We start from the raw sequence: 285,914 nt of genomic DNA, 5'->3' as shown, positions 1-285,914 counted from the left end.
CTGGGACACCAGCAGCTATACATGAGCTCCCAGAACAATGTTAAATAAGAGGTTCACTTAGGGTGGTGAGAGGAGAGGCTGGAAGTGTCACCCTGGAAATCTCTTTCCTGAAAGGCTTGGGACACAGGTGTTTCAAATATTAGAATATCTGCATAGACATGATGTGGTATCCTGGAGACGGGACCCAAGTCTAAATGTGAAGTTCATGGATATTTCATGTCCACTCTACACAGCAGCCCGGAGGTAATGTTGTATAGCATTTCCAACACTCTTGCCCGTGAGTCAGAGGTTCTTGGTATAGAATTTTCCATTGGCGGCATCATCTCAGCCCTCAAAAGTTTTGGATACTGGAGCTTTTCAGACTGGGGCGGCTCAGCCTGTATCCATTTGGCCCACGCTCATCTGTGCAGGAGCCACAGCCCGATGGCAGGAGAATGTGCTCGAGAAGTCATCTTGCGTTTTCATGGAGTCCCGAGCCGGAGCTGTGTCATGTTTCGAAATACAGCCCTCTTGGGTTTTATGGCTCCGTGACACCGTTGGGGTTTGTTTTCCTTGTTCTTTGGAGCTAGTCATTTTGGCTTCTTCCACTCCATCCACAGAGACAGATTTATGAATGCATTGCATCTCGACGTGTAAGGCTGCAGGAAGAAGGCGGCAGGCACAGAGCTGGGTGTTTGCCCCACAGGGCCAGCCAGCGTCACTGCTATAAATGCAAGAGGCGGACCGTATTCCCCAACTGCTGATCAGTGTCAAGCCTCGGACAGATGCAAAGCGTTGGACTCAGCGACGTGCTTGCAGGATAGAGGAGGAGTACTTTAGCCCTGAATTTTTAGAGAAAAGGAGACTGAGTCCCTGGACAGCTGGGGATCTTCCCCAGCTCATTAACAGCAAGGAGGCGCGGATTTCAGGGTCCCAGTTCTGCAGCTTTGGAGACTGATGCAGCACAGGGTGGGCATCAGAACTGCACCGGAGCCTGCACGGCCGCTCAGTGTGTGGTCAGCAGCAGGGAGCTGCAAGGCTGGCCCTCCTGAGCCTCTGGGCCCTGCTGCCCGGCTCCCTTTCCCGTCGTCACTGGCTCTTCCGCGCCCTCACTTAGGCTTGCATCGCTGCATCCCAAACACTCTCTCCATCACTTTTTTTTTTGGCTCCCACCGTCCCGCCCCAGGCTGGAAAGCCTCTGGGCAGCAGGGTTTTCAGGGGCCGGGCAGGAGTCCTGGGAGTGACCCAGCACATGACTCAGGTGGTCTGCAGCCTACAAAGCCTGGTCGCGTGATCCCATCTGACCCTCAAGCACCCTGTGGGAGAGAGAGGCAGGCAGTGCACCTGACACACCACGGCTGCTGTGGGTGTGTTTATGCTTGGGTCCTCTGCTAAGCTGTACGAGGACTTGGTACAATTAGGAAAAGCTGCCTTGCGGAGGATGCCTCTTCCTCTAGCAGACCCAGCCTCCAAGCCAAGCCAGGCTTCGGGCTGGATGTCAATCTCCTCTTCCCCTCTGCACCTCACACAGAGGCTGCATAGACACCTACCCATTTGCATCTCCCAGCTGACCTGTATGGTGGGTATGTCCCCTTTCTGTAGATGAGAAAACTGAGGCTCAGGGAAGCTAACTCTGAGCCTTGGAAATGGGATTAAACCCAAGCTCTCCTGGCTTCTGAGCCAGGGGGATCTCACCCCTGGCGCCCCTTCCCAGCCCTGGGAAGGCAGCACTGGCCATGTCTCCTCCTCCAGTGAGGCCCCAGGGCCTTAGTCATTCTGCCTGTGCTGGGAGCAGCCCCTGAGAAAGGAGGCCTCCCAGCGGAGTGCTTCTCACACCTGATGGTGCACAGAGAATCCTAGATCTTCTCGGGCAGTCTGGGCTGGGAACCTGCTTTTCTGCCCAGGTCCCAGGCAGAGCAGCACCTGCTGGCCCACATGCCGCACTTGGCTTAGCAGGACCTCACTGTAGGGGAAAGTGGTCATCAAGGTTCACCTTCCCCAACTGCCCTGAGGCAGGAAGAGAAGGAAAACAGACCTTCACTGAGTGCCTACTAGGCCCCAGGCTCCGCTCCTGCTGGAGGTGAAATGGATGAGGAACTAGCCGCACCCACCTGGGTGTACTCAACACCTCCCATCTACCACTGCAAGCGAAACTCAGCAGGAAGTCGTGGGCAATGAAATGGATTGACCCCATCTGATAGGAAATGCTGTGACAAAGCAAATCACAGACTTGTGTCTCTGCCACCCACATGGGAGACTGGGATGGATTCCAGGCTCCTGGCTTCTGCCTGGCTCAACCCCAGCCATTGCAGCCATTTGGGAACGAACCAGCGGATGGAAGATCTCTCTATTTCTCCCTCTCTCTCTCTCTCTAACCCTGCCTTTCAAATAAGTAAATCCTTAAAACAAACAGAAGAAAGAATAGTGATTACCAGAGACTGGAAGGGTGCGGGGGAGGGGGGGGTACCAAGCACAGGGGGTGTGCTCTGTAGCACAGTGTGGAAACTGTCGAACAACTGTGTATTTCAAACTCCAAGAGTGCCTCAGAAGTTCATGGGAAATGCAATTAAATGATGCATTTATTGTGGGGCAAAATAATTTTGAGAGCCATAGGAGGAACCATCCAGGGACTCACCCAAATAGAGCTGGTGAGAACCAGCACAGGATGGAGCAGAATTCAGTGGGGTTGTGATCATCAGGGCTCATGGGGCTTCCAGGAGGGAGCTGCTCTATCTAGGCATCGAAGGGCAAGTGCAGCTGGATCATGAGATGGCTGCAGCAAAGGCCCTGGAGAGGGGTGGGCGCTGCTAGTGGGACACTGGTGGGAATTCTGGCCTGAGAGAGAGAGAGCAGAGAAGGCCAGAGAGATGTAGGGTAAGAGACGCATGGTGGGGTGGACCTGAGAATTGCACTGGGACCTGCATGGTGCATGGGGGATGGAGCCATGTGGGATCCCAAGCCTGGCCAGAGACTTCTTTGGGGGGATGCCTGGTACAGAGTGGGGATGGGGTGGAAGTCTCATACCCCCCTCAATCCCAGACCAGTGTGGTGGTCCAGGGGGCAGAGAACTCAGAGTTTGAGAGTGAAAGTGAGGTAAACAGAAGTCCAGAGTGACAGCTGGCATACGGCTGCCTCCAGATCAATTTTGTCGAATAACTTGACATTAAGCTGTCCCAAGAATGCGAAAACAGGCATTGCCTCATTACCGCTCAGAGCTGCCGAGTCACCTCTCAGTTATCCGTGATGTTGGGAAAAGACAGACACTGCATATCAAATTCCCAGAAGGCAGACAGTTCCCCTGAGCTTAGCCTTTTATTTTATTTCTTTTCTCTTTTACCAAACCCAGTGGACAGTGGGAAAAAAAAAAAAAAAAAGAGGAATGATTCTGTTTCTCTCTCTCTGCCTGTGTTTAATTTGTTTCTTCTGATGGAAGTCCTAGGGCCCACCGGGACAATTTTCCCAAGGGTGAAACCAAGTCAGGTTTTACAATAGAAGGAGTAAAACAGAAACTGTGAGCAAATGTGTACAGGAAGCTGTCACTTAACAAGACAGGAAGAACTCAATGTCGTCCCTCCCCCTTCTGGGTGGAGAAGTCCACTCCAGCCTCCTGGCTCCTCTACTTTCTCCTGAAAGCAAATAACACTTCCCTGACGTAGACGTAGAACCAGAACCTGCAATTGAGGGCTCAGAGAGGGTCCCTGGGATTGAAAATCCTCAACTCTTCCAAGCAGGTCTCCTGCACGTGCTAGGCTCACGCTAAGGCTTCTGAGAATGGCAACTGTTTGCTGCCATGGTTAAGATGCTACCTGGGATCCCTGCATCTCATATCAGAGTGCCCAGGTTCAAGACCTGGCTCTGCTCCCTATTCCGTCATCCTACTAATGTGCACCCTGGGGAGGCAGCAGGCAATGGCTCAAGTAATTAGGTCCCTGCTACCTATGTGGGAGCCCTGGATGGAGTTCCTAGCTCCTGGCTTCTGGCCAAGCCCCAGCAGTTGTGGACATCTGGGAAGTGCATCAGCAGATGGGAACTCTCTCTCTCTCTGTCTGCCTTTCAAATAGAGTGTGACCAAAAGGCTTCCAAAAGCTATGAGAGTGGACTCTCAAGGAACAGGCACTGGACAGAGGTGTTGAGTTTCTGGCTCTCGCACTGTGGAATGAGTTAGTCGTGGCCCTGAAAGTTGTCCCCTGATGTCATATCCATATAACGTCATGTCCATGTGATGTCATATCCATAGTGTGGAGGACCGCTATGAATAGGATGTACCTTCGGGGAAGAGCAGGCAGGAGCTGTGAGGTCATCACTTCTTTGTGTTTTGGTGTGAGGGGAGCAGTGGTATCAGACCCCCTGGAATGATCAGCTTGTCCTCTCTCTGAGCTGTAGGACCAGCAGGTTCCTGTCCTTGCAGCCACAGCTGCCTGATCCTGAAATCCTAACCCACCTTCTACACACGTCTGCCTCCTGCAGCACCTGTTTGCGGGGAAGGTGTGAAGTCATCCAGATGTTTGTAGTTGCCTCATTCTGTCAAGCTGCTTTGTGCCTCCTTGTGTCTGCTGTATGAGCGGGACAGCGAACTTGCTGGTGCAGACATGATGACAAATGACCCCTGGGCACTTCTCCCGGATCGGAGACCCATGTGTGCAAGCAGGAGGTGCTGTCCGTCTCATGTCTTCAGAAGCTCTGTGTTGTCACCCGTAAACATGAGAAATAATGGCATCTGCCTCTTAGTCTTGTCAGGATTTGATTGGTGGGAATAGGAAAAGCACTTTAAACAATCTCTGGCACCCAGTAAACACGAGACAGGCCAGGCAGTCCTCACCCAGAAACAGGAACGCTCCGAGAGCTGCTACTCTCCGAGCACTGACGTGCCACGAGTGATTCCGTCTGCTGGCTTAACGTACATAAGCTTGGTGTCATGCTCAAAATTATTAAAGCCATTGCATAACATTACCTCCAGGTTGCGGGTACTTTGAAAAGTTTGTGCAAAAAGGGAATTAAAACTATGAGTTTGGGGTGGGTATTGTGACACAGTGGGTCAAGCTGCCGCTTAGGACGCCACATCCCAGATTGGAGCACCTGGCTCAGTTCCTGGCTGTCTCCCTCGTCTGGTCCAGCTTCCTCCCAAAGCCTCTGGGAGGCAACAGACAGTGGTTCAAGGACTTGAGACCCTGCCACCCACCTGGGAGACCCAGATGGAGTCCCCGGCTCCTGTCTTCAGCTGGCTGAGCTCTGGCTGTTGTAGGCCCTGGGGAAGTGAGCCAATGGATGGAAGACATCTTTTTTCCCTTCCCTCTCCCTCTGTCACTCTGCCTTTAGATAAATAAATAAATTTTTAAGTTAAAAAAAGTTTTTAAGTATGAGTTTATTTTGGTGTAAAATAGATTTAGGTGCAAAGATTTTTTTTTCAGAATATAGAGAGAATGTGTAATTATGAACATTGTGCTTGGATTTCAAGATATTTCTGCTTCAAAATGCATAAATTCATAATTTTAATTCTGTTTTCCACAATTTTTTTAATGTATCTGTTTATTTGAAAGGCAGAGTGACAGAAAAACAGGCAGAGACAGAGAGATCTTCCACCTGCTGGTTCACTCATCAAATGGCCACAACAGCTGGGGCTGGGCCAGCCCAAAGCCAGGAGCCTGGAGCTCCATCTGGGTCTCCCACAGGGGCGGCAGGGGCCCAAGCACTTGGACAGTCTTCTGCTGCTTCCCCAGGGAACCTGCTCAAAAGCGAGCAGCCAGGATTCAAACCAGCGCTCACGTGGTCTGCTGTCATCACAGGAGGCAGCTTAGTCTGCTGAGCCACGGCACAGGCCCCTTCCACAGACTTCCTGGGGGCCCCTCGTATAAAGTGCGTGTGAGACACAAATGAGTGTTGCATTTAGACCTGGGTCCCATCCCCAAAATATCTCTCTGTAAGTATGCAGGTTTTCTAAAATCTGAATGGGAACCTCAGATTTGAAACATTCTCTCTCCCCTACACGGGGAGCATCTCCGGGAAGCTTCAGTGGCACCACTGTGGGGCCAACAGGTTCCATCAGCCCCACAGCACCCTGAGGGGGCCTCCTTCCTGTTCGAAGGGCCCCAGCCCCAGCCCCAGCCCCTGCACCGGAGCCAGGCTCTTGGGCAGCTGATGGTCCTAAAGCCCCTGCCCTCCAGGGACAGATGAGAGCATTGCGGTTGACAGCATTCCCACTTGCAGAGGGATAATGCTGTTAGTGGACTTGAGCCCGGGGCTGGCGTCTTCTCTAACCTCGTGCCTTTTGGAAAACATCAGCTGAACGTTCTCTGGGCAGTAGCCAACTTCCAGACATCATGGTGGATTCTGGAAAAGGTGTCTTCGATAGCCCTTGGGTTTGCAGAAGCAGAAGAGATCATCCCCGGCCCCTTCCCGCCACCTCCCTCTCGGTCTGCACAGTTCCCACTCACACCTGCGGCCCCGGGCATTCTGAGGTTCCTTCTGGCCCGGAGTGCCTCCAGCAGGAGACAGCGGTTGGTGGCCGCCGGCTGAGCAGCTCTGGCCGCCAGTCTCACTGCTGTATCTAAGGGGCCTGGCTCAGCGGGCCTGGGCCCGCGTGGTGCTCCCGCGTTTCTTCTGATGCCCGCAGACTCACCTCTGCCTCTCGCCCTCCTCCTCCTCCCGCAGATCCTGGCGCCCCTGTGAAATTGCCTTGTCTGCCAGTGAAACTGTCGCCTCCGCTACCTCCAAAGAAAGTCATGATCTGTATGCCCGTGGCGGGGCCGGAGCTCTCCCTGGCGTCCTACACAGCCCAGAAGAGCGGCCAGCAGGGCGTGGCCCAGCACCACCACACGGTCCTGCCCTCGCAGATCCAGCACCAGCTGCAGTACGGCAGCCACGGCCAGCACCTGCCCTCCTCCACTGGCTCCCTCCCCATGCACTCCTCTGGCTTCAGGATGATAGAGGAACTGAACAAAACGCTGGCCATGACCATGCAGAGGCTGGAAAGGTACGGGGGGGGGGGGGGGGGGGGGGGCGTGGACAGGGGGTGAGGCGGGGCGGGGCAGGGACAGGGAGGGTAGGGGGGGGCAGGGAGGGCGGAGGGTGGGCGGAGGGGAGCAGGAGGCTGGCTGGGGTGGGGTTTGGAGGCTTGGATTGTGATTGAGAAGCATATAAAAGGGTTCATCTGCACAGGAGGGGGAAAAAATGGTCAAATCAGACCAAAATCTGAAACTCAGGGACAGTGTGGAAGAAACAAATAATGTTGCCAAAATATAGAATAATCACATTTATCAAAAAGGAAGAATAACACGTATAACCACGCCTGGGTAGATACGCACATACAAGCATGCGTTCCTATAAACATTAACATTTTTGGAAGAGATGTACTCAGGATCTTTGATAGGGGTTACCCCTGGTGTGGGTGGGGAAATAAGAGGAAAACACTTATATATTTCATAGCGTTCAACACTGCTTATTCCGTAATGTGTGTGTGTGTGTTCCCATGATGATCTTCACAAGACAACATGAATATAAAGTAGGGGAAGCGGAAGGCTGCATCCCAGAGGAAGGATGCCCCCATTCCTGCAGATGGAGGAGGTGGGAGCCTCGAATGATTGGCACCCACTAGTGCAGCCCACCGTTCATGAGAATCTTCACCTCCTAGCATTTCCGGGTGATGTGGGAAGGGGACACCTCTGGGGTCTTATCTCGTACTGGCTCTGAATCATCTGTGTGCACGCATGTGTGTATGTCCAGATACCCAACAACAGGCTGGGCATTTGGCCTAGCAGTTAAGATATCAGCATCCTGTCTCAGATGGCCTGGGCTCAACATCCGCTGTAGCTCCTGGCTTCAGCTTCCTGCTAACATGCACCCCCTGGGAGGCAGCAGGTGATGGCCTAAGTGATTGGCTCTCTGCCACACACATGGGAGACCTGGACCAAGTTCCTGACTTCCAGCTTTGACCCCAGACCGGTACCATCTTGTGGTCATTTAGAGAGTAAACCAGCAGATGGGAGCTGTCTCCATCTCTCTCTCTCTCTCTCTCTCTCTCTCTCTCTCCCTCTCTCCCTCCCTCCCTTTCTCTCCCGTTCTCTCTCTACCTCTCAAGTAAAAATAAATTCTTAAAAAATAGTTTAAAAGTTTTTAAAAATGAAATTCCATCACACTGCCTTGTGCCCAGAATTCAGCTGGGATTTCCCAATATGGCACCAGGGCAGGTGCCACAACTGTGCTCCTTGACGTAACAAGGAGAGAAGGTTTCAGTCTGACCATGCGGCTGGGTCTGACCTGGGGCCCTAGATGCATGTCCCATGGGGAGACTGCTGTCCACTGAGTCCTACCAGTGAGAAAGTTGGGGTCCTCAGGGCCCAAGGGATCCATGATGGCAGAAAGCCAGAGCGAGGTGCCCCAGGCTTCCCGTCTCCCAGGGGCCTGCCCTGCTTCTGCCTCCCAGCCATGTGTCATGTTTGGCAGATGAAGTTTGTTGGCTCTAGTCATCCTGAGTCGCTTTCTGCACACAGCTACCCACACTGCAGAAAAAGAAAAAAATCTAATTTAATCCCTTGCCAGCATTTTCGACGCCCATTAGTGTTCATGAGAATGGCAGCAATCTGAAATTTGGACAGCATCTTGTTGTCTGTTTCACATACGCCATCGTCATCGTCATCTTCGTCTCACTTATCCTCAAACCTCCCAGGGAGACTGAGTCAAGAGGGATGAAGGAAAGGTGGGGAAAGTTCCCCGCTGCTCCTGTTCCGAGGACGGCCTACACGCTGCCTGTTCCCGCCTCAGTGCTAGAAACTGGGAACAGACTTTTGGATACTTCTATAGCGATTTGATAGAATAACTTTATGGCTGCTGAATCTTAGGGCTTGGGAGCCAGCAAGAAGTTCCTAGCTCTTGGCTTTGGCCTGGTTCAGGCCTGGCCATTGTGGCCAGCTGTGGAGTGCACCAGTGGCTCTCTCTTTGTCTCTCCCTCTTTTTCTGACTTTCAAAAAATAAAAATAAATAAATAAAAACTTTCGATGCCAGCATCCCAGATCAGAGCACTGATGTGAACCCCATCCAGCTCCCTGTTAATGCGCAGTAGAGAATGGCCCAACTTCTTGGGCCCCAGCCATCCACATGGGAGAACCGGATGGAGCTCTAGGCTCCTGGCTGCAGCCTGGCCCAGCCTCGGGTGTTGTGGCCATTTTGGGGGTGAACCAGAGGATGAAATACGGATCTCTCTCTCCTCTTTCCCTCTCCCTCAGTCACTTTGCTTTTCAAATAAATAAGTAAATACATCTTTTTTTAAAAGGGCTTCCTTTTCAGGACTTTTAAAAATATAGTCTCTAAAAGCATCCATTTGTGATGGATTGAAAATTAAAGGAAACATCCAGTAAGAACTATTCCTTTGCCTTAGACATCTGTGTAGCACTGCCCTAGGTGGTGGGGGCCAGGACTTCAGGCCTGGGTCTTCCTGGTGCTGGTGCAGAACTCTCTCTGCTGTAGCCCAACTGCTTTCCTAAGGCAGCTATCAGTCCTTGTAATTTCCTACCCCCGTGTCTGCTGTACACCTACTAAGGTTTTATATCTCTTATGAGATTTAATCATCTGAAAAAGATATTCAGTACAGCACATTAATAAAATATTGCTAAATATATTCAGTCTCAAACATGCCATTGTTAAAGGTTCAATGAAAAGTGCTAACCAACAAGTTGCATTGTATCTGTGCGTGTTTCTAGAATATTTCAGTTGAGTTTACACCGGTGGGTGGGTCTATTGGCCCTCCACTGAGTCAGGTTCTTTTTTTTTTCTTTTATTTAAACACTTATTTTATTTATTTGAAAGGCAGAGTAAAAGAAAGAGCCCCTCTATCCACTGGTTCATTCCCCAAATGGCTAAAATGGCCAGGACTGGGACAGGCTGAAGCCGGGAGCCAGAAACTTCATCCAGCTCTCCCGTATGGGTGACAGGGGCCCAAGTACTTGGGTCACCATCTGCTGCCTTGCCAGGCACATTAGCAGGGAGCTGGATCAGAAGCAGAGCAGCTGGGGCCCTGACATGGGATAGCAGTGTTAGAGGCAGCGGCTTAACCTGCTCTGCCACAACCCTGACCCTAGGAGAACAAACCAGAAGGGGGCGGTGGTGTTGGGATTTGGAGAGTGGTCCACTATGGTCTTGGCAGCTGAGACCAGGATGTCTGATGCATGTTTGTGCCTCCCCCAACCCTCATTACCTGCCTCTGTCTCCCTCACCTCCTACCCTGTGTCAGGGCATGGGTTATTTTCATAAACCAAGCAAGACAATGGGGAATTTATGCACACATCACTTTGACAAGATGGCCAATCTCCCAGAGAAGGAGAGGACTTCTCCCCAAACAAATAAATACTGGACAGGCCTTCCTTGTCATGCACAGCATCTCCTAGCAGTCTTGGAAGTGTCTGAGAACAGGACAAGGTCGCAGGCCACTGTTCAGTATAGTTAGTGAACTACTGGCTGACACAGGTGACGCTGGCCCTTCTTTGTACTACCTAAGCATGCTCCCTGTTGCCTGTCAACGTGATTTTATTCTTGCACTAACCAAGTTTCATGCAGTAAGAATTATTCTTGTCCTCCTGACAATGTGCAGTGACTCCCAGAAACTCTGCAAGAAGAAAGAAACATTACCAAACACTTGGACTTTTTTGCCTCCAAAGATGCTTGGACCTACCCACCTGGGTGCTGTCCCTGCTCCTGAGGTCTCATAGAACATTGGGGCAGCAGGCTAACCCCGATGCAGATGCTGTAGATAATGTGAGACTGATTGGTCAGTGAACCTGCATGGTCGTCTCATAATGGCAGGGGACCTGAAGACTGTCTAGACAACCAGACCCTTGCCCATGAGACTGACCTTGGCCATTTGTCCTCTAGTCCTGCTTGAACAAGAACCTCCCTAGTCCCAAGGTGGCTGCCTGTCCCATCACCAATAAGGTCAAACTGTTGCAAAGTTCCTCTCCTTCTAATAAGAAAGTCTTGGGGCCAGTGTTGTGGCGTAGTGGGTAAAGCCACCGCCTACAATGCTGACAGCCTGTATGGGTGCTGGTTTGCATCCCAGTTGTTCCACTTCCAGTCCAGCTCTCTGCTAATGCTCCTGGGAAAACAGCACAAGATGGCCTAAGAACTTGGGCCTCTGCATCCATGTGAGAGACCTGGATGAATCTCTTGGCTCCTGGCTTTTACCTGACCCTGTCCTGCCTTTTGGCCATTTAGGAAGCAGATGGAAGATTCTTTCTGTGTGTCTCCCTCTCTCTCTGTAACTCTGCCTTTCAAATAAATAAAATCTTTTTTAAAAAGTTTCGTTTATCCTAAGTTGTACACCCACCCCTGCCTTATTTCAATCTTATCCTTTCCTGTGAAAAGCAAATCTTTGAAGATAGCTACCATTTCCTTTATCTAAGTGCTTCTCTAGGACTTTTAGCATCTTATTCCCCCAGGATTAAATGAAGTCTGTTGTCATTTGTAGGAAGAGGTTCTTTTCTTATAAATGTCAGGATTTTTTAATATTATTTATTTAATTATTTATTTGACAGGGCGGGAGAGAGAGAGAGAAAGAGAGAGAGAGAGAGATCTTCCTTCCATCTACTGGTTTGCTTCCCAAATGGTCACAATAGGCAGGGCTGGCCCAGGCCAAAGCCAGGAGCCAGGAACTCCATTCAAGTCTCCCAAGTGGGTGGTAGGGTCCAAGGCACTTGGAGCATCTGCCAGTGCCTTCCCAGGCGCATTACCAGGGAGCTGACTCGGAAGTGGCACAGCCAGGACTCAAGCTAGTGCTCCAATATGGGATGCTGGCATCCCAGGCGGTAGCTTAATGCCTCAGCAGCAACCCCGGGAAGAAGTTCTTAATCGTTACCCTAAGATTGCTTGGTGGTGGTAAAGAAATGGCATGTGGGTATATACAGCATTGGCTCACCGATTTGGGTGCAGAACGGAGGGACTAGAGAACAGTGGAAGCAAACTTAAAAGGTGTGCATTTGCTCAAGGTCACAGGGCAACCCCCACAGCGTGTGGCTTCCAGAATCTGCCTGCCAGTCTGGATCTCAGACACAGCCGCTTGTTAGCTGTGTGACCCTACGTGTGTTGCCCTCACCTCTGTTTGCTTTTCATTCCTCACCTGTACAACAGGGGTCATAATACCACCACCTGCCTCATTAGGGTTGTTCCTGAGGAGGTCACGATTCCATCAGCCCCAGGCAGGTCGTCGCACAGCACATAATAAGCGTCCAATAAATGTCGTGAGCATGGAGCAAAATGATGTAGCATGGGGGATTTACGTCCAGTGCCTCCACAAACCATGCTACAAATGGGTTTTCCCGGTCGTCTTTTTGGAGATTGTGTTTTTGTGTCAGTTCGTGTACGGTAGATGGCCTTCATTTCTCTCCGTTGGTAATCCAGATCTTGTTTGGAGCTGATGTTTTGCCATTTCAAGTATCGTTCCATTTGTTTCTATTTTTGGCATGTGCTGTAAGCTCTGGGAGCCAGCTGGCGTCAGTTATGGAGTTCAGACTTGAGAGGCTGATCAGCCACTAATTTTCTGTCTGACCGTAGTTCAGTTGGCCAGTTCTGTGTGCTCTAGACTTCTGTTAGTAGAATGGAGGTGGGATGTGGATTCTCGTTGACCCTGAAGGGGTGTTAGGAAGATTCTTGAGGGACTAAGCTTAAAAGAAGCACATCCCTTCTCAATGAGTGGCAGCTTTGTGGAAATACTTCCATTTGCTCACACCGGATACTCGGGGTCACCTTGACACTTTTCTTGGTCTTGTGTCCATGTCTCGTCATCAGCAAACCTTGTCTGGCCAACATCGAGACGATGTCCAGGGTTGGCCATCCTCTCCCCCACCACCCTGCCCCGCTTCCCGCGTGCTCTGGGTCTCAGCCTCTGTTGTGTTCACCTGGTTTGCTGCAGTTCCTCCTCCCTGGTCTCCTGCTTCCACTCCTGTCCCTTAGCCCACCCCAACTCAACAGTCAGAGAGACAGTGCTGTGCACTGGTCAGGTCCTGACTCTATCTGCTGCCAGGCTGCATTGACAAGGGACCACGCACTGGGGCGCTTAGAGAGCAGAAACCTGCTCTCTCCCAGCCTGGGGCTGGCGGCTAAGATGAGGAGGTGTCAGCAGATGCTGTCTTCTCCCTGTGTCCTTGCGAGGTCTTCCTTCTCTTCTAGGGCATCACTCAAGTTGGGCGAGAGCCCACCCTAACAGACTTGTTTCAACTTAATTAGCATTTGAAAAAATTTTACTTCTAAATACAGGCACATTCTAAGGTCCTGGGGGTAGGACTTCAACATGTGAACTTGGTAGGAGGAGATAATTAAGCTGTTAATGACTATGCCCAAAATATTCCCACAGTCGTCCAACTCACCGAGGAGCGGAAGCCTACCTCCACCACCTGGCCCAGCCCTTGTCCCTCGTGGTATCTACAGCCTGAGCATCCCCAATCCAAAGAACCAGAAATGCCCCCAAAATACGGAATTCCTTGAGTACTGACATGATACCACAAGTGGAAGATTTCCCACACCTGACTTCATGTGATGGGTCACGCTCAAGCAGGTGCACTAATGATGCTGTGTAAAACTGTGGGTTGTGTCGCTCCCCCACTCGCGGAGGAACGACACCAGACCCTGAGCTGTTCTCTTTCCCCGGCCCTTCCTGGGTTTGCTGCCGGTCCCCCCGCCTCCGCAGAGGGGCGGGACCCCCGCCACTTCCCCTGCTTCCGTGGAGGAGCGGCACACCGTCGGCCGGTGCTCTCAGATGTTCCTCCTGCATGTTGTCTCTCTCCTCCTTTATAGTCCTCTTCCGCCAATCCCAACTCTGCTACCCACACGCCAAGCACGCTGCTCTCCTCCAATCAGGGGCAGGATCAGCTCCTGCAGCTTGTTAGTCGAATTGGTGAGGCAGCTGTGTGGAAGTTGTTTACTCCCTCGCAGCGCCATATGGTGGGAGATCAGATGCATAGAATTAGCCTTAGCAGTTCCAGTAACTTAGTCTAGTCTTGGTTGCTCCCCACAGGGTTGTATGTATAAGGTGCATGAGGCATCTTCAGAAAGCTCTTGGAAAATGCACTTTAGCCTTTCACGCCATTTTTTCTCTGAGCTTTTGAAATCCTCTCATACATGAAACATAAATGAATCTCAGGGTTTGACTTGGGTCTCATCCCCAGGAATCTCATTATGTATATGCAAGTATTCCAGAATGTGAGCGCCAAAGCACGTCTGTCCCAAGCCTCTGAGCGAGGGTTGCTCAAGCTGTGCTGCTCTCTGCCTTGCCCACTCGTCTCCCACCGTGAGACCCCTCCTGGCAGAGGGCCGTGCGCTGGCTAGTCCCCCTCTCTGAACCCTCTTCCCACAAACAACCTCTGAACGCGCTTCCCACAAACAACCTCGAGGCTCCTCTCCTCATCTCCCTCAGGCCTGTACTCAAATATTTCCTGACCTCCCTGTTTAAAATTGCAGCCCTCAGCACCAGCGTTGTGGCGTAGCAGGTTAAGCCACCACCTGCAGCACTGGCATCCCATATGGGCACCTGTTCAATTCCCGCCTGCTCCACTTCTGATCCAGCTCCCTGCTAATGCACCTGGGAAAGCAGCCGAGGATGGCCCAAGTGCTTGGGCCCCTGCACCCACGTAGGAGACCTGCAAGAAGCTCCTGGCTCCTGACTTCAGCTTGGCCCAACCCCAGCTGTTGCAGCCATGTGGAGAGTGAACCAGCAGATAGAAGACTCTCTGTCTCTCTCTCTCTCTCTGTAACTCTGCCTTTCAAATAAACAAAATAACCCTTTTTTAAAAAAATTGCAACTCTCATCTTTTTTTTTTTTTTTTGACAGGCAGAGTTAGTGAGAGAGAGAGACAGAGAGAAAGGTCTTCCTTCCTTTGGTTCACCCCCCAAATGGCCACCATGGCCGGTGCGCTGCGCTGATCCGAAGCCAGGAGCCAGGTGCTTCCCCCTGGTCTCCCATGCAGGTGCAGGGCCCAAGCACTTGGGCCATCGTCCACTGCCTTCCCGGGCCACAGCAGAGAGCCAGACTGGAAGAGGAGCAACCGGGACAGAACCAGCGCCCCGACCGGGACTAGAACCCGGGGTGCCGGTGCTGCAGGCAGAGGATTAGCCTAGTGAGCCGCGGCGCTGGCCAACGACCCTCATCTTAACACACCTGTTTCTCAGCACCACCCCATTTACATTTTTCGTAGTATTTTTTTTTTTTTTTTTGACAGGCAGAGTTAGACAGTGAGAGAGAAACAGAGAGAAAAATCTTCCTTCTGTTGGTTCACCCCCTAAATGGCCGCTACGGCCAGCGCACTGCACCAATCTGAAGCCAGGAGCCAGGTGCTTCTCCTGGTCTCCCATGCAGGTGCAGGGCGTAAGGACTTGGGCCGTCCTCCACTGCCTTCCCGGGCCACAGGAGAGAGCTGGACTGGACGAGGAATAACCGGGACAGAATCCAGTGCCCCAACCGGGACTAGAACCTGGGGTACTGGCACCACAGGCGGAGGATTAGCCTAGTGAGCTGTAGCACCGGCCATTTTTCATAGTATTTTAAACATGAAAATTTTTTTAAAATGCACTCAAGAAGTAGAGAGACAGATGGAGAGCTGCCATCTGCTGGTTAGCTCTCCAGTTGCCCAAAAAGGCTGAGGCTGGGCAGAACCGAAGACTGACTCTCTCTCTCTCTCTCTCTGTGTATGTGTGTGTGTGTGTGTAACTCCATCTTTCCAATACATAAAAATAAATCTGTAAAAAATAAAAATGAGTGCACTAGGAGCATAGACCATACAAGCCCGTATGTGTAGGGTGCAGGTGGGAGGTGAGCATACAACAGGAGCACGCGGTCTGGGATTCTGGGTAGTCTTCTCTGGATAGCTGCATTCCAGCTGAGGGCTGAAAAGGAGGAATAACAGCCAAAGACGGAAGGGGAATGAGAGAACATTCTAGCAGATTAGAGAAGGGCTTGTGATAGTGTCTCCAAATGCATGCGTGAGACTTCTAACAAGAGGAGGAAGTTATTCTGCAGGTTTTCTTCGAAAATCAATCCTAGAGAAGGAGAGTAATGACAGAAGGCTGTAGTTGGGCATAAGGACAAGCCTAAGAACCATTGGCCTGGAAACCACATGGCCAGCATTGTGGTAGACGATCGCAGTCTTTCCTTGCAAACAGTAATATTGATGCATATAGGTACAGAGTTTGTTCTTTGCCTACAATGCCTACAATATTTATATACTAACTAAAGATGAAATTATTACTCATCAAGAGTGTTGAAAAAGGAATGATTTTTACATTGGACAGAAGAAATGTATATTGGTAGCCCCAAGACATCCCTTTAGTCTCTAAAATCCTATTATCCCGTGATTATTTTTAGTCTTTGCAAAGAGTACAATGCAATTTATAATCCTAGGATAATACGTTTCATGGTGACAATGACTTTTCTTCATGTTGCCTCAAGGATCAGAGGAAATTCTAGAGAATGCTTTATGTTCCTGAAGTAGGTTATCCTAGGCTGTCTTTTAACCTTAATGGTCTAACGTGATTATCACATTGGCTGGCATTTCTGATGTCTCACCGCAGACCAGGTGTTCTGTGATAATAACCACGTATGAATCAGTTCCCAGCAGGAGTGAAAATCTGAAGACTTGGGTGTTACCTGTTTGTGGATGGGTATTGATGTGAATTTGAGTGTTTTGTTCTTTGAATAGGAAATAGCATATTTCCTATGTTTCCAGAGACAGTTCTCTTCTTATATTGAATTTCTCTTGATTTCTCTTCAATATCTGATACAATTCTAGTTAGACATTTGTCCCTGCCCCTTGGAAGCCAGAGTCACCAACCTCTTATTTTAGGTCAGTTCTTGTATTATTATTATTGTTGTTGTTGTTGTTGTTGTTGGCAGAGAGAGCTTGCATCTGCTTATTCACTCCGCAAATGCCTATAGTGGCCAGGGCTGGACCTGGTCAAAATGGAGAACCAGAAATTCAATCCAGGTCTCGCAGGTGGATGGCAGGAACCCAACTCCCTGAGGTGTCGCTGTTGCCCCCCGGCCTTCACTCCAGCTGGGAGCTGGAATCAGGAACCAGAGCCGGAAAATGAATTTGAGCACTGTGATATGTGATGTGGCCAGAGTACCCACTTGGCCAAATGCCCCCCTGATTTTTTTAAAGCGTATATGAGGGTACTTCAAAAAGTTCATGGAAAAAATAGAATTAAACAATAAGTTTATTTTGGCACAAAATTATTTGGGGTGAGGGGCAGGGATTGGTGTTGTGTCATAGCAAGTTAAGCCATTGCCTGCGATTTTGGCATCCCATATGAGTGCCAGTTGGAGTCCAGCTGTTCTACTTCCAACCCAGTTCCCTCTAATGTGCCTGGGAAAACAATAAAAAATGGCCCAAGTACTTGGGCCCCTGCCAGCCTTTGGGAGTCTCAGATGGAGCTCTGGTCTCCTGACTTCAGCTTGGTCCAGCACTGGCTGTTGTAGCCATTTGGAGTGAACCAGAGGATGGAAGATTGATCTATATCTGTCTGTCTGTCTATCTGTCTATCTACTTTTCTACCTCTCTGTAACTGCCTTTCAAGTAAATAAATAAATCTTCAAAATTAGTTTTTGAAATCCATGTGTAGTTTTTTAATTTATTTATTTATTTATTTTTGGACAGGCAGAGTGGATAGTGAGAAAGAGAGACAGAGAGAAAGGTCTTCCTTTGCCGTTGCTTCACCCTCCAATGGCCGCCGTGGCCAGCGCACCGCACTGATCCGAAGGCAGGAGCCAGGTGCTTCTCCTGGTCTCCCATGGGGTGCAGGGCCCAAGCACTTGGGCCATCCTCCACTGCACTCCCAGGCCACAGCAGAGAGCTGGCCTGGAAGAGGGGCAACCGGGACAGAATCCGATGCCCCGACCAGGACTAGAACCCGGTGTGCCGGTGCCACAAGGCGGAGGATAAGCCTAGTGAGCCGCGGCGCTGGCCATGTGTAGTTTTTTCATAATGTGCCTTCTCCAGAAACTTTTTGCAGATACCACATATGCATTGATTTCAAATTTTTCTTACACCTAAACTTATCTCTTTTTTCTTAAAGACTTATTTATTTATTTTAAAGTCAGAGTTACACTAAGAGAGAAGGAGAGGCAGAGAGAGAGAGAGAGAGAGAGAGAGAGGTCTTCCATCTGCTGGTTCATTCCCCAATTGGCTGCAATGGCTGGAGCTGTGCCGATCCAAAGCCAGGAGCTTCCTCCCAGTTTCCTAAGTGGGTGCAGGGGCCCACAGACTTGGACATCTTCTACTGTTTTCCCAGGTCATAACAGGGAGCTGGATCAGAAGCGGAGCAGCTGGGACTCAATCGGCGTCCATATGGGATGCCAACACTGCAGGCGGCAGCTTTACCTGCCACGCCACAGCACTGGCCCCCTAAACTTATTTTTTAAGTCCATTTTCCACAAACCTTTTGAAGTACACTTGTATTTATCACCTTTAAGGGGCTGCACACTTGTGCTGTTTTTCAGTTTCAACTGCTGTTTCATGGGGCATGATACCCAAGGTCAGTTCATTATCAGGAAGACCCATCCCTTGCACAGTTAACAAGCAAATTGGCTAGAGGGAAGTTAGAATGAGAGTTTATAAGCCATTAAATCTTTTGAAGTCCTAGAGGATGGCAAAGGATGTGCATTTGCAAAAGAGAACTGGTTCTTTAATTCCTGTGTTTACTTCAATAGAAGCCCTGCCCTTCCCAATGTGTAGGTACAGATTCTTTGATCTTGGAAACCATTGTCCAGAAAGGTTCTGTAGGTCAGAATTCTAAAAAAATGCTAAAGGAAATGTTTTTAGGAAATGAATAGATGATATTCATAATGACTTGTTTCTAGCAAATTGTGGGTGCTGAGGCGCATCCCTAGTTAGGACAGCAGTATTTGGGGCAACACATTTGGAGATCCATGCATACAAGGAATCTTTGAGAAGTTTGTGGAACTGTGTATTCTGCAAAAACTGTGTGGATTTCCAGATGTTTGCACCAAAATTAATTTCTCTTTTCATTCCCTTTTACAAGTGCTTCGTGAAATATCATATTTCAGAAATGTGGGCCATTGCTCCCTGCAAGGACAGAGAAAGGGTTGTGAACAAATTCATGTGAATCCAATAAAGAAGTACTGCCAATAAAGAAAAACTCAAAAGTCATTTCCTACTCAAGAAGCCTGGGTACCCCAGACTGTGTATAGGACCGCACAGCTCCTGCTGACTGAAGTCCAACAAGATAATGAAAACTCCCATGTTGCCTTTCTCCTCTTAGAAGGCTCAGCCAAGGCCATGATAAGCTAGACAAATGTGTCTGTGCTTTCGTGAAAAGAAGCTGATGAACCATTTTCGTGGGCATCAGTGGTTATTTCTGTCATTTTACAGCCTCGGGCACTGCAGTTGGTGGCATAATTTCTCACACATTTTTGGTCTCCAAGAGGAAAACAGGCGCGCGTTCTCTCTCCTCTCCAAAAAAACTCTCTTCGTAACTCATGCAGACTCAATTCCTGAAGCTGTTCCCGTTGAAGTTCAAGTTGATTTTCAGTGTTGTGTTTGTAAATAGGACATTTTCTCTGCCCTTCAACAAGATGAATGGCCTTTCTTTCCACTTTACCAGTAATGCATTTATCATCAGAAAGCAATATCCCTTTATGGCATGTGTTTGTCTTTAGGAATGATGGGGAATGGTCCTAAAAGAAGAGTTGTGAGGAAGATTAGAGATTTAAGAGAAGGTAATTTTCTGTCTCATACCTTTCCCTGATTTCCTGCAAGAGTTCCAAAGGGACCTGGTAACCCGCAACCCCCCCACCACCCACACATGGGCCACAGAGCTCTTCAGTCATCAGCCTGTTACCAAGTGGTGGAGAGAAAGTGCTTCTACTACTGACTTACTGTAGAGGGCTTGGCGTTCATTTCTCTGTGGACCATTGAAAGTAAAGTCTGTCGGCCAGCGCCGCGGCTCACTAGGCTAATCCTCTGCCTGCGGCACTGGTACCCCGGGTTCTAGTCCCAGTTGGGGCACCGGATTCTGTCTGGGTTGCTCCTCTTCCAGTCAAGCTCTCTGCTGTGGCCCGAGAGGGCAGTGGAGGATGGCCCAGGTGCTTGGGCCCTGCACCCGCATGGGAGATCAAGAGGAAGCACCTGGCTCCTGGCTTCAGATCGGCGCAGCGCTGGCTGTAGCGGTCATTTGGGGGGTGAACCAACAGAAAGAAGACCTTTCTCTATGTCTCTCTCTCTTTCTCTTTCTCTCTCTCTCTCTCTCACTGTCTAACTCTGCCCGTCCAAAAAAAAAGAAAAGAAAAAAAAAAGAAAAGAAAGTCTGCCCCTCCCCCCCGCCCCCCCAGTAATGAACATGCGAGGTCAGGGAGTCTCTCATTTTTCAAGTCTAGGGATCCCTTGGAAACATGCAAAACTATTTAAAAGTAGGAAAATGAATAGTAGACATCACCGTGTTCTCAACCTGTGGGCCTTCTCTTTGGTTTACAGATTCCGATAAGAGAGTTGGGTTGCCCAAAAAATGACACACTCAATGTCCTTGGTGGAGACAGGCCTAGGGCAGAAGATAAAGCATGTCACCTCCCTAATGTGTCAAGGACGTGATGGAGAAGGAGGGTTTTCAGTGTGCTACCCACTCCGGCTGCCACTCTCCCCTCCTGCCTTCCCGCTTCGTCTGTGTTGAGCATTTCTGCTGTAGGTAGCAGGCCTCCTGGTTGAGGTACACTGCTGCTCACTCTTTCCCGTTCATTCATTTTCATGAAGTAGGATTTCAAGCTGTTCTACCCTCTGGGGATACAGCAAGGACGAACAAGCCCTTGTCCTCGTGAGCTTACTCGTTAGTGTAACCAGTAAGTATGTGCTATGACATAGGCTGGGACAGGACACCGAGGAAACCAAACAGGGTGCTGGGCGGAGATGGTGGTGACGTCTGTCCATCCTCAAGGACATACATCATTGGCGTGACCACATTGGACGCTATCCCTCGCTTGTATGCTCCCCTTTTATTTAAGGCAATAACCCATCATCCAAGGCTGGGCTACCCAGCATAGTTGTCATTCTCTTTTCCCCCTTGTAGCCTATTCTCTTTGTACACCTGTTCTCCTCCACCATGTGCTGCTCTGATTAAAACCATGGCGCCACCCAAGTCTAGAATCCAAACCCACCCAGGTGTTCCATAATAACCTCTCATTGTAGGGCTCTTCAACAACACAGCTCACAGTGAAGGAGTGGTTGGGTTGTGTGAATATCTCTTACCTTTGCTTTCCATTATAAAGATAATTACCATATTCCATCATTTCAAACGTGTGCTGTAAAGTGTATTTCCTAGTCAGTGTGGACATATGTGGAATATAATGGGCACTGCTGGTTTCTGCAAGAATACAGCATAGTTCATGCCAAGAGCATAGGCCTGGCATGAGAGGACCAAGTCCACATCCCTGCTGTCAGCATGCCAGTGTTTTTGAGATTTAATGCCCTCAGCCCTAAAGAAAAAAAAATGACAATATGTTTCTTCGCTCTGCAAGTTTTTGTGAATATTTAATGACACGATACACGCAGGGCAGTTTTTAAAAAGTTTTATTTATTTTATTGCTTTGGAAGGCAGAGAGACAAACACAGAGACAGACATTGTCTGTTGGTTCATACCCCACATGCCCTCAGAGCAAGGCCAGGGCTGGGCCAGACTGAAGCCAGGAGCCAGGAACTCAATCCAAGTCTCCCACGTGGGTAGCAGGGACTCGAGTTCTTGAGCCATCAGCTGCTGCCTCCCACGGTGTGCTTCAGCGGGAAAGTGGAATCAGTACTCAGATTTGGGTGCTTGGATATGGGACACAGGCATCCTAAGTGGTATCCTAACTGCTGTGCCGATTGCCCCACCCCCAGAGCGCTTCCACAGGGCATGTAACGGACCATTGGTGCCGGCTGCCGAAGCTGTTTTGAAAGATGCTCTCGCTCCTTCAGCTCCCCCAGAACACATAAGTCATGGAATGGAAATGTTCCAAATTGTGTAATGGTGCAACGTCCCATGAACAACCTATGCCACTGTTCAGTCTCTGAGTGTTCATCCCTATTACATTTTCGTCAGGCAAATTATGTTGTTGGGGACTATCTCCAGTCTGGGCATAAGGCCTGGAGAATAAGGTGTTTGTTGAAGTTCATTGCAGAAACCATGTAGATTTCAACATCTAGTCCAATGACCTCACCTTACAGAGCAGCCTGGCCCTGGCCTGTCACCCTGAGAGTGTAGAACTGCAAACTGTAATAACTGGAAGCTCTCCCTGGGACATGTGCTGTGCACGTGGAATCGTGGGCTAGAGGCACTTGCAGACCTGTGTGTTCCCTGCAGAGGTAGCTTTCTGTGCCAGAGATCTATGATTGTCCTCGTAGGAAAGAGAACTCTAGATGGCTATTTCCAAAAGCCTTCATTCTCCTTTCACGGGGACACGTCCCCTGCAACAGTAGCACTCTTTTGAAGGGTCTAGGATACCCACCTTTGTGAACTAAGCGATGGGAAATGTAATCTGGCTTATTCTGATTCCCAGAGACCTCAGTGATTGGATTGGTTTTCCCGCCAGTTCCAGAAGCATGCGCAGTGAGGAGGCGGGGTGTGAAGATGGCTGATGAGCAGCCTGTCCCTGAGAGGCTCAGTCAAGGGGGTAGGGGGTGGTGGTGCTGAGCCACGGCGCTGTGACATCACACGACAGACGCCCTACAGAGGGAAGAGCACAGAGAGGGAGCTGGTTTCCACCAGAAAAGGCTGCTCCAAAGACAAGGCATCCGAACTGTGCCGAGGACGCGAGGGCACAGACAAGGCATCCGAACTGTGCCGAGGACGCGAGGGCACGGCAGACCGGGTCCTGAGGCGGAGTGACTAGAAGAGCGGAGGGAGGCATCAGGGAAGCCTGCCGTGTACTTGAGCAGTACCAAGTGTCCTGATGTGGCTGGAACACTTGAAATGGGATAAATAATAGAAGGAAATTAGATTGAAAGAAACTGGGGCCAGTGTTGAGGCTCAGAAGGTTAAAGGCCCACCCTGCAGCACTGGCATCCCATATTGGTGCTGGTTCAAGTCCTGGCTGTGCCACTCCTGATGCAGCTCCCTGCTAATGTACCTGGGAAAGTAGCAGAAGATGGCCTAAATCCTTGGGCCCCTGCACCCACGTGGGACACCTGGGTGAAGCTCCTGACTTCAGACCGGCCCAGCTCCAGCCATTGCAGCCATCTGGGGAGTGAGCCAGTGGATGAAAGCTCTCTCTCTTCCTCTCTCTCTCTCCCTCCCCTTCTCTCTCTCTCCCTCCCCCAGAACTCTACCTTTCAAATAAAAAAATAAATCTCTTTTTTAAAAATAGAAAGAAAAGTTGGGGGAGGGAGGTTTGTCATATTGTGAGATATCTCCTAGTCTAATACCCAAGAGGTTGGAGCTTATTCAGTTTGTAATGAGGACTTTCAAAGCTCTTTCAGTTGGGAGAATTGATCAGAAGGGTTTGATAACAGCATAGAGGGTGGGTGATATTGATGCAAAGGAGGTTCTGGGAGAAGAGTAAGGCTGGATGCCCTGGCAGGACCACAGCCTCTGCACAGGCAGCAGCAGTGGCGTCAGTGGGAGATTGGGCCCTGTAGTCTCACTGCCTGACTTTAGTAACACCTGCGACTCTCAGATTACATGAAATTGGCCGTATATGCCTTGGATTTTGCTCCTCACGTGGGGAAATCACAGTAAGACCTGTCTCCTAGGGATCTTGTGGGGCTCGAGTGAGTTGACACATGGCACATGTAAGGGTTTAAAAATATCCGCTGTTCCCTTCCTATCTTCAGTACTATCAGAGGCGCTGTCTAGGAGGTTAGGTGAAATGCTTTGTGTTCCCTGTGATTTTATTTATTTTTTATTTTTTTAAATATGTATTTTTATTTATTTGAAAGTCAGAGTTACACAGAGAGAGAAGGAGAGACAGAGAGAGAGAGAGAGAGGTCTTCTATCAGCTGGTTCACTCCCTAGTTGGCTGCAACGGCTGGAGCTGCGCCGATCTGAAGCCAGGAGCTTCTTCCAGGTCTCCCATGTGGGTTCAGTGGCCCAAAGACTTGAGCCATCTTCCACTGCTTTCCCAGGCCATAACAGAGAGCTGGATCGGAAGTGGAGCAGCCGGGTCTTGAACTGGCACCTGTATGGGATGCCGGCCCTGTAGGCAGCGGCCTTACTGGCTACGCCACAGTGCCACCCCCTTCCCTGTGGTTTTAGCAGCTGGTCAGCCAATGGGAAGGGAAATGGTGAACACAACCCATGTGCAGTGAAGTCTGTTTTTAAATTCCAAGTCGATGAAATGCTTCACGCCAAAGAGTTTTGATGTGAATGGTCTAGGAAAGAGCTTAGTGCACGCATTAGCTTTTCCCCAGGGAGTAACAGGTCTTTTGAAGGATGTGGTGACTCTTTCCGCCACCGGAGTGCCATTGAGTGAATCACTGACCTGGAGACATAAAGAGAAAAAGCCTGCTTCACTCAAGATTGAGTTGGGAGCCCTTGCATTAATGGGTTAACTGCCCAGGAACCAAAGCAGGGCTGCAAATAAGTCACTAAGTAGAACCTCAATATGGCAGCTTCCGGAATGTCAACCTGAAACTCAGCAAATCAGCAATTACACAAAGGGCCAGGGCTTTGGCATAGCAGGTTAAGTTGCCATCTGTACTACTGCTGGCATCCCGTATGGGTGCTGGTTCGAGTCCCAGCTGCTCCACTTCCAGTCCAGCAAGGAGCCATGTGGGAAACCTGGATGAAGCTCCAGGCTCCTGGCTTTGGCCTGGCCCAGCCCTGACTGTTGCAGGCATTTGGAGAAAGAACCAGCAGATGGAGGATCTCTCTCTGTCCCTCTCTCTCTCTCTCTGTAATTCTGACTTTCAAACAAATAAATAAAATTTAAAAAAGAAGAATTTACACAATGAGATCTGGGTGCCTCTTCCTTCATCCTTCATGCAGACTACCTGTGTCACCTGTCTTGCTTTGCACGGTATTTCTCCCTTCTCTACTCTCTTAGGTCAGCTTGGCGCCTTCTACCTTAAAGAACACATGCGTTCTGGTCCCCAACTTTTTTCCCTCCAAAGAGTCTGCCCACCAAGCAAGAATATTCATCATCTGCTTTTCCTGCTGGGCTCCCAGCCGTCACATCCTCAATTCTGAGCCTGTAAAGGAGCCATTGCTGATGGAACTGCTAAGTGGGGGCAGGAGAAGGCAAGGGTAGGGTGAAACACGAGGCTTGGGATTGCATTGTTGCCACTTTCACGCCCAGCTCCCTCAACGCCCAAAGTGAACTCCACGTGCAGTTGGGATACAGTGACTGCCTGTGCTTGATAGAAGAGCCAGTTTGCAGGGTAGGGCAGCCAGGGTCACACAGATACTTCCAAACGTTTGTGGGAAACAGGATTAAAAGATCAGTGAATGTTGTGCAGAATATGTGATATCCATGCATTGTTTTCCAGGACTTCTTGAAGACCCATAATATGTCACCCTGTATCTCACCTTCTGCCCTCATTGCCACTTGCAGGAAATTGGCTGCTAATGTCTAATCAGATACTGCATTTTTGTAAAGACATGATTTAATCCTGTTCAGTAGTAAAGGGTTGAGTTTTCTTTCGTTTGATTTAGTTCATTGCCCTGAATATCAAAGCTCATAATGTGTTAACTGGGTTTTCCTTTTGTGTCACTCAACAAGCTACATGAAAAATACAAAGAGAAAAACAGTTATTTGGAAACAATGCATTGAAGAATGTTAATTGAATTTAAATTGGACATAGCCACGATGTAAAGCATAACTGAAAACTTCAAAGGAGACTCGTGCATCATATGTCATAAGTGTGATTTCTTTTGGGTAAAATATTCACTGTAAACCTACAGATGGAACTCATGCTCCAGTTCATTATTTTTCGATGATAAAATGTCTTGAATTTCTTGTGTTTATAAATTTCTTAAATGAAGGCCGAAATTTCCACTTTCAGTTAATCTGAGAATAGCAAACATAACCCTGCGTTCCTGGCACGGTCTCATTATTCTTGCCGGGCCCATCCAGAGACTGTCACAGACGGGATTCTAAATTACTGTGGGACCCTCAGATAAATTCTACTGAGAAAATAACTATTTTCCTTATTTTTGATGATATATATTTCCTAGCTTCCCAGGGATGAACTTGCATAGCTGTTTTCTTTTTAGTTAAATGCATTTGGGAGGCTAATGGTAAAGCCACCACTTGTGACAGCAGCATCCCATTTGAGCACCGGTTGAAGTCCTGACTGCTCCATTTCTAACCTGGCTCCCTGCTAATGCACCTGGGAAAGCAGCAAATGATAGCTCCAGTAGTTGGACCCCTACCACCTACATGGAGACCCAGATAGAATTCTAGGCTCCATGGCCAGCACCGCGGCTCACTAGGCTAATCCTCCACCTGCGGCGCCGGCGCCCTGGGTTCTAGTCCCGGTTGGGGCGCTGGATTCTGTCCCGGCTGCCCCTCTTCTAGTCCAGCTCTCTGCTGTGGCCCGGGAGTGCAGTGGAGGATGGCCCAAGTGCTTGGGCCCTGCACCCGCATGGGAGACCAGGAGGAAGCACCTGGCTCCTGGCTTCAGATCGGCGCAGTACGCCGGCCTTGGTGGCCATTTGGGGGTGAACCAATGGAAGGAAGACCTTTCTCTCTGTCTCTCTCTCTCTCACTGTCCACTCTGCCTGTCAAAAAAAAAAAAAAAAATAGAATTCTAGGCTCCTGACTTTGGCCTGGCCCAGCCCTGGCTGTTGTTACCATTTGGGGAGTGAACCAGTGGATGGAAGATCTCTTTCTCTCTCTGTCTCTCACTCTCTGTCACTCTGCCTTTCAAGTAAATAAAATAAATCCTTAAGTGCGTGCATGTGTGTGTTATCTGTCTTGCCTCTAAGAACATCATCATCCTTGCCTCTTAGAAAACTGACCTGTGGGAGCTGGAGTTGTGGCACAGCAGTTTAAGCCACAGCCTGAGAGGCCAGCATCCTGTGCAGATACTGGTTCTGGCCCCAGCTGCTCTGCTCTGACCCAGCTGTCTGCTAATGTGTCTGAAAAAGCAGCAAAAGCTAACTCAAGCACTTGGGCCCCTGCCACCCAAGTGGGAGACCTGAATGAAGCTCCTGGCTCCTGGTTTCAACTTGGCCAAAGCAACCATTTGGGGAATAAACCAGTAGATGGAAGACCTCTCTCTCTCTCTCTCTCTCTCTCTCTCTCTCTCTCTCTTTCTCTTCTCTCTCTCCTCTCTTTCTCTAACTCTGCCTTTTAATAAGTCTTTTAAAAGAGCAAACAAAAGAAAAAAAATGACTACAGAAATGTGAACCTGACATTGTCTGGGGCTCCCTGCTGAGATCTAAGCTGTCCCTGGGAGAGAACTTTCTCTAGGCTGTCCTGGACATGTCCATGCTAGGGTCGAAGCACAGGTTTGCAGCCCTCAGTTTACCCCACCTCTTCTCTTCCTCAACATCTCCAGCCATGACCATTCATCCTCTCCCACAATCAGCTTCCGCCATCACCCTGGGTAGCTTGTGGAAACCTGAACCTCACTTACTGCCTTCCTGTAGTGAGTCTTTAGTGTCCCCGTGTGATGTGTATGCTGCAACTGAACCTTCCTTGGCCCTTGGAGATATTGATCTTAGCCAGAAATTTCTGTGGAATTAAGTCTCTGTTTTTTCCCTCATTTTTATTCTTTTAAACTGTGGCAAATGCATATGACATAAAATGTACCATCTTAACCATGTTGAAGTAGACAGTAGAGTGGCATTAGGTACACGGCATCGTTGTGCAACCGTCACCACGCTCCTTCCACCAGGAGCTAGAATATTCTTAAGTCCTATTTCATGTTCCTACCACCACCAGGAAGCTGCCGCCCTAAAGCGATGAACTGTAAAATGAGCAGTGGGACTTACGCTGCCTCGAGGAAGCTTTGTCTCTTAGGGCTGGACAACTGAATTTTAACATAGTTCTGATGCATTGAAGTGACGCTATCAATTTCCTTTTTTCTCCCTCTCTCTGCACAGCTCTGAGCAGCGCGTCCCCTGTTCCACTACTTACCACAGCTCTGGTTTGCACTCTGGTGACGGTGTCACAAAAGCAGGACCCTTGGGCCTTCCAGAAATAAGACAAGTGCCAACTGTTGTGATTGAATGTGATGACAATAAAGAAAATGTGCCTCACGAGTCAGACTATGAAGACTCTTCTTGCCTATACACGAGAGAAGAGGAGGAAGAGGAGGAGGAGGAGGAGGATGACAGCTCATTGTATACCAGTACGTACATCCCAGTTCTCCCCGGGGAAGGCCAAGTTGGCATTGAGAAGAGAGAGCTAACCCAACCGCCCAACCATCTGGGTTCCAGTCCCGGCTCTGGTGTGGCCTGGCCTTGGGTCCCAGGGCAGCTGTTAACCTCTTGGAGCCTCAGTTCCTTCACCAGTAAAACAAGAAAGTGAATGTCCTCTAAGCACCCTCATGGCTGCAAAACTGGCAGCGCCTGTCCACCACCTCCTACCTCCTGACATGGTCTTTCCTTTGTTGGTTCCCTTGGGAAGGGAATGAGTGCTCAACAGTCCTTATCTAGAAAAAATTCGAGCCGGCGCCACGGCTCACTAGGCTAATCCTCCGCCTAGCGGCGCCGGCACACCGGGTTCTAGTCCCGGTCGGGGCGCTGGATTCTGTCCCGGTTGCCCCTCTTCCAGGCCAGCTCTCTGCTGTGGCCAGGGAGTGCAGTGGAGGATGGCCCAGGTGCTTGGGCCCTGCACCCCATGGGAGACCAGGAAAAGCACCTGACTCCTGCCATCGGATCAGCGCGGTGCACCAGCCGCAGTGCGCCGGCCGCGGCGGCCATTGGAGGGTGAACCAACGGCAAAGGAAGACCTTTCTCTCTGTCTCTCTCTCTCACTGTCCACTCTGCCTGTCAAAAAAAAAAAAAATTCAGAAATACTAACTACTGGGGCAGGCGTGTGGCCTAGTAGCTCACACGTGGGTTAAGACCCTCACATCCCATATTGGAGTGCCTGGGTTCAAGTCCTGGCACTGCTCCTGATTCCGGCTTCCTGCTGGTGGGCATCCTTGGACACAACAGGTGATGGCTCAGGTCCTTGGGCCCTGCCCTCCGTGTGTGAGAGCCGGATTGAGTTCCTGGCTCCTGGCTTCAGCCTGGTCCAGACACAAGCATTGAGGGCAATCTGGGAGTCAATTAGCAAATAGGAACTCTGTATCTGTCACTCAAGTAAATAATTATTTTTTGAGTGAAGTAAACACTAACCACTGTTTATGGAACAAATCCATTTTTAAGCATAGCTCAGCAACCAGAGGTGGTGAGGATTTAAATTTCTTATTTAAGACCTTTAAAGAAACAAGAGAAGAAATAAAGAAAGCAAAGTTCAAAATCTATGCGTGCCATGAATAACAGGTAGATTTTAGTGATATGAGTATAGCCTAATGTTTGGTCAGCTTTTTGGTCAGTAAGTTGATTGCATACAGTGTGCCTGCCAGCATGCTCAGACCATATTCTCATCTGCATCTTACTACAAGCCCCTGGCACAGACCCTTTTGCCCCATGTCACAGGTGGGGAGGGAAGCAGCCAGTGCGGAGCTGGATTGCTAAGGGGCAGTGCTGGCACTTGATACCAACTGTAGGGGATTCCAAGGCCCCTGTTCTAGAACCAGGAGAGGAGGAGAGAAAAGTCCTGCTAGATAAAAGTCAAAGGAACCCCCGCATTTGCTGCTGGCCGGTGCCTGCCTCGTGCTGTCAACTTAGCGGGCATTGGGTAGCCAGCTAAATGGGAGAGCTAGTAAGACAGCTGGTGATCTGTGCAGTGGTCAGAGGGAGGCTGAGGAGAGAACCAGAGAGGGGCAGCCGGAGACCTGAAGATCTGCGAGTAGAAGCAGCGGCTGTTACTCCTGTTAGCCATTGGACGTCCAGGGATCTGAGTGTTTCCTACCAGGCTTCTCAGCCGCAGCGCTCTGACCGTTCTGGACCACACTGTCCTCTGTGGGGCTGTCCTGTGCACTGCAGAATGTCCAGCCGGAAGCCTGGCCCCCATGCGCTAGATGCCCACAGCCACCTCCCCACGGCAACTCCACTTACAGACAGAGCCCCCAGCTGCCAGCTCGCAAGCCAAGTCCCCCGCATGGGTGGCAGGAACCCAGTTCCTGAGCCATCCCCGCTGCTTCCCAGGGTGCTTATGAAAAGAGAAGCTGGAGTCAGGAATCAGAGCTTGAGCCCAGGCACCCCAACATGGAACACAATGTCTTGTCTTGGGTTTCAACCACGAGGCTCAGCATCTGCTGTACCATCCTAGTTTTCACAACCACAAATGCCTCTGGGCTTCGCCAAGTATCCCAGAACTCATATGTTAAAAAGAAAAAAAAAATCCAGACTACTGCCTATTTCAAAGATCTTCCGTTCACACCCACCCCCAAATGGGCCCCCTCTGTCCACCGCACTTCACCTGCCTCCCTGTCCCCCAGCGCTGGCTTAGCTGATCTCTCCATCTCTGGAGATGCCCCCGTGCCCCCTGCTGCCTGCGGGAGTCTCACCTGCCCTGCAGGGGCCAGCCCTCTTCCTCTGCAGAGCTTCTGCGGGAGAGGGGAAGGCCGTGTCCTCACTCCTCTTTGCAGTCTCTTGCAGTCTGCAGCCAGTGCCGCCATCCTTTCTGCACACCGGGAGGCTCAGAGGGCAAGGATCCGATCACTGGCTCCCCGTGGCTGCCCACATGCCCCGCACAGTGCTGGGTGTGCAGAGGGTGCGGAGGGCAGGAGCTCTACAAACGGAGGCTTTACTCACTCTCAGGAGTTAAGCCCTTTATGTCTTTCTTGCTGCCTTCTACGCGACGGCCCGAGGTTGGTCTTAGAGGAGCATGGGCAGATACGAGTCAGCGTTAACTGCTGTGCTTCTCCTTCCTGCAGGCTCCCTGGCCATGAAGGTGTGCAGGAAGGACTCCTTAGCCATCAAACTCAGCAACAGGCCCTCCAAGCGAGAGCTGGAAGAAAAGAACATCCTCCCCCGGCAGACGGATGAGGAGAGGCTGGAGCTGAGGCAGCAGATCGGCACCAAGCTCACCAGGTAAGATGCAGCACCGTCTCACCTGGCTGCTGAGCCTGGCTCTGCAGACGTGGGCAGGACTCCATCTCCATCCCCGCTCCGCCACCAAGCCAACGGAAGACATCCCTTTCTGTCCCCACGCGTGGTCTATCGTTCTTCTTCACCCATGCAATTGTTGGATGTTTCATGGGATCTGAGGTTCAGGGATAAACTGAGGGGCAGGTTTCCAGGGAGAAGAACCACCTGCAGAAAAGCCACCATCGTTCCATAAGATTGGGGTCCTACCTGCATGTGAGTTACGGCTAGACAAAGGACGATGCAAAGGGATACACTCTCTGCTGCACAGTTAAGTTGTTGGTAATGACGTCTCATTAGTACCCGGAGGGTCTTCCTGAGTGTCTGCCCTTTGTGTATGCATGCTACAGACATGGGCATAACTTTCAGTTAATACACTAAATCTCACCATACGTATTTGTCATCTGGGGCATGTTTTTATGGTATTTGGTAACATTTGTTGCGCACCTACTATCTGCCTGGCATTCCTCTCAGTATTTTCTATGCATGAAATGATTTTATCTTTGAGCCTCCCTATGAGATAAACATTTCATGCCCATTTTACAGATGGGAATACTATGGCATGGAGAAATCAGTTACCTTGTACGGTGTCACACAGAACAGCTCTGAAGCTTCTGCCTTTGCCACTGTACAAACATTGCACTGACTCTTTATGATAGCAGTAGAATGATGAGTCCTTGCTTTGTACAGACGCTGCTGAGTGTTGGGGTATAGTATGTAGACGTCTGCCAGGATTCAATCCCGACTCTCCGTCCTTCTGTAGCCTTAAGTGAGTCACCTGTTTCTTTACCTGTGCATTTGTAAGATGGCGAGTTATGAAAATGCAAGTTGGTGTAGCTATTTAGCACAGCACCCAGGGGCTGGCATCATGGCGTAGCGGGCTAAGGCACAGTGCTAGCTTCCCGGTAGCTGCTGGTTTGAGTCCCGGCTGCTCACTTGCAGACTCTCGCTCTCTCACGCTCATGCTTTGACTTTCCCTCTTTCTCTGTAGCTGCCATTCAAATAAAAAAATAATAAATCTTAAAAAAATTCTTGGGCTGTCATGGCATAATGGGTAAAGCTGCCACCTGCAACACTGGCATCCCATGTGGACACTGATTTGCTCCACGTCCGATCCAGCTCTCTGCTATGCCCTGGGAAAGCAGCAGAAGATGACCCAAGTGCTTGGGCCTCTGCACCGACACGGGAGACCTGGAAGAAGCTCCTGAATCCTGGCTTCCAGTTGGCCCAGCCCTGGCCATCGCAGCCATTTGGGGCATGAACCAGCAGATGGAAGATTTCTCTCTCTGTCTCTCCCTTTCTCTCTGTAACTCTGGCTTTCAAATAAATAAAATAAATCTTTTTTTTTAATTGTCAAAAAAAAGTACCTGATCTATATCTACAAGCACTCTATTATCTAGGGTTTTTTTTTTTAAGATTTATATATTTATTTGAAAGACTTACAGAGAGAGAGAGAGAGAGAGAGGAAGAGAGGGAGAGAGAGAGAGAGAGAGATTTTTCCATCTGCTGGTAAACTCTCCAGATGGCTGCAATGGCCAGGGCTGAGCCATGCAGGAGCCAGGACCTTCATGTGGGTCTCCCATGTGGGTGGCAGGGCCCAAGCTTTTGGGCCATCTTCTGCTGCTTTTCCAAGGCCAAGAAAGCTAAATCAGCAGTGGTCCAGCAGGAAGCTGGGTCAGAAGGGAGCAGCCTGCACTGAAACCGGCACTGATATGGGATGCCAGCATCGCAGGCAGCGACCTCAGTTATCATTGTGATTACCCTGTTTACTCTTCCGCTGTCCAGATCTCTCTGATTACCTCAGTGCTAGGTACTCTCTAGAGGGTCTGCCCCATCATTGAACTGAAATCCCTGTCCCTGCAACTCCCACCCATTGGTCTTGTTCTGTTCCTCATCCCTCTTCGCGTAGCAGGTTCTTGAGCACTAGACAATGATCTTGGCTGGCCACCCAGCTCTGCTACCCCAGGCCCCGGATACCCAAACCTTGTCCCTGCACTTGGGAGTTGTAGTCCTAGACTGCTTCCTGGCCCAGTTTATTCAAGTTTGCACACATTACAAGTAGGGTTACCCCTTGGGGCTGGTAAGAAGGAGAGAAGGAGCAGAGCCTTCTTGACCCTAGACAATCAGCCCCGCCTCCCAAACAGGGGCACCTTTTACCATCACTCTTTCCTCTCACCTCCCATTTCTCCACCTTTGCTTTGCACCTTTCTCCAAGCAGAGCCGCAGGTATGTGAGTGCCGATGGAAGACATCTCTGCAGATGTGAGAGATGCCAGCAAATCCGGCTTCTCCCAGCAGCATCTTAGGTGGAGAGTAGAAAGATGGGAGACTCGGAAAGCAGATGTATAAGGCTGGCCACCTGCTTGTTCATGCTAAAGCCCTTCCCCTGTCAGTGACCGGAAAAATGGAAAAGGACATCATTGTCCCAGAGAGAGTCAGCCCCCAGCCTCTCATGTCTCAGTCCATGTCCGCATACCAACACCATGGCCAGCTGGCCGTGGCAGTAACAAAACCCAGAAGAAGAAGAGTGTTATTTTTTTAAAAGATTTATTTATTTATTTATTTATTTATTTGAAAGTCAGAGTTACACAGAGAGAGGAAAGGCAGAGAGAAAGAGAGAGAGTTGTCTTCCATCTGATGGTTCACTCCCCAGTTGGCCGCAACGGCCAGACTGTGCCAATCCGAAGCCAAGAGCCAGGAGCTTCTTCCGGATCTCCCACATGGGTAGACTTCCCTGGGCCTGAATTTCATCACATGAAGGGATTAGACCAGGTATCTGACCACTATGTGCAAAATCCATGCTCCCTTATCAGCACAAGTGGCTAAAAGAATGGGGACATTTGCTGAGGAGTTTACATTTCTGAAGCCACAAGGCTATGACACTCTGTGGCTGTTTGAGACGGTAGTAATATACTGGAAATCTTAAGCTCTTTGAAAAGCATGCAGCCAAGGCTGCTGTACTCATGGAGTAAGCAAGATGGAAAACATAATTTTAGCTTGACATTTTTAATAGCATCAAAAAAAATATATGTGCAGCACTCCAAGAATACTCCCAAACTGGGGGCAGGAGTATGGGACAGAAACACCAAGCAGAATGATGTCAGTTTCTGCAGAACCACTCAGCATCGAGGCAGTTTCTACATGAAAATGCAAGTTATTGTTCTTCCAAAAACATTTGCTCATTGAGGCTGCTGGGAAGAGTCTCTTAAACCTCAGCCAACAAGTCATGTGGATTTCCTTACAGTAAATGAAAATTCCAACCAACCACCACTGGGGAAGTATGGACCGCCCCCAGACACTTGAGAATGGTCAGTGTGATGTGCACGTCTTCTGTTCCCTATGTGTACAGACTCGGAGATGGTGCAGGAAACTAAGGAGAAAGCAAGACCATCCACTGGTGTCTGGGATGAAAATAGTAGAGCTTCTATTAAAATGTGTTCTATATTATTCTTTTTAATTTGGTTATTAATGTGCATGGAATATCAGTGCATTAGTGAGGGCACATGCCCAGATTTTTCTTGATGGAGTTCTTAAAATGCCTACAGTCTGCTGGTCTGAGAGGCACTTCTCTGTGAGCTCTGCCCTTTCTCTAGTGACCTCTCATCAGTGAAAATGCAGAGAACCCGAGACCATCTGAGCTCCCCGTGCTAGACTATGCTGCTTTCTCTTTGAGTCTTCTTAGGGGCCCTAAAACTGAACCCTGAGAAGCCATCAGCCTAACTAGAAGAGCTTAGCTATATATCCACTTCTAGTTCCTTCATTTCCCAAATATTTCATTCCCCCAAGTGATATCTAATCCATGTGGCTCTATTTTATTTATTTGCATCTAAGATGTCCTCTCCCCTAAACCAGCATTATAGAAATTAGACATGGAGCCGTGCTTCTCAAAGTGTGTAGTTCAGCTGCCATGTTAGGGCACCCTCTTATCAGCCAGGGACAGTGCCTTCTGATCCATCACTTCCCACTTGGGGCACTGGTTGATTAATGAAATGAAGCTCCCCTGCCCACTTCCCCAGAGGTTGACCTTAGGACTCTGGGAGTCGGGTTAAGAAATAATGCGTTAGAAAGGGAGGCATTTTGTAAGTCCCTAGGACTTTATTTAAAGGGAAAGTACTAAGACCCTGGACTTGATCATTCAGCAGTCAGTGCACTGTGGGCCTTTCCTGGGGAGCAGCCAGCTTTTTCATACCCAGCTAAGAGATCCACAGGTCCAAGTGTCTCCGTCTGAGTTCCCCTGCCTGGGTCGTCTCCATATCCCCTGTGATGTTGGCATCAGACAGTGAGGGGAAGGCCAGGGAAGAGAAATAAAATGGAAGGTTTCTCCCCGTGTCTGCAGGAGTATACGTGTAATCTAAATTAAGTGCAGGAGTGTCGCTCCCCGTCTTCGTGGGGGAACGACACAAGACCCTGTGCTGTTCTTTCGTCTGCTTGGCCCTCCCCGGGTTTGCTGCTGGTTCTTCCCGGGTTGGCTACTGACCCTTCCACCTCCGTGGAAGGGCGGTTCCCCCTGCCACATTCCCCACTTCCGCGGAGGAGCGGCACACCACCGGCCGGCTCTCTCAGGGGCTGCACAGGTGTTCCTTCAGATAGATGTTCCCCTTAGATGTTCCTGGTGCATGTTGTCTCTCTCCTCCTTTATAGTCCTCTTCCACCAATCCCAACTCTGCTACCCACACGCCAAGTACGCTGCTCTCCTCCAATCAGGAGCAGGTCCTACAGTTTATTGGTTGAACTGGAGGCAGCTGAGCAGAAACTGTTTCTCCCTTCTCAGCGCCATATTGTGGGAGAGCAGATGCATAGAATAAGTCTTAATTCCAGTAACTTAGTCTAGTCCGAGTTGCTCCCCACACAGGAGTAAATGGGAACTCGAGCAATCTGCCTCCCTGACATATTCCTTCTCTTGAAAAACTCTTCACCCATAAAATACCACCCTACCAATCAGACTGCGTCAATCTGAAGCCAGGAGCCAGGTGCCTCCTCCTGGTCTCCCATGCGGGTGCAGGGCCCAAGGACTTGGGCCATCCTCCACTGCCTTCCTGGACCACATCAGAGAGCTGGACTGGAAGAGGGGCAACGGGGACAGAATCCGGCGCCCCAACCGGGACTAGAACCTGGGGTGCCGGTGCCGCAGGCGGAGGATTAGCCTAGTGAGCCGCGGCGCTGGCCAGATATTCACTTAATGTAAGTTACTGCATATGCCTACTATGTAGGGCTGTCTTCACAAAGTAACATACTGAGAGGCTTACAAAACAGAATTTTTTTTTCTAATATTTAAAACATTTATTTGTATTTATTTGAAAGGCAGAGTGTTGGGAAGAGGGGGAGAGAGAGAGAGAGATCAATCTTACATCTACTGGTTCACTCCCCAAATGGCCTCAATGGCTGGAGGTTAGTCCAGGACAAAGCCAGGAACCAGGAGCTTCTTCCAGATCTCCTACATGGGTGCAGGAGCTGAAGCTCTTGGACCATCCTCCAGTGCTTTTCCCAGGTGCATTAGAAGGGAGCAGAGCAGCCAGATCTCGAACCAATGCCCATATGGGAGGCCAGTGTCACAGGCAACGGCTTTACCTGCTATGCCACACTGCCAGCCCCACTTTTCTAATGACTGTTTATTTGAAGGGCAGAGAAAGAGATAGAAGGAAATATCCTGTATACTTGCTCATTCCTCAAATGCCCACAACATCCAGGGCTAGGCCAGGACAAAGCCAAAAGCCTGGAACTCATGTGGGTGGCAGGGGCCCAAGAACTTGAGCCACCACCTGCTGTCTCCCAGGATACGCATTAGCAGGAAGCTGGAAGTGGCAGCAGAGCTGGGACTCAAATCCAGGTACTCCAGTGTGGGATGCAAGTGTCCCAAGAGCAGGCATCTTAACCACTCTGCCAAATGCCTGCCCCTGAAATAGAAATTCCTTGTCTCACAGCCTGAAGGCTACAAATCTGAGGTGAGGGTGTCAGCAGGTTGGTTTCTTCTGAGGGCTGTGTAGGTGATTCTGTGCCATGCTGCTCTCTGTTCCATGCCCGTCTCCCGTCTTCTGCTGGTTACTAGAGCATGTGATTCTCTGCCTATCTTTGCATCACTCCCATCTCTACCTCTTCTCCATGTGGCGTCCTCCCCTTGTGTGTGGCTCCCTGTCCAAGTTCCCCATTTTATTAGGTCACCAGTTGTGTTGGGTGAGAGCCCACCCTTAGTGATCTTATTTTAACTTGATCACCCCCTGTGAAGGTCCTGTCACCAAGTCTGGTCACACCCTCAGGCCCTAGGGATTAGGATTTTATCATAGACGTTTGGGGGGGAGGCAGAATTCAACCTGTCAATGTGGGGAGCCGAAGTAGATCTACCTAGAAAAGGACCATGACCTCAGATGCATGGGGGGATGCGCAGATACCTGTACAGCTAGGAGACTGGTAACAGGGGTGCCCTGAGGCAGGAGGAAATCCCCTCCTCATGTAAAGGGGCCCACAGTTATCCTTTCAGCTTCAGTACCTGATTTGTGTACATGCAGAAAGTCTCAGAATGCCTGACCCGTGCTGATGACATGGGGATTTTCTGTGTGTGTTGCAGAGAATGATTTCTCTGTGCACCTGTGCCTCTGCAGCCATGTAGACCTGGTATCCACAGGATCCTAGTTAGTTTTTATATACCTGCTTGTGTGGACTGATGCTGAAAACCATATTCCTACGAAGAACGTGTGTCCCAACTCTCTTTGTTGCAGGAATTCAGTCAGGTGGTTCTCTGGATGTCTATAAGTGACTCCTAAAGGATGCATTAGGTTGGAGGAAGAAGCTGGTTGAAGGAACCACAGTTCTTTCTCTTCTTTAGCACTGAGGAGCTGGGCAGTCAGAGGAGTCAGGTTAACACCTGATGATGGTGATCAGTGGAATCTGTATAGACAGTTGGAAGCCAAGCACTAAGTGCCATGTGGTGGGGGCAGATGTAGGTCCCTCCTTTGCAAACTACCAAGAGTCTTCCTCCTTTTGCTCTTCCTTATGACTTAACCATCCTCATCCCCTAAAAAAATGGATGTCCCATGTGGGCATGGGGAGTAGGGGGTGGCAAATGAGATATGGAAGGTGGAGAAACCATAGCCTGATCGTCAGAGGCTATGTGCCTCATTTAGAATTTCATCATACACTAGAGAGAAAAGGGGTCCTACGCCTGTGTTTTGCAGTCCTATGTAATCCGCACTCTCAGCAACAGAAGCAGCCTATAAAGCAGTATGTACAGAGGAGTCTATGCTGCTTTCCATCATAACATAGTGTTCCAGGGAGGGCATCAAACTCATTGCAAGGGCAATAAAATACAGTGATCCTGCCTTCTGAATGTACTTTGCACAGTGTTTATAGTTTGGAAAGAGGGGTGCTGACTGTGCCACCCCAGCACCTAGCTCTGAAAGGCGAGTGACATCACCCTCGGGAGACTACGGACGAATGCTAAATGGCTGCTGCATCTCCCTGAGATCAATAGTTCTCTCCTGCTGGGCAAACAGCTTCTAAAAATAAGAAGACCAGTCAAAGGCTTGGTGAAGTCGATTCAGCTCAGGCTTCCTGTCCCTGGATACTTGTCACCAGGAATGACCACTGTAAGGAAGTGACATTCTGCAGTAGCTTCTACATGTACCCTTGAGGTGTTGCCACATCAGTAGCATCATCATCTCCATCCCTGTCATCATCTTGGCTGTGGAGTTCCTGTAGACTAGGGTACCGGGTATCAGTCCGCATTCATTACTATGATGAAACCCCTGAGATGGGCTACTTTATAAAGAAACCAGGTTTATTTGGGCTCACAGTTCCGAGGTACAATGTCCAAAGAGCATAGTGCAAGCCTCTGCAAGGTCTCCCTTGACTGCGTCCCATAATGGCAGCTGCACACATGTGGATCTCTGTGTCCATGTGGTCTCTCCCTCTCCTTAATGGAGCCACAGGCCTCAATCCCAGGGGCTCTGCCTTGGTGACCTAACCCAATCTGGTCACTTCCTGAAGGCCCCACCTGTGCACACCATAGCCAGAGTAAGTTTCTACCCTTTTAATTCGTGACTTCATGAATTCAGGCGGACAAATGAAAAATGGAAAGAGGGCCCTTGTATCCACTCATGTCCAGGTCCAGAAATCCTAGGTGGAAATGGCTTGGGGAGCGGGGTGGCATACTTTGTTCCATGGATTTTGACACCACCTTTAAAACTAAAGGTAGACTCTGATCATTGAACTGAAACTGAGATCCAGCTGAACCCAGTCCAGTGGGGATGGGGTGGGGTGGGGATAGGACTGGAATGCAGTATGGAGTCCTGTGGTATTTCCGTGACAAACACGTGAACTCAGTAGCTGAGCGGCCTTCAGATCCATTGACACCTTTCATGACAATATACAACGTCCTTTCTAAAAGCCCTCCAAGGGACAGCATTAGGGGCACCATCTTGAATCCCAGCTGCTCTGCTTCTGATTCAGCTCCCTGCTAATGCACCTGGGAAAGCGGTAGAAGATGGCCCAAGTGCGTGGGCCCCTGCCACCTACCTAGGGGACCCGGAGAGAGCTCCTGGCTCCTGGCTGAGTTCCAGCCGCTGCAGCCATTTGGGGAGTGAACCAGCAGATGGAAGATCTCTCTCTGTCTCTCCCTCTCTGTCTCTCCCTCTCTCTCTAATTCTGCTTTTCAACAAAATAAATGAATCATTTAAAAAAGAAGAACAGCCCTCCAGAAAGGCTGAGATCCTCTGACAGGTGCTCAGATGAGCCAAGGCTACAGCACTCTCCACCTGATTGAAAGCTAAATCACGTTTGGGTGGTTCGATGGTTGGTTTGATTATTTAATGGAAAGTAGAAAGATTGGACCAAGGCCTGTTGGGAGGAACTAGGCTAAAGCTTCCAAACCACACGTGTGGAGGTTCTGACACTGGGACCTGGTCACCCCCAAGGCAGGACCATACAGTGAATGTCCTTGAGCTCTTGTGGGGACACTGGCAGCCTCTCCTCTCTCACGCCAGTCTCCAACTGTTAAGAAACAATGGGCCGGCGCCGCAGCTCACTAAGCTAATCCTCCGCCTTGCAGCACCGGCACACCGGGTTCTAGTCCCGGTCGGGGCGCCGGATTCTGTCCCTGTTGCCCCTCTTCCAGGCCAGCTCTCTGCTGTGGCCAGGGAGTGCAGTAGAGGATGGCCCAGGTGCTTGGGCCCTGCACCCCATGGGAGACCAGGATAAGTACCTGGCTCCTGCCATTGGATCAGTGTGGTGCGCCGGCTGCAGCGCACTGGCCGCAGCGGCCATTGGAGGGTGAACCAACGGCAAAGGAAGACCTTTCTCTCTCTCTCTCTCTCTCACTGTCCACTCTGCCTGTCAAAAAAAAAAAAAAAAAGAAAAGAAAAGAAAGAAACAATGTCAGGACTGAACTCTTGATGTCCTGTTGCCAGGATGGAGTGCCTGAACCTTGACTGCGTGTGAGTGTGTGCCCAGCTGGGGGTGGGGAGGGAGTCACAGTCTGCCAACCCTGCGCCGGAAGTCACCGAACAAAGCCGCATCTTGTGGAGCCTTTCTGGTGACTCGCAGCCTCTCCGGTTGCCTGTGCATTTTTCAGCGATACAGTAAGAGCCGGGGACAAAGGGGCCTCCTTTGACCCAGCGGGAACAGAATCGATCTCTGTTGAAAACTTGCAGGCGTTTAAAACAAAGTGGCCATCCTCGGGGGGATGAGGGTCTTATTTTGTTTTATATTTCATAGCTTTAAAAATGACTGATTACCGGAGCAGCATTTCAAGTTCTGGATGCAGGGAGCAAGGGGGACCCTGGTGTATTCAGCGACTGACTACACAGAGAAGGCAGGAATCCTCTGGGCTGCTGTTGTGGTCAGCTTTTAAGGGACTCCTCTGAAGGCAGATGAAGGGCGGGCTTCACAGACTGAGCTGTCACTCAGCCCCCTTTCAGGTCTCAGTGCTTCCCTGCTAACTGCCACTGGGATGCTGTGCAGTGATTATATTCTTAGCGGAGGGCAGGCAGGAAGGCACTGACTGTGAGACTAAGTCAAAGAAGCATCAACGCACCCACAGTCACCTGCCCAGGTTGCTGGTCCCCGACACACATTATGCATGCCTTGCAAGCCCTTTGCTGTTGACAAACCGCTTTCCTCATCTAATCCTCTTCACCGCCACATCCCGGGAGCTGCTCTTGGGAACCCCACTCTGCAAGGAGGAAACTGAGTTCATGATCTCGGGGATGGTCAGTGGCAAAGAGAAACACACCTTCCAAACCCAGGGCTTCCTGACTTCAGGCAAACCTGCTTAGGAAAACAACGTCTCATCCGGTTATGGTTTTTGGATTGAGTGCATTTCCTTCCCAGGTGCCTGTGGTTTGTTAGGTGTGGTGTGGAATAGTGGCATTCTCAATCAAGGACTCAAACCTGTGTGTGCCCTAGGGGCGCTACTAGGCCTGGAGCAGGAGAGGAATAGAAGGCTTTCCTCCGTCGTGGACTTCACTGGGCTTTATAGTGCATTTCGGTACCACTGTCCACAATAAGTAGGAAGATCTGACACCTGTGGCACTGGAGTTAGGGCTCCATGCACTCATGCCAGTTGCAGCATTGGGAACACAGGTGTCTGGTGCAGTGGTCCTCACAGCGTGGTCCTTGGGCCAGCAGCACCAGCATCTGCTTGGAACTAGGCAGCCATGCAGAGTCTCAGAATCAGAAATTCTGAAAGAGGGGCCCAGAAATTTTCATTTTTAAGATTTTTTTATTTATTTATTTGAAAGAGCTGGCTGGCACTGCAGCTCACTAGGCTAACCCTCCGCCTGCTGCGCCAGCACACTGGGTTCTCGTCCCGGTCGGGGCACCGGATTCTGTCCCAGTTGCCCCTCTTCCAGTCCAGCTCTCTGCTACGGCCCAGGAGTGCAGTGGAGGATGGCCCAAGTCCTAGGGCCCTGCACCCGCATGGGAGACCAGGAGAAGCACCTGGCCCCTGGCTTTGGATCAGCGCGGTGCACCGGCCACAGTGTGCCGGCCGCAGCGGCCATTGAGGGGTGAACCAACGGAAAAAAAAAGAAGACCTTTCTCCCTTTCTCTCTCTCTCACTGTCCATCTCACTGTCCACTCTGCCTGTCAAAAAAAAAAAAAAAAAAAGAGTTACAGGGAAAGGTAGAGACCGAGAGATCTTCCATCCACTGGTTCACTCCCCAAATGGCCACAATAGCTGGAGCTGAGAGCTTGATGCGGAACCAGGAGCTTCTTCCGGGTCTCCCATGTGGGTGCAGGGGCCCAAGGACCTGGGCTATTCTCTGCTGCTTTCCCAGGCCATAGCAGAGAGCTGGATCAGAAGTGAAGCAACCGGAACTTGAACTGGTGCCCGTATGGGATGCCGGCACTGCAGGCATGGACTTTAATCCTCTGCGCCACAGTGCTGGCCCCAGAAATCTGCATTTTAACAAGCCTGATTCTGACTTAGGCTCATGTTTCAGGAGCATTGGTCTAATAGGAGCAGCAATTAATTAGTTTCCACATTTGGGAAAAGGCCCTCCCACCCAGGGTCATCAGAGTCCTCAATAAGTAATTCTCTCCCTGTGAACCTGTATGCTATGATGTGCTGGACTCTTCTTAGTCTGAGTAGTAATGCTAGCTGCCCTAGCACACAAATCCTAAATCCTAGAGGCTGAAGGCAGTAGAAGTTTATTTCCCACTGGGGTTAAACCAAATGTGGATCCGGTGGCCTTTCTCCATCATGAGCCATTGCACACTCGCAGAGTGCATGACCCCAACATCTTGATAGTGACAAGGGGTAGAAGAAGCACACACAGCCCTTCCCACAGCCACTTCCCCCACTGGCTCATGTCCCCAGTCTACCTGTAAGGGGCGCTGGAAGCATAGAGGAGCAGGTGGAGTAGCTGATAAGCACAGTTTTCCACGATTCCACAGAACCTGGCGTGGTCCTGGGTCTTAATGGTTCTTTGGGGTCATCAAAAAGGTGGTGGACCTGGCTGATTCACGTCCGGGTCATCTCACAGCTGAAAGAAATCGTGCTAAAAGGCTTCTTGCAGCTGGCAATTGCAACACAGGAATACCTGGGCAATCTAAGTAGAGTGTATTTTGTAGATTTCAAAGGAGCCTGTTCTGGGGCCAGTACCTGGTTATCGCTAAGCACCTAGGATTTGAATCAGCAATTTTGCTCCTGAGATCCTGTTTAGCAAAGAAATTCATGGAAATCCATGTTATCTTAATTTGAGAAAAATGAGACCACAAATCATTACTTCTATTTAAAGGGGAAAAAAACTAGGAAATTCCACAGAGGAACAGTGGGCCTTGCACTAAATGAATTTGTTTTGTACCAGTGTAGGGTTAACATTCCATGGGACCAAGTTAGTGATGGAGGCCAGAGAAGCTCAGCTTTAACAGTAGATCCTAGTGAAGAGCACTGATTTAGCACCTACTGTATGTACAACAGTCTACTGGGAGTTATATAAAAGGTAGCTGGATAATTATCTCTCCAGAGGTGCAGACTAACCAGTTCTTCTCTGGTTTAGTCTGGGAAGGGGATGTTAATAGAGAGCTCCAAGGGAAAAGGTATGGATCCTACTGGGCTGTGTTCTTTTCTGGGTAAATTATTACAGACTACTTCTCGTCCCACTTTTTTCCTTTAAATGTTGCCTTCCCACTCCCAAGAAAAATGGTAGTGAGGCAGGGTTCTGATTGATTTAAGTACTGAATAATATGAACACTTGACTCAGAGGTTATTTTCTCTTAAATCTGTTCATTTGAACAACATCTAATTGGGGTGTGGAGTCACTTTTCTTGCAAAATATTCATTTTTTTTTTTTTTTTTTGACAGGCAGAGTGGATAGTGAGAGAGAGAGACAGAGAGAAAGGTCTTCCTTTGCCGTTGGTTCACCCTCCAGTGGCCGCCACGGCTGGCGCACTGCGGCCGGCGCACCGCGCTGATCCGAAGGCAGGAGCCAGGTACTTATCCTGGTCTCCCATGGGGTACAGGGCCCAAGCACTTGGGCCATCTTCCACTGCCTTCCCTGGCCACAGCAGAGAGCTGGCCTGGAAGAGGGGCAACCGGGACAGAATCTGGCGCCCCGACTGGGACTAGAACCCGGTGTGCTGGCGCCGCTAGGTGGAGGATTAGCCGATTGAGCCGCGGCGCCGGCCGCATTTCTTTTTCTTTACTCCAATCTTTGGACAATTGTATACACTAAAACAGTCCCAGGATGAGTCATTTCTATCATGTTTCCATCCATAGAAGGATCTTTCAGTCACCCGGGAACCTACCAGGAGACAATAGACAATACTGCAAGTCAAATCGTTTTCTGAAACAGCTGAAGAATGGCCCACATTTGCTTACAAGGCCCTTCAGTGGCAAGGGATATCACTTCAAGTGTCTGATCTAGGGCTTTTAGGTCTAGGCACTCAGAGATTTTCCTCACTATGATCTTTGTGCCTATGATATGTGGAAGACTTGGTGAATTTCTTCACCCATGGCACAAATGCATGCTGATTCTGAGTAAATGGTAGAAGTGGGGGCACTTGGGGACTTAAATAGACATGGTCACTCTATCTAGCACTCAGTATTATAGAGGAAGAAAGTGAGGCAGATAGAGGCTATACTACCAGCCAAGTTCATGCTGTAATTTCTCCCAGTGTTTGGACTCCTCTGACTCCAGCCAGTGCTAAAAGTTAATATCCCTCAAGAAAGGGAGAAATGCATTTACTTTTCACTGGAAGAAACAGCATAGTGCATTGTGAGAAAGCATAAAAAATCATTTCACTTAGTTGATTTTCTTGATTGGGAAAGAATCTAGAAAAATCACTTCTAGAAAGAGAAACAGATAACTTAGAGTTTTTGAGTTAAACCTTTAAGAAATCTTTCAGTAATCCAAAAGCCCACAAAAAAGGAACTCTGGCATCCTCCCACAGTTATATTCCTTCCTGGGCACTGTTAGCCTCCTTGATGCTACTTAGCTAAAACAACGCTTGAATAGGCAAGTGAGAGATGTTTCCTCATGGACGTCTGTGATGGTTCATCACGGCTGAGCACAGTCTCATTAACAATTTTAAGAGCGCAGGCATTTCGATGCCCCTACCCCATATCAAAGCACCTGGGTTGGACTCCCAGCTCTGGCTCCTGAGTCCAGCTTCCTGCTAATGTGGACCCTGGAAGGCAGCAGAGATGGGTCGAGTAATTGGAGTCCTGCCACCCATGCAGGAGACCAAGATTGCACTCCTGACTCCAGCCTGCCCGTCGCAGGCATTTGGAGAGTGAACCAGCAGGTGGAAGCTTGCTCTCTCTTCCTCTTAGTTAACTAACAATTAAAACTAATAGTTTTCAAGGCTGAACAGGTACTTTGGAAGATTCTTTAGTTGATGCCTTGGTTTGGAGTTGACCTGTCCTAGTGATGCTGTGTTTCAAATGACAAGCGAAGCTCTGATCGTGGATACTTAAGAAGAATTGTTTGTTCCAGGGGTGAAGTTGGCATTCCCATCTCCTGTGCAGTGTCCTTGCAGTAAAGTGTGCTCTCTCCCTCGCCCACCACATTTGGCTTCAGGTTTGATTGCGTGTGATTTTTCTGCAGCTCCCGTCCAGAGCTTACACGTGGCCCTGAATATTTAAATAGCAGAGCTGGATCTCAACTGAGAAATTTGCACTGCGGTTTTTCATGTATCCCTGTCTGTCTTTGTTTGCTGGCAAAAACACCTCGAATCTTGTGAAAAATGCTCATAAGAGTAATTCATTTTATTTATATTCATTATGTGCATTTCACTCCTCTTAGAATGCCAAGATTTTTATAATATCCAAACTAAATAATGGTTTTCAGGCAGAATATAAACAGAAAAACATCATCCAAAGATACAAACCCTGGAAAATCGCTTTCCCTCTCATTCTAAAAGCAATTCCTTTGAAATATAAGTGAATACAGTTCTATTTTAGGAAGTGTGATCATGAAAATTTGATGTTCTATACCCATTGAATCATTAAAACAATAGTTTTTCTAAATGGGCAGCCTTGTTAGTTCCTTTGAAAAGGAATAGGCAGACAAATAGTGGGTGCTGACGGGCAATCAGTATGGCAAAGAGATTTGCCAACCGTAAATCCAGCCCTACTTTTGACTGTTAGGATTTTCCTTGTTTTGTTCTTCATGTTGAAACTTACCAAGTTCTCTTTTAAAAATGCCAAGACATATGGTTACAACTTCCCATGTATTAATATGACTTCTTTTTAAAGACCCATTTATTTGAAAGGAAGTTACAAAGAGAACAGGGGGAAGAGAGAGAGAGGGAGAGGGAAAGGGAGAGGGAGGGAGGGAGAGGGAGAGAGACAGTGAGTGTCAATCAGAAGTGGAGTAGCTGGGACTCCGACTGGCAGTCATATGAGATGCTGGCACCACAAACAGCAGCTCTACCCACTGCACCACAACATCAGCCCCAAAAATGATTTTATAAGGAACCACCCTCCACAGATTTAATTGACCAGTCAATGCCACCTGTACATTATACCCCAAGAAGCCTGGCCGGTGCCTCACTCCAAGTGAAGTCCTTGGCACTCCTGATGTTAGTTGGAACTGCTTTGTGTTCATGGCAATGGAGTGGGCAGCTTCTCTGTGAAGCCCACTGTATCACCACAGTAGTCCTTCCACCCCCTTAGCCACAATTTCTTTCCCTAGTTTCATACACCCACAGTCAAACAAGGTGGGTCAGAACTAGAAAATTCCAAACTAAACAGTTCATCAGTTTTAAATCGCATGCCATATCCATGCTGTGTGTGTTACCCACCCATTGGCCACTTAGTAGCTGTCCCAGTTATCAAGTTGGCCATCGCTGTATCACAGCGCCTGCATTCAAGGAGCCCTTATTTTAGTGATAGCTCCAACACCCAGGAGGGGTGATGCTGACAGTTCAGCTGTGCCAAAGAGAACGTGCAGAATGCTGCCTTTAACTGAGTACAGTGGCAATATTTTAAGACAGAGACAGACCACATTCACATAATGTTTTTATAATATATTGGAATTATTCTGTTATTGCTGTTTTACTGTACCTAACTTATAAATTATATCTTATCATGGGTATGGTCATAGAAGAAAAGAACATGGCAGGTGCGGGGTTTCATCCTCTCCATGGCTCCAGGCGCTCACTGGGAGTCTTGAATGTGTCCCCTGTAGACAAAGGGGAACAACCCTATGAGACCTCCTTAAAGTTCCTGCTGACCAGCCCGGCCCCTTGCCCCACCTTGGATCTCTGCCATTTCTCTTCATACTTCTTCATCAGTAGAACCATCTGGGGGACCACCCATGGAATCTCATTCTCATCACAGATCAGCCAACAGTGCCTCTGGGATAGGCTCAGGCAGGTCCTACAAAAGAGCTTTAGGTGGGGGCCAGCATCATGGTTCAGTGGGTTAAGCCCCTGCATGAGACACTGGCATCCCATATGAGCACCAGTTTGAGTCCTGGCTGCTCCACTTCTGATCCAGCTCCCTGCTAATGTGCATGGGAAAGGAGCAGAAGATGGCCCAAGTGCTTGGGCCCCTGCTACCCACATGGGTGAACTAGATGGAGCTCCAGGTTCCTAGCTTTGGCCTGGCCCACCCTCCACTGTTCAGGCCATTTGGGGAGTGAACCAGTGGATGAAAGCTCTCTCTCTCTCTGTGTGTTCCCCTCTCTGTCATTCTCCTTTTCAAATGAATGAATGAATGAATTAGTAGATGTGTATAATTTTGTCCAGGCAAAAAGAAAAATGAGCTCCACTCATTCAAAACAAACTAAAAAAAATTTAACAGTTCAAATGTATCATTAATTTATATCATGTATTAGATATCTGCGTGCTTATTTGTTAATATATACCTGAGGTATTTGTGAAACTATAAGGGACATTTTTTGAATATTAGAACTCTTTATTTGTATGCATTTTTCATAGTGCCCACTTGACAAGCTAACTCATCACGGCCCATGGGCTAAATCCAGTCCGCTGCTTGTCTGGATCAATAAAGCTTTATTGGAACATAGTCCATTTCTTTTGCATGTAGCCTATGGTTGCCTTCACGCTGTGGTGGCAGAGTGGGAGAGCTGCAGCAGAGACTGTGCAACCACAAAGCCCAAAGTATGTGCTCTCCAGCCCGCTGAGTAAGAAGGAGACAACACATTTAAGGACCTGGACAGAGGACATTTGGGGAACGTGGTCTTGCTCTCACAAGGTGGATACTTCACCTGCTCCGGAAGTGCGTGCACTCCAAATGTCTCCATCAGAGAGGAAATTATGTTTATCTTCACATGCACATGGGGTTTTTTTTGTGTTCATTTCTCTAATCATTAAAATTATTCCATTTACTTGAACTTACTAGTCCAGATCTGTGAAGCGTTATTTAGCATACAAATTATGCTACTGATACAGTCTGGTTTTTAAAATGTGATTATTGCCTGAGCAATTAGAAAAGAGACTTCAAGGACAACCAGGTTCCGCTGGGAAAAGTTCAGCTCAGCTACTGGCAGCTAAGAAAGAGCTGTGTAGACAGACTGGGTGGGGAGGGGGAGTCTGTTTTGCAGATGTGTGTTAGCATTCAGAAAGCAATGATAGGTAGGCGCCTCGGCTCACTTGGCTAATCCTCCGCCTGCAGTGCCAGCACCCCAGGTTCTAGTCCTGGTTGGGGCACCAGATTCTGTCCCAGTTGCTCCTCTTCCTGTCCAGCTCTCTGCTGTGGCCCGGGAGTGCAGTGGAGGATGGCCCAAGTGCTTGGGCCCTGCACCCCATGGGAGACCAGGAGAAGCACCTGGCTCCTGCCTTCGGATCAGCGCGGTGCGCCGGCCGCGGCGGCCATTGGAGGGTGAACCAACGGCAAAAAGGAAGACCTTTCTCTCTGTCTCTCTCTCACTGTCCACTCTGCCTGTCAAAAAAAAAAAAAATCTATGCATATGAAAGGCCTTCCAAAAAAACTCATGAAAAAAATGCATATTACAAAAACCCATGGGGCTGGTTCTGTGAGTCAGCAGGCAAACCTGCTGCTTGCGATGCCAGCATCGCATATCAGAGCACCAGTTGCAGTCACAGCTGCTCCACTTCCAGTCCAGCCCCCTGCTAATGCACCTGGAAAGGCAGTGGAGGGTGGCCCAAGTCCCTGAGCCCCTTCAGAGCAGGGCACTGAAGGGGACATCCTACAGCCTATTTCTAGCTCCTCCATCCTTCCTTTCTTTAAAAGTGATTGGCAGTGGTATGTATTTGCTTATGGAGGCACCACAAAGCAAAGGCACTGGGGAAGTCTAGAGCCTCGTTACTTGCAAAGGAACGCATTGCATAGATATTTTGTATTGTCCTGGCTGTGTACGTGAACCCAACCTGACACTGCCCCTAGCGGTCATTCTCCGTAGGGAGTCCCAGAGCTTCCATTCTTCACTGGCACACGCCTTGTCCTAGCCTCAATGTCTCAGGTTCATTGACAGCAATATTCCCTATGAGAGTTGGGGCCTACATACAGGGATAGCTAGAGAAGGCTCAAGTCAAGAGTGCCTGGGTGCCATCCGAAGCAGTTCCTACCTGAACCTAAACTGGGTCTTCACCTGAGATCCGGGCAGTCGTGAGCATGTGTGGTGGGCGTGTCCTGAGCCCACCAGAGGCCTCCATTCCTGGGGAAGGTCTGCCCCCCCGACAGTGACATCTGTGCCCTCAAGTTGGGCAGTAGCAGGGTTAAGCATTGCCAGACAGAAAAGGAAGAGAGTGGTCTGTGCCAACTGCTACTGGCAGGACTTGCTTTGGGAAACACATTCAAAACCAGTGGCGAGGGGGTGGGGAGGGCAGCGTGCCGCGCAGGGCTTAACCCCTGCTTAGGACACCTGCATCCCATACCAGAGTGCCTGGTTGGAGTCTTGGCTCTGGCCCCTCTGACCCAGCCCCTCCCTCATGCATACCCTGAGAGGCAGCAGAGATGCTGGCTCAAGCACTTAGGCCCCTGCCACCCATGTGGGAGGCCTGGGTGGAGTTCTGAGCTCCTGGCTTCAGCCTGGCCCAGCCTTTGCTGTTGTGGGCATTTGGGTAATGGATCAATGGATGGGAGATCTTTTTCCATCTGTCTCTCTGCTCTCTGTCTCTTTACCTTTCTTGGAAATAACGTGGATAGGGGCTGGCATCGTGGCACAGTGGTTAAGCTACCACTTGCAAAGCCAGCATCCCACTTGAGTACCATTTCAAGTCTTGGCTGCTCCATTTTCAATCCACTCCCTGCCAGTGTGCCTGGGAAAACAGCAGAAGATGGCTCAAGTGCTTGGGCACCTGCCAATCATATGTGAGACCTGGATGGAGTCCTGGGCTCTTGGCTTTGGCCTAGACCAACCCTGGCCATTGCAGCCATTTGGTGAACAAAAAGGCAGATTAGAGATCTATCTATCTCTCCCTCTGTCTCTGTAACTCTTCCTTTCAAATAAATAAATATTTTTTAAATAATTGAGATAATTTGCAAAGATTGGAAGTTATACAGAAAGGGCTTTATAGAAGTTGATGGAAAATGCGTATCATGAAAAAAACTTGGGACCAGCATTGTGGCATAGTTGGTAAAGCCACCTGCTGTGATGCCAGTATCCCATATGGGCACCAGTTTGTGTCCTGGCTACTCTACTTCCAATCCAGCTCTCTGCTAATGGCCTGGGGAAAGCAGCAGAAGATGGCCCAAGAACTTGGACCACCCACATGGAGACCCAGATGGGAGACCCGGATGAAGATCCTAGCTCCTGGCTTCAGTCTCACCATTGTGGCCATCTGGGGAGTGAACCAGCAGATGGAAGCTATCTTTCTATCTGATTCTCCCTCTCTTTCTGTAACTCTGACTTTCAAAATAAATAAGAAAAAAACTATTCATGGATTTCAAAATTTTTTGGCGCCAAAAACCTTTTAATTCCACCTTTCCACTAACTCTGGAATGCCCTTGTATTTGTGTAACATACAGAATACTATATGGAGATCATCTGAATACTTATTTACTTAGTCCTCTGCGTTGGGGTATTGTGCCCAGCTTAAGTCCCTAGCCCTAGAGAGAAGTCATATGAAGCTCGTCCAATCTGACGGCCTTTATTCGTGGCTCTGTTGGTCCCCAGGGTTGATGGGGCTGTCTCTGACAGCAGGAGCCCCCTTCCTTCTCTGATATCCCTTAGGATCTCATATTTGAATGCCTTCATCAAAACAGCCCTTTCTCTACCCTGATTTTCCCATTAGGCAGGGCTGCTGCAGGAAACATATGGTTCCACTCATGATAACTTGGGAAAGGTTTATTTGTAACAGGCCTGGTTACAAAGGTGTGGGTAAGCTTCAGAATTCTTCTCAACACAGAGGTCCAGGCAGCCTCTATCAAACAGAGTTAACAAATACGATAAACTTGTTTTTCAGTGTGGTGCATAGAGGTTGTCATTGGTTGCATCTTCCGCAAGAACCAAGAAAGTAACAGACTGTTGATTTTTTTTATTTGACAGGTAGAGTTAGACAGTGAGAGAGAGAGACAGAGAGAAAAGTCTTCCTTTTTCCGTTGGTTCACTCCCCAAATGGCCACTATGACCAGCACTGCGCCGATCTGAAGCCAGGAGCCAGGTGCTTCTTCCTGGTCTCCCATGCGGGTGCAGGGGCCCAAGCACTAGGGCCATCCTCCACTGCCTTCCCGGGCCACAGCAGAGAGCTGGACTGGAAGAGGAGCAACCAGGACTAGAACCCGGCACCCATATGGGATGCCGGCGCCGCAGGCGGAGGATTAGCCAAGTGAACCATGGGGCCAGCCCCATGTTTTTATAGAAAGAAGTTATAGATGTGTGGGAGATTCTCGTTTGCAATAGGTTAAGAGAAGAGTGGGTTCTGAACTGAGAATGAACCAACTTTTAATACTCCCAGGGCAGGAGGCTAAGCCAACTCTAACTCCGTGGGGTTTTATTGCACATAATTTTCATCTTTTTAATTCCCACCCACCCAGTACTTTTTCTAGAAAATAGTCAGCATCTTTATCTTGAATCACATTGAATTGATTAAGAACAAAGTGAAATAAAATGAATTCTAAATGAATGTTAAAACATTGAGTCTAAATTAGGGCTCCTGAAGCCTTCAGGATCTTGTTTCCATGGGAGAGGAAGTAAATCTCGCTTCTCCCTGTAGAGGGAGGCCAACACTCTGCCCACTCCAGTTCCATCCCGCTTGCTCAGTAGAGGTAATGACCGAGCCCTTGGCAGGACCTGCAAGACGTCTCCAGACCCTCACATGCTCTCCACACTCCCCTGCTTGCCTCTTCCACCCAGCAAGTTGCAATGGCATCTAGAGCCATTGTTCTCTAACTTGAACTTGTATGTGTGTGGATCTCCAGGACAGCTGGCTGAAACAGAGTATTGGGCCCCGCCCCCTGAGTTTCTGGAGCGATAGGTGGTTCACAAGTCCCCGGGGGGATGTTGATGATGCTTCCCATTCCTCAGTGCACCTTTGAATTACCGGGGACACATTCATAAATATTTCAGTGCCTGAGCTCTGCCCTCATCGGTCTGATTTCATGGGTCAGGAATGTGGCTCACCCATTGTTTTTTTTAATTTTTAATTTGAGAGGCAGAGAGAAAGAGAGTTCCCGTCCCCTGGTTCACTCCCCAGATGCCCACAATGGCTAGGGGTAAAGGGGGAGCAAAATTGGGAACCAAGAACTCAACCCAGGTCTACCATGAGGGTGAGACATCCAGTTATTTCAAGCGATGACGAGTGCCTCCCGGGTCTGCATCAGCTGAAAGCTGGAGTCAGGGTCTCTGGTATGGGAAACAGGCATCCACCACCAGCAGCTTTTACAGTAGCATGGTTTATTCTGACATGCTATAGGATCTACAGTGGGTCAGTATCCGTGAGAAATGGCAGGGGTTGGGAAAACAGGCCGAGTGTTGTAGGAAGAATGACAGGACGAGCTGGTACTTAAAACGTGAAGCTTTTGTTTTGCCCCCACGGGTCTGATGAAGCGAGTGACACCCATGAGTGGGCTTTGTCTCTTCTGAATCTTTTGCCTTGACTTCTCGCCGTGTGCTGTTGAACTTGATGACTCTGAGAGAAGGTTATTCAAAATGCTTTGTGCTTCTAGGGAGCATGTGAACATTTTTTAAAGATTTATTTATTTATTTGAAAGTCAGAGTTACACAGAGAGAGAAGGAGAGGCAGAGAGAGAGAGAGAGAGAGAGAGAGAGAGAGAGAGAGAGGTCTTCTATCTGCTGGTTTACTCCCCAATTGGCTGCAATGGCCAGAGCTGTGCCGATCCAAAGCCAGGAGCCAGGAGCTTCTTCTAGATCTCCCATGAGGGTGCAGGGGCCCATCTTCTACTGCTTTCCCAGGCCATAGCAGAGAGCTGGATCAAAAGAGGAGCAGCCAGGACTAGAACCGGCGCCCATATGGGATGCTGTCAGTGCAGGTGGCGGCTTTACCTGCTACGCCACAGCGCTGGCCCCAGCCTGTGAACATCTATAGAGGATACCCAGTAGGGGCAGCTATTGGAAAGGAGGAGGATGGAAAGTTTCAATTTTAGTTTTTAAAATTTGGGGAGGGAGTCATGGCAAAAGATAGAACCCGCAATGTTTGACGGCAGAACTTGACTAAATCGTGCACGCAGTCAGGCTTGGTGATCTTGTTCTTACATACTGCTCTCCCTCGAGGCCAAGGCCAATGTCTGTTCCCTGGTGTACAGCTGATGGGTGGGTGGGTTCCACTTACCACAGCCAAATCCCCTCAGTCATTTCCCAGTGGTAGACTACCGGACAGTCCTTTATTCCTGATTTCCTTAGCTTCGGCAGCACAGTATTGTGGCATCACATAGTTTTAACATTTATTTTGATTGACTCTTCATATAAAAATAGCCTGTTGGAATGAGTGTGCTCTTTGGTTAGCTTCATTAACTGTGTTAATGACAGCTCAGTGACTCTTCCAGCGTGAGATGTTCCTGACTGCTGATGAAGAGTTTACATCCAGTAATTCCAAGAGCACGCCAAGCGCTCAGATTTGTTATTGCTTTGTTGCTTCGTGTGCTTGATGCCTGGTAACACACAAGGTCCCATCTTTATTCCAAAGCTGATTTCAGCTCAGGGCGTCGTTTCAATCTTTCTCCCTGGTTGTTACCTCTCAGGACCTTGTCTTGGTCACAGGGGCTCACTCAGGGGCCTCCGTCTTCAGTGAATAAAGCCAAAAATATTCTCTAAGGTGCAACCTGTTCATCTAGTTAAGGAAGGGACCTTTTTCAAATGACAAAAATAACTCATGCTTTGTACTTACTCTTAAAAGGGATTCTCACGCCTCGCTCTCATTTGGTCCTGCCAACACTGCTGTGTGCATTTGTGACCATCTGTGAGGCGCGGACACTCGGGTGTGGGGAGTGAGGCTGTGGGACGTACTCCAGTGGCCTTCTGGTTGATGGTGCGGGCCGGCCAGGGTTCGGGGCTCAGGGGCTCAGGGCAGTCTCCCTTCTTGCTGCTCTCTTCTATAGCCAGGAAGTTATTCATAGCTCGAGGGCAATGGCAGTGTGGGAGGAAATTGAAAAGTATTGTCTGGAACTCCTGGAAAGAGGTGAGTGCCCAGATTAACAGTCGTAAGAGTTGCTCTGCCTGGAAGGCAGAGAAAAAGTGAAAGGGCTTAGCCCTGTGGTCTGAGTAAAACTGCCTCTGAGCTTTCCCAGGAGAAGGTTTTCTGTGGCAGGAACGCTCTCACATAAGCTCAGAGTTCTTGTTCATCCCCATGGGCACCACTCCCAGGATTAAGGTGGTTATTGATTCACTCGTCAACAATCTGTTGATCCCCTATTATATGCCAGGTACTAAGTGCAAGGAATACAGGTACATAAGATGTAATTCATGGCTTTTGGGGTATTCATAATGGCTACGGTTTGAACATGATCTGGCTCCTGAATTCATGTACAACTTAAAAAAAGAGAGAGAGAGAGATCTATTTATTTTATTTGAAAGGCAGAGTTAAGAAAGAAAAAGGGAGTCACGGGGAGAAAGAGATCTTCCTTCTGGTTCACTTCCCAAAGGGCTTCAACAGTGGGGGCTGGGCCAACTTGAATCCAGGTGCCAGGAACTCCATCAGGGTCTCCCATGAGGATGGTAGGGGCCCAAACACTTGGGCCATCTGCTGCTGCTTTCCCATGTGCACTAGCAGGGAGCTCAATTAGAAGTGGAGCAGCCAGGACTCAAACTTGTGCTCACATGGGATGCCGGGGTCACAGGCAGTGGCTTACCCCACTGTGCTACAACACTGGCCTCTCAAGCAGGACATTAAATCCCAACATCATAAGACAATAAGGGTCAGAGAATGGAAACTTAATCCAGTTATGGAATTCAGGAAGTGGACCTGGTGCAAGATCCTCAGGTCATCGAGCATGCTGTGAGAAGACAGTTCTGGTGAGAAAGGTGGTTATGAAAGCTGAATTGGGCCCACTTGCTGTTTCTTCTCTCTGGCTTGCCACATAGTCCTTCATCCACACACACTCCAGCACTGCCATCCGTCCTCACCAGATGGCCAGGCCAGACTGTGAACCTCCCAAACAGTGAGCTAAATAAACCTTTGCTCTTTATAGAGCTAGTTTGCTGGTATTCTGGTGTAGTGACAAAATGCTGAGTCAGCAGTACAGTAGCAGAGCCCCTCATGTAAATGGCCCCATCAATGTAAGGGATGAGGCCACTGTCAAGATGGGAAACTGAGCGGAAAGAACCACTAGTTCTTTTTGGCAGAATCGCAAGAGGCATTGCAGCTTCCTAAACCACAAATGGGTGAGATCAGGTTGCCTTACAGTGGAGAAGGGAGTGAAGGCAAACATGATGTTGTGGCCACATCACCCTGATTAGCAGGGCTTGGTGTGCAGTGAATTTGAACACTATTCTCAGTGAAGTGTCAGCTCTTGGAAGGCTGTAAGCAAAGGAGTGAACTATGGCATTCCCCTCCTCTCTTCTTTCTCTGTCCATTCTCAGAGCCAAAATTCTAGGAAGTCTGGCTGAGACTGGCAATCAGAGGGTTTTCTTTGCTGCATCACAGAGATGAAAAGGCTGAGGCTTCAACTGGAACACCAGCTCTTGCGTAGCCCCACACCTGTTTAGCAGTGACCACAGTGGTCACAGGCAGGCATAGTACTGACCCTGCAGCCACCCACAAGGAGGAGGCACCTCTGGGATTTCATCACATCTGAGCTCTGCTGAGGATCAGCAACAAGGAGTTATGGGGTGTGTGTTGAGGGGGGAGACTTCAGAAAGTTTGTGGGGAAATGAAATTAAAATGTGTTTAGCTTGGTGCAAAAAAAAGTTTGAATTTCATGGATAGTTTCTTCATAACATGCATTTTCTATGAAAGTTTTTGACAGTTTATTTATTCATATTTGAAAGGCAGAGATAAAGAGAGAAGGAGAGAGACACACACACACACACACACAGACACACACACAGATCAACTGATCTTCCATACTCTGGGTCACTCCCCAGATGGCTGCAGTGGCTGGAGCTGTGCCGATCCAAAGCCAGGAGCCAGGAGCTTCTTCCTGGTCTCCCACGTGGATGCAGGGGCACGAGATCTTGGACCATTTTCCATACTGCTTTCACAGGTGCATTAGCAGGGAGCTGGATTGCCAGCCAGAACTAGAACCAGAGCCCGTATGGGATGCTGGCACTGCAAGCAGAGGCTTAGCCTTCTATACAACATTGGCCCCAGAAATTTTTGAAGTGCTTCTTTATGCACAGGTTTCAAAAATTATTTACAGGGCTGGTGTGGCATAGCAGGTTAAGCCACTGCCTGTAATGCCAGCATCCCATATGGGTGCTGATTTGTGTCCAGCTGCTCCACTTGCAATCCATCTCCCTGCTGATGGCCTGGGAATGCAACAGAAAATGACTCAAGTGCTTGGGCCTCTTAACCCACATGAGAGACCCAGATGAAGCTCCTGGCTTCAGCCTGACCCAGTACTGACGGTTTCAGCTATCTGTGGGGTGAACAAGCAGATGAAAGATTCTCTCTCTCTCTCTCTCTTTCTCTCTCTCTCTCTCTATCTCTCTGTGTGTGTGTGTGTGTCTGTCTGTCTGTCTGTCTCTCTCTCTCTCTGAAACCCTGACTTTCAAACAAATAAATAAATCTTTAAAAAATTGGTTTGCGCCAAAATAAACTCATCCTTTAGTTCTATTTTCAAGGCTCCTTGTATAAGATGTGGTGCCAGCACTGTAGCATAGCTGGTGAAGCCACTGCCTGTAACACCAGTATCCCATTTGGGTATGGGTTCAAGTCCCAGCTGTTCCACTTCCAATCCAGCTCCCTGCTAATGCACCTGGGAAAACAGCAGAAGATGGCCCAAGTGCTTGGGCTCCTGCACCCATGTGGGAGACCTGGAAGAGGCTCCAGGTTCCTAGCTTCAGCCTGGCCCAGCCTGGGTCATTGCACTATCTTTCTCTCTCTCCCTCTCCCTCTCTCTCTCCCTCCCTACCCCTCCCCCTCCCTCTCCCCCCCCTCTTTTCTCTGTAACTACCCTTCAAATAATAAAATAAATCCTTTATTTAAAAAAGAGAGAGAGAGAGATGTGAGCCCTCTGAAAGCCTGGGGAAGAGGGCAGCACAAGACAAAGGTGTCATAGGATAGACAGAAACTGAATAAAATGAGGACTCTACCAACACTACTGCATTAGGCAACTCAGTCATCAACGACCTTAACAAGAACTGATTCCATAAAGCAAGGTTTCTCAACCTTGGAACTATTGTTGCCTTGGACTGGATGTCTCTTGATTATGGAGGGCTGTCTTATGCCTTGTAGAATATTTAGCAGATTCTTTGGCCTCTGCCCACTAGGTGCCAGTAGCCCCTGCCCAATTGTGACAACCATAGATGACTCCAGACGTTTCCAAGGGCACCCAGGGGACCGAGAACCAGTGTGGAGAAGCCAGATGGTAATGGGTTGCTAAGACCTTAAGCCTGGACCACACTTTTTCAGGAGGTCTGGCAGCCAAGAACAGGCAAGTGGTAGGAGCTAGAGGAGGAGAGAGGGCTAAGAGGATGGTTTTGTTTGCTGTTGTGTTGTGTTGTGTTTAATTCTAAGAGAGGGCACTCAGGAGGACAGCCTAAGATAAGAGACGGTCTTGGGACAGCAGTAGCCATTGACTGTGCTCATACACAGTTAACAGACTCGACAGGCTCTGTGGATGCCATCGTGAACAATTGAGAAGGCCTTGTTCAGATATTCAAAATGACAGCAGAGCATTAATCCCCAAGCACAGTGGGGCCAGTGCTGTAGCACAATGTGTTAAAGCCCCAGCCTTCAGTGACAGCATCTTATGTGGGCACCAATTCAAGTCGCGGCTGCTCTACTTCCAATCCAGCTCCCTGCTAATGTGTCTGGGAAAGCAGTGGACAATGGTCCAAGTGCCTAGGCCCCTGCACCCCCATGGGAGACCCAGAGGAGGTTTCTGGCTCCTGGCTTTGGCCTGGCCCAGCCCTGGCCATTGTGGTCATCTGGGGAATGAACCAGCAGGTGGAAGACCTCTCTCTTTCTCTTCTCTACCTCTCTCTGTAACTCTGTCTTGCAAATAAATAAAATAAATATAAAAAAATAAACATGGGACCTTTCTAAGCAAGGGGTACTCTCTGCACACCTGCTCAGATCTTGTATGCCCAGCAAGCCAGCCCTAGTGGTGAGCCTCACAACAGTACAAGTATGTGAGGACAAGACAGGCAGTAAGACGGAATATAACCAGCCCTGGCATGCAGGAGACCCGAGACCATTTCCACTCACTGCAGAGACATCTGAAGCAAGAGGCTGGTGAACAGAGGCAGTGATACTTAAGGTTTAAGCTGCGCTCTTAGGGATTATTATCAGCCAGACAAACGGGAAAGGAAAGAATGTTATAGCCTTAAGGAAATGCTGTTGGACAGAACAATCCAAGGGCTCTTGTCTACAGTGTGTGTACCAGTGGAAACATGCCCACACAATTTGAGTTGTAAGCAGAAAGGAATCAGTTTGGGTTCGCCAAGCCAAAGGAGCCAATGTGATCTCATGACAAAAACCAGGCTCCCCAAACAGCCAGGAGTTACAAGTTTTATCAGGCTGTTTTTAGGGAAGTTATGTGTAATCACTAAGTTTTGGGGAATATTCCAAGAAGGTTAATTCATATTCAAAAAGGGGTAACTGCATAAGCCCACTGGGTTAGCACATATGTTACGTAAGTTAGCATATATGTTATGTCATTCCATGGGCAGGTGCAGGTGGAGGCTTCGCAGTGTAATGAGGGAGTAGGGGCTTTCCGCTTCAGAAAGGTGGCATTGAGGATGCAGCTGATGTTTGTGCACTGAATCCTGGACCCGGCTCAGCCGGTTTGGAGCTCATGGTTTCTAGTCCAGGGGGGGTCATAGGAATGTGTCTTCCCCTACTCAGGTGTGACTCACACCTTCCTGAAAGGACATCGGGTTGATTTTAACTAGGATTAAAGCAGGTTTGGAGATGGGGGGAGAAGGACACAGGCATTTGTCCTAACAGTCAGGGCACCAGCTAAGATGTTTACATCCCATTATCAGAGTGCTGGGTTCAGTTCTCTGGCTTGGGCTCCTGGTTCCAGCTTCCTGCCCGTGCAGATCTGGGGGGGGGGGGGCAGCAGCTGAGGCTCAAGTGGTTGGGTTCCTGCCACCCACATGGCAGACCTGGACTGAGTCCTTAGCTTTGCCCCAGCCCAGTCCTGACCATTGTGGGCGTTTGAAGAGTGAGCCAGTGGATGGGTTCTCTCCCCTCTCCCCTCTCCCCTCTCCCCTCTCCCCTCTCCCCTCTCCCCTCTCCCCTCTCCCCTCTCCCCTCCCCCCTCTCCCCTCTCTCCTCTCCCCTCTCCCCTCCCCCCTCTTCCCTCTCCCGTCTCCTCTCTCCCCTCTCCCCTCTCCCCTCTCCCCTCTGCCCTCTCCCCTCTCCATTCTCCTCTCTCCTCTCTTTCTCTCTCTCCCCTCTCCCACCTGAATTGAAGAAAAAAAAAAAAGACAGGATTGGGGTTCCTTCCTTCAGGTGGGGGAGGGTGCAAGAAGGAACTATAGGAGATGATTGTTTCTGAAGGACAGGTGGGGACATTCCTGATGAGTGGAACCTTCCAGAATATTGGTGTTTTGACCCTTTTCTGTGGGCACTGGGAAGGCATACTGGGTTTTCTGGCAGGGAGTGGTGTGATCAGATTTGTCCCCTAGAAAGGGTGTTCTGCTAGGTTGGAAGAAGACTGGAGTGGAACAGACTGGCAGCACAGGAGAGATGCTGGTGGCTTGCTGTCCCTAGGTGGCAGTGGTGGGATGGGATGAGCGATGGTTTGGATGTGGGACTTGGTGGTTGGCTGGCCGTTGAAGGTCAAGATCGGAGAGGACGATTCTGTTTCCTGGCTTGGGTGTCTCGTGAGGGGAATGGGATGAAAAACTACTCAAAGGGGAGTGAGTACTGAGGAGAGGCTGAATTAATTCCTTTGGGACCCTTTAAGTTTGACAGCCTGCAGGTGTACAGAAGGCAGTGGGAAAGGTGGCCAGGAGCTCAGAACCATGGCAGGAGGCTTGGACTTGGGGTCATCGTGCACTGAGACTAACGGAAGCCTTGAGTGTGGTGAGATCAGCCAAGGGGTGTGTATAGTATTGGAACTGGTACAATCTGGATTGTTTGTTAAATGAGCACCTATTATGTTCTCCATGGTCTTCTGAGAACTGGGATGGAGTAAATGATGAAGGCTGGACAGAAATGCCCCGGCCCTCCTGGGAGCCCTCAGGCTCTTGGGGGAGAAACCTCAGTGTTCCTCCCTTTCCCCTGCTCCCACCGTGCCCATCTCCACTCTCAGTCGCCACCCTGGGCACCTGTTAGAAAACCCCATCTCCCCGTGTCTTAGGAGGGGACACCTGTTTTCTGGCCTTCTCCAGGAGTATTTTACACTGCTCCATCCATCCATCTGGAAATGCAGTTACCTCCCTCTGCTGCTGAGATGCAGAGAACCACATTAACTCTGCTTTTCCATGTCCTGAACTGCAGATGCAGCTTTAGAGCTGCAGACTCCCAACCATAAGCAGCTGCCGTGCTAACGAGGGCTGCGACCTTGGCCTGCTGGGGCCGGCAGCAGGCTCATTAGCGCTGTGCAGCAGAACTACTCCTTGTCTGCATGCGTGAGTCAGACCAGCAAAACCCACGGGGCTCTGTCCTCTCTCCAGGGAGGGGTTGGATGCGTTGAGGCGGTGATCTCTGCTCTGCATTTCTGTAAAGCCTCTCGCCGCGGCTGTCTCCAGCAGTCGCTTCTTTCCAAGGCCAGAAGTGAGGTACCATTGGAGTTTTATTGTTGTTTCTGTGTTTAACAGCTTTGTCATCCAATACCAGAAACTCCTGTTCATGTGTTTCCTATGGAATTTGATACAGATAGCATCCTTCAGACTAAAAAGAAGAGCAAAGGCTAGTCTGAAATTTTGAAAGAAAATAGAAGGCTCACTTAGGGCAATTGGTAGCATATGGCTTTTAAAAATATATATGTATTTGGCTGGCGCTGCGGCTCACTAGGCTAATCCTCCGCCTGCGGCGCCGGCACACCAGGTTCTAGTCCCGGTCGGGGCACCGGATTCTGTCCCGGTTGCCCCTCTTCCAGCACAGCTCTCTGCTGTGGCCAGGGAGTGCAGTGGAGGATGGTCCAAGTACTTGGGCCCTGCACCCCATGGGAGACCAGGATAAGTACCTGGCTCCTGCCATCGGATCAGCTCGGTGCGCCGGCCGCAGCGCGCCAGCCGCACCGGCCATTGGAGAGTGAACCAAAGGCAAAAGAAAGACCTTTCTCTCTGTCTCTCTCTCACACTGTCCACTCTGCCTGTCAAAAAAAAAAAATATATATATATATATGTATTTATTGGGGCCAGCACTGTGACTTAGCAGGTAAAGCCACCGCCTGCAGTGCTGGCATCTCATATGGGTGCCATTTCGAGTCTCGGCTGCTCCTCTTCCGATCCAACCCTCTGCTATGGACTGTAAAATCAGTAGAAGATGGCCCAAGTCCTTGGGCCCCTGCATCCACATGGGACACCCAGAAGAAGCTCCTGGCTCCTGGCTTTGGATCGGCACAGCTCTGGCTGTTGCGGCCAACTGGGGAGTGAACCAGCAGATGGAAGACCTCTCTCTGTGTCTCTCTCCCTCTCCCTGTCTGCCTCTCCTCTCTATATAACTCTGACTTTCAAGTAAATAAATAAATCTTTAAAAAATTATTTATTTATTTGAAAGGCAGAGTTGCGGAGTCAGAGAGAGAGATCTTCCATCCACTGGTTCACTTCCCAGATGGCAACAGTGGCTAGGGTTGTGCCAGGCGAAGCCAGGAACCTGACACTCTATCCGGGTCTCCCCCAATGGTTGGCAGGGGCCCAGGTACTTGGGCCATCATCTGCTGCTTTCCCAAGTGTGTTAACAGGGAGCTGGATGGGAAGTGGAACAGCCAGGACTAACTAGTGCTCACATGGGATGCCTGGGATGTCGGTATTGAGGTTGTGGCTTAACTTAACGACTGCACCATAACACCATCCTGGCATGTGAAATTTTAAAAATTTTATATTTATTTTTTTTGAGAGACAGAGAGCTTCCAATCACTGGTTCACACCCCAAATACCCATGCCAGCCAGGGCTGGGCCAGGCCAGAAGCCAGGAGCCAGGGACATGATCCAGCTCTCCCATGCGGGTGGCAGAAGCACAATTACTTGAGCCACCTCTGCTGCCTCCCAGGTCTGCATTATGCATGTGGCATTTAAACGGGAACCCAGCATCTATTCAGGTCACGGTAAATGGCAAATCATTTAGCCATGGTCTATGGTAAAGAAGAAATCATTTGAGGCATGGAAACAGCGTTGCTGTGCAAAGATATTTTATATACCAGGGCCAAACATATTATAGCAGAGCAAGCCATTTGAGATCACTTGAAAACTACATTAAATGTTTAATTTGGGCTAATTTGCTTTATATAAAAGTTTTACAGTGAAAAAAGATTCCCCTTGCCACCTAGCTTATAATGGTCTTGTCTATATTTATAGTCAGGAAGGGATTTTTAAATTCAATGTTAGTCTCCGTCAGACGCAATTAGTTAAATTGACTAGCAAGGGGGGGGGGGGTGAGGGAGCTACAGCATGGTCAGAAGGCAACTCTGCTGTGAGTCTGCGAGTCATTAGCCTCTTGGGATTCCAGTAGTTGTCCCTTGTCCATAGTTTCAGCCACGCTCAATCAACAGTGCTCCAAAAATACAGGACGGTACAATAATATATTTTTAGGGAGAGGGAGAGACCATATCCACATCACTTCTGTTATAGTATATCATTATAGTCATTCTATTTTATTTTATTGTTAATTTCTTCCTGTACCTAATTCATAAATGAAACGGTATCATGGGGATGTGTGTAGAATCATGGTTTGGTGCTATCCATGGTTGGAGGCATCCACGGAGGGTCTTGGAATGTGTGTGCTGAGGATAAGGAGAGACTACTGTGTATGACACCTGTTTGTTGACAGGAATAAGATAGACCGATAATTCCAGGGGCTGGAGCTGGACCAGCCTGGGAGGCTGGGTCAAAACAGAACCAGACAAAGTTTTCTCCCTCGCATACTTTTCCCCAGCCCCTCTTCCACCTGTCTCCTGAACAGTGTGTGCCTGGCCCAGCTCTGGATGGCCAACCCAAGAGGCTGCAGGAATCTGCAGTGCCTCCTAAATTTGCAGTGAAAGTCAAAATCATCTCCAGCTTGCTTCACGTTTTGAGACTATTTGATTACATTTCAGCTCCCTGGAGATTGTTGATCCGATCTGAACACGCACGTTTTCCTCACTGAGGAGCACCTTTAGGCTCTGTGCCCCATAAGACCATGGCTGATGGGGCTGGCGTTGTGGTGCAGCAGATGAAGCTGCCGTTTGCGGGCTGGTACCCCATGTCAGAGCACCAATTCAGGTCCCCACTGCTGTACTTCCAGTCCAGCTCCCTGCTAATGCACCTGGGAAAGTAGTGGATGATGGCCCAAGTGCTAGGATCCCTGCCACCCAGGTAGGAGACCTGGATGAATTTCCTGGCTCCTGGCTTTAGCCTGGTCCAACCCCAGCCATTGCAGCTATTGAGATCTCTCTCTCTCTCTCTCTCTCTCTCTCTCTCTCGGGTAGATTGATAGACGAAAGACAAAGACATAGGAAAACAAAAGTTAGGATTCTTAAGACTTACTGATCCAGGCGCCTTGACATCAGAAGGTCTTGGGGGCCAGGAGTGATGTGAGAGGAAGAAAGCGGAGGAGATGTGAGTGAGCGCACGTGTGTATCCGAGTTAACTGCAGCATGCACACTCAAGACATTCGGGCTCAGAGCTCAGAAAGGTGTAGTCTCTGCACGTGCCAGAGAGAACCAGTAGAGTCCATCCAATCCAGTGCACTGGACACCACTGGGCGACTCGTGACTGGGAAAGCCGTGTGGCTGTAGGAGACAGAATACTGCCGTCCCCTGTCCCCCAGGGATGTGGGTAAAGATGCCCATGTCCTAATCCCCAAATCTATTAATAGATAACCTCATATGGCAAGGAGGACCTTGCAGCTCTGATTAAGTTAAGAATCTTGAGATGGAGGTTAACTGAATTAACCTACAGTGCCTAGAACCATTAGCTGATTTGATTATTATTTACCATTTGCCTAGAAAAGCACATAGGTCAGGCAGGGCCCAGTACCTTGTCCAAAGCAAGCAGTTTCAGAGCAGACGTGGGACCAGAACCCAGAACTCTGACTCCCGCTCTGTTTAGTGCTTTAACATTGCGATGTCATATTCTCATTTTCCTTTCGAATCTCTTTTTCCAAGTCAAAGCCATGAATTGCACACATTCCCTTCTGGAGAGTAAAGCTACGTTCTGTAGCTGTTACCACCCTTGCATTCTCAGACCCCTTGAAGGGAATAAAGCAAGTAGAGGACCTCACTGGACATCTCGCGTGTTGGGCTGCAAGGCAGCCTGGTTAGCAACGGGATTTTCTCTGGCTATAGATCTGTCATTCCTAGTTTTGTCCCCTCTCCAAACCGGACACAACAGAAAAACAGAAAGACCAGTGCAGAACCAGGCCCCATATCTGATCATGAGTGGCTGGGCTCTGGGCACGGACCAGTGAGTGACCATTCTACAGACATCCCCAGCCCGGGACTCCAACAAAGCCCTGGCCTGGCCTCCGAGGTGGATGCTCCCTCTGAATGTGCAGGACTTGTTCCAAACATGCCACTTCTGAAACTCGAGCGTGGTTTAAAGCTTGGGCATTGCTAGACCGGCTCAGAGAGGGATGCGTGCCTCACTTATAAAAGCAGCGAGTCTTCTTGGAGAAAATAAACAGAAAGGTGAGAAAGAGCCTGTCAGAAAAGCATCCAAGGTGGGGCCAGGAGCTGCATTCCACACCTGTGACACCAGCTCCTCCTGCCACGTGGGAATGCACAGCCAGCCCTTGTCAGTGGGGACCCAGGGTGCCTGGATGGCCGGGCAAAGGAAAAAGCAGTTTCTTTCTCTCTACCCCCGCACTCAACGCAGCACAGCTCCCCGTGGCCGGGGTGAGGGCTTTTCTCCGCACCCCGGGGGGCTCTCAGTGGACATGGACTGAGTATCTGGGCTCTCACCACCTGGAGAGCATCAGATCCCACAAGCTGGAGCTCAGGCCGGCAAAGGCTGCACCCCCTGCAGATGCCAGTCACAGCAGTGGGTTGTCACCCACCGGCTACCCAACAGCCCTCTTCTGGGGTTACAGGGAGTTCATTTGCTAGGAGGGCTCAGAGAAGGCAGGGAAATATATTTTTAAATTTTTTTGACTTATTTTTATTTATTTGAAAGGCAGAGACAGACAGAACTCTCCCAGCTGCTGGTTCACTCTCCAAATGCCCACAATGGCAGCGGCTGGGCCATGCCAAAGAGAGGAGCCTGAAAATCGATCTGGGTCTCCCACGTGGGTAGCAGGGGCTGGAGTCCTTGAGCCATCACCGCTGTCTTCCAGGGCATGCATTAGCCAGAAGCTAGACCTGGAAACCACGCCAGGACTCGAACCCAGGCACTCCGATGTGGGATGCAGACATCCCAGGCAGCGTCTTAACCGCTGCACCTAATGCACGCCCCTCAGTGGGATATTTCACTGAGCTTTACCAGTGAATTATAAAGGACGCAGGAGAAAAGCCTGGAAGCCGGGTGGAGCGAGGGAAAGAAGAAGGTGTGGGGTGGGAAACACAGCTGGTCCAAGCCCTCTGGCCACAGCACCCTCCCAGCACCTGCAGGCATTCTGCAACCTGCACTTCCCTCAAGTCTGTCCAAGAGTTTCCAGGGAGCCTAACCTTCAGCCTCCTCCTCCCCTTCCCAGAAGTGGGTGGGGCTGAGAGGCTCAACCCTCCAATCACGTGGTCTTCCTGGCCACCAGCCCCGCCCCTCCCTAGTCACCACATTAGCATATCTCCTGCTGCCATGCAGGAATTCCAAGGCAGGGCCAAAGACCAAATGCATTTCACATTTATAGCACAGGGATGTTTTGAGGAGAGAATGACTAATAAGTGTGGAGGATGTTCTTAAAAGCTTAAGAACACCATGGAATACAATTTCCTATAGTCTCAGGGAGCTGCTGGTTTATTTATAAGACAGGTGTCTGCCACAGGTCCTCTCTCTGGCCTTAAAGCCCCTCCGGAACAGGTGCAGTAGTGATTCGGGAGTGTCACACACAGAAGCCGCTGCTGTCCACCCTGGGGCAGTAAAGAGGAATCCACGTGGCAGCGAGCAGTGAGTCCCACATCTCACACTGGGAGACTGCGTGGGCTTTACACAGCCGGGCCCAATCACCGTGTTTGGGTCAGCGACAGATGGCGTGCACAGAGGTGCTCCCCTCAGGCTGGAAATGGAGCGGAACGATCGGGCGAGGACACTCACTGTGACTGTGTGTTTGCATACACAAATACTGAGCTTTCTGTTACATTTGCTTGCCGTCTCCAGTTCAGGTCCCTGGCCTGGTGCACCTTAGCCCGGGTGCATAGCAGTAGGCTGAATCCCGTGCAGGTCAGCGTAAGGGAACTCTGTGATGTCTGTGCAACGAAACTGCCCAACACAGCATTTCCCAGAATGCGTCCTTGTGGCTAAGCATTGCGTGACTCTGTTTCTATGCAAGGATCCCTCTGCAGATCCCATGATGCACACGCCTTGCTAATTCTAGCTATATGTGTGATATTTGTAGGGGGAGCGGGCTGACTGTAGCTTCCACACCAGCACCCCTCTTCACCCCCTAGGCTCCAGTGCAGGACTCTGGGGAAGCCCTATATCCATTCCCCAGTGTTCTCATCTCACACACCTTTCATCCCAACGGCAGAAGCAGACTGCTAGGAGTGGCAGGCTTGTCCCAGAATGCCCACGAGCTTCAAAGTACCAAAGTCCCTGTCCCTGCTCAGGCCCACTGTGCTGGTGTGGCTCATCCCTGGGGCCTTCCCGCACCCATGTCCTCTTGATGCCACTCCCATTCTCCCACCTATTGTCTGCCCCACCCCCCATCGCATCATAGAATGCCCTTGCTGTGAGGTTTCACTTGCATGGGCTAAATGGCATGCCCAGCCAACAAGAGTGTCATTTGTAGGCCTGTCCATTTGTCATCGCACGTCCTAATAAGGCTGTGCTGGTGGTGGGTGTGGACAAGAAGAAGAGCAGCCGTTGTTCTTTGCATGCGTCTCCCTGGGTCCCCCAGCCTCTCCGCGGCCTGACTGGATCGGTGCAAACCGAGCAAGGAGCAAGCTCCAGCCTCCGGGGTTGGGGCGGAGAAGGGCAAGAGGCCACGGTCTTGAAGTCGGGAGGCCACCAGGAAAGAAAAGGGCTTCTGTGAAGTGAGGAGTCCCAGGGAAGTTTCAATCCCTTGCCTGGGGCACCAGAGGCGCAGGGCTGGGGAGGAGGGGCCGGTGGAGGGAGGCGGGGAGGGGTCAGCCCTGCGTGACATGAGTGACATGACGCAGGGCGCCCTTCCTGGGCTTGAATTTGAGGAACTAAGGAGGCGTTCGTGGCGAGGGCCAGTCCTTCAGAGACAGCATGGAAGAAGAACGGCAGCCGCTGCCCGTGTCTCCTGAGTCTGCCGGGGAAGGGGAGGTTAATGACCCACGGAGGATATGATATGGTCCAAAAACTTTTCCTGGATTTTTTCCGTAGGCGGCTGAGCCAGAGGCCGACTGCGGAGGAGTTGGAACAGAGGAACATTCTGAAACGTGAGTGACTGGGCCCATGGTGAGGACCCAATGGGGCAGGGGGCTGTGGCGGGGGGGGTCTCACTGTGGGCGCCCCGGGTGTCTGCCTTGTACCTGTGAGGACACGATGGGGGAGCCCCTGCACTGGATGAGCCGTTGTCCTTGTGTGCTTGAACCCCAAAGACAGCTCCCCATAGGGAAGGCATGTTTGGGTCTACTCTGTGCCACCGGCCCGCTTTGTTCTTTAGAAGCCTACAGATGGAGGACGGTGAGCAGCTGTTTCCCTTCCGTGACCTAACACGAGAGCACTTCCATCAGACAGTGGGTGGGAAAATGGAATGAAAAGATAACGTGAATTTTCCACGGGCGACTTTGCAGCCACCTCCTATAAAGTCCGAGAGAAGCTGGAGGATGAGAGTCAGGAAGCTTCTTGTTCAATGGCTTTGAGGAAAGTCAGGTTCACCCTTAAGCCAAATTGTCTGTAAAACCCCGGATGTGAGATACAAGGCTTAAAAAAGGGAAATAGCCCTTTGAAAACCGGCCCTGGAAGAAAAAAAAAAAAAAAAACCTGACTTTCCCTGGCAGCCGGCTGCTGTGGATAAAATTTCTTAAAGTCCACGAAAGTGTTTCCAAGGGGGAAGTGCTGTGTGTGCATCTCAGGGTTCCCCCAGCTGGCCAGGGGTTTGCCTGGTTGGCGCTGTCATTCAAGGAAAACTCCATACCGCCGAGGCTGCGGACAGCCAAGCCTCTTGTTCGTAATATTCTTTGTGTCCTGCACCAGAGAGTCCACCTGGTGCCAAAAATAATTTTTTTAAAAAAGAATACAAAACACTAAATCCAGCATTTCTTTCATGCACCTGAATGTGCCTCAGTTTAGAGGTAGATATTCAGTAATCCGTCAAAGCAGTGAGTTCACATGGGCTCGCTCTCACCACTGCTCTCCTCGGGAGAGTCCACAAGCTGTGTTCCCCGCGTGTTTCTCGCTGCCCTCTCCCTGACCTGACCTGCAGCCTTCTAACTTCTCGTTCGAGATGAGCAGAGCGTGCCCTGCGGGGTGCTGTAGAAGTGCAGTGTTCTATACGCACGCGTGTGCACACATACACACACACACCCCACAGTCCATCATGGGAAAGCTCAGACTGGGTGGCTGGGTGGCCTCGCTTCAGGGAAGCTGGGATGCTCTTGGTTGCTCTTTCTCCCCAGCTTCCCCGAGTTCTGGTCCCTGGGTCAGCCCTCCTGGCTTTGCTGAGGCTGGCTGTTGGGGTGGGAGGTCGGCACTCCCACCGCTCCAGTGCACACACCTGCTTGGCGGTTGCCTGGAGCGCTTCCTGGCCCACTGCTCCACGCCCACACCACTTCCCCCACACCCTGGAGAAGTTCTTTTCAGGACTGGCCTTCCTCCTTTAATGAGCCTATTTTTTTAAAAGATTTATTTATTTTATTTGAAAGTCAGAATTACACAGAGAGAGAAAGAGAGGCAGAGAGAGAGAGAGGTCTTCCATCCACTGGTTCACTCCCCAGTTGGCCGCAACGGCCGGAGCTGCACCAATTGGAAGCCAGGAGACAGGAGCGTCTTCCGGGTCTCCCACAGGGGTTCAGGGGCCCAAGGACTTGGGCCATCTTTTACTGCTTTCCCAGGCCCTAGCAGAGAGCTGGATCAGAAGAGGAGCCGGGACTAGAACCGGCGCCCATAGGGAATGCCGGCACTTCAGGCCAGGGCTTAACCCGCTGCGCCACAGCGCCGGCCCCAGGGTCTATTTTTTTTGTTTTGTTTTCTAATCAACAATCACCCTTCAAGGGCACCTTAAGATTCTAAGCTCAATAGGCTAAAAACAGAACCAGAACTTTCTCCATGTCTGATCCATGATCAGCTTTCCATTGCTGGGGAGAAAGAAAAGCCGAAAGGTGAACCACTAGTCCTGAAATGAGAAACCAGCTAAAGCGCCTTCCTCCTCTCTCGGGCCGTGCACCCGCGGGCGTCTCCAATGTGCCTCTGTTGACGTGTGTGTGGGTCCCTGGGTGGGTTACTCATGGGAGCAGCCCTCCCTCACAGGATCTACGGCTTCTGACCTGACGCCTAATGCAAAGAGGCTGCAAACCTCCCGGGAGCTACTCGGGTTTGAAAACCCAGCGCTTAGCTGCGCAAGGGTGCCATTCCTACCAAGAGCCTTCCCTGAGGTGAAAACTCCCGAGAGCTGACAGGCGACAGGCAGGTCCCTTGTGGTTGGGGTTTTGTGTTTTTTTTTTTTTTTTTTTTTTTTCTGTCATTTGCTTGTACTGAGTTCAACCAGGGGGCGGTGGCCACCAAGGGGGTGTTTCCAAAGCTTGTTCCCACGGCTCTGTTCCTTCTTGGCCTGGCCAAAGAGCTGCCAACTGGGGAGCTGCCTGCCCAGATCCAAACAGGTTGCACACACACCTCCCACAGCGCTTTTCAAAAGTCTCCTTGTCTTCGCCGTGGGTTCTTATTTTTGCCTGCCTTCTATTTTTTTATTATTATTATTATTATGGCATCTGTAGAAGACATGTCTGCTAGGGTGAGGAGCCATGCTCCCAGGAGTCGTCCTCTCAATGGTTTTCTGGGCCTTAAATAAGCACAGGAGGAACAGGATGCAGGGGCCCCACTGAGTCTGGGCTGGGTTTCCGGCCCACCCCCCCACCCCACCCCACCCCCCCCACCCCCCCCCCACCCCCCGCCTGAGCCCACCGGCAGCCTTGCTCTGTGCAGCAGCCAATGAGAGCCTATGCACACGTGACCACATAATGAGCACACTCTGAGCGGGGGTGGGGGGCGCCCCGGCAATGCCATCACCGGCCTCAGCTGGCCGCCCTCCCCACTTGCCTGATGCAGTTGTCTTAGCGCACTCTGCCTGAGAGTCCATGACACTGGGTTTGTAAATGGCTCGGAAGTAAAGTGTAGGCTCCACTGGTGGTAGCCGCGGCCCCGCCCCTCTGAGGGACCCAGGAGACACGCGTAGATGAAGGCGCCACGCCCAGTCGCCTCTGAGGGCTGCCGACCTTCATGGCTCAGAAGGGGGCCTGTCAGGTCAGGAGTCTGAGGTCTATCTGTCACCAGTAACGAGAAGGTGGGCCAGCCCCAAGCCAACCATGAGGGCAGAAGCCAGAGAGCAGCACTGCACGTCCAACTCGATGGCTGTGTTGGGTGGGACCAGTCGCTGCACCCCCCACTGCTTCCCTGTGGTCATTAACAAGCCAGGAGTGGGAGGCGGGGTGGACCCCACTATGCTGGGCTTCTGTACCTACTACCCACGTGCCCTCGAACTGCCTCCGGGGCGGGCGACCAGCTGTGTCCCTCCCATTCCTCTGCCACCTGCAAATGTGGCCGACTGGGCTCTTCCTGTTCTTGCTGTCTCCCACTTCATTCCCTAATAGGCTCATTCATGCTAAGTTGTTAATGGCTGACTAGTTCCATAGGTTTTTATCCCCGAGAGATGTGCCTTTTTTACAAATGTCACTGAGGTCTCCTGTCTTTGGGTCTTGCTGTCCACTGCCCAATTTATCTCTGAAAGATTAATTCATACTAAAATATTGCTGATGGACTAGTTGAATGGCTTTTTGTCTAAGAGAAATTTGGGTTTGTCAAGACTGCCCTGATAAGGGAGAAAGGATGGTTAAACTCCAAGGAGCTCTCACGGTGGAATAGTCAGGCCCTGGGGCCACCTCTGGGAACCCTGTCCCAAGCAGGATGTGGACATTTCCAAGGCTGCTCTGTACAAGGTCCCGACTGGAGGACACAGTCTGGGCAGTGAAATTGTGACCCTGGGGGGGTCACATAGGTCCTGAATTCCACTCCCCAGCTCCCATGTTTGTCGCAGTGGGAGATGTTGTCACCTTCTTCGTGGGTTGGCTGTGATGGTGGTGGCTGCCCTCCTGACTGGCCAGGAAGGGAGATTGAGGCAGTGGAGCCCACAGTCGCCACCCCATTTCTCGGCACAGGGGTTCCCCACCTGTAAAGACCTGTCCCATCCTAAGACAATCAGAAGCCACAGCTGAGTTGCCAGTGGGCACCCATGCAGCCAGGGTACTGATTTCTCAAAGAACAGCTGAGCGAGTGTGGTTTTAAGGATCATGGCGATCCCTGTTCCCCATGCCAAAATCAAGCAATGGTTTCCTTTATCCATTGCTCTTGGAGACGGAGGGCGGGGTGAGAGTGCCAGGCTCCTTGGGCACTGGTCTGTCCGAGACTTTTGTTCAACACTAGCCCGGTATCCCTGTCTCCTTATAGGGACTGGTATTTCCCAGAAGGGCAGTGTTCTACCCAAGGTCACACAGCTGCCCTGGAGAAATGAACCACCTTCTCTGTCCTCCATATCTCTGCCCCCTTCCCTAGGCCCTCTTCCCTACGGCTCTTACCCAATCTGATGAGTAAGTCACCCACATGTTAATCTGAGAACGTTTAGGCTGTGCAGTCTGCTCTCCTAAGACACTCCTTACAAGTCTAAATGCAGGCCATTGTATCCCACACCCTGGCCTCACACACCTTCTGTGGACTTCTTGGAAGATTCAAAGAATTAATGGAATCAGGGCTTGTGAAAGGTGAGCGTTTTGAAATTCCTCTCGGAGCAGCCAGCCTTGCGCTTGGCCCTGGCCCTGCCCTGTTCTCCTTGGACGGCAAGTCCAGACCAGTCTTCATTCAGTTCTTCCCCCATGAGTGTGCCAGACACGCAGCCCCCATCACCAGGAGCCCCCTTCTGTCTCTGTGGAGCCCAAGAGGGAGTGAGGGAGGCCCATGTCCTGTTGTCAAATGCTCCTCCCAACAGCACTGCCGGGCTGCTTGCCTTGTAGCCACATTTCTCAAGCCAGGTCCCTGCCTGGGGACTCGAAGCCCCACGTGACGAAGGACAACAAAAGGAAAAAGCCAACCTGCTCACCAGCAACTTGAAACAATGCAGTTAGTTTGGAAAGCGTCCCCACAGACACAAGGGTGGCCCAGCACGGGGACGCATGGGAGTTTCTCTCTCTCTCTCTCTCTTCCCCTTTTTCAAGCAGGTGCTTGGCCTAGAGCCTGCCCCAGGGGTCAGAGGATGCACCTGTAGGTGACACTGTGTACCAAAGTAAAAAGCATCTTAAATATTTCTTACAGCTCGGAATGAACAAGAGGAACAAGAAGAGAAAAGAGAGATCAAGAGAAGGCTGACTCGGAAGGTGAGACGTGGTTCTCCGTGCCAAGAGCTTGGACGGGAGAGGCTGGGACACTGCCCCCTCCCCCTTAGCCTTCTTGTACCAGCCTTGGTGGCCCTGTGCCTGCCTGGCTTATCGCTTCCCCTCCTCGGATGCCCTGGCACCATAAGACTCCTCCAGGGGTGCCCTGGCCAACTCAGCTCGCCGACCCTTTGTCCTTTTGGCTGGGGACATTCAGTGTCACTTGGTTTTGTGGCTCCCACCTGCACCCGAGCAACCTGACGTCCATTGCATTGTATTTTCAGTTACACTAAATACAATTCAACAGTAAGTACAATTTCAAGCCTCCAGAAGTTCATTATGAAAATCAGTAGTTCGAGGAGAATCTGACTGTTTGCTACAGCCCTGGGAAACAGTGGGTCTTTGCTGTTTTCCTGAATACTGTCTTTTCACTATGAGCTAAGAACTATTTGACTGTATTGGGCTAAGTCCAAACTGAGTGACTGGATTAGGAAGATGCCAAAAAGACTGATACATGCCATGTAGATGTTTGAAAATGCGCATAGATAGAGCTCATAAAACTGATCATTTTAGGTATTTTTAACCCCCAAAATGCATGGTTTGACAAGGTCATGGACATCTGTATGACTCTTGCCCTGTAGCAAGAACCTCTTTTAGAACAGATGCCCTGTTGAGACTTTTCCTGGGTGATGTTGAACGTTTAATTGATTGATGACACACAAGATGCCACAGTATCTTCTATCTTACTGCAGTGTTTTTAAGACACTCAAATCATAGAGAGGGTTAAGAGGCCCATTACGATGAGCTTTTAAAAGGCTTATTAGTGAATTTTTTGCCCTAAAATTATCAGGCAAAGGAAGAAATTCAGAGACCTTGGACTAGCCCCATGATCAAGGTGACCATTTGTATTTCTCATTACTTTTTGTTTTTCCTCAGAACGTCCCAAGCATCTGGTGATAAACCAAAGATCAGCCCAATTAAAAAGGAGTAGGCATGTAATCACTCACATGGCCAGCAGGGTATCACCCCGCTGTGGCCTGGCACAGAGCTACGTGAGCTCACTGCAGGCCAGAGCTGACCCCTGCACATCCCTGAGACCACCTAGACTTTAGACATGGTGCATGCAGTCCCTGTAGCTGATAGCAAAAAGGATGGGAGAACTGTGTGAGCTAGTCCCAAGTGTGTCCTTGACCATGAGGCTATGAGGGAGGGACCAGTCGTAACCCCTCATTTCTCATACCAAGAGGCCTAGACATTCAGAAAAACATTTAAATCAGGTTTTCATCAAGGTTATTGGAGTTGATTACTGGAACCCCAAAATGTTCCCACACGTTAAAATTGCTTGCTAAAAGATAATCATAGAAAAACACTTCATTTATAGAATTTTTAGCCTTAAAAAAGATTGTGTGATTTTGCAGAGAAAAACTTGACTAATCGCAGAACGTGCTGATTGGTGATGAGGGAGGGTGTTTCTCCCCACACCCGTCTCCCCTAGGTGGGGGTACTCCAGGGTTTCTAGTGACCCGTGACATGCAGCCTTGGGAAACCCATGGTTTCCTGGACAGGGCAGCCAGAATGTCCAGGGCTACCTCAGGACAGCCCAGAACCAGCTCAAAGAGGAGCTCTGTGCAGTGCAGGCCAGTGGGCCAGCTCCGCTTGCCACCAGACATCGATCCCCAGAGCATCCCACCATTGGCCAAGAAGGAGCTGCCAGAGGCGCCTCGGTCCTGGCCAGGGCTCGGGGGACCCACCACCAGCGTGGTTAGTAGCACTGTGTTAGGCTGTCGTCTCATCGGGCTCTGCTGCAGCGGTAGCAAGTTGGGGCATTTCAGCACCAACCAGGGCATCTGGCAGCTGCGCGACACAGAGCGAAAACAGCCAGGGTGGTTCAGATTCCCTGTGTGCATGTGCGTGTTCCAGGCCTGAGCGGTGAGACTCGTATCTGACTACGTCTTCCATGAATGACGTTCATCAGCAGTGCAGGGCTTGGAGGGAAGATGGCTTTTAAGTAACATGGGTGGAGGCCGGCGCTGCAGCTCACTAGGCTAATCTTCCGCCTTGTGGCGTCGGCACACTGGGTTCTAGTCCCGGTTGGGGCGCTGGATTCTGTCCCAGTTGCCCCTCTTCCAGGCCAGCTCTCTGCTGTGGCCAGGGAAGGCAGTGGAGGATGGCCCAGGTGCTTGGGCCCTGCACCCCATGGGAGACCAGGAGAAGTACCTGGCTCCTGCCATCGGATCAGCGTGGTGCGCTGGCCGCAGCACGCCGGCCGCGGCAGCCATTGGAGGGTGAACCAACGGCAAAAGGAAGACCTTTCTCTCTGTCTCTCTCTCTCTCTCACTGTCCACTCTGCCTGTCAAAAAAAAAAAAAAAAGTAACATGGGTGGAGCATGAGTTGACAGCCTCCTAGGGTAGCTCCAGAAGCCAACCTGGTGGCCCGAAGAGATGATGGAAACGTCAGCCTCGTGTTGCTCAGGCACACAGGACGGAGGCTCACGGGCAGAGCAGGAGATGGCTAAAAAAACAAGGGCTCTCCTTTTGCTTGTCTCCTTCCTCGCTCCTGCGACTCTTCACCAGAGACCCATTCAAAGGCACAATCCCGGGTATCCCAGCATCTCCTTGTTCTGTATCCATGGACCCACCTTCCACTTGAACTTCACGAGGAGGCTGTTAGAAACTTTTGCTCTGAAATCTCAGAAGCCACCAGTTTTGCCATTCCTGCCATACCCAGAGCTTGCATACTGTGTGCAACAGGTGAGGGTCCTTGAAAAAGTTTGTGGAATCGGGAATTTGGGGAATTAAAAGGTAGGCTTGCCCTGGTGCAGAAATTTCTTGAAATCTATGCCTACAAGAGGTCTTCAAAGAAGTTCACAAAAATCTGTTTTATGACCAATCTATGCCTTCATTTCAAAATTTCTCTGCATCAGAATAAATTGATCTTTTAATTCCATTTTCCACAGACTTCCTGAAGGACTCTCACACACTTTTGTATATTTAAAACACAGGGGGCAAGCATGCGTACGTGTGTGTGATGCATTAGAAACCCATCTTACAGAGAGCACTGAATTGAGCACACAGATATAGACCCACAGATCCAGGCAGGTCAGCATCATTGGACGAGGTTCCTGTCACCTAGCAGGACAGGACTGACCCAGGGACCCCGGCAGGCACCCAGAGCCCCACAGGACAGGCAAATAGTAAAGACATACTGCAGTGAGATGGACAAAGGCAGACCAGCTGGCCCTCTGGCTAGGCCTGGGCCAGGCCTCTGAGAGCCCCGTTGGTTCTCAAGGTCACGGTCCTTGGTCTCTCCCCTGCCGCACACGCGCTGTGTGATCCGCTCACTGCCTCTCTGGGCCTTGCTTTCGGCTGGCACTAAAGGACCTGGTCCCTCTCGCTCCCTCCCTGCAGCTCAGTCAGAGGCCCACGGTGGAAGAACTGCGGGAACGGAAGATCCTCATCCGTTTCAGTGACTACGTGGAGGTGGCTGATGCTCAGGACTATGACCGCCGGGCAGACAAGCCGTGGACCCGCCTCACCGCTGCCGACAAAGTAAGCCCAGGGGGCGGGGAGACGGGAGGGGCCCAGATGAAGCCCGCTGGTCCTTCCTGACTCTAACCCAGGCACTGTGAGGTCCCAGAGGGCCAAGGGACCTTTAAATGTATAGTCCAGGTGGGCGGGCACTTGGCCCAGCTGTTAGGACTCCAGTCAGGACCTCAGCATCCCACATCACAGCATCCCACCTCCCGAAGCCAGTTTCCTGCCAGTGTAGACCCGGGGAGGCAGCAGTGATGGCTCAGGTAACTGGGTTCCTGCCACACAGGAAGACCTGGATTCCGATGCCGGCTCCTGGCTTCAGTCTCTGCTCAGCCCTGGTCATTACTGGCATTTGAGGGGTGAACAGCAGTTGGAGTCTGTCTCCCTCTCTCCTCTGTCTCTCTGTCTCTCTCCCCCCACCCTACCTCTCAATTCATTTTTATAAAAATGCAGCCCGCAATAACAACCGTACCCAGCTTGTGACTGGCAGTGGAGCCTCGGGAGGAGATGACAGAGTCAGCCTCCCCACCATGGTCCTCCCTGCGGAGACTGGGGGGACAGGGACCTCCTCGTGCCTTCCTGCACTCCAGGGGGAGTTGGTTCCCCTACACACAGCCCAGCAGGAGGCCCCCCAGCCCCTGTTGCCTGGATCAAGGCATAGCTGGAAGCTCAGGCACAGGCCGGCTGCCGTACTTGGCGGGGCTGCAGGAGCTGGAGGCGGAAAGACTGCTCCCAGAACTCTGTGCTGGGTCAGGCCACGGGTCCCAATCCCGCCTCTGTAAACACAGCGCCCGTCTCCTCCCTGTACAGAAACTCGGGGTGAGCCACCACCACCATGCGGCAGACAGGCAGATAGACCAGGGCCCCAGCAAGTGTGTCATCGAAATGTGAACAGACCAAAGAGCGGAGACTCTTATTCTCTCTTTAAAAAAATTATTTGTTTGAAAGGCAGAGTGGCAGAGAGGAAGGGAAAGCAAGAGAGAGAGAGAGATCCTCAGTCACTCCCCAGGTTCACTCCCCCAGATGGCTGCAACAGCCAGGGCTGGGCCAGGCCAAAGCCAACAGCCAGGGTCTCCCACGTGGATGCAGGGGCCCAAGCACTTGGGCCATTCTCCATTGCTCTCCCAGGTGCTTCAACTGGGAGCTGGATTGGATGTGGAGCAGCTGGGACTTGAACCTGCACCCTTATGGGATGCTGGCATTGAGAGCGGTGACTTAACCCGCAGCTCTACCATGCCAGCCCCCATGTATGAGGTTCTCTGCAGGAAATCTCTTACAGTGAAATGCATCCCCTCAGGGTCAGTAAGGTTATAAAAGAGCTAAGGCCTTGCGAATGCAAGGGAAGGTGGCAGCTGGCCGTCTCCTCTTCTTCTTTCTGAAAATGTCCATCTTGAGGCATTGCTTGCCTGTGGTTTGTTTACCTAAAGAGGAAGAGAAATTAACATTTTTAAATGGTTTTTGCCCAGTCTCGTAGCCATTGCTCAAAGCAATTTGTTATTTTATTTATTATTTGAGAAGCAGAGAGAGAAAGGGGGACATATAGACAAAAGTTCATATCTGCTGGTTCATCCCCCCGATGCTCAAAATAGCCTCGGGCCAAGGGCCAAGGGTGAGGCCATGGAGCTAGGACCTCAATCCAGGTCCCGCCACGTAGGTGAAAGACACTGAATCACTTGAGCCAACCTGCTGCCTCCCAGAGTACACGTTAGCAGGAAGCTGGAGTCAGGAGCTGGATATGGAACCCAGATAATCCAACGTGGGACACCTGCAGCTTACCCTCTAGGTCGGACATCCTCTCCTGAACTCAGCATTTAGATGGGTATTCAGGACCCTATAGAGGAAGAAAAAGATGCCTGGGCAATATCCAATCTGGCATTGCAGCATCAGGGAATCTTAGCACTTTCTAAAGAACAGCGCTGCCCGGAGATTTGGGCACAGTGGTTGAGATGGTGCCTGGAACAGCGCGTCCCATATGGGAGAGCCTGGTTCAAGTCTCAGATTCCCTTCTGATTCCAGCTTCCTACCTGGTGCATGCCTCGGGAGGCTGCAGGTGATGGCTTACATAGTTGGGTCCCTGCCACACACATGGGAGACCCTGACTGAGTTCTAGGGTCTTGGCCTTGGCCTGGCTCAGCCCTGGTTGTTGCAAGCTTTTGGGGAGTGAACCAGCTGATGTTGGAGGATCTCTGTCTGTCTTGTCTCCATCTCTTTCTCTTTGCCTTTCAAATTAAAAAAAAAAAAATTTAAAGGACATTTTAGGTGATTTTTTTTCCTTTCCAGGAGTGTGACTTTGTGGAAGGAAAAAATAGTTCCAAATGAAATAAAGGCACCCATTTCCAGCTGCCTCTTCTGTACTCTTACGGACTTGTCTTCCTTTCAGGCTGCCATCCGGAAGGAGCTCAATGAATTCAAAAGCACCGAGATGGAGGTTCATGAGCTGAGCAGACACTTAACAAGGTCAGCATGGAGCCCTGCGCTTTCTCTTCCTTCTCTTTTCCCCCTCACACTGAAACATCTGCCTCCAAGCACAGTGCCGTGGTGCCACGCCTGGGTGGGTCACAGGCGGCCTGAGTGTGTGCCGGGCGAGAAGGGAGAAGCAAGGTCAAGATGAAGTTCCTCTCTGGCTGGCAGAGACCAGGCTCAGACTCTGCAGCTTCCTGAAAGCCTGGGTTCTAATCCAGGCCGGCAGAAGGTCTGCTGGTCACCAGGCCGCCAGGAGCCCCAAAGGAGCTTTTTATGAAAACTGAAGCCGAGGGGGAAAAAGAGCGTTGCCAATTAACCATCAGTCAGCAGAAGCCAACCGGGGCAAAATCCAAATCCACACGGGGCTTCCAAAGTGCATTTGCTTCTCTTGTTCATTGTCCCAGACAGTCCTGGGTGGTGAGATTAGGGCAAATAGAGGCACGGAGCAAGTCAAGGGTGGCTTTTTTTTTTTTTTTTAAGATTTTATTTATTTGAGAAGCAGAGTTAAAGACAGTGAGAGGGAGAGACAGAGAGAAAGGTCTTCCTTCTATTGGTTCACTCCCCAAATGGCCACCACAGCCAGCGCTGCACCGATTCGAAGCCAGAAACCAGGTGCTTCTTCCTGGTCTCCCATGCAGGTGCAGGGCCCAAGCACTTGGGCCATCCTCCCCTGCCCTCCCGGGCCACTGAGTCCAGAACAGGCGCCCATATGGGATGCCGGTGCCGCAGGCAGGGGATTAACCCATTGCACCACGGTGCCGCCCCATCAAGGGCTTCTATAAGGTCACATGGCCGCTGAGTGACAAAGCCGCTGACTCAATTCTCATGGCTGTCTCCTTTGGTGAACATTGACAGAGATGGGACTTACGGAGTAGTTAGTGCCTGCGCTTAGAGGCTGAGCCCAGGTTGACAGCGCGGGCTGCAGCTACCAGGGGTCTCCTGTGGGGATGTGCTTAGGGGGACAGGTTGGTGACTCCCTGGTACCCCCAGGGACAGGGCCTCCTGAGGACAGACAGGTTGCATTGTCAACGCCACTGCCTTTGGCAACCCCTCAGTCTTGACTTAATGCTCTGTTTCCCTAGGTTCCACCGACCTTAACAGTCGAATTCCTCTTGAGTGCTATGCTGTCTTCAAAACATAAATTTATAAGAACCATAAGTGCTGGTATTTATTCACTCCCCATTATGATGTAAATCTTCTGAACTGCCTTTTTTTAAAAAAAAAAAGAAGAAGAAGAAAAATAAAAGGAAACACAATCAGGATTCTATGTGTGGAAAAAGCAATGGGGACCACTCCACGGTCAGAGCTGCTGGCGCCACGTCTGATTCTGAAACGTGTCACACCCCCGGCGGGGCCCCCAACCGAAGACTTCTCAGCAGGTGGCACAGTCCTCGTCCCCTCCGTCTGTCCCAGCAGGCTCCAACTTCACTTCCTCTCCTGTGAACCTCAAGATTGTCTCCTGAGGCCAAAGAATGCAGAGACCCGAGGAGGACGTGGGGCAGAAAGGTCATGACCCGGCTGACCTTCCCGACTCCGCCCAATGCATCATCTTGTAGGGGGTTCTTTGGGGGAGTGACGGGAGGGAGGGAGTGCCTCTCGGTGGTCCCTGTCCCTTTTTCTTCTTGCAACCATTGCCCGCACAGGGGACGAAAGGGCAGCGCCCTCGGGGAGGGGTCTGTGGTTTCCTAGGAGGGTGCGTGCTCTCAGCGTGCAAGGCTGGCACTATGAGCCCAGCCTGCCCCTCCAGTCTGAGCCGAGCCATACTGCTGGAGACTGGGTCAGGAGAGCGAAGGGTCCAGGTCCCCTGCTCTGTTGCTTCAAATTGGCTTCTCTGAGTTCGGGAAGCCCAGCGTCAGGGGTGGACGGGCACACACAGCCGTCACCAAGCTCAATCTCTGTGATTGTCCCCATGAGCACGCAGGACCGTGCGTGGCTGATGAGCCTCGTCCCCGTGCTCTGCAGGGCCAGCCCTGGTATGGCTCGGAAGCTGGCGCCTTCTAAGTGTAGGACCAGTGCATCCAGGCCAGAAACCATTGTTCTAAGTCCGGCTCTGCAGCCGTGAGGGGCTGGAACCCTACAGCCAGCCGCTGGCCTTCCATTCTCCTTTCTTGGCACTCAGGAGCATCTAGGGAGAAGCCCTAGAGTTCAGCATGTGCCAAAGTCAGGCACACACCAGCCATGCCTGCCTGAGGCAGACCTGCCTGCCTCCGCTGATCCAGAGAGAATCCATCTCCCGCCTCTCTCTCTCTCTCTCTCTCTCTCTCTCTCTTTTTCTGTCTCTCATCTGCCTCAGTGCACATGAGAGTGATTAGAGATGTAGCTCTACCCGCCCCTCACCCTAGGGGCCCCAGGAAGGCCGCGCTGGGTTGGCAGGGACATGGGAGGCACAGTGGCTGGGGGCAGGATGCTCCCAGTCCCTGCGAGATACCCTGCAGCCCCTGGGCCGGCTTCTTTGTCTCCTAGCAGAGCTCTGCCCAGCCTCCGGAGGGGTTCCAGAGTTGCCATGACCTTTCTAGGTGCTGGCTTGCTGTTCTGCCCCTCCCATATACCCTCACACACCCAGGATTTTAAAAGACGCCATCTTGGCCTTCCCACAGCAGGCGGCACGTGGGGGCAGGGTTCTCTTAGGGTGCACACTCTTCAGTGAGGCCGTGGAGTTTTTCTGCAGGCTTGGATGGCTCCCGTGGCCAGCACTGAGCCTGGAACCCGACAGACCTTGTGGGGAGCTCAGGGCAGCCCTCAGGCAGCGCCCCCACCTCCGCGCTCTCCGTGCCGCCTGGAGCGAGCTAAGATGGGTTCTTGCCTTTGAATGTTGACTCCGGATAGTTCCTGCCTATGGGGAGAAAAGGGGATGTTGTTCAGGGAAAACGTGGTCAGGATTTTAGCGGGGCTGTGAACGCAGTCTTCCCGAAAGGCTTACTGACGTTTGAATGTGCAAATAGTATGACGGAAGAGGTGGGGCTCTTCCATTGAACTTGTCCGGGGCAGGCAGGCGAGCGCGTGGCCAGGCGGAGGTGTCCGCCTGGCTCGGGCTCAGGGTCTGGTTTTCTCCAGCTGGCAGAGCTGTGCCTCCAGCAGAACACGGTGCCCTGCTGTGACAGTCCGGCCTTGCGCTGGCCGGGTACAGGTCCTAAGGGAACGCATTCCATGGGCCTTGACTCCTCCCTCAGAGGCCCGGCGCCTCTCTGCTGGCCTCAGTTCTTGGGCCTTTAGGTTCTCCAGAAATCTAAGGCCCAGGTCCACCTCCCTGCAGCCAGCCAGCCCGCCCGGGTTTGTCGGCCCCAAGGGCCCCAGTGCCATGGAAGCAGTGGAGCACTGTTCCCACAGAGCTCGCTTGCTCAGAGCCAGGGGTGCACCTGCCAGGTTGCTGCAAGGTCGCCCCTCCCCCCACATCAGGGTGGGCCCTTTCCATCCCTCATTCAGTGGCTCTCACACAGGCTCAGCAACCCCATGTTCTGCAGCATGGCGGGAGGGGGGTGGGGGGCTCTGCTCCTCTTTCTTCAGACCCCCAGGTCTTCCTACATGCTTCTTTTGGGCCACGGTGTCAGGAGAACGAAGCAATTTGTGTCACTTTCCAAGATGACAGCTTGACTTTAATCAGGATAAACAAAATGCAAGAGGTGGCTTGGGTAGCCCGGAAGGCATCCTTTCTCTGGAAAAGCTTCTGTTTTCTGTTAATTTGGGGTAAGCTCCCAGCTGAGCATCTTGTCATTTGGATTCACATGAAAGGAAACACGTGGAATGTCTTAAATCAGATGTCTCCTGCTCACAGCCAGGCACGGTCCCAAACCCCTTCCCCCAGAGAATCAACCAAATGTCTTCTTGCCAGATGCTGATATTTTTTTCGTCTCCAAAGGCCCTCCAATGGCCTGTGAAAAGTGTCAGACTTCAGCCGTTCTGGTCAGATCAGAGTACGAGCAGCTCCGAGTCTCTCTCTCTCCCGCTTAGGAACGTGTGTTTATATTTGCCAAATGAAACTCGTGGTGTGTTGCGGTGGTGCGTGGAGTTCCAGGCCCTCCCTGTGCACAGCTAGTGGGCAAAGACCACTTTCAACGACCCTTCCTTCCTATCTATCTCTTCTTCCCCGAACGGGTTGCTTCCCCGGGCGTCTGTACATAGTTTGTCTTTGTATAGGAGTGAGTGTGGTGACCGTCAGTCCCAGGCTCGAACTTGGCAAGGATGGCTGTATGAAGAAGACCCTGTATATAGAAAACAAATGAAACTGGATCTCTGTGGCCTAGGTTTTGTACATACAGAAACTGCATGGTATTTAAATTATTGTTTGTCTCTGATGATGTATGCAGTTTCTTTAAAAACAAACCAAACACAAAAAAAAAAGTCTAAAAAAAAAAAAACCCTTTGACTTGTGTGTTTTATCAACCGCCAACAGGAACCACCAGAAATACTCAGTTTGGCTGGGGGTGTGGGGGAGGGGAACCGGCACATCAGCAAAGTAGAATTGGAAATAACAGGGCAGCCTTGTGTGTCTGGTGTGCTGGGCGAGGGAAGTACAACATACGCATGATAATACACATATGCATCTAACATACATGCAGATATGTGAATGATATAATACATGCAATGCACATACAGTGTCCAGAAGACTTGGGGATACTAGGGCTGTTGGAACCGTCTTACAAATGTGTGACCCAGCTGTGTGTCCTTCAACCATCTGGGAGTTGCACATAGGCAGCGTTGTTTGTGTTCCATCCCCGGCATCGTCTTGGTAGCCCCGGCAGCAACGCCTGGGCAGCCTTTGGGACATCACTGCCCTGAAGCAGGAGACCTGGACTGCTTTGTAGCGTGCAGTCCTGTGCGTTCACAGATTCCATCAGCCTCAACCGAGAACAGGTGAAAGGTTTGTGTCTGGCATTATGCCCTAAGCGATACCGTCTAGCAGGTGTTTACATTGTATTAGGTATTGGTAGTATTTTCGTGACTATAATGAAATGCCTGTGGCAGGCTCACTTTATAAAGAAAAGAGGTATATTTTGGCGCATGGTTTGAGAGGTGTGAAATCTAGGGGACGGCCTTTGTGCTGGTGGGGTTCCAGGGTGGCTCAGAGTGTCGGTTGGCAACAGACAGGTGCATGCATGTGGCGATCTCTATACCCCTTCCTATTAAACCAGGATTCAACCATAGGGGGCGCCACCTCCATGACCCAAAGGCCCCACCACTGAATGCCACTTTCCTCCTGTTAATGCCATTGATGTGAGGCTTGGGGGTAAGCCCGAGTTCAGGATGAAGGCATACAACCCACTGCGGTGCTGTGAGGGAAGATTTAGAGGGTGCGGGGAGGTGTGTGGGGGCTATCTGCACATACAGCCTTGTACATGTGGGACTGTGGTGCTGTCACCCCCTGCTGGCCCCTTGGGATGAGTCTACTCGCTGCTTCCTGACGTGTCTTTGGGGGATGGGGGTTCCAGAGGCCGTGCAGGGGCGGCCTTGCTTGCTGGCTGCGTCGTCGTCGTCAAAGTCGGGTGAGGTTGCAGGATGCCGTGTCCTTGATGCTGACCATAGGAAGGAGGAACCCACGGTGGTGCTGCGTAAATGGCGCCTCGCCCGGAAATCACCCGGGGATCTGGTACAGGGCGATGCTGACTCAGAGGTTCTGGGCGGGGCCTGACTCTGCAAAGTTTCCAGCAAAGTCGAGGAGCCCGGGGTGCAGCCTCAGGGTCAAGAGGCCCTCGCCGCACACTGCAATACCCGGCTTTGAGTCCTGGCTCTGCCGGGGCAGACCCTGGGAGGCGGCAGCGATGGCTCCAGTGGTTGGATCCCTGCCACTCAGCGTGGGTCTCAAACCCATGTTGCGTTCCTAGTACCTGGCTTCAGTCTGGCCCAGTCCCGGCTGCCGCGGGCATCTAGGAAGTGAACCTTAGATAAAAGCTTGCTCTCTGTCTGCCTCTCAAATCATGGTTTGGGTTTGCTCCTTTCCCCAAAACGGGGATGGGGGCGGGGGGCTCTTTACTGAATTAGTGTGTAGAAGAGACAGGCACAAAAGCAGAATTTCTTGGACAGCCAGCCGGGAGGCAGGCTGCCTGAGCTGGAGTTCCAGGCCTGGCTCCTCTTCCTGGTCCATGATGCACTCTGACTTGGCGTCGACAGGGTCTCCCAGGGGTCGTGTTTTTTGTCCGGCAACACCGTTGCGAGTGGAGGGCGGACAGTGCCGTGTGCTCCTTCTCGGAGAAGGACGTTGGCATGGACGCGTGGTCCAGGGGGAGTCTCAGGTGCGCCCGAGGCTGCGCTGTGTGCACCGAGTGAATGCAGAGCACCTGCCGGGCAGGGACAAGCCAGCCCCTCCAGCCACACGGGTGGAAAGTCCCCCGGCCTGTGGGAGGACTCAGGGTCACAGCCCACGGCCCGTCTCTGGCATCCCAGGGCCTGCCAGCCACGCCCACAGGGGCAACGCGAGGGCACATCCGGGGCTTTCTGCCGCAACACGTGAGCCCAGAAGCCTCAGCCACCACCGAAATCCCCTGTGTGGTGGCTCTGTGGAGCCCCAGGGTTAATGTAGTAAAAAATGCCATCTGGCAGGAGGCTGACCTGGTTCCCACGCTGTGCAGGTTGTCAGGACGGTGGGGACACTTTTGCAATCAGCATTGAAATGGGACCTGTCACCTCTGCCAGCCCTGGTCCATGCCCTCACTCTGCCCAGCATCCACTCCGTGGGAGCCTCTTGTTGCAATCCCACTGTCTTGCATTCTCCTTAATTCTTGTGATAGTGACGACAGCCCCAAGCGTGCAAAAACAAACAAACAAACAAAAAACTAAAAACCTTCCTTCTGGCTCTGTGTTAGGCTGACAGAAGTCTGCCCTGAGGAAGGGAACTTGGGTCTGAGGCAGGAGGATCGCTGTCAGGCAGATCCAGTCGTCTTGTACCCTTACCCCCACCCCCACCCCACACACAGCCTCCTTTGCTACTAAAAAAGTGAATTACAAAAGTTAGAAGACTAGGAAGGACACTCAGTGCTGGCTGCCCTTTATAGGAGGTCAACAAGGAAACTTACCTGTGTGTACGTAATATGGGTACAGGCCTTCTGCAAATCGTATCACATTCTTTATAAAGATTTATTCATTTATTAGAGAGGCAGAGAGAGAGAGAAAGAGAGGTGTTCCATCCACTGGTTCCCTCCCCAGATGGCCACAATGGCTGGAACTGCACCTATCAGAAGCCAGGAGCCAGGAGCTTCTTCCGGGTCTCCCACACGGGTACAGGGGCCCAAGGACTTGGCCCATCTTCTACTGCTTTCCCAGGCAATAGCAAAAAGCCGGATCGGAAGTGGAGCAGCCGGGACTCGAACCAGAACCCATATGGGATGCCGGGACTGCGGGCAGAAGCTTTACCTGCTTATGCCACAGCGCCGGCCCCTCATACCATATTTTTTAAAATGATTATTTATTTGAAAGGCAGAGCTAGAGGAAAGGAGAGACAGAGAGAGAGGTCTTCGATCTGCTGGTTCACTCCTCAGATGGCCGCAATGGCCGGAGCTGTGCTGATCCGAAGCCAGAAGCCAGGAGCCTAATCTGGGTCTCCCATGTGGGTGGCAGGGGTCCAAGCACTTGGGCCATCTGCTGCTGCTTTCCCAGGCACGTTAGCAGGGAGCTGGATCAGAAGTGGAGCAGCTGGGACTTGAGCCGGCGCCCATATGGGATGCTGGCATCACGGGCAGTGGCTTCACCCCCTACACCACAGTGCCATCCTGGGCGTATCACATGTTTAAGTCCAGGAAGAGGTCATTGTATGGAAATGCGGGCATGTTTCACACCACCCAGCTGCCGATCAGAAAAACAAGGTCACCCCAGGCTATGCACAGGGACGGGCTCCCATCAAGCCGGCCCTTCCCCGTCTCTGGCCGTCACCCTGTGTGCAGGACACAGGTGCATGGGGTTTGATGCAAAGCCCTGGCTCTTGCCTTTCAGACACCAGCTAGCTATGCCTGGTAAAAAGGTAAAAAGCGGGCTGTGCACTGGAGAGGTAGAGAAAGGAAGAGGCATGGACTGCTGTGCTGTGGTGTGAAACATCTCGCCCTAGGGCTCCGGTCAGGACCAGAGAACTGATACTTGTGCTGATGGCTGGGAGCTTTCGGCCAGCAGCTGGGGTCCACTCCTGGATGTCAGCAACAAGGCGGTTGTGGGGAGGGAGCTGGACTCCCTGGACCCTCTCCCAAGCCTCAGCATTCAATTCAAGAGCTGGGGAGGTGGGTTTCTCCCCCAGCGAAAGCTTGTGCTCCCTGCAAAGGAAGCCACACCCACAGACCGTGAAAGTTACAAGGGCCCTCTAGCCCAAGCCCTCTGGTTACCTGGAGGCAGTGGAGCGCAGCCTGGTGGCCGGCCCTAACCTAGGCAGATGTGTGGCACAGTGGAAGGTGCCCACGCCTCACGCCCAGTGTCCCCCCACTGCTCTGTCACCACTGCTCACTGCCTGAGACACCCCCACCCCAACACCAGGGGAATGGATTCTGCACCCGCCCTGCACCGCACCTGCTTTGACAGGCGAGGAAACTGAGGTTTCCAAAGAATTCACACAGCCAGGAAAGAGCAGGACCGAGCTGAGAACAGTGGGCTTCTGACGTCCAGCCTGGGTCCTGTGCCCCTGCACCACTGGAGAGTCCCAGAAGGTTGGAGGATGATCATTTTAGGTACGGATTTAAGCCTGGATCTGCCCTCCTCCACTCTGCCTGCGCTGGTGGTATCAAGATTGGGTTAAGCAGCCTCCATGTCAACTGGAAATTCACTGTCTGGAGCTAAGCAGGGAAGAGCTTGTGTCGTGGCTGTGTGACACCAGCAGTGTGTCACAGGCGGATCTTGCACCATCGTCTTTATGTGTCTTCCATGCTTCAGGTTACCTCATGTTCCAAGATGACTGCTGAAGTCCCAACCATTATGTATGTGTTCCAGGCAGGAAGAAAGAGGAAAGAGTACCTGGCAGATCAACCCTAGAAGTCCTACCTAATGACTTGGCTTTCCAGGTTATTGGCCATCTATTTCAACAAGGTGCAGCCTGGGAAATAAAGTTACCTTAACAAACTCCTGCCTCAAGTGAAGTTGAGGTTGGTGATTAAGGAACAAAGGGAGGATGGAAAATGACTGGGGGGGGGGGGGTGGACAGCTGTCACATTGACCATGAGCTGAGTGGTAATGAGCTGGTAACAAAAACCGCTTCCAAGCAAGGAGAAGAGAACACCCACATCTCAGTAATCATATTCACGTTTTCAATAAACTTCTTGAAAATTTTATTTATTTGAATGTCAGACAAATAGGGATTAAAAGACATGTCACCCATCTGCTGGGTCACTCCCCCAAGGGCCTGCAACCTCCAGGGCTGGGCCAGGCCAAAGTTAGGAACCGGAAACTCAATCCAGGTCTCCCACGCGGGCGGCAGGCACCAAGTACTTGAGCCATCCGCTGCTGTCTCCCAGGGCGTGCATTAGCAGGAAGCTACAATTGGGAGCAGAGCTGCGACTGAAACCTAGACTCTGAAAGGGGATGCAGGCCTCCTAAGCGGCATCTTAACCCACAGGGCCAACACCGGCCCCTGGGTTTGCGCTTGCGTGAAGAAGAGCTTTATAAAACTTTTAACAGAATCTTAGAAGTGAGGTCAGACTGATCATTTAAGAATGAGAACACGGTCGAGCAGGTGGCCCATTTCTTCAGCAGTCAGGTGGGGTCTGCATTCTTGAGGTCTTTGGTTCCCCAGCTGCAGCCCCGAGGACCCACAGCTCTGGCACCACCAGGGAGCAGGTGGGAAATGAGCACCCCGCCCCCCACTGCTGTGTCAGCACCTGCGGCTTTCCTGCATCCCCGGGGCCTTCCCACCCACAGTCACTTGGAGACACCTGTCCCCGTGCACACCTTCAAAGAACCCAGAAGAAACCTCCACTCCCTAAGACCCTCAGCGCGGCAAACAGCGTCCCTAGGATTTGATCTTCCGTGAGACTCACAAGGCCACTCTCAGGGTGGGTGTTGTGGTGTAGCAGGTCAAGCTGCTGCTTGTCCCACCAGTATCCCTCCTGGAGTGCCGGTTCGAGTCCCGGCTGCTCCGTTTCCAATCCAGCTTCCTGCTGTCGTGCCTGGGAAGGGAGCAGAGGACGGCCCAAGTGCTTGGAGCCCTGCTTCTCACATGGGAGGCCTGGATGATTCCTGGCTAGACCTAGCTCGGCCCTGGCTGTTGTGGGCATTTGGGGAGTGACTCAGAGGATGGAAGGTTCCCTTTCTCTCTTTCTCTCCCTCCCTCTCACTCTGCCTTTCAAAGAAGTAAATAAATCTTTTAAAAAAATGCATAAGGATCGTGCCCGTAAAACCCTTGTAAAACAACAAACACCTCATATTTAGGGAGATCCACTTCTATGCCAGGCAGTGATGTGTAGACTTTCCATGTCCTCCTAACCACGCTGGGGGTCGGGGGGTGGGGTGGGCGGATACTATCACTACCTTCCCCTCCCTGGCTCACGGACAGGGACACTGTGCCCACTGACCCAGCCAGAAGCAGTGGGGGCCCTCAGCAGTGCTCCGCCCTCCCCCAACCCTCCTCACCTCCCCCTCTGCTCCCAGCCCCCTACTGCCGCCATGCAGGGATCTTGCAGCTCAGAGAAAGGGAGGGACATGGTGGGACACGCTCACACCGGCAGGCAGGACGCCTGGGTCCCAGAGCCTGCTCTGCTGCTACTGACCCCGGACACCCCCGCCACCTCCCAGAACCTCGCCTCCCTTATCTCTGCACCAGGTCATCTGCAGCCTCCCTCTGGCTCTGACATTCCTCAGCTCCAGGCGTGCCTGCCCTGTGGTCTCGGAATCACTCAGCCTTAGCCGCTGCCTACCCTGATGACCTTTGTTCAAGTGCCACCCGGCCTGGCCGGAGCCCAGCCCATCCTAAAGACCCAGATGTTGCCCTACCCAGGGGGTGACGGGGACCACACCCTGCTCCCACGTGGTCAGAGCAAACAAACACAGCTGCTGCCAGCCCTGTGTCACCGGTCCCCACGCTTGACCCAGGTGGAGAAGGAGCCGGGCAAAGCCGAGTGTCTGTAGCTATCTGGAATGAAGTAGACTGGCGTGAGGGGGTGATGTCCACAGAGGGAGCCCCTAGCTGTGTGCGAGATGCTTTGCCAAAGCTGCCCGGGGCATATGCCCCCCACTTTGCCCAGCCCCACCCCAAAGGGCCGGCTGTGCACCTGCAGCCCAGCCTGAAGAAACCAGGAGACAGCCACTGAGGCCCCGTCAAGGGCAAGGCTCCTGTGTGACCCCGGCACTTTCTCGGGCACCTGTCCAGGGAACCGGGGATCTTCTGATGGTACCTTCACAGTTCCCAGCAGCCCTTGCTCCAGAGACACGGGGGTCCTGGTTCCAGAAGCTTGCATTTTGGGCAAACCGTAAAGAAAGCGTGATAGCCATTCAACACACCCAGACGAGAGACTTCCGGACAATTACTGCTCAAGGGAGGGGGAGGGGGGACCTGAACGGATGGCCAAAGCACTTCCAGCTCCAAGCAGCCTTTTCAGGGAGTTGGAGCCCATTGGGCCTGGAGGCACAGGGCAGATGCAGAGGCAGGCCCAGCCCTGCTCGGTCGGCAAAGGCTGCTGTTGAAGGTGCCCACCATTCCACGGAGCCCCGGGTGACTCGAGCGCTCTCACAGTAAACACACCTGTAATAGAACCGCTGGTGCAGGATGGGGAAACTGAGGCACGGGCTGAGGGATCGGCTTGGGTCCCAGAGCTCCTTCCTCTCTCCAAGGCTCTTCCCGTGACCTCTTCTGTTGCTAAGAAAGGGGATCTGGAGCCACTCGGTTCTCCTCCCTGGCAGGGGGGCCCTGACCGCCACGGGAGCAAGACACAACCCCTTGGGGCCGGCGCTGGGTGCAGTGGGTTAATGCCCTGGCCTGAAGCACCAGCATCCCATATGGGCACCGGTTCTAGTCCTGGCTGCTCCTCTTCCTATCCAGCTCTCTGCTATGGCCTGGGAGAGCAGTAGAAGATGGCTCAAGTCCTTGGGCCCCTGCACCCATGTGGGAGACCCATGCACACATACATGGAAGAAGCACCTGGTCTGGCTTCGGATCGGCACAGCTCCAGCTGTTGCAGCCATCTGGGGAGTGAACCAGCGGATGGAAGACTTCTCTCTCTGTCTCTACCTCTCTCTGAAACTCTGTCTTTCAAATAAATAAAATAAATCTTAAAAAAAAAAAAAAGACACCCCCCCCCCCCCAGCATCTGTGGCTGTCCTCCTGCAGAGAGCCAGGCCTCATGAGGACCACGGACGCCCCTTCTACTGCTCTCTCTTTAAGGGCCAGTCAGACACGCCCACGTTTCCAGGATGCACCTGCGGCACCCCGGACCAGGGCGCATGCTCAGACCCTACCCACCACCCCCTTCCCTATAAAAGGAGACAGAAGCTGCGAGAGCCGCGTCCATGCGGACGGCTTCGGAGCTTTCCCACCATGTGTGCAGGTACCGTGCTGGTTATTTTTTTTTCTTCGTTCGTTCGTTCGTTCACGGACAACTTTTTGGTCCGGTCCTCTGATGTTGAGGCTTTCTTGGTGTGGGGCGGCCCACGCTCCCGCGTGAATGTGTGGCTGCTCTCGGTAAATAAGCGCTCTTCCTGTCTGTAGGCTAGCCTCGGCCAAGCGTTTCCGTCCCTGCGGGAGACAAGAGGCTGGGTGGCCCAGGAATGGGTCCCTCGCCCGCATCACGGCCGCATGAGCCTCGCCTGCTGCCCCCCGGCGTGTGCGGCAGCAGGAGGCAGAGCTGGAAACTCGAGGCCCCAAGCGCGCGGGTGCAGGACGTGGGCCTCGCGTGTAGCGTCTTGGCCGCTGCTACAGCCGCCTGGCCCTGGGCGGGCGATTCTCCCGCGTGTCCCCTGTCCGATTGGTCACGCTGAAGTAAAACCAGCCGCCAGGAGGCAGGAGGAAAACTAACTCAGGTTGCCACTGCCCGCTCTTACATCTCCATAGGGCGAGGCTGCGGGGAGAACTGTGGCGAGCCAGCCCCCACCGGCGCCTGCAGGACACTGGCCCGGTTCCTCCGGGCTCCCGCCCCCAGGCCGCTGGTCCCTGCCGCCGACTTCCCACACCGCTTAAGTCCCTGGCCCTGCTGCCCCGGAAGCAGCAGGTGGCGGCTCGGGTAGCTGCGATGCGGGCAAGGGACCTGTTAATGGCCTCTGGGTCTTCCCGAAGCCGGCACGCAGCCGCTGAAGTCAGAGTTGCTTCCCTTGTGATGGAAGGTGGACTGCCCGCCCCTGTCCACGACTCACGGCCACCAGCACCCCCGCGCCTGCCTTGGCCCGAGAGCTTGGGACCCTACTCTGCTGGTGGATTTGGGTGAAGCTGCTCCCCCTGGGGGCTGCTCTCTGGATTCCTCGCTTTCTGGGTAAAGACAGAAACAGCTGAGTCACAGTGAGGAAGTGACCACCACGGGACAGGGGGCATGGGCAGTTCACTGGCCATGTGATGCGAGGGTGGCCCGGGAGCTTCAGACAGACTTCCCGTCAGCGACCGGCTCACGAACCCAACCCCAGCTCCTGAGGCAGCTTCACCTGCACACGCCTGTGTGCACACTGTCCCTTCACTGGCATCAGCCACGCACACGCACCCCACACGCGCCTGGGATTCCAACAGGACTGCTTCCTGGACTCGGGCAGTGGGACACCTCAGACAGGAAACGCCCTCCAGTGACGGGGTCACAGGTGGGGCCCTGGGCGGGCAGAGCCCACAGAGAGGCAGCCAGCCACGCTCTGGCTTCTGGCTTGCCAGGGTTCTCCTGCCTATGGGCTCCCGGACTGCTGTCCCCTGGCTCCCACTCTTGGACCATTAACTTCCAAAGCTGCAAGCCAGAATAAGTCTTTCCTTTCTAGCTACCTTGTTTCTGGTATTTGCTAGAGTGACAAAATGTTGATACACCCCCCACACAATAGAGTACTTCAAAACGTGTGTGGAACAATGGAATTAAAGGAGGTGCATTTTTCGTGAACTTTTTGATTACCCTGCTTACACTGATAGCCCCCCCACATTCCAAACATACACCCACATTCACACACCCACACACATACACCTTGCACACATACACTCCACACACATGCGTACCACACACTAGCACCCTGCACACACCCATACGCATACATAACCCCCACCACACATACATACGTGCCACACATATGAAATACGCATTCACCTTCCCATAACAGACAGAAGCCCCACCATCAGACACACACACACACATACACACTCATACCATATCTTTGACCCTTAGTATCTCCCACACAGACTGATAACATCTCTCCCCGGTATTGAAGATGGCCTTGTAGAAGGAAGGAAGCAGAAACTAAGTGTAATCTTTTTTTTAAGATTTATTTATTTGAAAGAGTTACACAGAGAGAGAAGGAGAGGCAGAGAAAGAAGTCTTCCATCCCTATCTGCTGGTTCACTCCCCTTCTGGCCACAACAGCCAGAGCTACACCGATACAAAGCCAGGAGGTTCTTCCAGGTCTCCCATGCAGGTACAAGGACCCAAGGACTTGGGTCATCCTCCACTGCTTTCCCAGGCCATAGTAGAGAGCTGGGTTGGAAATGGAGCAGCCAGGACATAAACCAGCGCCCATATGGGATGCCGGCACTGCAGGAGATGGCCCTACCTGCTATGCCACAGCGCTGGCCCCTAAGTGTAACCTTGTTAGGTGGCAGTCGTCCCAAGGAGCGGGAGAGTCCCCATTTCGGCCATGACAGTTTGTGCCAGAAGTTGGGGGCTTCAGCATGGAACAGTCCTGCTGCCCCCGCTGTGCAGAAAGGGAATGTGGGATGTTGGCAGCCAAACAGGCAAAAACATTTTCAAAACACTTTAGGCAAAGTAAAATTCTGATGTCAAAAGAAGTCGGGTCTTCATCCACTGTATCACTGTCCTCGCCATGGGTCTTAAAAAATTCCTCTGCCATTTACCATTTGAAGAAGGAGAATTCTTGATGGTATCAGAGAACCTGAAAACAAATCCCATGCCACACCAATAGCCAGAAAGGTTTGATTCTGGTGATTCCAACAGGCACCCTGCGGCACAGTCCCCCTGGGTGGTGCCAGGTCTGTGGACGCCACCAGGTCACAAATGCAGTGGGGCCCATCATGGCTGTGTCTGTACTGAGCAATAGAGACTCCTCTTGTCGTCCTCTAGACAATACAGTTCAGACCTGTTTACTCAGTTTATGATGTCTTCGATATTATAAGTAGCATAGAGACGATTTAATGCATACAGCATTGTGGCCGAGCAGGTTAAGCCGCTGCCTGCAACACTGGCATCCCATATGGGCACCGATTCACGTCCCAGCTGTTCCACTTCTAATTCAGCTCCCTGCTAATAGCATGGGAAAAGAAGCAAAAGATGGCCCACGTGGTTGGAACCCTGCCACCCTCATGGGAGACATGCAAGAAGCTCCTGGCTTCAACCTGGCCCAATCCCAGCTGTTGCGGCCATCTGGGGAGTAAACCAGCAGATTAAAAATCTCTCTCTGTAACTCTTTCAAATAATAAATAAATCTTTAAAGAAAAAGTATACAGGAGGGTGTGCACCAGTTATACATAAACACTGCACCGTTTTATATAAGGGACTTGAGCCCCCGAAGGATGCTGGCATGGTGGGAGAGGTCCTGGATACTAAAGGATAGCTGAATTAATTCTGGATCCCCTGCTGTACAGTGACAGTCTTCTAGTTCAGGTCATCTGAACCCCACAACAGTGAAGTAAGAGTAGCTCCAGCCCTCCAGCGCCTCCTCTCACACTTGTTCAGAGGCACCGAGGCTGAGCTGGGGGAGCGCACACATCTAAATGATCCTCTGACTTTCAGTTGCTGCTGTCCGATAAAATCCCTTAACTTGGCCATTTCTGTTTTTCTTAATAGTTGTGCAAATGACGTGCAGCTGATAGATTAAACAGCAGCAGCACTGCTTTTGTTCAAGGACCTCCCTAGGAATGCCACACATCTCCAAGGTCACTAGAAAGGTGATCACTGGGGCAGGGATTCCATGTTGTGTTTTTTTTTCTTGTGTCCCCACCTGGATTGCAAGTTCTTCAAGGGCAGAGGTGAGCATTGAATAAAATAAATGGTTGGCAGCAAGCAATTTTTTCTTTATCTGTTTCTTTGAAAAGCAGAGAGATCTTCCATCTGCTTGTGCACTCCCTAGATGGCCACAACAACTGGGGCTGGGCCAGGCCAAAGCCAGGAGCCACAGTCTTTATCCAGGTCTCCCACATGGGTGGCAGTGCCCAGTCACTTGGGCCATCACCTGCTGCTTTCCCAGGTGAATTAGTGGAGAGCTGGATCAGAAGTGGCACAGCCAGTACTCGGATCAGTGCTCTACTCTGGGATGTCAGTGTTACAGGCAGCAGCTTAGCCGTAATGCACCACAACACTGACCCCAGCAAGTCCCTTTTTTAGAAGTATTTACTGTAGATAGACGTCTTGCCTCTGAGTGGAGTTTTTGTTTTTTATAAAATTAAATATTCATATGTTACCCTACAGAAGTACCTGGTGGTTTCTGTAACTTCTCCATGACCTTGTTATAGAAAATCCCCAAAAGTGTTCAGAGGAATCACTACAGGACCCCCAAAACTTGGTCCTCTCACCCAACACGGAGCAGGTCAATTACTGACACTGGAATGGTGGAAGAAGGCTCACAGAGCAAGGAGTCAGAGTGCTGTCGCCCAAGTCCTGAACTCCCTGACGGATCAGGGCAGTGCGTCTTAGAACGCAGAAGGCTGAGCCTGTGGATCAGCTCCTGTGGGGACGGCCTCCCTTGGCTTGATCAGTGCTGACAGGCCCCCAGCCTGTTTCTTTTGTAATGGCAGACAGGCTCCATCTGTCTGGGGTCTATGGCGAGATGGGGTATCATTTAATCTGGGCCTTCTGGTTGCTGTGAAGCTCACACAACAAAAGCTAGCATGGCGATATTAACTGTAGGGGTGACTTCAGCCTGTGATGTAGGGGCTCAGCTCGGCTTGGGTTGAGCTTGTGCCACTCCCAGGATTTCGTGATGGAATCTTGGCAGAGGCACTGTGAGCTCTGAGAGACACTGGGCCTGACAAAATGCACATCAGAGGCACTCGGGCACGGACTTGGCTTCACATGCGTTCCCAACACGTATTTCCTAAATTAGGGATTGAACTCCCAGAATCACAACTCCCTCCTGTTTTGCTGTCTCTCTCCTCTTACTGGGATGGAGAATCCAACTCGAGGCTCGGCCTCTTGGATTGGAACAGCTGAGGATGTCCAACACAGTGCCCCATTTCATTCACCAGTCTCCAAGCCCGCACCTGTCGGTGAACAGCAGTCACTAGGCAGCACAGCATGACCCGGAACCATTAGCTGTTAGCCGTAGCCTGCCATCTCTCCCACTGCTGTGTGACAGAGTATAACCTGAAGGCCATCGGCTTTCAGTGCCCCAGCAGGAAGCAGCATGCAGGCGTGCAAACAGCAAACCAGGACTCTGTCCTAGTGGCTAATTTCAGACACACTTTATTCAGTCATGGTTTCTTTTCACTAGGCACAGGGGAAAACAAAATTGTGAGGGCTGTTTTTAGCCTGTTTAGCAGGTGATACCTGAGAAGGCAGTCAGCTTAAATCAGTTCTGCACAAGTTCTGCAAAGATGTGGTGTCAAGAAAGGAAGTTGCCGTTTGTTCCATAAATAGCACTTAGAAAGTAACTAGCTGGGTGCTGATTAGAGGCAGGGCCGGCGTGGTGATGCACTGTGCAAGGCACCCACCCACCCTGACCAAGCTGCTTTCTAACAAAATGCTGGTCAGAGGTGAACTTTGTACTTCTGTGTACCTGAAAAATGCCACTCCACAACACAGCAAGACCAGGCATCTTAATTAAATAATTTTACTGGAAAGAAATCACACTTTAAGCACCAGAGCAAGACGAGTATTTTCCATCAGTCTCGCAGATCACGTGACGCGAACACACTATGCATGGTGGGCTGGCCGGCCGTGACTCTGGAAGTGACCAGATCAGGCTGAATGGACTGGGGTCCCACAGTGTTTGTGCCACAGGTCGATGGCCTTGCTCACGATGGCATCCGAGCTGTCCTGGGGAATCTGCAGGAGTAAGCCCAGGTTCGTGAGAGTTCAGTGGTTACAAGGGCAGTGCAGTGTCTTCCTTCACAGACCTCATCTGCATAGTTTTCACTGTTCTGAACGCGCACAAACGGCTTGTTTCTCCTGCCACCTCAGCACACTCGTGCGGAGTTCCGGGTCACACTGCCCATGTTCAGTCCTGCACTGCCTGCTAACTCTGCACCCCTGGGCAGGTGACCTTATGTGACCTGGAGGTCAGCGGCCCAGGATAAAGCAGGAGAAATGACTGACTTCACAGTACTGTTTCTGAGATGACATGAGACAGCCAAGGAAAAGCACTGAGCACAGGCCCTGGCCCTGGGAGCCACCAATGCTGACAGTAATGCTAATGCATGCATTCAGTGCACATTCACGTGGTATTTATTATTTACCAGGCCAGTGTTCAAATAATCACAAAACAAAAGAGCAGGTCCCATGGAACCGTTCAGGCACAGGCCTCCTTACTCTGCCTCTTCCTTGGTGAAGCGTGGTGTAAGAGACAGAGCCGAGCCTGATGCACTCAGGCCTTGTTCAGCAAACATCAAGTGAACACTTCAAGCCATTAACAGACCCGATGGGGTGACACCGGAGACAGCAACAGAAATGAAAGGGTGTACAGGGAACATTCATTCTATCTTACGCAATGAATGTTGCCCAATTCTAGAATAAACAAACAATAAAACCAATTAAGATCTTAAAAAAGGGGGAGTGTAGGTGATAAAATCTCAGAATGTCAGGATTCCTTCTCTGCTAACAAACACTACAGCAGTCTCCCCTCTTCCTCTTCCTGATGGGCTTGCAGGCAGTCCCGAGGGAGAGAGGGGCTGTTCCCACCCGGGCACATTCCCGCAGCTGAATCACCCAAAGAGGGGGCTAACTCGCATCCACAGGGCAACTTTAAGCCAAAAGTCTTCAAGGGAAACATGCTAAGTATCATATAAAACTAGAATGTACTGTTTCTCTGAAATAATTTATTGCAACAGGAAGATCTGGCTGGCTACTCTGACTTCATTTCCAGATCTGAAACCAAATCGAATCAAGCACACTTACGTTTTCCAGAAACTGTGTTATCTTCTCTGCACTGTTCAGTGCCATTACTTTTATTTTAAACGTTAATAAAATTTCCACAGCCACAAAAACCAGGATCTTACAGGATCCACTAACAACTTTATCCCAAACCCTACAAAAATAAGAAGATAGAATCAAATTACGTTTGAAATTTGTGTTTACCTACATAGACATCTCAAATTACAAAATAAGATTACTCCTATTTTTAGTCATCCCTCAGTATCAAGGTGCACATCAATTAGCAAGACCCACAGATGCCCCAACCCCTTACAAAAATGTTGTAATGTAGTAATTGCTAACCCAAACACATCCTCCTAAATACCTTAAACGTCACTAGGTTACTCATATCCAATACAGTGTAAATGCTACATAGTTACCAGTGTTTCTTATTTGTATTATTTTTTTATTATTGCATAATTTATTTTTTTATTCAAATCTGATTTGTAGCTGGCTGAATCCACAGACAAGCAGAGCTGACTGTATAAGCTTCAGAGAAAAACTACTGTAAAATAAGAACCAGAACCAACCAAGGGAGAGCATGTGGCCTAGTGATTAAGATCTAGCTGAAACTCCTGTTTCCCACATCAGAGTTCCTGGGTTTGAGTCCCAGCCCTGGGTTGAACTCCTGTTAATGCAGACCCTGGGAGGCAGCAGTGATGGCTACAGTAGTTGGGTTCCTGCCACCCGTGGGGGAGACCTGCACTAAGTTCCTAGCTCCTGGCTTTGGTCCTGGCCCAGTCCTGGCCATTATGGGCATTTGGGAGCTCGCTCTCTCTGCTCTGAAATAAAATAAGTATTTTTTTTAAAAATACATGAACCATTTGAAATTTATTCTGGGTATGTTCAGCGTAAGTAGGAAAAAAGAAATTCACTAAAAATTACTTCTGTGCTATAAATGACCAAATGCCTATTCCCTCATGGTGCAAACCTGGCATTTTGAGAGAAGGAAAAGCAAAGTCCTAAGCCAAAGTTGTATCTCACTGATATCCAATAATGCTAACAATTGCAGACTAAGGAGCTTATGAAAGGAGATAAATACAGTGATTCTGGGACAAAGCCCTTAGACTTCTGTAAGGGCTGAAGGAGCTAGTAATTCATCTGCAACCACTCTAAAATAATGACTCTGAGTAATGCCTGTAACTCTTAAAGTTGGTAATTATGTACGCTTAGTGACGTATTGTCTTGGAATGTTCTACATATGTTGTTCAGTTTTCAGCTGCATTATCAAGTCTTGGAGACACGGGGCCAAGATTCAGTAATACCATAAAACACACGTCTGAAACTGGAGGAGCTAAGTTGGAGTCTCTTTAACTGCTTTTGGCTCCTTTAAAGATACCATGATGAAACAAAGACATACCCAGGTTTTTGCTGGACTGGGATCTATGACATTTCTGGTAAAGAGGAGCTCAGGATTATTTAAACTATTTTCGGGTGTGGCCATGTACGGCAACTAACACACAAGGCTCTCCACTCTTCCAATTGTGTATTCAATCACAAGCAAAACCATGGGCTGTAACGGTGGCTGCCAGAGAAGTGAGCTCCAAATCGCTGTGGTGTTCTCCAGCAAATTCATCTGGTGAGGGGCAGCCGTGGGAAAGGCCAGGTGCTTCTCTGACTCCAGCCCTTCAAGGACTGTGGAAGCAATACTTGCCTCTGCAAACTGGACTCGGGCAAACATCCTGCAAAGCACCTGTTGAACCAGAGATCATAAGGAAGTCTGGACACTGCAGAACACGTCTTCAGGTGACCCAGCAGTCTGCTGTCTTCCAGATTCAAGTACTGTTCAAAAGCCTTTGGCTATGGATTAGACAGGAAGAGAGATCACTCATTTCCTAGGACATAACATCACCTGCTATTACAACCTATCATGGGAAAAGTTTATATACTGAATCTGAGGTGGTATTAGAAAACAAAACTTCAGAATCTTCCAAGTCATTTGTGACACAACAGTTTCCTAGGTCAGCACTGACCAGAGTGACCAACCCTCTGGGCCTGAGGGATTCGCAAGACACAGGACTCTTCAGAGCTACAGCTGGACAGCCCCAGGCAATGAGAAGCTCGGTCACTCTGACACTAACCATGCTAGCCAGATTCTACTCTTCAACAAAAGTCCAAAACAAAATTCAGTTGTCCTGTGGAGACAAGAAGGGTCTAGGGTGGTAGATTCTTTAGATAGTATAAAAGGGGAAAGAGGAGGACAAAACCAAAGAAATGGAGTGGGGCTTGGGGGGGGGGGGGGTCAAGATAAGACAGTGGTGACTGTCCAGTCTCTGGCCACACGTATGCTTGCCCTGTACTGAGCACCACTGCATCCAGTGCCGACCTCAGACGTCTCAAGAATGAACTCCTTACCTAACATAAATGTGCATGAGAATCTGCTGGAAAACTGAACGTGCCCTGAATACTTAATTTAATGTTTTGTTTTTGGTACTCAACAAATTATATATACTTTCTCAGATTATTAAACAACTTTAAAGGGTTAATATCCCTAAATAGAGCTGCTAGAAAATACAGAAGAAAAAAATCCAAGAACTCTGTAGCAAAAAAAAAAACAAACACATAGCTGTTATCCATATGAAATAAAGCTCAATCTTGCTTACAATAAAATAAATGCAACCTAAAACTACACTGAAATATCATTTACCTATGAAAGTGGCAGGAATCTAAAAACCTAAAAACTTATGCTAGCAAGAATGCAGGCAAACAAGTTGTAGAGAAATGCTCTGTTGGTTCTGAGAACACAGGAGGATGCTCTACAAAGGAGACTCTGGGAATACCTAGCAAATAACACATGCATGTTCCACCTGATCCAGCCAATCTAATCCAGGGAATCTATTCCAGAAGTACACTGGCAAACATGAAAAAATACATGCAAAAAGCTGTTCATCTGCAACACTTTGTAATAGTGAAAAAACTGGAAATACCTCACCTGGCCAACAGAGGACAGGCTGAACAAAACTGGGTGTATATACACAAGAGAACTTCAGACAGTTCATGGGAAATGCCCATTTTGAAGAACTATGCATGGATTTCAAAACTGTTTGCACCAAAATAACTAAACCATTCATTCCATTTTTCCACTAACTTTTAAAATTCCCCTTTTACACACACACACACATACACACACTATGTGGAGTAGTATGCAGCTATGAAAAGCAATAAAAAGTATCTACACACTACAGTGTTTTGATCTCCAGCATATATCAAATAAAAACAGAGTGGATAGAAATGAGTATTGTACATTAGTGCCTGATCTAAGAATGTGATGCAGCTAGGTTTTTAAATGGGAAAAGATCATATTTATATTGTCTGGTGTTATACTAAGCAAATGACAGATGTTATTTATTTTAGGCACCATTACACATTTTACTGCTAAACATCTGGGTTATTTACAATATGTTAATGACCCCAGTTCTTACTTTATAAAGAAAATACACATCATTAACAGCAGGCCAAATCTGACGAAAATGGGACTTTGCTACCCTAAGAGGAATTTATATTAAATATAGGAAAAGTCTGGTTGCTAATAGTGCCTGTTTAAAAAACTCTCTCTCTCTCTCTCTCTCTCTCTCTCTCTCTCACACACACACACACACACACACCCTCTCTTTAGGATAGATTTTAAAAATTTTTTCCAATAACAGAAAGCTCTCTAATGACTAAACACACTTAAGTTTTGGATAGTTTAAGGAAAAACTGGGTCCACAACTGAAGCTGCCAACAGAAGCATTCTTGGCAACAGAACCTTGTCAGGGACAGTTGTAAAACCCTTGCAAGGAGAGACGTTCCAACACAATGGTAGGAAGCAGAATGTCCCAGCACAAGGAGGGCACCATCACTCAAAGGCACTCTTTCCTTCTGATTAGGGGCCGGTGTTGTGGTGCAGCAGGTTAAATCGTGCTTGTGATTCCAGCATCCCAGCACCAGTTAAGTCCTGGCTGCTTCACTTCTGACCCAGCTTCCTGCTAATGTGCCCGAGAAGGTAGCAGAAGACGGCCAAGTGCTTAGACCCCTGCCATCCACATGGGAGACCTGGATGGAGTTCCAGGCTCTTGGTTTTGGCCTGGCCCAGCCCTGGTCTTTGTGGCTGCTTGGGGAATAACCAACAGATGGAAGCTCTCTTTTTGCTCCCTCTCTCTGTCTTTTGATAGGTAAATAAATAAATATTTATTTTAAAAAATCTATCTCTGGGGCTTGCGTTATGGTACGGCAGGTTAAGCAACCACTTGCCATGCCAACATCCCGTATCAGCACTGGTTCAAGTCTCAGCTGCTCTACTTCAAGGCCAGCTCCTTGCTAATGCACCTGGGAAGGCAGCAGAAGATGGCCCAAGTACTTGGGTTTCTGCCACCCACATGAGAGATCTGGATGGATTTCCTGGCTCCTGGCTTTGGAATGGCCCAGCACCAGCTGTTATAGGCATTTGGGGGGTGAACCAGCAGATAAAAGATTCATTTTCTCACTCCCTCTCTCTTTCTTTCAAATAACAAATCCAAAAAAGAAAAGTCTATCACTATCTATCACACACATATTCCCCTAGAACTATAAAGCAACCTATACTTTGTGATAAAAACCTTATCTGGTCAAACTATAGAAATATGGCAAGCTAACAAGCGAGATTACAGACGCTCCACTTGAACAACAAGCTAAAAAGAAGAGATTATACAACAGTAAAAAAAATTTTAAATAGACTAACATGGCTTATAGAGAAAAATTTAAGCAAATTACCAGATGCCTAAATCCAAGAGCAGCACAAATGGAATTCAGCTTTTCCCATCCATTCTGCACTGTTTTGAAAATGTTATGCAATTTGAAACTATGATCTAGGTACTATAAAGTACATATTAAAATATACTATTTTTAAAGATGAAGAAATGAATGTTTAAGGGACATAAAGCATCTTGCTGACTGTCAAAATCATTTCTAAAAAGAAAAGTTCCAGAATAGCCAAGATATTTTTTGAATGTTTAATCTACCTGAAAAGCAGAGAAAGAGATCTTCTAACTGCTGGTTCACTCCTCAATTGCTGATAACAGCCATGGACAGGTTGAAACTAGGAGCCAGGAACTCCATCTGGGTCTCCCACCTGAGTGGCAGGGGGCTCAAGTAATTGAGCCATCATCTACTGCCTTCCCAGGCATATTAAAAGGGAGCTGGATGGGAAGTAAAGCAGTGGGGACTCAACCCACGCTGTGATACTGGATGCCAGCATCCTAAGTAGCTGTTTGATGCACAGTGCCACAACGGTGGCCCCTAGCCAAGATACTTTTAAAGAACTCTAAGGGATATCCTGCCTCCCAGCTATCAAAATATACTAGAAACTGTTATTAAATTGTGTGGTATCGGCTCAGGGATAGACACATAGCTTAGTGAAAAGAGTGCCATAAGGGATACAGACATGGTCACATGTCACATAGTGTTTCAGTTAACAGTGCACTGCATGTGTGACCCCTACAACTACATTGCCTAGGAATGTCCTGGCTGTCCTAGTTTGTATATATGTACTCTAGCATGTTCACATGACAGAAATTTCTCAGAACGTATCCCTGTTGTTAAGTGATTCATGGCTGTATGGATAGAAAACCAGTGCATGATAAAGGTAGCATTTCATATGTGCAGGATGAAAAGAATCAACAAATGAGTGGTGTTGAGTTGCTCACTGTGTGGCCTGGGGCAGGTTACTCCCCGTAAAAACAGGGAATACGCCTAAATGAAGCAGCTCGTTACCAAGGCCAGACTAGCTTTGCCTGCCAAGAAGCAGGTTCTCAGTAACAGGCTCACCAGAGGGGGAGAAAGAAGGGGGGCTGGCAGGAGCTGTGGGGTGGCAGGACATGAGGAGGAGTAAAATCCACCTATATCTGACAGTGATGGCAAAGACAAGGCCCTGATATGCTACAGAGCTACATTTAAAATGTGTAAACAGTTTGAAAAGTAGGGTGAAACATTCTTTTGTCTTCAGGTTGGAAAGGGCTCATTAACTAAAATACAAAAAAAGAAGCTAAAGGGAAATGTTGACAAATCCCGTGATAACAAACCTTAAAATCTTTGTGCAAGAGAGGGAGACAGTATGGTCGACACATACAGCAGAGAAGGGATAAGTAAGTGCCCAAGGTATACAGAAAACTTTCACAAACAAAAAACAAAATAACAGAATTATGGAAAATGATTGATTTAACTAGAAACTGCAGCTATGGAAATTAAAAGAAGATACCATGTTCATTATGGACAAAAATTCAAGAGATTGATACCATCAAGTACTGGCAATGGGGTGGAAAACAAACAAAAAATCATAATCTCTTGGGAGCAGCATGAACTGATATGGCCTGTGTACAGACAACCTGGCAGTTAAGAATTCAAGTATGTCAAAAATAAACAGATTTCAAACGTGTCTCCCCTACATTCAAGCATTGCCTTACAGGCACCTTACAGGAAATGTGTTCCAGGGAGTGGCAACTCTCCCAGAGGTCTGCTCATTTTAATTAAGGCAAACTCAGAACAGGAAATACTAGGAATACTTTTTTTTTAAGAAGTGGTTCTAAATGAGTGGCTGTCAACCCAAGCTATGCTTCAGAATTGCCTGGAGCTTTTAAAAACTTCCAATTCTGGCCCCCCGACCCCCCCCCCCCCAATCTGGTCTGGGTGGAGGAAGAAACATGATGGTCATCTCTGAAACCTCCCAAGTGGCTAATGGAAGTCAGGACTACAATCTGCTGACTTATCTGTCCCGCTCTAGGAAGTTTTCCAAGTCATTAGGTTTAAAACAACAAAACGTAAGGTCATATGTCAAGTATGATACCATTTGTGGTTTTTTTTTTTTTAATTATACATACATGATGTGAAAGTGTCTAGAAACACACAAAGCTGGTGACAATATTTACTTCTCAGAGGGGCCAAGTCCGATCCAAGGAGACCCCCTACATTCATCTGACTGATTCACTTCTTTGGAGAATACATTTGTCCACTACTTAAATTACCCAAAATAAAGAATGCATTTTTTAAGCATGGCATAAACTGTGAAAATAGGACTTACTCCAGCATTAATGAAGACGTACTAATTAAATCACAGCATAATTGAGATCTCCTGATTTAGTTAGGCAAGTAACATCACATTTACTTATGCTCCACTTCCATGCTGAAGTTATTTTTATTGAAATCAACTAAGTGGATCAAATTTCGAAATCTTAAAAGCCAAGTTTTACTTTTTGTGAACTACATAAAAACTGCTCTCGTGGGTGCTCTGCTAAGCCCGAGGGGCCTGCCCACTGCTCTAGGAGTAGCTGACACAGTCAGGACAGTGACCCCCAGTGCTCACCTGCCCTGTGGCTGCCCTCATCCCACCTCCACGCAAGTACCACTCGCAGCAGTGTTCCCATGAAACAACTCCATGACTTAAGAAAAAGGACAGGCTCGTTTGTATTAATGATATTACTAAGAGGCAAGAATGCTGAGGAAAGAGAATGGCAAGAAGACTGCCTTCTGCCTTGAAGCAAGCACCATTCAATGACCTGGGTTCTCACGGCAGGGCGTGGAGAACCAGCAGCTGCCAGACTCGCATCCACGCCCCTCCTTCCCAAATGGAATTCCTGCCTTGATGGGCGATCACAATGTGCCAGGTGTCACAGTCCTGACCACTAAGACATGTGCAGAAGGACAGCTTGCTGCTGGTGACAGACTTGATGGGCCTGGCCCTCTTACTCCTTCCACACTCAGGTTTGCACTTCTCTTCCATTCTGCCCAGGACACAGATGGCATGGCTGTTGCTCCAGCAGCCACCTGATGAGCATGAGAGGAAGGATCATACCTCAGAATGCTGGGAAACAAATGGGAGTCGGGCCTGGGCCATACCATGGTGCTGTCTCCCCAGTTCTAGACTTTCTTACCGTGGGACTTCTGGTTATGTGACAGCAAACAAAGAAGCTTCTGTGCTAATATCAAGGGATCATTCTAGATAAGTCAGTGGATTCTAGACAAGGATGAGAAATATTGTAGGGCTGGGTTTGGAAAACTTCAGCCTGCACCAGGGCCAATCCAGCCATGAAACCATGACCATTCCTTTATGCATTGTCTTTGGTTTCTTTTGTGTCCATCAGTCAAGTCAAGTGGTTGCCAAGGAGACCATCTGGCCTACCAAGCTGGAAGTAATTACTGTGTGGCCTCTTAGAGAAAACATGTGCCCTACTATAGAGGTTCCATTCACGGTTGTGGTCCTGGAAACCTGCAGGGCCATAACCCACCCTGAAACAGCCACAAGCAAACCACCTCTCACCAACTGGGGCAAAGCATCCCGGTGCTTGTTCTTCAGTTGGTTCACAAAGCATCGGATGATCCAGTAACAGTCAACAGTGTCTTCCACCATCTCTTCCATGGCTTTAGCAATAGCAAGAAACACTTCGTCTTCCGGCTCCTGAAAGATCCATAAAAAATCTTAAGAGACATGCAGCAGAAGACCCAAATACACATTTCTCTAATAAAAAATTAAACCTACCCTCTAAATTTTAAAGAAGTGGAACTAAAAAAATGGGATCAAAACACAAAGCCCATCACCAAAGAGCAAGGGAGAGAAATCGATCCGAATCAGTGCGCGTTGTGAACCGTGAGGTCTTGGGCTGTGTATGCAGAGCTTCTCCAACTGCTGACACTGGCCAATCACACGGTCGGTCTGCATAAACCCTCAAAAAGGTAGTGACTCTCCACCCCAAGACAGTCTCCGTGGCCTTGCAGAGCACAAGCAGTAACTACAGACACCTGCCGGTACAGTGATTTACAAATATTGAAGGACTCCAAAAGGAATAATAAAACATTTCAAAGCACTCACACGTACTTTTAGGATTTTGTTCTGTCTTGAAGCAGTTAAGAGATTTTTTGAATGGTATTCTACCTTTAAGCAAACAGATTTTGTTCTATCTTTAAAAAATTAAAATGGACCTAGAATCAGGATTTTAGAAATCAGAAGTATGACATTTCTCAAGCCTCAAATCAATACAGTGTAAACCTCAAGTAAATTTCAACAGAGAAATCGTAAAAGACTGGACTTTATTTGAAAAAATATTTTCAAATACAGAAAATCTCTTTTCAAACATCATATTATATACAAAAAGCTTTCTGTTTTCACCCAGGTTTTAACAGCTGAAGGATTTTAAGGATGAAAAGAAACTAAGAAGAATCTTTCGATTCCCCTAAAAAGTCCCAAGTTAAATCAAAATTCCTATTTTAATAAAGCATTTACTTCCTAGGCCATCTTTCAACTTGATAATATTCTGTGAAAGGTCAAGAATAACAGAGTTAGAATTAGAGGAAGTAAATCTCCCTGAGCATCTTAGTGATGAGGAAGGAAAGCAGAGCATCCCTTCCAGGACTGTGCAGGGCCTCTCTGACAGGTCAGGGGAAAGCACCAGGCCCTTCGGAGGACTCTGCCCGGCCCCGCACTGAGCACTGTCGCACCCTTAGGAAAGGCAAAGAAAATGAGGCTGATGGGGCTGGCGATGGAGGAGACGTGGGGTGGCAGAGCCAAGGACACACATCCAGGCTTCATCTGCCCTTGACTACAGAGCAGAATCTGGCTCAGGGCAGGGGTGAGGCAGAAGCCATAATCTCTCACATTAACAGAGTATCTAACATTATCTAATATGTAATGTCAGGACCTAGGAAACCCTAGGTAAGTGAAATAAGTGAAATTTAAAGGAGACTGAAGAATTCCACTTATTTTTAGGGATTTTCCCTGGGAAGACTTAAGTGGATGATTTTTACTAGCTATTCAGGGGTGCCATGTCATTAACCTGAAAAACTCAAAGCCCAATCTGCAGTAAAAATAAATTTGCGGGGAAGGCACATGGCACGGTGGTCGAGTCACTGCATGGAACACGCACATCCTGTCTGAGAGTGCCTGCCTGCTTTGGGTCCAGGCTCCTCTGCTTCCAGGCTGGCATCCTGCTGTGCACCCCAGGAAGCAGCAGAGGATGGCTCAAGTACTCAGGGCCCCAGTCACCACGCAGGAGACTTGGACTGAGTTCTGGGTCCCTGGCTTTGGCCTGGCCCAGTCCGAGATGTTGTAAATCTTTTGAGAGTAAACCAGTAGACAGGAAATCTCTTTTCCCTCTGTCTCTCTGCCTTTCATATTTTAAAAAGAGAAAAGCAGCATAAGGCCTGCTGGGATGAAGCTGGGGAGGGACATAAGACCCAAAAGGAGGCAGAAGCTGAGGCAAGGTCAAGGCTAGGAAGGTACTGAAACGGGCAGCAGCCAGGGACTAGTCCTAAAGGGTCAGGGACAAAGGGCCCCGAAGGCCTACAGGCTAGGACCACAGGTGGCTGGGAGTGCTGGGTACTCTGAGAGGAATAAGCAGAGAAGTAACTATGATGAGGAGAGTGGGAGCCTCTTCACATTGCAGCTGTCAGAGAGGGAGCTGCAAATCTGGAAAACTGAAGGCTGGAATCATGGGAATGGGATGCATCCGTGTGAGCCCAGGACTCTCAGTGTATAGAGACAAATACATAAATGTATACAAATGTATATGAATATGGTGTGAGTATGGATCTATATACATAGGGCGGGACTTCAAAACGTTCATGGACGGCCAGCATCGCAGCTCACTAGGCTAATCCTCCACCTTGCGGTGCCGGCACACCGGGTTCTAGTCCCGGTCGGGGTGCTGGATTCTGTCCCGGTTGCTCCTCTTCCAGTCCAGCTCTCTGCTGTGGCCCTGGAAGGCAGTGGAGGATGGCCCAAGTGCTTGGGCCCTGCACCCCATGGGAGACCAGGAGGAAGCACCTGGCTCCTGGCTTGTAGCGGCCATTTGGGGAGTGAACCAGCGGAAGGAAGACCTTTCTCTTTCTCTCTCTCTCTCTCTCTCACTCTCACTCCCTCACTGTCTAACTCTGCCTATCAAAAAAAAAAAAAAAAAAAGTTCACGGAAAAATGGAATGAAAAGGTAAGTTTATTCTAGTACCAAAAAATTATAAAACCCATGCATAGTTTCTTCATAGTATGCATTTTCCATGAGCTTTTTTTTAAATGTTTGTTTATTTATTTGAAAGGCAGAGTGACAGTAAAGAGAGAGAGGAATAGATCTTCCATCTGCTTGTTCACTCCCCAGATGGCTGCAGCAGTCAGGGCTGGGCTAGCTCAAGAACTACATCCTGGTCTCCCACATAGGTGGCAGCATCTTTTGCTGCTTTCTCAGCCACATTAACAGGGAGCTGGATCAGAAGTGGAGCAGGGGCCAGCACTATGGCATAGCAGGTAAAGCTGCTGCCTGCAGTGCAGGCCTCCCATATGGGCACCAGTTCAAGTCCTGGCTGCTCCACTTCCAATCTAGCTCTCTGTTATGGCCTTGGGCCCCTGCACCCACGTGGGAGACACCGAAGAAGCTCCTGGCTCCTGACTTTGGATAGGCATAGTTCTGGCTGTTGTGGCCATCTGGGGAGTGAACCAGCAGATGGAAGACCTCTCCCCCCACTCTGCCTCAGCCTCTCTATAACTCTGCTTTTCAAATAAAATAAATAAATATTAAAAAAAAAGAAGTGGAACAGCTGGGTCTCAAACCAGTACTCCAATATGGAATGCCAAAGTGACAGTAATGGCTCAACTCACTGTGCCATAGTATAAGTTCCTTCAGTGAGCTATTTGAAGGCCCTGTGTATGCATGGATTTCAAAACTTTTTGTACCAAAGAAACTTTTTTAAAAAAATCTTATTTATTTGAAAGGCAAAGAGACAGAGACAGATGTTCCATCTGCTGGTTCACTCCCCAGGTGATCACAACAGCCAGGGCTGAGCCAGGCCAAACCCAGGAGCCAAGTGCTTCATCTAGGTCTCCCTAATGGGTGACAGGAGCACAAACACTTGGGCCATCCTCCACTGCTTTTCCCAGGTCATTAGTGGGGACCCGGATTGCAAGTGGAGCAGCCGGACACAAACTGATGCCCATACAGGATGCCAGCATTGCAGGTGGCGGCTTTACCCACTACATCACAAATGCTAGTCCTAAGAAACTTATCTTTTATAACATTTCCACAAACGTTTTGAAGCATACTCCTATACTGCCCAGCTCCACTGCAAGGGCCCGGAAGCAACGACTGCCCAGCAGCAGCGAGCACATCTCGTGCCCTGTTCTTGGCTCTTGAGTACCACACTCCATTCCGACAAGAAATGGCTGACCCCAGGGCTGCACGAGAGAAAGCACAAGATAAGTCTGTAGTACCTTGTACCAGAGCATCAAGAACACTCAAAATGATGTAAACTTGTCAAAAAAGAGACAACCATCAGTCCAAAGGGACCCCAAAGAGCCAAATCTGGGACACACTGAACACTAAGGAGAATGGCAGTAATGGACTGTAGGCCACTGAATAAGAAAGGAATCCTACATTCATACTGCTAGAAACAAACAAACAAATGGAGAAGGGAAACTTCTTTACAGAAGAACACCAAGTAATACAGGCAAGAGCTGGAAAATCACCATTTGGCAACAAGTAGAGTACAAATAGTTTCAGGCAAGAATCGTTAGTGGATGGATATTTATGCAGTCTCAAAGTACCTCCCTACAAGTTACTTATTAATTACAGGGGAGGAGGGGGTGAGTAGGCTTACAGTGGAGAAACCTGGCAAACACCACCTTAACCAAGAGATCAAAGCTAGTGGCAATAGTAATAGCATGGTCCTGAAGGATTCTTGCCAATAATGCATAACCAGATTCCAATCACAAGGAATAACCTGACAAACCCAAACTGAGCAGCGCTCCACTGACCAGCACTTTTCAAAAGTCATGGAAGGTAGAGGAAGAGGGAGGAACTATGCCTGATTACAGGAGACTAAGACATGGCAACTAAGTGTAATGTGTGATCCAGAAATCAGATCCTGGATCCCAACCAGGGCATCCCTGGGACAATTAGCAAAATTTCAGTAATATCTATAGATTAGTTTCACACACTGTATCAATGCTCATTTTCTGGTTGTGATCATTTTTGTGCATGTAATATATAACATCAGAGGATGCATGGTACACAGGGACACTGTACTACTGCCTTTGCAACTTTTCTCTGTTTCCAAAATTTTTAAATAAAAAATTTAATTTTTTAAAAATCATCAGTGAATGGTAAAACTCATGAGTGCAAGTTTAATAGGGAATAAAACGTTTACATGGTGGTTTTAAAGTACCTCCCCACAAAGGGAAATAGATATTACAAAGGGGAAAATGTAACTTTCCAGTGGAAAGTCCCAGTGGGCACCTCTTGACCAAGTGCCTCTCGTGGGACAGCTCCACACCATGCACCTGCTGGGGAGACACACTGAGGAGGAGGCGGCAGCATCTGTGAGATGGCCCAGCCCAAAGTGAATAATGAGGAGGAAGCACCAGACAAGCACACTGAGGGCCTTTCTACAGATAACTGACCTGCACTCCTCAAAAATGACAAGGGAGTTGTTCCAGATCAAAGGAGATTAGAGCAGTGGGAGGCAGTGTAACTTATAATCCAAGAATCATCAAGCAGAAATTCCACTGTTGGTTTCTTTGTGATAAAGAGCATCACTGGGCCCACTGGTCAAATCTGCATGGGTCCCTAGACTCAATACTGTCTCAGTGTTAACCTCTTGGTTTTGATGACTGTATCATGGCTGTCTACAAGACTGTCCTTGTCTTTAGGAAGTAGGTACTAAAAGAGTCTGAGGGAAAGGGCCATCACCTCTGCACCTCACTCTCAAATGGTTTAGAGAAATAATTATCTGTACATACACAGGAAAAGTGACGAAGCCACTGTCATAAAATGTTAAGCAGTGAGGACTCTGGGCCCGCATTCTTGCCGGCTTTTCACAGTTTGAAATTACAGTCACATACCACTGCATAACGATGTTTCAGTCAGTGAAAGACCATGTAGATGATGGTGGTCCAAGAGGAGTCAATTGCCTTGTGATGCCTTAGCTGGATTAGTTTCAATAAGCATGGTCTATGATGTGGGTTTTTTTTATTTTTTAAAGATTTATTTATTTTATTTGATAGGCAGAGAGACAGAGAGAGAGAATGTCTTCCATCCACTGGCTCACTCCCCAGAGGGCTGCAATGGCTGGAGCTGCACTGATCTGAATCTAGGAGCTTCTTCCGGGTCACCCACATGGGCGCAGGAGCCCAAGGACTTGGCCATCCTCCACTTCCCTCCCAGGCCACAGCAGCAGAGAGTGGGATCGAAGTGGAGCAGCTGAGACTCGAACTGGTGACGGTATGGGATGCTGGCACTGCAGGCGGCAGCTTTTACCCACTAGGCCACAGTGCTGGCCCCTTTGAAGTTTTTTTTTTTTTTTCCAAGATTTATTTATTTATTTGAAAGTCAGAGTTACATAGAGAGAGGAGAGGCAGAGAGAGAGGACTTCCATCCGCTGGTTCACTCCCTAGATGGCCACAATGGCCAGAGCTGTGCTGATCCGAAGCCAGGAGCCAGGAGCTTCTTCTGGGTCTTCCACATGGGTGCAGGGGCCCAAGGATTTGAGCCATCTTCTGCTGCTTTCCCAGGCCATAGCAGAGAGCTGGATAGGAAGTGGAGCGACCAGGTCTCCAACTGGCGCCCATATGGGATGCCAGCACTCCAGGCCAGAGTATTAACCTGCTGCACCACAGCGCCGGCCCCTGTGTTTTTAAAATGTACGTATGGGGGCCGGCGCTGTGGCGTAGCAGGTAAAGCCGCAGCCTGCAGTATCAGCATCCCATATGGCCACAGGTTCTAATCCCGGCTGCTCCACTCCTGATCCAGCTCCCTGCTATGGCCTGGGAAAGCAGCAGAAGATGGTCCAAGTCCTTGGCCCCTGATCCCACGTGGGAGACCTGGAAGAAGCTCCTGGCTCCTGGCTTCAGATCAGCACAGCTCCAGCCATTGCGGCCATCTGGGGAGTAAACCAGCGGATGGAAGACCTGCCTTTCTCTCTCTCTGCCTCTGCCTCTCTGTAACTCTGCCTTTCAAATAAATATTTTTTTAAAAACTGTGCATATTTTTATATATATATATATATATATATATATATATATATATATAATTTGAAAGGTGGCGAGAGAGAGCAAGAGAGTGCACTCCTGTCTGCTGTTCTACTCCTCAGATACTGGCAACAACTGAGGCTGGTCCATGCCAAAGGTAGGAAACAGGTACCCAGGCTGGGTCTCCCAAATACTTGTGCCATCACCTGCTGCCTTCCGAGATACACATTATTTTATTTTTTATTTATTTATTTTTTTTGACAGGCAGAGTTAGTGAGAGAGAGAGAGAGACAGAGAGAAAGGTCTTCCTTTCCGTTGGTTCACCCCCCAAATGGCCACTATGGCCGGCGTGCTATGCCAATCCAAAGCCAGGAGCCAGGTGCTCCCTTCTGGTCTCCCATGCGGGTGCAGGGCCCAAGCACTTGGGCCTTCCTCCACTGCCTTCCCAGGCCATAGCAGAGAGCTGGACTGGAAGAGGAGCAGCTGGAACTAGAACCTGGCGCCCCAACTGGGACTGGAACCCAGGAAAGAAACACATTAGCATTTAGTGGGAATCAAAAGCAGAGCTAGCACTTGACCCCAGGCACTCCAATATGGGCTGTAGGCATCTAAGCAGGGTCTTAACTGCTAGGCCAGACACCCACTCCTGTGTGATGTTTGCACAAGGACAAACAATGCATTTCTCAGAATGTACTCCCATGTTAAGCAGTACATCACTATATTTCAAAATAAAACACTTTCGAAAAACAAAGCAGGGGCTGGCTTTGTGGTACAGTGGGGTAAGCCAGGGTCTGCAATGCACAGCACCCAATACAGGTGCTGGTTCTTGTCTTAGCTGTTCCACTTCCAATGCAGCTCCCTGCTAATGTGCCTGGGAAAGCAGGAGAGATGGTCTGAGCACCTGGGCCTCTGTCATCTCCATGGGAGACCCAGTTGAAGTTCCTGGCCCATCAGGGGAGTGAACCAGTGGATGGGAGATCTTTCTGTGTCTCACCTTCTCTCTCTCTATAACTCTGCCTTTCAAATAAATAATCTTGAAAATATAAAGCAGGTCGTTCAGGGCTATCAATGTCAGGTAAAGATATATTATTTTTATCCTAGTGATAAGAGTCACCAAAAGTTTCAATTCAAAACAGGAAGCAGTCAAAAACTGCAAAGATGAAATGGTCAAGAACTGAGCGACCAACCAGCAGGAAAGAGGGGCTCCGAGGCAGCTTCCCAGACTCCAGCTGATACATGCGGAGATAGACCTCAGCCTGGGGTGTGGCATCACTGACAAAGCGAATGACCTTCAGGGCGTGAAGGACGTCAGAGTACTGCTCCTTGCGATACATCATCACCTGGGCGTGGGACTCATGGTGTGGAGGCAGGATCCCTACACAGAGACACAGAGAAAAAGAGAAGAGTACTGGGACTCCAATCCAAATCCTTCCTCTGATAAAGAGAACCCTATGAAAAGCAGCCTGTCACAGTTAGACCAGAATTCACACAAATCTTTATTACTACAGAGATTCTGTTTTAGGGAGCTCTCAATATATGGGCTGCCACTGTGTTGCATCAGGTTAAGCCGCCACCTGTGACACCGGCATCCCATGTCAGAGTGCTAATTTGAATCCTGGCTGCTCCACTTCTGATCCAGCTCCCTGCTAATATGCCTGGGAAAGCAGAGGAAGATGGTACAAGTGCCTGAACCCCTGCCACCCAAGTGGGAGACCAGGATGGAGTTCCAGCAAAAACTTATCTTTTTTATGGCATGAAGAAGACATGGTAGAAAGACCACTTGGCAGGCCTTTGGTAAGCCTGGGCTCTAATCTCAGAACTTATAATACCAGGACTCTCACAAGCATATTTTGGTCTCTGGGCATTTGTATCCTCATTCATTAGGAGCAAGAAGTAGGGAAAACAAGCATTTCATCATTTCATCAGATTTTCTCTGCATAATGCTGGCTCTAAGAATCTTCATGATAAATGGTAGCAGGACCGACGCTGTGGCATAGTAGGCTAAGCCTCCACCTGCAGTGCCAGCATCCCACATGGGCACCAGTTTGTGTCCTAGCTGCTCCTCCTCCCATCCAGCTCTCTGCTATGGCCTAGGAAAGCCACAGACGATGGCCCAGGCCCCTGCACATCCATGGGAGACCTGGAGGAAGCTCCTGGCTTCAGACTGGTCCAGCTGTGTCCACTGCAGCCACTTGGGGAGTGAACCAATGGATGGAGGGCATTTCTCTCTGTCTTTCCCTCTCTCTGTAACTGTACCTCTCAAGTAAATAAAATCTTAAATGGTAGCATGGTTAAATAGATTTGGAAAATGATGACAATGCATTTTCAAGGTTTAAGGCTTTGCTACAAATAAAAAACATTTTACTTTACTTATTCAAGCCTCAAGTAAACTTGAGGCTATACAGAGCCTAGACTCTGGAGTCAATTTCCAGTTCCTTATCCCAGTCCGACACTCCTCCTAAATCTTGTCTTTCTCTTCTATCATTAATAAACTTAGACTCCCAGAGTCATATTTAATGTACTGCTGTTGAACTCACCATCTTTTTATTGATTATTTTTTTCCATTTTATTTGAAAGGCAGAGACGGAGAAACTGATCTGCCATCTGCTGGTTCACTCTTCAGATGCCCACAACAGCCAGGGACGGGCAGGGCCAAAGCCAGGAGCCTGGAACTCAATCTGGTTCTGCCATGTGGGTGGCAGGGACCCAAGTACTTGAGCCATCACTGGCTGCTTCCTGGTGTCCATGAGCAGAAAGCTACACTGGAAGCAAAGGAGCCGGGACTGGAACCCAGGCACTCAGTTATTGGATGTGAGCGTCTCACACAGTGACTAATGTTGTACCCAGAGCCCACCCCTGAAGTTAGCTTCTTAAAGGCCTTTATGGTGAGCAATAACTGATTCTCTTAAGGAAGACCCAACATGCTATAAAGGGCCTATGTAATTCCTCCTGTTACTGACTGATGAGACGACAAATGATCCCATTATGCAGTGGTTTTTGAAGATAAATCTACTCGCGGGTTTCTTACCTAGAAGTACCTTCCATACCAATGCACGGTACATGGACGGCAGAGGGAACCTCTGACTGAAAGTACAAAGTTTCTCAATATCTAGAGGAGGAGGAAAAAGAAAGCTTTCACACCAAGACTGCAGTACGTAAAAGTACATTTCACTTTTTTTAAAAAAAATATTTATATGAAAGGCAGAGAGAGGGTCCTCACATCTTTTCTTCACTCCACAAACCTGCAGCACAGGGACTGGGTCAGGTCAAAGCCAGGATCCAGGATCTCTGAGTCCCCCACGAGGATGGCAGGGACCCGTGTCCTTAGCCTTCACCACTGTCTCCCAGGATGTACATTAGTAGAAAGCTGGAATTAGGAGGAATTCAAGCCCAGGCACTCGGATACGGGGTGGAGGTGTCCTAAGAGGCACCTGAACTACTCCAGACACCTGCCCCACATTTCATTTTTTAAAACTAAGAGTAGGATAAGACATTTCATCAGGGAAGTCTACCATATGGTCAGCAAATTTAGGAAGGGCAATACTGGTCTGACTTCCAGCCCAGGTCTTCCATCAACAAAGTTATTTAAAATCAGTATTTACAGCATGGCAGATGCATTTTGCATATATTGCTACATTCTCTAGGCCAGCAGCAGTCGTAGTTACTAATTACAGGATTTGTTTCATTTGGGCAGTCATTGTTCTGAAGACATGGACACTGAAGCTCAGAGCAGTCAAGTGAGCTGACTGAATTAGCATAAGCTGGGTTTCTACTTATCACAGGAGAACAGTAATGCCAGACATGCTTAAAGCATGAGGATCAAAGATCAGATGGGAATTGTTTTTGAAACTTTAGAAAGCATTCTGTAGGGACTGGTGTTGTGGTGCAGCAGATAAAGCTGCCTCCTGCAACGCTGGTATCCCACATGGACGCTGGTTCGAATCCCAGCTGTTCTACTTTCTAATCCAGCTCCTTGCTAATGCACCTGAGAAACAGCAGAAGGTGGCCAACGTGCTTGGACCTGTGCTGTCCAAATGGGAGAACAGGATGGAGTGCCAGGCTTCCAGCTTTGGGGATTTGGTCAACGTCAGCCTATTACTGCTGGCTTAAAATACACTGGAATGGCAATATACAGTGCAACCTCCGCATTTCTGTAGAAGAAAGTGATGCTGCAGATTTACCCAGAAACCCTGGTGACACATCTGGAAATTACAAAGAAAATACAAGCATTCCACAACTGAAAAAGAAAAAAAAAAAAAACAAACTGGCTTCTTAAGAGGTCTTTAAAAGTACTTCTGACTCTCCGGGGAAAATAAATTTGAAAAATGCTGTCACTAAGCAATTACAGCAAGTAACAAACGCTCTGGATGTCTTTTTTTTTTTTTTTTTTTTTTTCTGACAGGCAGAGTGGACGGTGAGAAAGAGAGAAAGGTCTTCCTTTGCCGTTGGTTCACCCCACAATGGCCACTGCAGCCGGTGCACCGTGCTGATCGGATGGCAGGAGCCAGGTGCTTCTCCTGGTCTCCCATGGGGTGCAGGGCCCAAGCACTTGGGCCATCCTCCACTGCCTTCCCGGGCCACAGCAGAGAGCTGGCCTGGAAGAGGGGCAAGCGGGACAGAATCTGGTGCCCCAACCGGGACTAGAACCCGGTGTGCCGGCACCGCAGGTGGAGGATTAGCCTATTGAGCCGCGGCACCAGCCTCTGGATGTCTTAAACATAGTATTTTCTCTGGAGCATCTGGCGTGACTGCAAACCAGTAATCTTGAACTTATAAAACTCACCCAGGCGGTCATCTTTCAGGAGAATCTCTAATGATTTCTTCTCTTCCACGCCACGAAATCCGACTTTCTCGTAATAAACGGAACGGAAGTTTCTCTGAGAGTCCTCAGTCATGTTTCATTCTTGGAGGGGACAGGGACGAGCCTAGGAAAAGAAGGAAGAGTTGCACACATTTTCAGTGGTCTTCTCCACCTTCCCAGTAACCTGATTTGCTACCATAAACTGACTGCCCTTGCGAGGGACTTGATATTAAATCTTCGTTTTTAACACAATTCTACTCCACCAGGCCTAAGCACCTTGGTCAAAAACCTGAGATGGAGGCTGCTAAAATAGAGGGCTCAAGGTTTACTCCTCCAAGGGGAGGGCCCCAGCCTCACTCACTGGAGTGCCCAGCACAGTGGAATACTCTGCAGCCATCATAAATGTGCAAAGAAAGACGTAAAATGGAAGACAGGCAAGATGCATTAGGCACAAGAGGTTACAAACTATAAATGTTATGAGTCAGTTTTTGTTTAGTTATGCACTAAAAAAAAAAATTAAGATTGTATCCCAACAAGTTAACAATGGCTATCTTGAGGTAGCAGGATTCCACATGCTTTAAATTTTCTCCCTGTTTACCTTTTCTTTCCAAAATGGGCATTTTGTAAAGTGAAAAAGTGAGCTAGGTGAAAGTGGGAAGCCACACTTTTTTTTACTTTAAAACAATTCTGTCAAATGTAATGATCAAAATTCAAAACCCACAATAGACAGCATTAAATTATAACCAGGAGAGAGAAAGGAATATAGGGAATTGATGAGTTAGAGGCAGAAAAATGATTTAAAATATGATACAGAACTCAAAAACCTCTAATTGTCTCGGGTTCTTTCACAAAAATCCCAAATAATAAGTACTAAATCATCAAGAGGAGAGCAGATTAGGTTGGCATTTCCAGAACAGTAAGATGTAATGAATTTACCCCAAACAGCTGCACCACCTCACCCAAACGCTTAAAAACAAACAACCCACCCTACGCGCTCAGGTTTTAAAAATCCTGCAGCCTCCCCGTGCGCAAGGCAGAAACTGCTTATTGAAGGTATCCCCTGAACCTGTCAGCCACGGCAAACAGGATTCTCTTAAAGAAAGAAAAAATCTAAAGGGCTTTTTCATGGACAGACGTTTTGTTTAGTTTTTCAAAACAAAATTCTAAAGTAAACACAGAACGAGTTTGGGGGTTTATTTTTTAAAGGCATCGAGCAGCCGTAGGGCGACACGGTCCCCGTGGTGTAGACAGTCGTCCTCAGACTGCCCTTAGCAAGGGGTCCCCCTGGATGAGGCACTCAGGTTCCACCTGCTGCCCGCGAGCGTCCGTCCACCTGATGGGGCAGGAAAGCGCACCCTGCTCCGTGACCCCAGTCCCACTCTCACTACGATGTTCGCTTCACCTCTAGCAGAGCAAACACACCGGGCTGCAACTAGCAGGTCCGCGCCAGGCGGCGGACACCAGGCCCCGCGCGCCGACCCCCGCGGGCAGGTGGGCGCCGTCTGGGCAGCCCAGGGTCAGGGGGCGAGCGCGGGCAGGGAGGCGGTGCACAGGCTGCGCGCGCCGCCGCCGCCGGACGTGACGTCGGCCGCGGGGGCGGGGCGAGGGCGGGCAGGCGCAAGCGCAGAGGCCGCGTAAGGGAGCTCTGCTTGTGGGGCGTGCTCCCGGGCCGGTGTGGCCACCCGCTGCTAGACCGGAGGATCCCGCGGTCAGCTCGATGCCCGGCGGGGCGAGCTCGGGGTGCTCTGCTTTCCCCGGCTCCGGACTTTGTCGGCCAAGGCTGTGGATGCGGAGGCCACCGTAGCGGGGGGGCCGGCCGCCGTGCGTGGTGTCCGGGGCCTGCGGCGGCGCCCGGCCGTGGGCCAGGGGCCCGTCTGCAGACTGGCTCGCTCTGCGGTCCGAGTTGGAAGCAGGGACGGACTGAGGACGACTGGGTTACTAATGAGGTCCTGGCGGTTATTGCGGAAGTTCCTGCCCGTGGCAGTGGCCCGTGTGACCTCCCGGGCCCGTGAGTCAGGCTGCTGTGTGTGTACTACAGCTGTCAAGTAGAAGGCTGTAAAAATAGGGAAAGGGTGACGGTTTGTTCCTTTTTAAATAACCACTAATACAGCCCCGTCGTGCTATCCGATTCAAGAGACAGAAGTTACTGTTTCAGTGGCTGTTGATGGGCGTTCGGCCTGGCGGCGAACTCGTGGCTGCAGACCCCATGTCCCCCGTTGGGGTGCTTGGGGTTCCTGGCTCTGGCTTCCTGCAGCTGTGCGGCTCGGGGAGCAGTGGTGGTGGCTCAAGTGGCTGGGTCCCTGTCACCCACGGAGAGACCTCGATGGAGTTAGCTGCTGGCTTTGGCTTGGCCCAGTCCTGGTCACTGCACACAGTAGAGGAGTGAGTGTACCAGCAGGTGGAAGCTCTCTCTGTCTCTGCCTCCCTGCGTCTTAAATTTAAAAAAATAAATAAATAAAACAAGGTTTATGAACACTTTCCCTTTCTGTGCTTAGCTCAGTGGTTCCAGGACCCTGACAGCAGCAGTGCCCTGGTAGGTTTTCAAACCATCACCATGGTTTTAAAAAAAAAAATTCCCTAGAGAAAATACAATTTCTTAATAGGTGCTGTCTCTTTAAAGGCCCAAATCTTGGGGGCTGGTGCTGTGGTGTAACAGATACAGCTGCCACCTACAGTGCCAGCATCCCATATGGGTGCTGGTTCGAGGTCTGGCTGCTCCAGTTCCCTGCTAATGTGCCTGGAAAAGCAGTGGAAGATGGCCCAAGTGCTTGGGACCCTGCACCCCCATGGGAGACCCAGAAGAAGCTCCTGAATCCTGGCTTCAGATCAGCCCAGCTCCTGCCATTGGGAGAGGCAGGAAGAGAGACATCTTCCATTCACTGGTTCACCCCCCAAATGTGCACAACATTTGAGGCTGGACCAGGCCAAAGTCAGGAGCCAGCAACTCTGTCCAGGTCTCCCATGTGGATGGCAGGGACTCAAGTACTTGGGCCGTCTGCTGCCTTCCCAGATGTGCTAGCCAGGAGGTGGAGTGTGTGCAAAGCAGCCAGGGTTCAAACTGGCACTTTAATGTGGGATGCAGGCATCCCAAGCCGGGAAGCAGGGCTCCATCCACTGTGCCACAGTGTCTGCCCCATAATATCGCTTTTCTTTAAAATGTTAGTGGTGATGAACACTATGAGAAATGGTGACTTGATCAGCCCTTGCCCTGTTGATGAACAACTTAATACGTTATCCCTCTTAGTATTTTGTTTGTTTGTTTTGCTTAATACTTTCGGTTGAATACTGTAATCAATACACAGTTATTCTTAAGTGTTGAAACTTAACTGAAAAGTGATCGCTGTTAAATATAAGAGTGGGAATAAGAGAGGGAAGAGATGTGCAATTCGGGACATGCTCAAGCTGACTTACCCCAAACAGTAGAGTTAGAAACATACCAGGGGATTCCAATTCAATCCCATCAAGGTGGCACGTACCAGTGCCATCTCACTAGTCCAAGTGATCAATTTCTATTCACAATTGATCATAATGATAGGACTAAGAACCAAAGGGATCACATAAACAAGACTAGTATCTGCAAATACTAGCTGATAGAATAAAAAAGGGAGAGAACGATCCAACATGGGAAGTGAGATACACAGCAGACCCGTAGAATGGCAGATGTCCTAAACAGCACTCTGGCCTCAGAATCAGCCCTTAAGGCATGCGGATCTGGCTGAAAAGCCCATGAGAGTATTTCAGGCATGGAAAGCCAAGACACTCTGGCAAAAAAAAAAAAAAAAGAAAGAAAAAAAAACACCAAAAAAACACCAAACACCTAAATGAAAGATCTCCGTGAGTGAGATCCCAGTGGAAAGAACAGGTCATCAAAGAAGGAGGTACCTTTCTCTGAAGGCAGGAGAGAACTTCCACTTTGACTATGACCTTGTCTAAAAATGATCAGAGTCGGTGAACTCAAAAGGCTTCCATAGTCTTGGCAACTCATGACAAGAACCTAGGGTGATTACTGATGCCATAAACAAGATTGTCCATTTGTTAAGTCAACAACAGGAGTCACTGTGCACTTACTCCTCATGTAGGATCTCTGTCCTTAATGTGCTGTACATTGTGATTTAATGCTATAACTAGTACTCAAACAGTATTTTTCACTTTATGTTTCTGTGTGGGAGCAAACTGATGAAATCTTTACTTAATGTATGCTAAACTGATCTTCTGTATATAAAGAGAATCGAAAATGAATCTTGATGTGAATGGAAGGGGAGAGGGAGAGGGAAAGGGGAGGGTTGCGGGTGGAAGGGACGTTATGGGGGGGAAGCCATTGTAATCCATAAGCCGTACTTTGGAAATTTATATTCATTAAATAAAAGTTAAAAAAATAATAAAATAAAATATTAGTGGTGATGATGACAGCAAAGAGGTGTTGGGAAAGATCAAATGAGAAAATGTGTACGATGCCCGACACAGAGGAGACGTACCTGCACTTGGATCGGCTGCTGTTTGCTAAGTGGTGACAGCATCATGGTTAGCTGAAAAGCTCCTTCAGCCGGGACACTGGGGAAGCGTCTCTAGGCTCTTCGCGGTGGGAAGGTAGATGTTAGCCTGTGCGGGGCAGAGACTGAGGGACAGAACTGAGAACTGTGCGTGGTTGAAGGAAGGAAGCAGCAGCGCACCTTAGAAGCAGACGCTCCCTTGCACCTTCTTAGGTGGGCCCCAGGCCTCCCCCAGGGACAGCTTAGGGCGATCTTCCCCATCCCGCAGCAGTGGGACTGTTAGGGCCAATAACACTACTTGGTTAATGTCCTGTTCCCAGCAATATGCCAGAGAAGGAGGAGGAAGGGGGAGGAGAAATGGCCCCATGTCTACACAGTCTACACAGCATGCAGACTGCACTCAGTTCTTCGCCGAGACCCCTGTCTGGCCTGTCAGGTGTGTTCTCCAGGACTTTCGCTGCCTCGCTTGCTTCTCCCTGTCTTAGCCCTGAAACTCTTTTCTCATGAAGGTGGGGACCTCTGATGCAGCTGTCTCCAGGAACAGTAACATGCAGCCAGAGCCTCTCTAAGCATGGCCGTCTCAGCAGACTCCTACATGCCCTGCGAAGCTTTTTGTGACCCACCTCCTCTTAGCTCAGCCTCGTTTGCCACCGGGACCTCTCCTGCCTGGGGACGTGTTTCCCCAGGTAGCCGCACGGCCCAGTGCTTCCCTTCATTCGTGGTCATGTGTCCCCTCCCGAAGGCCTGATCTCTCCACTCCACCTAAAAGTGCACTGCTTTTCTTGCCTTGACACAGACCTACCTTTTCATTTTCTGACACTGCATCATTTACTTGCTTTATTTACGGTGGTTGTGTCTTCGCACCGCAATGTCAGGTCCCTGAGATCCGAGATCTGTTTTGTGAGCTGACAAGTGGAGTGTTCCTGGGACACGTAAGTCCCCAACACAGATTTGCTGAAAGACTGTGGTATGGGTATGAGTAGCTTCTCCTTCTTCGTCATGTAGCTGGGCTGTGAGCTGTTGAACTCCAAGCACAGCATAGAGTATAAAGCAAAGTAGGCAATACATTTTGTGGAATTTAATTGAAATGGGATGTTGAAAGTCACAGGTGTACTTAATTTGAATAGACACGATACTGTCCCTTTGTGACTGACATCACGCATTGCTTGTTACCTTGCTGCCCTCTGGTGGTTAACTGTTTTTACTAAATTGTAGAAATGATTGTAGCCCTAGCCCTAGCATCAAATCTCAAGGTTGATAAGAACTGAAAGGTCAGCGCCTCCCATGAAGTGTGATGCAGATAAACCTCAAAGCGCAATAATAGCAAGGTATGTTTAGACACAGCATCATGTCTTTCAACTGTTAAATTTACTTTGGTAGGATAGTAATTGTCAAATACCATGGGCCTCAACTCCCTGCTCCTCTCTTTCTAGATATAAAGAGATGGACACCCAGTCAGGTGATGGCCATAGGACACACGTCGTTGTAATTAAGGCAGGAACAGTTCCGTCACACCATGATCAGTGAACACGGAAGTTCAGATCATTCGTGGGCCACGCCGCTCCTCCAAAAGAGAGACCAAGCTGGGTGGTCTTGGAGGCCCATTTCCTCCTTCATCTGGGCTGTTTGTCTGACAGGAAACCAGCTCTGCAGGTCTGTGTTAAACAGGCAGAGCCTCCCGATCACTGTAACCACGGAAAAAGACGAGGGCGGGGGCGGGCGGGCCTCTCTGTTGAAATGTTGGTCCCAGGGCTTGTAGACCCTCTCTGTGAGATCATCTCAGGGGACTGGATGCACTCTGCTACTCTGTGTCTCCTATTATATTCCTGCATTATTTGGCACTGGTGGTATCTTCCCATGATCCCTTTCCAGCATTGTTTACCTGTCAAAACTGGGCAAACGTGTTATGTAGATGTGACTACAGATTTCCAGTGTTGTCCTGGTGCGTGGAATCTTTGCTTAGAGCCATAGGTTGCCTGCTGCATGTGGCGTCCTGTAACAAAGATTCCACTAACCACTGATAATTGTTTGGTCTTGGCCCTGTCTTAGATTTTCATAAATCATCAATAGCTCTCGTGTCAGTAGAGCAGGTAAAGTCAGGAGGGGAGAAATGCAAACTCCATCTTCAGTGAAAATAGAAAAAAAAAATTACAGCGGAGATGAAGAAGTATCCAAAAATCAGTGGAGATGGAGCAGGACCCACGTCTGGGGGAGGCAGAGTCCAGGTCTCGGGAAGAGCCAGCAAAGCACACGCCCCTCAAAGACGAAAGCAAACCCAAACCTGTCGGCTTCCATCCGTCTCATCTGTTCTTTGTTCTCTTTATTCTCTTCTGCCCTCTTTCAGATTTAGCACTTTTTATGCCTCTGTCCTGTCTCCTTTGTTAACTTCTTAGCTCTGTTTTCTTATTTTAGTCTTTGCTGTAGGGTTTGTCATACACATTCTTAACCTGTTCCATTCCACCTTTGCTGCTTGCTTCCTTTTCTGCCCTCCTGATCTTTTACTAGTGTGTGTATTATAAACCGCAGACTACATTGTTGTTTGGTTTTGGACATTTGTCACTTTTTTAAAAAGATTTACTTTCTTTATTTGAAAGGCAAAGTTACAGAGAAAGAGCAAGTTTCCATCCACTGGTTCATTCGCCAGATGGCCACAAAGGCCAGGGCTGGGCCAAGCTGGAGCCAGGAACCAGGAGCTTCTTCCTGGTCTCCCACGAGAATAGTAGGGGCCCAGAGGCCTGGACCATCTTTCACTGCTTTCCCCGGGCCATGAGCCAGGAGCTGGATGGCAAGTGGAGCAGCTGGGACTAAAGCCACTCGAAGCAGCGCCCACATGGGATGCTGGTGTTGCAGGTGGCGGCTTAACCTGCTCCGCCACAATGCCAGCCCCCCCGTCATTTATCACTTGAAGAGATTTAGATAACCAGAACAGTAAACATAGACAGAAATGTCATCACCATGTCCAGTGATCTTTGGTGCTTGGTTTTCACCCGCATTTCCACCTGGTACCATTTTACTTCTTCTTAAAGAATCTCCTTTAATATTTCTCATAGTGTGGGTCTGCTGGCCATGAACTTTGACCTCTGTTTATCTGAAAGGGCCTTCCTTTTCATTTGGGGAAGATATTTCTTCTAGGTGTAGGATTTCAGGTGGACAAGTTTTCAGTGCTTTGGAGACATTGCTCTGTTGTCTGGCTGCGATTTTCCCGATGAGGAACCTTCGCTTCTTCTCGTCGTTGTTCCCCCGATGTGATGTGTCCTCATTTCTGGGTGGCTTTTTGAGATTTTTTTCTGTATCACTGATTTTGAGAGCTTGACTGTGCTGCACCCACTGTAGCTGCCGCTGCCTCCTCGTCCTCCCCTCCTCCTCTGTTTTTGTGCTTGAGTTCATCAAACTTCTTGAATCTGTAAGTTTATCGTTCACACTAAATTTGGGGATATTTTCAGCCATAATTTCGTGCGGTGCTTTTTCTGCTCCTACTCCTTCGGGGACTCCAGTTCTATGACGTAGCCCCCCGTGCACCGATTCTCTCTTTACTTAAGTTATTTTTGTTCTGTGTGTTTTGTTTTACATGGCTTCTAATACTTTGTCTCTAAAGTCACTAATCATTTTCTTGTTATATTTAATCTTTAATCTCATCCAGTAGGTTTTCATCTCCAGCATCGTGGTTTTCAAGAAGCTCCATGTGGGTCTTTAAAAATAATCTGCTGTGCTGACTTAGTCACATGCTGAATATAGTTACAATGATGCTTTAATGTTCCTGTGTGACTGTGGTAACTTGGTCTCGGTGGGTTGACTTTTCTCCTCACTGTCTATGGCATTTTCCTGCCTCTTCCCGTGCCTAGTAATTTTGTTAGACATCAGACACTATAAATTCAGCCTCGTTGCGTGCTGAATGTAATTATGTCTCTATAAAGATTCTTGAGCTTTGTTCTGGGTTCAGTTCAGCTACTTGGGAACAATTTGATTGCTTTTGGTCTTGCTTTTAAGATTTGTTAGGTTGGATCATTTATTCTGGGGTCTGCTATTCCCCAGGATTGGAGCCAGGCCCTTCTGGGAAGGCCACCTGATCATCCCTGCATTGTGAGGTTTTCCTGTCTGGCTTGTGGGACAGGGCACTCCTTCTCCCTGGCCCAGCGGAAACCATTCCCTCCACTGCTTCCAGGGGAGCCGTTACAGACCCCAGATGTTTCCCTCCCCTGCACACGCTGATGTGGACTCTGCTGGTCCCGTGCTGATCTCGGGTGTCCCTGTCTGTGCAGTTCTCTCTGACACTCTGTCCTGTGAACCCTAGTTGTCCTGGTCTCTTAGCTCTGTCTCCACCCAAAGAACCCACGTGGGCCCCACAGTGTAGACGCTCCCTCAAGGCAGTGAGCTGAGGTAATCACAGTATGGACCTCATGCCCTTTTTTTTTTTTTTTCCAAAAGATTTAATTATTTATTTATTTGAGAGGCAGAGTCAGAGAGAGAGAGAGAGAGAGAAATAGAGAGAGGTCTTCCGTCTGCTGGTTCACTCCCCAGATGGCCACAATGGCCAGAGATGGGAGGAGGAGCCAGGAGCCAGGAGCTTCTGGGTCTCCCCTGTGTGTGCAGGGGCCCAAGCACTTAGGCCACCTTCCACTGCTTTCCCAGGATGTCAGCAGGGAGTTGGACTTAAGTGGAGCAGCTGGGACATGAAGTGGCGCCCATATGGGATGCCAGTGCTGCAAGAGGAAGCTTGCACTGCTGTTACCTGGACCTCCTTTTTTTCCCTTCTTTTGTGGACTTACTGTCTCCTCTGTTCCTGAAAACCATTGTTTTAGGTATTTGGTCTTTTTTTTTTTTTTTTGTCATTAGAGGTGGCAGGTGAATCCTTGTTAATTCTGCATATTGACTAGAACCTGAGATCCAGAGATGCAAAAATTATTTTTAATCTCATCAGTTTCCTTTTTCCCCAAATTTCAACAAAAACATTTGCCATCAGAAGAACTTTTAAGAAGAAATTTACCCAGTAAGAATGCATCTGATAAGCACAATCTGAGAGGACATACGCGGTGCCACAAGAGGTTGAAGCAGTTCCCTGGGGTGGTTAGAGAAGGGTCCTTGGAGGAAGCAGCATTTGAGATGAGCGGTGATGAACTCTGATATAAAAGCGGTTACTTTGGACAAAGGAAAGAGCACTCACTGATCCACAGTGGCAGGCAGTGACAGTGTGTGGTGGGGGAGAGCAGGGGTCGGCCTGGGCAGCTGTGTGGGAGTCATGGGAGGGAAGGCTGGAGAGTGGGAGGGTTGGACGTAGAAGGCCAAAGGCACTTGGACCACGTCTGGGCAGCAGAGAGACTCAGCTCAGGGACAAGCTTTATAGCAGTCGATCTCAAAACCTGTCAGGGAGCAGGGGCCTCTCCAGCACAGCTAAAAGCCTTTACAGAGGGATGGTTTGGCTTGGGCAGCTGGGAGGTTAGGAAAGAAGAGAGGTCACAGCTACCTTGAGACCCAAGTCCCTGGTACATGGGGATGCACACAAAAACTTAGCAAGGAGCAGGTTTGGGAATCGCCAGTAGGCTGAGCTTGTAGTAATAAGTAGCAACATTCAGTGGTGGGGGCCCATGGTGGGCACTGCCACCTGTGATGACAGCGTCTATTAGGAGCACTGGTTTGACTCCCAGCTGCTACACTTCCTATCCAGCTCCCTGCTAGTGTGTCTGGGAAAGCAGTGGAGGATGACCCAAGTCCTTGGGCCCCTGTACCCATGTGGGAGACATGGTTGGAGTTCCTGGCTCCTGGCTTTGGCCTGACACAGCCCCCACCATTGTAGCCATTTGGGAAGTGAACCAGGAGATGAAATCTCTCTCTCTCTCTCTCTCTCTCTCTCTGTCTCTCTTTGTCTCCCCTTCTCTCTGTGTAAGTCTGAATTTCAAATAAATAAATAAATCCTTTAAAAAATGTAAGAACACACGTTCAATGGCAAAGTCCAGAAGCCTGTGTAAGAATGCAAAGCCTTGATGTTAAAGGAATTGTGAGAAAGGAGCAGGATACCCACTGAAATCCTGAACAGGCAGAGCTATGTTCTGCCAGCGAGGTGGGCAGCATCTGCAGGTGGTGGGGCTGTTCCTCAAGTTGTGAGCTAGGGAAACTTCATTCCAAAGGCAGCTTTGGGATTCTGCCCTCACCAGCCACCAGTAGATGATTCTGGAAGCTGGAGAAGATTGGCCCGGGTCTGCCAGATGGAAATGCTGAGTCCCCTGTATATTTTGGCGAGCAAAAATATTAACAGATAAACGCATTGGGCGCCTACCCTTGCAGGAGACTGTGTGATTGACGTGTCATTGTCTGAACCCTGAGAAGTTGGTATTACCACCTGTATACATAGTAAATGAGTACCATGGACACATGTCTGTCTGGGAACCCCCATAGTGAACTCTTAACACCGGGAAGTGGAGGTGTCAGAGTGGGGTGTCTGTGTACGTGTGTGCTTGCATGCAAACACATGCTTGCTCTTTGGTGCATAGAGGTTTTTATTTTTAGCATCAGTTTCACTTTTAAAAAATTTACTTGAAAGGCAGAGGGACTTGGGGAGAGAGACAGATACGGTTCACTCCCCAGATGCCCACAACAGCCAGGGCCAGGCCAAACTGAAAGCAAGAGCCTGGAACTCAATCCAGGTCTCCCACATGGGTGTCAGGGACCCAACCGCTTGAGCTGTCACCTGCTGCCTCCCAGGGTGAGGCAAGAAGCTGGAATTGGAAGCAGAGCCAGGACCTGAACCCAGGGACTCCAAAATGGGATGTTGTCACGTGCTGTGCCAATGTCCACACTCCAAAGAAGCCTTTTTGTTTGTCTGTTAAGACATGGGGTTGATGCAGAACTTGTAGATGTATTGATCGGTTCTTCTAAACCAAGACACTGTAGAGCAGAAACAAGATATTTGTTTGCTCTAGCAAGTGTGGTCCATGGTTGGCTACCAGTCAGCAAGGTAGGCACAGAAGCAGAATACATATTTAGATCTCTCTCTCTCTCTCTCTCTTTTTTTTTTTTTGGACAGGCAGAGTTAGACAGTGAGAGAGAGACAGAGAGAAAGGTCTTCCTTCCATTAGTTTACCCCAAATGGCCACTGTGGCCGGCGCACAGTGCTGATCCAAAGCCAGGAGCCAGGTGCTTCCTCCTGGTCTCCCATGTGGGTACAGGCACCCCAGCACTTGGGCCATCTTCCACTGCCTTCCCGGGCCACAGCAGAGAGCTGGCCTGGAAGAGGAGCAACCGGGACAGAATCCAGTGCCCCAACTGGGACTAGAACCCAGGGTACCGGCGCCACAGGCAGAGGATTAGGCAAGTGAGTGCGGCGCCAGCCTAGACTCTCTTTTAACAATTAGAAGAGGAATTTTATGTCTATTATATCTAATACTAAAAATGGGGGATTTTATTTGTCTTTTAATTTCATTTTTCTAGTAATTCGTGACCAGTAATTTGTGGCCACGGAATGGCTTGAAGAGCAGTATGACAGAATTTGTAACACACCATGGGTTTTAGATACATTTTCCCTTTCACAGGGAAAATGAAATCTAACACAAGATTAGAAAAACACAGTGGGGTCTGCATTGTGGTGCAGTGGGTTAGCCGGCCGCCTGCAGTGCCTACATCCCATACCAACACCACTTACGATCCAGCTCCCTGCTGATGTGCCCGGGAAAACAGCGGAAGATGATCCAAGTGCTTGGGCCCCCTCCACCTACGTGGAAAACCTGGCACAGTGTGTTTGGGGAGTGAACCAGCAGTTGAAACATCTCTGTCTCTGTCTCTCCCTCTCTGGGTCACTCTGCCTTTCAAATAAATAAATCATTTTTAAAAATGGCAGGGCTGCTCCCCAAAATCCTCTGATGTTCAAGATTAAAATACAATGAAGGAGAGAGGAAGTGGGGGAGGGGTTAGCTGGACCACTCCCACAGAGCAGGATCCTCCTCACTTGTCGGCCAGGGGCCAAATCAATGTGACCATACAGGAAAAACACGCGATTAAGAAGAAACACGTAGAATAAGAAATACTTCTATTAAAAAAAGATGAACTAACCCTAGATACCGCTGATGCATGCTTTACACGTCCCTGTGCCACACCCAAGGATCCTGGCGTCCATGAAGTAAACTAGGCTCCTGCCTTCATTTATTCCCATTTCCTTATCATAAACTTCAATGCAGGTGTTTCCCAACCGAAAGATGAACCGTGACGTCGCTGCAGCTTCGGCGTCCAGAGTTGCCATGTGGGCGTATGGGGGAGACAATGTTCTGGGAGCCATGGCATTTCCTAGGGAGAAGCAAAATCAGACAGGAGAGGCATTTGTCAGGGCAGAAGTAGAATATTGAAAACGAAAGAAGCATTTGTTGGGGTGTGGTGGAATGAGAAGGCCAGGCCAAGGTGGCCACTGGCAAGTGAGCGTCAGTTACTCAGGAATGGCTTTGAAACCCACCTGGCAGCAGAGCCTGCCTGGCAACAGGCTGTGATTGGATGGCTTTGGAAACTGCCTGGCAACAGGCTGTGATTGGTTGGGGCATAGACCGCCCCTTGACCAGATTGGCTGGTCTTGGCTATATAAGATGTTGTACCAACTGTTATAATCGAGACTGTGGGCTGCTCCCCTCAACCCTGCTTTCACCGGACTCCGGGGGTCTGTGTGGTGACTCCGCGCCTCTTGCCCCCACCACGCTGCTCCTCTCAGAAACGAATCCACTGCAACATTGGGGGAGTGAGGGGAATGCAGTGTTCCTGCATATCTGCAGTTGTTTTCTGTCGCCGAGGAAGTCACCTGAAGAGTGATTGATTCAGGTCTGGTTCAGGACCACGTGCTTAGCATCACAGGCCAGCAGAGCAGCTGTCATCCGTATATGGCAGGTCGTGGAAGGAGGCAAGTTTCTGCATTAAATCATCGTTAATTCCGTCTTCCGTGAAGCTTTTGAGATACCCTTGTAACATGACCGCCAGGAGTGGTTTCCTGCTTCCCCTCCTGCTCTCCCTGTGTCTTTGGCTTGAGACGGTCTCCACTATTAAAAGGCAAGGTGGGGTGGGTGTTTGGTGGAGCCATTAGGTTGCCATTGGGATCACCTGCATCCATATTTGGAGTCCTGCGTCCACTCACCATGGCAGCTTCCTGCCACTGCAGTTCCTGGGAGGCAGCAGTGACAGCTCAAGTACTCAGGCCCCCGCCACCCCCAAGGGAGAGGCATTGAGTCTGGGCTCCTGGCTTCATCCTGGCCCATGCCTGGTCATCTGGGCATTTGGAGAGTGAACCAATGACCAGGAGATTTCTTTGAAATCAATAAAATAAATATAAAGACAACCTGGGAAGATCATTATATTCAACCAAATGAGTCATTTGTATATATGAGATTATCAGATCCTCTCCAGGAAGGTTCTGTTCTGTTTTTTAAAATTTATTTATTTGACGGGTAGATGCTGTGGCATAGTGGGTAAAGCTGCCACCTGTAGTGCTGACATCCCAAATGGGCCCCAGTTCAAGTCCCTGCTGCTCCACTTCTGATCCAGCTCTCCACTATGACCTGGGAAGGCAATAGAAGATGGCCCAAGTGCTTGGGCCCCTGCACCTACATGGGAGACCCAGAAGAAGCTCCTGGCTCCTGGCTTTGGATCAGCTCAGCTCTGGCCATTGCAGCCATTTGGAGAGTGAACCAGCAGATGGAAGACTCTCTCTCTCTCTCTCTCTCTCTCTCTCTCTCTGCTTCTGCCTTTCTGTCACTCTGCCTTTCATATACATAAATAAAAATATTTTTAAGAAAAGATTTATTTATTTGAAAGGTGGGGTGACAGAGAAGGAGAGATACACAGAGAGAGAGAGAGAGAGAGAGAGAGAGAGGCTTCCATCAGCTGGTTCATTCCCTAAATGGCTGCAACAGCCAGAGCTGGGCCAGATGGAAGCCAGGAGCCTGGAACTCCACCAGGTCTCCCACATGGGTGTCAGGGGCCCAAGTACTTGGTTGGGCCATCTTCTGCCGCTGCCTTCCCAGGAGTATTAGTGGGGAGCTTGATCAAAGTAGAGCAGCCAGGACTCAGGCCAGCACTCTGATGTGGGATGCCAGTGTTGCAGGCAGGGAGCTTGGTTTGATAGGCAGGCTAGGTGGGGCCGAAGGGGGCTATGTGCATGCATTCCTTCTTCAACAAACATTTGAGTCCTTGCCTGCCGAATCCTGGGAATGCCCGTGCCCTAGCAGCTTGCTGTTGACTGAAGGAGACACAGATGGATGCAGAACCCTGCACAGATCTCTGACACTTCAATACGCAGACGAGGTGTGACCTGGGGGTCACAGAAGCATACATTCACACAGACAGGGCTCATGGAAAACGCGGAAGCTGGGAGTGTGCCAATGTGCGGAGGGGAGGTTTGTTGTCAGAGCCACAAGAAGCCAGTGCAGGACGATGCCAGGTGGCCCAGGTGGCACAGAGACAGGAGCCAGGGCACTGCACGCCAGCGGGGGTTGTGCACCTGTGGCCCAGGATGCTGTCTGGCTGTTCTGCTTCGGTTCCTATCACAGCTTTCTAAAGTGAAGGATTAAGGGAGGAAGTCACACTTCGACTTCCCTCTCTCTCAGCCAGTTTTTAATTCAAGTCCAGTTCGGCTGCCTTCAAATTAGTCATCGTTTTCATGACATAAAACTGCTTCTGGGGGTGGGTGGTGTGGTGTGGAGGGGAGCAAGGGTTAAGCTGCTGCTTGCAATGCCTGTATCCTGGGTTGGAGCCCTGGTTTGTGTCCCCACCCCCACCCCACATCCCATTCCCTGCTAATGCGGGAAGCAGCAGATGATGGCTGACTTGCATCCCTGCCTCTCATGTGGGAGATCTGGATGGAGTTTCTGGCCCCCAACTCGTGCCTGACCCAGCCACAGCTATTTGTGAGCATCCGGGGAGTGAACCAGCAGATGGGAGGTGGATCTCTTACTCGCTCTCCATCTCTCTCTCTGTTTCTCTCTCTCTCCCTCCCTCCCTCCCTCCCTTCTTCTGTCACCCTACCTTTCAAATAAATAACTCTAAAAAAATAAGAAAACAAAGCTGTTGTGGCAAGAGGGCAAAGATACATTCCGGTGCCTCAATTTGCTAATTCGGCAAAGCACTTGGGCTCCAGGGTGCATTTGTGTCTACAGCGGGGGTGATGGCACTGTTACTTCTTAGGGCTCTCATGAGGACTAAAAGAAGGAAAGCATTTAAGATCACAGTCATGCGCCACTAACAATGTGAGGAACACGCCGCATACATGATGGCGATCCCACCGGAGTCTGTGGCCTAGTGATTTCTTAGTTCAGGTAAGGACTCTGATGGGCACACAATGATGGCACGACCCATCCCCTAAGCAATGCGTGGCTGTGCTTTGCTCTCCTGCGACAGCCACTCTCAGCAGTTTGATGTGGGAAGGGACAGCATTTCCTGCTCTGTATGTAGGAGAGTCCAAGGCTGTAGGAGAATGTCCCAGGGTTGGGCAGGAAGGAGCAGTGTGTGGGCAGCTGACTGGGTCCTCGGAGAGGGCTTGGGGCCATTGAATGCAGATGTTTCCGGCATCAGAAGCAGGGGTTTGAGAGGAGACTTCCATGGAAGCACAGGCTCGTACCGGCAAGAGCAGGTGAGTTTCGCTGGCCGTGCAGGGAGCTGGCTGGAAGTAGAACCGCGATTCACCGTTTCTGTCGAGTACAGCCAGATGTCAGTGGTTTACCATTGTTCATTGAGCTCCCACTGTGTTTCAGGGACTTTTCTCAGTGCTTGGGTTTTATCCTAATAAATACTTAAAATATTTTTAAAAACCTGAAATATTCCTGCCCTTATAGATCACACATTCTAGTAGGGCAAACAGGCAGTGAACACAAGTTATAATGAGTAAATTCATTTTTTAGATAAAGAACAGGAGAGGGTCATGCTGCTGGGGCACTTGGGGGTGGGAGTGCAGGCCTGTTTATTTGAGGGTATCAAGCAGCCAGTCTGTCTAGAGACATGACGCAGAGTGCCAGTAGCAGTAGTCAGAAAGGGTAAAGGTTGGGTCGCTGCAAACATTGGTCTTTTCCCTGGTGCAGTGGGGAGCTTTGAGCAGAGAATTGATATGCTCTGACTCCTATTGAAAGCACCACATTAGGGCCAGCGCCGTGGCTCAATAGGCTAATCCTCTGCCTTGCGGCGCCAGCACACTGGGTTCTAGTCCCAGTCGGGGTGACGGATTCTATCCCGGTTGCCCCTCTTCCAGGCCAGCTCTCTGCTATGGCCCAGGAGTGCAGTGGAGGATGGCCCAGGTCCTTGGGCCCTGCACCCGCATGGGAGACCAGGAGAAGCCCCTGGCCCCTGGCTTCGGATCAGCGCGATGCGCCGGCCGCAGCGGCCATTGGGGGGTGAAGCAACAGCAAAAAGGAAGACCTTTCTCTCTGTCTCTCTCTCTCACTCTGCCTGTCAAAAAGAAAGGGAAAAAAAAGGAAAGAAAGCACCACATTAGGCCAGCGCTGTGGCTTACTAGGCTAATCCTCCGCCTGTGGCTCTGGCACGCCGGGTTCTAGTCCTGGTTGGGGCACCGAATTCTGTCCTGGTTGCTCCTCTTCCAGTCCAGCTCTCTGCTGTGGCCTGGGAAAAGCAATGGAAAATGGCCCAAGTCCTTGGGCCCCGCACCCGCATAGGAGACCAGGGGGAGGCGCCTGGCTCCTGGCTTTGGATTTGCGCGCTGACCTAGCAGCCATTTAGGGGGTGAACCAACGGAAGGAGGACCTTTCTCCCTGTCTCTCTCTCTCACTGTCTAACTCTGCCTGTCAAAAAAAAAAAAAAAAAAAAGAAAGAAAGAAAGAAAAGAAAAGAAAGCAAGCAAGCAAGCGTTGGACACAGCGTGAAGGGCAGACTTCAGGGGCACACACACACACACACACACACACACACATCACTGCAGGGATGCCTAGTAGGAGCTCTTGCAAAAACTCCAGTGAGAGATGGTGATAGTGACTTGGACCAGGGAGGTAGCAGTGGATGGGTGACACACGATCACATTATAGATAATTTTTTTTTTTTATTTGAAAGGCAGAGTTACAGAGAGATGAGAGAGAAAGTCTTCACCTGCTGGCTTACTCCCCAAATGGCCACAATGGCTGGAGCTGCGCCAATCCAAAGCCAGGAGCCAGGGGCTTCTTCCAGGTCTCTCATGTGGGTGCAGGGGCTCCCAGGTCTTAGTAGAGAGCTGAATTGGAAAAGAAGCAGCTGGGACTCGAACCAGCACCCATATGGGATGCTGGCACTGCGGGCTGCAGCTCTACCCACTATACCACAGTGCCAGACCCATAGATACATTTTTAAAGGTGCTGTCCACAGGTTTTCCTCACAAGTTAGCTGTGGGATGAGAGAGAACAGGAGTCCATGGCATCTCCTAGTGTTGGACCTGAGTGACAGGAAGAACGGGGGAAGTCCGAGGAGAGCAGTTTGGGAGGGGACTTTGGGCACTAGTTCAGCGTTGGCCGTGATGGCAGTCAGACGTCTACTGGACTCACAAGTGGCAACGTGAAGCTGGTGGTAGGCCATAAGCCTGGGGTGCAGTAGCTGTCAGTTCCTTGCCTCCCAGTTCCAAAGCCGTGTTTCACTGCTGCCCTGCAGTAAGGGGGTGGGGCCCTGGAGCCACTTCCACTGTGGCCTGTGGCAGGAGTGCTGCGTGCTAGCACAGTGCCTTGCGGGGACACCTTGGCAGCAAAGCGCTTCTGTTCTTGGTTGGGGCGAATCCTTTCCGGCAGGCCCCACCGCGTGCAGTCCCCAGTGTCCAGCTCTTGCAAGGGCACAGCCAGCAGCACAAGGCTCCGCCTCGTGAGTGGCTTCTCCAGGACCCTCCGTGTGGCTTCGTAGCAAGTTCCAACCAGCAGAGGGTCAGTTCTCAGCAAGTCCCATCAGTGTGGCAGCTCTGCCAACTCCTCCCCCATCCTGCGAACCACAGCGGCTCCGCTCCTGCTGTGTCTGGCTCTCAGCCCAGGTGCGTCCTTCCACGTCTACCCTGCCTCAGCTGTAGGGGGCGTGGCCGTTCTCTATATCTGCTGTTGCTAGATTGGTTTTTCATTTCAAATGAAAAGCAGCAATAGAAAGCGATCTTCTATCTGCTAGATCACTCCCCAAAATGCCTGCGACAGCCAGGGCTAGGCCAGGCGGAACCCAGGAGCCTGAAACTCCATCTGCGTCTCCCGTGTGCATGGCAGGGACCCGAGTACTTGAGCCACCCCTCGCTGCTTCCCAGGGTGCGCATTACCAGGAAGCTGGATTGGCAGGGGAGGAGCCGGGACTCAAAGCAGGCACTCAAAGTGGGATGCGGGCATGGCAGATGGGGACTTAATTGCTGTGCCAAACACCTGCCCCTGATCCTGGCTGCTTGGGCGTTTTCTTGACCCATTGCTGGCCAGTCCTCCATTACTGCAGTCCCCTGGTCAGATGCCTGTGTGGTGTCTGTCTCCTGATTGGGCCCTGATTCAGCAGGGAGGGGCCAGCAGGACAGATAAACATGGGAACCACCAGGATATAGAGTCTGCTTAGAGCCATGAGTTCACCAAGACTGGGCAGGTGGAGGAGGAAGCTCCAACATTAAAAGATCAAGCAGGGCCTTGTGTCCAGCATAGCAGCTGAGCCGCTGCCCGGGGCACCCACATCCCATGTCCAAGTGCCTGGGTTCAAGTCCTGGCCCTGCTGTCCGTTCCAGCTTCCTGCTGATGTGCGTCCTGGGAGGTAGCAGGTGATGGCTCAAGTGGTTGGGTCCCTGGCACTCACCTAGTGCCCTGGATTGAGTTCTGGGCTCTTAGCTTCCATCTGGCCCAGCCCGGGCTGTTGCGGGCATTTGAGGAGTGGCCGGGAACTCTGTCTTTGTCTCTCTGTTTTTCAAATAAATAAAATAGTTTTTAAAAAAGAAACATTAAAAAGAAAAAAAAATGCAAAAAGATCAAGAAGAAGAGGGATTTGCATGGAAGTAGGGGGAGGAACAGTGAGATAGGAAGATAATTGAGATTTTCCTGGAAGCCAAGTTTAAAAGTGTCCCGGGGAGGAGCCCTGTTGACTGCTCCTGCTACGTTAGTGAGAAAACCATCGAGAACCCGCCACCCTTGAGGCGATCAAAGAAGCCGCCTGATGGGCGCGGTGTTGAGAGCCTGGACCAGCTCTCTGCTGTGGCTCGGGAGTGCAGTGGAGGATGGCCCAACTCCTTGGGCCCTGCACCCCATGGGAGACCAGGAGAAGCACCTGGCTCCTGGCTTCGGATCATGGCTGCGCGCTGGCCGCGGTGGCCATTGGAGGGTGAACCAATGGCAAAGGAAGACCTTTCTCTCTGTCTCTCTCTCTCATTGTCCACTCTTCCTGTCAAAAAAAAAAAAAAAAAAAAAAAAAAAAAAGAGAGAGAGAGCCTGGAGGGAAGCATTGAGACAGAGCCAGACAGCCCTTTGGAGACGTTTTGCTCCAGGAGAAGCAAGGAGTGGGCGTGACCGGAGGGCCGGGGACGTGGGGCAGGGTGTCCAGGAGACACATCATGGGAATGAGTCTGCTTGGTGACGCTGTAATACCTGAGGCTGGGTAGTGGATAAAAAAGCAAAGAGGCTGATGTGGCCTCTGGTGCTGGTGTCCTGACGAGGCTCCCCAGGCTGTGTCACAGCGTCCCAGAGAAACAGGAAGGGAACCAGATGGGTGTAGAAGTGTCCTCGCTTTACAACACCCTGCTCTCATGGCGCTCTCCGGTCCCACAAGAGCTGGAACTTGAGAGAGAGAGAGCACAGATCCACTCACCCATCACTGCCGCCTTCCAGGGTGCACATGCACGGAAAGCCGGAACTGGTGGCTGAGCCAGGACTTGAGCCCCAGCACTCAAATATGGGACTAGCGTCTTAGCCTCTGGGCCCAGCACCCACCCCAGCACTGGGACGTTGAGGTGGCCCAGCATGGGGAAACCAATGTAGGGGTGTAATAGGTCACTAGGAGCAAGGCTGCTTTCCCCAGTGCCCCCTGCACGTAGCTGTGACCTGTGTCCTAGCAGAAGGTGGGAGGGGGACATTTGTGTGACACACTTCCTGTTCCCTGTTGGCTGGATTGCAGATGCCGTGGTGAGCCATCCAGGACCTGCGGACAGAGACAGCTCCCTGGGAAGATGGAGCGAGTGGGAGAAGAGGCGGCCGGACCCCAGGAGGTCAGCAGAGACTGCGCCAACTGCCACCTGAGGGAGGAGGAGAGCTGCCTCTGTTAGCTTGAGACTGTTTTACGCAGCCGATCCTATAGCCAAACAAATACAGGTCTCCACAGACACAGGTTTGTGGCTGTGAGTGCCACGGAAGCAGCGGGGACAGAGATGAGAGCAAGCGCAAAGGCGCTAAATCCACAGACCGCGCCGCAGGAGGTCAAGCTCTGTACCAGCTGCGGGAAGCTGCGGTCTCCACGGTGACTCCGTCACAGCCGGGAGGGCGTGGCCGCGTCCTCTGCCCGAGCTCCGCGGTTCCTCTTGCAGTTTGCTTACTAGGCTGTCTGCACAGTGTTGTGGATGAAATATCAGCTTGAAACTATTGGTCTTCTCTCAGCCTTCCAGTCCCACCACTGACTGTTGGGGGCACAAGACTATTTTGTTTTCAGGGAAGGAGAAAGTGAGCATAGATGGAGGATAGATAGGTCGCAGTAGATATAGAGAAAGAGGTAGATGCTAGATAGATGATAGAGGTAGATACAGATAATAGGGGATATTGACAGAAAGACGATAGGGATAGATGATACAGAAGATAGATTATATAGATGACATCGATACATAGGTGATAGGTAATGCAGATGGAGGATGGACAGAGATGACGGGTATAGAGGCTAGATTATATAGAGATAGAGCGATGACAGATTAGACAGACAGTTCAGCTACTGACTCGGGAAACGCTGGACCTCCTCAGCCCCTCCTTCCTAGAACACTCGGCTTGCTGTTCAGGGGAGTCTGTGTTTTCAGTGGGGGAGGCGGGGCACGGAGCAGTCCCATGAAGGTGAACCACAGGCTTCTTACTGTACTGGTCTTGAAAGGCCAGGAAGAGAAGAGCAGGGGCTCACAGAAAGAGCTGGTTGCTGGCTGGAAATAAAGGCAGTGGATGTCCGGCACTGTAATGACTTAGAGCAGTGAGAGTGGACATCCTTGTGTGGTTCCAGAACTTAGAGGAAATGCCTGCAGCTCTTCCCCATTCACTGTGATGTTGACTGTGAATTTGTCATGGATTGCCTGTACGTGAAGGTGTGTTCCTTCTATACCTGATTTGTTCAAGGTTTTTTTTTTTTTTTTTTTTTGTCATGAATGGGTGTTGAATTTTCTTGAATGCTTTTTCCACATCTGTTGATGATGGCGTGATTCCTAGTCTTTGCTCTGTTGGTGCGATGTTTCCAGTTCATGAACTTGGCCTGTGTTGAAGCATCCCTGCGTCCCTGGGGTAAATCCCACTTGGGCAAGATGAGTGATCTGAGGGTGGTTGGTTTGATTTGCTAATACTGTGAGTTTTTGCCTCCGTGTGCATCGGGGCTATTGGTCTGCAGTTTTCTTCGTTGTGTCCCTGATTGGTTTGCAACCGAGGTAATACTGGTGGAATGAGTCAAAGTGGGACAGCACGGAGCCCTACAGACACCACGGGGCGCTGGATCTCTGGCGTCAGCGCATCCCAGCGTGGCTCCTGGGTCAAGGACGCAGAGTCCAAGGCAGCGGCAGCAGGGATGCGAGGGCAGGCTTCCACGGGGACTGCTGCTGCCTGCGACCTTTGGGGCTCTCGGGAGCGGCTCCACAAGCCCCGGCCTAGTTCCCGGAGCTGTCGGGAAAGGACTCCGCGCTCGCGGAGTAACCAGGGCCGCCAGCTCCGACCGGCTGAGCCAAGAGCCCTCTCCGCCCCCGCGGCCCCGGGTCCGCGTAAGGAAATACAACCGTCCTTTTGTGATCAGCTTCTCCTGAATGAGCCGGCTCCGGAGGGTGGCAGAGAGGCGTCGCCACGACGGCGGGCTGCCTGGCCAGACGCGAGCCAGGAGGGGGCGCTGCCGCTCAGGTACCTGCAGAACTTCAATTTCTGTTAAATACACACGACATAAAATTCTTGCCGTTGTTAAGTGTAGTTCAGAATGTTCACGTGACTGCGACCCCCAGCGCCATCCATCTCCAAAACTTGCAGCTTTTAAATTGGCATTATTAAAGGCAGACTTAACAAGCCATTCAAAAGAACGGCATTGATCGTACTAAACGTTGATGTGGAAAGATTTTTTTTTTAAAGACCTTATTAAGAGGGAGAAAGAGCAAGTCTCAGACGGTACAAATGGTATACCCAGGGTGTGTGTGCTTGCACAGCTGGACAACTTCGGGAAGGGGACAGGATCCACTCGTGGGTTACCTGTAGCAAGTAGAGGGCGGGTCTGGGATGGACAGGCCTCTGGTGTTCATCGTGTGCTGTTTTGCGTAGGTGGGGCTTTCTCACGATGCCTGTTGTGTGTGCATTTCTAAAGCCCTGCCCCCCTGTCCTAGCGGAAGATGAATTGGGTGGTATGGGGCAGGTCCCCGGAATTGTTTAAGCTCGGACGGCCTTTTGGGCCGGCTGCATAGCTGTTTGAAAAAGAGTGAGATCTCCTTGGGCACACAGGTTTGAACACTCAGCAGGGTCTCTGGCTCTCGGTGTCTATTTTAAGCTAATTGGGTCAGTCTTTGAGTCACATCCACTAAGCAGGTGAAGGATTTTATCTGTAGGAACGTGGAGGCCGTTTCTCTCCTGCCTGGGGGCTCTGCCCTTTTCTGCGTGCCTTGTTGAACAGTCTGGAGCTGCTGACCAACTCTGGGAATCGTGGGCCCTCGCACGCTCCAAATACGGCTTCTGAATGTGTAAAACAACACGCGTGTTTCCACAAAATAATCCGTCCAAATATAAAGTTGCCCAACCTTTGAGAAACTGATAAAACTGTGTGGCCTTTTATTGCAGTGTTAAATAATAAGATGTGGTTATGATCATTTGAGATAATCAAGGTATCTGCAAAACTAACAACAAGGTCTGAAAAGTGATTTTTTTTGATACGTCGCAGATTCTGATAGAGTTGTGATCTGTGGACATACTGTCAGGACCTGCTCAATCTCACTCTCGGTGAGAGTCAAGATGCATTCCCCCACCCCCCATCTAAGTTTGGAGACCCCCTGAATTCATACCCCAGGTCAGGAAGAAGTGGCATCGCTGAAGGACAGGGCCAAGATCCCAGGGAGCAAGGGAGAGACTGGGGGTCGGCAGAGGTCTACCTCCGGCCTGGTTTCTCTGTGCAGGGAGCAGGGAGATAGTCTATGTCAGGTGATCAGAGATACGGGCAAGAAGGCCTCCGTTAGAATACGGGTGGCCTCCGTTAGAAAGGGCGGATGAATGAAAGCAAGAGGTGGTTGTGAGCAAGGGAGAGACACGTGGATGTCCCAGGAAACTCGCTAAGAAGAGCTGACCTGGGGGGAGGACTGAGCCCGGGAGTGAGTGAGCAGAGGCCGGGGCTGGTGGAGTTGGTGAACACCCACTGCTGTGGCGAGGCCGGCTTTGCTGGGAGTGTTCCTCAGACACGCCCTGCCAAGGGAGGGGGAGGTGCAGTACTTGGCAGCCTGGTGGGTCGGTTCTCCAAAACCTGATGGAGGTGAGAGGCCCTGTGTATGTGCAAAATTAAAAGGCTAAACTTTAGCAGTGCCCCCAGGGGAGCGTGTGGCCGAGGGGCCCAGGAGGGGCTGATTGATGGACAATGTGAAATGGCAGATACTGAACCCTTGACTGCATCGGGGTTTTAAGATTTGCAAATAGGAAAAGCAGTGAGAAAGCCGAAGGGGTCCAGCGTGCAGGTGGGGTCTCAGGGTTCATTAGCATGGTGGTTGGCATTGAACATGTTTCCAGCAAATACCAGTGGTCTGGTAGCTTTGAACAACCCTAGGAGTGAGTCGGCCAGATTGTTACAGTTCCTGCAAGCATTCCTCCCTCGTGCCTTCTCATCTGCCCTCCTCCTCATACAGGCTGTTCCCCGGGCAGAGATGGAGGCCTGACAGCCGCAGATAGCTCAAGCCAAGTTTACTTCTTCAGAACTTTCCATATCATTGACACATAGCCCTCTGGCCCCTCATCTGGTTTGGTTTCTGTTCTGGTTTCCGCTTTCTTCTGTTTTTGCCCTGGGTGTGGGCCACCGTGGCTCCTGCCCTCTCCTCCCCTGGCTGCCCCTTAACCCGCCAGCTCCTGCCTCTCGTTCTTCCCATCCCCTCCCTCGCTCCCGCCTCCTGCACGATCCATGTGGTTTAGCACGTATGGGGCAGACTGGCATCTTCTCTCTGTAGGGGAACTCTGCTTTCTGCTTCACGGCATAGACCCTGAAGGCCAAGTCCAGAGCCCTTGACCTCGCACTCTGAAGGGTCAGCCTGACCTCTTAGCTACTGCATCCTAGGCCAGCAACCTCCGAGGCCTAGAAAGATGGTGGAGGCCTGGGCTTGCTCTCCTCCCTGGCATCCCACTAGCTGTGACTGTTGCTTGGTCTTTGAGGAGTCTGGAGTGATTCCCGGTTCCCAAGGGAGCCTCACAGAGCCTTCAGTGGACAGCCCTGCCCTTGAGCCCTTTGCTCTACGTAAGAGACAGTGACTTGGGAGCCCAAGGCTGAGCCTGAACCCGTTGTCTTCATGCACACAGCCTGCACGTCAGCCGCAGCCACTGAGGCCTTCTTGGGATCCCTCCTTCCCTGGGCACTGATGGCCAAAGATGAGGGAGTTGGAGACAGTTGGGCACCCACACATACCTGCATTCCAGACTATTATGATCCTAGGATTGAGCGTGTCCGTGACCAAGAGGTGAATTAACCCGTGCGGCCAGCCTGCTGTAGCTGTGTAAGCCACATCTGGGGGTTCCATGCCCCAGACCCAACCCGTTTGTAGACAGAAGACGTTTTGACTGCATCTGTACTGAACATGTGCAGACTTCTCGTCGTTACTCCCCACACAATAGAGAACCACAGCTGTCTACGTAGCACTGGCGCTTACGTATTGTAAGTAGTCTAGCGAAGACAGGATGTGCGTAGGTTCTGTGCAGATCTGCATCCCCGTGTGTCAGGGACTTGAGCATCTGTGACTTTTGGTGTCTGAGGGAGGCCCTAGAACGGTGCCACTCAGCCACTGAGGGATGAGGAAGGTTCTGGAAAGCTTGGTCTTTAATTTTTTAAATTGGACACAGTTTATCATGATTCTAATAATGTATGAGAAAAGAGCTTGCACCAGAAATTTTCCCTTAGTAGGAATAAAGCCCTTCGAAGGAGTGCTATTTAAAATGAAGCTGAGGGTCTATATTCATGACAGCCCCACTCCTGAGTTCAGAAATTTCCTAACATTAAAGAAAGAGATTTTTTAACATGGGGGAATTAAGGGCATATTGTCGCCGGCGCCGTGGCTCACTAGGCTAATCCTCCGCCTTGAGGCGCCGGCACATGGGGTTCTAGTCCCTGTCAGGGCGCCGGATTCTGTCCCGGTTGCCCCTCTTCCAGGCCAGCTCTCTGCTGTGGCCCGGGAGTGCAGTGGAGGATGGCCCAAGTGCTTGGGCCCTGCACCCACATGGGAGACCAGGAAAAGCACCTGGCTCCTGCCTTCGGATCAGCGCGGTGCGCCGGCCGTGGCAGCCATTGGAGGGTGAACCAATGGCAAAGGAAAACCTTTCTCTCTGTCTCTCTCACTGTCCACTCTGCCTGTCAAAAAAATAAATAAATAAATAAAGGGCATATTGTCATGTATATGGCATAGCTCAGTGAAGCAAAATTTCTAACTTTGACCTTTACTCAAGGCTAAGGGAGCTTGGTTGGATCCCACGTGGTCAGAGGCTGTAGACAATGAAAGGTGTGCCTATAATTAGAGTGGCATTTTAGAGGCAGGCTGGAGTTCACCCCGCAGGGCCATGGCTGGACCACAGTGAGGCCACAACGGCTGGCCTGTCTCGGCTCATCTCTCAGGAATTCACTGCGTAGACACAGACTCGAGCTAAGGTTGCAGAGGCAGCCTGAACTGGAGAGGACGGCTCGGCGGATTCGGAATGGCTTCACCTCCCATCAGCTTTTCTGTAGCAGTTTTAGCTCAGCTATAACAGTGTCTGGTGACTTGGCACCAGCTCTATGCAATGAGGTGACTTCTTTGCCTCTGTCATAGAGAATTCTTGGGCAGCCTTCCACAAGGGCTGGGCACAAAGCAGAAGCAGATCTTCAGCAGAGGGGCCTTTTTCTGCTTTGGCAAGAATTAGGTGAATGTGGGTCAGTGAGATGGGAGCCTGTTACTTACAATGAGATGAAGTCATTTTTTTTTGTTTTTTTTTTTGTTGTTTGTTTTGTTTTTTGTTTTTTCAATATTTAAGAGGCAGAGTTACAGATGGGCAGAGAGAGAGATGTCTTCCATCTGCTGGTTCATTCCCCAAATGGCCACAACCGCTGGAGATGGGCAGATCTGAAGCCAGGAGCTTCTTCCAGGTCTCCCACGTGGGTGCAGGGGCCCAAGCACTTGGGCCATCTTCCACTGCTGTCCCAGGCCAGCCACTAGCAGGGAGCTTGAACAGAAATGGAGCTGCTGGGACTCGAACCTGTGCCCATATGGGATGCTGGTGCCACAGGTGGAGTCTTAACCTACTACACCATAGTGCCAGCCCCTTTTCATTCCTATGCGGATTTCTGCATGCTTTGTAGTTCATGTAATAGCTGTAGTAGCCATCCTCAGATTGAATACCTGGACTTGGCACAACAGGTGGCAAACTGCGTTGAACTTCAGAAAAGCGGGAAGTGAAACTGGATCTGTGTGTCTAGGGAGCAGGGTGGGCAGACAGAGGTGGAAGGACATGCAGACTTCCTTCTGACCAGTGCAGAGTCACCTGAGGGCCTTGCTATGCAACTGCGTTCACTATTTTTAGACAACAGTTCAGATACCAGGAAAGCTCTGGTCGAGGCCCGTGCCTTAGTAGGAGGTGGTGGAAACCCCTGGTTTACAAAGCAAGAAATGGGCCTCCCCTGGGAGAAACCAACTTGATAAAGAGCACCTACACGCAGTGAAGGAACAACTCCCCCTCGGCTGGGCGTTCAAACCAGTGCTTCCAAGATCTGAGTCTTTGGGCGTTGGTTCCCAGGGCACCTTTAGGGAGAAACTTAGCTGAATCTCGTGGTGACAATCCCTTACATTGGGGTGGTTTCAACAGGATTTGGCTTCTGAACTTGGGCAGGTGTTAAACCCAAGTCATGGTTAATGGTACCAAGAGGGTAGAAAGATCCAATTATGCTGCTTTGAAGTGGGCCTGGTAGGAAATCCTGGCTCACTGGAGGCATGCAGCCAAGGGCAGCTCTGGTGATGGGGTTGGTGATTAATAGGTGGCTTGGGCCTGGCTGCGCTCTGCTTCCTGGCGTACCACGTCATTCCTCACTACGTGTTCTACCATTGCTTCCACCACACGGCCAAACCCGTGGCTTCCCTCTGATCTTGGACTGTGAACCCTCAAAACTGTAAGCTGAAATTCCCTCATAAGAGTGCACCTTGGACATTTTACTTCGGTAATGAAAAGCCGACTATCACGGGTGGACAGTGCTTTCAGCCTTCACAAAGCACTCTGCCGTACTGCCTTGCTAGAGCTGTTCTCGGGTCCCTTACAGAAGCCGAAGGTAGAAGCTTGCTGTGTGGACGCAGTAGTAATCTGTGTGCATGTAGGGCTTTGCTGCAGTTCCACCTTAATGGGTGGACTTCATTTTTGAATGCATCAGTAGGAAGACCTGCTCACTAAGGCGTGGAGGACAAGATTCCAAGTTTTGTAAGTATTTCTAGCGTTAGCCTTTGGCTTTGAGTAAAGGGAAAGTGTGAAGTTGGGTACATTCTGTAACTCAGCAGAGGGCGGAAAGGCATGGCTAGCCCTTCTCCCCATCCAGTGAAGGACCCCTGTGGCATACAAGTTTCAAACTGGGCTGAGCTCAGCTGAAGAAGGCTGAGTTGAACACTGCCAGGAAAGAAGTAAGCCAAGAAACTCTTAAATAGTGACGTGAGCTTGTCAAGGTATCTTTCAGAGTTGGTGTTAGAATTCTCCAGTATTGTACTGTTGTAACTTAATACCTAATATTCCTGAAGTCTAAAGTCTGTTTCATCATCCACTTAGTCTAGACTGGCATTTTACACACATTGTGTGCACACTCACGCATGCACACACACATACTCACACGTATGTACCAAGAGGCCTTAGGCTAGCTCCCCTCCATTTCTGTATTTCCAAAATGAGAGAGTGAACCACACAACATGGACTTGCCTCCAGTTCTCACATTTGAGTCACCAAAGGCAGGTCAGTCGATTCCCATTGTTAAGCTGTGAACACTGCCCCCAAACCCACACTTGCTTGCATGGACATGCACACACATAGATACACACACACACACCCCTTAGAGGCACCATCCATGCCTCAGATCCCACACTCTGGACAGGGGCCTATAAATGAGCACCCCAGTCTAGAAAATCAGAAAGAACTGGATTGTATCTCAAATCTTTATTTGCCACTTTTCCATTCCTTTACCCCATCACCGCAAACTTGGGAACGGCTGGAAGCCACATGTGGCCTGGCACGTGCCAGCTGCTGAGTGACGCGGAGCCCTGGCCCAACACAGCAGAGGTCACGGTGGGCTTGAGCTGCAGGGTCAGGAACGGGGAACCACTGGAGGCCCAGCAGGGGAGGCCGCCTCCCGCCTCCCACGTCCCACGTCCTTTGACCTTTAAAACACTAAGAACTACTGCATTCATTGTCCTTCTGTGGACTTTTTTTGTAAGTTTTTTTTTTTTTGCTTTAACAATAAAAAACCAAAACCTTCTATAATTTATAAGCTATTTTTTGCTATCTACATTATATATAAAATATAGACTCTGTTTATAACACACATCCTTTTTCCCTTGATAAATAACTCTTTAAAATATCTAGTATACATGCCTTGACTTTTTATGTTTGGTTTTATACATATATATACTCATGTTTGTAAAACAATAAATATATACTCAACAATGAAAACCAAACCAATGCAATTTTGGTTTAAAAGCAAAACAAAACAAAAACGAAGCACTGTCAAAGCGCCAGGCAGCCAACGGGAAGCTGTAGTTACTAGAAGCTTCTCCCTCCCCTGGCAAGGCACAGGGCAGCTTACTCAGTATGTCTGGATGCCTGAAAAGAGGAGGAGGAGAGCAAAGGAACAGGTCGGGTGACAACATCCGCCTTGTCTGTTAGCCTGGGAGCTAGACTTGGCAGCACAAACAAGCCATCACGCTTATAAGGAGCAACTGAGGGGCCCGTTCTGTAACTTAGCCCCGTGGTGGCTGCAGGGGAGAGGGGGTGCTTGGGCCTCCACAGCTGGCACGTGGTCTCTGCACACTCCTGGCAGGCAGACTTGGTGGCCGTGCTAAGCATCAAGCTGTAGCGTGTCATGTGTTCTTTTCACTAGTTCCTGCTGAGGCAAGCGGAGAGTAGTCAGCAGTGTAACACTGAGCTTCTAGGGGCCTGAAGGAGACACTTCAGAGGCCCCGCCCGAGGACTCCAGCCACTCGGGACCGTGATGTGGAGGTGACCAGGCCGGCAGGGCCTCTGCCTTCTACTCCCAACGGATGCGGTCACTCGGACAGAGCACCGGCTTCCCCTGCAGACTCCAATGGGACCACGGAACCCGTTGCCTTTTCAAGAGGCAGTGGAAGTCCCAAGGCTTCTCAGAGAAATCCTGGAAGCTCCAGCCAGCCAGGCTGTCCCCCGAGTGTCCCCTCTGCTGGCCTGTCCACCTAGGATGGGACAGATGGGGCATGCGTGCCCGCTGCCCACCAAGACTCTGGAAGCACACTGCACATGTTCTCAGCTCTCAACTTCCCAAAAAGGGAACTGAAGTGTAGGGTTCTGAGGTCAGTTTTTTAATAAAGCCTCCCAGGGTCATGGTCTCAGCCCTGTAAACTCCAGGGCTAGAATGGTCCGATAAAGGAGGCAGTGGGTGGATGGAGTCAGAGTTGTAAACCAGATTTGTGTCCAGGGGTGGGGCGGGGCAAGGCAGGGGTAATAGAAGTAGAATGGGCTGCAGGAAGTCCCCCAGGTGAGAATCTGAATGGATGTCCCCGTCCTTGGCAGATAAAATACAAATCTGAGACCAGCATTTGCCATTATGGTCACAATGGAGAACTTTAGCTAGCTTTCTGAGCACAGCCAGTACATAGTCAGGTTGTTTTTTTTTTTTTTTTTTTTTTTTTTTTTTAATAAACCCGACTTGCAACAGCTCAGGGAATATGGTCCGTTGCAGGTCTGTGTTCTAACGCCAACTTCTCTACCCATAGCCCGGGGACGAGCCATGGCACTCGGTCTCCTTGCCCCACCTGAGAACCCTGACAGTGCTGCGGGTGGCAAGGCATCACCTGGAGTCAGAGCACCGGGGTTCTCAGCCAGGCTCCGCCACTGGAGAAGCAAGTGCCCTTGGCCTGCCCGCAGCTCTCTGGGGTGGAAAAGCGAAGGGATGCCTAGACTGGACTCTGAAGCCCTTTCCTATGCGACTGGACTTACTCCTTCCCCAGGATACCATGGCAGTGCAGGTGACCCTTGCCTACCATGAGATTAAATATCCTATCAGAAACCCATGAATGACCACAGGTCAGGGCTGCCAGCTGTGGCTCCAAGACCAGATGTGGAGAGGAGAGTAGAAAGATACAAACGTACAGTCACAACCAACTGAACTGAGCAAGCCCACTCCCCGAGGAAGGACTTGGTCCTGTGTCACACTCGGATCCGATCAAGGACCATGCATACGAGTGGTCAGCAACGTTTCTAAAGTCCCCAGCTCTGAGGTCCGTCTCGTCGCCTGCACTCTAAGGCCATTTTGAGGCGGCTGAGCGGCCCTTCCACTGGGTAAGAGGGGGAAGACACATTGACTACCTTCTGTTTGCAGCCCTATAAGGGAGCTCTGGCAGAATGGGGAAGGGAGTGATGCCCAGCAGGGGTGTGTGCACGCCTACTGCAGGGCCCCGGGGGGTGTCAGACTCCATGCCTGGCAGGAACAGCAGGGCCCTGAGCCTTTTCTGCAGAGGCAACATGGCTTCGAATAGAAGATGGTGGGGTCCGAGCGCCCCTGCTTCCTGTGACTTTGTGGTTGTAAGTTATCTTCTCCTTGTAAAAAGGGGGTAACAATACCCCATACTGCAGGGTCATCTGGGACAAAGGAGAGCATGTACTAGAAAGGCTCTGCACCCAGGGGACGAGCCTTGGAGACCGCCAGCCTTGGTCTGCCACGAGGGAGTGCGGACATGCCTGACACAGTGGCATTGGCTGCCAGGTTGGCTAAGGTGCCTCTGAGATGCAGTGCGGCCCTTCCACTGAGGGGAGAGAAGTCTTTGAGAAGCTGCCAGCGTTCACAAATGCTGAACTTTCTAGGTGAGCCCAAGGCAGTCCCAGGTGCAGGTGACCTCCACCTAAGAACCTTGACCTCCACCCTGAGCTTGGAATGCAGCAGCGCTGTGGAGGCGTCCACATGCGACGGGAGTGAGGGGGAGACTCATGGCACTGCCTCCGTTACTGCGGGCCCTTGAATGCATCTAACAAGCAGAGAGCGGTTGGATTATTGCTGTGCCTCGGCCTAGGTCAAGGTGAGCTGATGGCACCCAGGCCTAGACAACTTCTCTCTGTAACAAGTTGCTGAGGGCTCATGGTTGCAGCCTCTGCTACTTCCAACCAGTCCCCTACGTGGGGTAAAATCGGGGCCAAGTGGGCACTGAAGAAGCATCTCAATGCCATTTGCTTTCTTTTTCATTTTTTAATGGAAGAAATGAACTGTCTCATTCTATCCTCTCATTCCTACATCTACTTACTGCATGCACGCCAGAAAGTTAAATTTAAATACACTTACTAAAAAAAGTCTCATGCTGCTTTTAAAGAAATCTATACCCTTTCTATAAACCCCATCCCAAATGAGAATTCTTATTTTGGACACTGAACACTTATCACTGAGCTCAGAGGCCTTTGGGTTGGAGAGGAAGAAAACCTCCCAAGTAGTATGGTGAAGGGACAGAGACGTATTCTCACTTAGGTTTTAAATGACTGAGAAAAACGAGACCCAGAGAATCATCTGGTTTGCTTTCCCTTTGCCCTTAATTACAGTCATTCAGGCTAGCCAGAGGAAAAAAAAAATTCTTTCCATTCAATTTTCACAAAAACCACTGTGGGAGAACAAAGAACCAGTGCTGGGACCCAGCCTTGAGCCCAGCCCAGTGCTGGAAGCCTCTTGCCCACCGTGTCTCCAGTTTTGAAGCAGTAGTGATAAACTGGGATGCTGACCAGGACATCGGCCCACAAACCGGAGACCAGCGTGTGCCACAGAGGGGTCCCCCTCCCACCATGTTGTCGGCAGGCCCCCAGCACTGGCACCGTTCTCCCCAGGAAGATGCCTGCTCCTGTGTGTTAGAAATGCCCAGTGCCCATGGCGACAGACACATCCGCCAGTCCACCCCTGGGCAGCCCGGGGCTCTGCGCTGTTGGGACCCTCAAGAAGAGGGTGGGCCATGCAATGGATGGGCCCTTTCATCGTCAGATGTCACCCATCCGAGGCTGGCCCTGGCCTCCTGACCTCTCAAATTGGCTGCAGTTCAGCTGCCCTGAGTCTTATCTGGACAGGAGTGTAAACTTCAGCTGCCCGCCAGACACACCTGTTTGCCCCCGCGAGTCTGCGAGCAGAAGCCATGCAGGCTGGCAAGGAGCAGGTGCCACATCCGGCCTCCACAAATGCCTTCCGTGGGCCGAAGGATCAGACGAGACAGCCAAGAGGATCACTCCTCCTCAAAACCGACCTGACTTGGTTTTTCTTAAGACCGAATTTCTAAGAATGACTTTAGGAACCCTGGGTACCAAGCATTACAAACCTGTGTGTGTGCGTGCCTGACCCTCTGTCCCTGTGCCCCCCAATCATGCAGTTCTCTGTCTGTAATGAAAGCTTTGTAAATAGAAAGTGAAAAGACAGAGACGGGAGACCAAACAGGATGTGTTTTCCAACATCAGCCCTAAGAATACCCCTCCGAAGGCTCTCGGCTCAGACTTTAGACACTGAAAGTGGTGTTCATTGTCATCCTTTAGCTTTAATACCTATTCAAGAACGCTCGGTGTCAGAAGCCCGGAAGCAAAGGCCCACCTAAGGAAAAGAGCCTGGTCACTCGCTCACTCTGTCAACGGAAAAGGATCGACTGGAAGAGACGGCTTCCCTTTTAAATGCACAGAGGTGGGTGACTGTCCTCAACGTCCCTCCCCCACTGCACATGAGAGACAGGTGTTAGGGTGAAAGCCATGCCCAGAGCTCGGCCGTGCCACCTGCTGTCTGCACCACCACACTGAGGCACAGGGCTGGCCCCAGTCCCAGCAGGCAGTGTGTGAACTCGACCTCACAGCCAGACCCACCCCGGGGGGCCAGGGTGGCAGGCCCACCGCAGCACTTGCCCTCGGTCCCACCCTACCTGGGCACACGGTGTGGTAAGGGGGCTCCTCACGGGTGCCCACTATGGATGAGGTCAGCGGGCCCGGGTGGTCTCTGCCTCCCCCACCGCCACACAGCCAGCCGGTGCCTGCTGCCAGCTTTGGGCTTGCCTGCCTTCCTAGGAGTCAGCCTCGACTGGCAGGAAAGCCGGCCCCTCTGCTGTGGAGTGCGCTCCCCCTTGGAAACGGAGCAAGGTGCTCAGGTGGCTTCTCCCCCCTTGCCACCCACCCCACCTCACCCTCGGCTTGCAGGCTCGCTGGAGCGGGTGGTGCCTGGGTGACTGGCTCCCTCCCGCCCTTTGCCATCATGCCATGCAGTGTCTTGACCTTGCAACGCTTGCCGAAGTGGCCAGGGCGTGTGGGTGGATGAGGTAGGGAAGGGAAGCAAGCCCTTCTTGCTTCCCACGGCCAAGGGCAGCAGAGGCAACTCGCCCCCTGTAAGGCGGCCTGGACACACACACACACAGCAGCAGGTCTGGGCGATGACAGCCCCTGCGGGGTACTCCCAGGCCTGGAGCCACAGCCTCCCCCAGTCTGGGGTCCACGCCCCACCCCACCCCCCACGCTCCGGCAGCCACGCTGGCTCTCGCGCCCCTCTCCCCCTCCCTGGGCCCCACGCAGGAGGCCCCAGCCCCCTCCTCTCCCCAGTGGGCATTAACAGTACAGGGACATCCTGCTGCGGCGCATGGCCTCGCTGATCAGGTAGGCGGGGCTGAGCTCGGGCTCCTCCGTCATGACGGCGATGTCCTGCCACTCGCCGGTCTGGCTGGACCTCTTGATGGTGTCCACCACGCACAGGGCGTACAGGCAGTCGTCGAAGGTGGCGGCCATGGTGAGCGGCCGGCCGTCCCAGGTGCGCCGGTCGTCCTGGTCCTGGAAGGCCTGGCGCACGGCCTGCATCATGTTGATGGTGCCGCGCAGGTAGGGCGCGGGGATGTCGCTGAAGGCCTTGTCGGGCAGCAGGGAGTTGCTCACGGGCGTGGCGTCCTGCAGCAGCAGCTCCTGCGCCGCGGCGCTGTTGCGCTGCCCGTAGAGGTCCGTGCCGGCGGCCAGCAGGCGCCCGGCCGCGCCCACCACCGTCACGTGCTGCTTGAACTCGCCGGGCACGTTGAAGTTGAGGGTGACGGTGCAGCACACGCCGCCCTCCAGCACCATTTGGAAGGTGCAGAAGTCGTCGCTGGTGATCTGGCGGATGCCCTTGATGTGGTCGGTCTGCTTGACGAAGGTCTTGAGCAGCCCGTGGACGCGGACGGCCTTCTGGCCGGTGAGGAAGGTGAGCAGGTCGATGATGTAGGTGCCCACCGAGTGCAGGCCGCCGCCGCCCATCAGGTCGTCGCAGCTCCAGTTGTACTTCTTGCCCAGCAGGCTGCCGCTGTGCACCTGCACCTCGCACACGAGCAGCTCGCCCACGTAGCCCTCCTCGATGAGCTGCTTCATGCGCACGAAGGCCGGCAGGAAGCGCAGCACGTTACCCATGATGCTCATGAGCTTGGGGTAGTAGTGGGCAGCCGACATCATGCGGAAGGCGTCCAGCGGCGTGGCCGTGCGGTCGCAGATGACGTTCTTGCCGATGCCTGCGGGGGAGGGAGACAGCGGTCAGGGTCAGCGCGTGCGCTCTGCGTGTTTCTGTGTCGTCCCACTTACCTTCCTTGGGATTGACTTGAGCACTAAGGGTTAATGTTACTTAAATAGCCGGTAGAGGGGACTGCAAACAATGGGTGGGAAATGGAATTTTGGTTTATTTCGGTGCCCCCCCCCCGGGGCGTGGGGGCAGAACTGCAATCCGCGTGCAGAGCTTTTGTGTTCTTTCCATGCACGCGATGGAGACCCCCGGTAGGCATGGACTTCAGGGTGGTTTTGGCAACAAAAGGAACTTAACTATATTTTCCACAGATGAAAGGGCTCTCACATGTTAGAAATGTTTTTCTCCAGTATTTGCTGATATCACGTGAAGTGCTTCATTTGGTATCTGTATAAGTCTAATATTTTATATGCAAATGTTTTCCTTGTAAAATACTTCATCGATAAAAATACAAATAGGACTTTCTGACATTTTATATGTAAATTATGACACTTATGTACAATTGTTTGACTTTGTGTGCAGAAATTTTTTTACCTAAAATATAGTAACACTATCATATGGGAGATATGTAGATACACTATACAATACATGCATATACACAACATCTAATAAATACATACCATGTCATATCTAATATCCATATTTGGACAGAACCAGAACACAGAAGCTTAAATCCCCAGCCAAGGGGACCCTTATTGAGAGCATGCAGGACGATGTCTTAACGATACCCCTGGGCTGTTTCTTCCCCCTCCACCCCCAGGACTGTTATCTTGCATGTTTGTTTTGCATTCTGGATTAGGGCTGGCAGGGCTCACAGGTGGATCTGTTTAATGTTTTTTTCCTCTTCCCATAAAGAGATCTCCCCGGCATCTGGGGGGTGGGCGGCGCCTGGTGCCTCCCCAGCTCCCTCTGCCCCAGGGTCGTGTTGTTGCTTTTGGCCCGTGGAGCTCAGGCCCAGTAAGAATCAGTCTAATGTGATCTCTGTAAAGGGCGGATAAATTGCAGGCAGACACCAGATGCCTGTCTGAGCCCTTTAGGAGGCTAAGTGGTTCTGGGGCTGGAAGAAACAGGATCAAAGGAAAAGAGTGACAGGAGATGAGAGAAGACTTCATTCCACAGGAGCCAGCGAGGCGGGGGAGGAGGAAACCGGCTCGGCCGGGCCTGGACAAACAGCCACCCAGAACTCGGAGAGTAACTGCAGGTTTGTCAGCAAGCCTGAGAAGATGGGTGCTAGGCGAGAAGACGTGGGGAGCTACTCGACCCAGGTGTGCACCTGCCCAGGCCGGGTCCTGCGGCCCAGCCATGTTTCACACAGACCCCTGAGTGGGGACCTGGGTACTGCAGCTGCAGATGAGGGCGAGGTCACAAGGCTCCGTACCCCTGTCCTGCTTGTCCTGACTTGACAGAAATCCATGACCTTAGCAACAAGCTAAGATGGGGTTTGGTGGAAGTCCTGCGCTGTACACATCTGTCCAGCGGGCATGCCTGGACACAGCTGCAGCCTGGTACGTGCCACTCCCGGTCTCCCAATGGAGTGGTCAACAGGGGTCAGAGAAAAGAGAGACAAGTGATGGCCGTCTACTTCCATGTGTGCTTCCAGTCCTGGCCCTGAGCAAAACGCCAGAGCCCTACAGCAAGAACCACGTCCCCTTGCTGCTGTTCCCGGGTTGGCAGGGCTGGGCTGGTCACCATGAGGCCCTCTCAGGGCTCCAGTGACCAGGCGAGGGTGGAGGTTCCAGCAGAGGGCGAGACAGCATTGGTTGTGTTGCCGGAGGGGCCGTGCACCTGCACCTGCACCAGTGATGTTCTCACAACATGGTCATGTCAGCATTAGGCGTAGGTAACAGATTTTCATGCACAGGGGTTGGTAGGTGGCTGCAGGGACGGGAGCCGGGTACTGCCAGCATCTGCCTCCCAGACTAAGCCCTTGACTCCCATCTCCGTCGTGTATTCTAGTGGTCACACTAGTGTCTAGTGTTGAAAGTTTATTCCATTACAAAAACTATAAAAGAATAAGGTAGAAAACAGTGATTTGTCTCCCTCCAAACAATCCTAGAATGGTAATTCTTTGCAGCTCTGTGGGTGAAGAGTCTGAAGGCTCTCATGATCCAACATCCACAACTCAATTCCATCGTGAACCTCGTACATGGATTCCCCAGTCACCTCTGTCTTAGACCATGTATGAATGTTGCAGTTCTAATGATACAGTAAGTTTCTTAGGGACAAGCCTGGGTCTTTTTTTTTTTTTTTTTTTTTTTTTTGAGACAGAGCTCCTTCATCTGCTGGTTCACTCCCCAAATGGCTGCAATGGCCAGGACTGGGCCAGGACTGGGCCAGACCAAAGCCAGGAGCCTGGAACTCCATCCAGGTCTCCCTCATGTGGGTGCAGGGGCCCAAGCACTTGGACCATCTTCCACTGCTTTCCCAGGCACATTAGTAGGGAGCTGGACTGGAAATGGGGCAACTGGGCCTTGAACCAGCTCTCATGTGGGATGCAGGCGCTGCAGGCAAGGGATTCACCCATGGCACTGCAGCACCGGCCCCTGGGCCTTGTCATTTACTATCTCTGCTATGCCCACAGCACCAAGCAGGATGACCTGCGCAAGGCAGAACACGGCAAACATCGCCGCCTGGCCCCACCTCTCTGCCCACAGTTTCTTGCCACATGCACACTCTGGAGATGGGTCTTGCCCATGTTCTGGCACACAATTTCCTCCAGAGGCATCTGTGACTTCCAGGAATCTACCAGCAAGAAGTCATCCAAATGAAACACAGCTTCTTGGCCAAAGATCTCATCACTGCATTACTCAGCGGAGCAAAGTGAACAATGCAAACGCCCAACAGTACAAGAATAGACAAGCGCCCACCAGCCATATAATAGAATACTGTGCAGTCAGAGAAAACGCTTAGGAAGACTTGTCAACAGCAAGCGAGACGATTATGATGTCATGTTCCATGAGAAGGGCTCTATTCATAGACCAACTATGATCTCAGTGCGCTCTCTCAAAAGACAACAGAAGGAAAAGCTTGGAAGAGACTATCTCAATGTTTACAGTGGCCAAGTCTATTAGTACGATTGTGATTGCTTCTGTCAAAAGTTGTCGTCACTATACTTGCCCATTTTTTTTTTTTTTTTCAAATTGTATAACTGGGGGAGGGGAACCTTGGGTCAACAACAACAACAAAAAAGAGGAAGATGTGGTAAGAGTTCCTACAGCGCAGGAGGGGAGTGCAGGTCCTGATGCGTGTGCCCTGGACATCAGAAACCTCAGTGGCTCAGGGCCCCTGTGAACCTTGGTGGAAGCCGTGGGCCCCCTCCAGCCCTTGGGCCCTGGTGTTAAGCTTAAGACGGTGCTCCTGGTTTTGAAAGGGACCTGTCGTGAAGAGCCAGCAGCCTCTTTCCACGTTGCTAAGGCAAAGTTTGTTTTCTCTGAGCTCTGGACAGACCCCCTGTCTTGATGGGGCTTCTGCAAAGCCTACTCAGGGACCCCCCCACCAAGATCCTTGGATAGTCTTTCCCAGCTTTTCCCTAGTGACATGCCAACACTGGGAGTGGGCATTGGGCACTGCAGTTAGGACACTGCCTAAGACCCGGGCACCCCATGGTGGAGCGCCTGGCCTTGGGGCCTGGCTCCACTCCCAATTCCAGCTTCCTGCCAGTATGCACCCTGGGCGGAGCTTGGGATGGTTATGCTTGTATCACTGCAGCCCACAGGGGAGACCCAAACTGAGTTCCTGGCTCCTGCCTTCAGCCTGGCCCAGCCCTGGCTGGCATGAGCATTTGAAGGGAGACCCACGTGTCCACAAGCTCGCGGGACTGACACCTTCCCACCTGTGCCACAGAGCCAGCGTGGCGGACAGAATGAGTTGAGTGGCGAACTTCTGGAGGGGGAAAGAGCTGCATGCGAGACAGGGCGCCTGCTCCTTGTCAGAAGCTTCTAGATGAAATCATGTCAGGAGTTTACTGCCTGCCTGCAAACCCTCCTGAGGAAAGGGAATTTTGGCTTCCACCAAAGCCTGCTGAATGTGCCAGGGAGCCCACATGGCCCTGCCAGTGCCAGCAGACAGGTGGCCCCAGCCAAGGGCCCCGAAGCCACCTTCAGGCAGCCGCTCCCCTGGCACCCTCTGGCCTTAAGGTCTCTAAGCGGGGGCCGAGTGCCCATTTACACGCATGTCTCTACTACCAGGAGACCAGAGCTTTCGCCCTGGTGGATATCCGATCCCAGGGTGTCTCCCAGGAGCCTGGGCAATGGGCTTCCTGCTGACCCTCCTTTAGGAAAGACCATCTAATCGCAGTGGGGATCTGGGGCCAGCACCGCTTTCCCTCGAGCTCCTCCCGACCGTCCCACTTGTGTCTGTACTGACAGCCCTGTGTCTTCTCAAAGTCAAAACAGATGCTCAGCCTGCAGACTGGCAGCCACCCCCGGAGGAAGTCCCATCAGATACGGCTTCCCCTGCCTTCCAAGCAGGAAGCTCGCTGTGTCCCTTCAGCACTTCTGTGCCAGGCACACGGCCAGAACAGGCGTAAGAAAGATGAAGAGGAGTGCACAGTCCAGCAGAGGGCGTGACAACAGCCAGGGACGATGGGAGCATGGAGAGGCTGCCGACCTGATGTGGGCCTGGAGGAGAAAGCTCAGCCGAGCAGGGCTCTGAAGCATGTGTAGAAGTCTTCATCCAGAAGTCTGAGCCCCGTTTAGAAAATTATCTAAAACAAGGGTATTTAATCTGGGAAACTGCAAAAACTGGACTACTTATAAAAATTGTCCATCTTTTAAAACTTTATTTACGAGAAAGCTCTCCCATCAGCTAGTTTATTCCCCCAGTGCTGGCAATAGCCAAGGGCTGGGCCAGGTGGATGCCAGGAGCCTGGAACCCAATCTGGGTCTTTCACGTGGGTGGCAGGGACCCAGTAACTTGGGTCATTACCTCCTGCCTTCCACGGTGCACGTTAGCAGAAAGCTGGAATTGGAAGCAGAGCCAAGACTCCAACCCAGGCACTCAATGTGGACTGCAGGGATCCCGAGTAGCTTCCTACCCACTGTGCCAAGTGCCCAGCTGTGCATCCGTATCTATCTTGTCAAGCAGTTTTCTGAGAGAGGATCCATTAGGTTCGTAAAAGAATCTATACTGGGGCTGGTACTGTGGTGTAGCGGGTAGAGCCGGTGCCTGCAGTGCCAGCATCCCATGTGGGTGCCAGTATCCCATGTGGGTGCCAGTTCGAGTCCCAGCTGCTGTACTTCCCATCCAGCTCTCTGCTGTGGCCTGGGAAAGCAGTAGAAGATGGCCCAAGTCCTTGGGCCCCTGCACACAAGTGGGAGACCTGGAGGAAGCTCCTGGTTCCTGGCTTCAGATCAGCGCAGCTCTGGCTGTTGCGGCCATTGGGGGGTGAACCAGCGGATGGAAGACCTCTCTCTCTCTGCCTCTGCCTTCCAGAAAAATAAACCTTTAAAAACAAAGAAGTCTATGATACAGAAAAGCCCAGCAGAATTGGAGTTTAGAATGAAGCAGAAACAAGTCTCCAGCTTTAATAGAACTAAGTATAGGTACACGGCTCCATCCCTGCCCCTGAGATGCGGGACACTGCGTGGGCTTCACTCTGACTGCAACACCCCAGTCAGCCCGGCTCTGGCTCCTCCCCCTCCCCCTCCCCCTCCCCCTCCCGGCTTACACAGGGCAGGAGAAGCAGCGGCGGGGGCACGGCCAGTCTAATCCCACTCTGGTCCCCAGGCCTCCCCCCATAGAACACGGGAGGAGAGCCCCTTTGCTGAGACTAAATCCCTGCTCTTCCCCGCAACGCGAGTTCCTGACATCAATCCCGCTTCCCAGAGGAAAAGGCGGCTCTGGTCTCTAATAGGGATACAGATGAAAATAGCACAGCGGCCGTGTGGAGCCGGGGGAGGCTGAGCTTTGTGGTCCACACAGCCCCATGAAGCAGATACGAACCCTGTCGCCACCCGACAGGTGTGCAGACGGCCTCTGAGAGGGTACTGCTTTACTGCCTCCTGGATCACCCCGGGCCTGAGGCTCCCTTGGTCTGTCTGTGCGCCTGTGTGCCCCAAGAATGACGCCCCGCCCCCTACTCCCGTTCCTGCCTGTGTTCACTTAGGTTGGCTGCAGTGCCCAGTGCTGAAGGAGGACCCTGCACAACCGGCGAAGAGGGGCGGGCTTCTGAAGTCCCCACGCTGATTACACACTTGAATGGAAGTGGGTCAGGGTAACCCATATTCCGCTTCCTTTGTCAAATCCCCTGGAGCCGTCCATGGGCTCCGAAAGGGGGTCAGCGTGGCTGCCAGCGCCGGGAAGTGGCTCTGGCCTGGAGTTGATGTACAGGGCTCCCGCCAGCCGACCCAGCCCTGAGGCCAGCCCGTGTCCCACTGAGCCCCGTGGCTCCAGCGCCTCCTCGAGTGCTCCTTTGGCACAGGAACCCGTCTGGTCTCTGGAAGCTTCTCAGATAAACCCATGGGCATTAGTACTGTCTGATGCCCGACCCCTCCCATCAGTGACGGGGACCGTCCGTGTGAAGCAGCCCTCGTTACAGCTCATAGGCGCAAGTTGAGACTGAAAATGTGATCCTGGAAGGCGCCAGCCAGCTCCTTCTAGCCCACGCCCGGGGGAGAGGGAGCCAGATGATCCAGGCTACAGACCCTCAGCCCGGGGTGGCATTTAGAGCAGCAGTGAGTGCCCAGCGGACAGCACTGGTCTCGGGTGGGTGCAGTGGTGACAGTGACCATGAACTTAAACAACGGAGCCCTGCTATGGTGGGTCTAAGTAGCCCAGTGACACCCCTTGTACCTTAGTGGTTGCTCTTCTGGGGAGCAGCCGGAAGCACTCCTGAGTCTGCCCCACCTTCACATACCTGGCCAAGTCAACACTCAGAGGGCACCACCTGGAACCAGGGCCACACTTTGCCCACAGGAGTAGCCACTTCCGGGAGTGGAGGGTGGCCGCAGACAGAATGCCAGACCACTGGGGCCCACAAACCTACTTAGGAGGGAATGGAAGGGATCGGCTTGGATGACGTCATTGGCTCGGAGTACAGCGCCGTTGCTAACGCGTGCACCTAGCAGGATGGGGACCTAGAATGGATCCAGTTGGCAGTGGAGAAGTCAAGTCTAGTTTCCTATCCTTAGTGGGAGTCCCATCCCGCCTCCAACAAAGTGGCAGCCTCCTGGTAACTCCCAGAGCCCCCCGACGATGCTCATTACAGCCCCAGGACCCGGTTGTCAGCTGCCAGTTGGTGCTTTTGGGGGGAAACCCCGCCCTCACTGTGTGTGGGGCAGAGAGACGGGAGCTTGGAAGTGGGCAGCACCTGAAAAAGAAACTGTTGAGGAGAGGAGCTTTACGGAAGGGGCCCTGGGTCTGTGTACCCGGCAGGCGCATGTGTTTTAAGAACGAGGTATTTCACACGAAGACGGAAGATCCAGAAATGCCAGGTTTCTCCCCAACAGCCTCCTGCCTGGGAGTCTTCCGTTATCAGAAGGCCTGTGCAACTCCAGTAGGCCAGAGTCCCCACCGGCCCCTGCTGCAGCCGTAACAAATGACCACAAACCTAGCAGCTTAAACCAATGCTCATTATCTCTCCGTTCTCTAGCTCATTAGTCCAGGTGCGCTCAGCTGGGTGCGGGGTCAGGGTTCCCCAGAGCCATTCTGGGGAAGGATCTACCTCTAAGCTCCCTCAGCATGCTGGAGGGGTGGGGGTGCAAATTCAGTTCCTTGTGAGCAGGGAGCTGAGGCCTCTGGTTCCTTGCTGCCTGTCAGCTCCTCTAGGAACCCACATCCCTAACCAGGCACCCTAACCGGTCAGCAACAGCACTTGGAAGTCCCATGCTTCTCACACCTGGAATTCCTCCCACTCATGCCAGCAGCTGGAGAGGACTTCCTGCCCTCGGAGAGCCCTGGGATTGGGTCACACCCACATTTCTACCATAGACCGAGTCACCTTAGCATTCTGCCTAGCGCAGGTGGTCCAGGCTGCTCCCATGCATCGGAAACTCCAACAAAGGGCAAGAGGCCCAGGTATTCTCCGGACACGAGGGGCCCTCAGACAGTGTCTCCTTTTCCTTCACTCCCCCCTTGGTTCCTATGTTCTCATCGAGAAGACTCTGTGAGGTCCTCTAGGGCTTTAAAAACATCATCTCCTTGTTGCCAAAGAGATTGGGTCCTCAACTCTGGACTCTGTATAGGAAGATCAGGTATAGCGCAGGAGCCTCACCGCTGGGGTCCAGGATGAGGAAGGGAAGGAGCTAACGTGGCTGCATAGCCCCTGGACGTCACAGGCCTGCCACTGGCCCATCTGAGAACCACACCAGAAACACTGTCCCTATTTGCACAGAGTGGGGACACTGGGGCTTGAGATCATGGTAGCTCCAGATCAGGTGTGTGTGGCGGGTCCAGGCTGATGGAGTCCATACTGTGATCCCAAAGCCCTGTGTGCCCCCTCTTGCATCCAGAACACGATTACCAGGGGACAGGTGCGCGCCCCCAGATGTGGGAGCCCCCTGGACACTGCCTTGACAAGTGACTTGGGATGGCCACCGAGGGAGGGCGGAAGCTGAGGGCTGGGATGGAGAAGAGCCGGACAGCAAGGAAGGCAGCGCCGGGGAGGGCAGCACGCGGCTGTGCTGGAAGGCGGGGGTCAGGGTGCTGCACACTGTGGCAGTGAACCAGCCAGAAAGCAGAAAATGACCATCAGGAAAGAGGCTGGGGAAATGGGGCTCCCAGAGCTCAACAAAGCAAGACCTCCAGGGTGCCGGCCACCTTGGCCAGAGGCACTGGGCAGCAGGTGTCCCGCCTGTGAAAGCAGGGGGCTGGCAGGTGACCACCTCAGGGCCACACAACACTCTCGACAGCCCAAGGGAGACAGACCCTTGCAGGTGGTGGGGGGTGGGGGTGCGGACACCCCGCGGGGGCCAAGCCTTGTCCAAGCAAGGAAAGCAGCCCAGTGCTCCAACCTTCCTCGGCTAGGGGAACCCTGCCTGCCTGTGTGGCGACTTCAACCAGCAGTCTGGCCAAACAGCAGCCGGGAGCCCCTCCCTCCACCGGAGGCAAACCAGAGCCAGGGCGTCGTCCACAACAGATGCTGCCTCCCTGCCCCCACCCCCTCACAGAGTAGGCTGGGTTGGTGACGAGGCTGGGGGTGGCAGGACGGGGTCGCGGTCAGAAACCAACAGGTTACCCATGCCACGACAGTCGGGCAGTTGGGGGGGGCAGCAGCTCGCCCCAGAACCTCCTTGCCTGGTGAGGTCCAGCTGCTCTGCTCAGGCACAGCCAAGTATGCTTTTCCAGCATCTACCTGGGCTTAGGCAGCTCGGGACACCATGGGCCTGGCGCGCACGGAGGAAGGTGGAGACCCGCGGTGACTATGATGCCGCCGGCAGTGCCTTCCGTCTCTCAGTGCCAGTACCTAGGCAAGCACCTGAGTCCACCCACCCGGCAGTGGGTTCCCTGGCACAATCCAGCTGCCAAGCCCCTCTTCCTTCCCCAAGCCTACTTGCCCAGCCTCCCTATAAAAATTCTATGCTGCCAGCATCAGCCAGGTAGTTCCTGTTGAATGCATCTCGAGTACAACAGGTTCCTGAGCCCTCCGGAGCCCTTTCTGAAAACATCGCTTTGTGCACAGAGGAACTGTTGAGTGCCCGAAATCCAGCAGGATCAACGGGAAAGGGAAGGGGGCTGGGAGATGTGCACAGATTGCAGCGCTGAATCAGGCACTTGGCCAGCCGAGGGACCCAAGCCATCTTATACGAAAGCAACCCAGTTTCCTTGTCTATATAATTGGAACAATAGCGCCTGCTCCCAGGACGCCTAAATGACAGAGGTGCTGGCCCGAAGCGTGAGAGTGGCTTGTAAACACCTGCTCCAGTCACTACCAGATTCGCATAAAAGCTGAGCAGGAATTCAACACCCAGTGGCCCTAGGTGAGCGCACCACAGCCCGGGGTGGGGAAGGTAGATTCAGAACCTAAGCAAGTCCCTGGTTGGCTCTGCGCAAAAGCCGTCTCTGAAACGGAGCTGATGGATCTGGCCCTGCCGACAAACTACGGAGAGGACGAAATGGAGTAGCACGAGGAGATTTCAAAAAGTTTGTGGAAAAAAATGGAATTAAAAGATAAGTTCATTTTGATTAAAAAGCCTTTGAAAAATGTTGCTTGGCCCCCCATCCCCGGTAACATTCATCTTCTTAAACATTGGAAGATCCCCTCACTTCTCCAGGTGGAAGCCCACCAGCAGGAAGGAGCCTATCACAAGAAGGATGTCATCCCTAGATACAGTAGCAAATACAAGCAGCCAGCCTCGGGCAGTGCTGTCCTCCAGGCATCCCGGGGCTGAACACGAGATACTCCCAAGAATGCAAACAGAACGCTGGTCTTCCCTGGGCGAGAAGGGACTCTGCCAGGAGCACCCAGGGGATGTCAAGTTCACTCTAAGCCACACACACCCCTGCAGAGACCCCAGTTGGCATTACTAGCTGCCCGGGGTGAGCACACGTGGGAGAGTGCCAGGTTGAGCGCCTTATCGGCGGCTCCCGCTAAATAACATGAGCTTAGCCAGCTGTGTGTGCAGCTACGCTCTCCACAGGACAAAACGCCGCCCTTGGCTGCAGCTGAGGGTCTGACAGGTCTGTCCTGCCATCCTCGCTGCGCTGGGGGTGACGGCTCGGGTGGGAGGAGCATTCGCAGTGCACCTGAACCCAGAGAGCCAAGCCCCCTCCTGAGCTCGGGAAGCCCTGTCCCTTCATTTTCCACTGTGCTGAAAGAGGTGAAGATTTCCGCAGGCTCCATCCAGGGCCAGAGCCCGGTCACACAGCCCAGGCACTGGCTACCGGAGCCCCTGCATTTCAGTTCCTTTTGCAACAATTTGCAGACAATGCAAATGATTTTTAAAGGGGAAAACCTCTTTGGCAGGAACTCACGGAACTCTGGGTGCACCTGGGTCTGCGATGGCCCTGGCAATGCTCTCTCAAAGACTGCAGAGCCCACAGCCTGCTCAGAGATGGCAGGTGGCAGCAGCGCCACTTCCCCCAGGAGGAACTGGGCCGGGAGCGAAGCTTTGCTACTTTCTCTTCCGTCAGATACTGAGGCCCTAGAAGAGGCTGAGTGACAGGCAAGGCTGCAGCGCCTGGGAACCGAGTCCCAGCAAGGCTCTATCAGCTCCCTGTACATCTGAGGATGCGTCCGTGTGGAAGGAATGCCCACGAAGTCCCGGACACAGCTGGCTGGGTTCCTGGACAGTCAGTCACACATCACACTTGCTCTGGACTTGGGTCTAGCTTCTGGAGAGGCGTCCAGGTGTTCCGGACATCGTGGGTGCCCTGAAGGTGTGCCAGGAACGAGGAGGAGGGAGGACCAGGTGTGGTTTGCTCTACTCCCCACTGGGGCAGCACCTCCCTTTTCCAGCCTAGTCCTCACCCTCTTCTCATTAACACCTCCCCCCGAGAAAGGTCTGTCTTGCTCCATCACACTGAGTCAAAATGTCGCCAGTAGAGTAAGAGCAAGGCAAACAACTCACCCCTATGGATCAGACCACTGACCACCACCCAGCACTGTGCGATGCATTTCACCAAATCCTTGCAATCCCCCGAAGCAGCCAACCCTCAACAGTCCATGCCCGGATTCACACCCTAGCAAGCAGTGGGGTCAGGATTCCCAGCCACGGTGGCTCCAGGAATCCACGCTCACCCTGACTGCAGAGCGGAATGCAATGCAAAGCAGCCACATCTTGAATGCGATTTTCATGTGACCGTTCATTCAGTCCCACGAGCAGTTGCTAAGGGCCTACTGGGGAGGAGGTGGGAAGGGGAGTGCCCCCATCTCCAGTCCTTGTTTTCCCTGCCGCTAGTTGCTGGATTTCAGGACCACGGCTTCCGATCCCGCTGCCTGGGCACCCAAGGTCTCCAGGGGTCTCACAGAGAACCCACGGGGCACTGGGTACAGGCTGGCCCTGCCTAACGATGTTTTGGTCAACGAGAGACCACATATATACAATGGTGGCCCCGAAAGACAATGATGGAGTTGAAAATTCCTCTGGCCTGAGGACGTGGTGATGTCATAGCACAACATGTTATTAGTCACGTGTGTGTGTGTATATGTGTGTGTGTGAGAGAGAGAGAGAGAGAGAGAGAGAGAGGCTGGTGTGAACAGGTCTACTGCACTGCCAGTCATTTGAAAGTGTTAATGCATATGATTATGTATGGTACACGGCCCTTGATCATGAAAATAAAGACCTGCTCCTGGATTACTGAGGCACTGGTCCATCCTTCTGAAGATGGAACTCTCTCTGCTCTCCCTCTCTGCAACTCTGACTCTCAAATAAATAAATCTTTAAAAAGGAGGCCGGCGCCGCGGCTCAATAGGCTAATCCTCAACCTTGCGGCACCGGCATACCGGGTTCTAGTCCCGGTCGGGGCGCTGGATTCTGTCCCGGTTGCCCTTCTTCCAGGCCAGCTCTCTGCTGTGGCCAGGGAGTGCAGTGGAGGATGGCCCAAGTGCTTGGGCCCTGCACCCCATGGGAGACCAGGAGAAGCACCTGGCTCCTGCCATCGGATCAGCGCGGTACGCCAGCTGCAGCGCGCCGGCTGTGGCAGCCATTGGAGGGTGAACCAACGGCAAAGGAAGACCTTTCTCTCCGTCTCTCTCTCTCACTGTCCACTCTGCCTGTCAAAAAATAAAAAAAAATTTTTTTAAAAAAAGGAAACCCATCTATTTACAAAAACAGATTCCTGCTGCGACGCCAGCTGTAGTCTCATCCACCTCGGATTGCATCCAGAGGCTCTGGGGAGGGACTGACCGCCCCCTCTGACTGATCGATGCTGCGTTTCTCCAGATGCGTCCCTGTCATGAAGCGGTGCATGACCGTGTCTTACATTTTTGAGGAAATATGAAACTCCACATCTACCGGGCACCCCCGGAACTATGAACTTGAGGGAGTGCAATGCACCAGGTTGCGCCGTGCCCACAAAGCACAGGTATCACTTTTAAGCCACTGTGATTAAGAATGAAATAAGGGACTGGCGCTGTGGTGCAGCAGGTTAACGCGCTGGCCTGAAGCACTGGCATCCCATATGGGCACTGGTTCTAGTCCCAGCTGCTCCTCTTCAAATCCAGCTCTCTGCTATGGCCTGGGATAGCAGTGGAAGATGGAGCAAGTCCTTAGGTCCCTGCACCCAGGTGGGAGACCTGGAAGAAGCTCCTGGCTCCTGGCTTCAGATTGGCACAGCTCCAGCTATTGCAGCCATCTGGGGAGTGAACCAGCAGATGGAAGACCTCTCTGTCTCTACCTCTCTCTGTAACTCTTTCAAATAAATAAAATAAATCTTTAAAAAAATGAAATAAAAATATTTTTACTCTTCCATTTTATGGGATTTTCCCCCCTCAATAGCACTTGCTAAGTGGTTAGGACACAAACACTTATGTTGTTTGACACAATGACTTACTAAATGGAATTGCTGCATCTTTTGGCATGGAAACACTATGAAAAATAATTACCTAGACACCAAAGTCACCATGGATGGAGAATGTTTGGAAGCTTCTGTTCTAGAACATTCTGTGCTGAACCCCCAATTATAATCCTAAGTTCTTTAAAGGCAGGGGTCATCTTATACTGGTCAGCACTTTGGTTTCCCTCAGCATGACACATGGCTTGCTGTAGAGACTTTTTAATACCTGACAGTTTATAGCAAAAGACTGAACCTGGGATGCAAAGAGGTCAGTGAGGTGGGAGTGAGGACAGGGAGACACAAAGTAACACAGTCAGACGCCTCTCGAAGGACTTCAGAATACAGAGAAGTTAGGTATCAATCTGCTCAGACCTCTGGGAATTAGAAGACTCTTTGCCCTTGAGGTTGTCTTTCTGTTTTAGTCTCTCTCTCACTTATTTCTCACTTTAATCTTTCCTCCTCCTAATTTGGGGTCTGGTTTGGTCTTGCTTTTCTAGTCCCTTTGGTGCAATGATAGTTGTTTATTTGGGAGCTCTCCTTTTTTGATATAAATACTTCATAAAATTTTTATTTCTTTTTAAAAGGGGAGGGGAGGGGAGGAGAGAGCAGAGGAGAGAAGAAAGAAGAGCCTATGAATCTTCCATACACTGATTCATTGGCCAAATGCCCACAACAGCTGAGACTGGGTCAGGCTGGAGCTAAGAGCTAAGAAGTCCATCTAGGTCTCCCACATGGGTGGTGGGAACCAGACACTGGGTCATTACCTGCAGCCTATCAGGCTGCTCTTCCGCAGGAAGCTAGCATTGCAAGCAGAGCTGGGACTTGAACCCAGGCATTCCAATATGGGATGTCTCACGTGGCATCTTAACCAACGTGCCCAACACTCATCCCCAACCTGGACACTTACTGCAACTGGTAGCATTTACTCCGTCTCATAGGTTTCCTTAGTGTTTCCATTGTCAGTCAAGAACATTTTCAATTTGTTTCTTCATTTCTTCCTCGATCCATTGGTTGTTCAGGAGTTGTTTAATTCATATGTATTTGTGTAATTTCCAGTTTTTCTTGTTGATTTCCAGCTTGATTGCATTGTGCTCAGACAAGATTGTTATGTGACTTATTTTTATAAAAAGGGGTTCTTTTTTTTTTTTTGAGCTCAAGTCCATTATCATCTCTTTGATCTAGATTGCTCTTTGCACTCTTAAAAGGTAGACCCATGCTTCCAAGGTGTGTGTGTGGGGGGGGGGGGGGGGGCTCTGCAGGTGATGATCAGAGCTGACTGCCAGTCGGCAGAGTTCAAGTTCCAAACCCCTGGGAGCTCACAGCTAGAATGCTCCAACAGGAGCTGCAGCCTGTGGTCTGCATCTGCTGACCGACCAGAGATAACCTGGCTGCCTAGCAACCGAGCACAGGAGGCGCGTGTCAAGTGCGAGGCTGAAGTCTTCTCTGGGGCATGCGCCAGTCTTCCATGTGTGAGTGCCTCACGACAGGGCAGGCAGGAGAGATTCCACCCGGGCACCGCTCCCAGCAACCTGCAGGTGCTGACAGCAGAGAACGTTGAGACGGCTCCTGGAACGGTTGTACCAAAGAATCAGCACATGGTGATGGTGGGGACGTGCCTTAAACATCAACCGCTGTGCGTCAAGGAAAGCTTCCTGTCCCTCCGGGGTTGGGGCTGGGAAGCCGGCGATCCGGGGTCAAAGGGAAACTTGCATTTCTGCCAGGAGAGTGCAGGAAGTCATGGAATCTCTTTTTCTGCTTTCTCGAGGCAGCAAGATGCACTTGTGGTCAAGTTCTATGGTCAGAACTGGCCAGACTGCTCCAGTACCTCACTGAACCGAGGTCAGTTTCTCCTGGGGGACAGGAGGGCACATGGGGCAGCAGGTTAAGCCGCAGCTCGCACACTGCATCCCTGCTTCGAGTCCCAGCTATTCTGCTTTCAACCCAGCTCCCGCAAGCACACCTGGGAGGCAGCTCAAGTACTTGGGTTCCTGCCGCCCACAAGGGAGACTGGGAGGGAGTTTCCCTACTCCTGGCTTCAGACTGGCCCAGCCTGGCTATTGAAGGTGTCTGGGGAGTGAACCGGCAGGTGGAACATCGATCAATTGATTGATCGATCGATCTCTCTCTCTCTCTCTGCCACTCTCTGCCTTTCCAATACATACATAAATCAATCTTTTAAAAAAGAAGTGTGAGTGTGACATGGAGCAGTAGAGGTGACATGTAGGTGGGCCCCCCACCCTCTTCAAGGGCCCAGATCCTGAAGAGCCTACTGGGTCAAGGGGCAGTCGCAGAACAGAATTACAGGAAAGAGCGACCTACAGGAAGGGAGCCACCAACTCTGCCCCCGTTCGCGCCTCTCTGCTCCCCAGGAAAAGTGTGCCGGACACACGCTCCCTTCTTCCGAATTTTTATATGCCCTCTTCCTTGAGCACCAGCCTAGGATTCTACACCCTGAGTAGCAGCCATTGCCTTTATTATTATTTTTTCCTTTTCTTTACCTTTCAAACAGTAGCTTCAGTGCCCATGGTTCTCTGTTCCTCAATTCCCAAACCCTAAAGGAGTCTGTGCAGGGAGCCTGCTGTCCCACAGGCCCACGCGCCCTCTCGCTCACAAGCGAAACTATTCCATGCTTGTGCTGGCCGTGCACCCTGGGTCTCAGCCGTGCTGAAGTCACTGCCTGGGAAGCTGGCGCTGGGTAGCACCCTAGGAATCTCGCTCGCCTTGGGGGTGCTGGGCTGTGCCCCGCCAGCCAGAGGCAGCAAGCAGGCTGGGGATGGAAGCAGAGGCCACGGTCAGTGTCCCCTATCTCCTTCCCCACCAGCATCAGCTCCCACAAAGCTCTTCTCACAAACACCCACAGCTCTTCCTGCTGGTTATCCAACAGGCAGCATTCACCTCCACACCCACCCTTCCTTGTAGAAGCTGAGAATCAGAATATGTGGGCAAGAAGCGGATGCCAGGGCTAGAGACACCCAGCCTGGGGCTGCACTTGGCAGTGACAAGCAGAGTGCAGCGGCAGAAGACATAGAAAGCTTCCGTTTCCCGGTTTACTCCCCAGATATCCTCAGCAGCCAAGGGTGAGCCAGGATGAAACCGGGAGCCAGGAATTCCAACTGCCTCTCCCACGTGCATAGCAGGGACCCGAGTACTTCGGCCCTTCAGCTGCTGCCATCAGGCACTTGCGCAGGAAACAGGATGAGAAGCGGAGGCGAAGACAGGACCTAATCCCGGGCAGACGCAGGTGCCCCAGCCTCCTGCCACACAAACCTGCCCTCCCATGTCTTGTGTCCTCCAGTGGCCCAGCCCACGACCACCTTCAGCAAATCTTTGTTATTTGAAGCAAATGCAACAAAGAAAGCAGGAAATAAACCCAAGGGAGAGAAAGGGGAAAGGCTACTTAGTGAAGGTTTTCAAGGGTATAAAGGGCTATTTCACAAAGGTGAGTGAACATGACATTCTTTTGTTTCTTCGAAGGCAGAAGGTGAGAATAAACAACTATCACTGCCCCCCACTCACCATCTCTGATAGGGCAGTCTAGTTTTTCCTTTGTTACAGTACAATGGAGATCCATGAATTAGTAAGAAATTCAGATACTGCCGTGTCACGGGATGGCCAGCGTAGATGCTGGACAGATGCCAGACCTGCTTCTGAATCATGTGAACTCAGATAAAAGTTCTCCCTGCAGGTAAAATGTGGACTGCGTGCAACCTCCTGATGATGGGACAAAGGTAACTTAGGGAAAATGACCGCAGTCCTGGCACACGGCTGTGAGCGCCCCCTGCAGGAGATAAGCCCAGGTACCCCCCAGGGCGGCAGCCCTCTGGTCTTTGCTCCAGCTGGAGATGTCCCCTCGGCATTAATGCCACGGCCACAGCACCCTCACCAGAGTCACTTCCCGCCCACCAGCGAGGAAGCCGAGGGGCTTCCCTGGGATTCCACTCGAGAGGTGCTCGCCCTGGTCCAGGGGGGCCGGCCAATTCCAGATCCGAGTGAGGTCTGTTCAGTTGCGGGGATCGACGCTGGGGACGTACAGGGGACAGGCAGAAGGGGACGCAGGAGTGTTGCCCTCGGGTGTCCCTCTCACCTGCCCTCTCCAAACTTGCACCCGTGGGTTTGGGAATCTGGGAGACTGGGGCACAGCCCTTCCACGCGTCATTCCTTTATTTTTGATAGGTACTCAGGAAGACGCCACCCAGTGGGCAAGCCGAAGAACAGAAATTCCCCAAGTATAGCTGTCACTTATTGAGCACCTCAGTGTTTGCCAGCCACAGTGCCTGATGCTTTCGCTTCCATGTGCCCTGCCAAATCGGATCACTGCCTCCATCATGTGGGATGAGGACACAGAAGCACAAAGATAATCTACTGAACCCGTGCTGTGTGAGTGCCAACAACTGGGTCAGGATTTGAACATGGGTCCGAGCACCCACGTACTCCCAGGCGCACCTCTCAAAATGAGCACCACACTGAGTGATGGCACTCGGCCAGCAGCCACCATCGCCTGCAGGACAGGTGGTGCCCAAGACTTGGGAGTCTCCTGGTGTGCACGGCTGAATGTCAAGGTCCTAATCCCCAGAACCTGTCAATGTTCCCTTCTACGGTGGTAAAGGAGACTTTACAGATGGGATTAAGTCCAGGCTCAAGAGGTGGGGAGATTATCCCGGATTATCCAGGTGGGCCCGATGTAATCGGAAGGCTGTTTATCAGATGGAGGCAGGAGGTCAGGAAGGGTTAAGAGCAGATGTGTCACAGATGCAAGAGATTGTAGTGAGCCAAGACAAGGGTCACGAGCCACGATACAAAGGCAGCACGGAGAGGCGGGAGGAGCTGAGGCTACAGATGCCGGGTTGGGGGTGTAGCCCTGCCAGCACACCAAGTTCAGACTCCTTATTCTTCGCACTGCAAGGAGGGAGAACAAAGCTGTGCTGTTTAACTCACTAGACCTGTGGCCTTTTTTTAAGGCAGCAAGTGGGAGATGACACATCTGGGGACATTTCAGGTCAGAGGGAGGGAGCGTGAGCTCCCCGGGAGGAAGGTCAGGAGGGACTCCTGAGAGGCAGTCACAGGCGTGCAGGACTCTCCCCAAGACCCTGCAGGAGCACACGGAGGCGGGGCGGTGGGGAAGGTGCTTGGGAAGGGACAAGGGTACCCACGATGGTCGCTTAGGGAGCAGAGCAGAGCAGACCCAAGCGGCGAACCCCGAAGCCGGCCCCAGGAAGAGCTCCAGGACCCTGGCCTCTCCCAGCCGGGCCAGGTGCCTGCTATGAGAAACTGACATGTACCTTCGCTGCACGGATTTTCGCTTCCACTTCCCCGGCCAGGCCCCGTGTCACCTCTGGAGTAGCACCTGCTACATTCTGGAAGGTGGGGACACAGTGGTGAATTGTAAAAGCCAGAGACTGGGCTGCAGGGCACAGCTGAGGGCCCTGAGGCCACCAGGCTGGCCAGCATTGGCCTCCGTCTGCTTTCCTGGCAGAAACCAATACAAAAAGGAGAGCGGGTGGGCAGCAGGCGACACACAGAGGGGCTTCCAAAGCCCGCGAGTGATGAGGATGAAGAGCTGAGCTGTCTGGGAGCAAACATCTTTGAAACCCACGCGCAGGTTTTCAAACTGCATTTTTCACAAGCTCTCTGAAGACACGCACTTCGGGCAGCAGGTGTGTCACCAATGACACAGGCCCACCTGGCTCTACCCTCAAGTTTCCTTTTACTTGGGAAATGGGGCAGGGTTGGGGGGGAGTATTTTATATCAAGCATGTTTTATAAGAGAATGAACACAAGCACATATGGAGCCAAAAACAAATTCTGCATTAATTTTGAAAGGAGAAATTTCCCAGTACAAGCCACACTCGTAACAGCCCAACTTCCAGGGTACGCATTTCCTTTTCTCTGCCCCAAATATTTCAGAAGAAAGTCTGAGAAGTTAGGCTTACGGAAAGTGTAAATGCTGGAGCTTCTGCAGCTGGTTTGACCCCATGAGACGCAGATGGAATTCCTGGCTCCAGACCTAACCCTGGCCCAGCCCCGGTTCTTGAAGGCACCGGGGAGAAAATCAACAAATAGGTGATCTCTCCTAACCCAGTCTCCTATCCCACCCCACCCCCCATCTCTGTGTCTCTCTCTGCGTTTCAAATACATAAACTGAAAAATAAAGTTAATGGAAAAAAGGAATTAAAAGACAAGTTTAGGGACCAGGGTTGTGCACGGGGATAAGCTGCCACCTGTAACACCAGCATCCCATATCAGAGCCCCAGTTCCAGTCCTAGCCACTCTGCTGCCAACACAGCTCCCTGCTGTCTGTCACACCTGGGAAAGCAGCAGAAGACGGCCCAAGGACTTGAGCCCCTGCACCCAAGTGGGAGATCCAGACAGAATCCTGGGCTCCTGGCTTTGGCCTGACCCAGGCCCCTGTGGCCATCTGGGGAGTGAACCTCTCTCAATCAGTGTCCTTCTCCCTCTCTGCCTTTCAAACACTGAAACACATCTTTTAGAAAAGAAGTATTTTGTTCTAAAAAGTTTTGAAATCTGTGCATAGTTTTTTTCCCACACTATGCATTTTCCATGAACTTTCTGAAGACCCCTTATATACATGGATTTCAAAATGTTTTGCATCAGAATAAACGCACCTTTTAAATCCATTTCCCATCAGCTTCTGCATCTCACTTCACCGAACTTCCGAGATGCCATGTCTTACAAATCGAGGCTTTGTGGCAACCCTGCCCGGACCCAGGTCTGCCAGCACTGGGTCCCAACAGCACAGGTGAGCACTGGCATTTTTCACCAATAGCTGGAACTAAAATTAAGACATGTACCATTCTTCAGGCATCCTGCCATCATACACTTAATAGACGTATAGCACTAATATAACTCTTCTATACACTGGGAAACCAAAAACATGTGTGACCCACTTTATGGCGCTACTTGTGTTGCAGTGGTCTGGAACCAAACCCACAATATCTCAGAATATGCCCATTTTGGGCAATTATTACCAGGTTAATGGCATTAATAGGCACCGGATTCAGATCTGTTACAAGGCTTCATTCCTTACCAAAGCCTGGGTTGGGCTGGGAGGGAATCAGGGACTTATGCAAGCCCAGGAGGGCCCTCCTTCTCAAGTGCAGCCCTTTGAAATGTCCCAACTCTTGACTGGGTGTGGTTATTTGATGTGGACATCCACTAAAACTCATTACATTGTGTGCTCTCTATCTGCACGATTCACTGTATGAAAATTCTCACCTCAATAAAAAATTGTGTCTCCAAAAAAAAAATTGCCCCTTTGTCCTCAAACTCCCATTCTGCATATTTAACCCAGACCGTCCACACCAGGTTTTGATTGACAGGCTTCCTCTGAACTCCTCAGGGAGGAATTTAGGATCACAGTTGTCTGAAGCCAGCAGCCCTCCCCAGGCCGTCTCCCTCCCAGCCTCTCGGTCAGTGCTTCTCTCTTCTGCCACTCAGGGCTCAGCTCAGTCGGCGGTAGCACCCAGGGGCCCCGAGGGATGTGTCCGGCTCAAATCCTTCAACAAACAACTTGCTTAGTTTCCTGGGTCAGGAAATACTTTGGATGCCCCCCCACCCCCACCCAACTCCAGGACAATACAAAGTAGGCATGAGCCACAAGCATGGTGATCAAAAGCACACACATTCCGTCAGAACAAAGGGCTGCTGGTGCAAAGAACAAACAGAACTCAGAAGAAATCTTCCAGCTGTAGCCTTGTTTTGGCCCTAACTGCACACTCGTGTTTCACTTCCAGATCCACACAAATGAAGGAAAGAGGAGACAAGAGCGGATCTGGGTCAGAGGGCAATGATGGAAAGCGAGAGAATGAGAGGCCCTGAGTGAGAACCTCCCCCCCATTAAAAGAGGCAAGAGAACCATGAGCCCCGTCTGTCGCTGCAACAATCAAGCGTTATGGGAGGAGGAGCGATCCCAACAGTGCCTGTCCAGTGCCTTCAGCGATCCCAATAGTGGCTGTCCAGTGCCTTCAGTGAGGCTGATTTCTCCCCAGCAGGTGCTTGGGGAGCCAGCAACAGCACCACACGCTTGTGTAGACCCCTGGCCCATACTGCAGGAGAAAATAACTTAATGCTTCATTTCTTCACATGAGATGAAGCAGGAGTGAAGAGAACCAGTCACTGAGGACTGACAGTAGATGCTACTTCTTTGAGTCCTGATTCAAGGTCAGCTGTGAAAAGGAACCTGAACTTGACCTGTGTAGTAGATCAGAGCAGGGGCTTCTTGCTCATTGTCATGGGCTCAGTAGCAGCATGGGGCAATAGGAAAGAACGGAACAAGTCCTTACCGGTTAGGAATGCTAGTTTTGGTGTCTACAGTGGAATGTCATGTAAGTATTTACAGATGGTGTGACTATTTGCAGAAAAATGAACAGTGTGAAAATTGTATTAGGTGAACAAGTCCATTTACAAACAGCATCTGGAAGAAGAAAATACTTAGTAATAAATTTAGGAAGTATATAATTTATAGTCTGAACACTACAGAAGTTGTTGAAATAAATTAAAGAAGATTAAATAACTGGACAATACTCTGGATTGCAGATCTTAATATTGTTAGGATAGGAATACTCTCCAGGTTGTGCTACAGATTCAATGCCATTCGTATCAAAATTCCTGCCGCTTTTGATGTAGAAGGTGGCACGCTAGTCCTAAAGCTCAGGTGGAAATGTGAGAGACCCAGAATAGCAAACAATCTTAAAAGAGAGCAAGATTATACTTCATGATTTCAAAACTTACTACAAAGCTACAGTGATCAAAATGGTCTGAAACTGGCGTAAAGATGAACTATTAGATCAATAGAAAAACCTTCTCTTTTATGGTCTGTTGCTTTTCAACAAGAGTGCAAAGACAATTCAACGGAAAAAGAACAGTCTTGTCCACAAGTGATGACAGATAACTGACATCCACATGCAAAAGAATGAAATCTGAGCCTTTCCTCACGTCATGCGCAAAAGTTTACTCAAGATGAATCCAAGGACAAGGTGTGATAGCTAAAACTATAGAACTCCCAGCAGAAAACACAGAAGTAAAACTTTGAGACCTTGGGTTAGGCAAAGGCTTCTCACCAAAGGACAAGTGGGGGAAAAAAGGTAAGCTAGACTTCATCAAAAGTAAAAACTTGGGCTTTAAAGTACATCATCAGGAAAGTACTACAAGATAACCAAGAGAAAGGAAGAAAATATTTGTGAATTACACATCTGAGAAGGAAACTGCATCCATAATATACAAATAACTTTCACAAATCAAGAACAAAGTTAACCCAAAGGGAAAAAAATGGGTAAAGGATCTCAACACTATCAACATTTTTCCAAAGAAGACATAATTGATCAACATACACAAGGGAGGATGCTTAACATCATTAGTCGTGGAGAAATGCAAATCAAAACAATCAAAAAGACAGAAAAGTTTTGCCATGGACGTAGAGTAACTGGGTCCCTCTAAGGCTGCTGGTGGGAATGTAGAGTGGCATAACCACTTTTGCAAACAAATGTTCTGGCAATTAATCCAGAGTGATCACATGACTTGGCAATTCCAAAACGACCGAAAGTATTCACACAAATACTTGTTTGTAAATCAGAGCAACTCTACTCTCCAGAGCCAAAGGGAGGAAGTGACCCAAATGCCCATCAACTGATGAATGCATAAACCAAGTGTGATCCACCCAGAATAAATGGATCCAGTGTGATCCACCCAGAATAAATGGATCCAGTGTGATCCACCCAGAATAATGGGATCCAGTGTGATCCACCCAGAATAATGGGATCTAGTGTGATCCATCCAGAATAATGGGATCTAGTGTGATCCATCCAGAATAATGGGATCTAGTGCAATCCACCCAGAATAAATGGATCTAGTGCAATCCACCCAGAATAAATGGATCCAGTGTGATCCACCCAGAATAAAGGGATCCAGTGTGATCCACCCAGAATAAAGGGATCCAGTGTGATCCACCCAGAATAATGGTATCTAGTACGATCAACCCAGAATAATGGGATCTAGTGTGATCCATCCAGAATAATGGAATCTATGTGATCCATCCAGAATCATGGGATCCATGTGGCCATGAAACGGAAAGAAGTATGGATACATGCTTTGGCATGCATGAACCTTAAAAACAATTTGACATGAAAGAAACCTCATGAAAGATCATGTATGTAGATGCAACCTCCAGAACAGGCCCGTCTATGAACACAGAAAAAGTCGGGTTGTTCAGGGCTGCAGTGAAGGGGGGTTGGGAGAGTGACTGCTCCCAGGTATATCCTGGCTTTGCGGGTAAGATGTTCTGACGCTGATTGTGGTGATGGCTGTACAAGCTGTAAATATACGTCATTTTTTACAGGGGAAAAAAAGCCTGCTAAGATATAGATGAAACACCAGAGCAAAAGGTTTGAATGTTTCTATATTTTTTCAAGTAAAAAAACTGCTAAGCAACAATAGTCTGAAATCAGTCTTTTTGGTTTTATATTTCTTTTATTTGAAAAGTAGAGTTACTGAGAGAGGTAGACGGACAGACAGACAGATCTCCCATCCACTGGTTCATACCTGAAATGGTCCCAACAGCTGGGGCTGGACCAGGCCGAAGCCAGGACCCTGGAACTCCATCCTGATCTCCCACGTGGGCGCAAAAGCCAAGTACTTGGGCCAGCCCTCTGCTGCTTTCCCAAGCACATTAGCTGGGAGCAGGATGGGAATCCAGGACTGGAACCGGCACTCACAGGATTGCTGGCATCAAAGGCAGCAGCTTAACCCACTGCGCCACAACACCGACCCCAATTTTTTAATTTACTTGAAAGACAGACAACAGAAAGATCTCCCATCACTAGTTCATTGCCCAAATGCACAAAGGACTGTGTCAGGCTGAAGCGAGGAACCAGAAACACAAGCGTGGCAGCCACCCAATTACTTGAGCCATCACCGGCACCCCCAGGGCCATGCATCAGCAGGAAGCTGCAATCAGTACTGTAGAATCAAAATCAAAATGGAGTGAGTGTGGCTACAAGCTAATTGCAGACATCTTGCTTCTGTACAGATTAGCTTTGCTTGCTAATGGCTGAGGGTGTATCTTATGTGGGCCCAAGTTCCCAGGAACTCGGTTGACCAAAATGTGTCCTTCACTATTCTCTTTCAACCATATCTTGGATCTACTACTGGGTTTGTTATTGTTAACTGTAACCTTACAACCATATTCTGGTTTTCCTTTTTATTGTTCACTGCATACCAAGGGCCTGGTTCGAAATTGTGAGCCCTACTGGACAGAATACTATAAAAAGCTGTGTAACCCGCTGTTGGGGGCCGCACCCTGGTAAGGAGTGCTGGTCCCGATAAGTGGCCAGTCCCGATCGGTTGCCTTGCCTCTCATTTGTCTCTCATTTGCTTCACATTTTCAATAAAATTCATGTGTGACTGTCACTGGCTTTTGTAATACTCTATTTTAGCTGACAAGTGGATACAACAGTACTTAGAGCCAGAACTCAAACCCAGACACTCCGACAAGAGAGGTGGGCATCTCAACGGCTAGACCAAGCGCCCACCCCAAGGTCTAATTTTTTAAATGAAACCCAGAGTAAATTCCAGGGGTATCTAAAATACTGCCTGTCTTTTTTTTTTTTTTTTTTTAATTTGACCGATAGAGTTAGTGAGAGAGAGAGACAGAGAGAAAGGTCTTCCTTCCGTTGGTTCACTCCCCAAATGGCTGCTATGGCTGGTACTACGCTGATCTGAAGCCAGGAGCCAGGTGCTTCTTCCTGGTCTCCCATGCAGGTGCAGGGCCCAAACACTTGGGCCATCCTCCACTGCCCTCCCAGGCCACAGCAGAGAGCTGGACTGGAAGAAGAGCGACCGGGACTAGAACCCGGCACCCATATGGGATGCCGGCACTGCAGGTGGAGGATTAACCAAGTGAGCCATGGCCCGACCCCCAAATACTGCCTGTCGCTTTAATGCATGTACAAAACAGCTGGAAAAGACTTTGCCAGATGTTCTGAGGTGGGGAGCCAGGCCCAAGGGTGGAAGTCGGATCCAGGCTTGGCCCTTTCTCGTAGGTACTAGGAAGTGATAAAGTCATAGACTCTTAACATTGTCATCTCCTGCATACCCTTCCTAGAATTGAGGGAAACCACAGCCAGCCAGCAAGCCTGGGGCCTGGCCCAGGCTTCCTGCCTTTCACAAGGGTTTTGTAACAATCCAGTGAGATAATGTGCCTGATAAAGCTGTGACTGTGGCATCTGAAACACATGGGCTTGAAACTCAGCTCTGCCCCTTTCCTGCTATGGCATTCCCTGAGCCTCATTAAAACACGTAACGGGTGGGGTAGTTTCAATAATACATTTACTTTTAACTCAGCATATACAACATTTTGAAATAATTTGCACCTGTCTTTCACACCAAGTCGGTATGGAGTCCAGTGTGGAGGTCATGTGTCCAGCACAGCTCAGTTTGGACTGGCTCAGGGGCTCCCTAGCCACAGGTGGTTAGGGGCTCCCAGCTGGACGTTGCAAATGGAGACAATGAGCGATGGACTGTGCACTGGAAACTTTTCCTTTTCGACAGGAAAAGCAGCTCAATGTTAGACATTTCAGTGGCGGATTCCGTGGCTGTGTGGCCACGGTGGTGGCTATGGTTGTGGTGACATTCGGGATGGCATGCACCCGGGATCCCCTGAGCCCAATACAAAGGGGAAAGAGATGTGAGCCAGGGTTTCCGTTCTACCCGGTGTGTGTGAGGATGGGTGGGACGGAGCAGGGCTGCAGAACTAAAGGAACAGAGGTGGAAGGGAGAGACCACCGCCATTGAGTCCTGGCCTCAGGTCACAGCGGCCGGAAGTCCCAGTGCTGGCAGGGCCTTTTCCGGGGCCTCCTGCCTCCTCTCCCTGCTTCAGAGGCAGCGCGCTCCAGCTCCGAAGAACAGGCCTCCTCCTGTCTCTGCTATTCAGGGACTATGATGTCCTCCCTGCTGTGATATTTTGGGTCTCCTTGGCAGGAGGCAGGGACAGGCAGGGGTGGATAGCACTCACGAATGTTCTCCCAACCAGGAACCAGGCAAGTACAGACATCTGGCCCCGGGATCTGGCTGGCTCCAGGGACGGCGCAGTAAACCCACTAATACTAATTGCTTTCCCGTCTGCTCCCACTGCTAGTGGAAACGAGATGCCTCTCTGGCTAATGGAAAGCGAAACGGCCCTCTGCAGGTTGTTTACCACATTCGGTAAGAGCTCTCTGTGCCGCCTCTCCTCGCCCAGCCCTGCCCTGAAGTGCACCGAAGGACATCTCACCCGAAGCCCGCGACGGCCTGACAAGCACGGGGCTCTAAGGCTCCAGGAAATCGCAAGCAGCCCGAGCTCTGCTCAGCCCTACACGCATGGGAGGGGAAGGCGGGAAGGAGGGTTGAAGAGGGAGAGGAGAGAGAAGCCATCCTTCCTACCTGGTTTAAGCTCACGCTCCCAGGAACACCTTGCATCTCCTTCTTGACATGGAGTACCGTGACCAGGGCAGCTCACTGAACCTCAGCTTCCAAATTCAGTCCCCCCGACAAAGAAGGGGACGTCCAGTTCCAAACAGAACTGGAAGGTAATGTCATGGACAGGAGTGAAATTGACATTTTGAGAGTCGATGACTGTTTTGAGTCCTTTGCATCTACTGTTGAGGAATAGTGGTTTTTTTTTTTCTTACAATTTGTTGAACTCTTAGTGTAGGGTTAATCTTATATGTATAAAATAAAATAAACTGAGAGTAAATCATTGTAAGAAATTAAGAGGGGGAATAGGAGAGGGAAGAGGAGGAAGGGTGGGAGTGTGGGCAGGAGGGAGGGTGGGGTGGGAAGTATCACCATGCTTCCAAATCCGTGTGTATGAAATACATGAAATTTGTATCACTTAAATAATATTTTAAAAAATTTTTTTTAAAAGAAAGAAAAGAGACTCTCAACCCATCTGGCCCACCGCAGGGGTCCTCCAGCGTTTCACAGCCAGCCCCCGGGAGCCTCTGCCGAGTCCTGGCCCAGCTGGCTGCCTGCTTCCCTCCGTGGTAGCATTTATGACACAGATGGGAATGCGTGCAGCAGCCCCTGGCTGCCCCTCCCCTCCTCTCCTCTAGAAACACAACCACTGATGTTTAGTTGGTCCCGTGGTTGCCAAGAATAGAAACTACACCTCCTGGTCCCCAAACAATTAAGTGTGGCAAAGTGACCAAGCTCTGGCCAGTAGTGTGTAAGCGAAAGGGATGTGAAAACTCCCCATGGTGCAACTCGCCATCCCTCCACTTCCTGCACCAGCACTGATGAGAGGAGGCCATACAAGCAAGGACAGCGAGGCAGAAGGTTCTAGATCCTAGACACTGGAGCTGCCAGGCTACCAACAGGGGCCCTGCCACGTGACAGAAAATGCAGTTTGGGATCCGGGTTGCTGAAATTGTATGCCTGGGGCGTATTTGTAGGAGAGAAAAAAGGAGCCAACCTCTGGCTCTTCCTACTGCTATTTCTGATGAAGAATCTTGCATCCCTGCTGGCTGGCTCCTCCTCTACAGGGACCACATCTTCCTCGTCGCCTTCTCTGTCTCCATCGGTCTCTATTTGTGGCCTACCCCAAAGCTGGACACAGAGAAGTATCCTTGATCAGCCTGGCCCAAGCACTTGGAAATCATCATACTAAAAACAAGGTCTTGGGGGCTAAGCCGCCACCGGTAATGCCAGAAACCCACATCAGAGCACCAGTTCAAGTCCTGGCTGCTCCTCGTCTGACCCAGCTCCCTGCTAATGAGCCTGGGAAGGAAGCAGAAGATGGTCCAGGTGCTTAGGCCCTTGCCATCCTCATGGGAGACCCGGATAGAGTTCCTGGCTTCTGGCTTCAGCCTGGCCCAGCCCCAACCATTGCAGCCATTTGGGGAGTAAACCAGCATATGGAAGACATCACTCTCTCCCTCTACCCCCTTCTTCATCACTCTGCCTTTCAAATAAAACAAATCATTTTTGAAAAATGGCCTTGGAATACCTTGAAGAAACTTAGCTACAAATGACCAAGTTCAAAGTGTTTCCTCAGAATCCAAACCTTCTTCACATCAGATTGAGTTTTTGTATAAACATCACTTTGTGCCCAGCCAGGAAGTTCTATGGAGCAAACTTTGGGGAAAAATTAAGATCAAATAGGGCTCAAAGGATTAGCTATTATAGCAGGACCTTTTCCTGACTCACTGGTTTTCATCAGAAAAGCATTGCAAATAGGAACCCTTTGTTTAACGTAGGTGGTGATGAAATAGGGTGACTCCCACTCAACCACTCCCCTCCCCACATCCACGCAACTGACTCTGGGGTGTTGCCCAACCAAAGAGCAGAAGTTCACAGACTGTTTTTTCTTGGGTCAGCTCCCCAAGGATGGGAACGTCTGGCTTTGCTCCCAGAGAAACTGTGATCTGGAGGAGCTATGTACGAAATGTGCCCTTCCCTACCCAACACTGCAGAGGAGGGTGGCCGAGCGCGTGCGTTCCTCCACGTGGGGAGCATTTGAGAACCCACCGTTCTCTCTCCAGCTCAGGAAACAGCCGCCTGGTCAGAACACAATTGAACATGACCTTGGGCCCAGCTGTGGCAGGGAGAGGTTAATTTCCTTTCTTTCTTAGGGCAGGACCCGGTTCCAATTGTCTTGCTCTGCCTAATTAGATTTTCTGCACAATAGAGCAAGCAAGTGCCTTATCTTGGGCAGCGAGGCAAGAGCTTCCCCTGGTTCCTCCTTGTGGGTTCAAGTGGAAGTTCAATGAGGGGCACATGTGGCTTTAAAAAAACAGCATTACTGGGAAAGTACTTTCTCTACTGGCGGCTGCTAGCACTATTGTGATAAACACCTGGCAGGGAGGAAAGACAGGGCAGCTCAGGTGAACTCCCAGCCTGAGGGAAAGTAGGCCAGTAGGTCGAAAGAAAGTCCAACCACAAGCAAACGAAAGATTTAGTACACAGGAGATAATCTGATGGCTGATGGGACACAGTGCTGGCCTGCTTAGCACAGCATGCTGGGCTAAGATATTTACTTCTGTGTTCATTTACCTTGGAATGGTACATGGAATTTCTTAGAGAAATGACACTTTTTTTTTTAATTAACAGAAAAATCTGACGACAGTGAAGCTAGCCTTCAAACCTACCACCCATCCAATGCCCAACATTAGATTAGGGGACTGTAATTTCAGTGACGTCTCTATGCACATGCTGGTATGGAGATAGATGTACAGGTAAGAGTCATTTTAAAGGGAACAGACCACGTACTTTCCTTAATAAAGACGATTCCATGAGACAGAAGAGAAACCGTGATAAAACACAATCCACTGTGTTTCCACAGTGACACAGATCTGCAGCTTTTTCAAGGACTGACAGGACTCTGAAGGTAATGGCAAGGTGGGCTATAGTAAATGGCATTAGAAAGGCAGGTGACAGGAGCGGGAGTTCAGCCGAGAGGTTAAGTCACCAGCTTCCCATGTCAGAACCCTGGGTTCGATTCCCGGCTCTGGCTTCTGAGTCCAGTTTACTGCTGATACACACCATGGGGGGCAGTGGTGATGGCTCAAAAAAATAGGTTGCTGCTAACCATGTGGGAGACCGGAGTCCCCAGCCCCCCAGCCGTGGCCCTGGGCCTTGCGGGGATTGGGGGAGTGAACATGTGGGTGGGAGCTCTTTCTGCCTCTGTAACTCATAAAAGAAAGGGTGACAAGGAATGAAAACCAAACCCCCAAGAGATTTGAGAACGTTTCCCTCGGCATTCTGGAAAGATACTTTTATTTCGGACAAGATCAGGCCACTCTGGAACATTCTCTGGGGCCTACAGCCCTGGCTCTCACAATGCTGTGGGCTCACTCCCAGGGATCTCTCTAGCACATAACAAATCCTGACAACAATGACAGCTGGAAGAGGCATGGCAGGAGAGAGAGCACGACTTGGAAGCTCAGAATCACTGTCAAGGGATATCCAGGACAGAGCTGAGAAGGTCTGATGGGTTTGCATGGGAAAAGGACAAAGAGAAGAGGAAGAAGACGGGCAGGAGAAAGAGGCCGGATGCACATCATGGATGCTGAGAATATGGCCTTGCATTCACACCGCAATGCCGAGTTCATGTGCGAGGCGACAGTGGGAAAGCTTGCAAAGCAACAGAATCGTATGGTGCAGGAGAGCCCAGGGCCTGCACACAGGCAGTGCCCCGGGCCTGCTTCCTTCACCATGCAGTGAGGATCAACCTGGACCACAGCCACCCACTTCCAGCCAGGCGTTCTTTGCAGCCTGCGTTTCTCAGAGACAGGCCCAGGTGTCACCGGAGAGACCCCCTTCCGGTGCGGGTGGTCCCGTGGAGGAAGGCTGTCACCCGGTCTGTGGCAGGGACCAGGCACAAGTGTCAAAGAGCACCGTGCCATCGCCTCCCCATCAGTAGCTGGGGGCTGTTGCTTCCTACAACCTGCTCACTGGCAGCATTGCCAGGGAGCAATGGGGACAAGATTTTCGGAAGTCACTTGGCAAAGCTTGGAGCGGTTTGGCTCTGCCACGTCCTAGCTGTTGGTGTCAGTGCTCACGGGGGTGTCTCTCTGCGAGAAGCCACGTGAGAACTGCTGAAGGCGCTGGTTCCCACCAAGCACTGAGAGCAGCGCCAACACGTAGTAGGACTTCAGGCATCAGCCGTGATGGTCCCACTGCCACTGAGCACACCGGGAGTGCTGTGCGCTGAGTCCTGTCCCCACAAAATCATATGCCAACGACCAAATCCCCGGGGTCTCAGCATGTCACTGTACTTGAAGACAGGCTCTTTGAAAAGGTAAGGAAGTTAAGATGGAGGGCAGTCGGGTGGGCCCTCATCCAATCTGACCAGCGTCCTTATAAGAGGAGGAGGTGGGGACACAGACACAGAGGGGAGGCAAAGCAAAGCAGAGGGCCTCAGAAGAAACTGACCCTGCCCGCACCTCGATCTTGAACTTCCAGCCTCCAGCAAATGGCTCCCAGAGCAGAGCTAAGGTTCAGCCACCCCAAACCAGCCCGGTGTGGAGGCACAGCCAGTGTCACTCCTGAGTGGTGATCTCAGCAAGAAAAAAATGTCGAGTATGCTTCATGCCCACCCCCGGGGCGCACCTGTGAGTCTCATTCCAGGGGTGTGGACCCTGGGGCGCGAGAGCCAACCTTGGGCTATAGACATTGGCAAGCCAGCATCTGCCTTCCACCCGCCTTGTCTTGCCTTCCCCCTGGGTTTGCACAGCTCAGTACTCAAAATGTGCTCTGAGCACTCCCCCCCCCACCCCGCCCTGGCCCCCAAGCACAGACCACGTGATGACTGAGCACAGTGAAGAGTGGGGGTGGGGGGCTCCTAGCGAAGCCATTACCAAATCCTCATCAGAGAAGCCCTTGGGGTCTCTGTCTGCTCTGAGGACTGGGACTGGGTTGCTATGACAACGAGCACGTGCCTGTTTACTCGGCACCATTCACGGCCTTTCAAGTGGTCTCAATGGCACCCACTGTATACACAAGACGCCCGAGGAAATCGGAACTGGGAATGAAGTTTTATCCCAGCGTTGAGCGAGCCCAGGCAGCCGGCTCGCCCACTGGCTCTGCCCCTGAGCTAGCCTCTGCCCACAGCCCCCTAGAATGTCTGCACCTGGGACTTGTGTGTAATTATGCCTGATGTTCTCCCCCATTTCATTTTTTTTTTTAATTTTTAAAGATGTGTCTCATTTGAAAGGCAGAGCTAGAGAGACCGAGAGAGTGAGAGAGATCTTCCACCCATTGGTTCACTCCGAAATGGCTGCAACAGCCAGGGCTGGGCCAGACCAAAGCTAGGAGCCAGGAGCTTCTACCTGGTCTCCCACGTGGGTGGCAGGGGCCCAAGCTGCTTTTCCAGGCCCATTAGCAGGGCGCTGGCTCAGAAGTGGAGCAGCCGGGACTCAAACTGGTGCCCGTATGGGATGCCGGCATCGCAGGCCACAGCTTTACCTGCTATACAACAACGCTGGCCCCAATGTATTTTTCATTATAATTTTATTTATTTATTTATTTATTTATTTGAGAGGCAGGAAGAGAGAGCATGAGCAAGAGAGCTGCCATGCGTTGGTTCACTCCCCAAATGCTCCCGACAGTACCAAAGCTGCGATCCAGGAACCCAAGGCAGGTGTCTTACGTGAGTGTCAGGAGCCCAATCAGTTGAACTATCACTGCTGCCTTCCAGGGTGTACACTGGCAGGAAGCAGGAGTCAGAAGCCAGGGTCAAGACTCCAGCCCACGTTCTCCAGTGTGGGATGCGGGCATCTTCACCAGCCTCTTAACTGTGAGGCCGAGCGTCTACCCAACCCCCGTGTTCAAAGCTACCAGCCGCACAATTTGGTGGAGCATCTGCCTATAGTGCCCTAACCCTTTCACGCCCTGTGAGGCAGCAGGGGGATAAACCTGCCTGGGGACGAGCACCATGGGGTTGGCCAGCTACTTGCCAGGGAGGGGTTCACCCTGTCTCTGACCTCCAGGTCTCTCTCCTGCCACCACACAGCCAGAGCCAGCATGCACAATGACAAGTGATACGCACACATTCCTCGCCCAGAGGGTAGTCAGAAGAGCTGCTCTGCTCCAAGAAAAACCAATACAATATCCTTTCTAATGCACGGGGCCCATGGTGGTGGTTGGCTGCAGCAGGGCCGGAAGCTCCCAGCTGGCGCAGTTTAGCTCTTTACTCTCTCTGCCCAGGGTAGCCATGGGTGAAAGAGCACCACTGTGAAGCCTGCACTGACCCCTTGTCTATGAGGCCGCACCAGCTCCCACCACCTGGACCACTGGGGACAGCCTGTGCTGCCTTCCCAGACAAGTTCATGGACACACAAGGCCAAAAAGACACCTCGACAGGTAGGACTGAGCCTCTGAGCCTGAGCTCCATTGGGTCCTGTCCTTTGCACAGATTCACGGGAACAGCAGTCACCTGTGAAATCATCCAGCACAAAGAGGCCGGATACAAGCAGGCCAGTCAGTGTGCAGCACGCAGGAGGGCCAAGGCCCTGCAACTCCGCTGCGAGCCGGGTTCTGGATGTATGGAGAGTGTTTCCCTTGGCTCCACAGCTGCCAAAGCAAACACTTGTTCTAAAGAAAAGATACGGGCTCGCTTCTGCCAGCCTAGTGTGGGTTTTCGTGTCCCATAGAAATTTCAGGGAGAGCCCAGTCTGTGTCCCGGCCGGGCTGAGTGGCATCAGAGGAACATGCCAGGTGCTCTGGGGAAATGGAGAAAAACAAGGCGTGGGCTCCCTTCCTCAACGTCTTGCGATTCGGAGAGAAAAGCTGTGCATATTTGGACATGACTCACGATGGCGGTGCAGTCACACTGGACCGGGTGCCAGGTTCGTGACGCAGGCCTGGGAGTGCTCTAAGGATTTGGCAGAGTCAGCCGGCCTCCCTGCATTCCAGCCAGCAGAACAAAACTCGCCCTCGGAGGCCTAGGAGGCCTGGGCGCTGAGCTGCTTGTCAGGTGGGGCGAGGGATGCTGTTGGGAGGCCGAGATCAGCTCGGCAGGAGCCCAGAGCCACTGTGCCTGGGTCCACTTCCTGGCGTGGCTCCTGTGGCCCCTCACATCATCTCTCTGCACTTCCAGAGCCCCATCTGTACAACGGAGCCCAATCCCCGGGTCTCCCATCACAGGGGTGTTGTGGGAAGAGCCCCAGCGTGGTGCCTGGCACAGAGGCTGCCTGTGATCCACCTGGATTTGAACTTACAAAAGGGCTCCCCTTGGTTCACAGCAGGAATCAGGATGCTCAGTCTATGTAAGAGAGATTACTCGACCCAAAATGATTGTGGTGCAGAGGGTTCAGTCGCCACTTGTGACACTGGCATCCCCTATCGTAACACTGATTCAAGCCCTGGCTGCTCCACTGCTGCTGCGATCCCTGCTAATGCTCCTGGGAAGGCAGCAGAGGACGGCTCGAGTGTTCGGGCCTCTGCACCACACGGGAGACCTGGATAGAATTCCAGGCTCCTGGCTTCGGCCTGGCCCAGTCCCAGCTGTTGCAGCCATCTGGGGAGTGAACCAGCAGATGGAAGATTCTCTCTCTCTCTTTCTCTGTCTCTCTCTTTGTCTTTCTCTCCATACCTTTGCCTTTCAAATAAATAAATCTTATGAAATGATAATTCTGCTTTAAAGCTACATTTCCTTGGAGGAAGACCTCAGTTCCCTATGATCATGGTGTCAGCAGAGGGTCGTTGCAACCCCAGAGACGGCAGCAGCTCAGAGAGAGTGAGGCTTGGTTGGTTTTCCTGCCAGCGACGGCAGCAGCAGTAGCCATGCAGGGAAGACAATGAGGCTTTCCCAAGGGGAAAGCCCGCCCCGAGCAGCTCCCACCAGGCCCCAGCCCCACCCTGAGGTGCGGACAGACCCCATCCTCCCCTGCTCTGCTCGGCCAGCTCCCTTCTCTGTTACCCTTTCTGGTGAGAACGCTTAACCTCAGAGGTTAGACCTACACACCTAACTTTCCTCACATCTTTTTTCTTTTTTTTTTACAAATATATTTATTTATTTATTTGAGAGGCAGCATTACAGAGAAGGGGAGAGGCAGAGAGAGGTCTTCCATCTGCTGGCTCACTCCCTAGATGGCTGCAATGGCCAGAGCTGGGCTGATCTGAAGCCGGGAGCCAGGAGCTTCTTCTGGGTCTCCCACACGGAGGCAGGGGCCCAAGGAGTTGTGCCATCCTCTGCTGCCTCCCCAGGCCCGTTAGCAGGAAGCTGAATCAGAAGAGGAGCAGCCGAGACGCGAACCAGCACCCATATGGGATGCTGGGGCCACAGGAGGAGGCTTAACCTACTGTGCCACAGCACCAGCCCCTTTACATCTCCTTAAAGCTGGTTTAGTCTCCCTGCTGCCACCTGTTCTGGAACTCAAGCACACAGTTCTCCTGAGACAGTTCTAGAACACACTTGACTGTGGGGAACACGAGCCTTCTCTGCCATCCAGTTGGCCCCACCTTTGACACCGGCAGCCCTCCTGAGGGAGACCATTGCCAGCATTGAAACGAAGGAGGTGTGGCTAACTCACTGCTCCTCCTCCATCCACCTTATCTTGGCTGCCCAAGCTCAGAACACTAAGTTCTCTGAGAGTGGGTGCTCCTGGGCACAGGCCTGCCCTGGGGCTGGGGCTGCAATCCCCTCCCTCCCTCCCCTCCTCATCTGTCCTCAAGGCAAGGCATCCGCCCATCTCCTAGATCAGGGGGAACTAACATGGCAGGCCAGATCCTGTGTTTGATTGGCATGGTCCACCCCTCCTCGGCTGAGGATCGGCCCAGCCTGGGGAGAGGGTTAAACAAGATCACAAACACAGAACCGGCGGTTTGGGGTTCGGCACGTGATGGCCACTCGCCTAACCGACCGTGAGCTTTGGCGATCACCGTGCCTATGATGATCAGCATCTGGAGTTCTATTCCTTCTTTCAACAAACGTGGGCCATGGTTTTCTCCTGGTGACCTTGTTAACCCGCCACACGGTGGTCAGAGACATCCAAGGTCCCAGCCTCCAAAGGACTTTAGGGTATGGCAGAAGAGACAGGCAACAAGCAAGCAAACCAAGAATGGAGCCTCTTTTGGGGTCACAGCAGGTGCTAGGAAGAAGCCAAGTGGAGTCCAGGATAGAAAATAAGGAGAGGGAACTCACTTTAGACGGAGCGTCCAGGGAAGGTCTCTGTGAGGGGACACTCATTCTAAAATGGAAAGGACAAGAAAGGACGTTGCGTGGCTGGTACCACTGTGAGAGAGAGGCTGCCATGTGGGAGGCGGGCGGGGATGAGAGCCGGGAGCTTTGAATTCCATCCTCCGGTTACGAGTCTCTGCAAGGTTTCCCTCCGAGGAGGGCAGCTCATAGATGCACCAGACTGACTCAAACCACTCACAAGGAACCTTTTGTATCTGCACCTCAGTGAGAGTGCACCGAGTGCCAGGCTCTGAACTGATAATTTCACAGTCATTAGCCAGGCGAGGCCTGGCAGAGATGGGCATGGGATGATGGAAAGGGCCACGGGATGTGGACAGGTCTCAGAAGCTCGTAAAAGAAAGAGGATAGCCCGGCTGTGCCGAGGGCATGAATGGGACACCCTGCCAGGAGCGTCTCAAACCATACCGCCACCATCATCATCCCAGACATGGCCAGTAGCATCTCAAACTACCCCACCACCATCCTCCTCATCATCTCCCAGAACCATCATTTAACTGAAGATTAAACCAATCCCCCCTTATCTGTGGGGGACACATTCCAAGACACTCAGTAGATGCCTGAAACCACGGATAGGATCCAACCCTTTATATACTATGTTTTTTCCCTATACATACACGTCTGGATTAATTTTTTATTTATTAAGTGAGGATACAAGGGCTGGTGTTGTGGTGTAGTGAGTAAAGCCTCCACCCATGATGCCAGCATCCCGTACGGGCACTGGTTTGTGTCCTGGCTGCTCCACTTCCAACCCAGCTCCCTGCTAGTGTTCCAGGGAAAACAGTGGAAGGGAGCCCAGGTGCTTGGGCCCCTGAACCCAAGTGGGAGACCTGGAAGAAGTTCCTGGCTCCTGGCTTTGGCCTGGCCCAGCCCTGGCCATTGAAGTCATCTGGGGCGTGAACCAGTGGATGAAAAATATTCTCTCTCTCTCTCTCTTTCCCTTCCCCCCTTCTCCCCTCCCCTCCCCTCCCCTCCCCTCCCTGTGAACTCTGCCTTTCAAACAATAAATCTTTTTATAAAAAGTATGGCTCCATTGAACATTGGCTAAAGAGAATTCACATCCTGTCGGGGGGTTGGGGCACAGAGACAGATGACCTGAAATTCCATCACACTCAGAATGACGGGCAGTTTACAACTTGTCAGTTGTTTATTTCTGGAATTTTTGTTTTAATATTTTCTGACCGTGGTAGCTAAAACCACAGAAAGTACAACTGTGGGGAACAACTGAAAGTACTACAGAAAGTACAACTGGCGCTGTGGCGGAGTAGATTAAACCTCTGCCTGTGATGCCAGCATCCCATATGGGCGCTGGTTCGAGTCCTGGCTGCTCCACTTCTGATCCAGCTCCCTGCTAATGCACCTGGGAAGGCAGCAGCAGATGGCCCAAGTGCCTGGACCCCTGCACCTATGTGGGTGGCCCAGAAGAAGCTCCTGGTTCCTGGCTCCTGGCTTTGGACCAGCCCAGCTCTGGCCATTGCAGCCATCTGGGGAATGAACCAGTGGATGGAAGACCTTTCTGTCTCTCTCTCCCTCTCACTGTCTGTAACTCTACCTCTCAAATAAATAAATAAATAAAATCTTACAAATAAAAAAGAAAGGAAGAGTGACTATGAGGAGATGACTGCAGTCTAGAGAGATTACTCTATATTTAGGAACTTCTTCACCGCCCACTTCCAATGGCTGAGTCTGCAAAAGTTTCCCCAAGGAATCTGCTTGTTGTTAAATGGTCCAATGAATTTAAGTTGGCTCCCAGGGAAAATGCAGAGAATTAACCAAAAGACAGAGTACTAGCATTGCTCATGGGCTGTGGCAGTGCTGCTAGCACAGACGTTACCAGGGCATAGAAGGGCTCCTCCCGCATCATGCAAAGACGGGGGTGGGGGTGGGGTGGACACGCGTCTCATAAACACAGCAGAAGAATTGCCGGAACCTGGATCCTTTCAGCCACAGCATGAATAACAATATCATTTGCCACAGCATCAGGCCAACCAGGATGGGCGTCTGGATTCAAAACCTGCTGGGCAAAGATTAAGCTGAGAGAGCGTGGCCCCACCCTCAGCTCAGAGCACACAAACACCGGCTCTCCTGAGAATGCATTCTGGAACACTCGGCCACGGTCACGTGTGCCCAGATGGATCTCACAACACCACGCGGCCCTCAGAGTGGGGGCAGAGACCAGCTCTCCGAAAGGGAAAGCCTTGGGTCTGTCCCCTCCTCCAATACCTAGAGAGAACCTGTTAACTCACAGGTAAGAAGAGAAAAGGTACTGGGCTCACCTGGCCTGGCTTCAGCCTCACACCTGGACTACAAATGTCATTTTGGGAAGCCAGCCGTTCACCTGGGTGACACCTTGCACCCAAGGCACCACAGGGGACGGGCTAGTCATCACCAGACCTGGAAAGGATGCACCCCACCCCCACCTCAAGAGAAAAAAGAAAGCTGGAGGTGGAGGAAGCTGCGTTATCCCCGGGTGGGGAACGGTGCCTCACAGGCCCAGTCTGCTGGACACAGCACGGCTCCACCAGGAACTCCTGCAGGACAGGGAGCCCCCGGGATGGTTCTCCTGGCACGGGGGTTTGATTTTCTCATCTCAGCCTCCGGTGTGCTCCTCTTTCCCTTAGCAGAATGAATGTATCAGCTCACACAGCCCAGACAGCACCACAAGGGATGTGGAGACCCCGAGGGAGGCAGGCGGCAGCTGGCCCGACTCCAGACCTGGGACACGTGGAAGGGATCTCCCGAAGCCCAGAGGATTGGTTCCAGCTCCAGCTCTGCTCCTGATGTCTTAGTTTTACTCTTAGCTTCCACTGTGAGGTGTTAAAGCTGTCTGGCATCCCAGGCATCAAGTTGTCCAGGGCTCACATGAAAGACTTAGGCATGGGGTGGCGTTGGGTATGGGGTTTAACACATCACTTGGGACACCTGTATCCCTTGAGTACCAGGTTCAAGTCCTGGCTGCTCCACTTCTGATCCAGCTTCCTGCTAATGCACCTGGGAGGCAGAGTGATGGCTCAAGAACTTGGGTGCCTGCCTCCCATTGAGTTCCGGCTCCTGGCGTCAGCCTGGCCCTGCTGAGGGCATCTGGGGAGTAAACCAGAGGACGGAAGATCTCTTCCCATCTGTCTGCCTCTGTCTTTCTCTCTGCATCTGTCTTTCACGTAAATACAAATTAAAGAAAAACATTTTTAAAGATGAAGTATCAGCGAGGCTGCATGCTCACAGGCACTGGCAAAGTTGGGATGAAAGCTAAGGGCTCCCACGCACAGGTCTGGAGAGCACCATCCTGTCACCCTGGGAAACATTCCACACATCCTATCAGTAACACAAGCCCCGAAGGAGGTCAGAGAGGTGCCGAAGCTAACAGAGCATCCCAGTGCATCCTGCTGATGGTCTTTCCCCTACTTCCTGGCCCTGCCGCCAAGCTGGGGGGCCCAGCAGGTGGTTCCTGGTTTTGTGTTGTGCCGCAGTTCCCATCCAGCGGAAGGCTGGGTGTGAGGAGCCCGAGTTGCCACACTGGACTCCTACAGCACTTCCTGCTGAGAGAGAATTGAGGCAGGGAGGTGAGGCCAAGCTGAGAGACGGCCCTGTGGGCTGGAGGGACTTGGGGTTCTGTTGTGTGCATTGCAAAGCCCTTGGAGGGGCTGGTGGCAGGGAAGTGATGGGATCCGATGTCCTGTTGTAGGAGGCTGGCTCTGGTTGAAACCCGTGCATTGTTTTCTCATGATAGGCATGTTCCGAGAACTTTTACAACACCCATTTTATGCACAGATTTCAAATTGGTTCTTGGGCACCAAAATAAACCTATCTCTTACTTCCACTTTCCATGAACTTTTTGAAGTACGCTCACACTTGCTAGTGCATATGGAACCAAACCCATGCCTGCAAACTAGGCACAGAGGCAGAAAACACCGTCTCCCTGAAAGCCAAGGGCCAGCCTCCGGTTCCGTCTGAATACCATGCACCCTCCCGCCTGTCCACCCAGCCCCGTCTCTAAAGGGTGACAACCAAGCCTCAGGACACACAGCAAGGAGGCCTGACAGGGGAACAGAGTGGACTCCCCAGAGGAAGGCGGGCCTCCTGCTCTCAGACCCCAAGAGTGGCCCAGACCTGCAGCCCATCACCTGCTCTCTAAATGCAGCTGGCTAGCGTGGGAGGGGCCCGTTAAGGGCGTGGGCGTGGGCAGAGCCATCAGAACCACAAACGCCAAGATGCTGGAGCCCACTGGGAAACAGCCCGACTCCGGCTTCCCTTGCCGATGTGATGCCTTGGATTTCCATCCCATCATGCCCCCAAACAGCTCTCCTTTTCTAAGTTTCCAGAATAAACTTGGCCCAGCATTTAGCTTAAATTTCTGGAATATCCATTGGTGCACAGGCTAGGCCTCGACTTCCACAAGGGATCGATTCTTCAGAGCCTTCGTGAGGAGGGAGGTGTGGGCACGCCCCTCCTTGGTGTGGGAGCGCAACATGGCACCAGAGCCAGGCTGCAGCGTGTTTTCAAAAATTCCACGCCCGGTGACTGAGCGTGGAGGAATCCACTCTCAACAGGACGTCATAAATCAGACAAGAAGTTATATGCAAAGATATTCATCTAAGCACTATTTATAACAGAGGGAAGAAAGTTAAAACAATCTAAATGTTTAAAAGCAAGGATAACGCATATAAAAGTCATAGCCTGGTGCCTGGCACTCAGTGAGTATTCAATCAGTGGTTGCAGAAAAAAAAGAATCAACTCTTTCCCACTCTCCCACCCCGTGACAACAGCACGCAAGGCATATGCCACCCACAGATCTGTTCTCTCCACCCCAACCTCAGCTGTCTTCGTTAGCCTTCCCCGAGAGGCAGGTGGGGGTGGGGGCTGGCAAGCACTCTCTAATTCCATTGGCCCTTTTTAGCATCTATTATATTCTGAGCCCTGGCTAGGATAAGTCACCCAGACTATGGGGCTGGAAGCCCCTGCCCTCTAAGGTAGGTCTCCAGTGAGGGTCTCTCCCCAGGGCCATCAACCAAATACACCTAGCAACCAGGAACAGCACACAACAGCGCGCTCCTGGCACTGGGGGACATCATGAGGCCAAACTCTAAAGTCAGGAGTTCTAAGTCCTTTGAGGAGAAACGTGTCCAGAGAAGGGGGAAACACAACCAATAGGGTTCCAGAAAACCAGGGATCGGCTGTGACTCCTCCCCCTCTTCACCTCTATACTCACACAGACACTCAGGTTCACATGCACAAATACACAATGTACTACCACACAAGCATGCACAAGCAAACACACATGCTTAGGTGTGTGCATACACACAACCTATTAACATGTGTGCACGCAAGCACACACATGCACACACACACACACACACATTCCCGTCTGTCTCATCAGGCCCTTCTGCAGTTCATTCGGGACATAGTCTCTGACAAACAAGCAGATCACTGGTATGGTTGCTGCTGTAGTGAAAATCCCAAGGGGAGCCAGAGGCCCATGGAACACAAGCGACCCACTGGATTCCTAGGACAGAGAAACAGAAATCACAGTTGCCAGGAGCATGTCTGGGAGGGACTTGAGCGACCACCCACCCTAAAGAGGAGGGGACTGAGGTTGACCAAGCTGATGTGGGATGAACAGGCAGGAGGCTAGTTTGGGATTGTTCAGCTGGACGTCCCGAACCCTGGTGTGTAAGTCTACCCTCCTACTTGTCAATCAAAATGCCTCCTTCCCCAGGATGCTTCTACTCCATCCAGGATCGAAGATGAAGACGCACTGGAAACACAGATACTGAGCTCCACATGGAACTGGTGGAGGTGCACATAGTTCCCAGGTGGAGAGACGCCACCCCCATCTCAGAAGCCAGCAACTGGGCGGCGGCCTCTCTCCCACGGCAAACCACCACTGCAGTGACCACCAGGTGTCCTCTCTGTCTCCCCTCTCCTATCCCTCCTCCTTTCTGGCCAATCCTCTGGCCCACTGCCCACGCACGACGGCTGTTTCTCTGTGTGTGGCAACCCACGCTCACGTGTTGCACGTGTGTCCACTCTCACCTTTTAAATGAACTGCATCACTTTGCACACCTCATTTGTGTTGGCTCTTAGAATGAATTTTTGTGCAGGACCAGAGCCTGGAATAAATAAATGAATACTCCCCTCACCCCATCAAAGTGATGCCCAGTGTCCCCCCGTCCCCAAGATGCAACTTCAGAGTGTCCATTCCTTCCAATAAATGCCCTACCCCAAGCCCTCACTTCTCCACCTGTGGGTTATTTTAAACAATGCCTCCATAGGACAGAAGTAGACACGTCCCCCTGGGGGACAGGCCTTCCGGTCTATACTCGGGCTCTCTGCAAGTAAGCCACTGGCCGGGTCAGGTGGATGAGAGGAAGGAAAGAAAAAAGGAAAGCTGGGAGTTCCTTCAATCCCCAGCACTTCCACCGAGCTTGGAAGCCTGCGTCCACCCAGACCCCCGAGGCAGGTGCCTTTGTTGAAACAAAAGGCTTTCCTGAAAGCTCTGGGAACAGGGCAGGAACTCAGCCAAGTCTTCTCTCAGGGAACCCGGGCTGGACAGTTCTGGAAAGCAGGTAGCAGGGTAGGCACCGAGCAAATGCTGTGAGACTCACGCAGTTACCAGCGCAGCCAGGGAAAGGCACGTTAGACACCCCCACACGGCACGAGACCATGCAATCCCAGGGGACCCTGGCCACGGATGCGGCCTGTCACCAACCAAACGCAGCTCTGTGGGGCGTGATGACACTGATCGCATTTCAAATCCAGGTGGCTCCAGCTGGCCATCCCCAGACAGACACTGCTGCTTTAAATGCACATCCCCCAGGTAGAAGAGCAAGGCTAGGAAAAAGAACTTGAGTTCAGAAAGTCCTGGGTGACCGACCGTGCCAAAGACGCCTCCCACAGCTGGCTCACTGATCGCTGTCCTGAAATCCAACCAAGTGGATGCCTTTGAAAGTCGGTGCCACTTCCAAAGGAAAATAATGGAGGGAGCCCCCCGAGCTGGGTGAGAATAAATCCATACAAGGGTGCCCAGCACACAGGAAGCCACACAGGAAAATCAGAACTCTCCACCCCCGTTCAGGTGAGACCAGTTTCCCTACAGCAGCTGGGGCTCGCACACACTCACACTGACCTGAACACTCCTGAGAAACAGGACCGCTGGTCCATTTCCTGAACACCTGCTACGAGGCACATAGGGTACAAGGACAGCTGCTCTCCCAGGTGTCACAGGTCGCCCTGAGAATGTCTCAGACCCACTTTACCAGAGACAGCAGAAGGCTAATGGTGGCCAGGTCCTTGAGGCATGGTCATTCCAGGAGTCAGCAGCTGAGTGGGGAGTGGGGGTGGGGGGCTGGGCCACTTTAATCCAGACTGCCTCACATCACACAGCTTCTTTTTTTTTTTTAAATATTTATTTGTTTATTTGAAAGTCAGAGTTACACAGAGAGAGGAGATCCGGGGGGGGGGGGGGTCTTCCATCCGATGGTTCACTCCCCAATTGGTTGCAACAGCCGGAGCTGTGCCGATCCAAAGCCAGGAGCCAGGAGCTTCTTCCAGGTCTTCCATGTGGGTGCAGGGGCCCAAGGACTTGGGCCATCTTCTATTGCTTTCCCAGGCCATTAGCAAAGAGCTGGATTGGAAGTGGAGCAGCTAGGTCTCAAACCAGCGCTCATACGGGATGCCGGCGCTTCAGGCCAGGGCATTAACCCACTGTGCCACAGCACCGGCCCCATCATCATCACACAGCTTCTTAAATGATTTCAGACAGGTGCTTCTTTAGAGATCCTTCCACACCTAGCTGCCACCCAAAGCAGGAAAGTGCCCAGCAAGGTGTTCATTCACCCTTTCCTTAAATAATTATAGCAACGGGGGCCAGCGCTGAGGCGCAGCAGGTTAACGCCCTGGCCTGAAGCGCTGGCATCCCATATTCATGCTGGTTCGAGACCTGGCTGCTCCATTTCCAGTCCAGCTCTTTGCTAATGGCCTGGGAAAGCAGTAGAAGATGGCCCAAGTCCTTGGGCCCCTGCACCCACATGGGAGACCTGGAGGAAGCTTCTGGCTCCTGGCTTTGGATCAGCACAGCTCCAGCCGTTGTGGCCAATTGGGGAGTGAACCATCGGATGGAAGACCTCTCTCTCTCTCTCTCTGCCTCTCCTCCCTCTGTGTAACTCTGACTTTCAAATAAATAAATATTTTAAAAAAATAATTATAGCAATGATGGGCTTGGAGTCCATACTGGGGTGAGGACTACCCTGGCATTATTCTGATCCAATGGTTCTAGGTATGCTCACTTCTGAAAGGAAAATGATGATAGCGACAACGATGCCATCAACGTTCACCTCAAATCCTCTTTAACAGAGAAGCCACGTGTCGAGGGGTTCCCATCCCCTGGGTACATATCACGTATATTTGGAACGAACAGAGAATAACTCAATACATACATGTTGGGGTATCATAAAACTATTAAACCAGGTTTCAAAGAGACTTTTATACCATGAGAAAATACCCACATACTGCGACTGAGAAAATTAGAACAGCAAATCAATCTTTAAAAATGCATATAAAAATGTACAGAAGGGAGTACAAAAATAAGAGTGATGGTTATCCTTGACTGATACAGAAAGGTTTGTTTAAATGTCTGCCTTTTACATTTTTGCATCATTTTGAAATTTTACAAAAGGTTTGGCAGAATTCTTTGGACTCTTCCACTCAATCTAGAGAACTAATCGTGAGAGCCCATGAAAAGTGTATAATAATCATATCAGTAAGCATAGCAGCTCTCAGGAATAGCACACTGAACTACAAGCCCAGCAGCATTCTTGGACGTTATATATATCTGCACATCCAGTGCTTACACAGCCTCTGGAGTGATTAACACTGTCACCATCTCGCAGGCGAGGAACTGAAGATTAAGCCGCTTACCCCCAAGAACTGGTAAGAGGTGGAGCCAGGACTTAAACCCAGCAGTCTGGCACCAGGCACCAGGCTGCAGGCCACACCTCGGGGCTTCTGTTCCCCAGGCCAGAGCCAAAGAAGATGGGAGCCGGAAGAGCAGGAAACAGCCTGGGAACTGAAGGCTGTGGACTTGTTGGGGTCTCTCTGGGGCTGTCCTCACTCAGACCTGAAAGCTCCAAGATCCCACTGCAAGCCCCTTCCTGACGCATGCTGGGGCCCTGCCGAATCTCACACCACAGGGCAGACCAGACACCATCCCCACGCGGCTCGGCGGGAGTTAAACCTCAGATGTCAGGAAGCCAGCGTTGTGGTGCGGAGGGCTAAGCTGCCACTTGTGATGCTGGTGTCCAACGTCAGAACACGGCTCCACTTCTGACCCAGCTCCCTGCTAACGCGCCTGGGAAAGCCGCAGAAGATGGCCCAAGGGCTTGGACCCCTGCACCCACAGGAGACCCAGGTAGTTCCTAGCTCCTGACTTTGACCTGGCCCAGCCCTGGCTGTTGTAGCCATTTGGGGAGTGAACCAGTGGCTGGAAGAGGGACTGGGCTGTCCGTGCACAAGGAAGCAGACACAGGCGTGCACCGCACTGCACTGCAGGTTCTGTCCCTGTCCAGGGCCCACCCTAGAGACTACAGGACATGTGATGCTAGCGTGGGAAACAGGTGAGCCAGGCTGACGCTTGGTCTCCCGTCCTCTTCCCTCCTGCCTGGCCTACCTACGCCTCCTAGGAGGGAGTTCTGGACCGAAAAGGCCACGTGCACTGGGGCAGCCCACAGCACACCTGGTCCTACCACACAGAAGACGTGAGTGGTAGAAGCCACAGAGACAGCCATCCATCAGGGGGCTTGGGGTCCCACACACGGCCCTGGATTTACCTTGCGCCAGCCCTGACTGTGCGACCTGGGTCGCAGTCAGAGGCACAGACCTATACTCCTCGCCTTCACCCCGCTGAGGCCGCTGCAAGGCTCCCAGTTCCTCTGTCCCTGCCAAGCCTGGGCTGTGCCTTTGGTGCCTGGGAGAGGGAGGGGGAAAGGGGACCTGCTGGCAGCCGCAGGCACTGAGCAAGCAGCAGGAATGCCAGTCCCCTGAGCAAGGGACCACCTTAAGAGCAGAAGGGGGACTCGGGGCTAAGGGAAGCAGAGGGCAGAGAGCCCTTTGCCAGATGTTCCACGGTCTCCCCAGCTCTCTTCTGCCCTGGAGTGATTGGCTGAGTCCCGTAGGAAGAACCCAGCCCTGGTGCCAGACTAGGGTTTGAGTCTCAGCTCATGCCCTTATTCTCTCTGTTTTAGGGCAGGTTATTTAATGTACCCGGGCCTCTTTTTCCTCCTCTGTGAAGTAGGGGTATAAGATTTCTCGTACGGTGGCTGTGATGAGCAGAGTATGGCAAAGCAATGTTGTGAACCCACTGTTGGGGGTTCTGGAAATCTCTGGAATAAAGTCGAGGGGAGAAAGGCTTGCAATACCGAGTCTTTGATGCAATCGCCTTTACATTACGTGTTCAAGGTCACACAGAATCTGCCCAGAACCCAAGGCCATGGGTATTGTGAGAGAGAACGACGTTCAGAAAATCCAGTAACTGTAAAAACCCAATGGACAGAATGAGAGGCTCAGGGAAGAGAGAAGATGTGAGTGCGCTGTGCAGAGGCAAAGCGTGCAATGATGAGCAGGTGCCGTTCCGGCAAGTGCTGCGGTCCAGCAGGCTACGCAGCCCCTGGCGACGCCTGCATCCAGGCCAGAGCTGGAGTCCAGGCTCCTCCACTTCCAAGCCAGCTTCCAGCTGAGCTGCCTGGGCAGCAACAGGGGGTGCCCCAAGTACTTGAGTCCCTGCCATTCACGTCGGGGACCCGGGTGGAGCTCCTGGCTCCTGACTTCAGCCTGGCCCAGTCCTAGTCATTGCAGCCACCTGGGGGATGAACCACCAGATGGAAGATTCTCTCTCTCTCTCTCTCTCTTTCACTTGCTCTCATTGTTCTGCTTTTCAAATAAATACAATTTTTTTAAAGCAGTTTGTAGCAAACTCTCCCAATGTCTTTCAGAATCTGATTCACCTAAGCTTACGATATCTACACTTCATGCACTCTCCCATGCACTAACAAAGGAAGGTTTATCCCACTATCCTCTACGCCCGGAGCTTCCTTGGACTAACACACACTTAACCCCCGGTGCCCCTGACAGCTCCCTTTGCAGCCTCTAGGGAACCTGTAGCAGGCCCAGGACACCAGACTGGAACTTGTGATACTGTGGTCATCGCTGCGGGAAGAGGCTACCTGAACATGGAGGTCAGCTGTACCGAAAAGAAAAATGCCAGGTGCCCAGTAGAAAGCCGCTGACAGCTGCCCAGATGGCATCTAGCCCAGCCAGCACCGGGACCTGACAGCGTCAGAGGCAATGTCCACTCAAGCCACACTCAAAGCAGCCCTGGGCTTTAGTGTTCAGAAAGTCCAGATGGCAGGGCCAGCACTGTGGCACAGTGGGTTAACGCCCTGGCCTGAAGCACCAGCATCCAATATGGACGCTGGTTCAAGTCGTGGCTGCTCCTCTTCCGATCCAGCTCTCTGCTATGGCCTGGGAAAGCAGTAGAAGATGGGCCAAGTCCTTGGGCCCCTGCACCCACATGGAAGACCTGGAAGAAGCTCCTGGCTCCTGGCTTCAGATCGGCACAGCTCCAGTCATTGTGGCCATTGGGGAGTGAACCATCGGCTGGAAGACTTCTCTTTCTCTCTGCCTCTCCTTCTCTCTCTGTGTAACTCTGACTTTCAAGGAAAATAAATTAAAAAATCTTAAAAAAAAAAAGTCCAGATGGAAAAAAAAGTTGTCTCTCTTTTTTTTTTATAAGGTTTATTTATTTATTTAAAAGAGTTAGAGAGAGAGACAGAGACAGAGAGAGAGACAGATACAGAGAGAGAGGTTTCATCACTGGTTCACTCCCCAGATGGCCGCAATGGCTGGAGCTGAGCCGATCTGAAGCCAGGAGCCAGGAGCTTCTTCCAGGTCTCCCATGTGGGTACAGGGGCCCAAGCACTTGGGCCATCTTCTACTGCTTTCCCAGGCCACAGCAGGGAGCTGGATCCGAAGTGGAGCAGCAGGGTGAAAAAGAAAGTCTGTTTTATGAGTGTGCATTTTTTAAAGTAATTTTCAATTTTTATTTATGTTCACCGATGTGAAAGGCACAGAGACAGATGGACAGAGAGCTTTCATTCTCTGGTTTGTTCACTCCCCAAATGCCCATAGCAGGCAGGGCTGGACCAAAACACAGTCAGGAGCTCGGAATTCAATCCGGGTCTCTACATGGGGGGGCAGGGAGGCAACTACTTGGGCCATCACCTGCTGCCTCCCAGGTGCTCATTAGCAGCATGCCGGACTAAACGCAGAGCCAGGACTCAAACCCAGTACAGGACACACGCAGCATCTTAACCACTCTGCCAAACACTGCCGCACAACTATGCGACTACACGTGTGTTACTTATCAACAGGTGACTGTGGCATTGCCCCCCATCACGTGTTCTTCCAGAACCTCGCCATTTAGTGATGAAGAGATCCACACCCCTCTCCTTGGGTCTTTGTGACTGGCTCCACAAAGCAAGAAAGCGGCGGAAATGGCAGGCAGTGACTCCCAAGTGTCACTCGCAACAGAGGATTGCGGATTCTGCATGGCTCATGCTCTCTCCAGGGATGCCGTCTTTGGAATCCGGCCACCAGGCCGTGAGGAAGCCCCAGCCACAGCCGGATGCTCCCACTGCCAGCTTCAGCTGAGGTCCCAGTGAAGAGCCCACGCCAACTGCCAGACAAGTGGCCGTGTCACCTTCAGGCGACCCAGCCTCTCACTGTCTTCATGTCACGGGAATGATGCATGGAGCAGAGATGAGCCAGCCCCCCAACCCAGCCCACATCACAGATTCGAGAGCTAAGTATGTGCACAAGTGTTAGTATTTTAAACTTCTGGGGTGACTCATTATACAGTCACAGGGAAGCAGAATCAAGGGTTATGATATAAAACTTATCTTTTACTGTGGGTCATATTGAAAAAACAAAAAGCCTGGGAAATGCGGAAACAGACCACCTGTATGAGCAAGACTTCTAGACTATTCATTCGTTCGCTTATTTACTCTACAAATACTTGCTGGATGAGCCGGGTGCTGTGCTAGGCATATCAGTCCAGCGTGCTTAAGGGGGGGCCTACCTCATTATCAGTCCCATTGCACAGGAGGCAGGACCAGTAAACCCACTGCTCCTAGACAATGGACAAATTCCTAGCCCTGCCCAGGGCATCACGAGGCAAGGTAAGAGCAGGGCGTGTGAGCAGAGCCTTGGTGGGGAGACAGAGCACAGAAGGGCAGCTTCCTGGAAGAGCTTTTACCTGGAGACACTCCTCAAGAACTTGTGCAACTGAAGACTTAGAATGAGCCTGAAAAATCTAACCCAAACCCACTTTCTACAGATGTGGCATCAGGTACCAGAAAACAGAAGTGACATGCCCACGTTCACAGAGCTAAAGCGGAGCAGTATCCCAATCCCCAGGCGAGCTCTCGCTCAGCCACACTTTCCCAGCACTATCTGTGATTTGGTTCATCACAGACCAAAGTACTTTTCTTCTAAATGCAAACCACACTCCAGGATGTTCAGTATCAGGAGTTAACAGAGCGCAGGGGTTTGCCATGTTGTTATCGATGGTCCCAAGGCTCCTATTAGAGGTCTCTTGTGTACAATGAGCTCACCAATGTGAAAATGAAATTAAAGGAGAGGGGATGGGGCCGGCGCCAGGCTCACTTGGTTCATCCTCCGCCTGCGGCACCAGCATCCCATATGGGGCGCCGGATTCTGTCCCGGTTGCTCCTCTTCCAGTCCAGCTCTCTGCTGTGGCTCGGGAGGGCAGTGGAGGATGGCCCAAGTGCTTGGGCCCTGCACCCTCATGGGAGACCAGGAGGAAGCAGAAGAGGCACCTGGCTCCTGGCTTCGGATCGGCGCAGCGTGCCATCTGTAGCGGCCATTTGGGGGGTGAACCAACAGAAAGAAGACCTTTCTCTCTGTCTCTCACTGTCTATAACTCTACCTGACACATAAAAAAAATTACAAAAAAAAGAGAGAGAGGGGATTGGGCAGGGTGGTTCAACACAGCTCAGGGCACCTGCGCCCCACATCAGGGTGCCTGGGTTCAAGTCGTGGCTCTGCTTTTCATCCCAGCTTACTGGTAATGTGCACCCTTGGGGCGGCAGAGTACGGCTCAAGTAGCTGGGTCTGTATCATCCCAATGGAATCCCAGCTCTGAGCTTTTGTCTGGCCCAGTGAACTAGCAGAAGGCAGATCTCTAAAGGAATTTAAAGAAGTTCCCGGAGCCCTCCTGCTGCAGGCAGGCTAGGTGGGGCAGCAGATGGGGTAGGAGTAGTCCTTGCAGTCCCCAGCACGTGGAAGCCAAGGGTGCTGTGGCTAGTGTCGTAGTGCAGCAGGTGAGGCGACTGCCTGCAATGCTGGCATCCATATGGCCACCGGTTCAAGTCCTGGCTACTCTGCTTCTAGTCTGGCTCCCTGCTGGTGCACCTGGAAAAAAGCAGCGGAAACTTACCCAGGTGCTTGGGCCCCTCCCACCCATGTGGGAGACTCAGAGGAGGCTTGGAGGCTCCTGGCTTCAGACTGGCTCAGCCCTGACCATTGAGGCTATTTGGGGAGTGGACCCCCACAATGGGAGATATCTTTCTAACTCTGCCTTTAAAATAAATAAATAAATGTTAAAACCAACCAACCAACCAACCAATCCACCAGGGGTACTTGGGATCTTTAGGAGAGCTTTCCCCCTAGCTGTGCTGTTTCCATTTTCATATTCACAGCCCTGTTCAAACTTAAGAAAACCCAGGCACAAAGAGGTGAAGAGAGGAGACTCAAGTTTTTTGTTTGTTTGTTTGACAGGCAGAGTTAGACAGCGAGAAAGCGAGAGAGCGAGAGAGAGAAAGGTCTTCCTTCCATTGGTTCACCCCCTAAATGGCTGCTATGGCCGGCGCGCTGCACCGATCCGAAGCCAGGAGCCAGATCTCCCACAAGGGTGCAGGGCCCAAGCACCTGGCCATCCTCCACTGCACTCCCTGGCCACAGCAGAGAGCTGGCCTGGAAGAGAAGCAACTGAGACAGAATCTGGCGCCCCAACTGGGACTAGGACCCGGGATGCCAGCAAGAGTGTGGGGTTGGGGATAAATGGGGGCTATTTGGTTTTGCCTGGATCCTTTTGAATCACAATGCTATATTCTGGAAAGAAAAGGAACCTGCAGAGGGCAAACTGAGTCCTGAGGTGGCTGAAGGCCTTGATGGTGCTGCCGCTGATGGCCACAGCTCCTCTGCTACTCTTTGTGCCTCGAGCCGCAGGATCAAGGTTTCCACCTTCACCAAATCAGGCAAGTGAGACCCATAGATGCTCCTCCACTTACAATAGGATGATGTCTGGTTAAGCCCCTCCTCAGCTGAAAATACCGGAAGTGGAGAATGCATTGAATGCACCTGACCTCCCACACAGCCTCACTCAGCAAAACACAGCACCGCACGGTGCCGGGGTTTTCCCCTCTCGTGACCACAGGGCTGCCTGGGAGCGGCACTCTCACCTGACATCCCCAGTGAGAACTGCACTGCACAGCGTTAGTCTTGGGAAAGCTCCAAGTTCAATATTCCATGTGGCTGCTGCTGAACGGCATTGCCTTTGTGCCACGGTAAAGCTGGAAACCCACAGGTCGCCCCTTGGATGCCATCTGCATTATTACTGTCCATGTTGCAGAAGGGAGAACTGGGGCTCACGAACATTGAGTGATCCTTACAAAGTCACCAAGAGTCAAGAGCCAACCCCAAGCCTGAATTCTAATCCTAGAGTGAACCTTATAACAATGCCCTTTTAGCCACGGTGCTTATGGCACTTTCATCACTAAAAAAAACCTGCACCTGCTCTCTTGTCTTTATTGCTGGACTCCAAGTAGCATTATGCCAATTCCATCTTGAGAATAGAGTTTTGCCTTAATGAGGAGGAAGAGCCCCAAGCAGTGATCCAGCCCCTCCATGCAAACTCGAATGACCAGTCACATTCAGCTCCCAGGTTGCCACCAAGTGCGAAATGTCACCAGCTAAGAACCCAATGAAACTCTTCTCCCCCAAGTCCTCCCTCACTGCACCTGCTCTGTCAAAGTAGCTGCAGATGCAGGGCTTCCAACGGCCTAGTTCATGAAAATAAATAAACAAACAAAATCAATTAATTACATTAAAGCCTCTCTCCACCCTTTATGTTCAAAACCACTGAGACCAAGGCCACTGCCCCCAGCAGTATCCTCCCTGGCCTGTCCTACTGTAACTCAAGGCTAACAGAAGACAGACAACCCCACCTAACAAGTCACTGGTTGAATCATGTGCTAAAGAGGTAAGACTCCTGGGAAGAAAACAGAATAGAGACAGGTCAAGTCTCCTATTTCCATGTCAACCAACGATGACCCTGCCACTAAAGTGGAACTTCTGGGAAGGCGGGGTCAAAAAGTAAGGTAGCCCCCCAGCCTGTGCCTCACTTGCCCCTAATCGGGACCCCGTCCTGCGTGGTTTCCTTGTGGTGCCAGCTCATCAAAGGCCTGTGCACGTCCCACATGCTGTAGCAGTCCAGGAGTGAGCAGCACAGCCTCTCCTCACACCTTGCTTGGCTTCCCCCTGTGTCTTCCTGTCCCACACCCTGGCCGCCTGCCCCCACCAGACCTGGGCTCACGTGGTGAGAGAAGGCACAAAACACCTATCAACAAAAAAGCAACCTGCCCTAAACCCACTTCCTCCGCTGTCACTGTCACACACGTGTACAGTGGGAAACATACAATACAGACAGCTCCAGTCTACATAACCAACACGTGTGAAGCTACTGTCTGCTTAACTCAGCGTTTCTCAGTGGCAACGGCAGCACAACGTAGTTTCAGCTGGGTCACTTTTCCTCGTGGGATGTCCAGCAGCAGCCCTGGCCTCTGCTCACTAGATGCTGGCCACTCCCAGGGTGGACAACAGCACATGTCTCTAGACATTGCCGAATTTTCCTGCAACTCAAAATCCCCTCCAGTTAAAAGCCACCAGGTTAGCCTGAAGGAGGGCTTCCATGGGTGAAGCCTGCAGGGGAGTTCTCACCGTGTCTGCCCTTCTGTCCCGCACTGTCCACATCCTGTTCTCTATCTTCAGTGCGTTTCTGTCGCCTCTGCCTTTCTCGAGTGCCTAGGGCTTCCTCTCCACTCTCCGCAGAAAACAGACGCCTCCGTGAAGGCTTTCTCGGTTCCTCCAGCCCTCACAAACCACCTGCCCTCATTCCTAAGACACTGATTTGTAGCCCACGGGCTCAACAAACATGTTTGAGGTCTTCTTGTATGGCCTGCACCGAGCCCCTGGACATACCCAGAAGAAGTCAGCACCGTTCTGAGAAGCACCAAGACCTGTGAAGGTATCTGATCACAGACAGGACTAGAGCCTGGCACGGGGGAAGTGCAACACAGAAGTCAAGCACAGGACACTAAGGGAACACAGAAGTCAAGGCGGATAATATGAGCATGGACAGGTCAAGTGCAGGGCATTGCAGGAACACAGAAGTCAACCAACTCTCGGACTGGAGGGAGAAGAGGAGGGAATAGACATCCAGGCCCAATCTCGACAAACCGGTAGGAGCCAGCCAGGCAGATGGAGCAGGGTAAAGGGAAGCAACCATCAGAACGCAGTGGAAGGCCAGAGGTCTAGAAGATGCAACTCACGCTCAACCAGCTCTGATCAATTCAACAGACGGGCCGTTGGCAGCAGCAAGGTCACCATCCAGACTCGCACATCCCAAGGTGCACGTCTCAAAGCAATCGCCTGCCGGATAATCTCAGAGCTGCCTCTGTCTAGAAGCTTCTCTCCCCGGGGGCTCCAAGCGCATGCCGTGCTGTACTCAGGACCACCCTGCCCCTCCCATCCTCCCAGGAGGGGCACAGGCCTGCAGCCTTGGGCTACTATTGCCAGCTGAGAGGAGAGCAACCAAGACACTGAGCTCAAAGGCAGAGGAACAGAGAGCGTGAAGAAGGTATCAGGTTTCCAACCTGGGGTTAACAATGGGGAAGCTGTCAGTCCTCAAGGCACAGGAGAGACCTGCTGGCCCTCTGCCTACAGGACAGTTGGTTCCCCCCACTCCTCCCTCGCTCCTCCTCTGCCTTAGCTTCCTACTTAAGCTCTCCTCCCAAACAAGACTTCCTTTACTCAGGAACTACTGCGACCCCAGCACATGCTCTTGTTTTTCCTTCGCATTCCTTATTACAATTGCAATTAAGCAACCAGCTGTGTGACTTTCTCCACTGGGCTGTAAGCTTCAAAGAAACAAGGCCCACGGCCATCTTGGACACTGCCTCTGCACATGGGTCTGCCCAGTAGACAAGCCGGCATTCAAATGCTTGAGACACTTCTGCATACCAACAGGTAGATGGCTACTGTTCCAAGACCAGGGCAGGCCTTCCTCTGCACCTACACTCGCCCCAGACTGCCAGAAGTTTTTCTAATACATCCTGTGGACAAAGGGCAGGCCCTAATAATGGGCTAGCCTTGGACTCTGAATCCTGGCGTCTGTCCATGGCCAGTAGACTTGGAATGGTTGGGCTTCTTCCCCAAGAAGCTTTCTTTTTTAAAAACCGAACGTTAAAAATATAAGGCAAGGAATGATGATCAAAGGGGATTTTTAGCATGCCTTCATGATTATAATTGGAAATGAACTTTAAGAAACATTTTTGTACATGCATAGAATATATCTGTACTGTGGTCTGGATGTGGTCTTCAATGTGGCAGCGTCGGCAGGTGGTGGGCCCTTTAAGAGCCAGGGCCCAGTGGCAGGGGTTAGGTCCATTAGATCCTACAAGAGCAGTTGTTACACAAAGAGCAAGCCTGACCTGAGTCTGTCCAGCCTCGTGTCTTGCCCTGTGACCTCTTCTGTGTGTGCTGCAACTGTGACAATGTCGCCCACCACTGTGAAGCCCTCGCCAAAGGCCAAACAGGTGAGGATGCCCCATCTTGGACTCTGAGCCTCTAAAACTGTAAGATAACTAAACCTCACCCGGCCTCCGGGATTTTGTTGTAGCAACAGAAAGTGGATGACAATTGTCTGGAAGGAGAACCAAGCATAGGCCGCAGTGGTGGCTCCAGGAAGGGGAGATGAATGGCCAGAGCAGGAGGCAGGAGGGAAATTAATATTCCCCTGCTTACTCTACTGTGCCTTGGGCATTTGAATCACATGTGAGCCTTGCCTGTGCTAAACACAAACAAATGAAAAGGGTTTTTAAAAATTAAATTTGAAGACGCCAGCAAGTTACAGTGGGTGAAGCCACTGTTTACAATGATGGCATCACATATCAAAGCACTAGTTTGAATTCCAGCTGCTCCGCTTACAGTCTGGCTTCCTGCTCGTGCACTTGGGGCAGCAGCAGCAAATGGTCCAAGTACTTGGACCCCGTCACCCACATGGGAGACCTGGATGGAGTTGCTGGCTCCTGACTGATGCTTGGCCCAGCCCCAGCCACCGGGGCCATTTGGAGAGTGAACCAGCAGATTGAAATGCTACAATTTAGTTTTACAATGAAAGTAAAAGTGAATAGGTTCTTTGAAAAAAAAAAATCTAACCCTTCAGCAGGAAATAAAATGAAAATAGATTTTCCCTTCTTCAATTCCTATTTATTTCCCAGATGCAATGGCTGTGAACAGTTTCTCTTACATTCTCCTGTAATATCCACCTTTCAAAAATAATGAACCAAAACGGACCATGTGATATTCCCAATTCCACGTCTTCATGTTTCACTTCCTAGATCTTGGAGATCTTTCCATAACAGCATATGTAAGTCTAAATTACAGTGTTGCAGGCTGCATCATAGTACACTGTGTTCGTATAACACACTTAACCCACTCCCCCATCCACAGAGGGGATAACCATTTCCAGTTGTTCAATGTTACAACCAATGCCGCAATAAACAGCTGTGCTAATCCAGCTAAATAAATTCCCAAGAGCAAACCTGCAGAGGTGAAGGGCCGTGTGATTTTTAACTCTGACAGCTATTGTGCTGAGTTGCCAGTCACAGACCTAATCACTCTGTGGTCTTGTCTCTTCCTCCATTTGCAAATCAGGAAAATACTGACAGGCACTTGGGTCACGCCTGCAAAAGGCTTGGCCTGCCTGAGCAATACAAAGCAAGACCTTTTTGTGTGACATTTACTCAAAGACACCATGGCTGTGCAGAGCCCCAGCATAGAGCTTTGTCTGTGGCCAGCTCGCACCCAGGGCTCTGGGCCAGGTAGGGAGGAAGGGGAGAGCTGACCCAAAGGAGTGGGTCTTGATACAGGCAGTGATGAGAAGTCTAGGAGTGCCCAGCTTAAGGCTCTGAACTGGTGCTGGATTTCCACCGCTTTCACCTCCTGCCTGCTCTGCCATCCAGCTCCCACGGGGACGCGCCCGGCTTGCTGAGACTTCATCTTTCCTGTAGCCATGGCAAACAGAGGAGACAGGAGAAGGACCCTCTCAACTTTCAAAGTCACCCATAAGTCTCTTCCCACCCACCCTTGAGGGCAGTGTTGTCCAGGAGAACTGTCTGTGATGCTAAAACGGCTACTCAGGGACGTCGCCACCTGCTGCGGCCACTGAGCACTGGGGATGCGGCTGGCGCAGCCAGGGATCAGAAGCTGGAGGCTACTGTGTCAGCAGAGCAGCTGCAACGTTATCAGAGTGCAGGTGCCTTTTTCATCCAAACCTCTCTCAAACGGTCCATTTGAAAAGACACACCAGGGGACAGCAGCGTGGTGCAGTGGGTTAAGCTGTCCCTTCTTCCACCAGCATCCCATATCAGATCACCAGCTCATGGCCTGGCTGCTCCACTTCTGATCCAGCGTCCTGCTGACATGCCTGGAAAGCAGCAGAAGATGGCCCAAGTGCTCGGGCGCCTGCCATCCATGTGGGAGACCAAATGACACTCCTGGCTCTTGGCATCGGCCCAGCCCAAGTGGCCATTTGCAGAGTGAACCAGTGTATGGAAGATCTCCCAATAACTCTCTCTCTTCCTCCCTCCCCCTATCATCCCTACCACTCCAGCTCTGATTTTCAAACAAACAAATATTAAAAAAAAAAAATAGACAAGCCAACCCTCTGGCTATCACATACGAGATGGTTGTAGGAGGACATAGAGCAAGGAGATCAACCATGGGTCAAAATATTGATCAGGGCCATTGGAAGTCACTACTCATGTCTGGCCAGCCCTTTGCTGCACACTGCACAGAGACGCATACACTGACCCCTCAAGTCCTCAGAAGAAAAGACGCCCTCATTCTCCCTTCGTTCAGTGATCACTCAGTTCATCTGTGCTGTGCTGGGCACAGGAGCCACGGAGAGAGAAGATGCTGAGTGCACAGGTCAGGAGAAGGGGAAATCAGACAGATGAGCTCCAACAAGTTCATGGAAACAGAATTTCAAAATGTTTATTTTGGTGCAAAAAATATTGACACTCATGTGTAGCTCCTTTTTTTCCCATCACACACATTTTCCGTGAACTTTCGGGGGCGGGGCGGTCAGAGAATAAACAAATGAAAATGAAGGCAGAGCATGCGTTTCTACACTTTCCGACAGATGCAGGAGTGCGTGCGGGTCGGAGGAAGCCACACGGCAGCAGCGGGGCGGCCCTGGGGAGGCCTCGTCCAGAGGGGGCTCCGATGCTCAGCTGCTCAGCCGTCTCCCTCAGCCTCCCCTGCAACACACGCTGCAGGTGGAGAGGCCATCTGTCTGTCTGTCTCAACTGGATGCCAGAACTGCCCTCCTGTGCCTGCCTAGGAAAACGTGGCAAACACCGCATCTTCATTTCACAAGCTTCCTTAGCATATGGAGGTGCTGTTGCAGGTCAGTACTTACTGAGCATGTGCTACGTGCTGGGCAGTGGACTGGGCATGATGTATCTATCATTTTGCCTTCACGGGAACCACATATGTTAGATAATAGCGTCTTCGCTTTCCTCTTGAGCACACACAGCTACTGCACTGTGAACTTCTCCACAGTCTCCCCTGATGTACAGGTTTCAGTGAGCTTATCTTTCATGTGGAGAACAGGGAGAGACCTTGAAAAATACCAAACTGGGGCTGGCACTGTGGCGTAGTAGGCTAAGCCTCCGCCTGCAGCCCCGGCATCTCCTATGGGTGCTGGTTCGGGTCCCGGCTGCTCCACTTCTGATCCAGCTCCCTAATGGCCTGGGAAAGCAGTGGAACATGGCCCAAGTGCTTGAGCCCCTGCACCCACATGGGAGACCCGGAAGAAGCTCCTGGCTCCTGGCTCCTGGCTCGGGATCGGTGCAGCTCCAGCTGTTGCAGCCATTTGGGGAGTGAACCAGCAATGGAAGACTTCTCTCTCTCTCTATCTCTTCTTCTTTCTCTAACTCTACCTCTCAAATAAATGTTTGAAAAACTAATATCAAATCCTGTGTCCCCCTGACACACATCCCCCCAGAGAGTCTCATTTCCACCCTCGCTCATGGATGACGCCTGGACACCGGAGTTTTCAGAGCTCCTCGGATGACCCCAGCAGGCCGTCAGGATTGAGAAGCACTGCACCAAAGCAGGATTGAACGCTGATCTCCCCAGTCCCAGAGCCTCAGACACTCCCTGCCTGCCCCACACCACCCTCCAGGCTGGAATGAAGACACTGGGTGCTGGCCATCAGTTTTTGTTCTAGGAAACCTAGGCGAGATCACTTCAGCCGTTCCAAGTCACCCGCATCCCCCGTGCAGTTCTAGGTCTTTCCATGTAAGGAGTAGCTCAAGTCCTTCATTTGTGAACGCTGCCTCCTGGGCCTACCTTCTGGGCCCAGAACCCGCCAGTCTTTCAGCGACTGCTCTGAGAGTCTGCAGCACCAGGCAGCCGGCTCCCCTCTCTCTAGCAAACCAGGATGTCAGGTTTCCTCCTGTTCCTGGGCTGGCTTGGCCTCCTGGCAGCAATTTTGCTAGCTCATGTTTCCAGAAATCAAAACCAGATATGTGTCCTAGGCAATCAGAGAACAGCTTTCGATGTCAACAGTGCTTGGGTTATCCCCCAAACGTCCCTGGTGCATCTGAAAAAACACAAAGGCCTCTCAAGACACGACTTTAAGATAAACGCTATGTTGTCACCTTTTAGGTCTTCGGTTTTGCCGATATTGCCCGGATAAACGTCAGTCTTGCTCTTGATCCTCTCCTGACTGCTGGTCTCTTCCTTATGGTTCCTTCCACAGACAGCAGGGACCTGCTGTCATAATTTGCACACTCAGATGGACAAGAATTAAAAGAGTGGGATGGGGTTCCACAGCGATTCCTCGTCTTCTAATCTAGGATGAATCGGATCGCCGTGAAGGAGCCGTTGCACAACCCACACCCACGAGGGCTGTGACAACTCCACTTGCGTCATAAGCACTTAGCGTACATTCTCCTCTCTTCCGGCCACAGCGAACAGCATCACAGCCACAGAGGGCGCCAGGTATCCTCATGGATTCTAGGAACCCCCACACCCGCCCCCGTCAGCTGCACGGGTCCATGAGGTGCACCAGGGACTCTGCTCTGCTTCATCCTCCCACACCCACTGCAGACCCGTGAGCCTGCACGCTCTTGTTTCTGGGCTGGTGGGTTTGGGGTGGAAAGGGCCCTAGCCAACAGCAAGTCCAAGATCGGGAAATGACAGATCTGTGAGTATTTCAGATAAAATGTATCACCCGTGACAGCTTTCCCACAGAGAAACGAACCCAACAAAGAAAATGTCTGAATGCAGTGTTCTCTCCCATTTATCTTAAAATTGTGAATAGATTTTTTAAAAGATTTAAGACAGAGCAACAGAGAATTTTATTTATTATTTATTTGCTTGCTTACAAGAGCAACAGAGAGACAGGGAAGGAAGGAGGGAGGGAGAAAGAGATCTTACAAATGCTTGTTCACTCCCTAAATGGCCACAATGCCACCTCTGGGCTAGGCTGAAGCCAGGAGCCTGGAACTCCATTCAGATCTCCCACGTGGATGCAGGGGCCCAAGGACGTGGCCCTCTTCCTAGGCTTTCCCAGGCACATTAGCAGGAATCTGGGTCGGAAGTGGAGAAGCCAGGACTAAAACTAGTGCTCCAATGTGGGATGCTGGCTTTGCAAGTGGTGGCTTAACCTGCTATACCACAACATAAGCCCCTAAAGAGGTTTTAAGCGCTTTCACCACATATACACACACACAAAATGAAAATGAAAAAATGCATGTTAATTAGCTTGTTTTGCTCGTTCCAATATTGTATACATAGGAAGGTGCTTCAAAAAGTGTGTAGGAAAATGGAGTTAAAAGATAAGCTGACTCTGATGCAAAAAAACCTTTTGAGATCCATGGATAGTTTTTTCCTAACAAGCATTCTCCATGAACTATGGGAAGGCCCCTAAACCTCAAAACAACACGTGTGACCCAGCAGTCCCACTTCTGAGTTTAAGCCAAAGAACTGAAGTGAGCTGGGCAGAGATTCTGCCGAAAGCTGGAAGCACCCAGGCCGCGTGGTTTTGTGGACTTCGTGTCCAGCGTGCCACCTTCAGAAGGAAGGAGATTCTCATGACCACAGCGTGGATGATCCTGGCGGACAGCACACAAAGTGAAAGCAGCCACATGGCCTCCCTTCGTGTGGACTCTAACAGCACAGAGCAGTGCCACAGACTGGCCAGGGCTCCTGTCAGGAGGAATATATTTTAGTGATCTATTGCTAAAACGACAGCTTCTTTGTTTTGTTTTGTTTTTTTTTGTTTTTTGTTTTTTGTTTTTTTTGTTTTTGACAGGCAGAGTGGACAGTGAGAGAGAGACAAAGAGAAAGGTCTTCCTTTTGCCATTGGTTCACCCTCCAATGGCCACTGCAGCCGGTGCACCACGCTGATCCGAAGCCAGGAGCCAGGTACTCTTCCTGGTCTCCCATGGGGTGCAGGGCCCAAGCACTTGGGCCATCCTCCACTGCACTCCCGGGCCACAGCAGAGAGCTGGCCTGGAAGAGGGGAACCGGGACAGAATGCGGCGCCCCAACCGGGACTAGAACCCGGTGTGCCGGCACTGCAGGTGGAGGATTAGCCTATTGAGCCACGGCACCGGCCAAAACAACAGATTCTTAACATTTCCACTACAAAATAGTAAGTTGGCCAAGTGATGTTACTTAACATGGTTGAATCTTTCTATATTGTATACTCAGGTCAAAATATCACATTGTACCACACAAATGTATACCATTATTGTTTAACAATTAAATACATTTGATTTCCAACACAGGCATGGAGTGGGCATTTGGCCTAGTGGTTAAGAGGCTGATGAAGATGCCTACGTCCCATATCAGAGCCTTTGGCTTCAATTGCCAGCTCCTGCTCCCTGCCCATGTAGGCCCCAGAAAGCAGCAGGCGATAGTTCAAGCAACTGGGCCCTACCACCCACAGGGAAGACCCAGAATGAGGCCCCGGTTCCTGGCTTTAGCCCGGCCACTCCCATTTGGGGAGCGAACCAGCTCTTTGTGTGTGTGTCTCCACCCCTCAAATAAACAAACAACTATCACTATATGATGACATGACACATATAAATGACTTTAATCCAGTAAAAATAAAGACAAGGGCAGGCATTGGTGTAGTAGCCAAGACACCTCTTGGGATGCCTGCATCCCATACCAGAGTGCCTCAGATTAAGCTCCATCTCTGCTCCCGATTCCTGCTCCCTGATACTGCACACCCTGGCAAGGAGCAGGCGATGGCTCCTGAGTCCCTGCTACCCACGTGAGAGACCTGGATTGAGTTCCAGAATCCTGGCTTCAGCCTTAGCCCAGCGCCAGCTGTTGCAGACACTTGGCAAGTGAACCAGCAGATGGAAGATCTCTGTCTCTCTGCCTTTCAAACATACACATACATATGTATATATATAAAAGGAATTCTCCCCCAAATGGAACTTGATTAACAATGCAAATGCCAGCCCCGCTGTGCACAGTAAGGGACCAGCTTCTGCACACAGCTCAGGGCACTACATCCGGCAAAGGAAAGGGCCCCCGTGGCTCCCAGCCTGCAGGTGGCCAGGTGGCGTGTGAACAGCGGGGAGGAAGCCGTGAGCCGCGTCGCCTGGCAGCCTTCCAAGCTTACAGACGCTTCTCAACTCCCGTCTACATAAAGGACCAGACTTCCTGACGCTTGTGAGCACCACTGCCCATATTCATATTTGAATATTGCAGCAACAATGTGCATCTCACTGAGGCGTCGAAGCCGCCCAAGCCAGGCGCTGGCTCTGAGAACCACATCCGAGCCCACATCTTCCCGCTGTCAGAACAGCCACAGCATTAAAACGATTTAGGGAAACAAGCTCTTGCTTCACAGGACAGAGCCCAGGACAAGCAGACCTTGTTCTGTGGCCATGCCTGGCATCTCGGTTCCTCCTACCAGGTTTGCTGTCATGAGGAAGGCAACAGTTTCCCTTATTCCTGCAGAACCCAGAAGGTGCACACACATCACGAAATGCAGATCTGACCCTCAGGCCACGTGGGACACAGGCTTGTCCCACTGGGTGGCACAATCCACGCGTCCGACCCTTGGCTGTCCTAGGACCCCATGGCACAGTGCTGCCCTCTGACCCAGGCATCCTTCCATGGGTGCCAGCATAGTGTTGCTGCCTTGAACAGAAGTGCACTGCGTGGCCAAGGGAAGGCGGCACACTTGACTAATCCTCCGCCTGCGGCACCGGCACCCCAGGTTGTAGTCCCGTTCGGGGCGCCAGATTCTGTCCCAGTTGCTCCTCTTCCAGGCCAGCTCTCTGCTGTGGCCCGGGAGTGCAGTGGAGGATGGCCCAAGTGCTTGGGCCCTGCACCCACATAGGAGACCAGGAGGAAGCACCTGCCTCCTGGCTTTGGATCAGTGCAGCGCGCCGGCCGTAGCAGCCATTTGGAGAGTGAACCAATGGAAGGAAGACCTTTCACTCTGTTTCTGTCTAACTCTGCCTGTCAAAAAAAAAAAAAAAAAAAAAAAAGGAAATTCTCTGGTCCAGTGAGACATGCTAGAGAGACAATTAAACACAAGTTTTAAATGCATCTACTCTAGGCAAGATTCGGAGCTCTGAGACTGCAGAACTAATTGAAACCTAATTGCTGCTGGCAACCAGGATTTTTGGAGGAAGGGGGTAGAAGCCAGTTGCAGTGCACTGTGGAAGGAGTTATGATCAATGAGGACCAGGTCACCACGGGACCTGGAGGAGCGCAGCTGATCTTGGCTTTGAAGAAGGGGGGAGGTGTGAGAGAAGGCTTCTCGCAGTGAACCCAGGCTCTGTGTGTCTGTGTGTGTGTGTGCGTGTGTGTGTGTTCTTTATGCAGTCATCTTTATAAATATATTTTTAGTTGTCACATGATACCTACACATATGGAATACAATGCAGTATTTCAGTACATGGGTATAATGCCCTTGGATCAGATCAGGATAACAGGCAAATCCACCACCTTAAACAGGTATCCTTTCTTTGTGTTGGGGACATTCCAAATCCTCTCTACTAGCTATTCTGCAGCAGGAGGGGTCCTCAAAAGAGGGCTGTGGAAAATGCATATTATGGCAAAAAAAATGCATGGATTCCAAACTGTTCGCACTGTGATGAAATTACCTTTTAAGGTCATTTTCACGAACTCTCCAAATATTATTCATTGTTGTCAACCCTAGTTTCCCTACTGTGCCAGAGAACCCCTAACGTCCTTCCCCTCCCCAAATATCCTCCAATACTCCCTTCCAGCCCAGCCTCCAGCCTCTGGCAACCACCGCACACCCTCTACCTTATGAGACCAAGTTGTTTGGATTCCACATACGAATGCGATCACGTGGTGTTTGTCTTCCAGCGCATGGCTTATTTCTCTGTAGCATAACGTCCTCCAGGTTCACCTGTGCTGCCACAAATGACGGGATGTCATTCTTTTGTATGGCTGAGTGAGTTGGAAAGAGTGCAAGTGAGCTTTCCAGAGTCATTAGGGAAAAGGCATTCCCAGCCAAGAGAGCAAAGGGGGCCAGCATCGCGACGCCAGCCGCCCACATTGGCGCCACTTTGTGTCCTGGCTGCTCGACTTCCAATCCATTCCCTGCTGATGACCTGGGGAAAGCAACAGAAGATGGCCCATGTATTTGGGCCCCTGCCATCCACATGGGAGACCCAGATGTGGCTCCTAGCTTTGGCTACAAACAGCAGATGGAAGATCTCTCTGTATCTTCCTCTCTCTCTGTAGTTCTGCCTTTCAAATACATAAATGAATCTGAAAGTAAAAAACTAAGTGAAGAGAAGGGCAGCATGCAACAGTGTGCTTTTGAGGCCATGTGAGAAGCCCAGTGCAACTTGGTGAGGGACAAGGCCAGCAGGACAGGGACGAAGATGAAGAGACACCGAGGGCTAAGGGAACGTGAGTGTCACCTGAGTGTGAGTGGAACCACTGCCCAGCCCCCCATCTGCATTTTGGTTTCTGTGGTTTCAGTTACTGGTGGTCAGTTGTAGTCCCAAAATAGCACATGGAAAATTCCAGAAGTAAAGCAATCGTAAGTTTTCAGCTATTTGCTGTCTAGAGCCACGTAATGGAATCTCCCAGTGCCGTGCTCTGTCCCACTTGGGACACGAGTCATCCCTTTGTATCCACACCGTGTGCACCGCCTTCCTGGGAGTCCCTCGGTAGCCACCGAGGGCTATCAGGCTGACCGCCAGGGTCCAGCAGGGCTTCTGTGTAGGGTCAGCACTACCCGTGGTCTCAGGTACCCCCTGTCCCCTATAGGAAAGGGTAGACTACTGTACCCAGAAGGTGACAGGACCGTAACTATATCTGAATAGGCAAGAACAGAGGCAGGGAGACTGTTGAGTTATTCCAGCCAAGAGTATGGTGAGGCAAGAGTGAAAAAACCATCATTTTGTAGCCATCACAGTAAAGACCAGATGAGGTAGGCACCATCAGTGGAGCCCAAATCTAGGGAGAAATCTTGATTTTTGAGCCAAACACATTGCATATTAGCTGCAGTGGAAAAAAACAGTAACACAGAGAAGAGAAATGGGACAGCACCTGCCCCAAGTGACCAGAATGAGTACCACCCACACCGGGCAGATGGGTGACCTAATCACGTTCCTCGCCTCGGCCCTACTCTTAAAGGCACAGCCCCCCAACCCCGCCACACTGGTGACCAAGCGTCACCCTGAGTTTTGGATGGAGGCAGCAGCCCAGTGTGACGGTTCATGTTCAACTCACATTCCACCGCGGGGAACAGCTCACAGCGGGCACCCAGCATTCAGAAGAAGGAACGTGGTTCCTCTGCAGGGGCCATGGAAGCACCCTGCCCTCCTCCCTCTGCAGCGACCGCCCTCCAAGAGGAAGCTTTCCTAACATACATGGGACCACCTGGCCTTGCTGACCTGGCTCTGAAGGACTGGTGAGCGTCCTTGGAAGAGACACTCCTGCTGCTGTCCCATCCCGGAGCGTGGGCCAGGGCTGCCGGGGCGAGAAGGCCCGCGGGCCAAGTCTGTTCCGGGGGAATCCCTCTGTGTTCTGGAATGTCAAGCCAGGTCAAGATCTCCATGCTCATTTTTAGATTACAAACAGCGGGCCTCTCAACAGACAACACAACGTCTGGACTCTAGGTGGGGCTGGGGGAGACATCACCACAGCCTCAGATCCTGCATGCGGACACTCCTGTTAGCACAGGCAGAGGGAGCCCCTAGTCTGCACCATGAAGTATCCCTGGCAAATTCCCCGGGGGGCGAGGGGCTCCTCTGTGCTTGTCTCAGTCACCGTGACAGCGCACGTGTGTCAGGGCCTGCAGGGCCACCCTCCAGCTGGCTGACAGGTGACTGGGCAGGAGAACACACAGGACTCCACACAGAGCTGCACCCACAGCTGAGATTTCTCACAGTGAGCGAGGACGGCACACAATCAGTGAAGGGTGGAGTCCAGAGGGACCAGGCACGAGCCGTCAAGAGTCCTTCTAGGGGCCGGCCCTGTGGTGTAGCAGGTAAAGCCGCCACCTGCAGTGCCAGCATCGCATACAGGCGCTGGTTCGAGTCCCAGCCGCTCCACTTCCGATCCAGCTCTCTGCTATAGTCTGGGAAAGCAGTAGAAGGTGGCCCAAGTCCTTGAGCACCTGCACCTGCATGGGAGACCCAGAAGAAGCTCCTGGCTCCTGGCTTCGGATCAGCACAGCTCCGGTCATTGCAGCCATTTGGGGAGTGAACCAGACCTCTCTCTCTCTCTCTCTCTCTCTCTCTCTCTGCTCTCCCCTCTCTGTGTAAATCTGACTTTCCAATAAATAATAAATACATCTTTTTTTTTTAAAAAAAAAAAAAGAGTCCTTCTAGTATAGTGGCACAGGACACACTTAATTATTCCCCCCACCCCACCCCAGCACATAGCTGTGACTACAGGGGTGGAGTGTTGTCTACCAGGGAAGCCCGTGAGAAACTCGCTGCCCCGAGAATCTTGCTCCCACCGGCAACCTCCGTCTGCCCTGCACCCAAATCCCCGTCTCCCATGCAGGAAGCAGGCACTCAGTATAAATCACACCGTCTGCACAGACAGCTGAGGCCCCTCTCATCGTGCAGGGACGTCTTTGTATCCGCTCAGGGAACCGTTTACCCCTCGAGTTCCCAGAGCCAGACAAGGGCGCCCCATTCCAGTCTGAGCCCCGTGCAAACAAGGAGACCAAGACTCAGGTGAGGTCTGCGACTCCCAGGCCACAGCTGCCCTGTGAGTGTCCCGTTCCAGCTCCCTGGCTCACCTCCAGCCATGTGTTCCCAGCCCGGGGCTGGCCCAGTCGGACGGAAGGCCGGGATACTCATTCTTGGTCACTCCTGGAAGCTCGTGCCAGAGTTCCTGGAGCATATCACAGAATTCCTCAGAGCCAGAGGCCCCTGAACAGAGCCTCGGGCTACCGAGGAGAAACTGACCCCTAGGGAGGGGGAAGCCCGGAGGAAGCCTGGCTTTGAAAACCCTTTCTCTCCTGCCAGGCTCTCCCGGCTCCAGACACACCAAGGGCTGTAGACACTGGCCAGGCCCTCATCCACAGCCTTCAGGCCTGAAAGAACAAGATACCAGTGTGGAGGCTCAAGTCTAGGAAGTGGCCCTGCCGTGCAGGAGGGCCTGGGGAGATCAGGGAGAGCAACGGGCAGCCCGGTCCTGGTGAACAAGGAGCGTGGAGAAGACAGGCTCAGGGCCCGTCCATCCTGATAAACCAAGGGGCATCTGGAGCTGTCTTAGGGTCTCATCAGCAAAGCCTCCCACAACGTCACAAGTAGGTGATGGTGACATAGCTCTGGGGGCCATCAGCGTGAAGCTGGTGGCCTGTGGAGATGGGGTAGAGGAACCAAAGGCCAAGCACTTTGCCCTGGCCCCAGGGAAATGGTACAACCAAGCAATGGGAACAGAAGGGGACAGCCAGAGCCATAAGAGCCAAGGTCGGGAGAAGGTTCACTCCAGAGACGCTCCAGACACTGGCTCAAGGCCAGATCACCAACAATCCCGGTCAAGTACAGCCCTGCGGCAAGAGCAGCTACCACAGTCACACACGTGGCCCACGTCTCTCCTCTAACCAGTCCCCCATGATTTTTCAGTCTTACACAGAAGGAATGCAGACATGTGAGAATACGCACAGAAGAGAAAGCTAGCTCGATCCTACACTCTCTCAAAGCAAGGCGACCCAGAGCTGGGTTTTGGCGGTGCAGCCTGGGGGCCACCCAAAGTAAATGCTTCCAAAGAGAAGTTTAGGTTCCCTATGCCCCTGGCTCTACCCCTTCACGAGGCTGAGCCACATTTGTCTGAGGCCATGTGCACATCCCTGTGTCTCGGTCTACTGTGGCTGCTCTAACCAAACACCATAGACCAGCTGCTTACAGACACCCAACATTTATTTCTCGTGGCCTGTAGCTGACAAGTCCAAGGTCAGGGCTCCAGCAGATTCAGCGTCTGCTGAGGGCTGCTTCCCTCCAGCTGGGTCTTCGCATGGCAAAAGAGGCCAGGGCGCTCTGTGGGGCCTGCTATCCCCGAATACCTGAGACTGGATAATTTACAAGGAACAGAGGTTTCTGTCTTACAGTCCTGGAAGCTTCATGCTGTGCCATCCCATGGCAGGAAGCAGAAGGGTGAGAGAGCACGTGACTGCATGGGCAGGAAGGGAGGGAAGCACCCCAGAAAGAGCCAACTCGCTCTCACCACAATCTCACCCTCAGTCACCACCCAGGGGCTGCAGCCACAACACCCACCTGTCCAAGGGGGCGGAGTCCTCATCGCCTAATCTCTGCTTATAAGCCCCACCTCTCAGCAATGCTGCCTTGGGGATCAACTTTCCAACACAGGGACTCTGGGAGCACATTCAAACCATGGCAGGTGATGATGTCAATCTAACAAACCTGACCGCCTCCTAGTGCCATCCCCTTTGGGGTCAGGATTGAACGCATGGGCCTGGGGAGGGGCACCAACACTGGGACTGCGGCACCCTCACTCCCCCTACCCTGGAGCTGCTCCCTGTGACCTGAAGGCTAACAGGCTGCCCCTGGGGTGGGATTCCTCATGCTAGCAGAGTTAGCTTCTTCACCCTTTATGACAAAGAGGCCATGGAAACGTCTCGAATCCAGCACCGGCAGGCCCGACACGTGGGACGGCAGGGAGGATGCTGGCTCACAGGGACTAAGCTCGGGGCCCTGAGCCCGGCTGGGAGGCACTGAGAACCAAGGCCATCACTCGGAGGTGCCAAGAACTGGAGCACACACCATTTATGTCCTCTGACCCTCACTGTCCTTTGTGTGCAAAGAATCTGACGGCACAGGCTGCCCACAGTCCCTTTTCCAAGGCTTCGGGGCCTGACGGGGGTCTGGCTCTCCCACATTGCAAAAAGGCAGTCTGGCAGTGCAGTTGCCGGCTGTAACTCGTCACCCCCATGATTTTCTGCAGGGAACTTTGTGAACATTCCCATGACGTGGGAGAAAAAGACAACAGCTGAACAGATCAACTCAACTCGGGGCTGCTACACACTTGAGCCTGAAGCAAACCTACCACGGAAAAATACTCTGTTTCCAGGGCTTCTTTTTGTTGCTGTTGTTTTTTTTTGTTTTTTTTTTTTTTGTTTTTTTTTTTTTTTTTTTTTTTTTGACAGGCAGAATGGACAGTGAGAGAGAGAGACAGAGAGAAAGGTCTTCCTTTTGCCGTTGGTTCACCCTCCAATGGCCTCCGCGGCCGGCGCACCGCGCTGATCCGATGGCAGGAGCCAGGTACTTATCCTGGTCTCCCATGGGGTGCAGGGCCCAAGCACCTGGGCCATCCTCCACTGCACTCCCTGGCCACAGCAGAGAGCTGGCCTGGAAGAGGGGCAACCGGGACAGAATCCGGCGCGCCGACCGGGACTAGAACCCGGTGTGCGGCGCCGCTAGGCGGAGGATTAGCCTAGTGAGCCGAGGCGCCGGCCTGTTTTATTTTTTACATTCAGAATTAAGGAAGGGGCCCATGTCACTCTCCCTGGGTTACTCTGAAGGTGATACGGCGTGGGTTGACCCGTGCATGGTACTTAGCAGGATGCCACGGTGATCACCCGCGGTTTGCATCGCTTCCTGTCTGTTTCCCACTAAGCTGTAAGCTCCCTTACACACATATCAGCTTCCTCACATACATATCCACCGCGGCACTTTGCAAGGTGTTTTGTACATTGCAAGGCTTAAATGTTTAATAAATGAAGAAATGGCTAGCTTCAAAGAATTTTTTAAGTATGTGAAACACAAGAGATCCTTGCAGATTCCCTGGAGGGTACACTTCTTGAGACATCTGAAGATAGACAAAGCTAGACATTCTGACAGCTACAGCCTACTCCTTTCAATCCACCGTCTCTTTCAGTCATTCTCGATAACACCACATTCTCATCACTTCAAATGGCGGTGGAAGTAGCAATACCAGCAGGTGCAACCTAGGTTTAGTGAGAGCTGCACCGTGCCAAGTAATGTTTACAGAACTTTATATTTATTAACTTACGTGAACCTGCCAGCAACTGGGTTTTTTATTATTTATTTTCATTTTTATTTGAAAGAGAAAGATAAACAGAAACTGAGATTTTCCATTTGCTGATTCCCACAAATGCCTGCAACAGCCAGGGCCGGGCCAGGCTGAAGCCAGGAGCCTAGAATGCAATGCAGGTCTTCCGTGTGCAAGGCTGGGACCCAAGTACTTGAGTCATCACTTGTGGCCTCCCAAGGTGAGCATGGGACGCACCCCGAGCGGCATGGTAACCACCGTACCAAATGCTTAACCACCCTTACTTTTTTTTTTTTTAATTTGCCCATTTTACTTATATGAAAACAAGGCAGGCACATTGCCCCAAGAAACAGCTAGTAGAAAGGGCAGCTGTCAATCCCAGGTCATCAGATCCTGTCACCTATGCTCCCACGACCTCCCACATAAGGTGAACATAAAATCCTGTGATGGTTGAATTGGGTCTCCCAAAAGGTGTTGAAGTTCTAACCCCCAGTGCAAGGGAACTTTAAAAAGTTCATGGGCAGGCCGGCGCCACAGCTCACTAGGCTAATCCTCCGCCTTGCGGCGCCGGCACACCAGTTCTAGTCCCAGTTGGGGTGCTGGATTCTGTCCCAGTTGCCCCTCTTCCAGGCCAGCTCTCTGCTTTGGCCCGGGAGTGCAGTGGAGGATGGCCCAAGTGCTTGGGCCCTGCACCCCATGGGAGACCAGGAGAAGCACCTGGCTCCTGCCTTCAGATCAGTGCAGTGCGCCGGCCACAGTGCGCTGGCCGCAGCGCGCTGGCCGTGGCAGCGATTGGAGGGTGAACCAACAACAAAGGAAAACCTTTCTCTCTGTTTCTCTCTCTGTCCACTCTGCCTGTCAACAACAACAAACAAAAAAAAGTTCATGGGCAAATGGAAAAATGAAATTAAGAGATACTGCACATTTTCCATGAACTGTTAAAGCATTTATTTACCTAGTTAAGAGACGGAGAGAATGAACAAGATAGCTCCTGCTCCCATGGCTCATTCCTCAACTGCCCACAGTGGCTGGAGATGAGCCAGCTCAAAGCCAGGAGCCAGGGACTCAGTCGAGCTCTCCCACATGGGTGCAGGGAACCCAATTACTCGAGCCGTCACCACTGCTCCCCGGGGATCTGCATTAGCAGGAAGCTGAGTCCGGAGCAGGAGCCAGGAATTGAACCAGCGCACTCCATGCGACATGGGATGCAGGCCTCCTAGCGGGTGTCTTGCCACTGAGCCAAATGCCTGCCCCGAATTCCATGAATTTTTGAAAACCCCTCATACCCAAGGATGGGATCTTCTTTGAAAACAGGGCTGCAGGAGACGTCACTGGTTATGACGATGTCACCAAGCTGGGCCCCCATCCACCATGACCTGTGTCCTTATAAAAACAGGAAACTGCGACACAGACACGCACACAGGAGACCACCATGGGCACGAAGGCGGGGACAGGGCGATGCCCCAGCAGCCCGGCAGCAGCCGGAGCCGAAGGAGGGGGTTGGGACAGAGACCCTCAGAGGCCCTCAGAGACCCTGAGAGACCCCAGAAGGGCTTCCAGCCTTCCGAACTAAGAGACCATAAATCTCTGTTGTTTAAGTTGCTCAGTTCACGTGATGGGAGCTCCCACAAATGTTATGTTTTAAAACATTGGCTGGAGCCAACATCAAGAAATAAGCACTCAGAAGCCCACTCGTAGCACAGGCAAGGCAGCCTCGGGGAACTACACAGCAGAAGACGCAGGGCCTTAACGCTCCTCACTCACGGGCTCAGTCCCAAATCCCACTTCCTGGCCTTGCCGTGACTCCTTTTCTTCAAAGCCAGGAAGAATCCACAAGGAGCCCCATATTTGGGCTACCCATCGGCTCTTTGGAGTGAGCTCCTGCCAGCCCTGTCCACAAGCTCAGAGCACATCACTCCCCGTTCGGCACCTCCCTCCCAGACAGCAGTCAGAAGTCACAGATGACGGATGACACCTGGTAGCCGAAGGCGGAGGTCACGCTCCCCAGGCCTGTAACAGGGAGGCAGGTGGCCTCACAAGGCAGTTGGAATTGGGGTGAGGGGTCTGCAGACCCCAGGACCTTGGCTTCACCCTCTGGCTGTCATCCCCAGCAAAGCTCCGGTTGCCCCGATATGAAAACCTCAAACAAGTCGTAAATGCACTTGGATGAGGTGCTTCTGCTGGAGTTTGGGGTTTAACCACCCGAGGCTTTCTGCATGTGTGCCTGGCACACGCATGCCCACACAGCCCCAGCTCGCGTCCCTGCACGGGTCCTGGCACAAACACAGGTCTCCTAAGACAGGAATCCTGGCAGTGAGCAGGTACACGCGAGAGGTGCCGGCGGCTCAGGTTGCTCACCCGATCACAGCAGAGTTTGTTCTTTCCGAAGTCCCTATCGCTCAATCGCTTGGTAATTCCAGATGCCGTCAGGGGTTTTGTTTCCCGAGAAGAAGCCAAGCCCAGGCTCACAGAAACCCAGAGAAGGATCCTCGGCAGGGAACCTGCTGTGAATGGCAACACCACCTGCTCACTGCTTTGAATTCAGCTGTGCAAACACCAGGGATGCAGGCACAGGTTATTCTAACAAGAAAATCCATCCATCGCTCCCCACAGCTTGACCGTTTGTCAGGGGGACTTCTGGAACTGCAGGCAAAGGGGTATCATTGAGGCAAAAATGTAGCAAACCAGAATCCTGCTACAGCACCAGCAGCTCCTGCACCCATCACCTGCCATCCAGCGTGAACTACAGAGGCCCAATCGGAAGAGGAACCAACGGGGCGAGGGGTGGGACACAGCAGTGCGGGCTGCTGTTTGGGCCACTCCCTCCCAGTTCCAGCTTTCTGCTGATGCAGACCCTGGGAGGCGGCACGTAATGGCTCAGGCACTTGTGTCCCAGCCACCCAGGTGGGAGATCCAGACTCTGTTCTCCAGCCCTGGCTGTTGAGGGCTTTTGGGAAAGTGAACAAACAGATAGAAGATATCTCTCCCCCTCTCTCCCCCCTCCCCCACCTCTCTTTCCCTCCCTCTCCCTCCCTCTCTCTCCTCCCCCACCCCACCCCATGTGTGTGTAGCTCTGTTTTTCAAACAAAAGATTATTTAAGAGAGGGGTTGGTGTTGCGGCACAGCACTTTAAGCTGCTGTTTGAGGTGCCCACATCCCAGACCCAAGTGCCTGGGGCTGAGTTCTGCCTCTGCTTTCAACCCAGCTTCCCACTACTGCCCCTGGGAGGCAGCGGGTGATGGCTCACTGCTTGGGTCCTGCCACCCACGGGGGAGGCCTGAATGGAGCTCCTGGCTCCTGGGGTTGGCCTGGCCTAGTCCCAGGTATTGTGGGCATTTTGGAAGTGAACCAACAGATGGAGAATCACTCTCTTTCTACCTTTCTCTCTGTCACTCTCCCTTTCAAATAAATAATAAATCTTTAAAAAGAAAAAAGGAAAGAGAGAGAAACACAAACATCTCAGGCAAAGGGTGAGCAGATAGCCAGAGAGAGGCACATCTGGATCTGAAGGGCACTGAAGGTCAAACCACCCCGTAACCTGCCTGCACTCCTCTACCCAGACACCAGCCCTCCGGGCCCTGCTAACAGGAGGGGACACTCACTGCCACAAGCTTCCTCACCTGAACTCCCAGGGGTCACGGCTGAACAGCTGCCTGGTCAGCCCTTCTGAGCAGGCAGAGAAAGACAAACAAAACTCAGCACGTCCTGTATCCTCGTCAACGTGCTTCTGACACCGCTGTGTGGCTGTCTCCCCCTGCACACACAAGCCTGCCACCAACGCCACCACAGACCCCAGCCTGGTCCTCACTGGAGCTGACCCACCTGGAGTTAGCTTCAGGTCCTGCACGCAGGGGGCTCAGTGCCCGAGACTGCCCCTCCCCACTGCACACGCCCACGATGGCGCCAGGGAGCTTTCCCTGAGCTGCTGCCCGACCAGCTGCAAACGGGGATTCCCACACCCCCTCCTCGGGTTTGGCGAATTTGCTCCAGCGGCCCATAGGACTCAGGCAAATGCCTGTTCACTGGTTTACCTACCGTAAGGATGTTGCAAAGGCTGGGGGGGGGGGGGGCAGTGCCATGGTGTAGCGGGTAAAGCCGCCTCCTGCAGTGCCGGCATCCCATATGGGCACCAGTTTCAGCCCCAGCTGCTCCACTTCCAATCCAGCTCTCTGCTATGGCCTTGGAAAGCAGTGGAAGATGGCCCAAGTCCTTGGGCCCCTGCACCTGTGTGGGAGTCCAGGAAGAAGTTCCTGGTTCCTGGCTTCTGATCAGCTCAGCTCCAGCCCTTGTGCCCATTTGGAGAATAAACCAGCCAATGGAAGACCTCTCTCTCACTCTCTGCCTCTGCCTCACTCTCTGCCTCTCTGTAACTCTGCCTTTCAAATAAATAAATCTTAAAAAAGAAAGAAAAGGATACAGACTCAGAGGCACACAGGGAAGGCGTGGAAAGATGGCGCTCACACGCCCACTCTGGGGCACCACCCAGGAGCCTCCATGTGCTCAGCTCTTGAGAAGCTCCCTGAACCCTGTCTTTTAGGGTTTTGTTTTTATTTAAGATTTATTTATTTACTTGAACATCAGAGGTACAGGGAGAGAGGGAGAGACAGAGAGAGAGAGAGCTTCCATCCTCTGGTTTACTCCCCAGATGGCCACAACAATCAGGGCTGGACCAGGCTGAAACCAGGCGCTTTTTCTGGGTCTCCCACATGGGTGCAGGGCCCAAAGGGCTTCAGCCATCCTCCGCTGCTTTCCCAGGCACATTAGCAGGGAGCTGGATCGGAAGTGGAACAGCCGGGACTCATACCAGCACCATATGGGACAGGCAGTGGTTTTACCTGCTATACCACAACACCAGCCCTCCTTTTAGGTTTTGAGGCATGACTGATGACATCACTGGCCACAGGTGACCAACCTAACCTTCAGTCCTTCTCCCAGCTGTTCCAGAGGTTGGGGAGTGGGGGCAGAAAGCCCCATGTCTCTAATCCTGCCTTGGTCTTGCCTGTGACCAGCCCCATCCTGAAGTCCCTTAGGCCTTCGGCCACCAGTCACCTCTTAGCATCCAAGTGACACCATCACTTTGAAGTGTCCAAGGAGGTTATAAGCCATGTGCAGGAAACGGGAAGGAAGCTCACAATGTCCCGGCCCTCCTTGGACAGCATTTCCAACCAGATTTGGGGGGGGGGGATGCAGTTCAGTGGAACCATCCCTCTAGCTTAAGTAGTGCTTATTCCAAAAATACTGCTGGGCATGATTCGGGAACAAGCAGGCTCAATAGGCTGGGGCTTTGCTCATCCAGCCCAGCTCAGCCCTGGGATGCCCTCAACACGGAACCACGTCAACCCAAGGGGCACATGGGTCTCAGGGGTGGCACAAACTGCTCCCTCCTTACCTCACTCAAGACAGGTCGAAGCTGGTATTGTGGTGTAGCGTGTAAAGCTGCTGCCTGCAACAATGGCATCCCATATGGGCGCCAGTTCGTGTCCAGGCTGCTCCTGGGGAAAGCAGAAGATGGTCCAGGTATTTGGACCCCTGCCACCCATGTGGGAGACCCAGATAAAGCAGCTGGCTTCAGCCTGGCCCGGCCCTGACCATTGAAGCTGTCTGGAAAGTGAACCAGCAAATGGAAGATCTCTTTCTGTCTTTCCCTCTGTCTGTAACTCTTTCAAGTAAGTAAATAAGAAGAAAGAAAAGGAGGAAGGGAGGAAGGAAGGACGGATGGACAAAAGGTGAACAGGGAGTGAAGCAGTCTTAGAGACTCCTGTAGCCTTGAAAAAGACTCCAGGAATATGGTCACAATGACAGATGCGATCTTAGCCCACTTCGCACAGGTTACGTTTGAACCACCCATTGCGGCACTTCAATCCTTCCTGGATGGAGCTCAGATAGACCTTGCTGCCTCCCTGCAGACGACTGATCCTGAACAGTTATTCATCCGACACACACCTCCCAGAGCCGGGCTTTGGGCTCCGGGGCACCCTCACCCCACACCCCTGGCCCTGCCCAAGTCCAGCTTCAGGAGCCAGGCTGCATGCCAGCCCTTCGGGAATAACAGCTCTCACACTCAGGACAATCACAAGAGGTTATGGAGTAGAATAAAAAGTTCACATCAACTTTCCAGAGAGCTAAAGCCCTCAAGGAGACTGCGCCGTCCCCAGGGAGGCACTGAGCTATGCCCACCACCCACCACTCAGGGAAGTGGGCAGAGGAGTTGGGGGATGAGGTCCGGAGCATCCATTTGGCTAACACACAAGCGAACGATCCTGCTCTCCCGTTCCCGTGGCCAGCACGCCACTTTACAGGGACACATGGGAAAAATCAAAGATGGGACTTCTCTCTCATAAACAAGAAGCAAATAGGCCCTGTGGTGGACAACCACACACAGCCTGTCCACCACAGACCAGCACACAGATTGGAAAGGACAGCTAACAAAGCATACCTTCCCTGGACACACTCCCTCCTGCGGGCCTGAGTCTGTCTCTCTGTCTCTCTGTCTCTCACTCTCTGTCTCTCACTCTCTCTCTCTCTCTCACACACACACACACACACACACACACCAGGGATTTGAGAAGTGATCTGGACTTCCTGCAATATTCCAAAGTCTAACTTGGGAGAACAGTGTCTAGAAAGTTCTAGAACATCCAAAACTGCCACACGGATGGCAGGTGCTCCCTAACCAACTGGGGACAAGGACAAATCCACTTGCCATGCGCAGAGCCAACCCTTGGCAGCACCTGATGTTCCAGGGTTGGACCCAAGAGTCTCCATTCTACCCCAACCCAGGTCCTCATAGCAGTGGTCCCCAGATGTACTTAGAGCAACCCTGAACCAGAGGAAAAGCCACACACTCCGGATAGGACAGAGCCGGGACGGACACTTTGCTTGGATAATGTCGCACTTGGGGATGCTCCATATGATTATTGATGACTGATGGAGATCGGGTACTTCCCTCTGAGTATCAGCAACCATCTGCAACAAATTCCCGCAGTTGGGTGTTGACTCACCTACACAAGTCCACCGTCAAGCCAGTTCTCTTTTTTAAGGATTTATTTCTTTATTATTTGAAAGTCAACCTAGTTCTAATCTGGACTCTGTGACTAACAGTCTTTGGAAGTGTCTGTGGGCTGGTTTTGTTGTTTGGCTTTGGTTTTTGTTTTTTTTTTTTTTTTTTTTTTTTTCTCTTTTTTGGAAAGACAGACTGACAAGGAGAGAGGGAGAGACAGAAAGAGAGAGCCCTTCCATCCCCTGAGTCTCTTCTCAGATACTGGCAACAGCTAGGCTTTGGCCAGGCCAGGAACACCACCCAGGTTTGCCAAGTGGGTGACAGGGACCTAAGCACTGGGGCCACCATCCACTGCCTTCCACGCACATTAGCAGGGAGCCAGATCGGAAGCGGAGGAGTCGGGGCTTGAACTGGCTGAGGGCCTCTCAAGCAGCAAGCAGCCTAACCTGCTGTGCCACGATGCTGGACCCAGAGGCTATTTTTGGAAGAAAAACTCAACCTAGTGGCTTGCACTGGCTCTGAGTGCGCCTTACCCTTTCACGTGGGCTATGCCATTGGCAGCCTTCGGTTGAAAACTATGCAGGCAGTGGAGGCTCCTCATATAATTCCCAGAGATCCCACGGGGGCCAGTGGCTCACAAGGATTATTTCACTCCTCCCTGCCAGGCCGTCCCATGCTCCACACCAAGAGGTCTCAGCTCACCCAAAAGGATGTGGGAACTCAGGAAGTTTAAAATCCAAATGTGACATATATTTTTTTCCTGATTCCCTTGGTCCTATTTTTCTCATCTATACTTTTTTAAGATTTATTTATCTTGAAAGTCAGAGTTACAGAGAGGAAGAGACACAGAGGGACAGAGGTCTTCCATTCACTGGTTCACTCCCCAGATGGCCACAATAGCCAGGGCTGGGCCAGGAGCTTCATCCAAGTCTCCCGCATGAGTTTAGGGGCCCACGGACTTGGGCCATCTTCTGCTGCTTTCCCAGGCCATAGCAGGGAGCTGGATCAGAAGTGGAGCAGCCGGGACTCGAACCACTGTCCACACAGGACACCAGCATTGCAGGTTGTGGCTTTACCAGCTACACCACAACACCAGTCCCTGTCATCTATCCTTTTAAAAACCCTCCTTGTATTAGGCATCATCTTGTAAGCCCTTTCTAACTCCTTTGAAATAACAGCTGCACCACAGGACTGTGCAAGGATCAGAGTTCAAGATCTGGAAGAGCTCTGTGACATGGTATCATTGTAGGCCCCTCACTATAGCCTCCAGCAAAAGGACCCCACACCCCAAGCACACCAGAAGGAGAGGACAAGGAGAAAGCATTGTGGTCGTCTCGTAAGAAGTAACGATGGATTAGTGAAGAGCCAAGCCGCACGGGTAATTATAAGATAGGTGCACTAAAGTTCCATCCATCAAATGCAAGATGGATAGAAGAAAGGAACACGCAGGCAGCATGTGCAGATTATGTCCCATGTTGCTACGGCTTCACTGTGTTCTCTCCAAAGTTCATGCGCTGGAGACCCAGGCCCAGCCAACAACATCGGGAGGCGGAGCGTGACGAGGGCTCAGTGCGCAGGAGTGCTGCTGGTAAAAGGGCTTATGGGGGTGGCTTTGCGCCCTAATGCTCTTCTTCCACGCAGGGTCCGTCCCTTTCTGTCCCTCCACCTGCTGTCAGCGGGGACACTGCAAAGGAGCCCTCACCAAAAACCAGATGCCAGTGCCTTGATGCTGGACGTCCCAGCCTCCAAGGACTGTGAGAGAGATGTCTGGTCTTTGTAAAGTCCCCAGTCTGTGGTTTTCTGTTACAGTCACACTAAATGGCCCAAGACAGATCTCTGTCCAGAGGTGTGGACTGAGAGTTGGCCTACGTGATTCCCGTTTTTTCCTTCCAAGTTTCCTGGCTGGAAGCAGAGAGGCCCGTTCACCACGCTCAGAGCCTCCTCTCCAGCCCCTGGGAGCCCTCAATAAGCCCACCGCTCTCGCGGTCATCCAGCCCTCGGCCCACGCAAGCCCGAGCAGCTGGGAGAAGGGGGATGCTGGTTCAGAGGGGGCCAAAGGCATGCCCCTGGCTCTGATGCCATCTGGACCGCGTGCAGGCTCCCCAGTGAGTTCCCACGGCTGGGATTCCTCCCACGCGGCCTTGTCACTGTCACCACAGCCTGGCTCGTGAGCCCAGGGGCCGGCCCTTGCTTCTTCCTGCAAGCACGGTCAGTTCACACCTCCCCCGCTCCCACCCCGAGCAGGGCGGTACCGCTGCCCCCACACTGCCTCAGCAGCTGGTTCTTGTGGGCTGCATCCGTGAGTCATTGCGATGGTCTCCCCCTTTCTATGACGTGCACTGGGGCTCTTCTCTCTCCTCCCACACAGACTCCCTCTCGGTGACTTCAGAGAGAAGGCACGCTTCTTCTCCATCACCCACCCCAGGCTTGGCACTTCCCAGAAAACACACACACACACACCGGGCTCAGCCTCCGCCAGAAACCCAGAGCTCAGAGCGCCAGCAATTGTGTGTCTTAGGGTGGCAGTGGCGAGCACCAAGCATGGGGCAGGAGTCGCCAAAACCCTAGGGCACAGCAGTCTCCCTTTGGGTGGCCAGGCCTCAGCTGAGGGGCAACACAACAGTTTAACAGGCCCGGTTCCCCGGCTGTGTAGCCCTGGGTCAGACACCACAGGGGTGGGTGGAGTCCCCCCTCCCAGGTCTTCAGTGGGCATTCACACAGGGACCCAAGGACATTCAGACCTACACACCCTTCTTCCTGGGGGAGCCAGACATGGGAAGAGAGTAGTAAATGACTTTTAGGGGACTTGAATGGGCCCAAAGAACAGACCAGAGTTTGTCAATGATTCTCTTTGGACACTGAAGGGGTGCAGGTGACGGTCTGTGCAGGGGTGCGACGCGACTCCTGAGACTTCTCCAGCTACAGCAGAGAGCCACGCTTATGGGCAGTATTTTCAGGGACTCCACAATACCTCACCTACCAGTTTCTCTGCCAGTCAATCAACGCGATCAATGCTTGACTTTAGAGGTAAGGACTAAGTGAGACGCCTGGCCCGGGGCGCACACCCTACTGTGAGGGTGGGAGCCAACACAGCCCCAGTGCTGTCATTGCACAGTTTTGAACAACTCCCCTCCTTACCAGTACACAGCAAACAGGAAGTAAACAAGACAAAAGCTCATAGCACCCCAGGGTCAGTGCATTCCATTAGGGGCTGGTTATTTTTGTTCCCAATTTCTGGCAGTCGGGAATCAAGGTTCTTCTAGAATTTCTGTCCCTTATTTTTCCCCCTCTTCCACCTCCCATCAGAGCTGAAATCAACTGTCAGGCTCAGCACTCGCTGACGAGCCTGGAGCCTTGCACCCAGCTCCTCTGCCGTGAGGACGACCAAGAGCGCCTGGGAGAAGAAACGTCAAGTGAGTGAGTCCTGCCCAGCCCACCACCTCGGCCAAGGGTGGCAGCTGCTACTGGAATCCTCTGAAGACTAAGCAAGAAACCACCCCTCCCCTGGCCTTTCCTGGGCCCCTGTACACTCCCAGCAGGGTCCTGAGGTCAGGGAAATAATGGGTCTTTTCCAGTTCTGACTGCTGGAATTTAAACAACTTCTGTCTGCCAAACCTCAAACTGGATCCCCGGCTTTATCAACAAGACACAACAAAGACAAACCGAAGCCAGCCTGCAGGTTAACCTGCGCACCCACATTCCCGCTGCCAGCCACAGCGGCCGCTCCACCAAGCTGGGGAAGGCTTCCCTCTCCTCGAGAGGCAAGAACCCGGGAAAGCCAGACACGCAGCCCAGGGCCCCCCCACACGCCCAGACGGGCTGCTAAGACTTCATCAGGCGGGGAGCCTCTGCTTCCTCAAACTGTCAAGACACACAGGTGAGTGTTCAACCACTGAAAGGAAGAGCCGGTTGCCTAAGCAGCATTTAAAAATGCAAAGCCCAAGCTCTGTACCACCACCCCGGGGCACTTCAGAGCTCCGTGCTCCCTGGTAAGCCTCCAGCTTGGCCTTGGAGACCCCAGCATGCACAGAGGTGTGGCTGCCTTGCAGGTAACTGCTCCTGGCCTCCCGGCACTCAGTTGCTGCCTACGTGCGGGCGGGGGCGGTTACCACAAATGAATGAAACTTTAAAATCCGTTCACAGGCTCTGCAGCCAGCCAAAGGGTGCCAGCCCCAAACAGGACACGCCCATCATCATAGAAACTACAAGTGGACAGTGCCGGTCCCACTCCACTGAGGCCTGGGTCTCTTACTGACCATCGTGAGATCCGTTCAGGGGAATATGGCCGGCTTTTCCTCTTCCTGCGCAAAAGACACGGAAAACATCAAAGGCATCAGGTGCCAATAAAACCAGCGTAAGCATTGGGTCATAAAAATCTATGCTCAGGGGCCAGCGCTGTGGTGTAGGGTTAAGCCACTGCCTGCGGCGCCAGCATCTCACATGGGCGCCAGTTCTAGTCCCAGCTGCTCCACTTCCGATCCAGCTCTCTGCTATGGCCTGGGAAAGCAGAAGATGGCCCAAGACCTAGGGCCCCTGTACCCACCCACGTGGGAGACCTGGAAGAAGCTCCTGGCTTCAGATCAGCGCAGCTCCAGCCCTTGCAATCATCTGGGGAGTAAACTATCAGATGGAAGACCTCTCTCTCCCTCTCTGCCTCTCCTCTCTCTGTGTAACTCTTTCAAATAAATAAATAAATCCTAAAAATAAAATATATGCTCAGTATTTATATCCGCAGGTATTCCTAGAGAATGTGTGGAGTCAGATGGGTTAATAGATTGTCAGGGGATCCCACTGGAATTTGGGGTGTAAAATATTTGCTTTTCTTCCCCAAAAGGTTATCTTTAACAAGAACTAACAGGCAGCCCTCCTTCCTTTGGAATCTCCAAATTTACCATGAGAATAGCAAGGAAGCTCCTCCTGAGCTCACAGCTTATGGTGAAAACAAGTTATCCACCCTGCCCTTAGCTGGCCAGACAGGATGAGGAATTGTAAATGAGGTCTTTCTAAGGCTTTTTGTTCCTGCCTGGTAACTGAATTCCTTCGAAATCGTACTTAAAGCTGACTGCCCCCAGTCCCTTGGGAAGCCCCCCCTCCACGCCGCTCTGGCTGGAGGTCCTCGACTCTAACCAATACCGTCCACTTGGAAATTATTCTTCCACGTGAGACAAAGAACCAAGATGACAATTTCTCTGCCGCCATTTTCCCATAACAAATGGTATGCAAAGGTAAGATTAGTTTTTGATACAAAAAAAAATTTGGAAACCCATGCATATGAAGGATCTTTAAAAAGTCATGGAAAATGGTTATTATGAGAAAATGATGTTTGGATTTCAAAAGATTTTTCTGCACCAGAGTGAACTCATCTTTTGATACTATTTTTCCATGAAATTTTTGAAGCGCCCTTGTGTGTGTGTGTGTGTGTGTGTGTGTTTAACTCTTTTTATAATTATATAAAAAGTTCTATTATCTCCTGGGTCCCAAAGTGCAAGGTGCTCCTTCCTGTGGGGTTGGCTCAGAAGAAAGTGAGAATCTCTGGGCCCCAGCGGTGATCGGCCCCCACTCTCTTTCCCCTTTCCTGGCTGACTCAGATCACGAGAATGTGAGACACACCTGCTCCGTGGCACTAGCATGGGTTTTTCTCCAGACCTGACTTCCCATGTGCTGGGCCCTGTGAGTCCACTTCCTCTGGGCAAAAGGCGGGGGAAGCAGCCCATGTAGGCACCAGTGCCCATGTACAGGCAAGGACAGAGGGGTCGCAGACAGACGCTCCTCAGTGGGACGACACCCATTCTGGGGCTGGTGAAGCCTGGTTCTTCTATTCTTACAGCAGAACACAGAAGGTTCTGGGTTCAGCCAGAAGGTCCACAGCAAAGATCAGGAAGTGTCCAGAAAGGGCTGGCATTGTGGTGCAATAGATCAAGCCTCCTATGATGTCTGTTTCCCAAATCGGAGTGTTGGTTTGAGTCCCAGCTACTCCACTTCCAATCCAGCTCCCTGCAGGTGAGCAAGGGAGACAGTGGATGATGGCTTAAGTCCTTGAGTCCCTGCCACCCACCTGGGAGACCAAGATGGAGTTCGTGGCTCCTGGCTTTGGCCTGGCCCAGCTCTAGGCATGCAGCTATTTGGGGAATGAACCAGTGAATGGAAGATCTCTGTCTCTCCATCACTCAGCAGTTTAAATTAATTAATTAAAAAACAATAAAGCACACAGAATTCAGTCTTGCTCCCTTGGGCCCCTGCCCTAGCCATCATCCTTCAGCTCACAGACATAAGAAACTGGACAACTCTCCCTCTTCGTGGGGGTTAATTTTATGCATCAACTGGGCTAGGCCACAGAAGCCAGATGTTTGGGAAAACATTTTTCTAATGTGTCTGTGAATGTATTTTTAGATGAGATTAACATTTAAATCAGGAGACTCTGAGTAAGGCTGATGACCTCACACAGTGTGGGCGGGCCTCATGCAATTGAGAGAGACAGACAGACAGACAGACTGCTCTCCCCTGAAAAGGAGATGTTCTGCCAGCCCACCTTTGTCTCTGGACATGAACTGCCACGCTCACCTCCCTGGGTCTCCAGGTTCCGTGCCACACATGACGCATGGATGCACGGATAGGTACTCACATAATACACACAGATAGATACCTGTGTTTCCCTGAACCAACAGAAGTTGCCTTGACTAACACCTTCCTCATCATTCAAGGCTCTCTCAAACATCACCTCCTTCCTGTAGCCAACCCTGACTTCCTCTGCCAGAAATAACTGCCTCCTCCTCTGTGCTCAGCAGTACGCTGCATCTCATGCCTGCTATGCCTTGTGTTACGATTAGCTGACCATCTAAAGCTGGCTTGTTCCTCGAAGCTTGGTCCATGAGCCATCAGCATCAACATGCCCTGGAGCCGACTAGAAACGCAGAATTGAGGCCGGCGCCGCGGCTCACTAGGCTAACCCTCCGTCTTGCGGCGCCAGCACACTGGGTTCTAGTCCCGGTCGGGGCGCCAGATTCTGTCGCGGTTGCTCCTCTTCCAGGCCAGCTCTCTGCTGTGGCCAGGGAGTGCAGTGGAGGATGGCCCAGGTGCTTGGGCCCTGCACCCCATGGGAGACCAGGAGAAGCACCTGGCTCCTGCCTTCGGATCAGCGCGGTGCGCCGGCCGCAGCAGCGCCAGCCACGGCGGCCATTGGAGGGTGAACCACTGGCAAAGGAAGACCTTTCTCTCTGTCCTCTCTCTCTCACTGTCCACTCTGCCTGTCAAAAAAAAATAATTAAAAAAAAAAAAAGAAAGAAAAGAAACACAGAATTGGAGACAGGCTCTTGGCAGAGCCGTGAAGATGCCGCCTGGGACCCCCACATCCCACACTGGAGTGCCTGGGCTCAAGCCTGGCTCTGCTCTGGACTCCACCTCCCTGTTTATGCACATCCTGGGAGGCAGCAGGTGCTGGCTCAAGTACCTGGGCCCCGGCCACCCACGTGGCAGACCAGAATGGAGTCCCAGGCTCCTGGCTTCAGCCTGGCCCAGCTCTGGTTGTTGTGTACATTAGGGGAATGAATCAAAGCATGAAAAATCTCTCTCTCCTCCTCCCTTTAACTCTCCCCTCCCCCTCTCCCTCCTCCACTTCTTCCTCTCAAATAAAAATCTAAAAAGAAATGCAGAATCTGAGGACCCAGGGAATCAGAGGGTGCATTTTCACAAGTCACTCAGGGGACTCACGTGCACAACAGAGTGAGATACGCTGTGGGAAGCAGGTGCTCCTTAAACATGCCCACACCTGGTTCCTGCCTGGTTCCTGCCCCAGAGATGCCCATGTAACTGTCTGAGGGACAGCCTGGCGTCAGGACGGATGAGACCTCCCAGCTGTCCCCAATGGATAGCCGAGACCAAGAGCCAGCACCAACAAACCCCTCATTTTATAAGAAGAATCAGCAAAGCTCAGACACATGTGTAAGGTCACAAAGGGAAATGAAGTCAGGAGCAGGAACGTTTCCAAGGTTTCCTAGCTCCCTAGAAATGGTGGGTTTTGTTTGTTTTTTTACAGATTTATTTTTTTGAAAGTCAGAGTTAAAAAGAGAGAGGTCTTCCATCTTCTGGTTCACTCTGCAAATGGCCACAATGGCCAGGGCTAGGCCAGGCCAAAGCCAGCAGCTGTAACTCCAGCCAGTTCATCCACATGGGTGCAGGACTCAAGCACTTGGGCCATCTTCCACTGCTTTCCCAGGCGCATTAGCAGAGAGCTGGATTGAAAGCAGAGCGGCCAGGACTCGCACCTGTGCCCACCTGGGATGCCAGTGTTGTTGGCAGCAGCTTTAACCCTCTTTACCACAATGCCAGCTCCTGTAAAACCATTTTTTAAGAGGAGAAGAAAACGATCCACATGCCATGTCAGAAAATAACAGTGAAACCTGGGTTGTCCAACTCTGAGTTGGTGAGGGATATCATTATCTCACCAGATATCTCCTCTGTAAGAACCAACAGGATGCTCTATCAATCAACAAAAACAATTACACAGGGGTGGGCCTTTAGCCTAACAGTCAAGACACTGCTAAGGTGCCCATGTTCTATGTCAGACTGCCTGGGTTCAACACCTGGCTCTGGTCCCCGACTCCAGCTTCCTGCTCACATAAGCCATGGGGAGCAGTGGTGATGGCCCAGGTCACTAGGTCTTTGCAAACCATGTGGGAGAGGCATTGAGTCCCTGGCTCCTGCTGTCAGCCCAGCAGGGGACAGGAAGAACTGCAGGCATTTGGAGGAGGGAAAGAGAGGACAAGGATGAAACTGCTCTCTCCCTCCCTCTCTTGTTCTTTTCTCTCTCTCCTGCCACTCAAATGAATAAAAAGTAACTCCTCAGTTTGGATCGGATCTTAGGAACCCTCCTCGTTTATAATGGCTGTCGAAGCCTGAAACAGCAAAGAAAACCAGTGCTAGGGAAGAAAGATGTGTGGCACCCTGGTCTGGTGCAACCCAAAACCATCCCACATGGAGACTGGCTCCTCCATTCTCTACAGGTCCTATCTCTTTGGAAGTCCAAGAGGATAAACTTGTTTTCTCTCCATGTTGCCACGTGGCCTGGATTTTTATTCTCAGTTAGGAGACAACGGGGAGAAAAGATGAGACAAGCAGGCAGGTTTCTTTTTCTTTCAAACCCCTCTCACTCTTCTCTCTCCTTTGGCCTGGTGAGGCCCACTGGTTCCTGTGTCAGGGCCGCGGTCGTGGTCGGTAGCACCAGCTTCCCACCACTGAGATGACTAAGAGCACACCCGCTGACCCCGAGGAAGGTGACTGGACTTGGGGCAGTCCCAGCCTCAGCAGGTGCCCACGGGGAAAGCGAAGCAGCTGCCACTCCTCATTCTCCACCCCCTCCCTCCCCAGGGCCTCCTACAAACTGTCCACCACACAACTTCTGACCTGGAGCTGCGTGGAACAGAGCGCTCCTGGGTTTGCCGCCAAGGGAGCAGAACTTCTCTGTGGGCAAAATGACATCATCCCTTAGTGCCAGGAGGCACCCGCAGAAGACGCTGCCCCCAGATGCCCACCGTTCTCATAAACGTATGCCCAGAAATTACGCTCAACCCCACAGCCTACTTGGCAGTCGGCAGGTGCAGCTACCCATACAGATGTGTTCTCAGCAGCGTCATGAAAGAAAAAAAAAAATACACACATGCACACACACATTCACACACAGAGGCACATGGGTACATCAAAAACTGAGTGGGAAACAAAATGAAGAGAGTTTGTTTTGATGCATAAAAATTCAAAGCCCATGCATGGTTTTCCAACAGCGTGCATTTGTGATGAACTTTTTGAAGACCCTTTGTATGCTCACACACACGCACACACGCATTACTGGCAAGCAGCCGTCTGGCTAAGCCCCACCTGCCATGCTATCTGCCCCTGGAAGGCATCTCTTGCCCGTCAGATAAAGGGAAGAATGCTTCCCGTGGAAAGCAGAGCTGAGCATGTTTGTATAAGTGATTTAAAAAAAAAAAAAAAAAACGCAGCAGCAGCCAAGTTCATCAACCCTGTGACAGCAACGGTGATAAAACAGCACTTAAAAATATTTACCAAACCAAGTAATTTGGCCCTGTCAGTGGCAAGCTTTTAAAGTTGAGTTACGAGAACAGACACATAAGGTGGGAACCAGAAGGGACTCAAAAAGAAAAAGAAAAAAAAAGTCAGTGCCTGCATTTAACAGTAATAGCAAGTCTCTGGAGGGGAGGTCACTTGCCCAAGGTCAGGCAGCTAATTAGCTGCCGTGCTGGGACAAGGACCGGCTGTCCAGGCTCCCAAGCTGGCATCCTGCAGGCTGCACAGCGCCTCACACAGGCCCTGGCAGGAACTTCGGGCAGAGAATGATGTATTTTCTAGAAGTGGGGCTTAACACTGCTAAATATTTATAGAACACGAAAAAGAAACCTTCCTGCAAAGGAAAGGGGAAATAAGAATCGGAAACATTACAACAACATCATTCCTGTATTTCTGTGCAGACACCAACCAGAGCTTCACTTTCCAGCCTGGCCGAGTTGAGGAGGCAGAGGGAGCCGATGGGACCACACCAGCTGTTTCCAACAGGGTTTGGGTTCTGGCCACTCAAGGTTAGAATTATAAATAAATCACCCAGAGCCGGCATCATGGCATAGCAGGTTAAGCCTCCACCTGCAACTCCGCATCCCATATGAGCACAAGTTCAAGTCCCAGCTGCTCCACTCCCTATCCAGCTCCCTGCTAATGTGCCTGGATGATGGCCCCAGTGCTTGGGCCCCTGCACCCATGTGTGCAAACCAAGTGGAGTTCCAGGCTCCTGGCTTTGGCCTGGCCCAGCCCCTGCCATTACAGCCATTTGGGGAGTGAACCAGCAGATAAAAGGTCTGTCAGGGTCGCTGTGCCAGGCCCCCCGGGGCCTCTGCAAGGCCGTGTTTCATTCAAATGTTAATAAACTTTACACAGTAAATAGAAAAAAAAAAAAAAAGGTCTGTCTCTCTCTCTCTCTCTCTCACTCTGCCTTTCAAATAAATAAAAACAAAAATCTTAAAAAATAAACAGCAGCAAAGCCCCCAGAGCTTGCTTTAATTTCTTGCACTTCCTAGAAGACTGCTGCTAACCTCTGGCCAACCACGTCCTCACAAATACACAGTGAAACAGATCCAAAGGGTCACAGCGCCTGAGCACAAGAGAGGCACCCAACCAAGCCATCTGCCCTGCTTATGCCCCTTCCTTTGCAAAATCAACTCCTCTTCCCATTATGGCCATATTTTTTTTTTTTATTAAAAATCCAGAGAAGAAAAAATACTCATAATCCCCCAACGTTGCAACAACTGCCTTTAAGATCTGGGTTTGTCACCGGTCGGACTTTCATTTTGCTGGGCGAGGGAGTAGGTGGGGGGCGGGGCAGGGTGTCCCCCATGTCCTTTCGCTGCCCTATAATTACACAGGACGAACGTCTCCCGTTTGGCCACAGTCTCCCACTCCACGATTCCCATGATTGTTCAGTATTCAGTCAACTAGTATTTATCCAATCTCCCCACGTGTTCCACTCCCGGGGACCATTCATGTTTGCTTCTGGGGTTTCGCTAATTCTAGATGAGGCTTCGCTGAACACCGCCGTGCACACAGGCGTTTTCTTCATAACTCTTTTCGGTTATTTCTGTAGGAGAAACACAGGCCTCCCAGGAGATTCAGCGAGGCCTAGACGGAGAGGCACGCTCTCCGGATGGCTGGCTCGATCCTGGCGGGGCTGCCAGCCACCAGCTCCGAGCACATGGTCAAGCCACTCCATGCCTCTGAGAGTAAGTTTCCCTCAGCTGTCAGGAGCCAGCCCCCTCCAAGGCCTGGCTGAGGTGTTCTAATCACAAAGGGAGTTCTCCTTCCACAATGCCACGGTGCCACGTGGCTTCCTGTCCCAGACACCCAGCCCCCAGCGGAATCTCAAAGGAATCTCTCCTTTGACATTAGCAGCTGGGGAGTGACTCAGTCCGAGCCTGCCCCGGGGGCCGTGTGGGTCCAGTCTACGCTGCTTCTCCTCCTGTGGGGCCCTCGCCTCTGCTTTCCGAATCCAGGTCAGCCGTGGAGTTCCACAGACCCTGCTTCTCATCTGCCAGGGGGCATTGTGACAATAACAACGCCACACAGGCCTGCACTTGGGACTTCCCAGGGCTCGGCCTAGCAGGGACACAGTGGCCTGTGTCTCCTGTTACAGCCCTCCGGGACAGAAAAGCAGCCACTTGTCACGACCCTCATGATCCCCACAGACAAAAACATCACCCTTAGCACAGAAACACACCAGCGCAAATGGAGACATTACATCGTGCCACACTTATCTACCTGGTTCACGCAACAGCTTGGAATTTAGTTTGGCTTCTTTAAAAAATGAGTCAAGGGGCCAGCATTGTGTAACAACCACCCGTGACACTGGCATCCCATACGAGCACCAGTTTGAGTCCCGGCTGCACTGCTTCTGATCCAGCTCCTCGTTAGTATACCTGGGAAGGCAGTGGAAGATGGCCCAAGTACATCCCACGTGGAAGACGCAGATGGAGCTCCGGGCTCCTGGCATCAGCCTGGCCCAGACCTGCTTATTGTGACCGTTTGGGGAGCGAACCAGCAGATAGAAGATGGATCTCTCTCCCTCTCTCCCCCTGTCACTCTGCCTTTCAAATAAACAAAAATTAATTTAAAAAAAAAATGAGTCATAATCAACAGGGAAGGAAAGATTGCTAAATAGCATCTCAATTTTTCAACATCCTGCCTGATACAAGGGGGCTCTTAAAAGCTCATGGAAACATGCAATTAAAAGATAACTGTATTTGGAGGAAAATGTTCTGAACTCCATGCTTTGTTTCTTCACATCACGCATTTTCCACGGGCTCTGCAAAGAGCCCGCATCCATGCACCTGCCAGCCCCGGGGCCACTGTCCCCTCAGCTACGGAAGTAGGTGGCGTGAGCCGAGTTCCCTCACCCCTTCCCCTCTTCCTACTTTGCCAGCGAAACCGCATGGCCTTTGCTCACAGGGGCCGCTGATCCTGCAGCACACTGGGCTGGAGAACACGCATGCTTTAGGGTCAGGCAAACCTCAGCCACATTCTGCTTCCGCCTCTGCTTAGCAACCTGAACGTGACAAGGTCACCGGACTTCACAGAACCCAAGCTCTCACTGCAAGGACATACAATTATTCTCCCACTCTGGAGAAAGAAAAGCGCTCTAGGACGCGTCCGCACCTGAGATGCTAAAATGGGACCCCAGCACGTGTCTGACGAGGCGGCACGGGCCGTGGAGCCTCTGCGAAGTCGTGTCTCTCACTCGCAGAGATGCAAACGCTGAATGTCCACCTTGAGGCTGGCTGGGACGTGGACATGAGCAACACTTTCACCATGTCCGACCCCAGACCTGCTGTGCACCACATACTCCTTAAAATGCTAGTTGCTCTTCTCTTTTCAAAAACCACCAGCAGCTTTGTATAAATGATAAGCTCCTCCCACAGGAATACCATCTCTTCCGTCTTTGACTTCTTCTCACCCCCATGACCTAGAACATCGCCTTACACCTTATAGGTGCTCTGGGAGTACAGAGGTCCATTAGTGTGGAAACCTAAATACCCAAGCTGGGAGATGCTGCTGGAGGTTGAGCCAGTGCAGTCCCCGACCCGGCCCTGCACTGACCACAGGGGACCCATCTGTACGTGGAATCCTGCCCGGGGCTGGTGGCTGGAAAGGAACAGAGCCAGGCCGACTCTCGCCCACCCGGGCTCGTCCCTCCTGGGACGCCCATGCACACCGCGGGCTCTGCATGGCGGCGCCTGCATTCAAGCAAGGCTGAGCTGCTGGAGCTCAGCCCCCAAGACAAACGCGGCATTGTGGGACCCACAGGCCTCCCAGGGAAGCCTGGCAGCCTCTGTGTCCTGGATGTGAGTGCCGCCTGTGCATATTAAGTCAGACAGGCGGCATCCCCAGGCCTGGCCCAGAGCAGCCTCGTGGGCTGTAAACAAATGTCCCGTGTGGGCAGTGCTGGAGGCAGCAGAGGCCCAGACACACTGAGCCACAGGGCGCTTTCCCCTGCATGTTTATGCTGCTGCCTTTTCCCCTCTGATGCCCCTGCTCCATCGGGGAAAAGGGAACGAGGGAGACAGAGCAGAACACACAGTCTCATTTCCAGCACCCATTTTTGTTCATTCACATTCACGTGGGAGCTGAGCAGAGCCCCCAGGGACTCGTTTCACTCACAGGGGATCAGGCCTCTGCCCTTGGCTGCAGACAAGAGAGGGGCAGGCAGAGGCACCCTGGGCCTGTGTGCGCCCACACCCTGGCAGGTGCACGCTCACCTCTCCCCACAGGCTCCCGTTCCCTAAGTAACACTCACACAGATGGATATTGCTTTCACAATGTTAATGGGATGCCACGAAAAAGCAACGGCAAAGATAATAAGCAAAACAGCGTTTATGGATTGGCTGAGGCCTCCTGCTTTAGGATTTATTTAGTCTTTCCCCTCAGATGGAAGGGGGAGAAGGCAGAGAGAGAATGAATGAACTCAGAACCCCCGTTTCCCCGGGGTCCCACGCCATGTGGGCTCCAGAGGAAACGCAACCTATGCTGAAGTCAGACTCCTCACGGAGCCCTCAGCGAGTCCTCGGTGTCCCCACACGGGTTCCTGCGGGATGGAGGGGCCTGCCTCCAGCCCTCCCCTCCCTGCTCTGCTCGAGATCCCGTCAGCCTCTGTTTCCCTGTGCGGCTGTCTCCACTTGGACCAAAAGGCCATTGGTCCCCAGGGTAGCTGGGAGGGGCCAGGAAGGCCTGTCCTGGAGCAAAGGCGGAATTCCTGCCCTGATGTCTGTGACAAACCTGAAGCCGCTTGGAGGTGGAGCACCACTGGTTTAGTAGCCGGTTCCCAACATCCCAGAGAATTTAGGACACTTTCCACAGCACGTCTCTGATTACTAAGAGAGCCCTGGGGAGAGCATTGTGGACAAACAGGTTGAGCGGCTGCAGGGTGCTAATCCAAGTGGTTCAAGAAGAACCGCTCCACTTCCAATCCAACTCCCTGCTAACGCACCTGGGAAAGCAGCAGAAGGTGGCTAAGTACTTGGGCCCCTTCCACCCATGTGGGAGACCTGCATGGAGTCCCTGGCTCCTGACCTAGGCCTGGCCAGCCCTGGCTGTAGTGGGCATTTGGGGAATGAGCTGACAGACAGAAGATCTCTTTGTCTCTTTTTGTCACTCTGCCTTTCAAATGAATAGAATACATCTTTAAAAAAATAAAAATAAAGGGCCAGCGCCATGGCTCACTTGGCTAATCCTCTGCCTGTGGCGCCGGACTCCCATATGCCCGCCGGATTCTGTCCTGGTTGCTCCTCTTCCAGTCCAGCTCTCTGCTGTGGCCCGGGAGTGCAGTGGAGGATGGCCCAAGTGCTTGGGCCCTGCACCCACATGAGAGACCAGGAGAAGCACCTGGCCCTGGCTTCGGATCGGCTCAGTGCCGGCCGTAGTGGCCATTTGGGGGGTGAACCAGCAGAAGGAAGGCCTTTCTCTCTGTCTCTCTTTCACTGTCTGTAACTCTACCAGTCAAATAAATAAATAAATAAATATTTAGGAAAAAAAAAAAAAAAAGTCCTTACTAACAAATCAAGAAGGGCTGAGCCCAAACCTTGTTAAACTTCTAATGATTAGTTTTGAGACACCAAAAACCCAATGCATAGATTCTCTATCATTCTATTCCCAGCAGAAAAGCAAACCTACCCAGAAGTTTAGGTTTCCCAGAATCCCATGCTTACATCAAGCACTGTGACCGCTGTGCTCACGGCTCTCTCCCTAGGCTTGAAATCAGTGCTTCCAGACAGAACTTCCGGCGATGAGTCAGATGCTCTAGGCCGCACAGGCCAGCATGGTAGCCGCCAGCTAGCCCCGTGTGCTCTGAGTCCTTGGAATGTGGCTAGGACAAGTGAGGACCTGCATTTTTGCATTTTACTGAGTCAACGTAAAGAACCCTATGGGGCCGATGGCTACCAGATTGCATAGCACAGATCTAGACAGTGTCTGGTACACCAGTGGCACTCAACAGTTGCTCAAGGACAGAATGACTGGACAGCACCTGTGAGTAGGCAGCAGTCTCATGTTCACTGAGCACTCATTTCAGACAATACCCTGTGTAAGCCAACAGCAGGCTGAGCCGGGTACTTTTCCCATCCCTGTGTTACAGATGCAGACACTGCGGCTGAGACAAGATAAGGGAAGGGCCCACGGCCATGCGGCAGGAGGCAAGCCTAGGATTTAACCCAGGCGTGCCCTCCCCGCCCCACCAACTCACACACACACAGGCCCACCCCCACAGTTCCCTGGGCTTCCTGAGGTCAGATGGGATGACCTCTTAAATCCAGCTGACTTTTCCCCTGTTGAGAGAAAGCATTCAGGCACATCACTTTGCTCTCAAAAGACCCCCAGCCAGTTCCACCAGGGATTTGCTCTGAATACAAAGCAATGAAGACACACACGCGTCCCATCTGCGGGGGGGGAGGGGGGGTGTCTTTGGAAAGCCTGGCTATGGTAGCGGCTCTGTCCGTCAACTTCAGGATGCCAAGTCAAGAACTGACTCTTCCTTCTCCCACCGCAGCCCCTTCCGAAAGCCATCGCCCACAACACCAGACTATGGCGAGGCAGCCTCACACCCACCCTCACCAAGTGTCTCCTGCCCACGCCCTCCACGGAGGTGAGGACCGCCCCCTTACCCACCTTGTAACCTGCAGCCCAGCCCCGCCCTGCAGCCTTGCACCATAAGGAGCTCCAATATGGGAGGGTACTCTATAAAATGTGGGAAAATGGGACAGGTACGTTCACGGGCGAACGTGTGCCTATCGGGTGAGATGCCATTAAGACACCAGCACCCTGCATCAGCGTGCCTGGCTTTGCATCTCAGCTCCGGCTCCTGATTCCAGGTCTGTCCATGCAAACCCCTGGGAGGCAGCAGGTGATGGCTCCAGCGGTTGGGTCCCTGCCACCCATGTGGGAGACCTGCATTGAGTCCCTGGCTTGGTCCTGATTGTTGTACACATTTGGAGAATAAACCAGCAGATGAAGTGCTAGCTTACTTGCTCACTCTGCTTTGTCAAATTGAATAAATAAATAAGGTTGTTTTGGAAGAAATTTCTTTCATTTATTTAATTTATTTGAAGACAATCAGACAGACAGAGGTTTGTTATACACTGACTCATTACCCCAAATACCCACCAACAGCCAGGGCTGGGCCTGGATGAAATGGGGAGCCAGGAACCCCATCCAAGTCTCTCACGTAGGTGGCAGGAGCACAAGTGATTGACACATTATTTCTCGCCTGCTAAGCTGTGCCTAAGCAGGAAGCTAGAACTGGTAGCGGAGCTGGGACTTGAACCCAGGCATTCTGATAGGGAATGTGGGCATCCCAACAGCAGTCGCTTAATCAGCCCAACAAATAGCCTCACAGAGGAAAAAAAAAAAAAACTGAAATGCGTGCATGCCTAGTGGTTTCCGTAATCCACTTTTCCAGAGGACCTTTTGAAGACCCCAAACTACGACACGGCACACAAGCTATCACCACGACCCAATGTCAGCACAGAATCAGGGGCCCAGCCCCACCCCCCCACACCTCTCCTCTAAGCTGACTGCTCCCCCTGAGCGGGCCTGGCCAACGCCCCTCCCACAGCTTCTCCCTGAACTGATTTTGAAGCTCTCTTCACATCGGGGGCTCCTCCCCACCAGGGGCTCCTCCCACCAGGGGCTCCTTCCCCGAGGGGCTCCTCCCCACCAGGGGCTCCTCCCCACCAGGGGCTCCTCCCCACCAGGGGCTCCTCCCCCGGGGGCTCCTCCCCCCCCAGGGGCTCCTCCCCACCAGGGGCTCCTCCCCACCAGGGGCTCCTCCCCACCAGGGGCTCCTCCCCCCGGGGGCTCCTCCCCCCGGGGGCTCCTCCTGGCCGCCCGCCAACCGACCCCAGAGCGCTGTCATTTGCCACCACGGGGATCTGAGGGAAAAGATGCAAGCGGCACTTGCTACTGAGGAAGGACTCCGTGGAGGACATTGGACCCTGTTAAGCCGCGCTGTCTCCCAGGGGGCTGCTCCAAGCCCAGGGCGCCTTGAGGAGAACTCGCTGTCATGGAGATGTCTGCACCCTCCTTGCCGACTGTTTCGATCCCACCCGCTCCTCTCATACACGTTCAAGGTCCGGCTCCTTTACAAGGTCTTCCCCCGACCATTCCAGCTCAGAACCCCCTCCTCCCTCGCTGTCGGGCAGCAGCCATTGTCTGCAAGGCCCCTCCCTCCTCAGGGACCACTGCCGCCCCAGTGGCCTCTTCCCACTGGTCCCATGCACTTCATCGCTAACCTCACACTGGGCAGTGGACTGGGATCAATAAGTCATCTTCCACTGGAAGCAGCGTCTCCCAGGCCCTACCCCACTGCAAGTCTCCCACTCACATACACACACTTCCTTTTTTATATTATTATTATTATTGTATTATTTGAAAGGCAGGAAGAGACAAACACAGAGTTCTCCCATCTGCTGGTTCACTCATCAAATGCTCACAACAGACGGGTCTGGGCCAGGCAGAAGCTGGGAGCCTGGAATTCAGCCCAGGGCCTCCCACGTGGGTGGCAGGGACCTGAGTACTTGGGCCATTACCTCCCACCTCCCAGAGCATGCATTAGTAGGACGCTGAAATCAGATGCGAAGTCAGGACTCCAAGCCAGGCACCGTGATTGGATGTTCCAAGTGGCACCTTAATTCCTGTACAACGGCCGGCCTCTCATGCAGCACTTCCTATGGGGGGAATTCTATTCTTCACTTTCCTCCTGGCTTCTGCAGCCCCTTTAGACCAGCACCGAGCAGCCAGCCAGGGAGCTGACCCTTACTCCGATGCTGATCTGGGGATGTGACTCAATGTCCTTAGGCAAATCTTCCTGGCACTGCAGTGCAACCACTGGCCCACCTACCCCATGCGCTGTTGGGTTCGCACACTCCTCTCAAGGACAAAGATCGTGCCTGAATCCATGGGGACTCATTCACACACCATCTCACCATCATTCGCACGGTACTGCAGGCATCCAAACGGTATTTGCTGCATTTAAAAAAGAAACACTCTCTAGACACTGGGCAAATCAAGTGGTTGGATGACCCTGGGAGACCACAGAGGCCCTGCAAATTGGAAAAGGCCCTGGCAGAGCGCCAGGCGTCGGCAGCCCCCACGTGGCCACCTCGCTCTTCCACATAACAAGATGCTCCAGTGGGGCGTTAGCAAAGCCCCTCTCACTTGGGTTGCAGAATCAGCCCACTTGTAATTTTTCCAAAATCAAAAATTAAGGGAAATTTTATACAACAACCCAAAAACCTCTACCAAAAACCCCACTCCAACCAAAGGCAAAAATCAAAACACCAATGCTTGCAACTCAATAGAAGACAATAACCCAGTTTGGAAATGGACAAGAGCTTCGGATAGACATTTCACCAAAGAAGATGAATGACTGGCTAGTAAACACACAAAAGGAGCACATCACTTGTCAATACAAAAATGCAAATCAAAATTATAATGAGATACCTCTACGCTGCGACTGTAACGGCTGTCTTCAAGGCTGACAATACGAAGCTGGCGCTGATGGGGAGAAAGCAGAACGCTCCCGCACCGCTAGTGGGAATACAAAACAGTGCAACTGCTTTGGGAACTAGTTTCCCAGCTTCAAAAAAAGTTAAATACGTACAGACTATACATGTCGGAAATTTCAGTCCTAGCTGTCTACCCAAGAGAAATGAAAAAACAAGGATCTACTAAAGATTTGCATGCAAATATTCATAGCACCACAGCAGTTAGCCACTGGAAGAAATACAAGTGTCCATCAGATGGTGCACAGGTAAACTGTGGTGTCTCCACACGGTGGACCATCACACAGCAGAGAAAATGGCTTCTGCCACACCCAGCGTGAACAAACCTCATGCCATGTGATGAACCTCACACCAAAGGCTACACTGTATATTAATTAATATGAAGTTTATAGGAAAGGCAAACTACAGACAACAAGCAGATCATTGGTACCTGGAGCCAGGGGTAGGAATCCACCATGAAGAAGCCATGAGGAAACTTACTAGGCTGTCGGAAGTATTCTAAAATCTTTGGTGGTGATAGTTGTGCAACTATATACGTTTTCTAAAACTGACGGAATCACAAGGAATGAGTTTTATGGTATAGAAAGGACACCTTAATAAAGCTACTTTTAAAAAAATGCAACGCTGAAGCTGCAAACCAATTTAATTTGGGACTTCAAAAAAGTATCGTTTTCTTTGGTGGCTTTTATGTGATTTAAAAGTCCATGTGAATGTCCTAAGGGCTATTACAACTAGAAATTGAAAATTCTAAAAAAAAATTTCATATCATTTAAAGTTACTTTTTCTGCATTTTTAAAAATACTCTACAACAGTAGTTGAAATCTTAAGGCATCCAAGACTTGCCCAAATCCTAGAGGCCAGCTTCCCCCACAAAACCCCTGGACAGGTGTAGAAGTGGCTGGGATGCTATGTCAGGATGGCTCTCCAAGGTCACATGTGACAGCCTCTCTCCCAACACTGCCCTTAACCAAGAGAGAGGCTCACCTTCAAGGTCATCCTGCCTCCAGGACAGGTGCTCAGAAGCTCACTGCTCTCCTGGGGGCCACCCCTGCCCGCTGAGCTCACCAGAGCTCTACTCCCTCCATCAAGTCTTTCCAGATCCACCCTGGGGGATGCCACCTCCATGTGTCTTGTCACTCAGCTTGCCTGGCCATGTGGTCTTGACCTAGCAAGCTCTGCACCGGTCAGGGTGCTCCAGAGAAACACAGCTGGCAGGACCTGTGTTTATAAACACAGACACTCCCGGAGGTAGGGTGCAGTTGGGTGCTGAAGTGGAAATCGCGTCGAATGCACCTGACCTCCCGTGCATCCGGGCTCGCAGCGCGAGGAGGGGTTTCCCCCAGGTGACCACAGAGCTGCCTGGGAGCTGCACTGGCTGCCATGGCCCAGCATCACAGGAGAATTCGGGACCTCACCATCCTGGCCAGGGGAAAGACCAAGTCAACATTCCCAGTACCGAATGCATAACGCTTTTCCACCATCAAAAATTGAAAATCCTAAGTCAAACCAGTGTTACATCCAGATTGTCTCCACAGAGAGAGTTTAAGGTACCGGCTCACGTGACTGTCGGGGCTGGAGAGGCCGAAATCTGGGGGGGCAGGCCGGCAGGGTGGGGAAAGAGCCCGTGTGGCAGCTTCCAGCAGGAAGGTAGCCTGCAGACAGAACTCCTCCTTCGGGGCCTCCGGCTTCTTCCCGACACCCGGCTCCCTCCAGGACCTGAGCCTCCCAGCAACATCTGGGCCTGCAACTCACACCACGTGGAGGCTCCTGGGAAAGCTTTGCAGACCCGCAACTGACGCCCCCGAAACCCCAGGCTGCGGGCCCCCGCCTGTTCCCCTACGTACCCCTCACACGTGGTGGTCCCCCTTATCGGTGGTTTCCCTTTGCAAAGGTTTCCGTTACTGCCGTTGATCCACCCCACAAATATTCAATGAAAAATTCCAGACATAGGCTACTCTTGGGTATTTCATAAGCTAGAAATTGGTCTTCATCACTCATCCCACTTCCTTCACCCCATCCCTCACAAGAGTGAGAACGGTGCAATAAGGTATTTTGAGAGAAAGGCCATATTCACATCATTTTATTACAAGATATTATCATGCTCTAGCCCATAGTTATCATTGCTAATTTCTTACTGTACTTAACTTTTAAGATTTATTTATTTATTTATTTAACAGGTAGAGTTACAGACAGTGAGAAGGAGAGACAAAGAGAAAGGTCTTCCAAACACTGGTTCACTCCCTAAATGGCAGCATCGGCCGGAGTGGGGCCAATCTGAAGCCAGGAGCTTCTTCCAGGTCTCCCACGCGGGTGCAGGGGCCCACTTCCACTGCATCTTCCAGTGCTGTCCCAAGAGAGCTGGATCAGAAGAGGAACAGACGGAACTAGAACCGGCACCCATATGGGATGCCGGCACAGCAGGCAGAGGATTAACCTACTGCGCCACAGCCCCGGCCCCTGTACCTAACTTATAAATCCAACTTTAGCACAGATGTGGACATATAGGCAAACATTATATATTTAGGGATTACTACTATCTATGCTTTCAGGCAGCCACTAGGAGTCCTGGAACAAATCCCTCACAGTGGAGATACTATAATTTAAAGGTACATGTACCTGATATTCAATATGATATCTTGTATTATATATCATGTGTTTATTTAATATATCCTATTTTATGATAATTGTTGGTATAAGAGGATCATCACACGATCATCATTTCTTTCCACTAATTTACAACTGTCATTATAAAAGCTGTGAAAAATCAAATGCATATTTCATAAGTGGACAAAAGCCCCACATAATTAAGTGATGCCCACATTTATAAAAACATCAACCAAATCTGTGTCCCGGCAGTGAGCACTGGAGTGTGGCCCAGCTCAAAATGGGCACCCTGAGTGATCCCTGCACCCCTGCCGGCTTCCAGCTGAGTGGTCCTGGCAGCACTCTGCGAAGCACCCCCCACACCGTGGCAGGAGGAAGATGTGGGACCCACAGATACGCAGGCCCGATTGTACGAGACCTGCAGCAAATACGACACCTGAAGTCCAGCTTAGCCACCTGCCCTTCTCTTTTATTTTTTTTTAAAGATTTATTTATTTATTTGAAAGGCAGAGAGAGAAAGTCTTCCATCCGCTGGTTCACTCCCCAAATGGCCGCAATGGCCGTAGCTACGCCGATCTGAAGCCAGGAGCTTCTTCCCGGTCTCCCTTGTGGGTACAGGGCCCAAACACTTGGGCCATCCTCCACTGTCTTCCCAGGCCCATTATCAGGGAGCTGTATTGGAAGTGGAGCAGCCAGGACTCGAACTGGCGCCCATATAGGATGCCGGCACTGCAGGTTGTAGCTTTACCCACTACGCCACAGCACCAGCCCCCACATTCCCTTTCTAAAAATAAGCAGGGTGGGGATAGCCACAGGCTAGATCTTTTCACACCTTCTTAGCATCTTAATCGTCAGACCAACTTTATATGACAGTCTCAATGGCCCCATTTTACTGATGAGAAAGCTGAGGCTCGGGAAGGATGGAGAGTGCTCCCAAATTCACAATGTAATAACCTGTCATCCTTTCCCATCATTGGTTAGTTGCTTTTCAACTAACTCATTTTATTTGAAAGGCAGAGCCACTGTCGTAACATAGCAGGTTAAGCCCCTGCCTATAACGCTGGCATCCCATATGGGTACCAGTTTGAGTCCCAACTTCTCCACTTCTGACCCAGCTCCCTGTTAATGCACCTGGGAAAGCCTAGGAAGATGGCCCAACTACTTGGGCCCTCAGCACCCACATGGGAGACCCAGATGAAGTTCCAGGCTCCTAATTTCAGCCTGGCCCAGCCCTGGCCATTGGGGTTATTTGTGCAGTGAACCAGCAGATGGATGGTCTGTGTCTCTCCTTCTCTAATTCTGCCTTTCAAATAAATAAATAAATCTGAGGTAGACTGTGGGAAGGCAGAGGGACAGAAAACCAAAATCTCTGATCTGCTGATTCATTCTCCAACTGACTGCCATAGCCAGGACTTGGCAAGGCCAAAGCCAGCAGCCAGGAACCAATCCAAGTCTCCTGCATGGGTGGCAGGACCATCATCATCTGCTGCTTCCTGGGGTGCACATTAGCAGGGGGCTGGCACAGACAGCTGAGCCAGCACTCAAACCCTGGACTCCAACATGAGATGCAGGGTCCCAAGTAGGGTCTAAAACACCAGGCCAGACACCCTCCCTTGCTGGTTAACTTCTTATATAATGATGGTCTTAGCTGGGCTAAAAGGTTGCCCTGAACCAACGTACATAACTGATGCCCAAGTATTTCTTGGTGAAACCCTTAAAACATGCCATTTGCTTCCACTTTTTTTGTTGTTGTTGCTCTTCTCCAATTTCAGAAATCAGAATGTCTAACTTCTTCACTTAGCGTCTTCTCACTCTCATTTCAAACCTCTGCAGAGCGGTCCATGTGCAAAGCCAGATACCATCAACAACATAATCACTCATCTGTACCGAATCTCCGCGGATGAGAAGAGATTGGCAACGCTGCACCAGCCCTAGCAGGAAACAGCAATTTCTTTCATTTACTGAATGCCCAAGAGCTTCCTCAACTCTGCACCAAATTGATAGACCAGAGTCATTTCAATCATTTCCCTCCTCCTGGGGCCAGGAAGCCAGAAAGAAATAGAATGCAATCCCCTTTTGCACACAGCGTTAAGACAGGAAGAGCTCCAGGGGACACCTCAAGGAAGGAGTGGACAAGCTGGGTTGGTGGGATTTCAGGATGGTGACTGTCCAGCCCCAGCTGCAACCACAAGTGCCTGCCAGCAACGTCCATCTCCGTCCACTTTCTGTTCCCTGTATCACCTCTGTTCCCGCAGCTCGCCTCCATACTAACCGACCGCTGTCACCAGCCAGCAGGACGGGAAAGGACAGAGGTTCCAAACAAGTTGGGGCAAGTTCACTGTGCAGCAACATCAAAGCCCAGTGAAACCCTGCAGCCTTACTCATCACCCCAAAGGAGCCTGGTATTCCCACAGAGAGGCATCAACCCCAGAGCACGCGCTGCTGTCTCCAAAAACTAGGACAGGGATCAGGAAAGCAGATGTTGCCACGCGAGGCAGCAGATATGTTGGCACACTTCCCTGCCAGGTAATTACTCACAGCGAGGACCGTCTTCTCCCAAAGGCAGAGGGGAGTCTCGTCTCTCGTGGCTGGCCATCCCACTGCGGCACGGCCCGAGACCCAGGTATGATTTCTGCATCTGAGGTTTCACCCAGACATCTACATTCTGAGAGTCTGAAAGGCAGCAGGCTACTACTGCTCACAGGACAAAAAATGCTGTGCGTTACTGGACACATCCTGGTTATAACCTTTTGCCTCCCCCAGCATGGATTCATGCAATGAAAATGCATTCAGGCATCATTCAACAAATATTTACAACGAGTCCACTAGGTGAGCAGGTGCCTGGCACTGTCTAGGGGAGATAAGGCTGCCTGGGTGAGCAAAGCAGAGGAGGGCCCCACCCTCAAAGAACTCACACTCCAGCTGCATAGACAAACAGCAAATACGAAAACAGCCAGGCAAGTAAAAGCATGACCTTTGAGAGTGCCACCAAGGCCGGTGCCGCGGCTCACTAGGCTAATCCTCCGCCTTGCGGCGCCGGCACACCGGGTTCTAGCCCCGGTCGGGGCGCCAGATTCTGTCCCGGTTGCCCCTCTCCCAGGCCAGCTCTCTGCTGTGGCCAGGGAGGGCAGTGGAGGATGGCCCAAGTGCTTGGGCCCTGCACCCCATGGGAGACCAGGAGAAGCACCTGGCTCCTGCCATCGGATCAGCGCTGTGCACCGGCCGCAGTGTGCCGGCCGCGGCGGCCATTGGAGGGTGAACCAACAGCAAAAGGAAGACCTTTTTCTCTGTCTCTCTCTCTCACTGTCCATTCTGCCTGTCAAAAAAAATTAAAAAAAAAAAAAGAGAGAGAGAGAGTGCCACTGAGAAGAGACCGAGGTGACAGGCGCAGGAGCGGGAGCTGAGCAAGTCACTCTGGATTGCAAGGGAGGGGTCCAGAGAGCCCTCTCCCCCAAAATCACACTGGAACTGGGACTCTAGAATAAGCCAGCTATTCAAGGGATAGCAGGGGAACCCTGCAGGCTACAGCAGGTCAGTGAGAAGGCCCAGGGTCAGAGAAGTGGCTGGCATGCCACAAGAGCCAGCAACAGCCCCACATGGCTGCCAGGCCACCGGTCCCAGGAGACGGAGCCATGGCCAAGAGGGAAAGCAGAGAGTGACATGGTGTGACATGCATGTGGGACTGCAAGAAGTTTGTGAGAAAAAGGGATGAAAAGAAATTTATTTTGGTACAAAATAATGTTTTAAATCCACACATAGGGTTTTCATGTACTTTTTGAAGACTCCTCATATGCATGGATTTCACAAAAAAATTTTTTAAACATTTATTTATTTACTTATTTGAAAGGCAAAGTTAGAGAGAGGGAGGGAGGAAGAGGCACAGAAACAGATCTTCCATCTGCTGGTTCACTCCCCAAATGGCCCCAACACCCAGGGTTGGTCCAGGCTGAAACCAGGAGCCAGGAGCTCTTCCTGGTCCAGGCAGTTGGGTCCTCTCCTACTGCCTTCCCAGGTGCATTAGCGAGAGCTGACTTGGAAGTAGAGCAGCCAGGACAGGAGCCAGCAGCCATCTGGGATGCCAGCAGTGACTCCTGCTGTGCCACAATGCTGGCACCAGAATTCAAAATTTTTTTTTTTTTTTTTTTTTTTGACAGGCAGAGTGGACAGTGAGAGAGAGAGAGAGAAAGGTCTTCCTTTGCCGTTGGTTCACCCTCCAATGGCCGCTGCGGCCTGCGCACTGCGCTGATCCGATGGCAGGAGCCAGGTGCTTCTCCTGGTCTCCCATGGTGTGCAGGGCCCAAGCACTTGGGCCATCCTCCACTGCACTCCCTGGCCATAGCAGAGAGCTGGCCTGGAAGAGGGGCAACCGGGACAGAATCCAGCGCCCTGACCGGGGCTAGAACCCGGTGTGCTGGTGCCACAAGGCGGAGGATTAGCCTAGTGAGCCACGGCGCCGGCCTCAAAATTCTTTATGCCAAAATTAACTTATCTTTTCATTCCGATTCATGAACTTGTTGAAGTGCCACTTACTAGAGATTAGATAGACAAATAGATATCGCTGTCCCAGCTGTTTAGAGACTGGCGCATATGATAAACAAGACAGACCGAGGCAGACAGCTGCATGGCTCAGTGGGTTAGTCTGCAAGCTGGGCACAAACTGGAGATGGGGGGGGGGGGTGTTCACTGACCCCAAAGGCTGGCCGGGGAGTTGTGCTGGCCCTGAGCCCCCAGCTGCTCTGGACACAAAGGTAAGCAAAACCACCCTTGCCACCTGCAGGTACGGAGCAGCCAAGCGGCTTGCAGAGAGAGGCACACAAGGAAACAGACAAAATGCAGTGTCATTGCAGGCGCCAGTTAATTGGGCAATGTCTGTTCAGTGAAATGAGCACATGCTCTCTGACCAGCTCTTAGTCCACTCGTAGGTCCCACAGAAACAGCCCCGTGTGTGTGCAGAACTACAGGGCTCAAGAGGATTCTGTCCACGAGTGAACAAGCAAAGGCTCGGAAGGGAACTGAGTGATGACTCACAGGGCACCGGTTAAATGCATTTTGATTTATCCATTCGATGAAATATTTGCAGACAAAAAGGGGAACAAGGATGTTTCCACAGTCTGAGTTTCATATGCATATATTATGCATATCATACATATTTTATGTGTATTTGTTTATAAAATAAAGTTAAAAGATAAAACCCTCCAAGATAACACTGCAATTGTTATATGTAAATTTCCAAGGCTGACACTGTGGAACAACAAAAGTCACATACATTTCAGTGTGACTGAAATGGCACTGATTGTGTATGTATAAAAAAGGTTTTAGGCCAGCGCCGTGGCTCACTAGGCTAATCCTCCGCCTTGCGGTGCCGGCACACCGGGTTCTAGTCCCGGTCGTGGCGCTGGATTCTGTCTCGGTTGCCCCTCTTCCAGGCCAGCTCTCTGCTGTGGCCAGGGAGTGCAGTGGAGGATGGCCCAAGTACTTGGGCCCTGCACCCCATGGGAGACCAGCAGAAGCACCTGGCTCCTGCCATCAGATCAGCGCGGTGCGCTGGCCACAGCGCACCAGCCGCAGCGTGCCAACCACGGCGGCCATTGGAGGGTGAACCAACAGCAAAAGGAAGACCTTTCTCTCTGTCTCTCTCACTCACTGTCCACACTGCCTCTCAAAAAAATAAATAAAATAAAATAAATTTTAAAAAAAGGTTTTAGAAATTCTCACATGGACTTATCAATCCTGCCTTGAAAAACCTTGAACAGCAGACATAAAACCCTGGGACTGCTGAGTGCCAGATGGAAGACTGGAATTCTTTTTTCTAATATCTTTGAGCTAGAAAATCTTATATTTCTTTTTTCTTTAAGATTCATTTTTTTGAAAGACATTTTACAGAGAAAGGTAGAGACAGCGAGAGAATTCTTCCATCTGCTGGTCTACCCCTCAAATGGTCCCAATGGCCGGAGCGGAGCTGAATCGAAGCCAGGAGCTTCTTCTGGGCCTCCCACACAGGTGCAGAGGTCCAAGGATTTGGGCCATTCTCTGCTGCTCTCCCAGGCACATTAGCAGAGAGCTGGATCAAAAAGTGGAGCCGCCAAGACTCGAAGCAGAGACCTTATGGGATGTGAGCACTGCAGACTGGAGCTTTCACCCACTGTGCCTTAGCACCGGCCCCAGATTAGAACTTTTTATGATGCACTTTTATAGCATTTCAAATTTGTACTGGCACAGTGGGTTAAGCCACCACTTGTGATGGCGGCATCTCATATTGGAGTACCAGCTCGAGTCCTGGCTGCTCCACTTTCCATCCAGCTCTCTGCTAATGTACCTGGGAAAGCGAGGGAAGATGGTCTAAGTGCCTGTGCCCTGTCACCCATGTGGGAGACCTGGGTGGAGCTCCAGGCTCTTGGCTTCAGCCTGGTCCAGCCCTGATTATTATGGCTATTTGAGGAATGAACCAGAGGATGGAAGATATTTCTCTTTCTTTCTCTCTTCCTCTCCTTCTTCCTTTCCCTCTGCCTTTTGAAAAAATCATTTTTAAAAGGAAATTGGTACCTTGTGCATATATACCTTACTCAAAACACCGCAGAAACTATTTTTATTTCAAATACATTAAAGTAGGTGCTAGAAATGGTGGTGGCACCAAGTGCTGAGAACACAGAAGCACCAGGGGCCGAGATAAAGAAGGAGAGGGCTTCCAGGAGGCGGTAATCCTTGGGTCGAGACTCTAATGACAAATTATGGCCAGTGGTGCCCACAAGGGGAGGAGGGCTCCTGACAGAGGCGTGGGCATCCGAGCCAACAGGGCCATTCAAGGAAACACCTGTAGGACACCTTGGCTGAAGCTCACGGGGTTCCAGAGCGGCTGTCAGGACACAGGAGGGCGGGCAGGCTCTGGGCTTCTGAAGTGGGGACTTTTCCTAGCACCTTGCACGCTGCCTGGCACACAGGAGGTACTTGTTCAGAGGCAGCTTTGGACAGTGTAGACACCTGGTCAACCCAGTAGGGATTTCAAAGAAACTCGGAAGTGAAGGGTAGATACAGAAGTTCAAGCGATGGGGAAGTCCAGCCCCACTCCTGCATAGCCCCGTGAGCAGAAGCAAGGGCCACAGATCTGGTGCCTCTGCTGGGCAAGCAACTCAAAGCCCAGCGCTTTCCCAGGAGGACAACCCACCAGGGCTAGGCAAAGCTGGCTCAATTTCAGTTCCAGGCAAACAGAACTATCTACAAACCCCCAACAACTAGGCCAGTCTGACAACTGTTTGGGTTTTCTCATTTCCTGTGCTGAGTGTGGACTCCCTAAACAAGACTACAAAGTACACCAAGACAACTACGCAGGTGCAGCCAAGGAGAGTCTCATCCAGGGACTTTCCAGCGAAGATGAGGTCGAGCGGGAGACTCAAGCCCGGCCACGCCTCAATCCAGTGTCCTCACATTGTCTGTAATCACACGCTACCTTGAATAACCAGCAAGGGCCCGTTTTACAAAAAGAAAAGCCCTACCCCAAACACATGGACAAATCCCTTTCCCCAGTCACAGTTATTAAACTAAGTCAACTACGCCTCTCAAGCTTGGTTGTGCAGGGGCAATTCACGTTAGTCCTGATAATAAAAAACATGATAGCAATTTTTTAAACAATACATTCTTGTCCCTAAGTTGCCATTCCACTGCTCTAGGGTTGCTGTGAGGGAGAGAGACGGACAGACAATGCCAGGGACAGAGGAAGCGATGCAACAACACGCCTTCCTGACACAACCAGCGCTATGCCCTCTGCTGCAGAAGTACAAGACGGACCGGTTTTATACAAATTGCCCTAACAGATTCATACTATACGATAGTTCTAATCCATCTGATATGCACAGATCCAATGTCAGCAAGGAAGTTAACTAACCAACACATATGTTGCATCAAACAGAAAAGAAAGACTGGCCAGAGTCAATGGAATCCATTCGAAGCCAAAGAAACAAGGCTACACAAGCCAGGAGCTGAATAAAATGAAGGAGAAAACTAACCCTGGGCAGCCCCCTTAGGAATTCTATCACATGCCCCACCCCACCTTCGTAAAACCTTTCTCTCTCTCCCCAATCCATACATGCTCCAGTTTTCCAAGGTGGGCTGTCCATGTTCTTGGAAGAGCAAGCAGGTGCAATGTTGGGTTGTGGGGTGTGTTTTAGCCACGTGAGAGCTGTGACAGACAAAACATGCTCTTCTCTCTCCCGGGAGCACCTCAGAGTCGCGGATACTCCGGGCTGGAAGCTGTTAACGCCGCCTGGGCTGGGCCAGGTGGGCCGACGGTAAGGTCCGGGGAGCTCATCCGCGCTTGTCAACACCACACCTGTGAACACCTCCCGTGGGGAGGCTTCCAAATGAAAAGACCGGGACACAAAGCATCCATGCTTCTGGAACTACAGGGCCCAAGCTAAAAAAAATCTCAGATTTGTTCCTCCAAGTCCCCGGAGGCTGCACGCACAAGTTAAACTCCCCTGCGCCTGGTTTTCCCAAATAGGTCTCCCCTAACCTACGACACATCTAACAACCTTCTCTCGTGGACCCACTCCCGCCATCCCAGCGCCCCGTTGTCACACCTCTAACCTTACACTCAACAAACGACCCTAGCAGGGTGCCACAGAGGCCAAGCCGCAGGTACGCCACCGCCCCCAGGAAAATCCGAGACACGTGTGCGGCCCTTTATGCGGGCGTGCGTGGGCGCGCACTCGCCTCTCCCCGGCGCGCACGCAAGCACTACACACGCAGCTGGGGACCATTTCCTCTCGCCGCCTAGCGCCCCAGCCCCTGTTTTGGCTTCTGATCAGCCCGGTTCCCATTCCACTTCCCTCTCCCAACACACGCACTCCTCCTCTGCCTCCGCGCCGCACACGTGGAGAAGCGAGTCCGGGTGGTGCCAGGAGGGCGGAGCAGGCCAGGGGCGAGGAGGGAAGGAATTCCAGATGGGATGTGGGATGTTGGACCTCAGATCCCCGGGGGCAGGGTCCATGCGGTCGGTGTTCCCCGCTGGGACCTGGGAGAGGCAGCAAGGGGGAGAAAGCTGGGGAGGAGGGCCCCGGGGTCACTCACCCAAGGTTTTGACAGCGATCTGCCTGGTGAGCGGCGGCGGTAGGTTGATGCACACCAGGTCCACGTCCTGGTGCAGCAGCACCTCGTCAATGCGGCTGGTGTAGAAGGGGACGCTCATCTCCTTGGCCAGCTCCTCGGCTTCTTCCTGCGTGCGGCCCCACAGAGCCTTCACCGCGAAGCCCTCGTCTTTAAGCAGCGGGATGATGACACGGGCCGTGAGGCTGGTGCCGAACACGCCCACCCCGGGAAGCATGGCTGCTCAGGTCCGCCGGGCTTTGCTTCTGCCCGGATCTCCAGCCGAACACGCGCGCACACACACACACACACCCCTCCAGCTGGTCCTGCCCCGCGGCTCCTGCCGCCGACCTCGCCGCCGTGCGCCGGGCAAGGCGCCCGGCTCCCGAGAGCGCACCGAGCTGCAGGCGGAGTCCGCGCCTCAGTCCGATGACTGCGGCAGTGTCCGCCACGCGGGGCTCCTGTGCTTCCCGGAGGCAGTGGCGGGGACGCCCCCAGGGCGCCCGAGGCCCCGAAGCCCCGCGGAGCTCGGGTTCAGGCGGCGCTCCCTCAGCAGCGCGGGCCGGCTCCGTGCGCCCCGCCGAGGCCGCTCCATGGCCGGCTCATCCCCGCGCCGCCGCAGCCCGGCACCGGCTGTCTCCCGGGTCGTTTCCGCAACTGGCGAGGGGCACACACGAGCTTCGACACCCTTACCGGGGCTCGGACCCGTTCGGCGGCGGGGTCCCCTCTCTACGCCACGCTCTGCTCCCAATGAGATAATCCGGCGGCCACCAGGAGGCCGGCTAAGGATGCGGCTCGCGGCGCGCCAGGCGCGGATCCGGAGCTGCAGCGCGGCCGCGGCGGCCAGGACCCGGCGCCAGCCTCCTCATGCTGCTGCCATGTTCGCTCGCAGCGCTGCTCGCGCGGCCTCGGCCCCAGGCCGGCTCGGGCTCCGGGATCCCGCGGGGACGAGGGCGGAGTTGGCGACTTTGGCTGTCAGCGGCCGGGGTTCCTGGCCCGCCCCCGCCGCTGCGCCGCGCGCCATTGGCCGCCGCGCGCCGCCCCCGTCACCGCCGCCGCCGCCACCCGCTCGGGGCGCGCGCGCTGCGCCCGGGCCCCGCGAGTCCGGCTCCTGCTGGCCTCGCTTCTTCCCTTTCTTCGCCCTCACCGCCTCCTCGCTCCGCTCCAAGCCCCGCCCCAAGCCAGCGAATCCATCCCGCACCGCCAGGCGCGCCCCAATAGGCTGGTGGGCGGACCCTGGGAAGCAAGCCGCGGGCGCCCCGGCCCGGGGGAGGCCAGGGCCCGGGCGACGAGTGAGCAGCGGCTAATTACGGCCTGCGCTCCGGGAGCGTCTCCTACGTGCCGGGTACCACGCTGGGGAAGCTTTCCAGGCATTCAGCCTTTTTAATTCTCGCACCAGCCCTAGGGCGGTTGGAAACCCATTGGACCAGTGACGTCAGTGAGCCCCGGGGGAGGCTGAGGGACTTGCTCAAGGTGACACCCGTAAGCAACAGGCCTGGGTTCGTAGTCGGGGCTCGAGGCGGGGCGCTGAAGCACGGAGTGGACTCTGCCGAGCGCGCCTGCTCACCCCGTGCGCCGCCCCTGCGGCCGCACACAGGCAGGCGCCTTGCGCGCAGACCCTGTCGCCTCGGCAGCCTCCGCTTTTCCCCGCCCCAGGCCGGCGCCCGGGCGGACCGGGATGCGCCGGCGGCCGCCGCGGGGCCCGGGTCTCCAACATCTTCGCTTCGTGTGCGTCTCGCGGCTGGGTTTCACGTGTGGCTGCGGCCAGGTGCGGCGCACAGCTCTCCAACTCCGCCTGGGCTCCTTTCCTGGCTGCCTCTCGCCGCCTTCACTCGGCCCGCCAGTTCGTTCCGCATCCTCCCCGCTTAGCCATCGTGGGGGGACCCAGGGACGGGGCGCGCGGCGGGGGCGTGGCGAACTTGTCCCAAACCGTGAAGCCGTGGGGACCCCGCGCCTGTCTGGTTTCCTGCCATTTCCTTGGCACCTCTTGCACTGCCTGCCTGCTGTGTAGCCGGCTCTGGCTAAACGCGTGCTAAAGGAATGAAAGGATAGTTACTGAGTGCCCGTTTTGCGCCCACCTGGCACCGGGACAGGGGACCCAAACCGAGAGACGCGCTCTGGAGAGGTCAGAGGACCGTGTCTCGTTCCTCTCTTGCTTTCACTCAGCGAGGCACTCGGTCTGCTTCAATGCCACAGTGGAAAACGTGACACTTGAAAGGTTTCAAGCGACCTGTGACAGACAAGTGGCAATGAGAGAGCAGGGTGCCCTGAAGGCCTGTGAGTGGCCGCGCGGCGGGGCTGACCTCGGGTCATCCGAAGAAAGGCACAGAGGACAGGGCACTCGGTGGCGGGCAGCGGCCTGAGATACAGAGGGTGCCGCCATCAGCACTGGGGCTCCTGCAGCAGATTTGGCAAGGCCCGAGGCGCAGGGCGCAGGGCGCGGGCATGGTATACCCGGGCCCCAGGAGCTGCCAGGACAGCCGGGAACAGCAGGGCGCTCCTGTGGAACCTTGGGCACATTACTGCGCTGTGCGCAGTTCCGCGGGTAAAATGTTGGAAATACTGGGGTGTGAGGGAGCCTCAAAACGTCGTCGAGAATGGAAGCAGAACACAATGCACATTCCCACAGGTGTTTAGAACCCCACCCAGAGGCCACAAAGGGTCTGGGAAGATGGTGTGAGTATTTGTAAAGTCCCGAGGCGGGCACCTGGGACGCCTTGGAAATCCTCTGCACAGATGTGTGCAACCTACACCTTTAAGCTTTTTAAAATTTTAATTTATTTGAGAAACAGAGATGGACAGAACGCCAGGTTTCCCACCTGAGTAGCAGGAATGCTTTTCACTGAAGCCAGCACCGGGGCACCCCACAGGGTCCACCACAGCAGGAAGTTGGAGGCAGGAGCCAGAGCCAGGCGGGAAGCCCACGTATTCTTGTGTGGGACAGGGGCGCCTGCACTGGCGGCATTTTAACTGCTCGTCTAAATGCTTGCTTCAACCTACATTTTTGATTATTGACTTACTATAACCTATATAAGTGCTCCATGTCGGTGAGTCTGTTACCAATGTCATTTTTTTAATATTTATTTATTTATTTATTTTATTTGAGATGTAGAGTTACAAACAGAGAGAAAGGTCTTCCATCCGCTGGTTCTCTCCCCAAATGGCTGGAGCTTGAGCCTATCTGAAACCAGGAGCCAGGAGCTTCTTTCAGGTCTCCTACATGGGTGCAGGGGCCCAAGGACTTGCGCCATCTTCTGCTGCTTTCCCAGGCCCTAGCAGAGAGCTGGATCAGAAGAGGAGGAGCAGCCAGGACTAGAACCAGCGCCCATATGAGATGTTGGCACCGCAGGTGGAGGCTTAGCCCACTACACCACCGCGCTGGCTCCCAATATCATTTCTTGATATGAAAGACAATTGTGCAAGTACAGCAATGCCTAGCTAATGAAAAGGAACTTTTCTTTGTGTTTTTTTTTTTCAAAGGAAATTCTACCCCAGCTTCAGTATGACTAAAAAGAGCACTTTCATCCACATAACAGCAAGAGAAAAATGGTCACATGTAATTCTCATTAGAAATGGGTATAAAATAAATATTATTATTTCCACTTCATGGAAGACAAAACCAAGTCCTGGTAGCAACTCAGACTTAACAAATCTGAAGCAGAGCTGATCATTTCCAGCTCTACCCCCCACCATTCCTCCCTCACCGGTAATTGGCAGGGCAGCCCACCAGGTGGCCGAAAGCCCTGGAGCCATCGGGCCCCTTCATTCTCATACCCTGTGGAGCCAGCCACCACCATCCTACCTGTTGTGCTGGAAACTGCATCCAGAGTTCACCACTGCTCCCTGTGCTGGGGGTGGGGTGTAGCCACCGTTGTCCCTGGTCTACCTGCCTGCCACCTTGCCTCCCATTGTCCGTATTCTCTGTCCAGCAGCCAGAGTGATCTTGACTTCCCTTTTGGTGAGTCGGATCATGGCCCAGCGGGCTTGGCACCTACCAGTGAGTTCCTGCCGCACATAGGATAAATTTCACAGTGCTCAGCATGTCTGAAAGGCTCTGCCTGGCCCAAGCCCCAGCCTCTTGTATCGCATGGTCTACCATGAGCCACCTACATGCTGCAGCCCAGCACCTGGGCTCCTCGCTGTGCACACACAGGAGGAACTTGTCTCAGGGCCCTTGCACTTGCTCTGGTCTCAGATACCCACCCCTACACACACACACCATGAGGCTCACTGCTCACCTCTGCTCAGTTGTCCCCTCCTCAGATGGCCTGGCTGACCATCCTATTGAAATGGCATCCCTGTCGCATCCCATCCCTTTGTCCCGCTTTGTTTGTCTACACTGAGTCTGTCACTGCCTTACATTATATATGCACCCATTTAGTGTGCATTTGTCTGAACAGACTGCAAATTCACTGAGATCAGAAGTGTATCTGTGGGGCTGGTGCCATGGTGCATTGGGTTAATCCTCTGCCTTCGGCACCGGCATCCCATATGGGTGCCGGTTCTAGTCCGGGTTGTTCCTCTTTCAGTCCAGCTCTCTGCTATGGCCTGGGAGGGCAGTGGAGGATGGCCCAAGTGCATGGGCCCCTGCACCCGTGTGGGAGACCAGGAAGAAGCACCTGGCTCCTGGCTTCAGATCAGTGCAGCTCCGGATGTTGCGGCCAATTGGGGGTGAACCATGTCCTGGGCTTCTTGCTGTGCACACAAGGAAGGAAGACCTTTCTCTCTCTCTCTACCTGTCAAATAAATAAATAAAATATTTTTTTTTAAAAAAAGTGTATCTGTCTGTGGGGAGCAACTCAGACTAGACTAAGTTACTGGAATTAAGACTTATTCTATGCATCTGCTCTCCCACAATATGGCGCTGGGAGAGGAGTAAAAACAACTTTTACACAGCTGCCTCCAGTTCAACCAGTAACCGGCAGGAGCTGATCCCGCTCCTGATTGGAGGAGAGCAGCGTACTCGGCGTGTGGGTAGCAGAGTTGGGATTGGTGGAAGAGGACTATAAAGGAGGAGAGAGACAACATGCACCAGGAACATCTAAAGGGAACATCCGGATAACATCTGAGCAGCCCCCGAGAGAGCCGGCCGGTGGTGTGCCGCTCCCCCGCGGAAGTGGGGAAAGTGGCAGGGGGAACCGCCCTTCCACGGAGGTGGAAGGGACGGTAGCCAACCCGGGAAGAACCAGCAGCAAACCCGGGAAGGGCCGAGCAGACAAAAGAACAGCGCAGGGTCCTGTGTCGTTCCTCCGCGAAGAGGGGGAGCGACATCTGTCTCATGCACTTCTAAATTCCCAGTGCCTAAAATTGTACCGGGGGGGGGGGAGGGGGCGGTGCCATGGCGTAGTGGGTAAAGCCTCTGCCTCAGTGCCAGCATCCCATACGGGGGCCAGTTCGAGTCCTGGCTGATCCACTTCCAATCTGGCTCTCTGCTGTGGCCTGGGAAGGCAGTAGAGGATGGCCCAAGTCCTTGGGCCCCTGCACCCACGTGGGAGACCAGGAAGACGCTCCTGGCTCCTGGCTTCGGATCAGTGCAGCTCCGGCCCTTGCAGCCAATTGAGGAGTGAACCAGCAGATGGAAGACCTCTCTCTCTCTCTCTCTCTCTCTCTCTCTCTCTGCCTCTCCTTTTCTCTGTGTGTAACTCTGACTTTCAAGTAAATAAATAAATCTTTAAAAAAATATATTGTACCTGGCACCTACTAGACACTGAACATGCTTTTGTGGAACAAATGCTTATGTATTCCTCTAATAAATGATTATTGTTGCAAATTAATTGTTTTTGAAGATTGATTTATTTTATTTGAAAGGCAGAGTGAGAGAGAGGGACAGAGACAGACATCCAACTACTGGTTCACTCCCTAAATGGCTGCAACTTCTGGGGCTGGACCAATCCAAAGCCAGGAGCTAGGAACTCCATCTGGGTCTCCCACGTGGCTGGGAGACCATGGACCCAAGTCCTTGAGGCATATCTGCTACTTTCCCAGGTGCATTAGCAGGGAGCTGGATGGGAGGTGAGCGGTGGGTACCCAAAGTGACACACGCATTGGATGCTGGAGTCACAGGCAGTGGCTAGAATCGACCTTGGCAATGCAGTGTGTGATGCACCGTGGGAGGGGACTGTGTGGTTGATTTGGGAGCAGAGGAGTCCTTTGCAATTGTAATGGGAAGCCTGTGAAGACGACAGAAAGAGAAGTGATCTGGGCCTAGGTTTTGAGACTGCGTAGAGGCGGCGTCCATGGGAATGAAGGTACAGGTGCAAGTGTGTGAGATAAACAGGGACGCTTTGGGAGAGAGCAAGCAGCTGAAAGCCCCTGGGCCTGGCTGTCAGTGGAGGTGGGAGGAGAGGGAGAGGTGTGAGGGCTTGGGGAGAAACCAGGTGTCCTTTGTGGCCCCACTAGCGAGGCAGGTCTTACTGCCTGTGACCTGGGCCTTACGGGTTTGCTCGATGCAGGTGACTGTCCTAAGCCCCTGGTCCTACAGACCTTTGCACACGCTGTGCTTGGGCACACGGCACCCTTGGATTTGCACACACTGCACTTATGCACATGGCACCCTCAGAACTGTGGGTATCCTCAGATCCTTCACGGGAAACCCCCTTAAACTCTGGGCCCCGAGCTCCAGTGCACACACTCTGATGTTCTGACGTTTGGAAATAATCCTCAGATTTTCTCTCCCCTCAATCCATGGCTTGGCTGCCGGCTTCTACTGTGTGCACGTGGGTGGAGATGTCAGGTGCATTTAGATGTCATTTAAAATAATGGCCCCTGACTCTCATGTCTAGACCGTTCAGAACCTTCTTCTGGAAATAAAAATAGAAGCCTTCATTTTGTTATTCTTACCCCCAGAATGTTAAAATGGAGTTTCATCTCATTGATCTAGTTTAATGGTAATGTGAAATGTTTTTCACGTAAAACTTTTCACTTGTACGTATTACAGAAATGTCAGAAAAGGCAAATGAAATCAGCCTTAAACTCTCCATCCTCATTTAGCCGCCGTAAATAATGTAGCTTATTTGCATTTTAATATTTTGATGAAGCATGAAAGAAAGTTTTGCTTTTTCATAAGATTTGTGTATGCTTTTTAACTCAGAATAGAAATAATGTTATTACAATGGTTATGTCTTTCTTTTTATTATGGTAGGACATACATAACATTAAAGTTACCATTTTAGCCATTTCTCATCGCACAGTTCAATGGCATGAAGCATCTTCACCTTGTTTTGCTTATGTTTTTAAGAAGAAATAGCCTACAAAGTGAAAAGTAACACATCTCTGTGTACATGTGTGTTTCCATTTTTTAAAACTGCATTCACAATGAGGAAGCAAATGGGTGAATGAACTAACAGTCGCTGGCCGCTAGTCACTAATCTTCTGAAATATCATAAGGAAGAGTTGGCCCATCTGAATTGCACGGTGGCAGATTTCTTACCTTTGTCACTCACCTGGCCGAGAGAGTGGAATTGCTCCTGGGGAATCACCACCATCCAATCTGTGGCCCTGGGAGGGGGGGCATGGGTTGACGCGCAGTGGTCTCCCTTTGTCTGTGGGAAACGTATTCCAAGATACTCCCCAGTAGCCTGAAGCTTCGGGTTGTACTGAACCCTGTTGCTGTGGTTGGGGAGTTGAATGTCACGCAAAGGCCCACGTGTTAAAGGCTGGGTGCCCAGAATGGAGCTATTGGCAAGTGTTGAAAGCTCTAGGAGGTGCAGCCCAGCAGGAGGTCTTTGGTTGTTGAAAGAATGTGTTTCCCAGTTTTCATTCCAAGTCCTTGCCCCCATCTGAGATACCTGTTCAAAGCAGAGGCATAAATCAGGTGCAGGATTGATTTAAAGTGAGAGGAGTATGCATTCAGGGATGAGCGTGGGTAACCCCAGGAGGAGAGACACCTCCGTGAGACAGCCAGAGAGCTGCCCGTGAGGAGACAGCGGGGAGAAGGCAGAAGGGTGCTCCCAACTCCAGCGGTTCCCTTTATGGGGAAGGGCATGGAGCTCTAATTAAATATGCAAACAGGGTGGAGTTTGGGTGGTGTTTAGTGTGCGTGAGGTTTCCTGGGATCTCATGTGTCTCCACATGTGTCCAGTATGGAGCCTCCCTCTCCCTGGCGTGGGAGATGCAGGTGCATCATGGGAAAGTGGACATTCTGGATTGGCATGGACGTGGGTGGAGTTAAATGCAGGGCGGTAAGATAGAAATTGTGGAGGAAGCTTCCAGCTCATTTTGTCCTTAACTTCCTGCCTAACTCTCATGCCACTGTGACCTCTTGAGTTCTCCTGAGAGGGCCTGTGCTTGGCCCGCCCCTTCTTCTATCTGCTTCCTGACTCATTTCGTAATCTGTCCACCATGCTCACTCAGCCATCTGCAGCCACCATGGGCCCCTCACCAGTGCCAAAGCCTGGGCCGTGCTGACTGCACCTTGAACCTAGAAATCCGTGAGGTAAACAAACCTCTCTTTCCTTCATAAGTAGCCTGGCCTAGGTATTTCATTATGGTGACGAAAAGCTGATCAACACACCTACACATACTAGATTTTTTCTTCTATGTACACACCGTGAAAAGGTTTCACTTACACGTGAGGCACACTAAGAGATGAACAACAAAAACAGAACAAGTATAACAATAGATACTAATGAAAGTTACTTAAAGCACATGCATTGTTTGTTTCTGGAGTTTTCCATTTATACTTTCAGACGTAGAAACAGCCTCTGCAGAAAAGAAAACCACAGAAGAGGGGGAGGGGAAGTGCAGGTGCTCTCTGCGGGCTTCCCAGAAGCTCATGCGCACCACACCACCCCTTTCTCCTGGTGTGTGAACGTCTCGGGGGTCTTGGCGGCTTTTTGTCCAGGCTCTCCGGGGCCAGCGCGGTCCAGTGTGATTTTTACTGTCTCAGCCAACCCACAGAGGTGCGTGGGGTGGATGATCCCATTGCTCTACAAATGAACAGGAAGCCAAGGGCTGTGCCCTCTTGGGGCATGTCCGTGTGCACCCAGGGAAAACTATTTAGCATCCCCAATTATTAACACACTGCTCACATACACAGAGCTAGCACACACGGAAGAAAAACCTGTGTAACAGTCTGGCAGAAAGCAAATACACCTGAAAATTTTAATTTGCAGTTGAGAGTACCTGGGGCTTTACATGGCCTTTGCAATTCAAATTAAAAGCACTTCGCATTGTACCCTGCAAATATGTACTATTATGTGTCAATTGAATTTTTGTCTTGTTTTTTTTTTAAAGATTTATTCATTTATTTGAAAGTCAGAGTTACACACACACATACACACACACAGAGAGAGAGAGAGAGAGAGAGAGAGAGAGAGAGGTCTTCCTTCCGTTGGTTCACTCCCCATTTGGCCACAACGGCCAGAGCTGCGCCGATCTGAAGCCAGGAGCCAGGAGCTTCTTCCAGGTCTCCCATGTGGGTGCAAGGGCCCAAGGACTTGGGCCATCTTCTACTGCTTTCCCAGGACACAGCAGAGAGCTGGATCAGAAGAGGAGCAGCCAGGATTAGAACTGGCGCCCATATGGGATGCTTGCACTTCAGACCAAGGCATTAACCCACTGCGACACAGCTCTGGCCTCAATTGAATTTTTTAACTTTAAAAATTAAAAGAAAATTAAGAGCACTATTCCCTTTCTTCAATATCTAGTTTAAAGAGTAGACATACAGCCGGCGTCGCGGCTTACTAGGCTAATCCTCCACCTGCGGTGCCGGCACCCCGGGTTCTAGTCCCAGTGGGTGTGTCGGATTCTGTCCTGGTTGCTTCTCTTCCAGTCCAGCTCTCTGCTGTGGCCCGGGAGTGCAGTGGAGGATGGCCCAGGTCCTTGGGCCCTGCACCCGCATGGGAGACCAGGAGGAAGCACCTGGCTCCCGGCTTCAGATCAGTGCAGCTCCGGCCGCAGCGGCCATTCAGGGGGTGAACCAACGGAAGGAAGACCTTTCTCTCTGTCTCTCTCTCTCTCTCCTAACTCTGCCTGTCAAAAATAAATAAATAAATAAATAAATAAAGAGTAGACATACCAAAGGGCCAGCGCTGTGGTATAGTGGGTAGAGTCACCACCTGCTGATTCAAGTCCTGGCTGTTCCACTTCTGATCCAGTTCTCTGCTGTGGCCTGGGAAAGCAGTAGAAGATGGCCCAAGTCCTTGGGCCCCTGCACTTGTGTGGGAGACCTGGAAGCAGCTCCTGGCTCCTGGGTTTGGATTGGCAGAGCTCTGGCCATTGGGGCCATTGGGGAGTGAATTGGAGGATGGAATATCTCTCTCTCTCTCTCTCTCTTTCTCTCTCTCTCTCTCTCTTTCTGCCTCTGCCTCTCTGTAACTCTGCTTTTCAAATAAATAAATAAATCTTAAAAAAGAGTAGACATATAAAATAATATATGTACCATATAAACAGGTTTCCCCTAAGAGCTAAGTGAGGCGGCTTAGAGAATACAAGATGGAGCTCCTGAGCTGTAAGTGCCTGGGCAGCGACACCACAGTGTGGGCTGTGGCCTCCTGGTTATAATTACATAGGGCTGAGAGGCTCAGGGTCATCTCTTGGCTAAAGGTGACCAAGGCCACAGAGTAGCCTGGGAAAATGATGAGAGAGTGCATCACACAACTCAACATTATGGGAATAGAAGGAAACCAAGGCCATGCATTCATTCAACCAAGGAGGATAGCTCCAAACATGTAGCATCTGCTTTGGCGTGGCAGCAGGGGCTTGGGGGTCCTTTGCTAGACTAAGTATCACAGTGCTGACTGCTGTGAGGCCTGAGGGTCCGGCAGAGAGGTCCGGGCAGTATGGAGGCAACACAAGTATTCCAAGATCTGGCAGCAGGATTGAACCAGGTATGTGGTATACCAGATGACTCTCCATTTACTGCCTGTTATATTGGAGAGCTGGGGTTATTCACTAGGAATTCAGAGTTAAAAGTCTCTATCATGCCCTTTAAGGAGCTCATGGCCTTGTACATCAGACATATAGGCAAAGACTTCATTGCAGTATAGTAGCAAAAGACAAAATAACAACAAATTTAATCAAAAGAACTTAACATGGCTTTTGAAAAGATAGATTTATTCATTTGTTTATTTATTTATGTGAAAGGCATAGTGACAGAGAGAAGAGACAGAGACCTTCCATCTGCTGATTCACTCCACAAACACCCACAAATAGCCAGGACTGGGCCAAGCTAAAGCCAGGAGCCTGGAACTCCATCTGGGTCTCTGGCATGAGTGGCAGGGGCCCAGGTACTTGGGCCATCATCATCTACTGCATTCCTAGGTGCATTAGCAGGGAGCTGGATCGGAAGCAGAGTAGCGAGGACTTGAACAGGCACTTTGAGATGGGATGCAGGTGTCCTGAGCTGTAGCTCTGCCCACTACACCAAAACACCCGCCTCGTTATTGACTTACCTGTGATTCTAGAATCGAGAAGCTGCTGCCACCTGTCTACCCACTGAATGTGTGCATCCGCTACAAAATCCATTTGTGGAAGACCTGCCCCCTCGTGCGCTGCTGTTGGAGGGAAAGAGATGTAGAGGTGGTCATAGAGACCTCAGGATGGAATTCGTGCCGTACAAGAAGAGGAAGAATGCAGAGCCCTATCTCCCTCTGCCATGGGAGAATCGGCCAGGGAGGAAGCAGTCCCTGCCCCCAGGCTCTGCTTCTAGCTCCTGCTCACAGACCTGTGGCCTCCAGTACCAGGAGGAACAAATGTCTCTTGTGTGCACACCCAGACTGTGGCATCCTGTGTTAGCTGCCCAAGCACAGTTAAGACACATAAGACTAGCGGGGCATCTGCTTCCAAGATGGCGCAGACACATGGCTGCTGACCGGAAGCTGCCATTCCTCCTCCACGGGGCTCCTCCACAAAGCTGTCTGAGAGCCCTCACTCCCAGGAGCCTCCTCCCAGAGTGAGCTGCCCAGGCAGGACGGAGAGAAGGCGTGAGCCAGCAGCAAGGTGCAGGGCCTTTTATGAGCTGGTGCGTGAAGTCACACGCTCTCCCTTCTACTCTGTTCATTGGAAGTGAGTCACAAAGAACAGCCCACACTTGGCGGAAGGGGAGTTACATCACCTCTTAAAGGGAGGGGCATCTGAGAACTGTGGCCACTGAAACCCACCCCTGGCATTAAATAGTCACCCGTCCCACCCCCTCCTTCCTTGTAAGTCTGCCCTCCCCTTACTGGTGACAGAGATGCATCTAAAGTTTTATCAGTTTTCCACATATGCAGATGCTGTTGTGGGCTCCGTGCTGACCTACTGATTTATCGTTCTCATTCTGCCCCGGCTGGGCAATGTTTCCATCACTGTTACTGTACTAGTCTCGATGTGTGAAAGGCCTGTGTGGCTTGGAAGCTACACTTTCTGGGTACAAACTCTTGTGTGGGCCCCGTCCCTTGCATCCAGGCTGGCCTTGCAACTTGCTTTGCCGCCATCCAAGGACTGGATGGAAGCAAAGCGATGCAAGTCCCCAGCCCAAGTCTAGGCTGTGAGCTTTGGCCTCGGTGTTCTGCAAGCCCTGAGCCACCTTGTGAGCAGTCTGGCTCCCCTGCTGGGGAGATGCACAGGGAATGCAGTATGGGTGAAGGAGAGGCACTGAGATTGCCCAGGGAGGAGAGAGCTGCACTGTCTTTGTAACCTAGGCAGGTCCAGCCAGAGCGGAGCTCCCAGCTGAGTGTAGCCACCTGCTAGGACACCTGGGCGCTCAGCTGGGCCCAGCCCTCACTGCAGAACCACCACAGTGGCCATTGAGTCCTGGTGAGACTTGTTGTATGCCAGTGAGTACAGGGACAGCTCTGTCCCCATCTTGGTACTTCTTTTTCAGTTACCTTATATGAACTTACAGGTTCACAGGGGGCAGGAATTACTATCATCCAGGAATTCAGCTTTGGGTTTTTTTTTTTTTTTTCTATTTTCTATGTTTTCCTGCTAAAGCTCTGCTTAGACTCAGTATTGTTTTGGTTGCTATTGTGAATGAGAGTATTTTCTTTCTTTCTTTACTCTGTGGCACCTATGAATAATCAGTGCATGACAAGGACTGAGAAACTCCCTGTGTGGCCTCACCCAGGTAGAATGCTCTTCAGCTCCTGTGTATTCATCACTCAAATGTGTACTGAGAGCCTACTATGTGCTGGGCCTGGTGCCATTGCTGGGGGAGGGAAGCGCAGGTGATTGCACTAGCTTCCCCGCCCACCCACGATTCTGGGACTGGTAAGTCTGCCACTGGCCCCAGTCCTCCTCCACCAGCCAGGGGGCGGGGAGATGCAGGTGGGTGATGGGGAACCCGCAGCTTCTCTCTGTCTCTACGGCCAGTTACTGTCGGCTACTCTGGTCTGTAAGTTTCTTAACTGGAAGCCGGCGCCGCGGCTCACTAGGCTAATCCTCCGCCTAGCAGCGCCGGCACACCGGGTTCTAGTCCCGGTCGGGGCGCCGGATTCTGCCCCGGTTGCCTCTCTTCCAGGCCAGCCCTCTGCTGTGGCCAGGGAGTGCAGTGGAGGATGGCCCAGGTGCTTGGGCCCTGCACCCCATGGGAGACCAGGAAAAGCACCTGGCTCCTGGCTCCTGCCATCGGATCAGCGCGGTGCGCCGGCCGCAGCGCGCCGGCCGCGGCGGCCATTGGAGGGTGAACCAACGGCAAAGGAAGACCTTTCTCTCTGTCTCTCTCTCTCACTGTCCACTCTGCCTGTCAAAAAAAAAAAAAAAAAAAAGAAAGAAAGTTTCTTAACTGGAAAATGAAGAGTTGCGCTAGCAGTGTCCACGGACCCATCCAGTTTTTGTAAACGTGTACCCATTGTCTCATATCCATCCACTCCATCATCAGTGAATACTGTGCTGGACTGCTCTGGAAATGCACGCCTGGGCTTTAGAGGGAAAAGAAACAGAGAAAGTCACTGCCTCCCTCATGTAAACAGCAGATGACACAGTGGGATGGGCATGGCACAGCCGGGAAGACGCTGCTGGTGATGCCTGCATCCCGTGTCCAGGGGCCTAGGGTACAGTCCCAGCTCTGTTCCTGGCTCCAGCTTCCGGCTGATGAGCTTGCTGGGAGTCGGCAGGTGATGGCTCAAGTACCTGGGTCCCTGCCACCCATGTGAGGGCCCTGAAATAAGTTGCCAACTCCTGGCTTCAGCCTGGCCCAGCCCTGACTGATACAGGCATTTGGGAAGTAAACCAGCAGATGGGAGATGGGAGATCTCCTCTCTCTCTCTCTCTCTCTCTCTCTCTCTCTGATCCTCAAGTAAATAAGTCTAAAAATGATTAAAAAAAAAAAAAAGCTGGCTCACAAAGTCCATTGTTTTTTCTCCAGGAACAACGGAAGCACTTCTCACTGTATCCACTGTGTAGAGACCTAACTACCCAGTTACACCTGTGCTGGAAGCTGCACCGATCTCATTCACATCCATGAGATGACTGAAGACCCAGGAGCTTTGATGGAAAATGTGGGTGCTTGTTTTATCCTTCAAGAACTCAGTCCATAGTGAGTCTCAGCAGGGGCATGCAACACATCAGTAAGCAAATGAAGGCATGAAATATATTTTATGAATTGAAGACGTAAAAATTTTATAGACATATATTCAAGTTTCAATCCCGTTTCAAGAGTGTATCGATCCTCAGAAAACCCTATTGTACCAGAAAAAAGATGAGCTGCCTAAAGGTGAATTCTTTCTATTTCTTTCTTTTTTTTTTTTTATTTGAGTTACAGACAGTGAGAAAGAGAGACAAAAAGGTCTTCCTTTCGTTGGTTCACCCCCCAAATGGCCACTACAGCCAGTGCTGCACCAATCCAAAGCCAGGAGCCAGGTGCTTCCTCCTGGTCTCCCATGTGGGTACAGGGGCCCAAGCACTTGGGCCATCCTCCACTGCCTTCCCGGGCCACAGCAGAGAGCTGGACTGGAAGAGGAGCAGCTGGGACTAGAACCCGGCGCCCACATGGGATGCCAGCGCTGCAGGCAGAGGATTAACCAGGTGAGCCATGGCATCGGCCCCTCTATTTCTTTCTTTTGAACTAATAGAAAAGAGTATTTTCAATGAATTCTAGAATAAAATCATAGTTTACCTGCAACAAGGGCAATCAGAATCTTTAATCTATGATTTAGAGACAAATTCACTATTTTTGTTCTTACCTAAAGTGTTTTCCTAATGTTCATTTTGGATATTCCAAATGATTTAAGTAAACAGTCACGCACTTTGTAATACAGAACCCCTCCAGTTGGATGAACAGGATCAGATTTGGGAGAGAGTAATATATTTTCTCAGATTTAGGTTGCTCTCCTAAAGTGTTAAGACTTGTGACCTAGAGTGGCCCTACGTGGAGGGCAGGGACATACACAACTCAGGATCCCGGCAGCCGAGAGCCTTGCACCAGTGTTGGAGAGTGAGGTGAGACCAGACTGCAGCAGCCCAAGCCACTGGTGAAAAAGCCAAACTAGAGAAGAATAAACGAAGAGGGGGCATGTTTCCCTCTCCCCAATCATCCTGCAAAGGCTTCCTGTAACATGCTGAGAGAGCAGGTGTCATTTCGAACATACGTAACAGCTGCACCAGCTCATGTCTGTGCCCAGCAACCAGCCAAGTGGAGACTCCTGAGTCTGGTGGGGAGAACACACAGGCAGCTGGGTGCTCGTGACTGTGGGAGACCTGTGTGCTGGGACTGTTAAAACACTAGGGCTGCATGGGAGGACTCGGGGTGTGGCTGGGACATTGGGCAGTCACTGTGGGGGGCTCTGCACACTCAGGGTTCCCTGGTTATCTGGTGAGAGTCAGTGCTGGGAAATCTGAGCTTACACTCAGGATTGCACAGATCTTTTGTATGATCCTTGTGGCAGAGCAGACAAATAATATACTCATTGGGGCTAGTGCCCAGGCACTGGTCTCCTTTGAGGAGAGGAGCTCTGCTGAGTTTACACCAACAGACAAGAAGAAATCTCCCCTCTGATTAAAAAAAAAAAAAAGAAAAAAGGAGATTTACCACATCAAACCTGAGCACTGAACAGAGCTCCCTGGCCACCCACCACACGCCTCTAGATATTCCCTGAAAGCAGACACTCCACTAATTCACATAGTCCAAAGATAAAAGCCGCCACAGTTAAAATACAAAGAAATCAACAACTATCTCCACAAATGGCAAATAACAAACACACCAATTCAAGAAACAAGAATAAGGAAGACAACACGACACCCCCAAAAGAGCACAACACTTCAATACCAGATCGTGAAGATGATGAGATGGAAGAAATGCCAGAAATGGAATTAAAAAAACTGATCATAGGATTATTAAGAAGTAATCAGAAGCAAATGCACAAACTCATGAAATCTGTACAGGACATGAAAGAAATTTCTCCCACAAAATTGAGGTTTTAAAGAGAAATCAAAATGAAATCTAGGAAATGAAGAATTAAATAGAACAAATAAAAAAATACAGTGGAAAGCCTTAACAACAGAATCAGTGAAGCAGAAAAAAGAATATCTGACTTAGAAGACAAAGCACAGGAAATTATACAGTCAGACCAAAAACAAGAGGGAGAAATTAGAAAACTAAAAGATATTGTTGGGAATCTACAGGATACTATCAAACTTCCCAACATATACGTTCTAGGAGTTCCTGAAGGCATAGAAAAAGAGAAAGGATTAGAAGGACTTTTTAGTGAAATAATAACTGAAAATTTCCCCAATCTGGAGAAAGAAAGGGACATCCAAGTACAGGAAGCACAGATAAACCCTAATAGACATGACCAGAAGAGATCTTCACCACGACACATGTGATCAAACTCTCCACAGTAAAACATAAAGAAAAGATTCTAAAATGTGCATGAGAGAAACACCAAATTACTTTTAGAGGATCTCTAATTAGACTCACAGCTTATTTCTCATTAGAAACCCTACAGGCTAAGAGAGAATAGCGAGATACATTCCAAGTCTTAAGAGAAAAAAAGAGAATATTATACCCTGCCAAGCTCTCCTTTATGAATGAAGGTGAAATAAAGACCTTCCATGATAAACAGAAACTGAATTTGTCACCACCCATCCAGCCCTGTAGAAAATGCTTAAAGATGTGCTGGACACAAGAACACAGAAACATGGTCATCACTATGAAAGAAGGTAAAGAAAGGAAATCTGCCAGGAAAAATACAAAGGAAATCCAAAGTAAAAAAATAGGAATATTTATGGAAAAATGGCAGGGCAAAGTTGTTATTTATCAATAGTCACCTTGAATATAAATGGACTCAATTCTCCAGTTAAAAGACCCAGACTGGCTGAATGGATTAAAAAAAAAACACCTATTTGCTACAAGAAACCCATCTCACCAACAAAGATGCATTCAGACTGAAAGTGAAAGGATGGAAAAAGATATTCCATGTTACAGAAACCAAAAAGAGCTGGTGTAGCCATCCTAATATCAGACAAAATAGACTTTAACACAAAAACTGTTAAAAAAAGTCAAAGGACACCATGTAATGATTAGGGGATCAATTAAGCAGGAAGATATAACTATTATAAACATATATGCACCTAATTACAGGTCATCTGGCTATTTAAAAGAAATGTTAAGGGATCTAAAGGGAAACAGACTCAAATACAATAGTAATGGGGGACTTCAGTTCCCCACATTCAGCAATGGACAGATCAACAGACAGCAAATCAGCAAGGAAACAGCAAAGTTAATTGACATTATGGACCAAAAGGACCTAACAGATATCTACAGAACTTTTCATCCTACATTTGCAGAATATACATTCCTCTCACCAGTGCATGGAACCTTCTCTAGGATTGACCACATGCTAGACCATAAAACAAGTCTCAGCAAATTAAAAACAATCAAAATCATACCATGCATCTTCTCAGACCACAGTGCAATGAACCTGGAAATCAGCAACATGGGAATACCTAGAACATATGCAAACACATAGAGACTGGACAACATGCTCCTGAATGAACAGTGGGTCATAAAAGAAATCAAAAGAGAAATCAAAAAAATTCTGGAAGCAAATGAAGATGACAATACAACATATCAAATCTTACAGGAAACAGCAAATGCAGTGTTAAGAGGAAAGTTTATAGCAATAGGTGCCTACATCAAGAAATTAGAAAGGCACCAAATAAATGAGATATCAATGCATCTCAAGGATCTAGAAAACTGCAGCAAACCAGACCCAAAACTAGTAGGAGAAGAGAAATAATTAAAATTAGAGAAGAAACAAACAAAATTGAAACAAAAAAAAAAAGCAATACTAAAGATCAGCAAAATGAAGAGCTGGTTTTTTGAAAAAATAAACAAAATGAACACACCATTAGTCCAACCAACCAAAAAAAGGAGACAGAAGACCCAAATCAATAAAATTAGAGATGCAAAAGGAAATGTAACAACAGACACTACAGAAATAAAAAAGTAATCATCAGAAATTACTACAAAGAGCTGTATGCCAACAAACTGGGAAACCTAGAAGAAATGGATAGATTCGTGGTCACATACTACCTAACTAAATTGAGCCATGAAGACACAGAAAACCTAAACTCATTACCAAGATGAAAACTGAATCAGTAATAAAGACCCTTCCAACAAGAAAAGCCCAGGACCAGATGGCTTTACTGATGAATTTTACCAGACATTTATTTATTTTTAAATTTATTTGACAGGTATAGTTACAGATAGTGAGAGAGAGAGACAGAGAGAAAGGTCTTCCTTCTGTTGGTTCACTCCCCAAATGGCTGCTACAGATGGCGCTGCACCGATCCAAAACCAGGAGCCAGGTGCTTCTTCCTGGTCTCCCATGCGGGTGCAGGGCCCAAGCACCAAGCACTGCCTTCCCGGGCCACAGCAGAGAGCTGGACTGGAAAAGGAGCAACAAGGAATAGAACAAGGAGCAACCAGGAGTAGAACCGGTGCCCATACAGGATGCCAGCACTGCAGGTGGAGGATTAACCAGGTGAGCCACGGCGCCGGCCCCCTATCAGACATTTTAAGAAGAACTAACTCAAATTCTTCTCAAGTTATTCAGAAGAATTGAAAGGGAGGAATCCTCCCAAATTATTTCCATGAAGCCAGAATCACCTTAATTCCTAAACCCAGAAAAGATGCAACAGAGAAAGAAAACTACAGACCAATTTCCCTGATGAACATAGATGCAAAAAATCCTCAACAAACTTCTATCCCATCGAATCCAACAACACATCAGAAAGATCATTCACCTGGACCAAGTGAGATTTATCCATGGTATACAAGGATGGTTCAACATTCACAAATTAATCAATGTGATACATCACATTAACAAACTAAAGAATGAAAGCCATATGATGATCTCAAAAGATACAGAGAAAGTATTAGATAAAATACAACATCCTTCCATGATGAAAACTCTAAGCAAATTGGGTATAGAAGGAACATTCCTCAACACAATCAAGGCAATTTATGACAAACCTATGGTTGGAAGTATTCCCACTGAGATCCAGAACCAGACAAGGATGCCCACTCTCACCATTTCTAGTCAATATAGTCCTGGGACTTTTAGCCAGAACTATTAGGCAAGAAAAAAAAATCAAAAGAATACAAATTGAGAAGGAGAAAGTCATATAATCACTATTTGCAGATGACATGATTCTATATATAGGGGATCCAAAAGACTCCACCAAATGACTATTGGAACTCATAGAAGAGTTTGGCAAAGTATCAGGGTATAAAATCAGTACACAAAAATCAATAGCCTTTGTATACACAGATAATGCCACAGCTGAAAAAGATGAATTCCATTCACGTAGCTACAAAAAAAATCAGATACCTTGTGTCGCTCCCCCTCTTCGTGGAGGAACGACACAGGACCCTGCGCTGTTCTTTCGTCTGCTCGGCCCTCCCCGGGTTTGCTGCTGGTTCTTCCCGGGTTGGCTACTATCCCTTCCACCTCCGTGGAAGGGCAGTTCCCCCTGGCCGCATTCCCCACTTCCGCAGGGGAGCGGCACACCGCCGGCCGGCTTTCTCGGGGGCTGCACGGGTTCCCTTAGATGTTCCCCATAGATGTTCCCGGTGCATGCCGTCTCTCTCCTCCTTTATAGTCCTCCTCCGCCAATCCTAACTCGGCTGCCCACACGCCGAGTACGCTGCTCTCCAATCAGGAGCAAGTCCTACAGTTTATTAGCTGAACTGGAGGCAGCTGTGCGGAAGCTGTTTACTTCTCTCCCAGCGCCATATTGTGGGAGAGCAGATGCATAGAATAAGTCTTAATTCGAGTAACTTAGTCTAGTCCGGATTGCTCCCCACACCTTGAGATAAATTTAACCAAGAACATCAAAGGTCTCTAAGATAAAAATTACAAAACATTAAAGAAATAGAAGAAGATACAAAAAAATGGAAAAATATTCCATGTTCATGGATTGGAAGAATCAATATCATCAAACTGTCCATTCTTCCAAAAGCAATTTACAGATTCAATGTGATACCAATCAAAATACCAGACATTCTTCTCAGATCTAGAAAAAATGATGCTGAAATTTATAGGGAGGCACAGGAGACCTCAAATAGCTAAAGCAATCTTTTAGAACAAAAACAAAGCTGGAGGAATCATAATACCAGATTTCAGGACATACTACAAGGCAGTTATAATCAAAACAGCCTGATACTGGTACAGAAATGGACAGACTAATGGAACAGAATAGAAACACCAGAAATCAATCCAAGCATCTACAACCAACTTATATTTGATCAAGGAGCTAAAACCAATCCGTGGAGCAAGGACAGTCTCTTCAACAAATGGTGCTGGGAAAACTGGATATCCACGTGCAGAAGCATGAAGCAAGACCCCTACCTTACACCTTACACAAAAATCCAGTCAAAATAGATTAAAGACCTAAATTTATGACCTGATACCATCAAATTATTAGAGAACATTGGGGAAACCCTGCAAGACATTGGCACAAAGAGTTCTTGGAAAAGACCCCAGAGGTATAGGCAATCAAAGCCAAAATTAACAAATGGGATTACATCAAATTGAGAATCTTCTGTACTTCAAAAGAAACACTCAGGAAAGTGAAAAGGCAACTGACAGAATGGGAGAAATTATTTGCAAACAATGCAACTGATAAAGGATTAATAACCAGAATATATAAAGAGATCAAGAAACTCCACAACAACAAAACAAACAAACCAGTTAAGAAATGGGCAGGGGCCAGTGCCGTGGCTCACCTGGTTAATCCTCCGCCTGTGGTGCTGGCATCCCATATGGGCACTGGGTTCTAGTCCCAGATGCTCCTCTTCCAGTCCAGCTCTCTGCTGTGGCCCAGGAGTGCAGTGGAGGATGGCCCAAGTGCTTGGGCCCTGCACCCGCATGAAACACCAGGGAGAATCACCTGGCTCCTGGCTTCGGATTGGCGCAGTGCCGGCCGTAGCGGCCATTTGGCGAGTGAACCAACTGAAGGAAGACCTTTCTCTCTGTCTCTCTCTCTCACTGTCTATAACTCTACCTGTCAAATAAATAATAATAATAATAACAACAAAGAAATGGGCAAAGGATTTAAACAGATATTTTTCAAAAGAGGAAATCCAATGGCCAACAGACACATGAAAAAATGCTCAGGATCACTAGCCGTCAGAGAAATGCAAATCAAAACCACAATTAGGTTTCACCTCACCCCAGTTAGAATGGCTTTCATACAGAAATCAACAAACAATAAATGCTGGCAGAGGTGTGGGGGAAGTTACCCTAATCCTCTGTTGGTGGGAATGTAAACTGGTAAAACTGCTATGGAAGTCAGTTTGCAGATACCTCAGAAATCTGAATATAGACGTACCATTTGACTCAGCCATCCTACTCCTGGAAATTTATCCAAGGGAAATGAAATCAGCAAATATAAGAGTTATCTGCGGCCGGCGCCGCGGCTCACTAGGCTAATCCTCCGCCTGTGGCGCTGGCACACCAGGTTCTAGTCCCAGTCGGGGCGCTGGATTCTGTCCCAGTTGCCCCTCTTCCAGGCCAGTTCTCTGCTGTGGCCCGGGAGTGCAGTGGAGGATGGCCCAAGTGCTTGAGCCCTGCACCCCATGGGAGACCAGGAGAAGCACCTGTCTCCTGCCTTCGGATCAGCACCGTGCGCTGGCCGCAGCACGCCGGCCGCGGCGGCCATTGGAGGGTGAACCAACGGCAAAGGAAGACCTTTCTCTCTGTCCTCCTCTCTCTCTCACTGTCCACTCTGCCTGTCTAAAAAAAAAAAAAAGAGTTATCTGCACCCCCATGTTTATTGCAGCTCAATTCGCAATAGCTAAGACATGGAATCAACCTAAATGCCTGTCAACTGATGACTGGATGAAGAAATTATGCAATATGCACACTATGGAATACTACACAGTGGTTAAAAAAATGAAATCCGGTCATTTGCAACAAAATGGATAAATCTGGAAAACATGATAGTGAAATAAGCTAGTCTCAAAGGGACAAATACCATATGTATTTGGACAAATATGGACAAATACCATATGGACAAATACCATATTTCCCTGATCTGTGATAACTAATAGAGCACCTAAAAGGAAACCAGAAGAAATGAAATTGACACTTTGAGAAGCAATGACAGTGCTTGTCTTGATTGTCGAGGAACAGTTTTGTTTTGTTTTTTTTTTTTTTTTTTTTTTTTCTTCTTGATGGAGAATGGGAATGGGAAGGGGAGACAGAAGAAGTGGGTGGGAGTGGGGGTGGGGGACGGGTATGGTTATTCCTAAAGTTGTACTTATGAAATTTGTACTCATTAAATAAAAGGTTTCTTTAGGGGAAAAAAAAAGACTTGTGAGATCTAATGCATTTTTCTTTACTTAAAAATTCTTTATTAAAAGTGCACTCATTGGCTGGCACCGCGGATCACTAGGCTAATCCTCCACCTGTGGCGCTGGCACCCCAGGTTCTAGTCCCGGTTGGGGCGCCAGATTCTGTCCCGGTTGCTTCTCTTCCAGGCCAGCTCTCTGCTGTGGTCTGGGAGTGCAGTGGAGGATGGACCAAGTGCCTGGGCCCTGCACCCGCATGGGAGACCAGGAGAAGTACCTGGCTCCTGGCTTTGGAACAGCGTGGTGCTCCCGTCACAGAGCGCCAGCCGCAGTGGCCATTGGGGGGTGAACCAACGGAAAAAAGGAAGACCTTTCTCTCTGTCTCTCTCTCTCACTGTCCACTCTGCCTGTCAAAACAAAAAAAAAAAAGGTGCACTCACTGGGGCAAGGGTTGTGGCGTAGTGGGTAAATCCACCACTTGCTTCACTGGTGTCCCATGTGGGCGCCAGTTCCTGTCTCAGCTGCTCCACTTCCAATCCAGCTCCCTGCTGATTGCCTGGGAAAGCAGTGGAGGATGGCCCAAGTGCTTGGGTCCCTGCTACCCTCGTGGGAGACTTGGAGGGAGCTTCTGGTTCCAGGCTTCGGCCTGGACCCAGCGCAGGCTGTTGCAACCACCTGGGGAATGATGGAAGATCTCTCTCTCTCTCTCTCTCTCTCTCTCTCTCTCTCTCTCTCTCTCAGCTGGGTCTCTACTTCTCTCTGTAACTCTCTCTGATTTTCAAATAAATGAGTACATCTTTAAAAAAATAAATAAATAAAATCTCACTATTCCAAAGCACTCACACTTGGTTAACCACCTCCCAGGTGAAGAAAAATAGTGTGTAGACTTTGCACTCCAGAAGTCTCCTCCAGCCACCCTTGTCACCATCACCTCCAACAATAGAAAACATTTTTGAAATTCGCCGATGTGGGAGGATATATAATTTACTCGGTTTCTAGTGACTTCCCTTATTCAACGTTATGGTTTGAAAATTCATCCAGGGCTGGCGCCATGGCTCACTTGGCTAATCCTCCACCTGCGGCGCCGGCATCCCA

General features: G+C 51.1%; 3 protein-coding genes and 1 long non-coding RNA gene across 27 annotated transcripts in view; 2 read left to right on the top strand and 2 right to left on the bottom strand.

Annotated features, from left to right (window-relative positions):
* Positions 1-80,630, top strand: part of PHACTR1 (phosphatase and actin regulator 1) — a 582,572-nt gene extending 501,942 nt beyond the window's left edge. For 14 of the 15 annotated variants that reach the window (XM_051855839.2, XM_051855837.2, XM_051855844.2 and 11 more), the window contains 8 exons: positions 6,628-6,949; positions 27,982-28,229; positions 30,870-31,026; positions 68,156-68,211; positions 73,292-73,353; positions 76,759-76,899; positions 79,265-79,341; positions 80,430-80,630. In XM_051855839.2, coding sequence (XP_051711799.1) covers positions 6,628-6,949; positions 27,982-28,229; positions 30,870-31,026; positions 68,156-68,211; positions 73,292-73,353; positions 76,759-76,899; positions 79,265-79,341; positions 80,430-80,445 — 1,079 coding nt within the window. In that variant the 3' untranslated portion in view covers positions 80,446-80,630. The other variant, XM_051855842.2, reaches the window with a different exon arrangement.
* A 16,556-nt stretch (positions 80,631-97,186) lies between these two features.
* TBC1D7 (TBC1 domain family member 7) lies at positions 97,187-119,842 on the bottom strand. 10 transcript variants are annotated; one of them, XM_008262399.4, is made up of 8 exons: positions 119,655-119,842; positions 118,235-118,376; positions 116,480-116,560; positions 114,639-114,826; positions 106,768-106,905; positions 100,153-100,298; positions 98,484-98,613; positions 97,187-97,415 (listed from the first exon to the last, which is right to left on the bottom strand). In XM_008262399.4, exons 2-8 carry the CDS (start codon positions 118,344-118,346, stop codon positions 97,329-97,331), a joined length of 882 nt encoding a protein of 293 aa, XP_008260621.2. In that variant the 5' UTR covers positions 118,347-118,376; positions 119,655-119,842; the 3' UTR covers positions 97,187-97,328. The 10 variants fall into 10 exon arrangements, with proteins under 10 accessions (XP_008260621.2, XP_008260623.2, XP_051711061.1 ...); XM_008262401.4 differs by having other exon boundaries at positions 119,675-119,826; XM_051855101.2 differs by having other exon boundaries at positions 119,561-119,808.
* A 27,352-nt stretch (positions 119,843-147,194) lies between these two features.
* On the bottom strand, positions 147,195-263,517 carry GFOD1 (Gfo/Idh/MocA-like oxidoreductase domain containing 1). Its single transcript, XM_002714180.5, has 2 exons — positions 262,088-263,517; positions 147,195-153,763 (listed from the first exon to the last, which is right to left on the bottom strand). Exons 1-2 carry the CDS (start codon positions 262,338-262,340, stop codon positions 152,844-152,846), a joined length of 1,173 nt encoding a protein of 390 aa, XP_002714226.1. The 5' UTR covers positions 262,341-263,517; the 3' UTR covers positions 147,195-152,843.
* LOC103349682 (uncharacterized) lies at positions 167,348-173,946 on the top strand. Its single transcript, XR_007923072.2, has 3 exons — positions 167,348-169,044; positions 170,264-170,890; positions 171,379-173,946. It is a non-coding gene; the product is annotated as an uncharacterized lncRNA (long non-coding RNA).
* Positions 263,518-285,914: the final 22,397 nt, after the last annotated feature.

This window comes from Oryctolagus cuniculus, chromosome 5 (assembly GCF_964237555.1).
Source record: "Oryctolagus cuniculus chromosome 5, mOryCun1.1, whole genome shotgun sequence".
Lineage (NCBI taxonomy): Eukaryota > Metazoa > Chordata > Mammalia > Lagomorpha > Leporidae > Oryctolagus > Oryctolagus cuniculus.
Note: the sequence above shows the minus strand (reverse complement) of the source record. Positions and strands in the feature narration are given on the sequence as shown.

Excerpts from the sequence above, each read along its gene's own strand:
- TBC1D7 (XM_008262399.4), bottom strand. The coding sequence starts at position 118,346 with ATGACTGAGGACTCTCAGAGAAACTTCCGTTCCGTTTATTACGAGAAA. Across the intron at positions 116,561-118,234 it reads CCTGAAAGATGACCGCCTGG|ATATTGAGAAACTTTGTACT; the intron begins GTGAGTTTTATA and ends CTCCTCCTCTAG. Across the intron at positions 100,299-106,767 it reads GGGATGCTTTGCCCCAGTTG|CCAAAGGCTTTTGAACAGTA; the intron begins GTGAGAGGTGGT and ends TCTAATCCATAG.
- GFOD1 (XM_002714180.5), bottom strand. The coding sequence starts at position 262,340 with ATGCTTCCCGGGGTGGGCGTGTTCGGCACCAGCCTCACGGCCCGTGTC. Across the intron at positions 153,764-262,087 it reads GATCGCTGTCAAAACCTTGG|GCATCGGCAAGAACGTCATC; the intron begins GTGAGTGACCCC and ends CCTCCCCCGCAG.